General features: G+C 38.9%; 1 protein-coding gene and 1 long non-coding RNA gene across 11 annotated transcripts; one reads left to right on the top strand and one right to left on the bottom strand.

Moving 5' to 3' along the window:
• Window positions 1-132,453: 132,453 nt before the first annotated feature.
• On the bottom strand, window positions 132,454-162,997 carry LOC134810866 (uncharacterized). The gene is made up of 3 exons (XR_010159553.1): window positions 162,503-162,997; window positions 132,802-133,093; window positions 132,454-132,653 (listed from the first exon to the last, which is right to left on the bottom strand). It is a non-coding gene; the product is annotated as an uncharacterized LOC134810866 (long non-coding RNA).
• Window positions 162,998-163,022: 25 nt separating this feature from the next.
• On the top strand, window positions 163,023-255,107 carry RB1CC1 (RB1 inducible coiled-coil 1). Of its 10 annotated transcripts, none has more exons than XM_054656732.2 (25): window positions 163,041-163,422; window positions 190,477-190,591; window positions 191,286-191,505; window positions 191,921-192,042; window positions 193,423-193,549; window positions 193,717-193,887; window positions 200,879-201,081; window positions 203,113-203,542; window positions 209,200-209,370; window positions 215,722-215,906; window positions 216,160-216,346; window positions 216,434-216,515; window positions 216,783-216,844; window positions 218,462-218,565; window positions 219,304-219,430; window positions 219,520-221,420; window positions 231,583-231,748; window positions 234,641-234,749; window positions 234,861-235,101; window positions 241,377-241,431; window positions 242,478-242,525; window positions 246,922-246,980; window positions 249,282-249,409; window positions 252,633-252,703; window positions 253,565-255,107. In XM_054656732.2, the coding sequence occupies exons 4-25, from the start codon at window positions 191,972-191,974 to the stop codon at window positions 253,640-253,642; spliced, it is 4,776 nt and encodes a 1,591-aa protein (XP_054512707.1). In that variant the 5' UTR covers window positions 163,041-163,422; window positions 190,477-190,591; window positions 191,286-191,505; window positions 191,921-191,971; the 3' UTR covers window positions 253,643-255,107. The 10 variants fall into 10 exon arrangements, 8 of the variants coding, with proteins under 8 accessions (XP_009453659.1, XP_001149383.2, XP_063673169.1 ...); XM_009455383.5 differs by having other exon boundaries at window positions 249,282-249,418; XM_063817098.1 differs by lacking the exon at window positions 163,041-163,422 and adding an exon at window positions 189,645-189,849 and having other exon boundaries at window positions 249,282-249,418.
• The last annotated feature ends 33,251 nt before the right edge of the window (window positions 255,108-288,358 follow it).

Here is a 288,358-nt window from a genome sequence, read left to right as displayed (position 1 = left end):
ATTTAAGGTCCAAAAAGAGACATTTACCATCTCTTCCCTCTGAAGCCTTAATATGGTTGGGCTGTGTTTCCGTCCAAATCTTATCTTGAATTGTAGTTCCCATAATCCCCATATGCGGTGGGAGGGACCCAGTGGGAGGTTCCCAGTGGGAGGTAATCGAATCATGGGGGTGGTTTTCCACATGCTATTCTCCTGATAATAAGTTCTTACGAGATCTGATGGTTTTATAAGTGGCTTCTCCTTCACTTGGCTCTCATTCTTCTCTTTCCTGCTGTCATGTGAAAAAGGACGTGTTTGCTTCCCTTTCCACCGGGATTCTAAGTTTTCTCAGGCCTCCCCAGCATGTGGAACTGTGAGTCAATTAAACCCCTCTCCTTTATAAGTTATCCAGTCTCAGGTATGCCTTCATAGCAGCTTGAGAATGGACTAATACAAGCCTACTACTTAGAGGCTTCATCCAAATAACAAGAACCATGGCTTCCACAACTCCCCTTATCTTAACTTAAGCATTTCTTTTTAGTGACTTGAACTCTTTTGGCAAAGCTCAACTCTTTCAATCAATTGCCAACCAAAAAATCTTTAAATCCACCTGTTACCCGTAAGCACCCCCACACTTTGAGATGTCCCTTCATTCCAGGCCCAACCAATGTATGTATACCTTACATGTAACACGTATTGATTTACATCTTTGCCTATAACTGCTTTCTCCCTAAATTGTATAAAACCAAGTTGTAAACTGACCACTTCAGGCACATGTTCTTAGGACCTCTTATTGCTATACCCAGGGCCATAGTCACTCATATTTAGCTCAGAATAGACCTCTTTAAGCATTTTACAGCATTTGGCTTTTTTGTCAACAACAGTCATAAACTTAGATGGGAAAGAAAAACAGAAAACTTAATTTTCACTAAACTGTGGCTGAAACTTTGCATTTCATTTAGTTGTGAATGTAGGCAATACACCATAGTAGTAGTATCAGTACCTGTGGCTTTCTCATCAATAGAAATCACATACATTTTCATATCACTTAGTTGAAATTACAGTAGTTAATAGATCTTATTCACTGTTGTAATATGAAAGTATATGTATTTACCACACAGTTATTTTTTAATATTTAAAACTTTACTCCATTATATTTATTTCCTTTATAATTCTATGTATTTCCTTTTGTGTATTTTACTTCATTTTCATTTTATTTCATTTTTCTTAGAAGGGGTCTGTGAACTTTGTTAGACTGCCAAATGACATAACAACACACAAAAAGATTAAGAATTCCTGCTCTAGACCAATTTACACAGCTTTCCAGTTGTTAAAAAACCAAAACCCAAATTTCTTAACCTGAAATTCAAGACTTGAGATAATCTTGCCCTTCCTATTTCACACCACCCTTTCCATTCGAGCTGACCCATTGGCATCTGCCTGTGAGCGCCTGCACCGCCAGCTCACACACACCTGCAACCTTTCTCACATCGCCTACACTGGAATGCCCTCTGCACTCAGCAACTCTCCAAAGAATTATTGTTAGTGCACAGGAGCTTCGTGATAGCTGCAATGTGAGGACTCCTCAGTGAGGAAAGTTAGATGGTTTTCTAAGTATTCCACCCTGAAACCAACACAAATGAATCCGAGAAGACAGAGGCAAAGACACCCTAAAGAAACTGAAGTGTAACAAGAATTGGCCATCATGTGACTCAATTTACATATTCAATACACAATCTTGTCTTTCAGGAAACTTATTAGGCACTAATAAGAGTTAACATTTATTGAGTGTTTGGCACATGCCAAATACTTCCCTGAATGCTTTACAGGCATTAACTATTTTATTTTAAAGCAACCCTGTGTAGCAGGTGCTTTGGTTGTTGTTTATTTCACATATGAGGAAACCGAGATGCTAAATCACTTGCCTAAGGCCACCAAGTTAATAAGAGGCAAAGTCAGGACTCAAGGCTTGCCAGTCTGGCCCCAGTCCACACTCTTATTCACTACGCTATATTAGCTCTTGATGAGTGCAGAAGAAAGATGCAAAAGTTGATGATAATATCTCGATTGATGAGATGGTTGTGTCAGTCTGGTGCCATTAAAATTTACATGTTAATCTTATAATATGTGCCCCGATTGCAAACTCACCCAACAACCTCCTGAATGTAATTTGTCCTCCCACATAAGACAAACTATAGGAAGAGTCTATGCTATCAGTGATAATGCAAACTAGACTTCCTGGTTTCCATGACAATTACATTTTTGTCAGAAAATTTTAAAATTGGCCCTTAAGCTTAGAATATAAAATAGACATACTTTTCCCTATTCCTCCCACCAAGCACATCTAAAAGCCTTGGACATTATGTAAAATAAACCTAAGGAAAACCTAAAAGACAGTAGAAAACAGACTGAGAAGAGGTCTTAGGACATGAGGAACAACATGGTAGGGAGTTCCCTGCATTTTCTTCCTCTTCATCTCTCCCAGACCGAATACTAGAGGAGCTGGCAACCCAAAAATGCCCATGGGCACAGACAAGAAAAAAAGCCTCAAGAAAAACCTATTGTCTCTAATCAAACGACTGGGAAAGGAGTAGAAAACCTTTAGATGATAACTGCTCTAACACAGCCAAATGCCAAAGAAAAAATCCGTAGCTCCACCCACACCCCACCAGCAAAGGCCAAGAGGGGAGCCTGGACTTCCACCTTCACCAGGCTGCAACAGTGTGCCCCAGCCCACCCAGCCCTGCAAGGGTGGCCTCAGAGAAGGAGGAGTAGGGAGCCAGGACATTCATCCCTGAGGGGCCTGCTCCCTCCTCTTGGGGTGGTGGTAGAGGCCTAATGGAGACCAAGACTCTCACCACTGCCCAAGGGGAACGAGGCCGCCCCTTCACTGTGTGTCAGTAGAGTCTACATGGGAAAGAGTGAAAAGGCACCACTACCCTTCCCAGCCAAGGAGTTATCAGTGTTGGGGCCAGAACCCCCACCTCTTCCCAGCAGTTACAATGAACTTCAGATGGAACTAGAACCCCTCTTAGAGGCCTCCAGGCCACCCAAATATGGAAATAAGGGAAATTTTTGAGTTTCCTTCAAGGGAGATTCCAGGCACCTAGCTATCCCTGAGAAGTAAATGAGAAACCTGATAAGCAAGAAGGTAACAGTAACTTAAAACAATAGCCAAGGGCTGGGCACAGTGGCTCATACCTGTAATCCCAGAACTTTGGGAGGCCGAGGTGGGCAGATCACCTGAGGTGGGGAGTTCGAGACCAGCATGACCAACATAGTGAAACCCTGTCTCTACTAAAAACATAAAAATTAGCTGGGCAGGGTGGTGGGTGCCTGTAGTCCCAGCTATGCGGGAGACTGAGGCAGGAACATTGTTTGAAGAGCTGAGATCACACCAGTGCACTCCAACCTGGGTGACAGAGTGAGACGCCATCAAAAAAAAAAAAAAAACTATAGCCAAGAAAGAGTAAAAAGATGTATGATTTCCTATAGAAACTAAAGATAGCATCTTAACATATGTTCCTGGATTGCTTTTTAGAAACCCCGAGCCCCCACCAAATGGATCCACTGGCAGGTAGACCTCAGATAAGGGGGAGCTGAGGACAGAATTCTGACCTCTGTCTTTGTTCTAAATTTCTTCTTGAGATGCCTAGAAGAAGTCACGCCCGCAGGCCAGAGCTCAATATTCCTTTCTGCTGACCCCAAGTTTTTAGACAAAGCTTTAGTTTTTAAACTAATTTCAAATCGAAGAGTCTTTGAACCCATCTGTGACCTGTAAGCCTCCCTGCTTCAAGGTATCCTGCCTTTTAGGGAAAAGGAATGTATAACCTCCATGTATTAATTTATATGTTTGCCTATTATTTCTGCTTTCCTGAAATTTACTCCTGCCTTTAAAAACTCTTGCTTATAAGCCATTGGAGAAGTTGGGTCTTAAGTATGAGTGGTCTGATTCTCCTCACTTGGTGCCCTGCAAATAAATGTTCTCCTTTCTTCTGCTGCAAAGCCTCAGTATGGATGTTTGACTTGACTGCAACAGGTGAGCAGACTCCAGTTCCGTTCAGTAACAAACCCAAAAGAGCTGTCAACATGGAGGCTGAGTGGGAAACCTGGACTTCTATTCCCACCTGGCAGTAACAAGGTGGTGCCCCTTTAATGAGAAACATAGTGTCAAAGGAAGCCAGCTTACAGATAAGGTTTAAATAAGATCCAGAATCTCATAGCATAATAAGCAAAATGTCTAAGTTTCAGTTAAGAAATCACTCATCGCACCAAAAACCAAGAAAATTTTAACTGAATGAAAAGAGACAAGTAGTAATGCCAACACTAAGAAGACAGAAAGGTTAGAATTAACTGAAAATGTGTTAAAATAGCCAGGATAAAAATGCCTTAAGGAGCTGGAAATAAACAGGAAAAAAGAAAATCTCAGCAAAGAAATAAAGAAGAGCCATATAGAAATTTCAGAATTGAAAAACATAATAATTGAAATTTAAAAACTCAATGGATGTTTAAATAGAAATTTTAAAACATCAATGGACGGGCTTAGCAGCAGAATGGAAGAGAAAAGGAAAGAATCAGTGAATTGAAAGACAAACAATCAAAATTATCTTATCTAAATAACAGAAAATCTGCTGGGAGTTGGGGGCACCAGAGCGTCAAAGACCAGTAGCTCAATAACAAAAAAAAATCTAACATTCTTGGCATCATAGTCCCAAAAGGAGGGGACAGAGCTATAAGTGTACTCAAAAAATAGTGGTAAAAACTTCAAAAATTTGGCAATAGACGTATACTACAAAGTCAAAAAGCTGAGTGAACCTGAGAAAAGGATAGATTCAAAATATCAACACCAAGACACATCATACTAAAACTCTTAAAACAAAAGGCAAAGAACAAATCTTTAAAGCAGAAAGAGAGAAATTACTCCCTACCTATGGGAAAAACAATTCCAATGACAGCAAATTTCTCATCAGAAATGATGAACGTGCACAACATTTTTCAAGTACAAAAAGAAAAGAACCAATATTCTATATCCAGTGAAAGTTTTCTTTGGGAATTAAGAGAAAAAATAGGCATTCTCAGATGAAGAAAAACTGAGAGAATTTGTTGCCAACAGACTTACCCTAAAAGAAGACCAAAGAAAGTTTCCTAAATACAAGGCAACCAATAAAAGGACATCAGAAAGGAAGAACACGGTATGCAAAAATACAGATTAAAAAATAGACTTTCCTTCTCCTCCAATTAAAGCAAAAATCTCAACTTGAGAATCTAAACTCCCACCTCAAGAATCTAAAAGAAGATGAGCAAAATAAGCATAAGGAATGTCAAATGAAATAAACAATAAAAATGAAAACATAAACTGATGAAATTGGAAATACAAAGACAGCACAGAAAATGAATGGAAAAAAAAAGAGCTGCTTCTTAGAAAAGATCAATAAAATTCACAAATCTCTAGCAGGACTGGCAAAAATAGAAGACACAAATAACTAATCACAGGAATGAAACAGGAGATAGCACTGTAAGCTCTGAATACATCAAGAGGACAATAAGGGAATTCTATAAACACTTCTGCAGACAACTTAGATAAAACTTCCTCAAAAACACAAACTAACACAACTCACCCAGTGTGAAATAAATAATTTGAATAACCTGAAACTATTAAAGGAATTTAAATCTTATTTTTGAAAGTCTGAAAAAAATTGAAGCCCAGGTTGTTTCACTGGTGTATTCTACCAAAAATCTAAAGAAGAATTAACACTAATTCTACAAACTAGCTTTGTGAACTAAATAGAAAATAGAAGAAGAATTAACACATCTCAATTAAATTTTTAAAGTTAGTATTGCTCAGACAAAAAGCAAAGATAATAGAAAAGGTGAAAAATATAGATTAATACCTCTTTATAAATATAAATACAAAAATTATCAATAAGTTATTAGCAAAGAGGATTCAGTAATATGTAAGAATTATATCCACATGCAAAAAATAAAAATAAAATTGGGCCCTTATACCATATATAAAAATTACCTAAAAGTAGATTAAAGGCCTAAAACTATGAAATTCCTAAAAGAAATCAGAAAGAAATTTCATGACATTCGACTTGGCAATGATTTCTTGGATATGATACCAAATGCACAAAGAATAAAAGAAAAAAAGACAAATGATAGTACATCAAATGTTAAAAGTTTTTTGCATCAAAGGACACATTTAACAAGGTGAGAAGGCAACCTACCAAATGGAAGAAAATACTTGCAAATTATATATCTGATAAGGGGTTAATATTCAGTACATATGAAGAACTCCTACAACTCAACCACAACAATAAAAGCAATCCATTTAGAAAATGGGCAAATGAGTTGAATAGACAGTTCTCCAAAGATGATATACATGGCCTGGTGCAATGGCTCACACCTGTAATCCCAGCACTTGGGGAGGCCGAGGTGGGCAGATCACTTGAGGCCAGGAATTTGAGACCAGCCTGGCCAACATGGAGAAACCCCATCTCTACTAAAAATATTAGCTGGTTGTGGCAGCACATGCCTGTAATCCCAGCTACTCGGAAGGCTGAGGCAGGAGAATCTCTTGAACCCAGGCAGGGGAGGTTGCAGTGAGCTGAGACTGCAACATTGCACTCCAGCCTGGACGATAGAGTATGACTCTGTCTCAGAAAAAAAAAAAAAAAAAAGTTAAAAACAAAAAAAAAGAAAGTAAAAAGATGCTCAGCATCACCAATCATCAGAGAAATGCAAATCTGCAAAACAGAACCATAATGATATATCTCCTCACACCTATTAGCATGAATACTATCAAAAAGACAGAAAATACAAAGTGTTGGTGAAGATGTAGAGAAATTAGAATTGTTCACTGTTGCTGGGATTGTTAAATGGTTGATTAAAAAGTATGGAGGCTCCTCAAAAAAAAAAAAAAAATAGAACTGTCATATGACCCAGCAATCCCACTTCTGGGTATAAATCAGAAAGAATTAAAAGCAGGATCTCAGAAGAGATATTTGCGCATCCCTGTGCAAAACAGTACTAGTCACAATAGCCAAAAGGTGGAAGCAACCCAAATGTCCATTGGCAGATGAATGGATAAATAAAATGTGGCTGTGGCATATGACAGAGCAGGAGCATCACCATCACCATCTTGGACAACCACCACCATTCTGAAGTTCACCTTGATCAAAAACTGCCTAAACCCAAAGGGCATCAGCCTAATGGCTAAGGTCGGCGTGACCATAAACCACAAATAACATCTCCGACCAGAAACATTCCAAACCCCTCCCCAACCAGAGACATGCCAACCCCCAGATAACCTTTCCTCCAGCCAGAGAGATGTCAGCCCCAAGATAATGTCCCCTCCAACCAGAGACATTCCAACCCCACCGTAAACTTCTTCCCAACACAGAAACATTCCAAGCTCTCTCACCAATAAATACTTTAGTCTGTAAGAGAGAGTGTTCCTGACCAAAAAAAATATCAACCAGAAGCCCCTTTCAGGTTTATTCTCCAAAATAAATCTGTCTTTGTCTTTGACTGTTGAACCACTTTTCATGCGTCTTTCCTCTTTCTTTAACTCTTATAACATACACATACCATGGAATGTTATTCAGATTTTAAAAGGAAGAGAATCTTGGTCAAGGAGTACAAAGTTTTAGTTATGCAAGATGAATAAGTTCTGGAGATGTAATGTACAGCAGTATGACTATAGTTAGCGATATTGTATTGTATGCATGAAATTTGCTAAGAGTATAGATCTTCAGTGTGGCAAAAAGAAAGGAGGGGAAGAAAATGGTAAATATGTGAGGGAATCGATATGTTAATTGCTTAATTTTGATGATTATTGTACAATGTATATGTATGTCAAAACATCAAGTTGTTCACCTTAAATATATTAATTTTTATTTGTCAATTATATCTTAATAAAGCTGAGAAGAAAGGAAGGCAATCCTGTCATATGCTACGACGTAAATGAACTTTGAGGCCATTGTGCCAAGTGAAATAAATTGTAACATACTGTATGATTCCACTTATATGAGGTACATAACGTGGTCAAATTCATGAAACAAAAGTGTAATGATGATCATGAGAGGCAGCTGGGAGAGGGGAAAAGGGAGTTGTTGTTTAAGGGGTATAGAGTTTCAAATTTACAAAATGGAAATGTTCTAGAGATTTGTTTCACAATAATATGAATATACTTTTGAAAGGAAAATAAATCTCGGGCCCTCAAAATCACTAAGTTAAAGGGAAAAGTCAAACTGGGAACTGCTTAGGGCAAACCTGCCTCCCATTCTATTCAAAGTCACCTCTCTGCTCACTGAGATAAATGCATATCTGATTGCCTTATTTGGAGAGGTTAATGAGTAACTCAAAAGAATGCAGCCATTTGTCTCTTATCTACCTATGACCTGGAAGCCCATTCATGCTTTGAGGTGTCCTGCCTTCACCTCAAGTTGTCCTACCTTTCTGTACTGAACCAATGTACATCTTACACATATTGATTGATGTCTCATGTCTCCCTAAAATGTTTAAAACCAAGCTGTGCTCTGACCACCTTGGACACATGTCATCAGGACCTCCTGAAGCTGTGTCATGAGGGCACATCTTCAACCTTGGCAAAATAAACTTTTTAAATTAACTGAGATCTGTCTTAAATTTTCAGGGTTCACATACTTTACACTTCTGAACTGTATACTTAAAAATTGTTAAGATGGTAAATTATATGGTATGTGGTTTTTATCACAACTTTATATATACCATGACCAATTGGTCTTTATTCAAAGATGCCAGTCTTCTTCAGTATTTGAAAGTTAATGAATATAATTTATTAGATTAAGACTAAGGAAAAATGCTATAATCATATTGATGAATGCAGAAAAATTTGACAAAATTTAACACACCTTCATAATGAAAACTCTCAGAAAAATAAGAATAGAGAGAAACTTCCTCAACTTGATCAAAAGCACCTACAAAAAAACCTGCAGTTAGAATTACACTAAAATACTGAAGGCTTTTTTCCTGAGATAAGATCAAGGCAAGGATGTCTGCTCTCACCATCCTATTCTCCATAACGCTGGGAGTTCTAGTAAGTTCAACAAGGCAAGAATAGGAAATAGAAAGCATATAGATCAGAAGGAAGAAATAATACTTTCCCTATTTGCAGATGACATAAATGTCTGCATAAAAAATTCCAAGGAATATTAAAAAAACCTCCTAGAAGAAATAAGTGAGGTTTGCAGAGTCACAGGAGATAAGATACATACAAAGCAGCAATTGCACTTATATATCCTAGTAATAAACACAGGGACACCACAATTTAAAATACAATACCATTTATAATTGTCCCAAAACACAATACTTTCCTGTAAAGCTGACAAAGCATGAACAGGAATTGTGCATTTAAAACTACATAATACTGATGAAAGAAGATCTAAACAAATGGGGTGACAAACCATGTTCATGGATAATAAAGCTAAACAGAATAAAGAAGTCAACCCTCCCCAAAATGATATAAAGGTTTAATGCAATTTCTATCTAAATCCTGGTAAGAGGATTTGTAGATATAGACAAGATTATTATAAAATATATATGACAATACACAGGAACTAAAATAACTAAAACAATTTTGAGAAACAGAATAAAGTAGGAGGAAACACTCTACTCAATTTTAAGACATATTATTTAGCCACAGCAACCAAGACTGTGATGTTGACAGATCGATAGACACATAAATCAATGAAACAGTGAACTCAAAATGGAGCCACACAGATATATACAACATCTTGATAAAGTTTCAAAAACGGTTTAATGGAGTAAATGACATGGAGGAAAGACAGACTGTTTAATTCATGGTACAGGAACAACTGGACATCCATAGGCAAAAGAATATGAACCTTTACCTCAACAACACACCTAATACAAAAGTTAACTCAAAATGGATTACTGACTTTAAGATAACACATAAGATTATCAAATCTTTAAGAATAAAACATAGGAGCAAATCTTGGAATCTAGTGCTGAATAAAGAGTTCTCGTTTTATGTTTTTATTTTTTTTAAAGAAATGGGGTCTTGCTATGTTGCCCAGACTTGTCCCAAACTCCTGGGATCAAGCAATCATCCTACCTCAGCCTCACAGCATTCTGGATTACAGGCATGAGCTGCACTTCCTGGTTTTTGGACACCAAAAGCAAGATTTCTAAAAAGAAAATTAAGTTGGACTTCACCAAAATTTCAAAATTTTGTACTGTGAAAGATAATAAAAATGCAAGCTATTACAGATGGGGAAAATATTTACATACTATATATCCAAAAAAGGACTAGTATCTGGAATATATAAAGAACTCTCAAAATTCAACAGTAAAATAAACAAATAACCCAATTAGAAAGTAGCTAAAAGAAACAAAGAGACATTTCACTAAAAAGGATATGCAGATGGCAAATAATCACATGAAAATGTGTTCAAAATCTCTAGCCATTATGGAAATGAAAATTAGAACCACAATGAGATATCGCCACACACCATACTAATGGCTAAATAAATAATAATGACAACACCAAATGCTGATGAGGATGCAAAGAAATCAGAACGCTCACATATTGATGGCAGAAATGTGAAATGATGCAGCCACTCGAGAAAACAGTTTGGCAATTTCTTTAAAAACTAAACATGCCACAACCATACAGTCAAACAATTATACTCCTGGGTATTTAATCAAAGAAATGAAAACACGTTTGCTCAAAATCCAATACCCAACGTTTGTAGCAGCTTTATTTGCCATAGCCAAAGCCTGGATCAGCCAAATGTCCCTCAGTGGGTGAAAGAGTGGTACATCTGATCAACCTGTAAAACAAACAGAGAGGCTCTCTAAAAGAAAGTAATATTCATTTGGGAATGAAGCATTATAATGGGAATATGCATGCCATAGTAAACTGTGTGCCTATCCAGAGAGGTAAAGGAAGACAAATATTTTTAAAGAAAAAATGAGGAGGATTATGTAACTGTTTTGAAATGACTATCCTTGGTTATGAAGATCAATAATAAGGGTGATGCCAGTCCAAGTCTGGACAGGCAGTTGCTGAGAAAACGACCTTGCAGAAGTATTTTTTTGTGTGTAAGATTATGATGTTCTTTGTGCAGGGTTGCGGTTTTGCAGTCTTTTGTGATAGGTTGTTTTTTTTTTTTAGTTGGGTATACAAGCATGGGAACCCTCTTTTCATTACCTTCCCGAGTTCTATTTATCTGGGTTTTCTTTTAACATTGTGGCTTCATTTTGATTCTAACAATTTTCATGTTTCTCTCATTTGATCAAGCATCACTATTAATCATTCTGTAGTTAGGTTTTGATTTCCATCGATGCCAGGAGGGACCTGTCTCCATTACTGGTCTCATGCCATGTTGATGGAAGTGATTGGTGACTAGGACTCAGGGTCAAAACCCGTGTAGTCACAGTTGAACAACAAGGGAGGTTTGAAGGAGTGGCTCTCAGGCTGTCTGCTTGCAGTTCATTATTAATTTCAATTTTGTCTGCTTCATAGCTTTTTGTTATCATCTCAAAGTACTACGCCAGTATTATTCTTTGAGGAGTTGTACTTCTGTAAAAATGTAACAAATAGCAGATACAAAGTTTAAAAAGTGGATAAACAAAGTAAAATCAATAGTAACATGACAACCCCAGTTTGCATAATGGTTTTCAGCCATAAGCCTAGGCTTTAAGACAATTGAATAAATCAAACGACCATAAAGAATTAAGTGAGACCCTTGTTAACTTTGTGACCTGTTTTCTTATTTTGTGTATATAGGTCTCAACTTTCACAGAGGAATTTATTCAGGTATAGCATGTAGTGTTAGTAATAGCATAGACATTTTCTTATTTAACAACGGATGCTAAATAATTTCTTAGGTGAGGTTCTGTTCAGTTACCAGCAGGTGTTATTGATTATAAGATTTCAATTTTACCATTATACTGCCTAAAAGGTAGCATTAAAAGGATAAGAGCCTCATAATGACATGGAGTCTTGTTCCAGTGTCGTGAAAAAAAGTGGTCTATAATGTGAAAACGCAAACTACTACTCCTGGTTTGCATTTCAACTCTCTCTTCTATGGCATCAGGTAGTTTTATGAATGAACTTGCTGTGTGGCCCATACATCAAGCATGAGACTTGTTTTTTAAGATTTATCTAGTTTCAGCTTATAGGACTTTAAGAACATAACAACCTTTGATTTTAGTTGGAGAGCTGTAGCCAAGTGTTGGAGGAAATTAGGAGAATTCAGGATCAAGTCCAGTCTACAGGTAGACAACAAGAACTTGAAAACAATGCACAATGCAAAACAGAGCTACTATCTATTAACGGGGTACTATAGTTTTTCTTTGAAACATGACTTTTTTTCCTATGCCAATCACATAGGAATCTCAGATTTTAAAACTTCTTGGGGCTAGGAAACTGATTTTACTAACATTCTTAAGGTTTCTGGGTCTGGCAGAAAGTGACAATTCTTACTCATTCACTATAAGACTGGAATACTTGAAGCCAGGCATTTTATGTTCATTCTCAAATATGTTATTTTAGCTGAAGCTTTGGAAATATAATCAATGTTTCCAACTGTGTATTAATATAGAGACCAAATCTTTATTAAACTTATGTAAATAATCATATTGTCATAAAAATAAGAGTACTCATGAATAGTTTCTGAATTTTGGAAAAATCAAGAAGGGAAGAAAATCAAATGATTGAGAGTGGACAGTGGAAGGACACACAGGCTGCCCTGAAGGAAGAGGAAGCTGGGAACCCTGCACAGGGCTGCTGTGCACTGGAACTTGTTCCTGGCCTTCAGTGACTCTTGGGGAAGAGAAACAAAGCCAGTTGACTGAACCTACCTTGTACCACTTTATACCAATCAAACCCCAAGAGAATCAAAGAAGAAAAAAGTGAAAAGAAAAACTCATCCAAAGTACAGCAACTTGAAAGACTGCAGGAACATCAGCCCACACAGATTTAAAAAACCAGCTCAAGAACTCTGGCAACTCAAAGAGCTAGGGTGTCTGTTTGCCTCCAAACAAGTGCACTAGTTCTCTAGCAATGGTTCTTAACCAGGCTTAAATGGCTCAAATGACAGAAATAGAATTCAGAATATGGAAAAGAACAAAGATCATTGAGATTCAGGAGAAAGTTGAAACCCAATTCAAGGATTCTAAGGCATACAATAAAATAGTATAGGAGATGAAAGATAAAATGGCCATTTTAAGAAAGAACCAAAATGATCTGATATGGCTGAAAACTCACTTCAAGAATTTCAGAATACAGTTGCAAATATTAACAGCAGAATTGACGAAGCCAAGGAAAGAATGTCAGTGCTCTAAGATCAGTTATCTGCAGTAACAGTCAGACAAAAATAAAGAAAAAAAGATTAAAGAAGGATAAACAAAACCTCTGTAAAACAAGGAATTATGTAAAACTACCATTTATTAAAAAAAAAAAAAAAAGGAGAGAGAGAGAGAGACCAAATCTATGTCTCAGCAGTGTCTCTGAAAGAGAGAGAAAGAAAGCAAGCAACTTGGGAAACATTTTTCAGGATATCATCCATGAAAATTTCCCCAACCTTGCTAGAGAGGCCAACATTCAAATTCAGAAAATGCAGAGAACCCTGCAAGATACTATACAAGATGACCATTCCTTAGACACATAGTCATCAGATTCTCCAAGTTTGAAATGAAAGAAAAATATGTTAAAGGCAGCTAGAGAGAAGGGACAGGTCACCTACAAAGGGAACTCCATCAGACTAACAGCAGATCTAGAAACCCTACAAGCCAGAAAAGATTCAGGGCCTATATTCAACATTCTTAAAGAAATTCCAGCCAAGAATTTTATATCCAGCCAAACTAAACTTCATAAGCAAAGAAGAAATAAGATTATTTTCAGACAAGCAAATGCTAAGAGAATTCATTACCACCAGCCCTGCCTTACAAGAGGTCCTGAAGTGAGTGCTAAATATGGAAAGAAAAGACCATCACAAGCCCCCACAAAAACACACTTAAGTATACTTACCATTGATACTATAAAGCAACCACACAATCAAGTCTGCATAATAACCAGCTAACAACATGAAGACAGGATCAAATCCACACATATCAATATTAACCTTGAATGTAAACAGATTAAATGTCTCCAATTAAAAGGCACAGATTGGTAAGTTGGGTAAACAAGCAAGACCCAACTCTATGCTGTTTTCAAGGGACTCATCTCACATGCAATGACACATTTTGGCTCCAAGTAAATGGATGGAGAAAAATCTAGCAAGCAAATGGAAGAGAGAAAAAAGCAAAGGTTAGTATTCTAATTTCAGACAAAACAGACTTTAAACCAGCAATGATCTAAAAAGACAAAGAAGGGCATTACATCACAGTAAAGTTTCAATTCAAGATGAAGGCCTAACTATCCTGAATACATATGCACCCAACACAGGAGAACCCCGATTCATAAAGCAAGTTCTTAGAGAGCTACAAAGAGACTTAGATAATCACACAATAATAGTGGGAGACTTCAACACCACTGATAGTATTAGATCACTGAGGCAGAAAACTAACAAAGATATTTGGGACCTGAACTCTACATTTGACCAAATGGACCCTAAGAGACATCTACAGAACTCTTCACTCCAAAACAACAGCATATGCATTCTTCTCATCTGCACATGGCACATACTCTAAAATCAACCACAGAATTGGCTTGTTAAACAATCCTCAGTAAATTTAAAAAAAAAAAAAATGAAATCATACCTCCAATGCTCTGGGACCACAGAACAAGAAATAAGTGTGGAGATTCCTCAAATAACTTAAAACAGAACTACTGTTCAACCCAGCAATCCCATTACTGGATACATACTCAAAGAAATAGAAATTGTTTTACCATAAAGACACATGCATGTGTATGTTTATTACAGTACTATTGACAACAGTAAAGACATAGAACCAACCTAAATGTCCATCAACAGTAGACTAGGTGAAGAAAACGTGGTACGTATGCACCATGAAATACTACACAGCCATAAAAAAACCAAGGTCATGTCCTTTGCAGCAACATGAATGGAACTGGAGGTCATTATCCCAAGCTAATTAATGTAGGAACAGAAAACCAAATACTGCATGTTCCTACTTATAAGTGGGAGCTAAACATTGAGAACATATAAACACAAAGAAGGGAACAACAGACAACGGAACCTACTTGAGGACAGAGGGTGAGAGGAGGGTGGGGGTTGATAAACTACCTATGAGGCACTATGCTTGTTACCTGGGTGATGAAATAATCTGTACACCAAACTCCCATGACATGTGATTTACCTGTATAACAAACCTGCACATGTACCCCTAAACCTAAATATTAAAGAAATGTGAAAAAAATTGATTCCACCTTTGTTCACAAAACTATACTTTACCAAATTGTTGTAAACTATAAACAGCTTAAGAAGAAAAAAAATCCTTAAATCTGGGAAACAATACATTTAAATAAAGAACCAACCATGTTTTGAATAAAAATCATAAAAACATGATCTTGGTTAGGCACAGTGGCTCACGCCTATAATCCCAGCACTTTGGGAGACTGAGGAGAGCAGATCACCTGAGGTCAGGAGTTCGAGACCAGCCTGGACAACATGGTGAAACTCCGTCTCTACTAAAAATACAAAAATTAGCCAGGCATGGTGGTGGATGCCTGTGATCCCAGCTACTCAGGACGCTGAGGAAGGAGAATCACTTGAACCCAGGAGGCGGAGTTTGCAGTGAGCTGAGATTTTGCCACTGCACTCCAGCCTGGGTGACAGAGCAAAACTCCATCTCAAAAAAAAAAAAAAAAAAAAAAAAAAGATCTTAATCAGTTATTTGGTTTCATGTAATTAAATTTTATTTTGCTTAATCAGTTTCTATATTAGAGTTCTGAATATTTTTATTTCATCCATTGATCTTAACATTACCAGAAATCGGTGTTCGAGGGTACTTGTTAGACTTCTCCATGAAAAGCAATTTTGGACTATAGCTGATTACAAAGCCATTTAAAGAAGAATTCAAAACAGTAACTGTGGATAACAATAACTGAAGATAGCTATGATAAAAAAACTGATCAAAGTTCACAACTTACAATGAAATTTAGTTATTTTTATTACCTGTGGCATTAAGATAATCAGAGTTATGACTGACAATGTCACATTAGGACCATCAGACTTATACATTTTATGTAATCTTTAGGATATTCACATAAATAACATATCCATAAAAATATCATTTTGAAAAAAGATTTAACATTAACAACTAAAATTATGACTGATAACATTAGATTTTTATGAATTTATATAAAAATTTTTGAAACATTATATCAGTAATATATCCATAAATGTAACTGAAAGAAGATCTAGTGTCACTTATCATTTGACAATGCTTCCCATACAATTTACCAAATAAGTCTAATCATTTAATATCGCTGCAAAATGAGAGACACATTCTTTGAGGCTCTCCAGGGGCCCAAAGTTAATTTTAGGTTTAACAGGCTTCACTTAGAATTTTAATCCTGGAGAAGCTTTCCAAAGATGTCAAAGGGTTCAAAATACTTCATCCAAATATATTTAGATCTAAATGTAAGTATTAATAGATCTAAATATATTTAGTCTTTATATAAAATCTCAGGGACCAAAATCAAACTTATTTATGATCACCAATTTGTTTTAGTTTTTATCTTATTTCAAAACGACCTAGACATTTAATGAGTATTTATTATGTAATTTAACGCAACAGAGCTTTAAATTTTTAAATTACATAAAAAGTTTACTTATAAATGCTTGTACCATTTACATTTACCTGATTTATTTATTTTTAATAGTTTACCTAGATTACTTGTGGAAACTGAGATATTAAACAAAGCTAGTCATCATTTGGAGTTATTTCTGTTAACCATCTTTAGAGCCTGTGAATATCAGGTGTTGATCTAAGTAAAAACTTTAAAGTTAAATAGATGGACATTTTGCCAATAACTCAGAAGATACAGTTGTTTTCATTAAAACAACAATATTAAATTAGTCTTAAGTATCAAAAAAATTGCAAAAGGAAAGGTCATTCTGTTTAGGCTGAGTTTACAGTTTCATAATCTGTGTGTCAACATCCAACAGAAACTAATATAAAGCCACATGACCAGCAAAACTGTATGCAGACAATTCTGAAGATATTTCTATCTTGTTAATAATTTTAAAGCCAGCTTAAGTCACGTGAGCTAAAGAGCCATTTTGGGTTAATTACTATATATTTTATATGAGTATTTATTTACCTAAGCCAATCTAAATAAAATTCCTAGAGCATTTCTGGCTGTGCCAGATTTTACCATGTAGATACAACACATAACATAACACATGTATATGTGCATAAACACACCTAAACATTTATACATATGCACAAAGATCTTATACCTTTAATTTTAGAATTTTAGTCATGAAATCACAATACCAACTCTATAGTTAGAAGTTTTTTAGAGAATTTGAATAATGGCCATTTGAGCTCTGAATTTTTCTTGATGTAATTTTGCCCATCAGTTTTAAAATGGGAAGAACAGGCCATAATATGTAGCTGGCTGGAGTCCCAGGAAACCTGGCATGCCTTAATGTTTGAGAATCCCATTCCATTTCTTATTAATTTCACAAAAGCAAAGAAAATCCTATAAATCCTGTCAGAGGACCTCAGGAGTTTGGACCAGTGTTTTAGATGGAGTCAACCGCCTAGTGGCTTTTAATTAGCCATCCTGTGCCCACCATTTACTATGTTTATGATTACTCTCAGAAAATTTATGGAAACAAGCAAAGGAGAAGAGTCAAACCAAATCAAAAGAAACCAAGATAATAGTGTTCACAAAAATGTTAACCCAGGCTTGCAAATCAACCAGAATTTTAATCTAGGTACATAACCAAAAGTGAATTCACCAGAAATGCCATGCCTCACAGACAAAATGTAAATTATAGAAACAAGAGTGCTCAACCCAGAAGACACTTGTCTTTATATCAGAAAAGACTTACCAGAAAAGACAAAAAGTCTTTTATCATCCCAGGAGGAATGTATGATTCTTTAGTAAGGTGGCCTCCTGCAGACAAAGTCAAGAGCTTCTACCCAAAAGAGGACTCCTCGGCTGAGAGAAGACTCTCCAGGACAGGAAAGGTGAGCCATGGAAGCAGAGAGCCATGGAAGCAGACAGGCTCAAGTACTGCAAACTGGTTCCAAGAATCTCTGACTCATCCAAATGGGATCCTACTCTAGGTCCCACTTCTGAACACCATTTATGTCAACATAAATAACAAACAGAGAGAGGCTTTCTGAAAGAAAATGATGTTTATTTGGGACTAGAGCCTTGTGATGGGAATACAGTTACCATAGTTAACTATGTGTGTATTCAGGGAAGTAAAGAATGACAAAGATTTTTAAAGGAAAAATGAGGAGAATAACGTAATTGTTTTGAAATGATTATTCTTGCTATAAAGATCAATAACAATGGTAATGCCAGTCCAAGGTTGGACTTTTTTTAACATTAGTAACTCCATTTTGATTCTGACAATGTTCACAGTCTATACAATGGAAATACCAGTCAGCAACAAAAAGGAACAAACTGTTGATAGATTCTACAACCTGGATGAATCTACAAAATTTATGCTGAGTAAGGAGCCAGTCTCCAAAGGTTACATACTGTATGATTCCATATGTAACATACTTGAAATGACAAAACTATAGAACTGATTAGTGGTTGACAAACATTTTAAAAAGAGGGGGAGGCTGGGAGCAGATGGGAAGTAGGTGTGGCTATAAAAGGGGAACTTGGGGCCGGGAGCGGTGGCTCACGCCTGTAATCCCAACACTTTGGGAGACCGAGGCAGGCGGATCATGAGGTCTGGAGATCAAGACCATCCTGGCTAACACAGAGAAACACCATCTCTACTAAAAATACAAAAATGTAGCTGGGCATCGCGATGGATGACTGTAATCCTAGCTACTTGACAGAACGAGATTCCGTCTCAAAAAATAAAAGTGGTGGGGGAGCGGAATATGAGGATTGTGTATGATGGCACTGCTGTGTATCTTGACTGTGTAAATGTCAATATCCTGGTTGTGACATTGTTCTATAGCTTTACAACATGTTACCATTGAGTGAAACTGGATAAAGGGTATGTGGATTTTCCTGTAGTTATTTTTTACACTTACATGTCAATCTACAATTATCCTAAAATAAAAACTTGAAATTGAAGAATGGCCCTTTGATTTCATATGTCAATATTCTGAGGCTGGCTCCTAGATATTCACCTCCGTGAGAAGAACTCACCATGTCCCTACACTCAGGTTTCTCAGGGTCAGATTTCAAGCATGAAAAATCCAGCAAGGACAATTAGTAGCTGAAGCTTTTCAGGACCTCTGGAAATATCCAGCCTTGACACTTGCCATGCTATTTTCCATTTTCAAAGTGTTGTAAGTTCTAACATTAAGATGATTCAAGTCCCACTTTTCCAAGAAGCTCTGCTCAGCTACCCTGGATCTGACTGATTCCCTATCTCTGAGCTCCTCTAACACTGTCCATTTAAAGCCATGCCATCCAGCGTGGTAGCCACTAGCCCCACAAGACTGCAAAGCACTTGAAATGTGCCCATGGAAATTTAGAGGTGCTATAAGGAAAAAATGCAAACCAGATTCGAACTTAGTATTCAAAAAGAATGTAAAACACTTTATTAATTCTAATATTGAATTCATATTAAAATAATAACATTCTGGATATGCTGGGTTAAATAATTATACTGATAAAATTAATTTCACCTTTTTTTGTTTTTTCCTTTTTTGCATGGTTAGTAGAGAACGTAAAATCAGTTCTGGCTTATGTCATGTTTCTATTGGACAGTGATGATCTATACACATTCATTAAGCATCTATGTACATTACTGCAGTCCTTTCTTTTGCAACCATTTAATAGCTACCTACTATTTACAACTTGTATATACTACCTGATGGCAGAAACCATAGGTGGAATAGGCTCACCTTTTCTGCTCGCCCTCCTAGCCTATCTTTCTGTATTGCATAGACTATAAAGCTAAATTTCAGTTCCCCTGAGTCCTCTGTTGGTAGGTTCGAAACAAGCCCTAGCTTCTGTAATCCGGCTTCACTGTGAGCAACTTAGCAACAGAAGTGACAAAATGGAGGAAGCAGTCACTGTGAGAGAAGCTTCTGACGGGCACAGCGGCACAGGCACCTAGGTTTCTGGGGCAGTATGGCAGGGGTCAAGGGTCTGGTCCTGAGCACCATAGGTGCCAATCCATGGGCCATAGCTGCTGTGTTGCTCTTCCAGACCTCCACGCAGTGTGACTTCTTCTGGCTGGGTTGCTCCTCATTGCGTATTCTCTGGAGATGCAGCATCCCTGCCTGGTTCTCAGACCTTTTCAGAGATTCCATAGCTACAAGTCTGCTTCAATATATTCCCTTATGCTCAGATATACTAAAATAGACGATGGGACCTGTGACTAATCATGCTGACCAAAATCCGTTGTATGTCTTCTGAGGACAAGGACTATTCTATCTCTTTTGAATGTGCATCACTAACATAAAGTGCATCACACAGTAAATAGTTCCATAAATTAATGCTGTTAGTGATAATAATTGAGATCATGTCAGATTCTGCTGCAGCAGAATAGCCATGGGCTTTTCAGAATAAGCATACATAGCATGAAAGAGATTTTTTCAAAGGTCTCAAGTTTTGTGCTAAAGTGAGAGAATTTCATTTGGCTCATTATGATGTGCTCATAAAAAAAAATTCTGTTGAAGAAAAATATCAAGTTAAAACTTATATCTTCCTTTCCTCACACTCTGTATTTATATATATATATATATATATATATATATATATATATGTGCGTGTGTGTATATATATGTGTGTGTTATATATATACACACACATAACTAATAAGTATTAATCTTTCTGATCACCTAGTTTATTTTTGCACAAAGGATGTTCATCAATGTCCCAATAGTCCATACTCTAAATTCAGAAAGCTAATAATGATATCCTTGTTACTTTGAGTATTAATTCTTATCTGAAGTATGTTGGGAGAGGCAATTCACCACGGCTCTTCACATCCCTGCAGGTCCTTGTTGTGTCTATCAAGAATTCAAGGCCCTTTGCTTACAGAGGTATATATGGGGGGAAAAAGGATGCAGGGTGCTGAACCTCTTCACCTGAGCCATTTCTCTGGGTTGTGTTTTTAGCGAACAATCTTAAAGAATGTATAATGCCTCCATCTGGGCTCTTTTCAGAGTTCTTCAAGTCAGTTCCTTTAGCACAACACACTCCTTATGTAGTCATCCTTTTGGGCTGTTCATCCTTTTGGGACTTAAAGAGTAAGGGAACCAATGCATTCATGCCATTTGCAGTGTTGTGAATAATAAAATCCTTTACCTCTGTCCCAAGAGTCTTGTGTCTTCCGTCAGGATTCATAATACAGTAGCAAAGTAACTTACTTTCTCAGTAAGTGAGGTAAAATCAAATGTCAGACCAAATAACATCTAATGTTTAAGAGTGACTGTGTTTGATTTCTTAATACCAAATATACAATTTTCAGGCTGTGTGGTAATAACATCAATGTAATTCAAAGGACTGGGTCATTTCTGGGTCTTCAGAAATTAATGTTCTCTAATACGTGTAATAGAAATGCTTTAAGATCTATCACCAGAAAGCCTGTTTAATTTTCAGAATCTATTAAAATGTGATTGCATTTTATGCTAACAATTATTACCTTTTGTTCCATTTAATTACCCTGAAAGAGTATTTATAGCTTAATCTTCTTGTTCATTTTCAGCAGAAGAGCATTTGTAAATTGCGATTGCAATATTTTCCTATCTCGGTTACCACTCTTGCTTCAGAAGTGGTTGCTGCCTGGCACACCTCTATTTACGCATTCATTATATGAACATTTGTTGAGTGTCTGTGTTTCAAAAGACATTGTGCTGAGTGCAGTGGGGAGCCTAGAGATGTCTAAGGCAGGGTCTCTGCAGTGTGTATTATCCACACATCTGATGAGTGCGGAGGGGAGAAAACCTAGAGGCAGGGCATGGGACAGGATGATCCAGCATGAGCTGCCAACATGGAAACTAGTGGGGACAGAAAGCAAGATTCTACCTGAAGAATAATTGACTTAAGAGACTTGAGTGGGTACAAGGCTAGAGGCAAGAGAGAAGAAGTTGCAGATAATGACCTTGAGGTTTAAGATTGGGTGCCGTGAATGCTGATGATGCCAACCACTCAAATGGAGAATTCTGAAAGGAAATCATGTGTGCTGTTTCAGCCACGAGCATCTAGGAAGGGGAGAGAATGTCTCTGAATGCAGAGGAAGTTTGGGAAGATGTGAGCTAACCTCTGGGAGGGGTGGGTGGCAAGGCGTGCTCTGTGAATTGTGTGTTCAGGTGATTCCTGGCCTTGTGAGAAGGAGTGATTTCTGCACGGCAGGGTCAGAGAAAAGAGGAGAAAACCTTATGAACCTCACGTCTGGGAGGAGCATGAGGATGGGGACTCTAAATGGGAAATGGAAGTAATGATAGGAGAGCGGCAGAGAATCTGTATAATGCGATTCATGCAAAATCAAAGAAGCAGGTATCCAACAGTCAATATCCAAATGCTACAGAGAAGACAAAGAAGATTATTCCTAAAAAAATCCACTGATGTGTGACTTGCATCTGCAAAGCGAAAGCAGAGCTGCACAGGTGAAGGAGTGAGCTAAGGTGGGTGGCAGTCCAGAGGCATCTGGTGATGACTGCTAACTCCAAAGTAGCCCTCTAGTTTTTCCTTTTAATCCACAGCAATATGACCTAGATATCCGCAGGCCACACTAGATTCCTTAGCAACAGACATCACCAAAAGGATCAGGAGCTGGAGGTGGAAAGGAGGGAAATGGTGAGCAGCACATGTAGTTGATGGCTGTTGCTTTGGGGTTTCACCTAAATTAGGTGTGACCTGTGTAAAAATGCAGCAGTGTAAATGGATATGATACCAGCAGGCCTATTCAGCAAAAGGGATTTGTATTGCTACAATGTGCTTTCTCTCAGCAACTATGAGGTGTTTCAGGCCCAGGTGATCATGACTGGGCCACACTGCTCCCCATAAGAGAGATCTTGGTGTGTTCATCTGTCCTTGCTGAGATCCAAATGGATTCATTTATAAATGGAATTGATTTCCTTCAACTTCCCCCATTTGCCCACTACCCCCGGCAAACACAGACACACACAGGCAGGAGGCTACTTTCCTTTACTGCAAAGAACAAGCTCTGCCTTAGGTCACACCAGATCTAATCTACTTCAGCAGTCTTCATTTAAGATTTTGTCAAAATCTAGCATTTTGTTTTGCTGCATCAAATCCAGTTCAAATGACCCCATCCTCTGACAGGCCCTTCTCAAATACAGTTGAGCAACACTGCCTTTGTTTTAGCTTTGCCCGACATTCTGTAAATGTCAATGTGTTGTTTTTGTAATTGGCTTTGTAAACCAATTGGAAAAAAAGAACTAGGCCCTAAGAATTTTGGAGGACTATGCAACAGGGGCTTTTATTGGACCCTTTAAGAAGGGCTAAGAACTGGGATAACAGACCTCAGCCCAGCTGAGCCCCTGCTCAGTACCCAGCCTCCCTGACTCAGCCACCAGATTCTGCAGCCTCCTCAATGCCCAAGTCTTTGACCCAGTGAAAGCACATTTCCAAGCAAACTAGTTGCTCTGTTCTCCACTGTGACATATCATAAACTTGAGTCACGCATTATATCCTTGAATTTCTCCCTCAGCTGCATATTAGTAGGAGTTGTAGTAGTAATATTATTATTTCCACCAATAAAAACAACAGCCATCATTGACTGAGGTTAATCAAGCACTCTGCATGTTCTGAGGACTCTCGCCCCACATCAATAGTCGTAATAGTGACAATTATCTATGCAGTACCCACCTGATGCAGGTGTTTTACCAGTGGCATCTTTTCTAATCCTCAAAACAATTTTATGAGGTAGATATTGTTATCCCTATCTTACAGGTTAAGAAACACCAGCGGTTGCTGGCGAGATGGCCGAATAGGAACAGCTCCAGTCTGCAGCTCCCAGGGAGATCAATGCAGAAGGCGGGTGATTCCTGCATTTCCAACTGAGGTACCCAGTTCATCTCAATGGGACTGGTTGGAGAGTGGGTGCAGCCCAAGGAGGGCGAGCCAAAGCAGGGTGGGGCATCCTCTCACCTGGGAAGCTCAAGGGGCTGGGGAACTCCCTCTCCCAGCCAAGGGAAGCCATTAGGGACTGTACCATGCACTCCAACCCAGATACTGCACTTTTCCCACGGTCTTCACAACCTGCAGACCAGGAGATTCCTTCCGTGCCTACACCACCAGGGCCCTGGGTTTCCAGCACAAAACTGGGCAGCTGTTTGAGCAGACACCAAGCTAGCTGCAGGAGTTTTTTCATACCTCAGTGGCACCTGGAACCAGTGAGACAGAACCGTTCACTCCCCTGAAAGGGGGCTGAAGCCAGGGAGCCAAGTAGTCTGGCTTGGTGGGTCCCATCCCCACAGAGCCCAGCAAACTAAGACCCATTGGCTTGAAATTCTAATGCCAGCATAGCAGTCTGAAGTCAACCTGGGATGCTCGAGTTTGGTGGGGAGAGGGACGTCTGCCATTACTGAGGCTTGAGTAGGCGGTTTCACCCTCACAGTGTAAACAAAGCCAAGGGAAGTTCGAACTGGGTGGAGCCCAACTCCGCTCAGCAAGGCCCCTGTGCCCAGATTGTCTCCTCTCTGAGCAGGGTATCTCTGAAAAAAAGGCAGCAGCCCCAGTCAGGGACTTATAGATAAAACCCCCACCTCCCTGGGACAGAACACCTTGTGGAAGGGGCAGCTATGGGTGCAGCTTCAGCAGACTTAAACGTCCCTGCCTGGCAGCTCTGAAGAGAGCAGCAGATCTACCAGCACAGTGTTCGAGCTCTGATAAGGGACAGACTGCCTCCTGAAGTGGGTCTCTGGCCCCCATGTATCCTGACTAGGAGACACCTCCCAGTAGGGGCCGACAGATACTTCATACAGGAGAGCTCTGGCTGGCATCTGGTGGGTGCCCCTCTGGGAAGAAGCTTCCAGAGGAAGGAAAAGACAGTAATCTTTGCTGGTCTGCAGCCTCCGCCAGTGATACCCAGGCAAGCAGCATCCAGAGCGGACCTCCAGCAAACTCCAGCAGACCTGCAGCAGAGGGGCCTTACTGTTAGAAGGAAAATTGACAAACAGAAAAGAATATCAACATCAACAAAAAGGACATCCACTCAGAGACCCCATCTGAAGGTCACCGACTTCAAAGACCAAAGGTAGATAAATCCACAAAGATGGGGAGAAACCAGCGCAAAAAAGCTGAAAATTCCAAAAACCAGTACATCTTTTCTCCTCCAAAGGACCACAACTCCTCACCAGCAAGGGAACAGAATTGGATGGAGAATAAGTTTGACAAATTGTTAGAAGTAGGCTTCAGAAGGTGGGTAATAACAAACTCTCCAAGCTAAAGGAGCATGTTCTAACCCAATGCAAGGAAGTTAAAAACCTTGAAAAAAGGTTAGATGAGTTGATAACTAGAATAACCAGTTTACAGAAGAACATAAATTACCTGATGGACCTGACAAACACAGCATGAGAACTTCGTGAAGCATCCACAAGTATCAATAGCCGAATGGATCAAGCAGAAGAAAGGATATCAGAGATTGAAGATCAACTCAATGAAATAAAGTGAGAAAACAAGATTAGAGAAAAAAGAGTGAAAAGAAATAAACAAAGCCCCCAAGAAGTATGGGACTATGTGAAAAGACCAAATCTACGTTTGATTGGTGTACCTGAAAGTGATGGGAGAATGGAACTAAGTTGGAAAACACTCTTCAGGATATTATCCAGGAGAAATTCTCCAACCTAGCAAGACAGGCCAACATTCAAATTCAGGAAATACAGAGAACACTACAAAGATACTCCTTGAGAAGAGCAACCCCAAGACACATAATCGTCAGATGCACCAAGGTTGAAATGAAGGAAAAAATGTTAAGGGCAGCCAGAGAGAAAGGTCGGCTTACCCACAAAGGGAAGCCCATCAGGCTAACAGCAGATCTCTCAGCAGAAACCCTATAAGCCAGAAGAGAGTGGCCAATATTCAACATCCTTAAAGAAAAGAATTTTCAACCCAGAATTTCATATCCAGCCAAATTAAGCTTCATAAGCAAAGGAGAAATAAAATCCTTCACAGACAAGGAAATGCTGAGAGATTTTGTCACAATCAGGCCTGCCCTACAAGTGCTCTGAAGAAAAAACCAAACATGGAAAGGAATAACCAGTACCAGCCACTGCAAAAACATCAAATTGTAAAGATCATCGATGATATGAAGAAACTGCATCAACTAACGTGCAAAATAACCAGCTAGCATCAAAATGGCAGGATCAAATTCGCACATAACAATATCAGCCTTAAATGTAAATGGGCTAAATGCCCCAATTAAAAGACACAGACTGGCAAATTGGATAAAGAATCAAGACCCATTGGTGTGCTGTATTCAGGAGACCCATCTCATGTGCAAAGACACACATAGGCTCAAAATGAAGGGATGGAGGAAGATTTACCAAGCAAATGGAAAGCACGAAAAAGCAGGGGTTGCAATCCTAGTATCTGATAAAGCAGACCTTAAACCAACAAAGATCAAAATAGACAAAGAAGGGCATTACATAATGGTAAAGGGATCAATGCAACAAGAAGAGCTAACTATCCTAAATATATATGCACCCAATACAGGAGCACCCAGATTCATAAAGCAAGTTCTTAGAGATCTACAAAGAGACTTAGACTCCCACACAATAATACTGGGAGACTTTAACACCCCACTGTCAATATTAGACAGATGAATGAGATAGAAAATTAACAAGGATACCCAGGACTTGAACTCAGCTCTGGATCAAGTGGACCTAATAGAAATCTACAGAACTCTCCACCCTAAATCAACAGAATATACATTCTTCTCAGCACCACATCACACTTATTCCAAAATTGACCACATAGTTGGAAGTAAAACACTCCTCAGCAAATGCAAAAGAATGGAAATCATAACAGTCTCTCAGACAACAGTGCAATCAAATTAGAACCCAGGATTAAGAAACTCACTCAAAACTGCACAACTACATGGAAACTGAACAATCTGCTCCTGAATGACTCTTGGGTAGATAACAAAATTAAGGCAGAAATAAAGATGTTCTTGGAAACCAATGAGAACAAAGACAAAACATACCAGAATCTCTGGACGCATTTAAAGCAGTGTGTAGAGGGAGATTTATAGCACTAAATTCCCACGAGAGAAAGCAGGAGAGATCTAAAATTGACACCCTAATATCACAATTAAAAGAACTAGAGAAACAAGAGCAAACAAATTCAAAAGCAGCAGAAGACGAGAAATAACTAAGATCAGAGCAGAACTGAAGGAGATAGAGACATGAGAAACCCTTCAAAAAATCAGTGAATCCAGGAGCTGGTTTTTTGAAAAGAACAACAAAATAGATAGACCACTAGCCAGACTAATAAAGAAGAAAAGAGAGAAGAATCAAATAGATGCAATAAAAAATGATCAAGAGGATAGCACCACTGATCCCACAGAAATACAAACTACCATCATAGAATACTATAAACAACTCTACACAAATAAACTAGAAAATCTAGAAGAAATGGGTAAATTCCTGGACACATACACCCTCCCAAGACTAAACCAGGAAGAAATTGAATCCCTGAATAGACCAATAACAAGTTCTGAAATTGAGGCAGCAGTTAATAACCTACCAACCAACAAAAGTCCAGGACCAGAGAGATTCACAGCCGAATTCTACCAGAGGTACAAAGAGGAGATGGTACCATTCCTTCTGAAACTATTTCAATCAATAGAAAAAGAGGGAATCCTCCCTAACTCATTTTATGAGGCCAGCATCATCCTGATACCAAAACTTGGCAGAGACACAACAACAAAAGAAAATTTCAGACAAATATCCCTGATGAAAATCGATGCAAAAATCCTCAATAAAATACTGGCAACCCGAATCCAGCAGCACATCAAAAAGCTTATCCACCACGATCAAGTCGACTTCATTCCTGGGATGCAAGGCTGGTTAAACACATGCAAATCAATAAACGTAATCCATCATATAAATAGAACCAAAGACAAAAACCACATGATTATTTCAATAGATGCAGAAAAGGCCTTTGACAAAATTCAGCAGCCCTTCATGCTAAAAATTCAATAAACTAGGCATTGATGGAATGTATCTCAAAATAATAAGAGCTATTTATGACAAATCCACAGCCAATATCATACTGAAAGGGCAAAAACTGGAAGCATTCCCTTTGAAAACCGGCACAAAACAGGGATGCCCTCTCCCACAACTTCTATTCAACATAGTGTTGGAAGTTCTGGCCAGGGCAATCAGGCAAGAGAAAGAAATAAAGGGTGTTCAATTAGGAAAAGAGGAAGTCAATTGTCTCTGTTAGAAAACTCCATCGTCTCAGACCAAAATCTCCTTAAGCTGATAAGCAACTTCAGCAAAGTCTCAGGATACAAAATCAATGTGCAAAAATCACAAGCATTCCTATACACCAATAACAGACAGAGAGCCAAATCATGAGTGAACTCCCATTCACAATTGCTACAAAGAGAATAAAATACCTAGGAATACAACTTACAAGGGACGTGAAGGACCTCTTCAAGGAGAACTACAAACCACTGCTCAAGGAAATAAGACAGGACACAAACAAATGGAAAAACATTCCATGCTTATGGATAGGAAGAATCAATAAATGACCATACTGCCCAAAGTAATATATAGATTCAATGCTATTCTCATCAAGCTACCATTGACTTTCTTCACAGAATTAGAAAAAACTACTTTAAATTTCATATGGAACCAAAAAAGAGCCTGTGTAGCAAGACAATCCTAAGCAAAAAGAACAAAGCTGGAGGCATCACACTACCTGACTTCAAACTATACTACAAGGCTACAGTAATCAAAACAGCATGATACTGCTACCAAAACAGATATATAGACCAATGGAACAGAACAGAGGCCTCAGAAATAACACTACACATCTACAACCATCTGATCTTTGACAAACCTAACAAAACCAAGCAATGGGGAAAGGATTCTCTGTTTTATAAATGGCGCTGGGAAAACTGGCTAGCCATATGAAGAAAGTTGAAACTGGATCCCTTTCTTACACCTTATACAAAAATTAATTCAAGATGGATTAAAGACTTAAATGTAAGACCTAAAACCATAAAAATCCTCGAAGAAAACCTAGGCAATGCCATTCAGGGCACAGGCATGGGCAAAGACTTCATGACTAAAACACCAAAAGTGATGGCAACAAAAGCCAAAATAGACAAATGAGATCTGATTAAACTAAAGAGCTTCTCCACTGCAAAAAAAAAACTGTCATCAGAGTGAACAGGCAACCTACAGAATGGGATTTATGCAAATCTATCCATCTGACAAAGGGCTAATATCCAGAGTCTACAAAGAACTTAAACAGACTTACAAGAAAAAACACAAAAAACTCCATCAAAAAGTGGGCAAAGGATATGAGCAGACACTTCTCAAAAGAAGACATATATGCAGCCAACAAACATATGAAAAAAAATTTCATCATCACTGGTCATTAGAGTAATGCAAATCAAAACCACAATGAGATACCATCTCACGCCAGTTAGAATGGCGATCATTAAAAAGTCAGGAAACAACAGGTGCTGGAGAGGATGTGGAGAAACAGGAATGCTTTTATGCCGTTGGTGGGAGTGTAAATTAGTTCAACCATTGTGGAAGACAGTGTGGCGATTCCTTAAGGCTCTAGAACTAGAAATACCATTTCACCCAGCAATCCCATTACCAGGTATATACCCAAAGGATTATAAATCATTCTACTATAAAGAGGCATGCACACTTATGTTTACTGAGGCACTGTTCACAATAGCAAAGACTTGGAACCAACCCAAATGCCCATCAATAGTAGACTGGATAAAGAAACTGTGGCACATATACACCATGGAATACTATGCAACCGTAAAAAAGGATGAGTTCATGTCCTCTGCAGGGACATGGATGATGCTGGAAACCATCATTCTCAGCAAACTAACACAAGAACAGAAAACCAAACACCACATGTTCTCACTCATAAGTGGGAGTTGAACAATGAGAACACATGGACACAGGGAGGGGAACATCACACACCCAGGCCTGTCAGGGAGTGGGGGGCTAGGGGAGGGATAGTATTAAGAGAAATACTTAATGTAGATGATGGGTTGAAGGGTTCAGTAAACCACCATGGCACATGTATACCTATGTAACAAACCTGCATGTTCTGCACATGTATCCCAGAACTTAAAGTATAATAAAAAATAAATGAATAAATAAAAATTAAAATAAAATTTAAACTAAAAAACACCATCAATACCCACAACAGAAAACCTCTCAGCCACACACCACATCAGAGGCAGAGCCGAGAGTCAGGACTCAGGTCAGTGTGGCTCCAAAGGCCTCTCCTGGTCCTCTGGTTATTCTCCTAGTTGATGGCTTGGGCCCTGTTCTCATGTTCTTGGGGCTCCTCCTGCTCCTTCTTGCTCTGATCCTTGCCATCTCCATCTTCAAGGCTGAGAGCCCCTGCACACCAGTGACTCCAGGTGTCTAGAGCCACTCAGACTACAGCCAGTTCCCGCTCGATGGCCAGGCCTCCACTGGGGGCAGGGTCAGAGCCCAGCTCTGGGGCACCATCAAAGGACGCAGGCAGAAGTTCCTCAAACACTCTATATGGCCTTGGTTACAAAAGAGAAGGTGCCCAATCAGGATTTCTAAAAATAGAATTGTATTTTGTACCTGTTTCTCGGTGATGGAGTATATGTCAGGAAAAACAATTACAAGATGTTTAACCAACACAGAGTACCATTTCAAAATAAAAGGTATTGGATTATATGGAATACTGAACAAAAACCCACAGTTGGTATGTATTTGCCATCCCCCACTGCTTACATGTCACTGTCCCTCGGGCCCACCTTTGAGATGCCAGAGGATGTCTATGCCTGTGTTGATCCTGGCCCTGACCAGCGTAAGCAGCCATTACTGTGATGGGCCCCATGCTTAATGAAAATTCAGCAGGCCATACTTCTCCTTGTACAAGAGTTCAGGGGGCCAGGACAGGAGTGACCCACCAGGCTGGTCACTTGGGCTGAAATTCTCTCACCCAAAGCACTGAGCTGGCCCGGGTCTGAGGAGGTTGCACAGCGGTAAGGAAATTGGAGACTCTGGAGGTTCAGAGACAGGAAGAGTCAAGGGTCACACTAGGGCGGGTACTGCACACATGTCAGGAGATCTAATGCAGTCCTGGAATACAGGGACTTGGGAATCCCAGGCACACTCAGGGTCCCTCCCCAAGGTACACGGCACCACTGAGAGCCCTGGGCAGGGCGCAGCTACCACAGTGGGAAACCTGCTGCCTCAGGAGGCCTGGGCCCCCGGGGAAGTGCAGAAAGACGCAGAAAGGGCAATGGAGGCACCAGCAGCATGTTGTAAAATCTTGCCTGCAACAAATCCTATCTGGAAGGGAAAGCAGAATTCTCACCTTGAAACTTGAATCTTCCTCCACTTTGGTTCCTAGCCCCAAGAAGAACTCCTGTGTCATGTAGCAAATGTAATTTGAAACCAGCCTCGACTCCTTTATGATTTGTTTCTTTATGTGTGGAAATATGTACCAATTTCAAGCAATTGATGTAAAGTGTCAGGACATACTATTGCTAAGCCTAGAGCTGTTAATAAAACAAACAATATATACAAGGCTCTTCCTTCTGGGGGCCAGAGTCTGAAATGGATTTCACTGGGCTGAAAGCAAGGTGTCGGCGGGGCTGCCTCCCTCTGAGGCTCTAGGAGGGAATCTGTTTCCTTGTCCCCTAGAGCCTTAGAGCATGTACTTAGTGCAGGCCCTGCTTTGAGAAGCTTCTTTTTCGGGAGATAACACATGGAATTTTATGAACCACTCATAAAGTTCCCTTCTCTTACAAGGAGCCCAGCACAAAGCAAGGCCTAACTGGAAGGCCGTGGGGCCTGGCACTGTTCGTTTTATGTGTCAACTTGGCCCAGCCACAGCCCTCTGCTGTTCCAACCTACATCTAGGTTTCCTGTGAAGGTCTCCTGCACGTGCCATTAAAGTTCAAAATCAGTTGACTATAGATAAGGGAGATTATCCTAGAACATCCCGGCGGACCCAAGGCAACCCACTGAAAGGCCCGAGCAAGGCTTCCCTGAGGAAGAAGGAATTCCGCCTGTGGACAGCAGCTTCTCACAGAAAGAGGTCCAGCTGCCCTGCCTGAGGCCTGCCCTGTGTGTCTGCACCTGCACACTCAGTCCCACAAGCGTGTGAGCCAATTCCTCACCATCAATCTCTTTTTTTTTTTTTTTTTTTTTTGAGATGGAGTCTCACTCTGTTGCCCAGGCTGGAGTGCAGTGGCGCGATCTCAGCTCACTCAAAGCTCCTCCTGGGTTCACGCCATTCTCCTGCCTCAGCCTCCCAAGTAGCTAGGACAACAGGCACCCGCCACCACACCTGGCCAATTTTTTGTATTTTTTTCTTTTTTCTTTCTTTTTTTCTTTTTTTTAAGTAGAGATAGGATTTCACTGTGTTAGCCAGGATGGTCTCAATCTCCTGACCTCGTGATCCACCCGCCTCGGCCTCCCAAAGTGCTGGGATTACAGGCGTGAGCCACCGTGCCTGGCCTCCTCGCCATCAATCTCTTAATACATCCGTTTCCCGTTCCTCTTTTCTGGCGGGGCCCTGCCTGGTGCTACAAGGACTGCTGTGGGCAGAGGTCAGGGATGCCCCCTCCTGTGGTCACAGTGAGGACAACCGGGCACCGGAGGGGCATCAAGGTAAAGTCCAGGATAACAAGAGCAGGAAGTCCAAACCAAAGCAAAATTGCCAAGGAGTAGGCAGGGTTGAGAGAGCATCCTCCAAGAATCAAAACGAGGGAGGGCTCACGGACCCAGAAAGGCAGAGCTCAGAAGCTAGGTGATGGCTGGGATCTAGGATCATGCCAGACAGGGCAGGGCTCGGCTATGGTGAGTAAGGCTTTGGGCTCAGGCCAAGAAAACTCAGTCATCAAGATAAATATCTTAATACCATACTTTAAAAATAAAAATGAATGCAAAAAATCTAGGATGAACCAAATATAAAACTTTTAAAGAAAGACGGGATCAGAAAGATCCAAATGCTGTCGGTGGCTGAATTATGTATACCAGCCCAATGGTCTCTGAAATTTCGTTTTGTCTGGTGGGCCTGGCTGCTGGTCTCTTAGGACCTAGGGGAGGTTGCAGATGGTCTTCCTCAAGCTTGTGGTTCAAACACTGTTGGACAAATACCAGAAGGAAGTGGTGACCTAGTAAACCTGCCAAAGTTATGGTACAAAAGCACACAAACTGAGATGCTAGTCCACCAGCTGGATGAGCAGCAGGGCAAGATATGGAGCCAGGTTTGGAAACGGAGGGCAACGAACTTGGAGAGAAAAATGGCAGAGCAGAGAGAGACTGGGGCACCATGGCACAGAGACTTAAATAGCACACAAGGGAAGACCTCCATCGGTAACCACTGTGGGAAAGTGTTTCTTTAACTAATTAGAAACAGCATGATACCATTTGACTGTGGTTTGTCTGAAAATTAACTGAGTCCGGCCGGGCACCGTGGCTCACGCCTGTAATCCCAGCACTCTGAGAGGCCGAGGCAGGCGGATCACAAGGTCAGGAGATCGAGACCATCCTGGCTAACACAGGGAAACATCATCTCTACTAAAAAAAAAAAAAAATACAAAAAATTAGCCAGGCGTGGTGGTGGGTGCCTGTAGTCCCAGCTACTCGGGAGGCTGAGGCAGGAGAACGGTGTGAACTCAGGATGTGGAGGTTGCAGTGAGCCGAGATCGCACCACTGCACTCCAGCCTGGGCGAAAAAGCGAGACTCCATCTCAAAAAAAAAAAAAAAAGAAGAAGAAGAAGAAAATTAACTGAGTCCAAATCAATGCAAGTTAGAATGCAAAAACAAAAACAAAAACAAAAAGCACTTTACCTAGTTAAGGGGAGTTAATAGCATTTTGGTTTTTTTCTTCTTTACTCTCTTCACTTCATAAGAATGAAACACTAATATTTAATATTTTTGGGGTTTTTTTGAGTGCCTTAAGACAGCATGGATTTATTTTCTCATAGTTCTGGGGGCCAGAGTCTGAAATGGGTTTCACTGGGCTGAAATCAAGGGGTTGCCCGGTCTGGATCTCTCTGGAGGCTCTAGGGGAGAATCTCTTTCCTTACCTCTTCCAACTTCTGGGGGCTGCCTGCATGCCTAGGCTTGCAGTCCCTTCCTTGCATCCCTTCAACCTCTTTTTCTTAATTCTTAATTTTTAATTTTTGTGGGTATATAGTAGGTGTGTATATAATATTTAATATTTGTATAACAGCACTTTGCTATTGTGATGTATTAGGAACCAACCAAATATGAAATGAGGTATAGCTCAGGAGGAGCCAATCAGCGGGAGATGTTGGGTGCACACTCATGTACAAACACACACACACACTCATGCACATGCACACTTACATGCAAGTCCCTCCCCCCATTGTCCTCAGATACACTGCTTATTCAGAATTAGTCAGGACAAGAATATTCCCCTTTCTAATGCACAAAAACATATTTATTCTATAGGGTAAACATGGTAAGATTTCTTTTTACACATTATTTCTACTATTGCTATATTTACATTATTACCAAAAAATGAACAAACATAATACATAATTAAATAACACTGTTGTTTTATATTGATTTTACTTATATTGGATATTAAAAATCATAACTATCAAAAGTCCATGTCATCAATAGGTGAATGGCAAATTTTGCCCCAAATTTATTATTTCCAGGCCAGGCACAGCGTGGTGGCTCATGCCTGTAATCCCAGCACTTTGGGAGGCCAAGGCAGGTAGATTGCTTGAGGCCAGGAGTTTAAGACCAGCCTGGCAAACATGGCTAAAAGCTGTCTCTACTAAATTATACAAAAAATTAGGCCTGTGGTGGCACAGGCCTGTGATCCCAGCTTCTTGGAAGGCTGAAGCACGAGAACTGCTTGAACCCAGGAGATGGAGGTTGCAGTGAGCTGAGATCACACCCCTGCACTCCAGCCTGGATGACAGACCAAGACTCCGTCACCAAAAAAAAAAAAAAAAATTATTATTTCCTTTATAAAGTGCTTCACATACCCGAAATATGTGATTCTCATAGCAATTCATGCCCACACAGTATTAATTATTGGTAATACCAAATAGTAAGATTTCTATGTAAAAATAACTATATTCAGTAATACATGTGTCTAATTTAAAATAATAAATTCCATACAATTATTATTAGAATGTAGGCACAGCCGTTACAAATAATGGATCAGACAGTTACCCTAATGAATACATGAGCCACATTTCCAAGTCCTGCAAGGCCAGGGAGTGCGGGCACATTGGAAGTCCACACTGCAGATTTCTAAGGGCTGAACTGAGTCAAAGGCATTTCGGTTTGACTGCAGACACTGTCCTTTTCCAGCTTGTGATCTTGTTCACGTTAACTCCTCTGAACCCATTGCTCACATGCAAAATGGAGATTGTTAAAATAATTTTCCTTAGTTATTATGAGGATTATAAGAAAAATGTGTACAAAGTGCCACTGGCATAAGATCTGGCACTTTAAATAAATGTTTGTTTCTTTTCTTTGCTGGCTGAAGAAAGTGGTAGGGGGAAAGCCTTTTTTCATTTCTCATGAGGATTTAACAAGGACTCTAATATGTGGGCCCTGTATTTCTAAACTTGAAATGATGTGTTTCTGAGAACTTAGAGCACTCAGGGCAGCAGCTGTCTGATCTTGTGAAGTCCTCTAAGGAAAGTCTCACCCCAGGGGCATCCAAAAACCTCTGAAGCCCCAGCACAGCTGTGCGCTGGACTCTTTGGCTCTGGCTAAGGGACACATGAAAGCACAGAAGGACACCGAATGTCTTCATCAGGGTTGGCCAAGAGGCAGAGTGAGCAAAGCCGTAGGCATCTCATATCCTAGCGATTTCAAGGGCATAAAACACACCATTCATCCTTAATCATGTTTCATGTTTCTGCTTGAGCATCATTTAATAACCTTCAAATATTATGACTATTTGTATGGATGTCATATCCACTTGATTGAATCATGTAAATGAGTCAGACCTACTCCAAGTAAACTTTCTAAGGGGCCATCTCTGAGAAATCTGGACTGAAATCATGACAGTTATTTTTGTATACAATAAATATTTACCAATAAGTATCTATAAATATCAACATGTATTTTTTTTCTCTAGAAAATCAGATACGGTTTTAAATGTAAGTAGTTTACTTATAACTCTTTGAGTACAAGAACTTTGACTCAGGGTTTGTTTGTTTTTTCTTTAGCACTTTCCTATTATAATGTGAGTGTAATTTAAAATCTCTCTAAAGTACTAAAGCAACCAACAGGGTTGACAGGTGTTGACAAGTCTGTTTAATTGACTCTGATAAAGAACGACATATACAGTACTCAGAAAACAGTTGTTGAATGAATGAATTGCCAGGGTAAGGAGTTAGGTAAAAGGCAAAATTGTGTGGGGAAGAAAATTAATTTACGAAGAGGTTAGGGATCTTATTCTGTTTCGTGTGTCCGTTACAAGTCTCTTAAATTCTCTCAGTCTCAAATCTTTTATCTGCAAAATGAGGATTCTCTTACTAATGCTACAAATTATCATAAGGATTAAATTTTATGTCATGCCTAAATGGTGCAGTACAGCATTGTAATAAATGTCAGTCTCCTCAATTCTGCAGGGAGATACAGTAAAACACTACAAAGGTAAAAATTAGTGAGTCATCATTGCAAAACTATTTGTAAAGGTGAATGTCAAAGGGACCATGATGACACTGGATTTTCCCTCATCACAGTATGAGTCAACAATCATCTAGTTGCAAAAGACTAAAATCCAACTAGACTAGTTAGAAAAAGAAGGGTTTCCTGATTCAAAAACCTTGAGAAAGGCAGGTGTAGAGGGATTTACGTTAGCACCAGGGATTTCTGTCCAGGTTTTTTCTGCTTTTGTGTATGTTGACTTCATTCTCTCTTCCATATGACCAGAGTTAAAACAGGGAACTGAGAAAGAAAAGCATAAACCCTGGAGTGCTGGATTGGAAGGAACTACAGGTATCATATCAGTATGACTGGTTTTTTTGTGGTTTTGGGGTCTTGCTCTGTGGCCCAGGCTAGAGGGCAGCGACATGATTATAGCTCACTGTAGCCTCAAACTCCTGGGCCCAAGCGATCCTCCTAGCTCAGCCTCCCGAGTACTGGGACTACAGGCATGCACTACCACGTCCAGCTAATTTTATTTTTATTTTTGTAGAGATGGGGCCTTGCTTGTTTTTTATAGATATATAAATATAGGCATGTGTTGTGTGCATGTATCTCCTCACAAAGTATGTATTAGTTACAGAGAGGAAAATAGAAACTTGACAGTGAAGAAATCTACAGATACCACATCAACTCGACCATCAGGTACCTCAAAAAGAGGTACAAATCGTCTTCCAGTATTTGTCCAAAACTTGCATGCAGTGAATCTAAACTTGAAGAAACATCAGATAAATCCAAATTAAAAGAAATTCTACAGAATAAATGTCCTGTTCTCCTAAAAAATGTCAAGGCCATGCAAGACAAAGACTAAGAAACTTCCAGATTAAGGAGAATAGAGACATGAAAACTAAATGCAACAAGTAATTCTTGAACAGATCTGAGGAAAATGCTATAAAAGATATTGCAGGATCACTTGGAGAGGCCTAGGTGGGCTGATCACCTGAGGTCAGGAGTTCGAGACCAGCCTGGCCAACATGGTGAAACCCTGTCTCTACTAAAAATACAAAAATTAGCTGGGCGTGGTGGCAGGCACTTGTAATCCCAGCTACTCAGGAGGCTGAGGTGGAAGAATCACTTGAAACCAGGAGGCAGAGGTTGCAGCGAGCCAAGATCGCACCATCGCACTCCAGCCTGGGCAACAAGAGCAAAACTCTGTCTCAAAAAAAAAGATATTGCAACAATTACCAAAATTTGAATATGGACTATAAATTGAATAACAGCTTTGTATCCGTGTTAAGTTTTCTGGTTTGAATAGTTGTACTATGGTTGTATTTTTAGGAATATTCTTAGTATATTCTTAGGAAATACATACTGAAGTATTTAGGGGCAAAGAAGCACAATTCTGAAACTCATTCTCAGACGTTTCAGAAAGAGAAATATATATGGCAAGTAGGACAAATATAAACAATTTGTAAGTCTAAGTTAAAATAATAAAAATTTGTATAGACTTATTTACCTGTTTTTCTGTCTATAGGCAGATAAGTTTTACTGCAGCTTATCGAAAACAAATCTCTCAGGCCCTTTGAACACAATGCTGTGGCAGATGTTGCTGACCTGCTTCCCTCGGATTTGCTTTCTCTTTGCAGATACTAGTTTTGTCTGGGCCCTAGAAAAAGACTGTGTTTGATGTTGAAACAGAAACCACATCTTATGGGGCCCACTGTGCAGAAGAGCACAAGCTGAAACAATATGAAGACTTAAGAGAGGTTATTTTTCTAATGTAACACACACAGAGAGAGAGAAAGAGAGAGAGTAAAAATTCCAACAGTAGAAAAAGGAATGAATTGAAAAGTAAAAATGTTCTTCCCAAATTTATTCCACTCCCCAGAGGAAACCACTATTAATGATTTTTTATATATCTTGCCTCTAAATTTTAAGGAGAGCGATTATACACACATGTATGGATATAGGTATATTATGTATATATCATATCTCCTTTACATTTTCAATGTTTATATATACACATATTTTTAAGTTGGTGCTTATCATTCTCAGGACAGAGAGAATTTTCCTTGGAGGAGGTGCTAAGGTAGGGGAGGTTGTCCTTTGTCCTTTACAAGAACCCCAGGCCCAGAGAATGAAAGAATTTTCACCACGTCAATAGCTGCTAAATGGCAGAGAAGAAACTAGAGACTCTTCAAATGCTTTGCATTGTTTTATTTTGTTCTCAAGCTTGCTTTATGGTTCAAAGTCTTACATTTACAAAGGTGCTGCTCCATCATGTCCTCACTCTCAAGGCACACACATACATATCCCAAAATCTGAATGCATAAACAAAAATATAAGTGCAAACAACATAAAAGAGACCCAGATTTATACATATACATGTAAAGGCCTGTTCCATGTAGGAAACGTATTCATTCTTTCAACAATTTTAATATAATTGATATTTCTCCCCGTTTATGTGACAGGCTCTAAATGTTCCTGGTTCATCTTCTACACACAGCACTTTCCCGGCGGCACATGAGTCACATGAAGCTTCTCTGGAGCAGAAATTCTATAGAAATAACTCTCTCCTGCCCCTTGGGTTATGCCTGGAGACGGTCAGTATCAAAGAGAATGTAAGACAATGCAATTAAATTAACAAAACACGTCTCAAGATTGTATATAATATATTCATTAGCAGCAAATAGGAATTATTGTTGGCTGGATATAACATCCTAATCATACTCCATTAGAAATTATCTGTCTTTTGATTAAATAATTAGATGCTAACACTTACAATAGTTCCATCTTTACTAAAAAAAAAAAAAAGTCATTAAAATATACTCACTGACTACAGTTTCTCCACATTAAAAAAAACTCATGAAAACTTTCTTAGAATGAAGTTCTTTCCATTACACTGTTCCAAACAACAGGCAAATATTATTTTAATTATGACTATACTTTGTTGTTCTCTACCATGTCTCACTTTTTTTCCCCTAGTGGTTTAGCCTAGTTTAAACTTTAGATAATCTAATTTTCTTCCTTTTTTACTTTATTTTCCTTTTATTTTAACAGACTGTTTTTTCTTTCACTTAGTATCCTTTGGCATGACTTTTTTCTCCAGCCCCAGAAAGCTCCCAGGATCCCTGAGCTCCATATAATATTCCTTATAACTAAAACTGAGAGTGCTGATGTTTGGACCAAGAAGCTGCCTGGCACGTGTCCAATAAACAGTTACCTGAGTATGAGTATACAGGCATCCATCCCTTTGGAGAAGGACTATGGGAGTCATCATTACTATCTGTGTTTGCCATGTGTTACAAGATCCTTTCTCCTGGAAATCCAGCCTCCTCTTTAGTCCATGGTTTCCAAGTCTGAAAACTGCCTCAGGTCTGGAAACTGTGCAAGCAATTATGACTTTATAGACTGTTTTCAGCCTCTGGCCATCCATCCTCGATTTCTTCTGCAAGTATAAAATGAGTATTGCCCATCTGTTTGTCTTTAGAGGTGCTGATTCTATTAACCACCTCCATAACATTTGCAGATCCGTCCTTCTTGGCCACCACTCTGATCCTGCCTCTCCTTGTAATAGTTGCATACATCTGGTTTCAGAGACTGTCTCACCACTTGGCCTCTATTGCTCTAGGGTTCTATGGCCTTTTTTATTATCGGTGAGCCTGGATCTGTAAAATTGCCTCTTTACAATCAGCTATGGTTTACAGAACTACCAACAAATATATTTTCGTGATTCTTTTTGCTAGTGTGTTGCTTGAGGTCTTGGTAAATGGTGTATCCTCTTAGCTGTTTCATGGAACGTAATCAACTAATAGACCTTCCAGCCTTGCCTGGTATATTCATAGCACGCCAACTTCACTGAGCCTTTTAATTCCTTCTGCCATGGCAATTTTGGCATTTCAATTTCACTTCGCATGTTGGGAGACAATTCTGGTGTTTCTTCACATCTTTTGAGCAAAAGGCATTGACAGTAGTGTTCAATGATACCAGCAAAGCTGCTCTGAGGCAGAAAACAGATTTGCTCACATTTCAGGATAAGACAGCTAGAATCTGCCTCCCCACCCTAAGACATTCTGGGATAATGAAAGAGAATACATCTCCAGAGGGGAGAAGTGATAGGTATGTTAGCAGCCCCTACATAAGATCAGGGTGTCCTAAGCTTGGAATGTCTCAGCTGTGACAGAGGCTCTGTGTGAACAGTACTCACCTGGGCCCACTCTGCCTCACCTCCTTTAAATTGGTGGTCAGGATGGATGACCCAGTGTGAACTTGAAGCTCCTACTGCCTGCTATGCTAAGCTGTCTGGATCCAGCTGGACTCATTGCTTCCTTCTTGGCCATGTGGATGGAAGTGTGGTGGGCTGACCTAGCAGCTGCCTGCTGCTTAGAGACTGCTTGACCCCTTGGAAAAGCATGCTTGTTCCATGTTTGTTGCTTTTTCCATGTTGCTGCTTTCTCCATGCTTCTAGCAGCCATCCCAGGGTGAGTGATAGGGTGTTAAATCCAGTATCTCAAGAAAGTACTCCCAAAACAATAAACTCTTCTTTCTACCTGATGTTCTGTCCACTTTTACCATGCACCCTTAGAATCCCCAGAGTATTCCTCAATTGCATGCCAAATAGGCCTTGTTCTTCTTAGGTGTAGCCCATTCCCTCCCTTATGAGGCCCAGCAAGCCTTTAGATGTGTTATATTGCAACTTAACCCGAGTTTACAAACATAGCAGCCAGAAGGAAAGGAAGGAAAGGAGGGGCAGATCCTGATGTGGACATATGTTGTCTACCTGGAGCTCTGATATCATTGAGGGGTTGTATTAAACAACCATAGAATTGCCTAAGTGTCTCATTCTTGTTATGTGGCATTTAATAGTGAGCTTTATTTTATCTTATTCTTTTAGAGGCAGAGTCTCATTCTGTCCCACAGGCTGGAGTGCAATGGCATAATCATAACTCACTATAGCCTTGAGCTCCTGGACTCAAGGGATCTTCCCATCTCAGCCTCCTGAGTAGCTGGGACTACAGGCCTGTGCCACCACACTCAGCTAAGGTTTTTATTTTATTTTTTGTAGAGGTGGGGTATCTTGCTATGTTGCCCAGGTTGGGCTGGTCTTGAACTCCTGGTCTCATGTGATCTTCCTGACTCAGCCGCCCAAAGTGTTGAGATTACAGGTATGAGCCACCACCCCCAGCTATGACTCTTATTATTAAGCCATGTTTGGTCAGGTATTATGTCACCTGCTGCCAAAAGTAATTTTACTGATTGGCAGAACCAAACCTAGAAGGTGAATGACAGGTGACTTGTTTGTTACTAACCATATTCAGATTGTATTGGTTAAATTTATCAGTATCAATTTCTTTTTTTTTTTTTTTTTTGAGACAGAGTCTGGCTCTGTCACCCAGGCTGGAGTACAGTGGCACAGTCTTGGCTCACTGCAACCTCCGCCTCCTGGGTTCCAGTGATTCTTCTGCCTCAGCCTCCTGAGTAGCTGGGATTACAGGCAGCAGCCACAGCGCCCTGCTAATTTTTGTATTTTTTTAGTAGAGATGGGGTTTTGCCATGTTGGCCAGGCTGGTCTCAAACTCCTGACCTCAGGTGATCCACCCGCCTCAGCCTCCCAAAGTGCCGGGATTACAGGCGTGAGCCACCACACCCGGCCATCAGTATCAATTTCTAAGAGTATTACTGAACGTTAGATCAATATACACTGGGGTGTGGGGAGGGGGTATTTAAAATAACAATAATTAAAGAGCTATTGCCAGAAGATACATCAATAGTAGTAAAGCATATAGATAAAGATATAGATAATGGCAGATGCTGTTTCTCATCTACTCCAAAGCTAGCCCCTTTCTTAGTCCTTGCGGGGTTTTGTTTTGTTTTTTTAATTTTATTAAATTCTTTTTCTTTTAGAGATGGGAGTCTCACTATGTCACCCAGGCTGGTCTCAAACTCCTGAAAACCTTTTGAGTTAAGATATTTTGCTGTTAGGGAAGCTTTCCAGTCTGAGGTCTGGGATGGATCCATGACACAAATCTGGCCAACAAGGCTTAAGCCACTGTCCTGGGACCATCTGGGAAGGATTTTCCTCACTTAGAGGTAAGCATATGAGGTGAAATTCTGCCTTGCCTGCACCACACCCACTTCTCATCTTTGATAAATGCAGTGATGCGTGGAGCCACAAGGAAGACTGAAGGCTGCAGGGATGAGCCCCAGAGTCCTAGTACACTTGACCTTCTCACTTAATGCCAGTGACACCCCCGACCCCACCTCTAGATTTCTTGTGATGTGAAAAAATCAAATTCTTTTTTTTTTTTGAGTTACCAATAGGTGAGACATATCTTATTTGCAGCCAAGGCTTCCTTAGTGGGGTTCATAAATCAAAGGAATATAGAGTTTACCTGGAGACCACATTTGAATACTATTTAGACTCAGTGTTACATCGCTTTCATTGTTATTGTAATTGTCGCTATTGCTATTATTGGCAGGTGTGTAGGAAAGGGGGAAATTACCAAACACTTTGAACACAAGTAGGCTGGGATAACCCAGCCTCAGAGGCGAAATTGGAAATAATCACTCTGGGAAAATAAGAGTTAAGGAGGTGTGGTGATATGTGTCTTCAAATATTAAAATAGCAAACATGTATAAAAGAGATTTAAGCATTTCTCTGTGTTTCTGAAGGACAAAAGTTAGACCTATGTATGGACCTTGTACAGAGTGAGATTTGTCCAGGTAGAACTCACTACCGAGGATCGTTGAAACCTAGACTGAACTGCCCAGTGTCATAGCTCACTTCCTAGTATTGAAGGTTCCAGGTAAAGGTGAGGTGGCCATGTGCAAGGCTGTAACCTGCTAAAATAAGTCACTGTTCAAGGTGAGAGTCTGGAATAGCTATCCTTGGGGTCTTTCTCACTCGACAATTCTATGCTGCTGTCCCTTCCTGTCATAGAAATTAGTAATTTAATAACTATGAAATCATAAAATCTGAAACACCAAAGACAACTGGATGCAAGTTTAGATCCTTAGGGGTTTGGAAAATGTTTGCCAGTGATTTAAAAAAATCTCCTAAAATATGACTATAATTCCAAAATTTACTTTTATGTTGATAAGAGACCTGGCATTTAAAGAATTAATCACTGTAATAACATGTAAGGGTATTAGAAAACAGTAATCAGTGCCACAACCAACAAGTCAATGAAGCAGGTTAGATCAACAAAAAACAAACCTTAGTGTACATAGAAATTTAGCGTATGCTAAAAGGGCAAATGGGTGTATCAGTAAATTTATATTGTGGGAACAATTGGTTAACCCTTTGGGAAAAACAAAGTTGGAGTCTTATTTCCTAAAACACATAAAAATAAATTCTAGAGGTAAATTAATATTAATTTTTTAACATGATAAGTGTTTTTTTTACAAAATCATAAAAGAATAGTATAAATCAGTGCCTATTTGTTCTAGAAAGAGGGAAATATTTCTTTAGCATAAAATGAATTGAAGAAATTAAAAAGGACATCATTATTCACAGGTGACATGATTGCCTGGATAAGCAATCCAGAAGAATTTACAGAAAAACTCTTAGAATTAATAAGATAATTTAATAAAATATACCCCCTCTCTATATATAATTACAGTATACCAGCAAAAAACAAACCCCAGGAAATTAAAGTTTTAAAAAATACCATTAATAGCTTCAAAATTATCAAGTAATTAGATTAAACTGTGCAAGATATGTTCAAAATATCTATAAAGATAATTATAAATTTCCGTATAAAACATGTTTAAATTAACCCAAATAACGGGAGATACAACATGTTCAGATTGTAAGGCTCAGAACCGTAAAGACATGAATTCTAAGTTAGCTTATGCAATCCCAGTTAAAATCCTAAGAGTGTGTACGTGTGTATGTAACTGGATGAGCTAAATCTTAAATATATATAGAACTGAAAAGGGAATAGCCAACACACTCATGAAAAGAAATAAGTGGAAGGACTTGCTCTACCAGATACCAGAGCTCATTATGAAGCTATAGTAATAGAGACAGTGAGCTATTAGTGCACGGACAAAAACAAAGACTAATGGAACAGAATATGCTATCCAGACACAGGCACAAAATTTATAACAAAGCAAAACAGCAGAGAAAAGGCAGACTTTTCAACAAAACATGCTGGGGCAATTAGGTATTCATGCAGGAAAAATAGATTTGACTCCTGCCTCACATCTATACCAAAAGTCCATTTAAGAAGGATTAAAGAACTAAATGCGAAAGGCAAAACTAGAAAAAAAAATTTAAGATAATAGCTTAGCAATCTTCTGGTAGTAGAAGATTTCTTAAACAAGATAGAACTTTCATTCAAATAAACATGCCATAAGAATAAAAAAGGACATCCTGCAAAACGAAAGAAGATATTTGCAACATGTAACTAAAAAAAAGAACTTACATGCAGAATATTATTTTCAAAGTCTATAAATAAATTTTTAAAAATACAGCAGACCCAGTAGAAATTAGAATGACTCAAATAGATACTTGACAAAGAGGAAATCCCAGTGGCCAATAAATACATGAAAAGCTGCTCAATTGCATTAAAAAAGGAAATTAAAACCACAAAGTAGCATCATATACTAACCAGATTGGTAAGATATTTGAAGTCTCATAACAGTTGACAAGAAAGTGGAGTCAAAAAACTGTAATAACCTGCTTATGGGAGAATAAGTTAATATAACAGTACAAAAAATACTTTGGTGATGAAGATTTAAAGGCATCAATATCTCATGACCCAGCAAATTCTAGGTACACATTCCAGAGAAATGAATGCATATATGTACCGGTGTGCATGTACAAAAATGTTGACAGCACTATAGTTCAGAACAACCAAAATTACAAACAAACCAAATATCCATCAACAGTAAGTGAATAAATTGATGTATATTTGAATGGAAGGTCATAAAACAACAAAAATAAACTATAGCTACAGGTCACAAGATTGATAAATGCTGCAATCATTATGGTACAAAAGATAGTTATAAATAATGCATATGGGAGGATATACCTATTATTGATTTTTAATTGTTAGGGAGGCCTATGTATATAATAAAAAGAAAAATTATAACCATAAAGGTGAATCATGTATTGGTTTTCTATTGCTGCAAAACAATTTATTCCAAAATTTAGTGGCTTAAGACAAAAAACATTTATTATTCCATAGCTGCTGTGGGTCAGGAATCCCACTGTGGCTTAGCTGGGTGCCTCTGGCTCATGGTCTCCCACAGGCTCAATCAAGGTACTCCTGGGCTGCATTCATCTCAAGGTTGGACTGGGGCAGGAGCTGCTTCCAAGTTCATTCACATGGTTGTTGGAGGCCTTCAGTCCTTACTGTTGGCAGGAGACATTAGTTCCTTGCCCCATGAAGCTCATAGTGTGGCATCTGCATCCCCTAGAGCAAGAACCGAGAGAGGGAACTGGAGGAGAGAGGAGGAAGTGGCAGAAACAGAAACCACAATCAGATCTACTCAAAAATGGCACACCATTGTTTTTGCTGGATTCTATTGGCTTGAAGCAAGTCCATGAGTCCAGCCCACACTCAGTGGGACGAGATTACACAGGGCATGAATACCAATCGGGGCCATCATAAAGGATGCCTACCACAGGCAGTTACTGCTAAAGCAAAGAGGAACATTGTGATAAAGAAGAGGAATAAGAGATGAAGGAAGCTTCTGGAGTGTTGGCATCATTATATTTCTTCATACACATACACACATTTTCACACACTTCAGGATGTACATTATAGCTCACAATGAAAAACTATAAAATTATATATACATAACTATAAAGTTATGTATAGGAAAATCATAGTGAAACCCATATTATTAAGCATAAAAAAATTTTAAATATCTTTATACTTAGGTCAGGCTCAGTGGCTCATACCTGTAATCCCAGCACTTTGGGAGCCCAAGGTGGGCAGATCACCTAAGGTCAGGAGTTCGAGATCAACCTGGACAACATGGTGAAACCCTGTCTCTACTAATAATACAAAAATTAGCCAGACGTGGTGGCAGGTGCCTGTAATCCCAGCTACTCAGGAAGCCTCAGCCAGGCAGGAGAATGTCTTGAACCTGGGAGGTGGAGCTTGCAGTGAGCCAAGATAGTGCCACTGCACTCCAGCCTGGGCGGCAGAGCCAGACTCCATCTCAAAAAAAAAAAAAAACCATCAAAAAAACACAAAAATCTTTATACCTAATAACATAATTTAACAAATAAAAAGGGGAAAACCAGAGATAAGAATAATACAATAATCAACAAAAAATGAAAACAAACGAATGAAAGTCAGGCATTGTGGCTCATACCTGTAATCCCAGCATTTCAGGAGGCTGAGGTGCGAGGATCACTTGAAGCCCAGAGTTCAAGACCAGCCTGGGCAACATAGTGAGACCCTATCTCTCCCAAAAAAACAAAAATAGAAAAATAAGCCAGACATGGTGGCACATGCGTGTAGTCCCAGCTACTTGGGAGGCTGAGGTGATCGAGCCACTGTGCTGGTCCAACCTGGGTGACAGAGCAAGACCCTGTCTCAAAAACAAAAAATGAATAATACAATGATAAAAGACCATTTATGCCTTAATCTATACAGACCTGATAAAAATCAATTATGAAAAAAAATACTACTGTAATCCCAGCCCTTTGGGAGCCCAAGGTGGGTGAATCACTTGAGGCCAGGAGTTCAAGGCCAGCCTGGCCAACATGGCAAAACCCTGTCTCTACTAAAAATACAAAAATTAGACAGGTGTGATGGTGCGCACCTGTAGTCCCAGCTGCTTGGGAGACTTAGGCAGAAGAATGGCTTGAACCCAGGAGATGGAGGTTGCAGTGAGCCGAGATCATGCCACTGCACTTCAGCCTGGGTGACAGAGCAAGACCCCTTTCTCAAAAAAAAAAAAAAGAAAAGAAAAGAAAAGAAATATAAGCAAACTTGTAAGAAACTCTTAGAAGACAGTATACAAATGACCAACAAACATATAAAAATGTTCAACTTTACCATCAAAGGATAAGAGTGACAGCAGAAGCAAAACATGTTTGCTTCTTAAATTAACAAAGATGTTTTTTGAAAGACAGCTTTCACTGGTGAAGAGTGTGTAGTGAAATCAGCATTCTCATACACTATATTAGGATACATCTGACCATCCTAGAAAGCAACTCAACAATATATCAGGATTTTCCAAATTCAAATGGTATGACCCTACTCTAGAACATTATTTTAAACTTTAAGTAATATAACTGTATTAAATGAAATTTTAAAAATAATAAATAAAAATTAATATCTCTAACCCTACTGCTTTCATAATTTAATTATCATTATTCTGGTTAAATTCTTGGCCAGGCTTGGTGGCTCATGCCTGTAATCCCAGCAATTTGGGAGGCTCAGGTGGGCAGATCACCTGAGGTCAGGAGTTCAAGACTAGCCTGGCCAACATGGTGAGACCCCATCTCTACTAAAAATACAAAAATTAGACGGGTGTGGTGGCACATGCCTGTAATTCCAGCTACTTGGGAGGCTGAGGCAGGAGAATTGCTTGAACCCAGGAGACAGAGGTTACAGTGAGCCGAGAGCACGCCACTGCACTCCAGCCTGGATGACAGAGCCAGACTCTGTCTCAAAAAAAAAAAAAAAAAAAAAAATTCCTTGCAAGATTTTTTAAAATATGTCTCTGTAGATGGCTGTAATTACCATGTACATAGTTGCATTTTTAAATTTAACATTATATAACATAAATTTTTCCACATTGCCATATATTTGATTGCCACACAATGTTCCTTAGAGTAAAAATACCATGGTTTATTTATTTATTATTCCATTTTGGAGATGTGTTTCTATGATTTTTATCCCTTTTCACTAACTTTGCAATAAACATTCTCCTTTAGAGAAGTTCTTTCCCATATTAGATTGTCTCCTCAATAGAATTTTTTAAATAATTTAAATAAGGTTTTCTCAGCTCTTTAATTAGTTGCCAAATTAGTTTCCAAAAGTTTGTGTGAATTTATAAAGTTGCCAAGGAAGCATGAGTATCAGTTTAACTCCATCTCATCAGCAGTGAATATTATTTGATACGGTCTCTTCTAATTTAGTGATGCAAAAGAGCTTTTTAAAAATTTAGTCTTCTGACAAAGACACTTTAATAGAGGCAAGGCTGAGTTCCCCACGCTGCTCACAGTTCACAGTTCAGGGCCAGCTTCCAACTGTCTGACACAAGAACAATCAGAAACAAAGTATGGAGGTGGATAAGAATCACTATGTGATAACATCATGCAGTTAAAAAGATCTGATGTCATTTGTTAAATGTCATCATGTATAGGCTTTAAAGGAAAGGAGAAAACTGTTCCATAAAACTATCACATATTCTAACTGAAAATGAAAGAATGAATAGGAACTGTTTTGAAAGAAAGGCAGTTAAAAATAAACCGATAATGGACAAAACAAACCCACTAGAAACTACAGTCCAGAAATATGTCTCTAGAAGTGACATTAATTAGGACAGAGGAAGGGGAGTTATATCTGACCTGAGACCAATAATCTTTCATTGGATTAAAGACAACCAGGTAGAATATCCAAAGGATATTCTTTTATGAAATGAAAAGGAAGGAAAGGTCACTATGATTTTAATACAAAACTATATTTGGTCTTTGACCCTGGCTTCTGGCACAGAGCTCCTGAAACCCGTGGAATTTCCTGAGTGATAGGAGTGTCCTTTGTAATTCATAATGAGCAGCTTTCATCACAGCTGAGTTTATGCAAATGGCATGACTTAGAGCAGGATCCCTAGATAGCCTCAGGCTGCGGCTGGTCACCAGAAAGACCAAGTAAGTAGGGTCTTGGAACTTTCAGCCCCACCCACTGGGCTCTGGGAAGAGGAAGAGGAGGTAGAGATTAAGTGATATAAAAACTCTCGAACAGGCCAGGTGCAGTGGCTCATGCCTGTAATCCCAGCACTTTGGGAGGCCGAGGTGGGCGGATCACCTGAGGTCAGCAGTTCAAGACTAGCCTGTTCAATATGGTGAAACCTGGTCTCTCATTTAAGGGGAAGGATTTCTTTTTCTGTTGTTCATTACTGTATCCCCTGCACCTAAAAAAAAAAAAAAAATGCCTGCTAACCAATAAATAGTTGTTAAATAAGTGAATCCTAGAATAGATTGATACCTAGTTACATATTATAAACTTAAATAAATCAGAATTAACTTTCTAACCTCTCCCTCCCACTCTCTGCCTCCCCTCTAATCTCTCTTCCTAGCTTTTCTCTCTCTCTATCCCATTCTCTTCCATTACACATATGGCAAAATGAGTTCAGAGAGGCTTTCCACAGAAAGACAAGACAGCAAAGCAGAGCAGAGGGGCAGTAGCTGGCCTGGGAGGGTGGGGCCGAAGAGTTTATTTTAAATGGAATGAAAAAGCATGGTTGAAAGTTGATGAAAATGATTCAGTGGACACAAACTGGTGACCCAGAAGAAGCAGCAAAGGTTGGTTTGACCAGATCCAGAGCATAAGTGGAGGGCATGGTCTTGGGTGGGCACAGGAACAGTCAGAAGGCCAAGTAAACGTGTTCAGGCGCAGAGGAGGCTGGAGGTGATGGTAGCAGCTTGCAGAACTTTTTTTTAATTTTTTTTTCCAGAGAAATAGGAAAAAGCGTCACTGAGTGGGGACAGGAAGGAGGAGCTGTAAGTCTGGGAAGAATGACTAAGGTAGGAAATCATCATCTAGCACAAGGGCGAGTTATTGGACTAGGGAAAGGAGTGGAACTGCTGGACAGAGGCGGTTGAATTTAAAGTGAGACCAGTTGTTGGGTCAACATGATCTGGGATTTTTTTATTTGCTTGTTTGTTTGTTTTATGGCATATTCTGCTACACGGTTCAGAGTGAGCAGGAAGAGAGCAGCGTTTAACCAGGTTTGGAGTTTTCCAAGCAAGTGGTGAGAAGTAAGTGAGGGCAAGGGAACTGGAGGTGCAGCCAAGGGAGGAGTTCCTGGTGATGGGCGATGAAGCCCCCACTGTGGAAGGCAGGCAATGAGGCTGTGAGGGGGTTGGGAAACGTGAACTTGTGGAGGGAGGCATAGGTGGTAGGGGTTCAGTAAGGCCCAGGAACATTGGAGTCCAGGCACTACAGAGAGTGAGCTAAAGACAGGAGCTAGTGGTCTGAAAGTGAAATATTTGAAATTGGTATTTGGAAGGGGCACATTTCTTAACCATGACAAGGATATGGAATGGGAATAAAATAGAGAGGAAGATAAAAGCCTGGAGAAAAGTTCTAGGATTAAGAGGCCACGATATTGGAAGTATTTTATTCCTATGATTGCTGTATGTTTATGCAGTTAATTCGTGACTTCCACATGTGTTAGAGTTGTGATAATGGCCCAACCTAGGTGCACATTAGGGGCACGCTGGGGGAGCCTTTAGAAAATATAGGTGCTGGGGACCCACACTAGACCAAGTGAATTAGAACTGTTGAGGTTGAAGATTTTTGTTTCAGAGTTTAAAGGAGAAGTATAAAATGTATTCAAAATTTAAATACATTTTGTCCAAGATCAGAAAATAAAAGTAACAAAGCAATCTCCTTCTCCCACAGGCTCCCACATTGCCCAACACATTCCAAAATATCTGATATTTTAAAAATTAATGAAATAATGCAGATTTTATGTTCCCAGAGCTGTGCTTCTCGAAGTTGAATATGTGTATGAGTCACCTGGGAAACTTGTTAAAATGCAAAATCTGATGTAGTTGGTCTTGGGTTTTGCTGGAGTTCGTGCATTTAAACTGGGAGATGCCAGAATGCTGACTCATAGAGGATGTTCTTATTAGCAAAGTGATGAGGGATCCTTTTAGTGGCACTGGATAGGAACTGCTGAAGAAGTGGACGCCAGGCCACAGGGGCAGGTTAACTTTTGACTTATCAAAAATTAGTGAGAACTTGGCCGGGTGCAGTGGCTCATGCCTGTAATCCCAGCACTTTGGGAGGCTAAGACAGGCAGATCACTTGAGGCCAGGAATTCAAGAACAGCCTGGCCAACATAGCAAAACACCATCTCTACTAAAAATACAAAAATTAGTCAGGCGTGATGGTGAGCACCTATCATTTCAGCTACTCGGGAGGCTGAGGCAGGAGAATTGCTTGAACCTGGGATGTGGAGGTTGCAGTGAGCCGCCGATATCACGCCACTGCATGCTCCAGCTTGGGTGACAGAGCAAGACTCTGTCTCAAAAAAAAAAAAAAAAAAAAAAAAAAAAAAAAAAAAAAAAAAAAAAAAAAAAAAAATTAAAAAAGGAACAGGAGAGAAAAAAGTTATGAACTACTCACAAAACCCATGATCACTCCAGAGGGCATCTGAAGTCACGTGCAAAGCGGTGTGGACTGGCCAATCCCAGCCTAAAAAGTCCCTTCTGTGATGCATCACCTCAATCTCATCGTGACAAAGCATCAGCTGAACCCCAAATGAAGGTCAACACCTGGATTCTACTCTTTAAAAATATGAACATCACAAAAGACAAGGAAAATGTGAGGAACTACTCTAGACGGAAGGAAAACAAAATGAGATGAAAGCTAAGTGCAGCATGAGATCCTGGATTGAATCCTGTTCCCGAAGAGAAAAGGGGATTGCAAAGAACATGGTTGGGTCCTCTGGTGATATCTGAGTGAGGTCTGGGTGGTGGCACTGTATTGACGCTGACTTCCCGATGTGGACGGATGTACCTGTTATGCAAGAGCCTGTCCATGTTTTTAGGCAGCACACACAGCAGAGTTTTAGGGTAAAAGAGCATGTCAGCAATTGCTCTCAAATGATTCAGAAAAATATATAATAATAATAATGCTGTGGGTGGAGGGAGATGAGAGAGAGAGACTACAGTACGTCCTCACTGAATGTCATCAATGGGTTCTTGGAAACAGAGACAATGAATGAAATGACATATAATGAAACCAGTTTTCCCATAGGTTAATTGATATAAGTAAGAGTTAAGTTCCTACAGCACATTTCTGGCCATAAAAACATCATCAAACTTCTAAACAAAGACACAAAACAGTTTAATATTAATCCTTCTTGGTTTTATTAATCTGTATTAAATTTATGGAGAGCGCTTATTGAAATAAATGTATTCAATTCTCACTTAAATAAATGAGAACTCTTCATTAATTTAATAAAGGTAAATAAAAACAAGAAAAAGAATTATTTACCCAATTTTTGATGACTCAGTGAGTGATGACATCGAAGCGGTGGTGGGTTAAATCAAAGAATAAATGTTTGCAAAGCAAAAATTGTCAAGAGCATCTCCTTGCACCACATAATTCAAAAGCAATCACAAATGTGGCAGCTCACTGAGCATGTTCATATTTCGTCATCTATTTTTGTGCATTTCTATGATTATCGTAGACTTTAGGAATGTTTGCTTTATAATCATTTGTATTCACTCATTCATTTTCCAACCCATTTATTCCAGTTAGTGTCATGGGTGGCAGGAGCCATCCTGGCAGCTCAGGTCGGGAAGTGAAAACCAGCCTGGACAGTTGCCATCCTATCACAAAGCACACTCACACTCACACTGGGACCATGTAGACACACCAGTTCACCAACGTGCATGGCTTTGGGATGCAGGAGGAAGTCCAAGGACCCAGAGATGAAAACCCATGCAGACACGGGGAGAACATACAAACTCCACAAACAGTGGACCCTGGCAGGAATCAATTTTTTTCTCATCAATGTTATAACAGAATGATGTTATTCAAGGACCTGGTGAATACAGAAATTCTTTATACTACTTTTTCAACTTTTCTGAATGTTTGAAATTATTTCAAAGTAAAAAAGTTTTAAAAATCAAAATCAGCCTTGGCATAGTGGCTCACGCTTATATTCTCAATGCTTTGGTAGGCCAAGGCAGGAAAATCATTGGAGGCCAGGAGCTCATGACCAGCCTGAGCAACATAGCAAGACTCCATCTCTACGAAAATACAAAATTAGTCAGGTGCAGTTGTGCACACCTATAATCCCAGCTACTCGAGAGGATAAGGCAGGAGAACCACTTGAGCCCAGGAGGTTGAGGCTGCAGTGAGCTGTGATTGGGTCACTGCACTCCAGCCTGGGTGACAGAACAAGATCCCATATCAAAAATTAAAAAATAAATAAACTTGTTTTCTAATACCTTTTTTGGCAAAAATAATATGTGGCCTTTATTGACAATAAAATATATATTAACAAAAACAAAAATATTTTAAGAATATGAAAAGCACCAATAATGTCATTCATTACAACAAACTACTCAACTTTTTGAAATAATATGCACCAAATATATATTAACAAAAACAAAAATATTTTAAGAATGTGAAAAGCGCCAATAATGTCATTCATTACAACAAACTACTCAACTTTTTGAAATAATATGTACCAAATATATATTTTATGTTGTTACATATTTTGTATATATTAATATATATAATTATGTATTGTATAGTTATAATTATATATTAATAATATAATACTAGTTTTCCTAAACTTTCTAATGATTAAGAAGTCAACATTAGTCATAGTGAACACTGGATCACTCCATTAGTAAGAACAGTAGATCACTGAAAATTATCAAATAATAACACCCATTTAGCATCTTCAGGGGTGTAGGTGGCCCTGTTCCCCAGGCAAAAAGCAATTGCCTCACTGGTGCTGAGCATGACCCAGAGAAAAAGGCAAGCTGTGGGCCACGCCTGCCTGCCACCCAGACACATAGGGTCACCAACTCAGGTGGACAGCTAGATGAGAAAGGAGCCCTTTCTTAAAATTCTCAGGAAACACATGTTCCAGGCCACAGAAAAGACAAACAAGATTATAACTATATGACTGAATCCTTCCCATTCTGTCCCATTCGACCTCCTGGTTTCACAACTGTCTTAACTCTGAGCTTTGGGAGTCAGAAAATGATGTTCCACAGAAAATTCCAGTGCTATTGAGAATGAGAAACAGAAACAGAAAAATCTAAGCCAAATTAGAGTGGTTTGCATTTCATCTTTGTGGACTGATTCTTTTTTTCTTTTGAGTAAACATTCTGGTCATACTAGATACAGAGAACAAGGTGGTAAATGAGAGGTGATGGTAGCGTGAACCAGGGCTGGAGGAAGGTGGACATGAGTAGCAAGTGAGCATTCCAGATGTTTAGGAGGGAGCACTGACAGGACTTAGCAATTGAGTAGATGTGTGTGAAGAGGGGGGACAAGAGCAAACCACCGGCCAATTGAATAGGAGGAGAAAAAAAAACACAATAACCATATAGAGAGTTTCAAATATAGTAAAGACTCAAAACATCACAGTATTTATTTTCTTTGAAGCATTATATTTATTTATACTTAAGAAGGCAATCTTGACTTACAGGGCTTTTCAAGTTAATGGAGTTTAGTTAATCCTAGCAAGGTATCTGTTGTTGATACATTGTGGATTCTGGGCAAACTTACTTAACCTCATTATAATTTAAAGCTTGTTGCTAGGTAACAATATCCAAAGTTCTTTTGGATCCCTAGATTAAGATAGTCATGCCAAAGAGTAGGTAAGCGAAGTTGAAGGTTAGAAAGTTGACAGGTTCTCATTAGAACTTTAATCATCTTTCATTTATGAGATTATCTCTGCATGAACAAAGTCAGATATTTTAAAACAGAAACTGAGGGCTGGGCGTGGTGCCTCATGCCTGTAATCCTAGCACTTTGGGAGGCTGAGATGGGAGGATGACTTAAGGCCAGGAATTCGAGACCAGCCTGGGCAACATAGCAAGGCCCCCATCACTAAAAAAAAATAATAAAAATAAACAGAAGCTGAATATGTGAATATTCACTTGCATGCTTTACTTAGTGATCTTTTAAAAACTTGAGGAAAAAGTATTGGCGCCTCCCACTGAATGACCAACAACACTCTGTGTTGGTTTTTTTGAGACAAAGTTACAGAGGTGTGAAACAGCACAGTGTGAGAAATACATAGTTTCCTTTCCAGCACCTTCTTGTTGTGAAACTCTTTCAAAGAGAGAGAAGGTATGTTGGAGCAATTGGGTGCTGTGGGAGAGAGTGGCTCCAGGAGGGATGACCTGGTGAACTCAGGACCACTAGGTCTAGCATTGGGACTTTGGCCTCTAGGACACAGGAAGATAACGGATACTAAGGGCAGAAACAGGACACATGAAAGCCATGCTGGTTGCTCAGCATCCTTTGGATGCATGCAGGGACTATGCATACATTTTTAATGGCATAACTCAGCTATCTTGTATTGCTAAACACTTTCTGTATATTTATGTAACAAAAAAAATGCTGCAATAAGTGCCACAAAAATATGGTGTATCTATGAAAACTATTGGGAAGAGTGTTAAGTGCCAATGATGACATTGAACACATCAAACAAAAATGCTTTGGAAAAGGCACCAACATGACACCGTTCATTAAAACATAATTCAGGCCAAGCATCGTGGCTCATGCCTATAGTCCCAGCACTTTGGGAGGCTGAGGCAAGAGGATTGCTTGAGCCCAGGAGTTCAAGAGCAGCCTGGGCAACATAGCTAGATCTTGTTTCTACAAAAAAAAAAAAAAAAAAAAAAAATTTGTTTTAATTAGCCAGGCATGGTCGTTCACACCTGTAGTCCCAGCTATTCAGGAGGCTGACGCAAGAGGATTGCTTGAGCCCAGGAGTTCAAGGTTGCAGTGAGCTATGATTGCACCACTGCCCTCCAGCCTGGGTGACAGAATGAGACTCTGTCCAAAAATAAATAAATAAATAAGAAAATGTACTTTATAAATCTTATTTGAATAGAATATGCTTGACACATGGTGCATTTGGTGCAGTAAATAAAATCAAATCAGAACAAGAAATGTTTTCCTTAAAATCCTGATGTTGCATTCAGTTTCTCCCTTTCCTTTGATTTTATTTTTCTCATTAAAATCCAATCTATGACACATTTAAAGTTCTCTCCACCCAACATTAACATGCAGAAAGCAATAAACTGCACATAGCCCAGAGTATAACATGAAGTGAATCTCCCTGGTTTCCACATACCAAACAACAGCTCAATTGACAAGACTCAGGATAGTCACTGATTGCACAAACCTGATGCCCTGCCAGGTAGGAGTGGGTGAAATATGTTGATAATAAATACAGGAATGTTGAAATTGAGTCACACAGTTCTTCCCTATTTTATGGGGAAAATAAAACCAACAATTCGAAAATTAGGCTTGAGGGGAAATTATTTTTACCCTGGACATCTAAAAGCATGGGTGGCAGCTCAGCCCATTCTATTATAATTGTTCAGCTAAATCTGATTTTGCCGATGTTGATACATTTGGGCATTAAAGTAGCAACATTCTCACTTGAAAGCTGAAAACCTAATCATCTTTTTCATGCGATTGTTAATAGCTTTAGCTATTGCCAGAAGTGCTCCCTTCTTCCAATGGAAACCTGTAAACACAGAAACAAATAACCCTAAATGATCTAAGGTCTTCATTTCATCTTTAAGTATCATGGACAAATAACGCTTCAAATTTTTAAAATATGCTTACAAAAAACCCATCATCTACTTAATAAGCGAAGTTAATTTCCTTCTACTGAAATGTCTTGTTGAAAGTTAGTTAATCCTGTGCTCAATACTAGACTTTTGTTGGGATATCCCCTGCTTCTTCCCAAGCAAAGCCAACAAGATGTATAACAGGTTAAGGGAAATTTGCCTTTGGCATTATGTTGAAGGAAAGGATGAAAACCATGCATCACCATGTAATGTCAGTAGCATTTGTGCTGCCAACTGATAGGCATCTTCCTTAATGGTGCTGGTGCTGGTACAACACTGCCCTTTCTTTGAAAATACCCAAGTTGGAAGGGTCACCAAAGGCAGGAGCTCCTCAGCTCAAGCAGAGAAAACAGAGTGAACAGGAGTGACAATGTAACAAGTTCCTCAGCGTGTACAAAGAAAGGGAGTCTACTCATTGGGCTTTGAAAGGATCGTGGGGGCTTCCCAGAAGATACCACTTGTAAACTGCACCCTGAAAGGGAAGGATAAAGAGCCAAGTTGGGCTGGGGGTAAGGAAGGGGTAAGAGGAGACACAGAAGTCTGTTCTAGGCAATGGACACACATGTGGAAATGCTAAAGGTAAAACAGAGAATGAAACTTTAAGAAATAGCCCAGGTACCACCTGAGCAGCAGGCTTTCTCCAGGTGTGGTTTATAAACCATCTACATATGAATCACCCAGAGTGCTTGTCGAAACAAGTTTCCTGAGCTTAGAGCTCATCTACTAAACCATATTCTGGAGCTCAGGACTTTGTATTGAAAATAAGCATCCTAGAGGATTCTTAACCTCTAGCATGGCTAAGTACAGCGAGCAGCAAGAGATGATTCTGGAGAGGTAAACAGTGAGGAACTGTGAAGTCCTTGAACTCTAGGGTTTAGGACTTGGGATTTCCCAAGTAAAGTAGAGAAGCTGAGGCAAGACACATGAGCCCCAAAGTGGGTCTCAGCCCGTAAGGGTTTGTGGCTTCACCTAGGAATTCAAAGGCAAGCTGGTGGTAGGGTAGAAGAAAATAGCTTTATTGAAGCAGCAGTGTTACAGCTCCATGACTGCTCCTGCAGAGCAGGGCTGCCCCATAGGCAGACAGCAGCAGCTCAGGGCAGTTTTGCAGTCATATGTATACCTACTTTTAATTACATGTGGATGAAGGGGTGGTCTATGCAGAAATTTCTAGGAAAGGATGGTAGCTTTTGAGTCGTCAGGTCATTGCCATGGGAAGGGGGTGGTAACTCCTGGGTGTTGCCATGGTAATGGTAAACTGACATAGCACGCTGCTGGGCGTGTCTTATGGAAAGCTGCTCCCAGCCTATTCCTGTTTTAGCTAGTCCTCATTTGGGTCCAATGCCCTATCCCCACCTCTAGAGTCAAGTCCCACCTCCTACCTCAAAGCTCCATCCAGGATTTGCATAAGAACATAAAGGAAACAGGAATTTTTAGAAAAATCTTTCTAGCCACAGGGTGGGACAATGGACTGGAGCTGGGCAAGACCCGGGCAAGGAGTCATCTGGGTGTGAGAGCCTGGGGACAGAAGAGCTGAGGCGAAACAAGCAAGAAAGCTGAGCTGGCCAGAACGAGGGTGGGTTCCAGGAGGCACAGCAGTGGAAAGATGTGGGCAAGTAGTGTAGGGGTGGGGAAACATCAAGAATGATCCCTCCCCGGGTTTCCAGCTTGAGTGCTGGTGGATGGAGCTGATCACAGGGGTGGTGAGGAGTAGGAAACTGAGTTTTAGGAATGTTGAGTTGGGAGTGCCTATGGAACTCAAGCTCGGGAGTAACATGTGGGATGGAGTTACAGATGTAAAAAATCATCAATACACAGATGGGAATAGAAGCCACAAGAAAATAAAGGCTTATGGTATGGCTTTTCTTCATAAAGTGGGGAGTAAAGTTATTTTCCAATATTTAGTAAACAGCAGGTGTTATGAGGTCAACAGTTCAACACCAGCCTGGCCAACATGGTGAAACCCCATCTCTACTACAAATAAAAAATGAGACCAGGCGTGGTGGTTCACACCTGTAATCCTAGCACTTTTGGAGGCCAAGGCGGGCAGTTTGCCTGAGCTCAGGAGTTCAAAGCCAGCCTGGGCGACACGGTAATACCCCGTCTCTACTAAAAATACAAAAAATATTACCTGGGTGTGGCTGCATGTGCCTGTAGTCCTAGCTACTTGGGAGGCTGAGGCAGGATAATTACTTGAACCCGGGAGGCGGAGGTTGCAGTGAGCCGAGATCACGCCACTACACTCCACCTGGGCGTCAGAGCAAGACTTTGTCTCAAAAAAAAAAAAAAATTAGCTCTGTGTGATGGCGTGTGCCTGTAATCCCAGCTACTCGGGAGCCTGAGGCAGGAGGATCGCTGGAACCTGGGAGGTGGAGGTTGCAGTGAGCCGAGATCATGCCAGTTCATTCCAGCCTGGGCGACAGAGCGAGACTCCATCAAAAAAAAAAAAAAAAGCAGGTGTCAGAGTATGCAATAAATACAAAACAGCTACTTGTGAAAGCCATAAGGGAGAACCCTGAGTAGCGAAACAGAGAAAGCATTAACGCCTCTGAAAATACTGAGGCACTGCCACCATCTTGGCTCTAGTTTTGCTGGCTGATTTTCCCAGGCAGTACTTGCCTGTCTGGGGACAGGAACAGAGAAAGATGCAGCCGGATGTGCCAGAGACTTGGCCTTTCCTGATCCTGATGGTCTTCTGCTACCTGCTGTGCTCCCAAAACTCAGATCTGGGAACAAAAATCTGCTGGCTTTTCTTCAGTTTGGTTCTGCCCACATTGCATGCCTGTTAGCTCCTGACACACACACACACACCCCAGCCACCGTCCTGCAAATAACAAGTGCTGTTCCCTGTTGCACCACTTCCTAGTTAGGAAATGGTGTATGTTGAAATTTCTTCCTAATTTATGGTTACATTTGCCTGCTATTATCAGCCAAAGAGCTGGTGTGATGGTCAAGCCAAATAGTCATTTTAGGTGGTCCTCTGATTTCATGACTAATTATTACTAATTATGACTCCCTGAAATTCCACACATCGGTCTCTCTGTTCACATCCTTCTTCAGTATTTCCTTCTCCAGGTTTACCTTAACTTCCCACTTATTCCACAGAGCCATGCTGTCTAGAGCAAGCGGCACACAACCTCCCTTCCCTGCTCCTTGTGCTGAGCTGGAGCAGCGAGAGACGCCTGACCAGGCACACCCAGGCCCTTCCCCTGGTAGATCATGAGTCAATAGTTGAGGAAAGAAAAATTCTGTTTTTCTGAACTCAGGACTTCCACACATATCCAGGTCCCTAGTTTGACTGATGAATTTATTTCTTTTATTTTCTTTTGATTTTTAAAAATAATATCATTCTTTTTGTTTTCCTTGTTTGTTCTATCTGAAAATCTTTTTAAGTACATTAAACACCTTATAAATCACCTAATTTTCTTCTTCTCCTATTTTTTGTCTCTTTGGTTTTTTATTTTTTATTTTTATTTATTTATTTATTTGAGATGGAGTCTTGCTCTATCGCCCAGGCTAGAGTACAGTGGCATGATCTCGGCTCACTGCAACCTCTGCCTCCTGGGCTCAAGTGATTGTCCTGCCTCAGCCTCCTGAGTAGCTGGGATGACAGGCATGTGCCACTACACCAGGCTAATTTTTGTATTTTTGGTAGAGACAGGGTTTCACCATGTTGGCTAAGCTGGTCTTGAACTCCAGACCTCAAGTGATCCGCCCACCTCGGCCTCCCAAAGAGCTGGGATTACAAGTGTGAGCCACCGTGCCCATCCAGTTTTTTGGTTTTTTAAATATCCTGTAAGAATCTTTAACTATCTCTCCCAACACTTTTTTATTATTATTTATAACATTATATTTAATTATTCTGAACACTCCTTCTCCTTCCTTTTATAACCCCTGTTCTTGTTTCATATAGGTGATATCAAATCTCTCTGCAGACATTTTTATATATTTTCTTGAAGTTTCTTCTGCTCTCTGCATTTTTGTCATTGTCCTCTCTTGGTGTTTGTTTTGGGGGTTCTCTACTTTCATGTTGAAGATTTTCCTCAAATGTGTTGGGTGTCTTTGCTGATGGTCCTATTTAAGAACAAGACACTAAGAAAATGAGTGAATTCTGAGTGCTTGGGCACACACACTGACCTTTGAGCTTTATTTCGAGGGACTGGGTTGGGACTTTGTCATTCCATTGGAAAGTCCTTCTTGTCAGAATCTGAGAAGCTTTTTTAGGGGACCAATCATTTTCTCCAGAGAATAGTTGGGTGATTTCATGCTCAGAGAGCATGAACCTGGGCGATGGCATCCCAGGAGATGTGCGGGGCTGCTGTCCGGGGACACTCCTCCTGCAGCATGCAGGCTTCCCTTCCCTCTCCCCAGCACGGCATCTCCCTGAAGCCCCAGCTCTGTATGGCATCCTGAGGCTTGAGCTTTCTCATTCAGTATTTCCAGAGAATGACCCTACAGTATTCTTTGATAGAGGAGGGAGCGTCTGTTCATGTGAGCTTAGGAAGGCAGGGGGCGGGGGTTGCGGGGTGCGTGGAGGTTATTCTCATTTTAAAGATTTTCTGTCCTACCTGCTCTTCCATGGTGCTCTTATCACCTGAAATTTTCTGGGGTTCTGTGACAAAAATCCATGCTTTTTTCTCTGTATAGAGATATATACACAATTCCACTGTGGCTTTCAGCTGCTAAGTAATTGCCATTCTTTCATTTGCTCTTCCAAACATCTTCGATGTCTCTGGTCTGCTGCTGTCATTTCTCTTGTCTCTTTGTCCCCATGGATTATATTATTTTTGTTCCTTTACTGTCATTCCAGTGGGCTTTAGAGAAGGGCTAGAGACAAGCTCAGGGTTCAATCCGCCACATGCCATCCAATTTGTGAATGGTTTCTAAATGTGTTAGGTACTCCATGCATGAAATTCTAGAGAATACCAACATCATAGCCTACGTAAAATTCATTCTCAACAAACCAAGAAGTAGAGCCATGATTTAAAAAAAAAAAAAAGATTGATAGTATGGCAAAAAAGCCATTTTGTATAGAAAATACTGTTAGGGGAAAAGCTGCATTATTCTACACTGGTGTCTTGTTTTGTTTTGTTTTGTTTTGTGGCTGCGGACTTAGCCAATTATATTCATTATACTCTTGGGAAAACTATAGAAATTCAATTAAAAATGATTTTCACTGGCATTCAATTTACCATATTGCTTTTCAGTAAAGGGACTTGACACATGGCTTAATAGTGTTGTGACTGTGGCTCAACATGGAAAAACAAAAAATGTGAGGTCCAACCAGATCAAAAATTTCAACAAACACCTTTAAAACTCACAGCACCAGGCTATATGAGACTGCCAGCTCTGAAATTATTTATAATACAGATGCTAATATTCTTTCTAAGTAAGCATTCAGGTTTTCATTGAAAAAATCTAAATATCTAAATAGGAGAATGGCTTAATACACTAAGTTAAATTAAAACTATAAACGAATCAGTTAAAAGTACAACAGCTCTATATGAATTATATGGCTAGACCTCTGAGACATGTTGAGAGACAATGTTTGGAGCAGTAACCTCTGAGAAGGTGCTTCAGTCTGTCCAGGCTGATATAACAGAGTACCATAAATGAGGTGGCTTGTAAATAACAGAAGTTTACTTCTCACAGTTCTCAAGGCTGGAAGTCCCAGATCAGGGTGCCAGCATTGTTGGGTTCTGATGAGGACCCTCTTCTGGGTTGAAGACTTTTGACTTCTCTTTGTATCCTCCCATGACCGAGAAAAAAAAAAAAAAGGAAGAGAGCTCTCTGGATTCCTTTTCATAAGGGCATTATCTCCCTCATGACCTAATCACCTCCCAAAAGACGTACCTCCTAAAACCATCACATATTTAGGGTTAGGATTTCAACATATGAATTTGGGCAGTTGGGGGAGAGAGGAAACACAAACATTCACTCCATAACAGAAGGGGAAGGGAGATAGATGGGATGCTTTGGTCAGAGAAATTTTTTAGATTTATCCATCCTAATTAACTACAGCAAAGCAAACTATTGCTATATCAACTGTATAATTTAAAAATAATTTTCATTATTTTTAAATAAGTTTAATTTCTAATTTATAAATGTTTTATGGGAAACTCTGTGTGTGTGTGTGTGCGTGTGCGTGTGTGTGTGTGTGTGTGTGTGTGACAGAGTCTTGCTCTGTTGCCCAGGTTGGAGTGCAGTGGTATGATCTTGGCTCACTGCAACCTCCACCTCCCGGGTTCAAGTGACTCCTATCTCAGCCTCCCAAGTAGCTGAGATTACAGGCGTGTGCCACCATGCCTGGATAGTTTTTGTATTTTTAGTAGAGACAAGGTTTCACCACGTTGGCCAGGCTGGTCTTAAAAGTGCTAGGATTACAGATATGAGCCACTGCACCCAGCCATGGGAAACTTTCTTGATCATGCATTCTTTTAAGCAAGCCATGATGAAACAATCGTGTTTATCAAATAATGTAAAATAAATTGATGTTTATCAAACAAACAGTATAAAACATTGAAACAAGATGGTTCTAGTTCCAGGTAAGAGAGAATAAGCCCATTTCATTCTTTCTTCCCTAATGCAAACTAGTGACTAGTTTCTTATTTTCCCTCCAGTATACCCTCTCCTAGACTCAAGGTGGCCCCAAAATGAGAAAAGGACACTGGATGAGACACAGAGAACTTCATAAGAAGCCCTCTAGCCCTGGTTCAAGGAGTGGGAAAGAGAAATTCTAATACTTACACACATGGGGAAAAATATCTGTTTTTTACATCTTTTCTCCGTTCTCTCATGTCCCTGTCCACGGGAAATCCCATAGTGGTGGTGGTGGTGATAGTGGCAGCAACAGGGGCTTACAGATAACTAAAATTCTGAAAGATGGGAAACTTATCTCTAATCAAGATAATTAATTAGGAATGGAAAGCATATTCCATTTTTCTCTCTCTTCTATTACTTGACCCTGAATGAAGGCATCGTGGCTGGAAGTGGCTGGAAGTATGCAACACAGGGGATAAGTAGAGCCAAAGTCTTCTAGCAAGATGACCTAAAGGAGAACACCAAGGAACTGGAAGATTCTAAGGAGATTATGAAAAAAGAGGCACATGGGATAGAAATCCCATCAAGTTGTTTACGAACTTCTGGGCTCATGCCCAAAATATGCATGCATATATCTGACCCTAAACAGCACACCAAAGACTTTAAGAATTGACCTATTGGATGGACCATAATCACCTCCCAGACTGGCTACTGGGTCATGCACACACAGGAAAGATCTACATAGCACTGAAAAATCCTCAAAAGCAGAACTGGCATTAAAACCAAAACCCACACAAGGCTGGTGAAAACCATCTACATGCATCCAACCAAGTCAATTGCTGGCTAAAACAAAAATATTAATATTACATAGATTACAAAACCCAAAATCTCATAATGTTTAAAATGTCCTTAGCATATGAAAAACTAAAAAAATCTCAGCTTGCATGGAAAAAAGACATTAAACATGTACCAACACTGAGATATCACACATGTAGACATTATGTGACAAAGACTTCAAAGCAGCTATCGTGATGATGTACCAAAAAGTAAGGGCAAACACTCTTTCAACAAATAAAAAGATATACAGTCTCTCCCAAAGAAACAGAAGATATATAGAACTAAATTAAGAGTTTAAACCTGAAAAATACATTGACAAAAAAGAAATAGCAACACTGCCTCAATAAAATAGAAAGAGGAGTCAATGGATTTAAAGTTAGATCAATAGAAATTATCTAATCTTGGCCAGGTGCAGTGGCTCACGCCTGTAATCCCAGCAGTTTGGGAGGCCGAGGCGGGCGGATCATGAGGTCAGGAGATCGAGACCATCCTGGCTAACACAGTGAAACCCTGTCTCTACTAAAAAAATACAAAAAAATTAGCCAGGCATGGTGACAGGTGCCTGTAGTCCCAGCTACTCGGGAAGCTGAGGCAGGAGAATGGTGTGAACCCAGGAGGCGGAGCTTGCAGTGAACTGAGATCACACCACTGCACTTCAGCCTGGGCAACATAGTGAGACTCCATCTCAAAAAAAAAAAAAAGAAATTATCTAATCTTAAAAACAGAATAAAGAAAAATTTACAGTCTCATGGACCTGTGAAACAAGAATAAATTTATAATAATCACGTCACCAGTGCTTAAGAAGGAGAGAAAAAAGAGTGTGGTGCAGAAAAAAATTATTTGAAGATATAATAGAAGAAAACTTCTCAGGTCTGGTGAAAGGCAGAAACCTATAGATTCAAAAATTTCATCAAACCTCCAACAGAATAAATCCAAAGAAATTCCTACCGAGACATATAAAAAGCAACTCAAATAACTAAACACACAAAAAAATAAAAATCCTGAAAACAATCAGAGGAAAATGGCACATTAATTATAGGGAAATAATTTGAATTGGTCATGAATTTTCCCATCGGAAACCATAAAAGCCATAAGGAAGCAGAAATACATTTTTTAAATGCTGAAAGAAAAGAACTGTCACCTCAAGGCCAAGCACAGCAGTTCACACCTGTAATCCCAACACTTGGGGAGGCTGAGGTGGGCAGATGACCTGAGGCCAGGAATTCAAGGCCAGCCTGGCCAACATGGTGAAATCTTGTCTCTCCAAAAAATACAAAATTAGCCAGGTGTGGTGGTGGGCACCTGTAATCCCAGCTACTCGGGAGGCTGAGGAGGGAAAATTGCTTGAACCTGGGAGGTGGAGGCTGCAGTGAGCTTAGATCACACCACTGCACTCCAGCCTGGCCAACAGAGTAAGACCCTCTCTCAAAAAAATAAAAAGAAAAAGAAAAGAAAAGAAACGTCACGTCAGATAACTATAGCTAACGAAAATTTCCTTCAGGAATAAAAATGAAATAAAGACATTCTCAGATAAAGGAAAGCTGGTAAGTCACAGCCAGCAGAACTACTGTGAAAAAATTTGTAAAAGCAGTTCTTCAGACAGAAAAGATAAAGTACCAAAGGAAACTTGGATCATCAAGAATAAAGGAAAAGCAGCAGAAATAGAAAATATCTGGGCAAATGTAATATGCTACTCCTCTCTCTAGACTCTTTAAAAATATGTCTGACAGTCGAAAACAAAAATCATAACATTGTTCATGGAGTTTTCAGTGTATACAGATGTAGTACACAAGATAACCACAACATAAATGGGAGGGAGTAAAGAGACCTATATGGTGATAAAGTTTCTGTATTTCACTTAGAGTGGTAAAATATTGTTTCTAAGTAGATTGTGAAAAACTAAATAAGTACATTGTAATCCCTAAACCAACCATTAAAAATAAATTATGAAAATATGTAGTCAAAAACACAATACATAACTTAAAATGAATACTAACAAATATTCAAATAACTCCAAATAAGGCAGGAAATGCTAAATGGGGGGAAAATAGAAGGAACAGAAAGAAAAAGTAATAATAAAATGATAGACCTAAATCTAAACATATATGGTCTGAACACACTAATTTAAAAAACGAGAGGTTACAGGTAACAGAGGAATCTATCACAGTTGCAGAATACAAAATCAACACACACTAATCAGTTGCATTTCTATATAGCAGCAATGAATAATTTTAAAAAGAAATTAAGAAACCAATTTTATTTACCATAGCATCAAAAAGAATAAAATACTTAGGAATAAATTTTACCAAGGAGGCAAAATAGTTATACACTGAGAACTATAAAACAGTATTAAAAGAAATTTTAAAACACTTAAATAAGTAGAAAGACATCTTATGTTCATTGATTGGAAGACTTAATATTGCTAAGATGACAATACTACTTGAAGCAGTCTAGAAATCCAATGCCGTCTCTATCAAAATCTCAATTACTTTTACTAAGAAATAGGAAGAAAAATCCTAAAATTCATGTAGACCCAAAATAGGCAAAAGAGTCATTAAAAGAACAAAGTAAGAAGACATATATTTTCTGATTTCAAGATTTACTACAAAGCTACAGCACTCAAAATAGTGTGGTACTGGCATAATGACAGGCATAGAGATCAATAAAATAGAATGGGGATCACAGAAACAAACTCTCACATATATGGCCAATAAATTTTGTTTTTTTTTTTAGAAAAGGCCTCACTCTGTTGCTCAGGCCAGAGTGCAGTGACATGATCACAGCTCACTGCAGCCTCAACTTCCCAGGCTGAAGCAATCTGTCCACCTTAGTTTCCTGAGTAGCTGGGACCCAAGGCATGCATCACTATGCCTGTATAATTTCTTATTTTTGTATAGAGACAGGGTCTCACTATGTTGCCCAGGCTGGTCTCAAACTCCAGGGGTCAAGCAGTCCTCCTATCTCAGCCTCCCAAACTGCTGTCATCACAGGCATGAGCCACCATGCCTGGCTAGCCAGTGAATTTTTGACAAGGGTGCCAAGACCATTCAATGGGGAAAAGACAGTTTTTTCAACACATGGTGCTGGGAAAACCAGATAACCATATAAAAAAATGAAGTTGAACCCTCACCTAATACCATATAAGAAAATTAACTCAAAGTGGGTCAAAGAACTAAAAGTTAGAGCAAAAACAATAAAAGCCTTGGGAGAAAACATAAGGGAAAGCGTTCATAACATTAAATTTGGCAATAATTTCTTGTATTTGACACCAAAAGCAAAGAAAAAAGTAAAAATAGAAAAATTGTGCTATATCAAAATTTAAAACATCTGTGTTTCAAAGGACACAATCAACATAGTGAAAAAGCACCAATAAAGTGCAAGAAAATATGTGAAATCATATATCTGATAAGTAGTTAATGTTCAACATACATAAAAAGCTCATATAACTCAATAACAAAAATATGAAACGGCCTAATTAAAACAATGCTCAAAGAACTTGAGTAGCTATTTCTCCAAAGAAGATATACAAATGACCAATAAGATCATGAAAAGTTGCTCAAATTGCTAATCACTAGAGAAATGCAAATCAACACTAGAATAAGATATCACCTCACACCCATTAGGATGTCCAACATTATTAAATGTTGTAAACATTATTTACCATTAGGGAAATGCAAATTAAAACCACAATGAGTGTCACATCTATTAAAATGGCTAAAATAAAATACACTGGCCATACCAAGTGCTGACAAGCACATTGAGCTACTGGAACTCTCATATATTCCTGGTGGCAAAGCAAAATGGCACAGCCACTTTGGAAAATAGTGTGGCAGTTTCTTAATACATTTAACATACACTTTGCCATATGACCCAACAATTGTACTCCTAGGTATTTACCCTAATTATAAATTATGTTCACATAAATACTTTTGCATAAATGTTTATAGCTGCTCTATTCATAATTGCCAAAAGCTGGACGCAATCTAAATGTCCTTTAGTGGGTGAATGGCCAAACAGTGGTATGGAATAATACTACAGCAACAAAAAGGAATGAGGAATTGATATACACAATGTGGATGAATCTCAAAGGCATTATGCTGAGTGAAAGAACTGGTCACGAAAGTTATAAACTACATGATTCTATTTGTATGACATTCTCAAAAAGACATAATCATAGTGGCAAAGTATGATAAGTGACTGCAAATGCTTAGGAGGTCTGGAGAGGGTGATGAGAACAGGCAGCCTGGGGGAGCTTTTTAGTGAAGAAACAATTCTGTATCCTGATAATGGTGGTGGCTATGTGAATACATACCTGTGTCAAAACTATAGAATTGTACATCAGAAAAGTCTAAAAAGTTGATGGCAGTTCTTAATCAAGCTTATATGTAATCTATATTTTTTCAACTATTTTGGTCATTTAGTAATTAGAATCAACTATCAAATAAATGTGTGTCCCTACTGGGAATTTCTGTATCCTTGAAATGCTGTTAGTTTTCTGACCAGCCTTTATAATATTCCAAGGAACATAAAAAGGAATATGTTTTGAAGAATCAGGAGCTTAACACGAGGGTGTCTAAGATGCATCTATATTACCACCACCTATATCTATAACTGCTACTTTGGTTTTTTCCACAAGATTTAATATATGAAAAAGATACACTCTATAATTCCATAAATTTAGTGTAATTTTTTGTCAAATATTTCTTCTTAAGTTTTGAGCCTTGCGGGTTAGTTTTAGGAAACTGAAATGTTCTCACTGCTTTCAATATTTAATAGTCAATACTTGTTTACCAATTAAAATAAAGCAGTTTATGATATATATAGATAACATGTATTTTGTGAATTTCTATAGGCTAAAAATTTGTACTATCCATCAACAGAAATAATTCCTTTGCTGTAGGCCAGGCATGGTGGCTTACACCTTTAATCCTAGCACTTTGGGAGGCCAAGGCAGAACTTCTGCTTTAGCCCAGAAGTTCAAGACCAGTCTGGGCAACATAGTGACAGCCCATCTCTACAGAAATTTTTTTTAAAAATTAGCTGGACATGGTGGCACATGCCTGTAGTCCCAGCTACGTGAGTGGCTGAAGAATTGCTTGAGCCCAGGAGGTCAAGTCTGCAGTGAGCCAAGATCATGCCACTACACTCCAGCCTGGGTGACAGAGCAAGACCCTGTCTCAAATAAAAATAAAAATTTAAAAATAATAATTCCTTTGCTGTGGTTCTTGCAAGCATTGCTCATGTTCCCTCCTTTTCCCCTTTAAATGTGACCTTTAAGTTTAAAAAAAGTCTAATGTCTTTACCCTTTATAGAACACCAAATACCTTTTATAAAAAGCTTAACTTGAGCATAATTGTACTTTTTAGAAAATCATATTCTCTGTGAAAAAAAAATTCCAGCTAATCATTTTTCACTGGTTTAATTACTTTCTACCAAAACAAAAGAAACAACAAAGCCCCTTTAACATCAATAGAAACCCAACAATGACAAGTCTAACCATACCACAAATCAAAAGCAGATTGGCAGAAGACAACTTGCCCTGAGAAAGAAGCAGTCTATGCTGCTGAGCTCTTTCAGCTCTTCCATCACCCAGATTCAGTTTTCTATCAAATATACATTCTATTATTCCAACGCTTATCTAAATATGTTCTGACCCAAACTTATTTTTATTTCTCACTAAAACAGCTTTCCATCCACTTTGGCAATCATATTGACACAGAAATTAAAAGAGAGAAACAGAATAAAGCAAGGGTGAAGTGAGAAACACAAGTTTTCCTCTACTTAGCCAGTTCACTTCAAGGACAGTTATAAGATAACACTATCTGAAAAGCTGAGGCCAAAGGAATATTCTCCAGACAGCCCCTCTGGAGCAAAGTTGAAAAGAAAAACAAATTCCTTTACTGTCTCTCCTTCTCTGAACTAATAATTATGACCACGTTTTACAGATGTCTGTATTTAGCCAGTTCCTGTTTTTATTTTGATGCAACTGCAAGTCCACTAGCTATGCAAGGCCACAAGTTATGCTAAGTCAACAGTTATGCTATAGATTACATGACCTGTCACTGTATGATTGATTGCTTTTGTTCTGCTTCTGTAAATTTGCTTATAAAAACCCCACTCAGTCTTTGTTCAATGCTCAGCTTTTCAGATATGAATCCACTGATCTGGTGTACATCCAAATAAATCCTCCTGTTCCCCATATCAGTCTCTCTAGTCCTCTGTCTCCTACAACAGTACTACTCTTAATCTAGTCTACTAAAATAAAAATATTTTAAGTATTTTATTCTTCCTTCATATTCAGTTTTTTCATCTGATTTTTTCTTTTTTGGAAATGCATCATTTATTTACCATTATACTTGTTTCAGGCCCTTTTCTCTGTCAGATTGTATGATTCGAATAACTTCCTAGCAAGTTCACCCTGGTTCCAACTGCATTCGATGTGCCAGAAATAATTCTACAGTTCTACTGTCTGGATGGCACTTCTCTGACCCCAGGATGAATTCCCTTACTTATCGAATTAATTCCAAACTACTCCACTTGACTTTGAAGAGTCTTCACAACTGCCACCCTACCCTTCTATCCATTATTCTCACTAGATTTTAGCTTCCCTCTCTGATCTGCCAGGAAACACTAATCACCCTTTTAAGCATATACCATACTAAATCTCATCTTCATGCCATTGTTCACTGTAATCCATTGCTTAGGGAGCTGCCTTTTCCTAAAGGACCAGGTTGAGTTGCTCCTCCATTAAGCTCCTCATGGTCATTATAAGTGTATTTGAACCTTTTAGAACCCTGAAGGTAATTTACACAATAGGTCACAGAATTGCACCCTAATTATTCCTATATTCTAATTTGAATATTAACTTTATATTTTTTCATAAATTTTTAAGTTCTTAGAGACAAGACTGGTTTTTAATGATGCAAGATAAATATGCAAAGAAAATAACTTTTCGATATAGCAGCAATAACAAATTATAAAATTTAATAAGAATGGCCAAGAGAGGTGACTCATGCCTGTAATCCCAGCACTTTGGGAGGCCAAGGCAGGTGGATTGCTTGAGGCCAGGAGCTTGAGACCAGCCTGGCCAACATGATGAAACCTTGTCTCTACTAAAAATACAAAAATTAGCTGGGCATGGTGGCACACTCCTGTAATCCCAGCTATTTGGGAGGCTGAGGTAGGAGAACTGCTTGAACCCGGGAGGTGGAGGCTGCAGTGAACTGAGACTGTGCCACTCCAGCCTGGCAACAGAGTGAGACTCTGTACCATCCCCTCAAAAAAATGTAAAAAGGAAAAGATCCCATTTATAATATCAAAATGATAGTATAGATACGAAGGTAAATGGAAAGAAAAATATGCATCAGAGAAAAACAGAAAAAAAAGGAGAGACATGACATAGTTATTGTGGGAGACTTAATACTCTAAAAGGTCAATATCCCCCAAATTAATCTATTAGTATAAAATAACCTTTAAATATTCCATATTTTGACAAGCTATCTCTACCCCATTTAGGAAATAAATAATAAAAATTACCTAAATACTTTTAGAAAAAAATATAATATAGATTAACTTGCTCAAGCAGATAAAGCATTTTATCATTTTTCGGTAATTAAAACAGTGTGGTCTTGACATAACAATAGGAAAAATAAGAACAATGAGTCAAGAAGCAGAATTAATTAGGCATAATATTTTTTTAATATAAGAAAATATCAGTTTAAATTTGATAAAAATGGGCTGCTCAATGTATGGCTGAGAGCCTTATCTCCTAACTCTCATACTGAATACAAAAAGAACTATCAAGCAGATGAAAATCAGACTAAACCTTAGAAAATAAAACTAATAATTCCACTTTCTGAAATTTTGGTAATAGCAAAACAATTTAAAAATGACTGCATATTGATCATGGTAGAAGTACTTAAATAAATTATAGGATAAACACTATGCAATACCATTTAGCCACTAAAAGGAGTAAGGCAGACTTATCTGTACTGACATTTTACATTTCCAAGAAAGTAAAAAGAATAAGGTAGACTTATTTGTACTGACATTTAAAGTTTCAAAGACATCCTGTTGCATGGAAAAAGCAAGCAAAATAAGCAAACCTGTATCTGAATATCATTTATGGCTTTATAATGAGATCTACAAACGTGTGTAAATGCATAGAGAAAGAGCTAGAATGCTGAGTGCTAAGCAGTGAATGTGGTTGCCCAGGCAGGCAAGGTAGGAGTGTGTGTGCAGTGAGGGGTTGGACAAGGAAAGTAGACCTTCATGTTTCACTGCAAGTTCTTCGGTATAGTCTAAACCTATGACATGGTAAAAAAGAGAAATACGTTTAATTAATTCATACCAAAGAACTCACAGGAAAATGGTACCATTGTCTGTTAGTAGACATGACATTCCCAAACACACAAATCTTTAAAAGGAAAATACTGACAGATTAGATCATATAAAAATGTAAAATCTCTCTAGGTCGAAAAAACCCAAAAACAAGGTTAAGCTATAAGTCGCATCTAAGATAAATATTTTAAAATGTAAAACAGATAAAGTACAAATAGTCAGAATATATAAAGAATTATTATGAATAACCAAAAGACCAACAGCCCAATAAAAAATGGGTATCTAATATAAACAGACAATTTAGACACACAGCAACTAAATTACACATGGCACATATAAAAAAGATATTCAGACTCTCTGCTTACAAGAAAAATGTATATTAAAACAGTGAGTTTTGCCCATCAGATACACAAATTGTTTTAATATACTGATACTATTGCTCTCTTCCTCCCGCTCCCGCCGTGTGACATGTAAGCTCCTGCTTGGCCTTCTGAGCAGGAAGCTTCCAGAGACCTCCCCAGAAACAGATGCCAGTGCTATACTTCCTGTATAGCCTTCAGAACCATGAGTCATTTAAACTTCTTTTCTTTTCTTTTCTTTTTTTTTTTGAGATGGAGCCTCATTCTGTCACCCAGGCTGGAGTGCAGTGGCATAATCTCAGCTCACTGCAACCTCCACCTCCCAGGTTCCAGTAATTCTCATGCCTCTGCCTCCCCAAGTAGCTGGGATTACAGGCATGTGCCACCACGTCCAGCTAATTTTTTTTTTGTATGTTTAGTAGAGACGGGGTTTCAGAATATTGGCCAGGCTGGTGTCATACTCCTGACCTCAAGTGATCCATCTGCTCGGCCTCCCAAAGTGCTGAGATTACAGGTGTGAGCCAACGCACCCAGCCAAAATCTCTTTTCTTTATAAATTTTTTAAAAATTGATAATATTGAAATTTGGTAATAGCTAACAGTAATGAAGTTTTTGGGCAGGTACAAATTAATTTAACCTTTTGAGAATACAATTTCACAGTATTATTACAACATATAAATGACCTACACATTAACCTAGAAATTCTATTTCTATCCATCTATCCTTAAAGAAATAATCACATAAGTTAAATAGATATGATTCCAAGGATATTTAATGCGATAGTGTATATGACAGCAAGTAATTGGAAGCAACCTAAATGTTCATCAATACTGTCATAAATACAGATTATCCATATTAGGGAATACTGCAATCACATCTTTATGTTACATCGTTAAGCAGAAAACAAATCACAGGAAGAAAAAAAGTGTACTGAACTCCTGCCTGTGTTGGCAAAAGATACTGCATCTATGCAATGTGGGCGGAATGTGCCTCCCCAAAGTTCATGTGTTGAGGCCCTAACCCCAGGACCTCAAGAGGTGACTGATTTGCAGGTAATTAAGTTTAAATGAAGCTGTTAGGGTGGGCCCTAATCCCATCTTACCAGTGTGCTCATTACAAAGAGGAAATGTAGACACACAGAGGCCACAGAGGCACTGGAGATGAGTGCTTACAGAGAAAAGAACACCTGCAAGCCAAGCAGAGAGGCCTCAAGATAAATTGAATCTGTGACACCCTCACATTGAACTTTCAGGATGGTGAGAAAGTTTGGCTGTTTACGCCAGCCAGCCTGGGATATTTTGTTATTGCAGCCCTAGCAAACTAAGACACATAAGGATTTTAGGAAGATGCACACCCACTGAAAATAGAGGTCACCTCTGAAGAGTCACCTCTAGCGTTCTGGAATGAGAGGGAAGAAAGGAAAAAGATCAAAAAGTAAATTTGACTGTATATGCTTTCATATTGCTACAAATGCTCAGATATTTATTTTCTTCATAATTAAAAGAGAAAGAAAAGGAATATCACTCAGAGAAGTAGTGAGAATATTTGTAGGTGGAACGTAACACAATGGTGTACTCATGACCTAATTTTCTAAGCAGAGTAGAATGTAGACAGTATGTTTTGAATTTATTTATACAGAAATCTCTTAGAGGTTATATATAGGGTACACCATTTTGGAAAGACTTAAATTATCACTTCTTATTTTCAGAAGGTACGTTTTCAAAAAAAGAAAACTCACTAACAAATCTAAGTCAGACGACCCTCTCAGATTCTCTGCTCTGTTTCCATTGCACATTGTGTAAAATCTGGGTTATTCAGTATAAAATACAGCCTGCACATATGAAATCAGAAATATCTCTACTCCACAAAGGGCAGCAGAGTGCACAACAAAGCTCTCCTCACTCAATCACACACTATTTATATTACCTGACAGAATGCAGATTCTGATGAGTGATCTTGACCGGACAGTTAGTTCCAAGAATTTGCTTTATGCTTAGATGACTAAAGGACTAATTCAAAAAACAGAGGCAGAGGGATGAGCAAGTCACCACCTCCCACACTAAAACAGTTGAAACTTCACATTGTCAGCTAGAAGCACAATTACATGGAAACTCATCAAATTTTCCAAATAATTCAGGGCCAGTTTTCATACAGTGTACTTCTCTATAGTAACTGTCACCTCCACCCCATCCCATCTCACCCTGTGATTAGAGTTTTGAATACTGTAAATGCTACACATTTGCTAAACTAAATCTGATGTCTTTTTGCCAATATAAAACCTTGATCTCTTTAGGCTGATCATTTCATATTACAATAATATTCAAAATCATAAAATAAAACACCAAAAAGCAAAGGAAAGAAAGTGAACCATCTAAAATAAAATCTTTTTAAGTATAAGATAAATTTACATGTTTTTAACAAAGTCTTGGGAAGTGATTATTTTCTTCTCTATCATCTCTTCACATGAAAAGAATTAAGGTTATATTTTACTTTTAATGCACTGGAAATATCTTTGAGAGCTTACCATGTACCAGACACTGTGAAAGGAAATAAGAGAGGAAAAGCCCTCCAGGATGTCACTGAGTAAAGCAGCAAGCCTGTTACAGGATCACTGGGCTTGTAGGTGCACTGCACAGTAAGAGATCAACACACTGAGACAGCAGGGTTGGCAGCAGAGAAAGAGTTTAATGATTGCAGGGCAGCTGAGAGAGGAAATATCAGGAACCCTCAAGTCATCTCCCCAGGAGTTCTGGGCTGGGGTTTTTACAGGGATCATGGAGGTTGAGGGTCATTGATTGGTCAGAGTAAGGGGGATGAAATCATCAGGATGTGGAAACCACATTTTTTGATGAGTCAGCTCCTCGTGGGGTTTTTCAGACCACCTGGTACCAGTAGTTTCATGGATATGCTGGACCTGAAGGAATATCTCAAATCACAGTGCTTAAGTTGTTATCTATAAAGCAGTTAACAGGAACTATAACCTTGTGACAGGGACTGCATGATTCTGCGGCAATGGGCAGCAAACAGCTATCAGGAAAAGGTATTAGAGCAGTCAACCTCATGATGCATGCTGATGTATTGCAAACTGGGTTTATTTTCATTTCTCCTCTCCCTTCTTCCCGGGTTAATTTTATAAAATTTACAGGGACAGTTTCAAGACTGTCAGTAGAGTCAGTAGAATGCAAGGTGAAGAATCATAGAACAGGCCTATGGCAAAGATGTGACCTCATTCACAGGAGAATGGGTGATTAATCTATTTGAAAAATAAAGGATTGAGGGAGAGGTGCAGAAAGGCCTTCACAGAAAGTATTAGCCTTGAACCTTGGTCAGTAGGAAGTAACTCTGCAAGCCTGAGTAAAGGACTTCCACGCAGAGGAAACAGCTCACAAAAAGGTGGAGGTCTGTGCAGGTTGGGTTTGGTATTTATAAGTAGTGCTGGAGTCCAGGCATAGTGGCTCAGGCCTGTAATCCTAGCACTTTGGGAGGCCAAGGTAGGTGGATCATGAGGTCAGGAGTTCAAGACCAGCTTGGCCAACATGGTGAAACCCTGTCTCTACTAAAATTACAAAACTTAGCTGGCCGTGGTGATGTGTGCCTGTAATCCCAGCTACTTGGGAGGCTGAAGCAGGAGAATCGCTTGAACCTGGGACATGAAGATTACAGTGAGCTGAGATCCCACCACTGCACTCCAGACTGGGCAACACAGCGAGACTCTGTCATAAAAAAAAATAAAAATAAAAATAAGTAGTGCTGGAAAGCCGGTACCCAGGCTGCAGGGAGGACAGTTACCTCATTTGTCTAGACAGAAAGAGGAACACGATCTCTGTGCAGCCCTTTCTTTCATTATAAATTTAACATTTCCTCCAAGAAAGGAAATTGCTAAGGGACCTGCATGTCATTAGGAGTCCCCCCTTCCTGCCTCCTGATTTATATACCATCTTTGCTTTTTCATTCATCCTGTCTGGTTTGTACAGCCCCACCCTCCACCTGACGCACCTTTTCCAGGTCACTTGTCCTTTGTGAATAATTGCTTTCTTACTGACTGCATGGTGCCCCCTAGGGATGGCCCAGGGAGATTTCTCTGCACTGGACAAGGCCCTTTCCCTTGGCTCCACATCCAGCAGGATTGGACATCAGATGGTACACGCTATGCTAAGGAGGTAGCCTGGAGGAGGCCAGCAACAGAGAAACCTGACTAGTCTGAAACACATAGATCACTGGCTGGATGGTGGGTAGACTACAAGGAGTCAAAGCTAGAGGCTCATCATCTTTTTTTTTTTTTTTTTTTTGAGTCAGAGTCTCACTCTGTCACCCAGGCTGGAGTGCAGTGGTGCGATCTTGGCTCACTGCAACCTCTGCCTCCTGGGTTCAAGTGATTCTCCTGTCTCTGCCTCCTGAGTAGCTGGGATTACAGGTGCACACCACCACGCCCAGCTAATTTTTTTGTAATTTTAGTAGAGACAGGGTTTCACCATGTTGGCCAGGATGGTTTCGAACTCCTGACCTCAGGAGATCCGCCCACCTAAGCTTCCCAAAGTGCTAGGATTACAGGCGTGAGCCACCATGCCCAGCCTAGAGACTCATCTTCAAACTAGTTTTTATGGGAAATGACAACTTGTATTAATCTAAGGTAATAGGAATAAATGTGACAGATATTTGGAGGATAAATATCAATCTTCTTGAGGATGATTGCCCCCAGGAGATCACCCTGGAAAGCAGTTGTGATGATGCTCTTGGTGGAGATCAGGAAAACGAGAGGTTCAGGGGAAATCTGCCTTCAGCTTGAGACACGGTGTTTGCAGTATAAGCCAAAATCATACAAAAATATGAACAAGGCAAATTGTTTGAAAAGTTGAGCAATATATTTTGGACCTATGCGCTATTACAACACTATGCCCCAAAACACCTGTATTATTATTCACAGTCATTCTTTAAAAATTTGAGCTAAAATGAATATGAGTAGTGGCATTAATGTCAATATTTTACTAACTGCCAATTAAAATATTAAATTACATGTATACCATTTAGCAAATTATTAGTAATTTATTTTTAAAATTTATTAGTATTTATTTTAAATTAGTAGTTTATTTTAATTTAAAATTTAAAATTTAAATTTATTTAAAGCTATGATGAAATCTTGGCAGCCCAGGGAAAAATACCTAGAATTAATGATGTTTACTTTTTTCCACGTAATGTTAAACATCAAAAAGCAATTAATTCTCTAAAAATTACCTTTATAATGGCTATAAAAGGATATAGAAAATGTACCTAGCCCAAAGCAACCATGGCATTTCTAGATACCGGCATTTCTAGAGACCAAATAGTACACTTCTTAACTATGAATAATTACACCAAAAAGTGTGCTAACAATTTCTAGAAAAACAAAACTTATAAATGTATTAAAATGTTTTTGAATAGAACTTTTAGGAAAAATAACTTGAGGTATTTCAACTACAATTATAACTACTGAGATCTTAATATTATATTATACTAATATGTTACAATACTAAGATCAATTATAAATACTAAGATAATATAATTATAAGATCTTGGTCGTTTAATTGTAGTCAATTCTCTTAACAGCCAGGGAATAAAAAATGTATTAATATTTTTCTGCATAAATATAAGAAATGCTCTTGAAAGAAGATTCAAGAGGAGGATTGCTTGAGCCCAGGAAGTGAAAGCTGCTGTGAGCTATGATCACACCACAGCACTCCAGCCTGGGGGACAGAGCAAGACCCCAACTCCAAAATAAATAAATAAATAAATTTTTAAAACACAACTATAGCCAGGCGTGGTGGCTCATGCCTGTAGTCCCAACACTTTGGGAGGCCGAAGCGGGCAGATCACTTGAGGTCAGGTGTTTGAGACCAGCCTGGCCAACATGGTGAAACCCTGTCTCTATTAAAAATACAAAAAAATCAGCTGAGCATGGTGGTGGGCACCTGTAATCCCAGCTACGTGGGAGGCTGAGGCAGGAGAATTGCTTGAACTCGGGAGGTGGAGGTTTTAGTGAGCGGAGATCATGCCATTGCACTCCAGCCTGGGCAACAAGAGTGAAACTCCGTCTCAAAAAAATAAAAAAATAAACAAAAATACAACTATAATGTGTGAAGAACTTAATACTACGCATTTTATATACAGCAATATAATCTGTCCCTCAAAACAACATACGAGACTGTGAGGACTCTTATTGTTTCTATTTTACAAATTAACAAACTTGGTCCCAAGGGTGCAATTACCTTCCTTGAGTTACATAAGCAGGATTCTCATCAAGTTTATAAGGCCCAACATCCATTCCCACATCCATTAACAAACAATCCTGTGTCTGCTGGGTGGCAGGAACTGCTCTAGAGATGGAGCCTGAAACAGAGAACAAAAAAGGCAAGAATCCCTGCCCCAGTGGGGCTTACTTTCTAGCAGAAGAACAGGTAATAAATATGAAGATGGATGACATAAAATGGATAAAATAAACAGTGTGCTATGAGATAAAGCTAAATGCTTGGAGGGGGAAATGAACTAAGGAAGAACCAGTGCCACGGGCCATATGAGCTGCAACTTCTGCCGGGATGGTCTGAGAAGGGTTTAGATGCCAAAGTGCCCTCTGAATGAACACTGGGAAGCCCTGAGTGAGAGCGTCATGAGGACACACCAGGGAAAAGCAATGCTGGCTGCAGAGCAGGAGCTGTGCCATGGCACCCAGGGAAAATATGGCCAGAGGTCAGGGAGCACGAAGGCGGCCAGGAGAGGGAAACTAGGAACAGGAGGTGGCATGTTGCTGGGTTTGAGAAGAGAAGCGACATGACTAGAAGTCAGTTGTCAAAAGTCGCTGAGGTTGCTGTGTAGACTGTGGAGGCAGGGGTGGGGCAACAGAGCCAACAGTCAGAGAGGTTGAAATAACCTAAGACATGATGGTGGCTTAGAACACAGTACTTCGCTCCTTAGAACATAGGAGTGCAGGGGTGAGAAGTTGTCAAATTATGGATATGTTGAAGGTAGAGGCAAGACAACATCCTGATTATTAAATTCGGGGTGTGAGAGTAAAAGAAAAGAATCAAGGATAACGTGGAATTTGGGACTCAGCCAACTCGCAGATCAGGTTGCCAATAGCTAGATGGGGGAGAATTTGGAGAATTTCAAGAGTGTGGTTTGGATCTATTTTGGAGATTTTACGTAGAAACCTGGATATGTGATTTAGAGGTTAAAGGAGAGGTCTGAGCTGAAAATCAAGATCTGGGAGTGACCACCACGTATTTGGTGTCTTATTCCATGAGCCTGGGTGTAGATAGAGACAAGGTCGAAGGTTGGGGCGATGAAGAACAGCAGGAGAGGTGAGAAGAGGGAGGGCACCACGTCCTGGAAAGCCAGGTGAAGAAAGGGCCTCAAGGAGGAGTGGTGGCCATCTGCGTGGGATGGGGACGGCCACTGGGGTGGGGGGTGAGGGAGACTACCAAACCAGACAGCAAAGTACTTTATTATTATTAATTTTTCTTTATTTCATAGGATGAAGCGCATTAAAAGAGTATTTTCTAGAATAAGATTTCTATATTAATATGTTCATATGTCAGCCAGGCACACTCGCTCACGCCTGTAATCCCAGCACTTTGGGAGGCTGAAGCGGGCAGATCACGAGGCCTGGAGATCGAGACCATCCTGGCCAACATGGTGAAACCCCTTCTCTACTAAAAATACAAAAATTAGGCCGGGCTCAGTGGCTCACGCCTGTAATCCCAGCACTTTGGGAGGCCGAGGAGGGCGGATCACGAGGTCAGGAGATCGAGATCATCCTGGTTAACACGGTGAAACCCCGTCTCTACTAAAAGTACAAAAAATTAGCCGGGCGTGGTGGTGGGCGCCTGTAGTCCCAGCTACTCGGGAGGCTGAGGCAGGAGAATGGCATGAACCCAGGAGGTGGAGCTTGCAGTGAGCCGAGATCGCACCACTGCACTCCAGCCTGGGCAACAGTGCAAGACTCCATCTCAAAAAAAAAAAAAAATACAAAGATTAGCTGGGCATGGTGGCACGTGCCTGTAATCCTAGCTACTTGGGAGGCTGAGGCAGGAGAATTACTTGAACCAGGGAGTCAGAGGTTGCAGTGAGCCGAGATCACGCCACTGCACTCCAGCCTGGTGACAGAGCAAGACTTCATCACACACACACACACAAAAAGTACATATGTTGATATAATAAAGAAGAGATACAAGCTCTGGGATCTGCCACCCAGCTTTCTCTTGCGAAGGGATGCTTTTCAGCCATTGTTGATTATTCAGCTTGGGGGTTATTCAAATGCATTAAAAATGTTTTATTTTTATTTATTTTAATTTTTTGTTTGTTTGTAAAATACAAATGAGGTCTCACTATGTGGCCCAGGCTTGTTTCAAACTCTTGAGCTCAAGTGATTCTCCTACCTCGGCCTCCCAAAGATGTGAGCCACTGTGCCCCATTGAATTAAAATGTTCTTAATCACCTTAAGAGGAAACCATGGAGTCACAGACTAAAACAACAGAATCCTGTAAAAAGCTTTTTATCTTTAATTTGTTTGTTTGTTTGTTTGTTTGTTTGTTTTGAGATGGAGTCTCACTTTGTCACCCAGGCTAGAGTGCAGTGGCGCAATCTCAGCTCACGGCAACATCCACCTCCCGGGTTCAAGAAATTGTCATGCCTCAGCCTCCCAAGTAGCTGGAATGACAGGTGCCTGCCACCACACCTGGCTAACATTTTGTATGTTTAGTCGAGATGGGGTTTCATCATGTTGGCCAGGCTGGTCTCGAACTCCTAACCTCAGGTGATCTACCTGCTTCTGCCTCCCAAAGTGCAGGGATTACAGGTGTGAGCCACCGCGCCCAGCCAAAAAAAAAAAGGTTTTATGTTTAAAAAAAAAAAGTCTTTCACACTGAATCTTTACCAAATCCCCTCTAAAACACAAAATTGGCTAGCTGAGGATTCACCTCCTCTCAGGTACAGCCCTACCAGGTACAGTTAGTAGATTTGCTAAAATAGAGGCAGAAGCAAGACTAAGGCAGAAAAGCGGTAACCCTGAATAACCCCCAAGCTGAATAATCAACAATGGCTGAAAAGCATCCCTTCTCAAGAGAAAGCTGGGTGGCAGACCCCAGAGCTTGTTATCTCTGCACGATCTCAGTCTCTCGCTGGCTGCCTGAATTTCACAGGCTCTTGGCCCTTCTGGCCTCCATTTCTTCATGTATAAAATGAGGTTAAAAAAAAATAGAACTTCCAGTTCTAAAACTTCATAATTCTCTACCAGCATAACAACATGATTGTCATTCAGAGCACTCTTCAAAGTTATATATCAATGAACTCCAGTCTTATATATGTTTTTTAAGCTCAGAATATCATTCTTATATTCCAATTTGACACTCCTGATAGCTTTATTTCCTAGGACACTTATTCTCTACGCAAATGGACTGTCTCATAAAGGTATTAGACAGATGTGACACTGTGGGATTGCTACATGCAGGGAATACTCAAATATTTACACCTTTTGCTTCCTCCCCAGAACCAGCAAATTCATGAAATTTACTAATAACAAGAGACAACTGCACCCAACTGTCAAAGCATGGAAATAGTGACATGGTATACAGCCTCCTGGGGCTGAAGCGCTAAATGAAATGTTTAGTTTTCTCTTCCAGCAAAGGGATCCTAAATGTAGTATTTCAAGCTTTGTCTATTGATATAGCAGAACTGAAAGAAAATCAAATCAAAATGAAACACAAAACTCATTACAGGTGAAAGCCAAGAGTTAGATAAAGATATTTTCGCCTTCCAGAAATAAATAACAAAATGCAGATGCATGATTTATACACATTTACTTTCTGCACAAAATGAAATCAAGAAAACAATATATAACAAAAATGGATATCAGCACTTTAGTAAGTAAAAGTCGGAAATAAGAGCAACATTGGCTTTTGAGTTCTCATAAACTATCAGAAAATATTTATTAGCAAAAGTAATAAGCTACCACTTTGCCTAGCATTTTTTAAACATAGCTTAATAGGATGAAAAGGCAGTTCATCACGTCTACCACTTCCCAGGCGCTCACTTATAAGGGGTTCAGACTCCATCATGAACAAAACAGGAAGTGGTTCATGGGCACCAAACAGGGGACACCAGCAACACATGCAGATCGTGTGAGTTTTTATATGAGCAGTTAAAACTCCTAACATTTGCATGCCAATATTAATGTATTACCTTTTTTACCTTGTTTAAACATTACCTTGTTTAATCACTCAGCCAGTGCACCCACTGCCTGTTGAATGCTTACTAAGTTCTGGCTCTTGACAAGACACTGGGGAGACAGGGAGAAATGAGGTTGACACGGCCATCCTCCTTCAGAGTTGACACGTGACAGATTCTCAAACCACCTCTCGCAGATTGACAGGGTGAGTATTACAGAAAAAACGTGGGTCAAGCAATTGGCAAATGGCAGAGTCAAGACTTAAATTCAAGCCTTCTGATTCCAAGGCCAGAAGAACTTACCCTAGAGTCTACTTAATTTAAAAGACAGACCAGGTACTGAAGTAAAACGACCAGTGAGAGCCAAGGAACAGATATAAAACGGCAGAGTTTGCAGTGTGATTTTGAGGAGTATGCCTCATGCATAGTAAGGGCTGAGTCTAAGTGCTCAGTAGATACTGATGAATAAAGAATGTGTCGTATAAGATGTTAACTTTAGGGAAAGCTGTTGACAGATCTAAGGAAGGTCTCTGTACTATCTTTGCAACTTTTCTGTAAATATGAAAACATTTGGCCAGGCACGGTGGCTCATGTCTGTGATCCCAACACTTTGGGAGCCCAAAGCGGGATGATCACTTGGCTACAAGATTTCAAGACCAGTCTGGGCAACATAAGGAGACACTGTCTGTATAAAAAAAATTAAAAATTAACCAGGTGTGGTGATGTGTACCTGTAGTCCCAGCTACTTGGGACACTGAAGTGGGGGGTTTGCCTGAGCCCAGAAGGTCGAGGTTGCACTGAGCTCTGATTGTGCTACTGCACTCCAGCCTGGGTAACAGAGCAAGACCCTGTTTCAAAAACAAACAAATCACAATAACAACAACGAAAAAATTGAAACTAAAAAGATGAGTTTAAAAACGTAACGACTAGGGCCAGGTGCGGTGGCTCGCACCTATAATCCCAGCACTATGGGAGGTTGAGATGGGCAGATCACTTGAGCCCAGGAGTTCAAGACCAACCTTGCAACATAGCAAGACTTTATCTCTACAAAAAATACAAAAATTAGCCAGGCATGGTGGTGCATGCTTGTAGTCCCAGCTACTCGGGAAGCTGAGGTGGGAGGATCACTTGAGCCTGCGAGGTCAAGGTTGCAGTTAGCTCTGACTGCACCACTGCACTCCAGCCAGATAACAGAGTGAGACCCTGTCTCAAAAAAAAAAAAAAAAACAAAAAAAAAAACAAACAAAAAAAACAGATGACTAACACCACTACAACAATCAGACAACATCCAACTGTACTGTGATGACAGAAAATAGAGGAAAGAGCTTTTGACAAAAAAGTCATCTTTGTCATAACCTATGTAGCATCAGTTTTGGTGTTCAGCCTATTGTGGCCACAGAATTGTCGAAAGATGTCATTTAACTATTGCCAGAGGGCTTCATGCCATATCTACAAAACCTCTGGAAAATATTGGGCAATGCGGCCGGGTGCAGTGGCTCACACCTCTAATCCCAGCACTTTGGGAGGCCGAGGCAGGGGGATCATGAGGTCAGGAATTCGAGACCAACCTGGCCAACATGGTGAAACCCCATCTTTACTAGAAATACAAAAATTAGCCAGGCGTGGTGGCGTGTGCCTGTAATCCCAGCTACTTGGGAGGCTGAGGCAGGAGAATCGCCTGAACCCAGGAGGTGGAGGTTGCAGTGAGCCAAGGTCACACCACTGCAATCCAGCCTGGCGACAGAGTGACACTCCATCTCAAAAAAAAAATTATATATATATATGGCAATGCTTTCCACTTTTCTTGTTGGTTTTTAGGGAGTAAGATGACTCAGATTTAAAAGTAGCACGTTTCAAAGGGCATGTTATCCTTATAAAAATAGTCTTCCACAATTTTTTGTGAAAACATAAATATTTGTATTTGTTACTTCAAAAGAAGAGCATGAGTCTCTGGTAAATTATTTAACTTTTCTAAGCCTTGGTTTCTTCATCTTTAAAGGGGGATATCAGTAGTTTGTACTGAAGCCATCCCTATGAACTTTATAAAATTAATCAGCAAAGAAAGGAAAAATGAAAATAAGCCAAGCTTGCAGCACGTCAGCATTCAGCATGAGGTCAGCTGCTCTCTGAACCCTTCCTCATAGCTGTTTGGTGCCCATTGCCCTAGAATCACACAGACCCTGTCACAAGATCATAGCTGCCTTTAACTGCTCTATAGGTAACAACTTGAACATTATGAAATGTTAAGTTTTCCCTTTGAGATTTTCCTTCAGGTACTGCATACCAAGGCAACTCCTGACTCAGATGGTCAGAAGCACCCAAGAAGCTGACTCGCCCAGGAATGCAGTTTCCACATCCTGATGATTTCATTCCCCTCCCCCAGCCAATCAACAACTCCAATTCTCCAGTCCCTCTCCCTCCATGATTTCCTTAAAAACCCCAGCCCAGAACTTCTGATGGATTTCAGGGTCTCTTCTCATCTCCTCTCTCAGTACCCTGCGGTCATTAAACTTGTTCTCTGCTGCAAAGCCTGCTGTCTCGATGTATTGATCTGCTCATGTGCAGCAGGCATATGAACCTGTCAGTCCTATAACAGTACTGCATAAAACTGTTGTAAGGTTAAATGAAATAATACAAAGCATTAGGCACAGTGCCTGCAACATGATGCTCTGGGACGCAAATCACTCATGTCCGAGTTGGAAGCAGGTCAGCACCCTGAACATCCTGATAAACCTGCACTCAGGGTAGGGTTACAGAAAGGAAAAGGGTTTTGCCCACACACATGAGAGCCCACCTGTCTTCAACCTCTACATCTCTACGTCTCTCTACTTCGCAGCTGAAAAAATAGAGGAAAGTTCATGAAAGCTTGGCCTGGAGTCCACTCTGGGAGAATGTCAGCAGTCCCGCTGAACCACAATGAATGATGTTCCTGAGAGAGGTATAGGGACCATAGTTCCACAGGGGGGTTTCACTTATGGCAGAGAGGTGAGGAGTGATGTGATCGGTCACTGACCAGGATAAGCACGTTATTCATTTAATGATCTGTGAACTGATTCCTGGCAGTGATGTCAGTACTTTATAAAATTACTCACAATTAGGCCAGGCGTGGTGGCTCACACCTGTAATCCCAGCACTTTGGGAGGCCGAGGTGGGCGGATCACAAGGTCAGGAGATCGAGACCATGCTGGCTAGCACAGTGAAACCCCATCTCTACTAAAAAACAGAAAAAATTAGCCAGGCGTGGTGGCGGGCGCCTGTGGTCCCAGCTACTCGGGAGGCTGAGGCAGGAGAATGGTGTGAACCCAGGAGGCGGAGCTTGCAGTGAGCCGAGATCGCGCCACTGCACTCCAGCCTGGGTGACAGAGCGAGACTCCATTTCAAAAAAAAAAAAATTACTCACAATTAATGTATCATGGTAACAATTGAAATTTTAACTGTGTTGTTAGAAGCCTGGCTTATTAAGCTTAACTATGGTAACTGATATTCACGCCTACTGAAACCAAGCACAACAAGGACTGCCTGTATTTGTTTTTGACTTATGTGTGCCAATAATGTCGGAAAATCTTAGGGAGAGTGTAGGACCTAATCCCTACCTCCTTCCTCCCATTTCCATGCAAAACCTTTCCTTTACCTGCTTGCCATGGTAGCTAGAATTCTGCTATGATGGTCAGCCAACCCTTAGTGCTCATAAATTGCCTTCATTTGAACAACATTTACTGAGTACACAATGTTCTACGCACAAGGAGTATAGTGAAAAACAGGTAGAGATGGCCCCTTGCAAATGGAGCAGATATTTCAGTGGAGTCAGAAAACAAAATGAACAAATCCATCTAAAGCATGATTTCTAACTGTGAAACTTTCTTTGAAAAAATAGAAAAGGTGATGATAAAAGAGAGGCCTCTGTGGGTGGGGAGGAAGCTATTCAAGGTTGAAGGGTTAACAGAGACCCCTCTGAGATTCCAAATGAGCAAGCACCCTGCATGATGGGAAAGAAGTAGGTTACAGCAAATGAGAATGAAAATGCATTTGGAGTGTCTTAGAAAAGCAAGAATGGTGTCTGGGTCCCACGAGCAAGGAGTAGAGTAATGGGACATGAAATAGGAGAGCTGGGCCAGATCACGGGTTTCACAGGCCATGGCAAGGAGTTTGGGTTCATTCTAACTACAACAGGAAAACACTGAACATTTTTATGCAAGGGACTGGCAGGATAAGAGCTTTGTTTAGATGGAAATATATCTCTGATGGGTGACAAGCTGTTGCTAGTTGGAAATAGAAATGATAATTCTGTAGCTGAGCAGAGAGAAATAATTTGGGATGATGGGTGCCAGCCACACTGAGTAAGCCGAATTGGGACACTGCAGTACAGGGATGGGGGATGTTCCAGGGTGCCAAAGACCAGCATGAAGACAATGGGCACCTTCTGGGCAGGAGGCAGAAACACACTGCCAATTTACCCTCCTGGCTGTGTGATCCTGGCCAGCAGCAATCATTGCACAGGAGACATAGAAGCTGCCTACCAAAATGGCATTCTTGCTACCCTGAAAATTGCTATTGTTTGGCATCCTTTTTTCATTTTTCATCCTTTGTCACTAACCCAGATCACCTATACCCAATGGAGTTAGGAGGCAGCTAAGAAAGAAGATGTAGGAGTGAGAGGCAGGAGAAATGATCCCTTAACTCTGTTTCCAAAATCTCTGAAGGAAGTTGAATCTTTCCCCAGTGCTTTGACTCCTGAAAGTAAATCTGGAGTTCTGTAAACGTGGAAGAAATCAGACAGAGAATCTTTTCTATAATACTATAAAATTGTCACCCATTGTAGTGCCTAGGTGGCTTAGCTGGGCCCCCTCTCTGCTTTTGTTGCCCAATGTAATGCCTACATGACATAGCTAAATTCCTACTCGGCTGTAACTCTGCTTATTTTTAGGAAGCAGGATGCCTGTGGTCATTAGTTCCTTCTTAGAACTAAACTGGCTGAAACTGGTGAAACCCAGTATGGCCGCCTACTTGACCTCTGAAGAACCTCTAGCTTCATTATAATCCAATTTCTATGCTAAGTGACACTCCCACCAGCACCATGACAGCTGACAATCACTATGACAATAACCAGAAAAGACCAAGAAAGGACAAAAAAGGCAGCTCCCTGTTCTAGGAAAATCTTCATTGCTTCCCAAAAAAACCATGAATGTTCCTCCCCTTGCTCTTAATGCCCAACCCCTTCAATGAAGATATCCTGAATTTGTAATTTCCTGGTTCTCAGAAACTGAGAAATTGATTTGCAAGCTACGGTCCCACTTCTCCAATTCCTTGGCCTTAGAATAAAGCCTGCACTGCTTGACACTTTCTGCTTTTTGTATTATCTTCACAACACTGAACAGGAAAGAGCCCTTTTTGGGGTATCCAGGACCCCCGGTAACAAAACGAGGTCCTTTTGTTAGCAGAACTCCTTTAGGTAGGGTGAGGGAATGGAGACTGCTTGGATTTTTGAAGTCAACCAACTCAGATTTAAATTCAAATTCATTTATTTGAACATCAGTTTCTACTTTGCATGGAAAATGGGTTTTAGGATGACAATGTTCCTCTGGAGAGCGAATGAGACAAATGCTATATATAGTATATGAAAATCTCTGCACATAATGAGTGTTAAATAAATATTTAGTATATAAAATACAGAATATATGAAAATCCCAGGCCAGGTGCGGTGGTCCACGCCTGTAATCCCAGCACTTTGGGAGGCTGTGACGGGCAAATCACTTGAGGTCAGGAGTTCGAGACCAGCCTGGCCAACATGGTGAAATGTCCTCTCTACTAAAAATACAAAAATTAGCCAGGCATGATTTGTGGTAGATGCCTGTAATCCCAGCTACTCAGGAGGCTGAGGCAGGAGAATCACTTGAACCCAGGAGGTGGAGGTTGTAGTGAGCCGAGATTGCACCACTGAACTCCAGCCTGGGCGTCAGAGCCAGACTGTGTCACAAAAAAAAAAAAAAGGAAAGAAAAGAAAAGAAAATCCCTGGCATCTAGTAAGTGTCCAATTAGATTGTCCTTCTTCCACTTGCCACCCATTTACTTCCCCTCCTTCCCTTGAACAGAATGCATGACAGGTCCAGACTATACTAAATTTTCCTTAGTATTAAAGTATTATTCTAAAGTTAGCCCTTTAGAATAAAGTTGGTGGGGAAGGAACAATTAGAAAGTCAACGGAAACATTCAACTTTGAGCAGTGCTGGGGGAGGCAGATAGAGGATCCAATCAATACTCCCCTTGTAGTGCTGTTTTGTGTAGCAGTTTGTTAAAATGATGGCTATCGCATTCAACCCTGTCCCAGCCCCGAAGCAGTAGTAGTCAATTCCATATGCACAAAGCACTTTGGCGCAGATGTTTTGTGAACTGCACTAGGGGGAAGAGGGCCCTCCAGGCAGGCAGGCTCATGAAAACATTCTAAACTTTTTAAAAGATCAAATGACTGTGAAATTGAGTTAAATGTTAAAATCAGAATGCCAAGCTAGTCAAGAATCTGGAATGGTCATCCAGCTAATGTCTTTCTGCCCAAACAGGTTAAGACCCCAAAGATTACTGACATTCAGTTGAACAGATATTTAATAGTGCCCATACTATATTCTAGATAATAAGCTATGCAGTGAGACTGCACACAAGGGAAGGGAAGAAGACTCTAAATATCTGGTAATAAATTACTTTTCCATTTAATAATCCTTATTAAAATTGTCTCTGACTCCTTATTATTATTATTTTTAAGACAAAAAATACAAAAATTAGCCAGGCACAGTGGCGTGTGCCTGTAATCCCAGCTATTCGGGAGGCTGAGGCAGGAGGATCTTGAACCCAGAAGGTGGAGGCTACAGTGAGCTGAGATCACGCCACTGCACTCCAGCCTGGGCAACAAGTAAGACTCCATCTCAAAAAATAAAATAAATAAAGAACTGAAACACTATCGATTATAAGGGGAAGTGTACTGATGTCTGCAACTTACTTTGAAATGAATAAAAAACCAAGATGAGTTGATGGATGAGAAAGGGATGGACAGACTGACTGATAGCCATGCAATAAAGTAACTATAGTAAAATATTAATTGTAAAATCTAGGTTGTGCATATATAGGTATATACTGTAAAATTCTTTCAACTTCTCTGCTTGAAGCTTTCTATGATAAAAATATGAAGAAAATGAATAATTATACTTCCTATACATTTAGAATTAATATAGCACTATATGAATAACATTATAAGCATTCACCTGGGATTGTCTACATCTTTCACATCTTTGGCCATATTTGGCATTGCCAATCATGTTTCCAACCAGTCACCCCTCTTTATATTTGCATAGTTTATTTTTTCACCCATGTGCTCTCTATTCAAACTCATTAAGAGGCATCATGAGAATTATAGATCATGCTTCCATCTTTATGGTCATTTTGAAACCATATACTTGTCAACCCCCCACACTCACCCCCTCACCAGGACTGTGGTTTTTCCAGGACTATTTATCCTGTCTGATCTTTGCACAGGCAGTGGGAAAATGGCAGTCTGCTGGGTTGGTCAATGGCCAGCTTATTTGCCTGGGTGCCTAATTTCAACAGAGTCATCATGTTGAGATTATTTTTAGCCCCATAACTTTTTCAACCAGCAGATACCTCACACACTAAATGGCTCCCTGCTCTTGCCTTTCTCAACAGGGTCTTCTAATGAAACTATTATATGTCTTACTTATGGTGTCACAATCAGTCAAAGGTAAAATGAAGAGAGAAATCCAAGCTTTCTGATTTCACAGAGGTCCTTCCCATTAGTCCCCACTCATCTAAATTACCTTGAACTCATTTTAAAAAGAAAAAGAGAGTGCAGATAAGGAAACGGTTTGCCCTCATGTGACTAATTTAGACAAAATAAATATTTTTTCCATGGTTACCTGTGCAAATAATGTTCTACAGGAATACATTCACTCCGTCATCTTATGAAGTGCAGCAGGACTTCTGTGTAGTTAGAAGGCTGGTGTCTGTCAGTAAAATTGTCATAGAAGGGACCAAATCCAGCAGCCTGGAGGCCAACAGCCAGGGGACATCAGGATTTTTAGATGAATAGACATGGATGGGGAGTGAGTGTCAGCTAGGAAAGGAGGGAGTAGAGTAATACAAATGATGGTGAGACCAGTATTGTAATCTCTTCAGTTCAGTTTTGCAATGTTATTTTCTTTCTTTCTTTCTTTCTTTCTTTCTTTCTTTCTTTCTTTCTTTCTTTCTTTTATTTTATTTTATTTTTTTTTTGAGATGGAGTTTCGCTCTTTCCCTCAGGCTGGAATGAAATGGCACAATCTCGGCTCACTGCAACCTCCGCCTCCCAAGTTCAAACGATTCTTCTGCCTCAGCCTTCCAAGTAGTTGGGATTATAGGTGCCTGCCACTACATTCAGCTAATTTTTGTATTTTTACTAGAGACAGGGTTTCGCCATGTTGGCCAGGCTGGCCTCAAACTCCTGACCTCAGGTGATCCGCCTGACTTGGCCTCTCAAAGTGCTGGGATTACAGGCGTGAGCCATCACGCCCGGCCTGTAATGCTATTTTCTGTAATCCTATAATATTGAAATGTCTTATTAATGACCATGAGCACATCTCAAAAGATTCCAAGCCTGAGAAGGAAACAGTGGGCAGTATAGGGTCGGTGAACGTGTGCAAACATACAGTTAGAGAGAAGGAATAAGTAAGTTTCCATAGCAGAGCAGGGTGACTAGAGTTAACAACAAGATATTGTATATTTCAAAATAGTTAGAAGACAGGATTTGAAATGTTCCCAACATGTAGAAAAGATAAATGTTTGAGATGATGGATATTCTAAATGTCCTGATTTGGTCATTACACATTGTATGCATGTATCAAAATATCACATGTACTCCATATATGTGTACAGTTATTATGTACCAATAAAAAAAGATATTTTTGGACATACTTTGGTTCCTACCAAATCCACTTTCTTTTTTTTTTTCTTTTTTTTTTGAGACAGAGTTTCACTCTTGCTGCCCAGGCTGGAGTGCAATGGCTCCATCTCGGCTCACTGCAACCTCCGCCTCCCGGGTTCAAGCAACTCTCCAGCCTCAGCCTTCGCAGTAGCTGGGATTACAGGCATGCGCCACCATGCCCGGCTAATTTTGTATTTTTAGTAGAGACAGGGTTTCTCCATGTTGGCCAGGCTGGTCACAAACTCCCGACCTCAGGTTATCCGCCCACCTCGGTCTCCCAAAGCGCTGAGATTATAGGCGTGAGCCACCGCGCCCTGCCCTAAATCCACTTTCTACAATGAATAAACTTATCTCTATCTTTGGTCTTTTGCCCTTTTGACTTATCACCTTGGTTAACACATGGTTTTCAATAGTCCTGGACCACCTTTGATTTAGGTTAATCCATTGCACTGTACCTTCTTCCCTTGTACTCATAATGCCCATGTTTCATCTTGGGCATTGTTTCCCTATCACATTCTCATAATTTACCTATTGATATTCATACATCAATATATACTTCCCTCTCTCCATCCTCATGGTAATCTACCAACCTTGTGGACAGTAACACATCTTGAATATAGGGATTCAGGATATAGGGATGAGAACACAGAGCATGAAGTCGGAAGGCTAGTTCATCTCTCGGCTCATCTTCTTTCTACGTGGGTGGCTTTGAAAAAGGTACAACCTGTTTCCTTTTTAAAAGGGGAAATAGACCGAGTGCTGTGGCTCACGCCTGTAATCCTATCACTTTGGTAGGCTGAGGCAGGCAGATCACTTGAGGTCAGGAGTTCAAGACGAGCCTGGCTAACATGGTAAGACCCCATCTCTACTAAAAATACAAAAATCAGCTGGGTGTGGTGGCGCACGCCTATAGTCCCAGCTACTTGGGAGGCTGAGGCACGAATCACTTGAACCTGGGAGGTGGAGGTTGCAGTGAGCCGAGATGGCATCTCTGCACTCCAGCCTGGGCAACAGAGTGAGACGCCATCTCAAAAATAATAATAATAATAATAATAAAATAAAATAAAATAAAATAAAATAAAAGGGGAAATAATATTATTCTGCCATCCTTTAGAGTTGTCTTGATGGCCAAATGACATGATGTTTGTGAATTAGTTTGGGTTCCCCACATGCAGATTGAGACAAGAATTCAAACCCAAGTGAGGTAGGTTAGATAGGTTGCTCATAGCCTCGCCTAAGTGGGAACAAACTTACCAAATTGATGGAGAGAACAAACTGCCTAACAGTGCACAAACCACATCCTGGGCTCATGGTTAGAACATCCTGCAGTAAGGAGGTAGAAGGGCAGATGGGAAAATTCACAAATTCGCATGAACACAGAAACCCAACATTAGTGTCCTTGAGCTGACCTGTGTTCATTATAATAGTAAAAAACACACCCTTGGGTGGAGAATTAAAATGCTAATAAGACATTCAATATATGTAGTAGCCTGTATGGCCACTGCACATGCAGACTTGGGAAACCATCTGCAACACGCTCAGCAGCAACACCACTTCTCACCCCTTTGAATAATCATGTGCATCTCCCATAACGGGTAGTACTTCAGTGCCACATGGCGCTGTCTCCTTCTCATGCACCCAGCTATCAGAGTTACTTTCACTTTGCAATAAACTTCTTTACCTACTTTCACATTGAAGTCACTCTCAATTTTTTTTATTTATTTATTTTTTATTTTATTCATTTATTTTTACAGAGATGGGATCTCACTCAGGCTGGTCTTGAACTCCTAGGCTCAAGCAATCTTCCTGCCTTGGCCCCACAAAGTGCTGGAATTACAGGCATGAGCCACTGCGCCAACCACACTCTCAAATTATGTTGTGCCACGAAGTCAAGAACCCGAACTGGCCCACCAACAACACAAGTAGCTTCTGTGGAAGGGGCTGGAAACACCCCCTGGGGAAGGGAAGAAGTGGTCCTGGAATGGAAAGCAGGACTTAAAGGGCAGCACATACATTCTATGTGGGCACCTGGGGTTTTCTCCTTCAAGAAAACTCTTTTTTAAAAAAAGCGAAAAACACACATCTCACAGCTGCCCTACCTGAGATGCAAGGAAGCCAGGCTGCTGCTGGGGAATGTTTTGGGGGAGTTAGCTCCCCAGCAGTTTCAGCCTGCCCTGCATCTGGGCAGGCTCTTTCTGGGCTTCTAGGGTGCACTGCAGTGGTGAGGGCTGAGGGGTGTGGCATAAATTGTGTCATGATTATTATTCCTTAAAATCCCTATCATTTGAGTCCCAGGCACCTCCTCAGCCTGTGCTTGCTACTCTCCTTGCTGCTAATTCTTCAAGACCTTCCTTGCACGCTGTCACAGCTGCCAAGAATCTTCATCTCCGCTCCACTTCATCCACCCAGAAATAGATGAAGCCATCTACTGCTTAGACCTTCTCCACCTCCACCATCTTTAACTCTGACATTTTCTTCTTTGTTTATAGTCAATTATCTCTTGGCCTTTCCTGCTTTCTCACTCCTTCTGAACCTCATTTTCATCTTTCCTAATCCCTGCTTGTTCCTTATTTTCATAGGCCCAGGAGGACACTCTTGGTTTCATCTGCCTCCTAACCTACCAGATGGTCAGTGGGTTAGTCTACATTCCAGAGGGCAACCTAGAATTCCACAGTCTATTGATCTAACAATTCATATTACCAATTCCCAAACTTCGCTGCTTCTTGTGTGTTCTCAGTGTCTTAGAGCATTATGCTCAGTATCTTGGCACCAAAATTACCGCTTAAAGTTTCTCTCATATCAGCATTAAGAGATGTGACGAATTAAAAAAATAATAACGACTACACTATATCAGACAGATTTATACAAACTGTTAATAGGTATCTTGCTAAAGTAACATTTCAAGACCAAATAATTTGGGCAAATTATTGACTAAATAAGATGTAAAGGCACATTATCATCTAATTTCCCAGAGCTATGAAATAGGCTCACATGTCTTAAGAATATTTTCAACCTAAATAACAGAGAGAGGCTCTCTAAAAGAAGATGTTTATTAGGGAATAGAACATTGCAATCGGAATATACATGCCATAGCAAACTATTAATATATGTGTCAGGGAGGTAAAAGAAGGCAAAGATTTCTAAAGAAAAAAATGAGGACTACATAATTGTTTTTGAAATACTTATCTTTGGTTACAAAGATCAATGACAAGGGTGACACCAGTACGAGTTTGGACAGGCAGTTGCTGGGCAGATATTCTTTTATATATTTTTTGCACAGTTGCAATGGGTTGTGTGCCAGGTTGTGGTTTTTGTATAGTCTTTTTCATTATCGAGCACACAAGTGTCGGAACCCCTTCTTTATGGTTTTTGTTGGCTCCATTTGTCAGGGTTTTCTTAACATTCATGACTCCATTTTGATTCTGACAACTTTCACAATAATTAAGAAAACACAGTTGGCAAAGTCCCCAAAGTTATTTGACTCAAGGTTCCACAGAGTAAGTTTTGGGAAACACTAATTTATTATGATCATAAATCACTACATATCTCAACATTGTGGGACCAGGTGCATGATGTCTGGCTATTTTGTGTAGCTGGGCAACAGGGGCTTGTGAACACTGCCATCCCAAAGAGAGAGATATTTTGACGGGGTTTGTTTTTTTTTCAGCTGTATTCATAGACAATAGAAATCATTCCCCTAAACTTGAAGCATTTCCCTAAACTTGAAGGACAGAGCATTCTGGTAATTTTCAAGCTGCGACAGTTTAGTGGAATTGGTCACTCAATCTCCAGAAACTTTTACCTTTGTTCCTTAAAGATGTCCTACATTGTGATTATTGCTCTAGGCATTGTCCTTTCTTGCTAACCAAAATGTCCAATGGGATCTAATCAAACTTAAGAGGTTCTGTACGGCAAAAGAATTATCAACAGAATAAACAGACAACATAAAGAATAGGAGAAAATATTTGCAACTATGCATCTGACAAAGGTCTAATATCCAGCATCTTTAAAAAGAAAAAAACGACTACATTAAAAAGTGAGTAAAGAACATGAACAGACACTTTTCTAAAGAAGACATACACATGGCCAACAAGCATATGAAAAAAGCTGGCCGGGTGTGCTGGCACATGCCTGTAATCCCAGCACTTTGGGAGGCCGAGGCCAGTGGATTGCTTAAGGTCAGGAGTTCAAGACCAGCCTGACCAACATAGTGAAACCCCATCTCTACTAAAAATACAAAAATTAGCTGGGCATGGTGGCAGACTCTTGTAATCCCAGCTATTCGGGAGGCTGAGACAGGAGAATTGCTTGAACCTGGGAGGTGGAGTTTGCAGTGAGCTGAGATGGCACCACTGCACTCCAGCCTGGGCATCAGAGTGAGACTCCCTCTCAAAAAGAAAAAAGAAAAAAAGCTCAGAGTTCAGTCTGTGCATGGTGGCTCACAACTCTAATCCCAGCACTTTGGGAGGCCCAGGTGGGTGGATCACTTGAGGTCAGGAGTTCGAGACTAACCTGGCCAACATGGTGAAACCCCATCTCTACAAAAATACAAAAATTAGCTGGGCATGGTGATATGCACCTGTAATCCCAACTACTCAGGAAGCTGAGGCAGGAGAATCGCTTGAACCCAGGAGGCAGAGGTTGCAGTAAGCTGAGATCGTGTCATTGCAACTCCAGGGTGACAGAGCAAGACTCCATCTCAAAAACATAGGTTGATCTATTGTCTTTTTTCTTCTATTGTTTCAGATGAGAAATGAACTGTTAATATTGTTGCTTTGAGTTAAATATTTCTTAAAATCTAGGCAATACTATTCAGGACGTAAGCACAGGCAAAGATTTCATGACGAAAACACCAAAAGCAATTGCAACAAAAGCAAAAATTGACAAATAGAATCTAATTAAACTAAAGAGCTTCTGCGCAGCAAAACAAACTATCATCAGAGTGAACAGACAATCTACAGAATGGGAGAAAAATTTTGCAAGCTATCCATCTGACAAAGGTCTAATATCCAGAGTCGACAAGGAACTTAAATTTACAAGAAAAAAACAACCCCATTAAAAAGTGGGTAAAGGACATGAACAAAACACTTCTCAAAAGAAGACATTCATGCAGCCAACAAACATATGAAAGAAAGCTCAACATCACTGATCATTAGAGAAATGCATATCAAAACCACAATGAGATACCATTTCACATGAGTCAGAATGACTACTATTAAAAAGTCAAAAAACAACAGATGCTGGCAAGGTTGCAGAGAAAAGGGAACATTTATACACTGTTGGTGGGAGTGTAAATTAGTTCAACCATTGCATTGTGGAAAGCAGTGTGGCAATTCCTCAAAAAGCTAAAAGAGAAGTGCCATTCAACACAGCAATCCCATTACTGGGCATATACCTAGAGGAATATAAATCATTCTACCATAAAGACACATGCACATGAATGTTCATGGCAGTACTCTTCACAATAGGAAAGACATGGAATCAACCTAAATGCCCATCAATGAAACATTGAATAAAGAAAATAGGGTGCATATACACCATGTAGTACTATGCAGCCATAAAAAAGAACAAGATCTTGTCTTTTGCTAGAAGACGGATGGAGCTGGAGGCCATTATCCTCAGCAAACTAACACAGGAACAGAAAATTAATACCCCATGTTCTCATTTATAAGTCTGAGCTAAATAATGAGAACACATGGACACAAAGAGGGAAACAACAGACACTGGGGCCTTCTTGAGGTGGGAGGGTGGGAAGAGGGAGAGGAGCAGAAAAAATAACTATTGGGCACTAGGCTTAGTACCTGGGTGATGAAATAATCTGTACAACAAAACCCCGTGACACAAGTTTTCCTATATAACAAACCTGCGCATGCACCCCTGAGTCTAAAAGTTAAAGAAAAATATGTCCTAGCCTTAACAGTCTGTGATTAAAACTAAAGTCAATGTCCAAAGTGCAGTAGTTCCTCTGTTTCCCATCTGTTTCACTAGCAAGAGACAATCTCCTAATAGTTTTAATAATCCCCCTAGCTTTCAACCCTTAGTACCACAAATGTTACCAACATTTGTTCAAGAGTTGGTCCTCTGTGTGGCTTGCCTGTTGCCCATAGGGAGAGCAGAACTCGACACTCCTCTGTAGGTAGACTCTTCAACCAGTCTGCCAGTACCCCAGTGAAGGGCCTGCTTCCACAGCGCCACCATCAGGCTGCCAGCTATGTCTGCACGAAAGCCATGGGGGGACAGCGGAGATCAGATCAGATCAACGGCTCCTCTTGACCCATGGTGGTTCACGCACCATTGTTGTCTTGAACTCCTATGCTATCTGTGGCTGCTTTCTGAATACCCAGCAGGTCATAGAGCTAAAGTCCCATCCGAGCCAGAAGCTTCATGGCCTATTCACTGGCACTGGAGCAGCAGATGCAGTTTTATGCAAACTCATCCATTTTGAGTTCTTCTGAAAAGTACAAAAGAAGATACCAGGTTGGGCTTAGTGGCTCACCCCTGTAATCCTAGCACTTTGGGAGGCCAAGGCTAGTGGATCACTTGAGGCCAGGAGTTCGAGACCAGCCTGGGTAACATGGTGAAAGCCCATCTCTGTAAAAAATACAAAAATTAGCCAGGTGTGATGTTGTGCACCTGCAGTCCCAGCTACTCTGGAGGCTGAGGTGGGAGGATCTCTTGAGCCCAGGAGGCGGAGGCTGCGGTGATCCATGATTGCACCACTGCACTCCAGCCTGGGCGACAGAGTGAGACACTATTTCAAAAAAAAAAAAAAAAAAAAAAAGGAAAATACCTTCCTTTGATGTCACCACGCTTGATCAGTGACATGGCCCAGAAAAACTGCCTGGAACTCAAGACTAAGGTGATCAAAGCCCTTTTATTCCCACTTGTAGCCATTTTCGTGGTAGCCACATACTAGCCCAGAAGTTTCCTCCGGAGATCTAAGCCCCTCCATTTACAGGAGGGATGCCCAGTGCCATGCATTCACTACACCCTGGAGAGGAGTTTGGGGCCTAAAAAGGGTCAGGTAGATGTTTTCCACTATGGAGAAGACCCCTGACCTCCAAAGCAGATTTCATAAGCTGCCTCATTTGAGGCCTAATTCCCAAACTGAAATGATGAAGAAACAGTAGTCCTACATTTAAAACTACCATTCAGAAGAAAAGAAAAATCATTCAGTAATACAGGAGAGTGCAGGAATTAACTGGCTTGAGTGAAGCATAGCACAGTGTTGGCACATAACAAGTCTTGTTCACTAGTCCTTGTAATAATGGTGAATATCAATGCATCATTGAGAGTAAAAGTCATCTTCCCAAAGGAGAGCAAGAGATTTCCGTGACAACTGCTCAGGAGGAATCGCTGGACCCATTCTCTTCTCTGCCTTGTAGAACACTGAGGTTGGTACAAAAAGATGTGTGGATTAAAGCTGTGGTTTCTGCCATAAACTCTCTTCCCCAGGTTAAAAGAGGGGAAAATATCACCACATTGACCAGCACATCATGCACTGATTTCATGCACTTGCCTGGTAAAGGGAGACACACCACTGACTAGTTCCCTAGGGGAAGAAGTCCGTGGGTGTGTATGGGGAGTTATGTACTAGAGAGTGGGTAGGTAAGTAACTGTATCTACACAAATTATGGAGTGAAGTTGCTCCCTGGATAGAATGAGTCTGAATAGCACTGGGGCAGGCTCACAATGAATTCCATTTCTTGCTTCGATATTGAAAACAGAGTAACAATAAGTTGTGTCTGTGCAAAGGAAATATGGGAAAAGAAAGTGATCAACTTTCACTTTATAAGGAAAATTAACACATAAAGTTCTTAAATAATTTTCAGTCAAATAAATTCTTATGTGTCTTTGGGGCTTCAGAGATGCTGGTAAAAAGTCAAGACCGTGAAGACCAAAGCTTTCCATGCTGGGCAGTTGCCCCGGGCAGTTTGCCTTAGGTGGAGGGAACCCGGAATGGAGGAGCAGGAGAACAGGTTAAGGGGCAGACAGGCAGACCCTGAGGGGAAGGGGGGCTTATTCTGTGCCCACCAGAGACCCCCAGAAGGAATGTGTCATGAGCTGGTGGGCTTCTGAAAAGGTTCTTCTGAGGTTGAACTGGGGATGCACTGGACAACCTTGAGGCTGAAGACTGGGTCTATTCTGAATCATGAAATCAGCTAATTTCAACATACATGAGGTGTTTGGTACACAAAGAACTATGACAGATGTCAGCTGGATGGATTCACCTTAGTCCACTTCTGAGTAGAAAGGCCTGTTCATGCCTCCTTTGTATGCAGAGAGTAGCCCTGGAAGTTTGTAGATCCACAGATGTCTTCGAGGCATTTTCCAGGTAACAAAATGTGATTGTAGCTGAAAGGCACTAAAATCAACCTATAAGAAAAATCAAGAAAACAGACTTGGTGATAGTAATAATTTTTAGTGACCACTGGTAATTTATAAAACTATGTAATTTGTCATTAGCTACAAGAACTAATTAGATTAAGCACTGGTTTAGAGGAGTTACTATGGGTCCTTCAGAGTAAACTCTTTGTAACAACATACTTTCCATACATGCTTATCTAATTATGTGCTTAAAAGATTCTAAAAATTCCCTGTACTAAAATTATGCATTCACCTATCTAAACATTACTTATCATGTGATGCTTAGATAGGTGAATGTGTGATTTAACTGTTCAAACTGATACACTTTTGCAAGTGAAAGTTACAGTTACATACAGAGAGAGTTACATAGTTATTCATTTGAGTTTCTTTGAAGATAAGCCTTTATAAAATAACACATGCACACACACACACACATACACACACACCAACTTTTCTTTCTCTATACTTTCTATTCCAGGTTTGACCTTTACTAATAACATTTAGTTTCTTTTGGCTTTTTTTTTTTTTTTGAAATGGAGTCTTGCTCTGTCACCCAGGCTGGAGTGCAGTGGCCCAATCTTAGCTCACTGCAACTTCTGCCTCCTGGGTTCAAGCAGTTCTCCTGCCTCAGCCTCCCGAGTAGCTAGGATCACAGGTGTGTGCCACCACACCCGGCTAATTTTTGTATTTTCAGTAGAGATGCGGTTTCACCATATTGGCCCGGCTGGTCTCGAACTCCTGATGTCAAGTGATCCACCCACCTGGGATTATAGGCATGAGCCACCATGCCTGGCCTCTTTTGACTTTTAAACAGTGGCTTGGAAAGCATTAAAGGTCTGTGCAAACATGTTTTAATAATCTTTCCTTTTCTTTACTGGGTTATTCAAAAATACTAATTTTACAGGTTAAATTTATTTACATTGTTTTGCACATTTTCTTTCTTTGAAAATATAGCTAAATTCTCACAAATTTTAAAATATGGGTAAGCTCAGCTTCACAGTACTACACACACTCTCTCTCTCTCTCCCTCTCTGTCTCTTTCCCTCTCCCAATAGCTCTGGTCTACAGGGGTCATCTCTAGTCATCTGGTAGGTGGCCCTGGGAGGATTTAGGGCAGGGGGGATATTGGAGTGGTGTGTAAGAGTTAAATAAAGGGTTGTGGCTGGGAGTAGACTTGGGATTGGGTAGTTTGCACATAAAACACATGCTCCTGGCTAAGTTCTTTGTTGTCTCCAGAATTGGCCAGCCCTGGGAGGGGCAGTCTCTCCGGAGGCCAGCAAGATGTTTAAGATGGCCAACCATCCTAAGATGCAGAAAATTTTAGAACACATGATTAATGTAATTTCATGTTAAATTTAATATGTGTGTAGGTTTACTGAAACAAGAAAAAAATAGTAATTAATATTAAAAAATTCGCCAAATATTGAAAAGGGCTATGAGAAAGGCAATGACTATAAAGACATTCTTTCTATTATCTTCCCACTGTTTCTGAGATGTGAGTTCACATGACTACTGAATTGACAGTGTGGGATTAATTTCAATTCAGTCATCTTCTCAGTCTTTGTGCAAACTTTTGTGCAATTAATATAGCAACTGTCAGTTGTAGGAGCTGGGAAATTTTAAAAAACAAACAAATGCAGTCACTGTACTTTCAATGTCATTCTGTTATGAATAGGAACTGAATACTACTGCTGAGGAATGGTCTTGCAGCTAGCTCTTCCTCATCATCATGTACCCAAAGGCGCAAGACTCTGCAGGACAGAAAAAGAAATTCACAACTTTAAACTGTGTAGGTTACTAGAAACAGATTTCTAGGGAAAGTCCTACACTGCAAACCAAAAATCAAAAGTAATGGTCAAAGGCCTTTGAAGGTTGCTCTGGGCTCTTATCACACACATTTACATCCCTTTTGTAACTAAAACAAAAAAAAGGAAAAGAAAAATAATATGGCCAGTCACAGTGGCTCACACCTATAATTTTAGGGTTTGGGAGGCCGAAGGTGGGAGGATCACTTAAGTCCAGGAGTTCTAGACAAGCCTGGGCAACATAGTGAGCCCCTGTCTCTACAAAAAATTAAAAATTAGCCAGGCCTGGTGGCTAATCCCTATAGTTCCAGGTACTTGAAAGGATGAGGTGGGAGGATTGCTTGAGCCCAGGAGTTTGAGGCAGCAGTAAGCTATGATCACACCACTGTACTCCAGCCTGGGCAACAGAGTGAGACTCTGTCTCAAAAAAAATTAAAATTAAATTAAAATTAACATTGGCAAGTTTATGTTGGTAATCTTTCTTTTCTTTTTTTTTTCTTTTTTTTTTTCTTTATTTTGAGACAGAGTTTCACTCTTGTTGCCCAGGCTAGAGTGCAATGGCACCATCTCGGCTCACCACAACCTCCGCCTCCCGGGTTCAAGCGATTCTCCCGCCTCAGCCTCCCGAGTAGCTGGGATTACAGGCATGTGCCACCACATCCAGCTAATTTTGTATTTTTAGTAGAGATGGGATTTCTTCATGTTGGTCAGGCTGGTCTTGAACTCCCAACCTCAGGTGATCCACCCATCTCGGCCTCCCAAAGTGCTGGGATTACAGGTGTGAGCTACCGCGCCCGGACTTGGTAATCTTTCACTGGATTTTATACTTTTTTTTTTTTAAGAGATGAGGTCTCATTTTGTCACCCAGGCTGGAGTGCAGTGGTATAATAGCAGCTCATTGCAGCCTCAAACTCCTGGACTCAAACGATTCTCCCACCTCAGCCCCCAAGTAGCTGAGATTACAGCACTTGGCTAGATTTTATACAGATTTTTACGAATTTGTATTCACTTCTTTTTCTGTAGCCTTCCAGGAATATGAAAACACAGAGCTTCTCTCTCTCTCTCCTTGTTTTTCTTCTGTGTGTTTCCAGACTTTCAGAGTCAAAAGGATGTTCTTTTTCAATGGGAGCCTCTTCCATTCAGCCATCTATTTATTCAGTCATTGACTTATTCAACATTCATTTATGTGGTAGCTAGTAAGCTACAGGCACTATATTGTAATTTAGGGCACCATCAGTTTTCAAAATGTGAAAGTTTGTAGCTCACTTTGAAAAAAGAAAAAAAAATGAGGTTGAAAGCATCCAGTCAAGGGTGTGCACATAGAATCAAGCCTCCGCCACCTATTTGCTATGTGACCATGGGCCAATGAGCTTTCCTCTCTGGGTCTCAGTTTCATCACCTGTAAAATGGAAAGAAAAATGTTGTATACATAAGATATGGGAGGCCAGGTGCGGTGGCTCACGCCTCTAATCCCAGTACTTTGGGAGGCTGAAGCAGGCGGATCACGAGGTCAGGAGTTCAAGACCAGCCTGGCCAAAATGGTGAAACCCCATCTCTACTAAAAATACAAAAATTATCTGGGTGTGTTGGTGACTGCCTGTAATCCCAGCTACTAGGGAGGCTGTGGTAGAGAACTGCTTGAAACCGGGAGGCGGAGTTTGCAGCGGGCTGAGATCTTGCCACCACACTCCAGCCTGGGAGACAGAGCGAGACTCAGTCTCAAAAAAAAAAAAAAAAAAAAAAAAAAAAAGATATGGGATTATTGTGAAGAAATACAAGATTGTAGAATATGTGAAGCTCCCAGAACTTCCCTGCCAATCAGCAAATCTGAACACCTTTTGTTCTGGGTTCATAACTTTCACTACCCATATCCAGCTATAGAGTTTCTCTTCCCCAAAGGTGCTAGCAACACACCTTAGAGGATAATATTCATGTGCTCCACAAAGCTGTATAACAGCACCCGCTTAGTGCTGTTATAAAGTCTGATGGTAACTCCTGGAAAGCTACCTATGACCCTCTGCTTCTGTCTGAGCCCATCTTGCAGGCTGGGCTTCTAACTGCACAGAGTACTGGACTCCATTCCTTCCATTCCGGTTCATGCAGCAGACGAATCATTTTCTCCGAACACGCTGTGCACTTTCCTTGCTATGCTTGGGCTGCTGGCTTTTTTAGCACACCGTTCTCTGTCTTCTCAGTTTGTCGAAATTCTACTGACTCTTTCAGGGCCTAGTGCTAAGATGATGTCCTCCCAAAAAGCAGCTCTGACTGCCCCACTTCTACCAAGCAAGGGCAGAACTCACCAGTCTTCATAAGGCTCCACATAACTTTGACCATACAGAGATTTGGAATCTTTTACCTCACAAGTGTCAAGAAGATGCTAAATGGGGTTGTAACACTTGACAGGAATATCTTTAGGATGAAGATAGTTGCACCTTTGTGAGATTGCTTCTCTTAAAAAAAAAGGAGGCGTAAAATATTGCAGACCCTTTAGCAACAGGCCACCTCTTAGCTCCTTCTCCTCCAGCCTTGTGAAGTCTTTTGCACTTTTTTTTTGAAAGAAAAATAGAGTATTCTGAATAAACTTTCAGCTCTTCAGAGTAAATTAACCAGTATATAGCCTTTGGATCAAATATCATACCCTCATTTGGAAGCACATCTGACATTTTCAATATTTTCCACTTCCCAACCAATCTATCTATTTAATATCACTTGAGCTCCCATTCCCTAAAAAGGGAAACTTTGTTGCACCTGTGACTTCTAACTACAGTTTCTTTGCCTATGTAATGTGTGTGTAATGTTTAACATACCTACATAATGCTGTATTTTGGAAAATATTCGTTTATGCTATGGAAAAGACAAAAGCTGAAATGGGTGAGATTCATGAAATGAGTTAAGCCTAGAGAGCTAATAAGTTAGCACCCGTCAGGTCTGCTGAAGAGTTAAGTAGAACATTTGTGTGGAACACAGACAGAAAGGGATGGAAAGACTCAGTATTCAGCGGGGCTTGATAGGCAGTTCCTACTGTGATCCCAGCTACTCAGGAGCTGAGGTAGGAGAATGGGTTGAGGCCAGGAGTTCAGGACCAGCCTGGGCAACACAGCAAGACTCCTCTCTGGCTTCTTCAAATTCCTGTCTCCCTAAAATGTATAAAAGCAAGCTGTACCCTGACCACTTGGGGCATATGTTATCAGGACGTCCTGAGGCTGTGTCACTGGTGCATCCTTAACTTTGGCAAAATAAACTTTCTAAATTGATTGAGACGTGTCTCAGATACTTTTGGACTCACACTGTTCACCAATAAAAGGAACCAGAGCTTCTTGAAGAAATGGCTGATTCTAGGGCTGAGGCAGGAAATACTCAACATAGGTGTATTAGGTTGTTCTTGCATTGCTATAAAGACATACCTGAGGCTGCATAGTATACAAAGAGGTTGAATTGGCTCACTGTTCTTCGGCTTTATAGGAAGCATGGTGCTGACAGCTGCATCAAGTGAGGCTTACAATCATGGCAGAAGTTGACAGGGAGCCAGCGTGTCACATGGTAAGAGTAATGCAGGGAGGTGCCAGGCTCTTTTAAACAACCAGATCTAATGTAAGCTCACTCATCACCAAGAAGGTGGCACTAAGCCATTCATGAGGGATCCACCCCCATGTTCCAGTCACCTCCCACCACGTCCCATCTTCAACACTGGCAATCACATTTCAGCATGAGATTTGGAGGCAACAAACATCCAAATTGTATCAATAGGACAGAACTTTTTTAAAAACAGATAAAACAGGATTATCCAAAAAAAAAAAAAAAAAAAAAAGGGCAGGATTACCTTGTAATGCCAGAAAGTGCTTCACACACACACACACACACACACACACAAAAACAGTGGGAGTTTGTCAAAATGACACAAGATCCAACTGTGCTCCTCAATGGCCAAAGCTGGAACAATTTAAAAAACCCAAACAAGGTGGCATTGGATGGTAACCCAAAATAAAAAATAAATATGCATGAATCATATAAATAAATGACTGAATGAATTTAAAAGCAGAGGAGACTAGAAAACCTCCTGTGCAGAAGAGTCTGTATAATTTATGTAGATACTCTGCCCTCAGTAAGGTGAACTAGAGCTCTCCACTCTTTATTTTTATTTTTTAATTTTTGTTGAGAGAGGGTCTCACTCTGTTACCCAGGCTGGAATACAATGGCACAATCTTGGCTCACTGCAACCTCAACCTCCATGGGCTCAAGCGATCCATCTGCTTTGGCCTCCCAAAATGCTAAGACTACAGGCATGAGCCACCTTGCCCAGCCAACTCCCCACCCTTTAAAGGTTGGCTGTACATAGTGACTTCCAAAGAATACAACAATGAAAAGGGGAATAAAGACAGCAACTTTATTGTGGAAAAGCCTGACCCATACTACATCAGCCAATGGATCAAGGTCAGCATTGACACTAACAAGTCATGTTGATATGCACCCTTGGTATGATTTGATAAAAGTGTCACTTCCCCTCTGTGATCTTCCTCCCCAAAACACATAACCCCAGTCTAACCAAAAGAAAACATTTGCCAAATCCCAAACAAGGGACATTCTACAAAATACCTGACCGGTGCTCTTCAAAACTGCCACGATCATTAGAAACAAGGGAAATCTGAGAAACTGTCACAGCCAGGAGGAGCCTAAGGAGGCAGTGACTACATGGAATGTGGGATGCTGGACGGGATCCTGGAAGAGAAAAGCATCATTAGCCAAAAACTACAGAAATCTGAATGATGAACACATGCACTTCAGCTAGGAAGAATGTCTCAATATTGGTTAATTAAGTGTAACAAATGCACCATACTCATGTAAGATGTTAATAACAGGGGAAACTGGATGTGGAGTATATGAGAGCTTTCTGTACTGTCTTCACTTTTCTTTTCTGGAGATTTTCTGTAAATCTACTTTAAAATGAAAGGTTCATTTTTTTTAAGAAGCCTGAGATTTTAAGATACTAGACTTTCCAATAAGCAAAAGTTACTTTCAAACAATTTGGTTTTACATATGTTAAGAAAAGTGTTTTTTAGAAATGAATCACTTATACACAAAGTTTCATTTTCCATCTGGGTTAACTCACACACATATCTGGCAGAGATAGACAATGAATTAAGAGGTTAGGATAGAGGAAAGTACTTTCTCATTGGACAAATTATTTTTGACAACTAAAACTTTGTAACCTGTCCCTATGCAGTGGAGGAATAGCAACTCTGATTCCAACAACCTTAACTCCACGTCTGTCCAAGGCTCCACCACAAAAGAAGAGCAGAGACTTGAGGCTATCAGAGCTTTTCCAAGCTTTCAGCAGCAGAATGATGCACTAGTCCTTTGAAAGACAAAATTTCAGCTCTGCAAATAAAAGAGGAAATGATAATTTTAGAATGTGCATACGGCATAAACAACGTTAAAAGGTCAGGAAAATGATCATACTTATCTGTAGGAGTATTTGTGTTTATTTGAACCTTGGTTTCTATATCATCACTTAGCACTGACAGGGAAGAATCCAGCTACTATTAATCATAATAACTTTTCACTTTTCCATCAATGTAAGAGTATAGAATGAAAATAAAATGTTGATATACAAGGGCTCATTTATGCACCACCTTGCCCTAGACAGGAGTTGATGTAACAACCTGGTTCACATACATTCATTGCTTTCTAACTGAAAGTGTGGACTGATGCTCTGGGCCGTCTAAGCACGTTCCTTCTATTGTGTCACCTGGAGGCTCTAGCAACCCAGATATGAAACAAGCCATCACTATAAACTAACTCGTTTAATAAGAATGTGTGTTGCCATCGCTCTGGAATTGCTGTTAAGGTCTCACATTCTGAGTTCAGATCGTTGCCTAGGCCAGCCCTGTCTCACTTTTCTCACTGAAATGGTAAGAGAATGGGTCCCATCACCAACCACCCCCTCCCAGAATCCCCTCCTGCTATCCTCATCCACAGAAAAAGAGACCAGACCCAGGGACCAGAGGTGGCTGAAGAAGCTGTTCTTACTCTTCCCTGAAAGGGACCTTCCCTCCCTTTGGCCAGGGAGGAGGACCTCAGGGAGTCCCTTGTGAAGACTGGAGGCCTACGCTAGAAGAGGAGACCAGCATTTTGACTCTGGGTGGATGTCTGCTTACCATAGACTTGGAGAAGTTTTCCTGGGTACTGTAGCAGTGGAAAAGAAATGTAAAGAGAGACAATGTGGTAAAGAAATGCCAGCCAGCCCCCTTAGGAGATATGGAAGATCCCCCAGTTTCTGATGGCTTAAGGTTTTGGCCTCTAAAAAGTAGACACTGCAGCTACAGACTTCCCTGGACCACCTTATACACCAGAGAACTCGGCATGATGACCCCAGAAGAGAAGAACAAAGCTGTTCAAGGGCTGCAAAGCCCAAGAGAATTACAGAGAATAATTCCTTACCATGGGACATCAGAACATCATACAACCTTACTGTACCCACAGATAACGAATTCCAACAGCGGTTGGCACCACCCAAATTGAGGAGTGCAATGTGTCCCCAGCAGGCAACAATTTAAACATTCTCTTCTCCACTTTTCACTGTCCCAAGAAAATGGAAGGAGGCAAATCACCCACTGTTCTGGTCTGCCCTGGAGGAGGAAAGAAAAATTGCTTTGAAGTTTAAAAATAAAAAATCAAAACCAAAAAACAGGGTGTGAACTTTACATACTGGAATGCGTGTTCTGATATCTGACCCTGGAGGCTAAGGTATGGAGTACGGCCAGGGTGGCATTCAGGATGCTTCTCCACAGTGAGAAATGTGATCTAATTTCTCTTATTTGAGAGACAGGTTTGGAGAAAACACTTTTTATGTTTTTACTTCACACATTGAGGGTACTCAGCATACCAGTAATATCAACAAGAATTTAATGCCCAAGGGGATTTATACCATGCAGACAATTTTTATTATTTTTTATTACTTTTCTACCAACTTTAAATACTTCTTTGTACAAAAAAAAAGTAACAATAAATGGTGGCAACACAGATTTTTCTCTGCTTACCTCACAATAAGAAAATGCCAATATCGGCCAGGCACGGGGGCTCGCACTTCTAACCCCAGCACTTTGGGAAGCCAAGGCGGGTGGATCATTTGAGCTGAGAAGTTCTAGACCAGCCTGGGCAACATGGAGAGACCCCTGTCTTTTTTTTTTTTCGTCTTTTTTTTTTTTTTTTTTTTTTTTGAGACAGAGTTTTACTCTTGTCGCCCAGGCTGGAGTGCAATGGCACGATCTCGGCTCACTGAAACCTCCACCTCCTGGGTGCAAGCAATTCTCCTGCCTCAGCCACCTGAGTAGCTGGGATTATAGGCATGTGCCACCGTGCCTGGCTAATTTTTGTATTTTTAGTAGAGATGGGGTTTCACCATGTTGGCCAAGCTGGTCTTGAACTCCTGATCTCAGGTGAGCCACCTGTGTCGACCTCCCAGAGTGCTGGGATTACAGGTGTGAGCCACCGTGCCCGGCCAAGACCCCATCTTTAAAAAAGAAAAGAAAAGAAAAAGAAAATGCCAATATCTTTAAAATTGGCTAAACTAATTTTATCCAAGGCCCTAGTATTTACCTCCAGTTTTGTCTTGAGATTTCTCTGAAGAGAGTGGCAACCCTCGCCCTGCCACAACAGGACCAGGGGAAGCAGGCCTGGTTGTGGACAATGTGCCTTTCTCAGGATGCTGCCTCATCCAGAAGGATGCCCCCTGCCTATGTGTCCAAACTGTGACCAGGGTCCCCCTCACAGGAAACATGTTTATTCCAGTAGACACCCTGTTGGCTCTTAGATGACCTCTGTCCAGTTTATTCCTACCAAGATAGCCACTCTCCAGGAGAGCCCTGACCAGGAGGAGAGTTGGGTCAAGTGTGCCGATCAGGGGAGACAGAGGAGACAGCATAAGAAAACACGTGAAATAACAGAGGTAGGGTTTTTCACACTCTTATTATTTTATTATCTTTTGCAAGAACACACAGGTAACAGAAGTAGTTTTTATTACTTCTCCCAGAGAAGAAGGCAGCACACCTCACAGGGCCAACAGGAAGAAGAAAGCTGTCTGGGACTTGTACACTCAGATTGTGGGTGGAGAACAAGAGAAAGAGAGACAAAGAGAGAGTGCATGTGAGGGACCTGTGGGCTGAAGCCTTTACTGGGATCCAGGGCATTACCCAGGCAGATTTCCCACAGGGAGTTCTACTTTGTGAGTTTAAAGTAAGCAGACGCAGTTCCAGGGAGTCATGCTGTGGCTGTGACTTGGTCACTATGGCATAACTGCATAGTCCAGGGGGTCAGTGGTGCCAGTCAAGTAGGCTGGATCCAGCTGTCTCATAGTGAGGTGGTCACCAGGAGGCAATGTTATAAGAAAAACCTGGGATTGTAATGTCCCTTCCCTAAACTGGGAAGGAGTCAAGATAATCAGAGAATGACTCTCACAAGTCCAGCTTGATAAGTAGATGAGTTTATTAGTACTGACATACAGGACACTCCTGGGCAGTGGCAGGAGAGCTCTAGAGATCTGCACCACCACCCAGTTCTAAGCTGCTTTTCAGCTAATTTTCTGGCTCTTTGCCTTCCGTGTGTGTGATGAGACTGTTTTCCCTGGTATGTTCGCAGCTATGCCCTGGGATATTTGGGTTCTCAGAGACACCTGCTCCTCAGCCGCACACCATGACCTTGACTCACTGCCCGGCCTTCAGGTTCAGGCAGCAGACATACACCCTTAAGTAACCTGATGGGGTACCCATCACACTACAATCCAACCTGTCCCTCAACTCTCACATTTTTTTTCTGCCAATCTTGGACCAGAGTCTCTGAGTGGGGTATGAGGGAAAGAATTATATGGGCCTATACCCTATAGCATTGGCTTGTGTGTACAAGTCACATCCACAGTACACCCAATAGCATCAAAAGCAAAAGCTAACTACAGTGATCATGCCTATTAGCAAGACATAACTCCAATGAGTAGGTAAGGTGTATAACCAATTGAGAATGAGGTAAAGAAATCTAATTGGGTTTTATCATGGATCTGAATTGACAAATGATTTAAAATCATCTGTGGGCCGGGCGTGGTGGCTCACGCCTGTAATCCCAGCACTTTGGGAGACTGAGGCGGGTGGATTGCCTGAGCTCAGGAGTTTGAGACCAGCCTGGGTAACATGGTGAAACCCCGTCTCTGCTAAAAATACAAAAAATTAGCCGGGTGCGGTGGCACATGCCTGTAATCTCAGCTACTTGAGAGGCTGAGGCAGGAGAATTGCTTGAACCCAGGAGGCGGAGGTTGCAGTGAGCCGAGATCGAGCCATTGCACTCTAGCCAGGGTGACAGAGTGCAACTCTGTCTCAAAAAAAAAAAAAAAGCATTTGTAACATTATTCTCTTTATCAAGGATATAGGCTCAACAGGTAGTGCCCATAAAGGCGTATGTTGTTGGGTCTCCATCACTTTGGCAATTGGGCCTCCAGGTGGATGCAGTCCCTAGTGAGCCCAAGGTGCGTTACTCATTCTGTTGAATCAGTCACTCCAGTTCCATTGGGAGAAATGCAGAGTATTTCAAGGCATATTATTATTATTTGACAGCAGGGAGGTATGCATATATGCAACAATCAGACTGGTTGCTGGCTGCTGCTATAATCAGCCCAGTCCAGGAAGGCATTACCAACTGTCATGGTTAGTAGGAGCAACAGCCTATGGAAGTGAACACAGGTATTTAATAGGGACCCTTATGGGTGTATCCACTTCTTGTAACATTATTACAACTATATTTTTTTCATGGGCCTTATTAGAGAGGCCACAATGGGCTTCAGGCCTGGCTTACTGTACCACACATGGCTTCCCTTTTAGGAGCAAGCATACTAGCCAATTGGTAAGTTTCCAGCCTTGCCTATACTGCCTGCCCTGTGAGCGCTCCAGCAGGTATTGGTGCTGCTGCATGTTGGTATCATAAGGCTCTCAGACATCCATCAAGGAGCACAGCTGCGACCACCTCCCCTCCAGCAGTCTTCATGGCACCCTCCAGTGCCATAAAACTGATCCAGTTTGGAGGCACTGTCCAGCTCAACTTCAGTTCTACATAGCCATTTATGCTTAGCAGATCCATTGGTGCTCTCAGGAGCATGGTCTGACCACCTGCTTCAGGAGCATGACTCAGTGACTCAGAGGTAACCCTGAGAGTTTATGGGGTCTGTTTCACAGTCCGTGCCAACCAGTCACAGGATATGATGCCATGTGTGGTAGTGGGTGACTCATCTAACCTTTGTGTGACTTCAGGGAGATTCTTAGTCCAGGGATTTAAGTATGTACTTGGGTTAAAAACAATGCATGGAATTGGGACAGTGCACGTAATTGGGTTTTCAGCAAGCCATTCTTTTTTGTAGTGATGCCTGTGCCTGTTGGGTTATATGGTAAGTGGACCTCTGGTCTACGTTTTGTTCTGATGCCCATTTTATCCATATGGTGTCAGTCTCCATTTGCATCACAACTGTTGACCATTGGTGTTGGTGCCTTTGCTAGACCCATCAGTGTACCGGGCCCTAGAGGGTCTCAGCAGGTCCCTTTGGACACAGTGGTTGGCCTGGTAGGTGGTTCCATTGCTATGCCAGTCCCCTCTACTTGTTTAAAGTAGATGGGTCCAAGCACCTCCTGCAGTGCCTGACTTAAAGGACTTACAGGCCTGACACGGCACTCCTTTATTATGGATAGGTGCAACTGTGTCACCCTGGAGGTAGGCTTAGCTAGAATGCCTTTCACCCACTCTTGAATGAGGTAGGCAGTTTTTACTGTGATGGTCTGCTTTCTGGTGATGACCTTTGCTTGTTGCAATGGTCTATGTATGGCCAATAGTTGTTGCTCTAAAACTGTATAGCAAGATTCTGCTCCTTTCCATAATTGAGATCCAAGCCCTACAGCTACCATTTCCATTGGTTGCTTTTGCCACAAACCCCAATTCATCCCTGTGGCATCTCCAGTGACTTCTAATACAAGAGGGTACTGTGGCAGTGGGGAACCTAGTGCTTGGGTTTGCTTTCCCAATAGTTTTACTTTGGCAAAAGCCTCTTGCTCTATGTGTGTCCAGTCCCACTTTTCAGCTTTTTATAATAGGGTGTATAATGAGTGGAGGGTTTGTGCCAAATGAGAAATGAATATTGTTCAGTATCCCAGCAAACCTAGAAAAACCTGAAGTTATTTTACCGTCTAGGAAATAGGCTCCTGTGCTATCTTATCAGTGATAGCTCTGGATGTGTTTTACATCTTACTCAACCAGGTAACTCTCAGGACTTTGATGGCCTTGCCAGATCCCTAAAACTTTTTGGAGTTGACTTTCCATCCCCTGTCTTCTAGGCTGGCCAAAGACAGTCTGCAGGGAAGCCTCCAGATCAGCAAGAGATTCTGAGGTTAGGATGATAACATTGATATAGTAAAAAGGGAGATCAAGGCAGGCAAAGAGAGTCTAGACAAGTCCTATGCAATCATACCATGACAGATGGTGGGCCTGTGCAGGTACCCTTATGGTAACACGTGGAAAGCCCATCGTTGGCCCCCCAAGTGAAGGCAGACTGGTCCTGTGAATCTTTTGCTAAAGGAATACTGAAAAAGGCATTAGTCAATTCAATCACAGCATGGGCATTTCCCAGCCTAAGGACCACCTGCTGTAGCAGCTGAGCAGCATTGGGCATAGTTGCATGTATAGAGGGCACCAATTTTTTAGCTCACAGTAGTATACTGTCATTCTCCAGGTGCCACCTGGCTTTTTCACAGGCCACATGGGGCTGGTGTAAGAGCACTGGGCCAGCCTGACTGCTTGTATCTTATGTAATTTCTGGATTGTTTGGATGACTTCAGTGTTTCCCTGGCAGTATTGTTTCATGTTCATTGCCCGCCCGGGCCAGGACAAGTATACAGGCACCCATTTGGCCCATCCCGTTTTTATTTTTTGAATGTTTTCTAGACTCAGCCCTTACTTTTATTCAGCTCAGTGAAGTCTGCTAACACTTTTCCCCATGATAGATTTCATGAACAAGCTCAAAAGTGTAACCAATGCCCCATATTATAACCCTTTTTAATTGGAAATGACCCAAACATTCAATGAGTACCTAAAATAATTTTGATTTTAAATTACACAAAAAGCTTGCCTACAAGCATTTCTCTTATTTACATTTACCCAATTCTTTTATTTTTAGCAGTTCACCTAGATTCCCATGAGAACTGAGACATTATAGAAGCTAATCATGATTCTAAGTTATTTTCCTGTTAACCAATTTTATAGCCTGTGACTATCAGGTGTTTACCGAAGAAAGAATATTAAAGTTGGATACATGGGCATTTTTGCCAATAACTCAGAAAATTTAGCTGTTCATATTAAATTAATCATATTTGTAAAAAAAAAAAACCTACATAAACAAAAATAATTATGTTTTTGGCTAGGTTTATAGTCTTAAAACCTTCTTATCAAACCCTGACACCTTAAAATATCTAGCGGAAGCAGCCAAACATGGCGGCTCATGCCAGTAATCCCAGCACCGTGGGAGGCTGAGGCAGGAGTATTGCTTGAGATCAGGAGTTTGAGACCAGCCTGGGCAGCATAGCAAGACCTCATCTTTAATAAAAATTTTAAAAAATTAGCCAGGCATGATGACGTGCACCTCTAGTCCCAGATACTTGGGAGGCTGAGGTGGGAGGATTACTTGAGCCCAGGAGGTCAAGACTGAGGTGAGCTATATTGTGCCACTGCATTGCAGGCTGGGTGACAGAGTGAGAACCTGTCTCAAAAAAAAAAAAAAAAAAATCCAACAGAGCAAATATAAGAGTTATCTAATCAGTAAGCTCAGACAAAAATGTATGCTGGCAATTCTGAAGACAATTTTTAGTTTTAGTTTACCAGTAATTTCAAAGCCAGCTTATTTATTAAAGGTTACTAAATTCATGTGAACTTGAAAAGCATTTGAACTTAATGTATGACTAATCACTTACTTATAAGACAATTTAGTAGCATGATAGACACAATGCATAACATAATACAGGTACATATACATAAATACATTTAAATACGTATACATGCACAAAAGATCTAATAGTTTCAAAACTCTAGTCATGAGACAGCAGCATAAATTCATCAGCTTAAAAGATAGCTCGATCTGGCCAGGCACGGTGGCTCACATCTGTAATCCCAGCACTTTGGGAGGCCGAGGCAGGTGGATCCGAGGCCAGGAGTTCAAGACCAGCCTGGCCAAGATAGTGAAACCCTGTCTCTACTAAAAATACAAAAAATTAGCCAGATAGGGTGGCAGGTGCCTGTAATCCCAGCTACTCAGGAGGCTGAGACAGAAGAATCGCTTGAACCCAGGGGGTGGAGGTTGCAGTGAGTGGAGATGACGCCACTGCACTCCAGCCTGGGCGACAGAGTGTGACTCCACCTCTAAAAAAAAAGATAGCAGGATCCAAATTATTTTTGACTAAATTACAACCTGTCACATGGCTAAACTTTGTTTCCCCCCGTAAATAATCCAAGGAAAGCAAAAAAATTTGGAGTAAAGCAGTTTCCATAGCAGTCTGATTTTTTAAAAGCTCTTTTACCTTTTCTTCTGCAGTTTCATAGGAGTTTCCAATGTTTACATTTTAGCTGGAACTGGCTGAATTTAATAAGAAAAATAAAATGTCCATGTAGCCTTGAATTAGCAAAACCATAAACAATGAGTTTTATCTCAACACAAGTAGCTTAATAACGGTAGATTCAAAGCAGGCAAAAAAGAAAAGAGAGAAATAGAGAGATTTAGAAGACTCTACTTAACCGTATAGTTGCAGGTTAATCATTTGAGCTTTGAATTTTTTTCTTGCTGTAATTTGCCCATCAGTTAAAAACTGTGTACAAGGATGGGCCTGCATCCAGCTGGAGTCCTAGAAAATCTGTTGTGCCTTTGAACTTTTTCATCTTTTTAAATATGTAAGCCACAGGAAATTCTACCCTTCTTTCCTTTCCTGCTCTAACAATTTCTCGGTAGCCGACCTTACCACATGGCATATTTGCTGTCCATATCATACTTTAACATCTTAGTTTTTTGTAATAGGTACTCAGTCCCCAGTGGTGTTGTCTGAGCATCCCTGTCCCCACACAGTGGCCCACAAAGGTTTAGCAGTGGGGTAACTCCACTCCACATTTATGCCTCTGACTACCCTGTGATTCCCCCAACAGATGCTCCTTCCTGATTCATCATTTGGTCTCTTAGATCCTAGGTTAGTGACACCAATTGTTATGAGAAAAATCTGTAATGTCCCTTCCCAAACTGGGAAGGAGCCAAGAGACTAAAGAATGATTTGAATAAGTCCAGCTTGGCGAGTAGATGAATTGATTAGGACTTACATACAGTGCACTCCTGAGTGGCAGCAGGACATCTCTAGAAATCCATGTCACCATCCATCTCCAAGCTACTTTCAAGCTAATGATCTGGCTCTTTGGCTACTGCCTATGTGTGATGAGACTGTTTTCCTTGGAATGTTCCTACCTATGCCCGGGGATGTTTGGGTTCTCAGGGACACCTGAACCTCAACTGGACACCCTGGCCTTGGTTCACTGCTTGGCCTTCAGCGAGTAAGCAGCGGACATCCACCCTTAAGTAATCAAGGTGGGGGAACTGTCACATTACAGGCAGTTGTATAGGGCAGATATCTACATCAACAACCTTGAGGAAATGGGAGGATATGGAGAGCTGGAAACTATTATTATGTTAAGGGCAACTAAGCCTTGCTTTTTGTATGAGGAAGTCCAACTTATATTCAAAATGCTTGCTAAGGCAGCACAAAATTACAATAATTCACTACAGCTTTATAGAACTAGAATCACTCCATTTACTAATGTGACCATAACTCTTATGGGAAACAATACATCTATCCATACAGATTTTATTTACAAACTATGGCGAATAATATGCTTTATACTTTTTGTATTTAAAAATATATAGTTCCCATGATAGGATGAAACTATAATTTGAATCATGTTAGCTATTATACTATCCCCTTGAAATGTCTAGAAATCTTATCATACATCAAAATCAACATCACTTGCAAGAGCTACTATAGTCCAAGAACAAGGAGAGTGACTGACATGTCTTAGCTGCTGTTGTAATATGAGAAAAACATGGAATATAGAATTCTGAAAGAAGACATGTATTTAGGAGACTGCCAGATTTAGACTACATGATGTCAAATATCCAGGAAAAAGCAGAAAATTTCCCTTAGATTGCTGTTTGCTTACAGATACCTGGAGATTTCACATGATGTAGACATAGCATTGTAAACAACTGCCTACATTCAACACCATTTATCCAAAAACTATATACTACTTGGAAACAGCCAAAACCCTGCACTATGAAGATACAAAGTGAGCTAAATACCTCCTTTGAGGCTTGTGCCAAACACAAATCTGACATCTGGCCTCTTCAACCATCACTCAACATTCAGTCATGTTTAACACAAAATAGTTTCTTTTAGATTGGTCCGAATTGCCTAGAGCTTAGGACTAGTTCTAGGGATATGGAAAGAAAATAAAGTTTTAAACTTCCAAATGTAAAAATAAGATATTTCTTTTGTATTGCTGTTCAAATATTTAAATTATTTTTATTGATACATAGTATTTATACATATTTATAGGGTCCATGTGACATTTTGTTACGTGCATAGAATGTGTAATGATCAAGTCAGAGTGTTTAGGATATCTTTCACCTCGACCATTGATCATTTCTATGTGCTGGGAGCATTTTAAACCTCTCTTCTAGATATTGTGAAATATACAACACGTTGTTAACTATAGTAACCCTACTCTTCTATTGAACACTGTAACTTACTTATTTCTTCTATCTAACTGTATTTTTTGCACCCATTAACCAACCTCTCCTCATACCCCTGCACCTCCCAATGCACACCCATCCATCCCAGTCTATGGCAACTATCATTCTATTCTCTACCCCCATGAGTTCAACTTTTTTTTAGCCCCCCACTGTGAGTGAGAGCATGCCATATTTGTCTTCCTGTGCCTGGCTTATTTCACTTAACTTAATGACCTCTAGTTCCATCCATGTTTCTGCAAATGACAAGGTTTCATTCTTTTTTATGGCCAAATAGTACTCCATCATGTGTATATATACCACATTTTCTTTATCCATATGCCAATTGATGAATACTTGGGTTGATTCCATATCTTGGCTATTGTGAACAGCGCTACAATAGACATGTGAGTACAAGTATCCCTTTAATATACAGATTTCTTTTATTTTGGATAAATACTCAGTAGTGAGACTGCAGGATTATATGGTAGTTCTAAAAAAGTTCTTGAGTAATCTTCATACTGTTTTGCTTAGTGGCTGTACTGATTTACATTCCCACCAACAGTATATAAGAGGTTATTTTCTCTGCATCTTTGTTAGCATCTCTTTTTTTTTTTGTCTTTTTAATAGTAGCCATTCTAACTGCGGTAAGATGATATCTTGTGGTTTTCATTGCATTTCTCTGATGATTAGTGATGTTGAGCATTTTTTTCATATACCGGTTGGCCATTTGTATGTCTTCTTTTGAGAAATGTCTACACTTGTCATTTGCCCACTTTTCACTGGGATTATTTGTTTTTATACTGTTGAGTTGTTTGGGTTCCTTGTATATTCTGGATATTAGTGCTTTGTTGGATGAATAGTTCGCAAATATTTTATCTCACTCAACAGGTTTTCTCTTCACTCTGTTAATTGTTTGCTGTGCAGAGCTTTTTAGTTTAATAGTTTAGAGTTAAGAGTTTATAGTCCCATCTGTCTATTTTTTGTTGTTGTTGCCTATGCTTTTGAGGTCTTAGTTATAAAATCTTTGCCTAGACCAATGTGTTGAAGTGTTTCCCCTGTTTTCTTCCAGTAGTTTTATAGCTTGGGGTATTCCATGTAAGTCTTTTATCCATCTTGAGTTTATTTTTGTATATGGCAAGATACGGGGTCCAGTTACATTCTTTTGCTTATGGATATCCAATTTTCCCAGCTCCATTTATTGAAAAGCGTGTCTTTTCCTCAGTAGATGTGCTTGACACCTTTGTTAAAAATCAGTTCACTGTTATTGCTTAGATTTATTTCTGCATTCTCTATTTTGTTCCATATGTCTATGTGGAGACACAGACATTTGTTTTTAGATCAATACCATGCTGTTTTGATTAATACATCTTTGTAAAATATTTTGAAGTCAGATAGAGTGATGCCTTCAGCTTTATTATTTTTGTTCAGAATTGCTTTGGCTACTTAGACTCTTTTTCAGTACCATATGAATTTTAGAATGTTTTTTCTATTTCTGTGAAAAATGACATTATTTTGATAAGAATTGTCTTGAGTTTGTAGATTGCTTTGGATAATATGATCATTTTAACAATATAAGTTCTTCCAGTCCTTGAGCATGGGATGTCTTTCCTTTTGTTGTATCCTCTTCAATTTCTTTCTTCAGTGGTTTGTAATTTCCTTTCTAGAGGTCTTTCACCTCCTGTTTTTCCTGAAGATGTTGGTTGGGTAGGACACTTTGGCTTTGATTCTGGTCACATGCAGTAGTAAAGTTTCCATATAGTTTCTTTGGCTATAAACAGCTTAAATAGTTTCTATAGTTAACTCAGCTGTTTAGGGTGCAGTTGCTAGTGGTGGCTCCAGTGACATTTTGCTGGGGATGGGTACACCAGGTTGGCCAGTAATCTGGCCCCAGTGTTGGCAGTGGTGGGCACAGCACATGCCTATCTTTGGACCTCAGGGTGGCATATGTTAGCACCTGTGTTATGTTGTCCAGGCAGGCCAATTTCTTGAGCCTCAGAAAGCTTGTTTGAGTTCTGGCAACAGTAGTGGCAGGCCATGTTGGTGGGTGGGTCCTTGGACCTGGGCAGCAGGCATGGCATGAGAGATGACAGCAGCAGTGGTGGAACAACTCTCTGGCTCCCTAGTGGTTTGTATTGGTGTTGGCAGTGGCTGTGACAGGCTGGGCAGGCCAGTTCCCAGGCCCACAGGTAGCAAATGTGGGTAAGTGCCAGCTGAGAGTGGCAGTGGCAAGTTGGTGGACCACTCCTCAGGCCCTGGGAGGAGTGCTTAGGTGTCAACAATGGTGGATTATACACAGTGATCCCCAGGCCCCTTGGACGGCATGCTTGGACACTGCGAGAGGTAGAGCTGGGTCCCATGGGCCTGTACTCAGGCCCTTTGGTGGTGCATGTGGGCATAAAGGTGGTGGGAAGGGGCAGGTTATGCCCAAGGGGCAAAGTTATCCCCAGCCCCCACCCTGCCTTTCACGCCACCCTCCTCCACAAAGAAGAACCAAAATAACAAGCAGATAATCACATCTCAAATAGATCATCTAAGAGAGAACACTGAAATTCAACAGGAAAGTGATAGGAAACCCCTAAACAAGGAAGGAGAAGTAAGTGAGGCAGCCTCTCCTTGTTTCATATGAATTAAACGGAGTCGTAGGATGGGGTAAAAAGAAATGCCATTTTTCACATACCATAATGACCTTTTTTATTATGTATTCATTTGTGTGTTTTATATCACCCGACTAGAAAGTAATCTCCATGAGGAAAGGTCATGAGAAAGATGACCATGTGTTGGTCATCTCATGGGATACACCTCTTTCAGGCATTTTTCTAATCTGTAAAAATAGGAAGAATAATGCCTATATTTCAGGGTTGTTAAGAGTTTGAGTTGACATTAATCACTAGATAAGTAAGAAAATGTCCATTATTGTTAGTGATGCATGTTGAGGTATGTAGGGGTATCATGCTGTAACACTAGGATTCACTTTAAAATACTTCAGCAAAAAAAAAAAGGCTAGAGGCAAATGGGTGCAAAATCTTGATAATTGTGGAACTAGGGTCAGGGTCAGGGATATATGGCTATACATTGTAGTTTTCGCTTTATTTTTGTATATGTTTTTTGGTGTTTGTTTGTTTGTTTGTTTTTTGAGACGGAGTCTTACTGTATCACCCAGGCTGGAGTGCAGTGGAGCGATCTTGGCTCACTGCAACCTCCGCCTCCCAGGTTGAAGCAAATCTCCTGCCTCACCCTCCTGAGTAGCTGAGATTGCAGGTGGGTGCCACCATGCCTGGCTAATTTTTCTATTTTTAGTAGACAGGGTTTCATCATGTTGGCCAGGCTGGTCTTGAACTCCTGGGCTCGAGTGATCCGCCTGCCTCAGCCTCCCAAAGTGCTGGGATTACAGGCATGAGCCACCGCACCTGGCCTATATTCTTTTAGGTTTCATTAAAACAGTTTTAAACAACAGCATTAGAAAAGTTTTTCAGGCCACAGTCATGCTGTCTCTTTGCAATTGCTTTTGTCAACCTACATGTCAAACAGAGCTCTCTTTTTCAAAAAAAAAGGTATTTATTTAGGAATATGGCATTGTGATAGTAATACATGTGCCATAGTAAACCATGATAAACTGTGTGCATATTCCCACTGCAATGCCCTATTCAGGAATAAATAGTATTTTTTTTTTTGTTTCTGAGACAGAGTTTCGCTCTTGTTGCCCAGGCTGGAGTTCAATGGTGCGATCTCGGCTCACTGCAAACTCTGCCTCCTGGGTTCAAGTGATTCTCCTGCCTCGGCCTCCCGAGTAGCTGGGATTACAGGCATGCACCACCATGCCCAGCTAATTTTGTATTTTTAGTGGAGACGGGGTTTCTCCATGTTGGTCAGGCTGGTCTGGAACTGACCTCAGGTGATCAGCCTGCCTCGGCCTCCCAAAGTGCTGGGATTACAGGAGTGAGCCACCATGCCCAACCAATAGTATTTATTTTAGAGATCCTTCTCTGTTTATTTGGGTAGTCAGAAATGGTGCCCAGAAGCAGACCTGGGACAAGATCACTTTCTGAAGGAATCAACAACTCTTAGAACCAGTGTGCAGTACTCACTTGAGCCATTTGAGCTCTCTGCTTCCACAGCTTACTTTCTCTTCTTTGGTGAGTCTTTTGTCAGGCAAAGTCTCCCCCATTTTGAGTTTTTTTTTTTTTTTTACTTTATTCAGGATTTATTTTGGTTATAAGGCCATCTTCAATAAAGGACATTACATCCCTTCTGGTATAATAAAATACTTTTTGTCTCTTCTGCCAAGTCTTTTTTGGTATAAAGACAAGTGTCCTGGTTTGAGTACTCTGGTTTCTACAAAATTTATGTTCTGTCACTGAGGCATGTCTTTTCTGGTGAATTTGCCTTCGAGGTTAGTTTGTTTGTTTGTTTTACTTTTTATTATTTCTGCATGACTCATTTAACATTTTATTTGATCTGCACAACCTGGGTTAAAATTTTTGTGAGCACTTTGATTTTGGTTTGGTTGTATGTGTCTGTAAGTAATTTGGCTCTTCTTCCTTGCTTGTATCCAAAAATCTTCCAAGAGCAAAAGTAAACATAAATAGTGTGAGCAGGGTGGCTAAACTACCACTAGGGTGGCTGCCACTGTCTAAACACTGAACTAAACTCCTGGCATTCTCTGACAGAATTTATAGGATTGTCTTAGCTCTTGAGAGATTAATAAGAAACAGAATGGGATTCCCAAACATTAAAGCATGCCAAGTTTTCTGGACTCCAGCTGGTTACATATTATGGCCCATTCTTGTGTACATTTTAAAATCAATGGGCAAATTACATCAAGAAAAATTCAGAGATTTAATGGTCCTGATTGGAACTCTAAAAAACCTGCGATGATAAGAGTTACCATATAGAGCTAAGTTCTCTATCACTCTTTTTTCTCTGCCTACTTTGAATCTGCTGATTTTTTTCGCTGATGTTGAGATAAAACTCACTGTTTATGGCATTCCATCAAAGATTTAATTTTTCTAAAAAAGCTGTAAAAATTGTTAATGCTTCCCTGCCTGCAGTGACTAGTCAAGCCAATGAAACCAGCAAACAAAAGATAGATTTGTTACTAAAAATTCAAGGCTATTGGAGATTTTGTTTTTCTTATACAGTTAAGCCAGCCAGTCCTAGCAAAACTTATTTGAAACTAAAAAAATAAAAAGGGGGTGGTGGTAAAGGAAATGTTTGCTTTATTTTATATATTTTATTTTATGTTTATTTTTATTTTTTTGAGTTGGAGCCTCACTCTGTTGCCCAGGCTGGAGTGTAATGGCGTGATCTTGGCTCACTGCAACCTCCGTCTCCCAGGTTCAAGGGATTCTCCTGCCTCAGCTTCCCGAGTAGCTGGGATTACAAGCACCCGCCATCAAGCCCAGCTAATTGTTGTATTTTTAGTAGAAACAGGGTTTCACCATGCTGGCCAGGCTGGTCTCGAACTCCTGCCTTGGCCTCCCAAAGTGCTGGGATTACAAGTGTGAGCCACTGCGCCAGGCTATTTTATATATTTTAGAGACAAGGTCCCACTCTGTCACCCTGGCTGCAGTGCAATGGCACCTTCTTAGCTCACTGCACCGTTGAACTCCTGAGCTCAAGGGATCCTTCTGCCTCAGCTAGGACTATAGGCATGTTGCATCATGCCCAGTTAATTAAAAAAAAAAAATTATAGAGATGGGAGTCTCACTATGTTGCCTAGACTGGTCTTGAATTGCTGGCCTCAAGCAATCCTCCTGTCTTGGCCTCCCAAAGTGCTGAGATTATAGGGATAACCACACCACACCTGACCAAAACGTTTTTAAAACGAAACTTCTTTACCAGAAATTTTGGTTCACAGCTTTTATTAGATTATCTATTGAGGCAAATAAAGTTTTAGCTATGTGAACATGTCCTATTCTGTCAGAAATATAATTTGGAAACAACTGTCTTTTGTAAACCAGTGAGTTCACATGTTTTACTGTCTCAAAATTCTAAAATGAAACCTATAAAATCTTTGTTTGTATGTTTTATATGTCTAGGTTTATTTATGAATATGTACATGTCTTATGTTATAAGTTGTGTCTACATGGTAAAATCTGGCAAAGTCAGCCTGAAATCCCTTAAGAATTTGGGTTAATTACTATATATTTTGTTGCTAAATAATATATTTAGTTAATTACTGTATATTTTATTACACTTATCTAGGCCAATGGCTTAGATAAGTGAGTGCTCATATAAAATATATAGTAATTAATCCAAATGGCTTTTAGTTCATGTGACTTAAGTACATCTTTGATTTTAAAAAACTTTTAAAATAGTAAAATAAAAATAGAAATGTCCTTAAAATTCTCAGCATACATTTTTGCCTTTGTTTACTAGTCAGAGTTTTATGTTTTCTCTGCTAATGTTTTAAGGTGTCAGGGTTTGACATAAAGGTTATAAAACTATAAATCCATCCTAAATTACATTCTGGAATTACTAAAAATGGGAACTGCTCTGTTCCTAAAGCCTTATAAGCTGATATTAGATTAATTTTAAGGAACAAGTCTCATACCTGATGTATGAGTAGTTCACCAACTACCCAATGCCATAACCAGAGCCATTCAAACTGCAAACCAGGAGGAGAAGTTGATGTTTTCATGCTACAGACAACTTCTCCCAAGATATAGGAGCAACATTCTGTATCATAATGAGACTCATATCCCTACCTTTTTCACTCTAATGCCTACCTTTTTCAATTGATAGGACAATGGTCATTTGATTTATTCAATTGGTTGCTTTTAAGCCTAGGTTCATGGCTCAAAACCATTATGAAAACTGGGATTGTCATATTACTATTAATTTTATTTTTTATTTTCCCTTTTTAAGCTCTGTATCTGTAACTTGTTAAGTTTTTACAAAAATGCACAGTAATCACAAACTTACTATCTGCCATTCCATACGTCAGAGCAGACCTGGTCCAGTGAGTCTGAAGTGGCTATTCAGTAGACAAACCCACCCTCACATGATTCTTCACTTTCCACTTTATCCTATCTTTTATTATCACAGCCCTAACAGCCCTACACCTACTATTCCTGCACGAAACAGGATCAAATAACCCCTCAGCAATCCAACTCCTATCAGAATAATGCTGGCCCACAGGTTTTGAGTTGATAGCTAAAGACTATAGAACAAACAAAATTGAACTTAAAAATGGACTCTAGGTAGACTTAGTCCAAGAGCAAGTCCCTTCAAACCTCCCCTGTTGCTCAAATGTGGCTAAAGTATTTTGACACTGACTCCTAGCCACCAATCACTTCCTCCCATGTGGGATGAGACCAGAAACCCAGAACAGGGTAATCCTAGGTATCAAGGGACAATCAGAGCTTAACTACAGGATGATTAATCAGTGATGCTTTTAAAGAAAGATCTTGATCAAAAGGGGGAAACATGAAAGTTGTCAGTATCAAAATGGAGCCACTCATGTTTAAAAAATATATATATATTGACAAATTGATCCAGGAATGCCATTAAAGGAGGGTTCTCATGCACAAATTACTGATAACAAAAACTAGCACAAAGGACTCTGCAAAGCCACAACCTTGCACAAAGGCCATCACAATCTCACACAAGAAGCACTAGCTATGAGGACATCTGCCCAGCTTCTGCTTATCCAGCCTCAGATTGGTGCCATGTTCATTATTGATCATTGGAGCCAAGGATAATTATCTCAAAACAATTATATAGTCTTCCTCATTTTTCCTTTAAAAACCTTCTTTTTTTTTTTTTTTTTTTTTCTGAGACGGGGTCTCTCTGTCTCCCAGGTTGGAGTGGAGTAGCATGATCTTGGCTGACTGCAACCTCCACCTCCTAGGCTCAAGCGATCCTCCCATCTCAGCCTCCCAAGTAGCTGTGACTACAGGCACATACCACCATGCCGAGCTAATTTTTTTGCTGTTGTTGTATTTTTGGTAGATAGCTTAAGCGATCCACCTGCCTCAGCTCCCAAAGTGCTGGGATTACAGGCATGAGCCACCATGCTCTGCCCCTAAAATCCCTCTTTACTCCTGGAATACGCACATAGTTCATATTGCAATGCTCTATTTCTGAATAAATATCATTTCCTTTTAGAGAGCCTCTCTCTGTTGTTTAAGTCGACACTTTCAGTGGTTCTGTTATGATTCCTATTATGTGAATGTTATTAGCTTAACTCTTAGGGGATAATTTTGGGAAGGAATTCATCATTTGCTTTTTTGTGCCATCTTTATCATTATAAACATGTTCCTATTTCTATGTTTTAATTGTGAATGTATTTTTCCAGCAGGACAATAGGGAAATGAAAAATAGGAAAAATTTTCTTCTGCCAAGCTCCCATTTTTCCCTGTTCCTAGCAGAGCTGGCACAGAGCAAAGGTTCTTGATGGATGATTTTCACCTACTTAGAATTATAATATAATTATATATTACATTATATATAATATATATACAACTCAAAGTAGGAAATTTACAGGTTTGCATAATCAAAACCTGAGAAGGACAGAGGAGACGTGGCTATGGGGCTGAGTAGGATGTGGAGACTGGTGGGGGTGAGAATTTGTTTGCCCCTCATCTCACATCTGCTGCCAAGTCAGTTCTCTCCAAACTTCTCCTCAAGGCAGTGAGTTGCCCCATGCATAGCTCTGACCTCACCTCCTCATGGCCTCAGTGTCAGTGAAGAAAAAGACCCTATCATCTGACATCCAGTTAAAAGGACCCCAGGGAAGGACTTCGATAGGCCTGGTTGAGGACATCTTGCCCTTGTGGCCAGAAAGTGAGGAAATGAAATGGACTCAGGTTCAGGTAAGAGGTCTACCCAATCATAAATGGTAATGTGTGGTAGAGGGCACTTCCATTGTGACCATACGGTTTAAGTTTGGAGTGGGATTTTAATTTATCCAAAGAAGAAGCTGACTATTCTAAGAGACAGGAGACATTCTGGGTAGACAACCAAATAAACATCCTTCATGACTGACAAATTTGATTGATGGTATTAACTGTACCGAATCATTCTTTATTTTACAGAGGAAAAATGTACTACTTAAGAATAACTGAGTCACTCAATGACCTGTTTCAACCATGGTCCATCATGACTTATAATCTCTCCCTTGCAAGCAATTTTAACCCCTGTGTCCACTCACCCTTCATCATAATTGCATAGTAAAACTTCCACTTATCTGCCTACTCAGAATCTTCACTTGAGCAGCTAAAGATCAATGTCAATCAACCCATAGTTGTACTGATGGATGTCATACTACATGTATGACTATAAATCGTAAATGGGCATTCAACAATTACTTTTCTCTAGTAATATTCACTTAAACACTTAGAAAAAGAATGAACAATATCTTACCTAATCCTTCATCTTCAACCTCCTCTACCTCCTCCATTACTCGCAACAAATGACCTTGCCTGTCTTCAATTGAAAGAAAGAAAGGAAATGATAAATGGGCATCATTTATAAAACCCTTTCTGGTCATCAAACACATGTTTGCCAGATACTTCCAGGTCTTTCCACCCTCTGTGTATATGGAGGTTCATGCTTTCGGTGTCTTCAAGTAATTTGCTCTGGCCAGTGAGTTAAGGGCAAAATGATGTGTGTCACTCCAGAACTGTCTTTTGCCCTGGTATGATAACCAGCAGTGTTGAAGATGGTAGCTGTACAGTCAAGCTGGATCCCTGATGAACTACAATGCACAGAGCCTGACATCCTTGCCAAATAGGCAATACTTGTACGGCATGAGTGAGAAATCAATTTCTATTGTTTTAAGTCTCTGAGATTTGGGGTTGTGAAAGTGTGATATAATATGAAATATATTATTGGTCTCTGACCTCTGATTCCTGGCACAGAACCTCTATTTATTTTTATTTTTGAAGAGATGGGGTCTTGCATGTTGCCCAGGCTGGTCTCAAACTGCTGGCCTTGAAAGTGATCCTCCCGCCTCTGCTTCCCAAAGTGCTGGGATTACAGGCATGAGCCACTTGCACCTGACCCATTCTGGCACAGAGCTGCTAAAGCTCTTGGAATTAGGGGCACTAGGAGAATCTTTTGTTCTAATATTTGGTCTTTGACAAATATTGGAGGTCTGTTCCTTACACAGAGCTTCTAAGACTTTGTAATTTCCTGAGTGATACGAGCATCTGACACTGAGCTCCTAAATCTTTTGGTATTTCCTGGATGACAGGAGCATCTATTGCTTTAATGAAGTGATTTTTGGTGGGCTCCTGAATGGCCTCAGGATAGGGGAAACCAACCATGTGATTAGAGAGTTGCAACTTCAGCCCCACTTCACCTTCAACCTCCCGCAAGGGGAGAGATCTGAAGATTGAGTTCATCATCAGTAGCCAGTGATGTAGTCAGTCGTGCCTCCATGAAAACCCAAAAGGACAGGATCGGATGAGCTTCCAGATAGCTAAACACGTGGAGTTTCCTGGAGGGCAGCACACCTGGAGAGGACATGGAAGCTCCATGCCTCTTCTCCCATACCTTGCCCTATGCGTCGCTTCCATCAGGCTATTCGTCTGTATTCTGTGTAAAATTCTTTATAAGAAATGGGTAAATATTCCCACTCTAGCCACTGTAGCAAATTAATAAAACCTGAAGAGTGGGTCATGGGAACTCCAATTTATAACTGGTCTGTCAGAAGTACAGGTTACAGTCTGGAACTTGGAATTGCCATCTAAAGTAGGGGGCAGTATTATGGAACTGAGCTCCCAATTTGTGTGATCTGACACTATCTCTAGGTAGACAATGTCAGAATTGAACTGGATAAATTCAATTAATTAATTGGTGCCTGCTGAGGATTGTTTGGTGTGTGGGGGGAACCCCCACATACCTGGTATCAGAAGTGAAGGGTCGGCCGGCTGCAGTGGCTCATGTCTGTAATCCCAGCACTTTGCGAAGCTCAGGTGGGCGGATCACTTGAGGTCAGGAGTTTAAGACCAGACTGGCCAACATGGCAAAACCCTGTCTCTACTAAAAATACAAAAATTAGCCGGGTGTGGTAGTGCATGCCTGTAATCCCAGCTACTAGGGAGGCTGAGGCAGGAGAATTGCTTGAACCTGTGGGCGCAGAGGTTTCAGGGAGTGAAGATCATGCTGCTGCACTCCAGCCTGGGTGACAGAGTGAGACTCCGCCTCAAAAAAAAAAATAAAAAGAAGTGAGGGGTCAAGTGGGTCAAGTGACTTGTATCTGAGAACAGGAAATGCATCATGTTTTTTTCCTGTCACTCAGGGGTTCAGATCTTGTGCTGCTTCTCTTCACTTATCTATAATTTCTCTTACTTTTTTTCATCTGGTCATATGGTTGTAATTATTATCTATGCAGTAATCAGTGTCCTAGCCTCTGCCCAAATCTAAGCTCTGAGTATGAGCGGGGTGGGGTGGGGTGTAAACTTCTTACAGTGCTAACCCGATTATGTTATCAGCCAGTTTAAAAACCTTTAGACATGGGTGGGGGGGCTCTGATTAAAAAAAACAAAACAAAACCTTCAATGGCTCCCCAGCCATTCGGCTTGTCATAAGTAACTTCACAATCTTGCCTTCTTCTCCCTTATGTCATACCTACAACCCTCTAGGGTGAAAACTTAACTCTCAGTGATGCCTTGTTCTCTTTTCCTTTACAGCTTTTAATTTTCACAAACACTGGCCCTTGTGGGAGGGGGCAAGGTAGAGGGAAATAGGCTTTTCTTCTTCTTTTTTTTGAGATGGAGTTTTGCTCTTGTCTGTCTCCTGCGTTCAAGCGATTCTCCTGCCTCAGCCACTGCAACCTCTGCCTACTGCGATCAAGTGATTCTCCTGCTTCAGCCTCCCAAGTAGCTGGGATTACAGGTGCCTGCTACCATGCCCGGATCTTTTTTTTTTTCTTTTTTTGTATTGTTAGTAGAGACGGGGTTTCGTCATGTTGGCGAGGCTGGTCTCGAACTCCTAACCTCAGTGATCTGCCCACCTCCGCCTCCCAAAGTGCTAAGTACAGGCATCAGCCACTGTGCCTGGCCGCTTTTCTTCTACATATATATATATATATGTACATATACATATTTTTTTTTAAGACAGAGTCTTGCTCTGTCACCCAGGCTGGAGTTCAGTGGCGTGATCTTGGCTGAGTGCAGCCTCTGCCTCCCGGGTTCAAGCAATTCTCCTGCCTTAGCCTCCTGAGTAGATGGGATTACAGGTGTGTTGCCACCACGCCAAGCTAATTTTTGTATTTTTAGCGGAGACGGGATTTCACCATGTTGGCCAGGCTGGCCTCAAACTCCTGACATCAGGTAATCCACCAGCCCCGGCCTCCCAAAGTACGGGGATTACAGGCGTGAGCCGCCTCGCCTGGCCTGAAAAAGGCTTTTCTTCTATCTAGGCCAGTTTCTCTGGCTTTTCAGTTTGCTTAGAGGGAGACTCCTGCTAACCTCTCCCTTTCCAAACCCCTTCCCCACCTGCCACCTCCCTACGCTTTGTTTTGCCTCAAAGAGTAGATGGCTGTCCCTCCCGAGACCACACCGCTCCCAATGCTGCTGAGCATCACAGCACTCACAATGAATTGTACTGACTGCTTCCTGTCACTTCCCTCTTCACAACCGTAAATTCTTTTGAGGATAAGACTTGGTTGAATTTACTTATTTATTTTTCATATTTCTAGCGTTTAGTACTGCCTGGAACCGAGAAGGGCCCCAATAACTATTTGCTGAGTCCATGAATCAATCTTGATCTATTCTACTACATAACGTGATGAGACTCTTTCGGTTTCTCCCGCGATAATAAATCTATATCCTATCTCCTGGGAAACGGAATTAACTCCTACCTGAAGACCAAAAAGCTCTTTTGTCTTCTTTTACATTTATTTTATTTATTTATTTATTTATTTATTTATTTATTTGAGACTGGGTCTTGCTCTGTCGCCCAGGCTGGCTCAAAGCAGCCTCGACCTCGTGGGCATAAGCGATCCTCCCATCTCAGTCTCCTGTGTAGGTGGGACCACAGGCTCGCGTCACCACGCCCAGCTATTTTTTGTTTTTGGTAGAGAGGGAGCTTCGCCATGTTTCTCAGGCTGATCTCGAATTTCTGACCTCAAGTAATCCGCCCGCCTCGGCCTCAGAAGTGCTGAGATTAGGGGCTTGAGCCACCGCACCCGACCTTCTTTTAAATTTAAATTAGATGGCCAGAGGTGGGGCAAATGCATAAATACCCTAAAAAGGATTTAAGGAAGAGAGTTCTGAGGTGTTTATTCTGAACTTAGAACTAACGTTTCTACAGCATTTGCTTTCGTCGGCCTCTACCTCCACCACGGAAGGATAAGAACTAGACTTTTACAAGGTAATTGTGATATTCTTAGCAGTTGTTGTGTATTTCAAATGCTAAACAAAAAGTACTGAATTGATTTTTTGACAGCATAGAAAAGTGAAAATGGTTTGGTCATTTTGTTTTGTTTTGTTTATATGACACAATATCATCAAGCAATTGTTTGGTCATTTTTTTGAGCATTAGTTTGCTTTGATATTCAATGTTTTTTTAAAATAGAAATGTTTGAGAAACATTTTTTCTTGTAGATTATTTTATTTAATTGTGAATTCGATAATTCTCAAATAATGCTAGAGAGACAAAGTCACACACAAAAAGATTTCATATAAAACTATTCTTTAAAGTGAAAGCTCATTGACTAAGCCGTCAATTAAAGCATACTCAAACTAAAAAAGTTTTCAAAATAGAATTAACTGTGAATGGTCTTTTTACAAACCTGGAAGTAGAGCCAAGTTAAATTCTTCTAGCGAGGAGCCATGGAAATGTGCCAAGGCATTTTTGAACTTGAGAAATTAAGAATTTTGACAAATGAAATACATTTTCTGTGATTGGAATTCATACTTTTAAGAATATTTGAAATTTCTTCAAGTGCTTCGGTTGTCCTGTGCTGTGAGATTTCTTAGTCTTTCAGTATGTCTGCATGGGTAGACATAAACATAATTAGGCAAATCTGATTTGGAAACATCTTTGCAAAATCGACACTTAGGAGAGTTCTATAGAAAGGAGTTAATCCAGAAAAACAAGCTGTTGTGAGTTAGGTTTCCAATTTGTCAAAAGCAGTTACCTTTAGAATTGTTCTTAGTCGGCCAGGCGCGGTGGCTCACGCTTGTAATCCCAGCACTTTGGGAGGCTGTGGTGCGCGGATCACGTGAGGTCAGGAGTTGACCAGCCTGGCCAGCGTGGCAAAACCCCGTCTCTACTAAAAATACGAAAGCTAGCTGGGCGTGATGGCGGGCGCCTGTAATCCCAGCTATTCGGTAGGCTGAGGTAGGAGAATCGCTGGAACCCGGGAGTCGGACGTTGCAGTGAGCCGAGATCGCGCCATTGCACTCCACCCTGGGCGACAGACCGAGATTCTGTCTCAAAAAAAAAAAAAAAAAAAAAAAAAAAAAAATCAGAATTGTTCTTAGCAATTATTTAGACACTTGATCTTAGACAAAAGGTCGAGAAGCGATAGCAGTTATTTACTGGTCCCAAAAGAAATCCTGTCTGGTTTTACCTAAGAAATGAGATGCTAAATTAATCCTTATATCATTGATTGACTAGTGTCTTAAGAGAGGCGATATATTTACTTGAACACTATTATTTTTGAAGTTTAATCCAAATGTTTTAGTTCAAATGGTTGTGAATACTTCTAGAAAAGCACATTTGAAAGAAATGCGCCATAAGCCAGCAGTCCAAGTATTTACTGCTGTCATAGCACTTCAACTATCTGTATTTGCATTTTCTTCTTCCTAAACATTTGTTTTATTGTCATGATCTACTTGCAGTTCTCTTAACAACTCTTGTCCCACGGCTTACTGCATCACCTGAGAAGGTTAACAAACCCTGCTTCACCCTTGCAAGCCTACCAGTTGTTTTCACAGTTTCAGCTTAAACATCTCACTAGTGCTCCTTGCCACTGGCAGTCCTGATCATAGATCTCAGCTTCCTACGTTGGCCTTCTCTATTTTAGCCTTGAACTTCTGGGCTCAAGTAATCCTTGTGCCTCAGCCTCCTGAGTAACTGGGATTAAAAGCCACCATTCCCAGCTCTTTCCTCAAATTTCATGTAAGTGGAATCATGTAAGTATGTAACCTTGAGTAGGGTAAGGGGAGTGCTTTTATCTTTCACTTAGCATAATGCTTTGGTGATTCTTCTGCTCTGTTGCTGGAGTCTGCAGTCTGGTCTTTGATAAAACCAAATCCTTTGAATGGCTACACTGCTATGTATGTATTCACCCATCTGTTGATAGACATTGGATTGTTTCCAGTTTTTGGTCATTGTGAGCAAAGCTGCTTTGAAGATCTGTCTGTACTAGTCTTTGTGTGAACATAGGAATTTATTTATCTTGACAAAATACAGGAGTGGGACAGCTGAGTCATATGGTATTTACAAGACGGTCAAACTGTTTTTCCAAAGTAGATGTATCATTTTGCATTCCCACCAGGAATGAGAGTCACAGTTGCTTTGTATCTTTGCCAGCATTTGGTGTTGGAAGTCTTTTTAATTTTAGCATTTAGTAGGTATGGAGTGATTTCTCTATGATTTTAATTTGCATTTCTCTGTTGGTTAATAATCATGATCATCTTTATATACGTGGTAATTTGCCATCTACTTCTTGTTTGTTTGTTTCTTTGAGACAGGGTCTCCCTCTGTCACCTATGCTAGAGTGCAGTGGCACCATCCAGGCTCACTGCAGCCTCAAACTCCCAGACTCAAGAGATCCTCCCACCTCAGCATCCCAAGCAATTGGGACCATGGATGTGCACCACCACTCCTAGCTAAATTTTTATTTTTTTGTAGAGATGAGATCTCCTTGTGTTACCCAGGCTGGTTTCAAACTCCTGGGCTCAAGCAGTCCTCCCACCTCAGCCTCCCAAAGTGCTGGGATTACAGGCGTGAGCTACTGTGCCTGGCCGCCATTTGCTTCTTAGTGAGATGTGCTTAGTTGTGTTTTTCTATGTTTCTTTGATTTTGGTTTCTTGAGTTTTTTTTTTTTTTTCAATCTATTTGGTTTATAGTTTTCCTCATACTTGATAAATATTCAGCCATTATTTTTTCAAAAAAATTTTTGTCTGAACTGCCACCCCCTCCTTCCTGAGACTATATGTGTGATGCATTTTAGGCCACACTATGTTGCTCTTTTCATTTTTCAGATATTTTTCTTCTGTTCATTTTGGTTAGTTTCAGTTGTTTTGTCTTCAGTTTTACAAGTCTTTTTTTTCTGCAGTATCTTATCTGCTGTTTATCCCATCTGGTGTATTTTTCATCTCAGATATTATTTTTTTTTCTTTTTCTTTTCTTTTTCTTTTTTTTTTTTTTTTTTTGAGACAGGGTCTCACTCTGTTGCCCAGGCTGGAGTGCAGTGGTGCCATGTTTGCTCACTGCAACCTCCGCCTCCTGGGTTCAAGTGATTCTCCTGCCTCAGCCTCATGAGTAGTTGGGATTATAGGTGTCCGCCACCATGCCCGGCTAATTTTTTTGTATTTTTAGTAGAGAGGGGGTTTCACCATGTTGGCCAGGCTAGTCTCAAACTCCTGACCTCAGGTGATTCGCCTGCCTTGGTATCCCAAAGTGCTAGTATTACAAGCTTGAGTCACTGTGCCCAGTCTCTATATTTTTAATCTCTAGAAGTTTAATTTGGATCTTTTTACATACTTCTTTTCTCATAACGCTCATGCTTTTCTCTAACCTTCTTGAGCATATGAAGTATATTTTTAATAACTGCTTTACTGTCTTTGCTGATTCTATTAGCTGTGTCTTTTTTTTTTTTCTGTTTGGCATTGGGACAGATTTTATTGCTTTCTGTGCCTGGTAATTTATAAATAGATGCCACTGTTGTCAATTTTATGTAATTAACTGTTGGACTTTTTGGTATTCCAAGAAATATTTCATTAAATTACTTGAAATCTGTTTGATCCTTTTTAGGCTTACTTTTGAGCCTCTTTGTTAAAATAGACCTGAGGGCAAATTGAATCCCTCTTATTCCATCAATGGCTGGAATTGGAAGTACATCCAGGGTGGGGTTTCTGGTTGTTTATTTGTTTTAGAGGCAGGGTCTTGCTCTGTTGCCCAGGCGTGATCATAGCTTGCTGCAGCCCTGAACACCTGGGCTCAAAGTGATCCTCCCACCTCAGCCTCTCAAGTAGCTGGGACTATGGGAGTGCACCACCACTCCTGACTAATTTAATTTTTTGTAGAGTGGAATCTGTCTATTTTGTGCTGGCTGATCTGAAACTCCTGGACTCAATCAGTCCTGCCTTGACCTCCCAGAGTGCTGGGATGACAGGTGTGAGTTGCTGTGCCCGGCCCCATCCACAGTGTTTTTAACAGCAGTTCTCTCAGCCCTTCCCCGGTAAATGACACATAGGAACTTCATGATTTCTTAAAAAGCCAAATAATTTTGCAACAAAATCGAATATAAAAGAGACAATATTGAGTGGCAGCTAAGCGTCTCTCGAATGATTCATACCTGATATAAATCTTATTTTTGTTGCCATGCAACCTGGGCTAGTTACTTAACATTTTCAGGCCTAGGTTTCTTCATCTGTGAAATAAAGATAATGGTAATACCTTCCATTGGTTGGGTGAGTTAAAGGAAATAAGGAATACAACACTTTCACTGGCATTTATTATACATTAAAACACCAGATTCCTTACACATGTCTGGTGTTGTGTTTTATTGTAGGAAAACGTAAAAACAAACGTGTAACCATTACCAAGAATGCTAACTAAATATTGGGTACACAAAAGAAGAAATCGAGTTTACAGTTAGATGGTTAAGTGATGACTGTGAAGTGGACTCTGCACTGCAAACCTGCTCACAAATAATCAGATGCAATCTGGGTTTTTTGCTCCCCCTAATGTATCTCCAGGCTGGTGGATTAGAAACATGAATGACAAGATATTGTGACAAGAAAGAATCCTAGAAAGTATTTGTAAACCACATACGCAACAAAGGACTACTATCTAGAATATATAAAGGACTCTCAAAACAATAGTGCATTTAAAAATCCAATTAGAAAATGAGCAAAGGACATGAGAGCAGATACAGATGACAAACAAGCACCTGAAGAGATGCTCAACTTCATTAGCCATTAGGAAAATGCTAAGTAAACTAAAATAGAATATCAGTGCACACTTATCAGAATGGTTAAAATCTTAAAAAGTGACAATACCAAGCGCAGACAAGAGTGGAGAACTGGCTCAGAGCCAAACTCTGGACTGACATCCTACCTTTGTCACTTTCTCTTTTTTTGTTTGTTTGAGACAGAGTTTTGCTCTTGTTGCCCAGGCTGGAGTGCAGTGGCACCATCTTGGCTCACTGCAACCTCCGCCTCCTGGATTCAAGTGATTCTCCTGCCTCAGCCTCCTGAGTAGCCAGGATTACAGGCATGCGCCACCACGCCCAGCTAATTTTGAATTTTTAGTAGAGACGGGGTTTCTCTATGTTAGTCAGGCTGGTCCCAAACTCCCGACCTCAGTTGATCCACTCACCTCGGCCTCCCAAAGTGCTGGGATTACAGGCATGAACCACCATGCCTGGCCCCACCTTTGTCACTTCCTAACTGGGTAATTAATCTCTGGCCAATGACTCACCCACCCTCTTCCTGTTTTCTTTGGAAAATGAAGGTTCTCATAGTGTTATGATTAGGATTTTTGATAAGTTATTGTAGAGACTAGCCCATAATACATCTTGTATCAATGTTTGTTTTCATTTTTCTTTGCGTAGTATCCCAATTATTTAAGATTTAACAACTGTTTAAATTCAATTATAAGAAATCCTTTAGTGTGCTCAGAACTCTAATTATCTTTAATTGTGTATCAATCAAGATTGGCATCGAATTTTTTGATACTCTTTACCATTACTCTTCGTAAATTGAAAAGTCAGTACAAGGTACAAACAGTATTCTCCCCATCAAAGCCACAATATGAGTCTTTGAAGGCATGAAGACTAAAATAGATTTAGAAAGAGATGCTTGACCATTTTTCAACCCTTGCTTTATTTGTGAGCACAGCTATTAAACCTTCTATATTGCCTTGAGTATAAATGTGGCTCCCAAACTAATTTGCCTAGAGGCTACATCCGGAAAATGTCCGCCTTCCAAGAGCAACTAATTTTATTTCAGCATAAGTATATGTTTAACACTAAAAATATAGTATGTGTTTGTGCTTGCATTCATAAGTACCACAGAGGGCAAATATATCATAAAATGAAAGTTTTAAATAACTTTTCTTTTTTAGAGACAGCGTCTCACTACATTGTCTAAGCTGGACTTGAACTCCTGTGCTCAATAGATCTTCCTGCCTCAGCCTCCCAAGTGGCTGGGATTACAGGCATGTGCTACCACATCTGGCTTTAAATATCTTTTCTTTTTGAGATGGAGTCTCACTCTGTCCCTCAGGCTGGAGTGCAGTGACATGATCTTGGCTCACTGAAACCTCTGCCTCCCAGGTTCAAGTGATTCTCATGACTCAGCCTCCCAAGTAACTGGGATTACAGACATGCGCAACCAGGCCCAGCTAATTTTTGTATTTTTAGTAGAGACGACGTTTCACCATGTTGGCCAGGCTGGTCTCGAACTCCTGACCTCAGGTGATCTGACCGTCTTGGCCTCCCAAAGTGCTGGGATTACAGGCGTGAGCCACCGTGCCCAGCTTTTTCTATTTAAACAATTTTGTTTCTTTAATTAATACTATTGTCATCTCTAGTACATTCTACACTTTAATTCTTATGAGTAAACCTCTGGTTCCCCAATGGCCCCAAACCAATGGAAATCTAACAAGTCTGTTTCATATTCTGATGAGCTCTCACCTGAAAGAAGGGTGGAACATGCAAAGGCAGTAACAAACATATGGCTTAGATAGCAACTCAGATTGAGTTATTGATCCATTACAAGTTGAGTTGCGGTGGCTCACGCCTGTAATCCCAGTGCTTTGGGAGGCTGCCCTGACCAACATGGAGAAACCCCGCCTCTACTAAAAATACAAAATTAGCTGGGCGTGGTGGCGCATGCCTGTAATCCCAGCTACTCAGGAGGCTGAGGCAGGAGAATCGCTTGAACCCAGGAGGCGGAGGTTGTGATGAGCCGAGATGGCGCCATTGCACTCCAGCCTGGGCAACAAGAGCGAAACTCAGTCAAGAAAGAAAGAAAAGAAAGAAAAGGAATGAAGGAAGGAAGGGAGGGAGGTAGGAAGGAAGGAAGGAAGGAAGTTAGTTCTCTGCTAGGCTGTGAGGGTCTGGATGGGGTATGTGATTTGGTCGCTTTTTATGAGAGTTTGAAAATTTACTGGTGATACAGATATACTTGCATATAATAACTCGATTATCGTTATGTTCAAGAAAACGAATGTGGCAGAGGGAAGGTGAGTGCCACAGATAACAGGTTAGTGATGAAGAAAGTTCTGTGAGCTTTCGCAGAACACAGGAATGCTTTGGGAATCGGGTGCTGAGGGAGAAGCAAAGGCTGGGGTGAGCGGTGGCACTTTAGCAATCAAGTGGAATGAAAGTGATTTGATTTATGGAAGGTGAGGGCCCTGGGATGTGGGACTGGCATAAGCAAATATTTAAGATTGGAAGAGTTTGAGGAAAAAGCTCAAAGAAACCTAAGGAAGTCCTTGAAAGCCCCTGATAGAAATGTTTCATTGGTTTCAGTTGATTGGCTTGGGTGTATCTGAGGGCGTGTTGGAGCCTGGAGGGTAACCTCCTCTTGGGAGGGGAGGAGTTATCCCTGTAGAATTGAGACTGCCTGTGAAACATGTGATGGGTAATGGCCAGAGGCAAGCACTGGGCCAGGCTGCTGGAGATTTAGCTTCTTTCAAGATAAGAATTTAGGTTCATCCCTTGTGGTCAATAAGCCCAGGTCTGTCTCTTTAGGGGATTTAAACCTCCAATAGCCCTAGACCTGGTTCAGCTTTCCGCTAAGGCCCATCCCTAAACAAAGTGGCCCTTCAGGAACTTAAGGAAAAGGCTCCATGGCCTTCTGTATAATATTAGAATACTTAAAAGCAGTAGATGGTTCAAGTTTGTTTAATTGAATGATTAAACTAAGAGCTGAGTAGGATCAAAACAAAATGAAGAGTTGAATAGGATCTTAGAAATAATCTAGTCTCATCCTAACCTGAAAATTTAGGCAGAAAGATTATACTACATGCAGCATATTTAAGAATTCATCTTTCCTGATTTCCAGCGTGGCTTTATCTATTGAACTCTATCGTATCTAATTTCAGCTGGAAACAGGAATTCTCAAGGTTCCTGAAAGTATTATACTTTGTCATTGTTCATCTGATTGTGGAAGTGCGGCTTCTAAAAATCGTAAATGAGGAATTTTTACTTCCTTTTTAGTTGAATTAAAATGGGACAGTTTGAAGATGATTAAAGACAATATAGGTTATTATAAAACCAGAGGTTTAAAAAAAAATCTCACTAATAAGCCAGTATTCAAATAAAGATGTTGTGACTAACATTAATTCAACATTTCTAAACATGGTTGAAGGTTTCTAGCTTACAGTGACCCCTGGTGTTACATTGAAACACATGCAGTCTGTTGTTCCAATCTGTGGAAATAGCTCCTGACAGGAGCTGGCCAACTCTATGTAAAGCAGCCCATTCCCAGTGGCTGTGGAGTAAAGCAAATTTCTGTAAAGGAAATTAGAATCTGTGCATTCAACATACAAAAGACCAGCATTTTATTAGGTAATACCTGTACATGTCATTAAAATAGGTACTAAGGAGACAGTGAACAAATGAAATTCATTTTTCTCAAATCTCAATTATTAAAGTGACTTATTTTAAAAATAAAAGCAACAATAGGAATTTAAACTTATTTGTTTCCTAATGTAGTAGATGGCAATATCCAAAAAGAGAGATATAAAATCTTTTTTTTTTTTGAGACAGAGTCTCACTCTGCCGCTCAGGCTGGAGTGTAATTGGACGATGTTGGCTCACTGCAACCTCTGCCTCCCGGGTTCAAGCAATTCTCCTGTCTCAGCTTCCCAAGTAGATGGGATTACAGGCATCCACCACCCCACCACCACGCCGGGCTAATTTTTTTGTATTTTTAGTAGAAACGAGGTTTCACCACGTTGGCCAGGCTAGTTTTCAACTCCTGACCTCAAGTGATCCGCCCGCCTCAGCCTCCCAAAGTGCTAGAATTACAGGCGTGAGCCACCGCACCCGGCCACAAAATCTAGTTTTTAAGTGTCTTGAAATCCATAATTATGCAGAATTATATGTTCCCTCATGAATGGCAAATTTAAGAAATCTGTGTAGTCTGTGTGAATATGTGAGACAAGTCTAAATAACTCAGACTGTACACCAGAACATTTAAGTCTGGATATGCTATTGTAATGAGAACACAGTTTTCACCTCAAATCCTTCATGCAACGTGGAGGGATGAAAAGGAACGAGAGGAAGGAGAAAGAAAAAATAGGAAGAAAGGAAGGAGGGGGGAAGAAAGGAAATGGAAAAGAAGATATTCGTTCTGGTTCATGTCCATAAGAAGAAAAAAGGAAGGAAGGAAGATGGGAGAAAACATAGATGTTGGATAGATGTTTTGCAATTTGAGTCTTGATCACTGCCAAATCTGCTGGGCCTGGTATAATGCCTGACATGTAGTAGGTTCACAGGTGAACTGCCCTTCAGACAACAGCAGTTTCATAAGGTTAAACTATATGAAGCTGACCAATTAAAACTATGCCGAATATATAATTTAACATTTGTATTTCCTGCCTAGTGTGTTCAGAATTAGGTGGATGGGGGTAGCACTCCCAGCTGGAATTTCTTTTTTTTTTTTTTTTTTTTTTTTGAGATTTTGTCTCACTCTGTCGGAGTGCAGTGGTGAGATCTTGGCTTACTGCAACCTTCGCCTCCCAGGTTCAAGCGATTCTCCTGTCTCAATCTCCCAAGTAGCTGGGATTACAGGTGCGTGCCACTATGCCTAGCTAATTTCTTGTATTTTTGGTAGAGACGGGGTTTCACCATGTTGTCCCGGCTGGTCTCGAACTCCTTACCTTAGGTGATCTGCCTCCCAAAGTGGTGGGATTATAGGTATGAGCGACTGTGCCCAGCCGAATTTCTTCTTTCTGTTCAAGCTTCACACCACTGACTAGGCCTGTATGAGACCATGCATGCAGAAACTGTAAAACTGTGTAACTGCAAAGTATTGCCACCATGAAAGTGGCATGGGGCCCTTGAACAAACCCAGCAGCAGTCATGGGTAAAGCTTGTGGCCCAGCAATAATGGAAAACATAAAAGTAACTCCATGGCTGTTAAATTAGGATTACAAAAATGCTCCCTAGCCCAAAATAATTCTCTAAATTGCTCAGATGATCCTGAAAAACCTTTTCACAGAACACAGGGTTTTTATTAAAATAAAAGGTGGTTACAATGCAAATATTCTTACTGAAGTCTATAATTGCACTTATTTCCTTTCTTAAGAACCTAACATTGAAAGACGGGAGAGAAGGGAAAGAAGAGGAGGGAAATATAGAAACCAAAGCTGGGTACAATAAAAAAATCATACTTACCAGTTATGCTAAAAGTGAGGCCGATTTTTAAAAACTCTATCGGAAGGACCAGAAGAGAGAGAATGTAGGGTACTGAGTTAGGGGGGTCAGAAAGGCAAATAAACGGAGACCAAATGTGGTCAGACACCAATGTGCCCTCAGTAGAAAGAAACTGGAAAGCATCTGTGGGCTCTAAATTGTGTTCCAAGACATCAGTCTCTCAGAGGTAGAAATCACAGGAATGATTTTCACTGCCTAAAACTTTTGACTATACAGAACAACCCTATGATTGTGCAGGAGAGTTTACTCATGACTTAAAGTGTAGTGATAAAAAGGAAAGAAAAGGCAGATTTTATCATGACAGTTGTAAAATTGAAAACTGTAGAAGCAGACTTGAAAAAATCGTACATATCAAAAATGGGCCAGTTAAATAAATGGTGTTATATCTATCTGGATAGACTCATATTTCATGTGATAGAATGCTACAAAAGCATTAAAAGAAATATGATAAGGCCAGGCGCAGTGGCTCACACCTGTAATCCCAGCACTTTGGGAGGCTGAGGTAGGTGGATCACCTGAGGTCAGGAGTTTGAGACCAGCCTGGCCAACATGGCGAAGTCCCGTCTCTACCAAAAATACAAAAAAAAAATTAACTGGGCATGGTGGGAGGCAGCTGTAATCCCAGCTACTTGGGAGGCCCAGGCAGAATTGCTTGAACCCAAGAGGTAGAGGGAAACTCCGTCTCAAAAAAAAAAAAAAAAGAAAGAAATGTGATAAAGTCTAAGTCTACTGACATCACACATACACATATTTATGTACTTGTAAAAACACGTGGAAGAATATATATATACAAATTGTGTGTGTGTGTGTATTAGTGACTGCCTCTTAGGAATAATTTGGGATAGGTAAGAAAATAATTGAATTCTTTTAAATACTTTTTATTTTTTAACGAGATCATTTATGTCTCTTATAAGAATTTTAAGGATATTAAGTTTGTCATCTAGTAAAGATGATTGTTTTTAGAAACTGTTTCCTTACTACTATGGACAATTAGCTGTGAAAGACATCTCCAAGAATAAAGATTCCTCAGGCACTGACAGTCTAAAACTGGGAAACAGGACAGGTACCCAGATAACTTCAGAAAGGCAGCTTAGAAGGACCATAGGAAAAGTTCATAGCTCTGTGATGGTTCAGAGGACAAATAACATCCAGTTGGGTGGACCAGGATAAAAGGTTAAAAATTGGTAGTCTTTTGACAGGAAGATGACAGGACAAGTTTTCAGAAGTGCCAGCCTGAGTAAAGGCATACAGCGGGAAAGGAGGAGTACTTCTAGAACTAACAACAGACAGTAGTAATTGAGCACTTACTGTATGCCAGGTGTTGTTTTTGGCTCTTTACAAGTATTACTTCACAATACTCTTACAAAGCAGGCATTACGATTTTCATTTTAGAGATGAAGAAACTGAGGCAATGAGAGGGTAAGGCACTCTCTCAAGATCGCCCTGCTGGCGAGAGGTACTGGCAGGAGCCACAGCTGGCTGGAGCTCTTTTGTCTTCTCACAATCCAGCCTCGTGGAGGCTGGGGTCTTAGTCTGCAGGGCCTGAGTGGCCACCTAGAGCAGGCAGTGTGACACTGTGTGGTCCAGGTGGGAGGTCACAAGAAGAAGCAGGGGTTCCTCACCCACTGTCGAGCTCCACCTCCAACTCTGTAAGAGTCTTGTTCCTCTTCTCCTCCATGTGGAAGGGGAGCTGCCTCTCAGAGGAGGCAAGGTGCTCTGCCTTCCCACCAGCTGGATCATCTTTTTAAAAAATTCCCAACATCTTTTATTTTTTAGAACCTGGACCGGGGTAGGAAGGGTGTCTCACCATGTTGCACAGGCTGGTCTTGAACTCCAGGCCTCAGCCATCCTCCCACCTTAAGCTCCCAAAACACTGGGATTATAGGTCCAAACCACCAGGCCGGCTTTCAATTGCCTTTTCTTTTTGTGAAGAGATAATTCATATGGTCACATGGTTCAAAACTCAAATTATTTGAGGGTAAGCAGTGAAAAGTTTCTTTTCTATACATGTGCCCAAGATAAGCCAATGTCACTTCCTGGAAGCAACCAATGCTTCCCATTTCATCTGTATTCTTCTAGAAGTATTTAGAGATAATTACGTAGAGTGTATAAAGATATTCCTTGTTGTTTTGTTGAAGATGCATTGAATATGCAGAACATAATTTATCTGACCTGTCCTGTTAATAGACATCTTTTACTACTGTAAACAATATTGCAGTAACTATTCTTGTTCATTTTTCATACATGTAGACATATCTAGAGAATAAATTGGAATGTACCCTTTACTCATTATAATTATTAATTGTAATCACTTGCCAAATTGCCCTCCCTTGAGGTTATAGTAAATTTATATTCTGAGACATAAATAAGTGCCCATTTTCTCACTCCTTTGTAATATTGCGTATTATCAAATGTTTCCATTTTTTACTTAAATTCTATGTTTTTGAGATATCCATATTGATACATGTGGTTCTACTTCATGCATTTTTAATTACTGGGTACATTTGTATTTTTAAATTCTAGATTCAGGGGTTACATGTGCAGGTTTGTTGCATGGGTATATTGCATGATGCTGAGATTTGTGCTTCTATCGATCCCATCACCCAATAATGAACATAGTATCCAATAATAGTTTTCCAACTCTTGCCCCTCTTCCTCCATCCTTTCTTTTGGAGTCTCCAGTGTCTATTTCCATGTTTATGTCCATGTGTACTCATTGTTTAGCTCCCACTTATAAGTGAGAACATGGAGTTTTTGGTTTTCTGTTTCTATGTTAATTTGCTTAGGATAATGGCCTCCAGCGCCATCCATGTTGCTGCAAAGGACATAATCTTGTTCTTTTTTTTATGGCTGTGTAGTATTCCATGGAGTATATGACCACATTTTCTTTATCAAATCAATTGTTGTTGGTCCCTTAGGTTGATTCCATGTCTTTTTTTGTTTGTTTGTTTGTTTTGAGACAGAGTCTCACTCTGTTGCCCAGGCTGGAGTGCAATGGCGTGATCTCGGCTCACTGCAACCTCTGCCTCCCAGGTTCAAACGATTTTCGTGCCTCAGCCTCCTGAGTAGCTGGGAATACAGGTGTGCACCACCACACCTGGCTAATCTTTGTATTTTTTAGTAGAGACAGGGTTCCACCATGTTGGCCAGGCTGGTCTTGAACTCCTGGCCTCACGTGATCCACCCGCCTTGGCCTCTCAAAGTGCTGGGATTACAGGTGTGAGCCACCACACTCAGCTAGTATGTCTTCTTTTGAGAAATGTCTATTCATGTCTTTTGCCCACTTTTTAAATGGGGTTGTTATTTTGTTGATTTAAGTTCCTTATAGATTCTGGGTATTAGTCCTTTGTTGGATGAATAGTTGGCAAATATTTTCTACTGAGTACTATTAAATTGCACAAATATACTATTTACTTATCCACACACCTACTAATGGACAACTAGGTTTATCTTTGACACTGTTTGGGGGTGTCCTCCTGCCTGTTTATTTTACTGAACATTAAATGCAATCCATTATTAAAAGCTGTATGTCAGGCTCTGGTATACAGAGATGAACAAGACATGCTCTCTGTTCTAGAGTTATGCCATGTTTAGGATAAGCAGAAAGGGTTGGTGGAAAAAATTAAAAATAATAATAAAAAAGAAAGGGTTAGTGGACCTTGGGGAGAAAGAGATATACTGTGTGCATACAAATATAATTAGTTATGAGCAAAATGGGGGAGAATAGAAAAAGCATGTTATCAGAGTGCCTGGTCAATGACAGATATTTGTTGAGTGAATGAACTAATGAGTCAATTAGTAAGAAACTGATCGCAAGGCACATTGAATATTTAGGTATGAACTTTGAGGGACTGTAATTAATGTTCCTTACTACTAATTGCCTTGTCTAAGGGAAGACAGACGAAGTTGCTAAATACCCATGGAAATCCAACCCTACGCGGAAATCCAATCCTAGTCCGTCATTTCAAGACCTTACAGGTAAATGGGACAGATTGGGAAAAATGGTCTTTTATTGCTTTTAAACTCTAGTTACTTTTTCAGTTTTCATAACTCGAATAAATAGCCTCAATCATCAGTTAGTCAAAAAACTGTATATCAAGGCTAATTTTTCTACTTAGAAACAGTATCTCATTAATCATCTTTTGAATTGCAGAGATAACTCCCAGCTGGCTAAAGGCCACTACACCCTGTCTGTATTTACACTGAATTAAGGATAAATCTGGCTAGGTTGCTTTGTTATTAAAATGACATACCAAAGATTTAAAGCTCAAGTTCAAGTTCATATACTGTATTTGAATTCTCCAGTTGGCTGTCGTATCATGACAAAGGCAGTTTCCATGTAAGAATTGTATAACACCGCCTATCCACCAGTGGCAAGTTTTGGCACAAGACATTAATATTTGGGTAATAATGTATTTTGTGGCTGGGTTAATGTGGTTAATCTTTCTGAAGCTATGCTTAGAAATTCCAAGGCAAAATGGTGCACACACTTCCTCTAGTATTTAGGTTTCTACCATAGAAACAGAATTCAATCCAAAACTTTCATAACTATAGATATAGAAGAACGCTGTATAAATACTTTAAAAGATGTCAGTCTTATTTCTCTCTCGTGTTTCAGATTAGGACTTTATTTGAGTGATTCTGTCTCCTTTTATTATATTTTAGAGACAGGGTCTTGCTCTGTCACTCAGGCTGGAGTGCAGTGGCACAATCATGGCCCACTGCTGCCTTGAAGTCCTGGGGTTAAGGAATCCTTCTGTCTCAACCTCCCAAGTAGCTAGGACTACAGGCATGCAGCACTATGTTCAGCTAATTTGGTTTTTAAACATTTTCTGCAGAGACGGGGTCTTGCTCTGTTGCCCTGGCTGGTCTCAAACTCTTGGCCTCAGGCAGTCCTCCCACCTCGCCCTCCCAAAGTGCTGGGATTGCAGGCACGAGCCACCACTCCCAGCCTCTCCTTTTATTATTTACCTTTCAAATTAAAATTTTGTAGAGACTTCACTGACAGAGCCATTTCTCAACAATTTTTCTTGGAACCAACTTCATTATCTAGGTAAGCTACAAACTTGATACATTATGCATTCAACAAGGGTTAATTACATGCTATAGAATGCATAGCACAAAAAGTAGGCATCTACCAGCGATTCAAGTACTTATGTCTAAAGTTTCCTTTAAAAAAACACATATGTATTGATTGTTCCATAATTAAGAACTACCAGAGTGCGTAACTTTAAAAGGTGACTTATCATATTGTGTAAGTAGTATGCCATTATATTGTTTGGTTTTTGAGAGAGTAAAAATCAGCCTAGGACTGAGATAGTAAAAAAATTAAAAAAAAAAAAATCTGCCAGTAAGTGTTATTCATCCTATTGAGAATTTTAAGTAGAATTTGAAGGGGAAAACCCCATTAAGCTGAGCTTCAGTTTCCTCAAGTAAAATGGCAGTTTGTTGTGAGAGATGGAATAAGGTATGTAAAGCATCTAGCCTAATATCTCACACATATCCATTCAATTTTGTTAGCTCCCTATTCTGGGCATTCTTTCCTCCTTCGTAGCACCTAGAGAATAATTTTTGGGCCTCTGCAACGACATGGATCAGGGCAAGGCACAGCTGAAGCTACAGAGCAGTTGAAGAATTAAAAATAGTAATTAATTGGCAACTAATCTTTCAAATGTGTGGGAAGAACAGATGATAATGTATAGACCTTAGCCCACTGCCCAAACAAAGGATAAGGAAATAAAAACAGAACAAGTGCAATTAAATAATCTACTCATTTCAGAAGTCGCCAGTTTTGCCTCCTGGTCTCTCTCAATTTTCTGCTTTCTCACCTTCGATTCCTTGGCCCCTCCCTCATCTATTTATGTTCTTTTTCATCTTAATGCACTTTTTCTTCTTTTCTGCTTTCATCGTGGTGTACTTTATCTCTTTCCCTAAATCAGTGGTGTGCCTAGCACATTTGACACCTAGTACAGATCATTTTAAATGACTTCCTCCTCTAAAGGAGAAAATTATTTTTAAGTCATGAAATGAAATACAGACCAGAAAGAAGACACTGAAAAATATTTTATTGATTTTTACTTTGTAACTATCATTAAACTTTTTCAAATAAAAATGTAAATAAAATAATACAGTACAAAAAAAGGAAACAAATTAATACTTTTCCATTACATGAATGTGTTTTTTTGAAAAAAATTAAAGGTTCAGGGAGACATGTGAAAATAAGAGAAAGGGAACTCTGCCTATATGTCTCAGAAAATGGTGTGTATATATTATACAATAACAGAATTGAAGTTATTCAATTTGTTTTGACACCTTTACAATCACGGCGCTATCGTGTATTATGAATCTGCTAATTAAAGCTAGGATTTCTATAGTGCCAAAGGTTGGAGATAAGAGCTGTGCACAAAACAAGCTGAAACAATTTAGAACTGTTAAGAATGTACTTTCAATACCAACACACATATAAAGCCGAGTCCTCGTATGTTGGGGACCAGTTGTATAATCAAGAGTTCTTTGAATTAACTTCCCCAGAGTATAATTAAAAGATAAGCAATAACAATGTGCTAATTTGAGGCTTACACGTTACTAAAATTCAATAGACAATCACAGCATTTATTTAGAACTTAAATCAATGGTTCTCAACCTTGGCTGTTTTGCCTTTCGGGACATTTGGCAATGTCTGGAGACACTTTTGGCTGTTACCATTGTGGGGAGTGCAACTGAAATCAAGTGGGTGGAGGCCAGGGATGCAGCTAAACATCCAAAGATGCACAGGACAGCCTCCCACAACAATTATTTGGCCGAAAATGACAACAGAATGAGAAACCCTGGCTTGGACCAACCAGGTTTTTGAGGTGAGGGTTTATTTTTTCAATGACATTGTTTAGGATTTGATGGCAGAAAGGTGATAATAAAAGCAGACTGATTCTAGTTATTTTTATTGTTGCTAAATGGCAATCGTATAGACAGTGTACTCCTTTATCGTCTGTACCCGGGGGTAACCGCTCGGACACCCCACCCCATCTTGGCTATCATTCATTGCTCCATTAGATTTCTTCTTCTGGAGTACCACCTCAGTGAGGCGTAAATGAACCAGAGCTAGCCACAGGTTCTTATGTGGCTATTCTCTTGGTTGATTTCATGCTTATCTTATTTTTAAACACATAATTAAATATTCTAAAATAACAGCTTTATTGAAATATAATTTACAAACCAAAAAGTCATCATTTTAAAGTGTACAATTCAGTGGTTTTTAGTATATTCATCAAGTTATGAAACTAGCACCACTAATTTCAGAACATTTTCATCATTTTCAAAAGAAATCTTATGTCCAGTAGCAGTCATATCCCATTCATCTCTTTCTTCCTCCAACCCCTGGCAAATGCTAATCTATTTTCTGTCTATGAATATGCCTATTCTGGACATTTCATATAAAGGTAAAGATAAAATATGTGGCCTTTTGTGACTTCTTTCACTTAGCATGTTTTCAAGTATCAGTACTTGGCTCCTTGTTACTGCCAGGTTATATTCCATTGTATGGATAAACAACATTTGGTCTGTGCATTTATCAGTTGATATCTGGGTTGCTTCCATTTTGGCTACTTAAGTGTGCTTCTCTGAACATTTGTGTGGACATAGGTTTTTAATTATCTTGAGTATATACCTAGGAGTGGAAGTGCCGGATCACGTAGTCATTCTATGCTTATTATTTGAGGAACAGAAACTCTTCTATCACATATAATATTCTATTGTTGGATACACCACATTTTGGTTATCCATTCAACATTAGAAAACACTTGGATTGCTTCCACTTTTTAGCTGTTATGAGTAATGCTGTATGAACATTTGTGTTGTTTTTTTGTGATGTATGTTTTCATTTCTCTAGAAGTGGAATTGCTAGGCAATGTAGTTAACTCTCTAACCTTTCGAGGAACTGCCAAACTGTTTTCCGAAGTGGCTACACCATTTTGTAATCCCACTAACAAGGGTTCCAATTTCTCCATATCCTTACTATCACTTGCTATTGCCTTTTTAATTTTAACTACCCTGGTGGATATGAAGTGGTATCTTGTTGTGATTTCATTGCATTTCCCTAGTGAGTAATGAGGTTGAACATCTTTTCATGTGCTTATTGGCTATCTGCATATCTTTGTAGAAATGTCTACTCAAATCTTTAGCCCATTTTTAAAGTTGGGTTGTCTTTTTATTGTTGAGTTGGAAGAATTGTTTATATATTGTTCCTTATTTGTTATGTGATTTGCAAATATTTTCTCACATTCTATGTTTTGTCTTTTCACTTTTTTTTTTTTTTTTTGCGACAGGGTCTTAGATTCTGTCACCCAGGCTGGAGTTCACTGGCTTGATCTTGGTTCACTGCAGCCCTGCCGCCTCCTGGCTTCAAGTGATTCTCCAGCCTCAGCCTCCTGAGTAGCTGAGACCACAGGCGTGAGCCACCACATAGGGTAATTTTTGTAGAGATGGGGTCTCGCCATGATGCTCAGGCTGGTCTTGAAATCCTGAGCTCAAACTGATGCCTCCCCAAATGCTGGGATTACAGGCATGAGCTACCATGCCCGGCCTCTTTTCACTTTCTTGATGATATCTTTTGAAGCACAAAAGTTTTTAATTTTGATAAGGTCCAATTTATCTAATTGTGTGTGTGTGTTAACTGTGCTTTTAGTGTAATATCTAAGACACCATTGCCTAATACAAAGCTGAAGAGATGTACTCCTGTTTTCTTCTAAGAATTTTATAGTTTTAGCTATTTAAGTCTTTGGTCCAGTTTGAGATCATTTTGTCTATGGTATGAGTGCCACTGTATTGTTTTGCATGTGGATATTCAGTTTTCCCAGCACTATTGAGAAGGCTATTCCTTCCTCCTTTGAAATATCCCTTTTTGTTTTTTGAGTGTCTTGCTCTGTCGACCAGGCTGGTGTGCAGTGGCATGATCATGGCTCACTGTAGCCTCCACCTTCTGAGCTCAAGCAATCCTCCCACCACAGACTCCCAAGTGGCTGGGCTGCAGGCTCACACCACCATGCTTGGCTAATTTTTAATTTTTTTTTTTTTTTTAGTAGAGACAGTATCACTATGTTGCCCAGGCTGGTGTTGAACTCCTGGCCTCAAGCGATCTTCCTGCCTCAGCCTCCCAGAGTGCTAGGATTACAGGCCTGTGCTACAGAGCCTGGCCTATTTTATTATTATTATTTTTTGCTAGTCTTTGATTCAGGAGAAAAATCAATTGACTTTAAACTTAGTTCATTTCTGGACTTTCAATTCTATTCGATCTGTCTGATCTTATGCCAGTACTACACTATCTTGAGTACTGTGACTCTGTAGAAAAGTTTTGAAATTGGGAAGAGAATGTTTCACAGATTTTTTTTTTTTTTTGAGATGGAGTCTCACTGTGTTGCCCAGGCTGGAGTGCAATGGTGCAATCTCGGCTCACTGCAACCTCCGCGTCCCGGGTTCAAGTGATTCTTATGCCTCAGCCTCCCGAGTAGCTGAGATTACAGATGCCTGCCACCACACCCAGCTAATTTTTGTATTTTTGGTAGAGACAGGGTTTCACCATGTTGGCCAGGCTGGTCTTGAACTCCTGACCTCAAGTGATCTGCTTGCCTTGGCCTCCCAAAGTGTTGGGATTACAGGCATGAACCACTGCGCCTGGCCTCTCAATTGCATTTTAATTGTTTATTGCTATGGTACAGAAATACAACAAAATATTTTCAAGTAAAAACAATACTTCTGAAGCAGTTATATGAAATAGGAAAAAGATAATTTTTTAAAGTCACTTAATGTGGACTTTAACATTTTTACTTATTTTGAATCTGTACTACCCACTGTGTTGAGGACATATCATAACTTTTTTTTTTTTTTGAGACGGAGTCTCGCTCTGTCACCCAGGCTGGAGCACAGTGGCACAATCTTGGCTCACTGCAACATCTGATTCCCTGGTTCAAGCAATTCTGCCTCAGCCTTCCAAGTAGCTGAGATTTCAGGCATGCACCACTACGCCCAACTAATTTTTGTATTTTTAGTAGAGATGGGGTTTCACCATGTTGGCCAGGAGGGTCTTGATCTCCTGACTTTATGATCCACCCGTCTTGGCCTCCCAGAGTACTTGGATTACAGGCGTGAGCCACCACACCTGGCCTCCTAACTTCTTAATAAAGCCTAGCTGAACCTTCTTCCAGAAAACCTGTCATTTTCAGTTCATTTCTTGGTGATATTGAATTTTTTTTTTAAAAAAATCTTAAAACAGGAGCATAAAATTGCTCTTGAGAGCCTTAAATATGGTAGGGAAAATACAAGCATTTCACACAAGTATCTCTTTGGTCAGCTTCCAGAACTCTGGGAGTAGAAAAAAATGAAAGGAGAAGAGACAAAAAGCCTATAACATGAATGTAAATGGTAAGAAAGATGTAAACTTTAAAAATATTTTATGGCAATTCTTTTCACAAAATGTTTTAAATGTAACTAGATGTTTGTACTAAAATACAAGCACTTCATACATTTTAAAAACCACTGGAGTTAGATTTTTCAAAAAGTGTTGATTGGCTAATGTAAAATTTCTGTAGGGACCGTACAAATGTCAGAGCTACAGTATATTTTACATGCAATTTTTCATTCTAACCTATGGAACAATGTGAGGTAGCTAAAGTAGATATTGCCAATACAGTTTCAAAATGAGGAACTTGAATTTATAGACGTTAACTGATTTTCCAAATCCAAATGAAGTCCCAGATTTTCCAACTCCTAAATGCAGCCAACTTATGATGTATGTGTATAAACTATATACACATATTTTAAAAATTAAGGCACATCTGAGAATTATATGAGTTCAAATTAATCCATAATAAGCATACAAACACATGGAAAGCTTTGTGTGTAGATTAGGATTTTTCTGAAGAGCTTATTTCAAGGGAGGGGTGACATCTATTGACAGAAAGAAGATTGAGCAGGACTGTGAGGACTTTTAAAAATTTAGTCTTGTTTCTCAAAGCCATTCCTTGTATTAGAATTCCCCCTAGAACTTATTAAAAAATGAAGAGCCCTGAGCCCTGCCAGTGGTGAAGTGTATTTGACACTCAGAGTAGATAATTTTTTAACATCCCATTCCTCTATAGTTTCAGTAACAATAGAACAACAATAATAATAATGGTTAGAAAAGAAATTGACAGCAAAATTTTTTAACTGAAACTTTAATCAAGGCAGTCAAAAATTTAAAAGTTTAAAAAAAAAAGGCCACACAAATATTACAAAACCAAAAAGAAAAAATCTATACTACTTGATAGTTTTGAGATCTGCCTAGGAGTTTTAACTTTGACCCTTTGTTAAAAAGTCATTTTATGTAAACAATTGTCCAGCAACTAATAAGTGAATTTCAATAAGATAACATCTACAAGATATAATTTGTTTCTACTAAGTCATATTGATGATAGAGTGTTTTACTTCTTGATTTTTAATTTTAAATGAATAAACAATGAAACTGGATAAATTTCAATTTTAAAGATATTTAAGTTTTGTAAGGTATGTCACACATGAACTAAATTTTGTACTTAGTAAGTGGTTCCACAGAATGACAGAATGAGATGGTAAAATGAGATGGAGTCAAAAACCCACGACTACCTTAAATAGAAGGGACAGAATAGTGACTGTTGGAGAGAATTTGTGGATGCAAATAGGTTTGCAGATTTCAGGGCAGAAGAGGAAGTTCTTTTCTCATGGATTCTATTTCCTCAGTGTTGTAGGAGGTGAGATTATTTACCAAAGAGAGAATTGGGAAGGGGTGGGAATTAGGGATTCAAGAATAGTGCAGACAATCTGATGGAGAGTAGGAAGAGTGAACTACTAGGGAAACAACACAGAAGGCTGAGGTAGAATTGGAACCCACGTTTCCATTCAGTTCAGTGGTCCTTTTAATACATCATACTGAAAAGGAATGACTATTGGGAAAAGTATTTTGCATGAATGGATAGCAGGTAGGGTTGATTAAAACAAAGGGATCATTTGAGGAAGAAGGCAAAAAAACAAATGGTGTTATTAAAATAAATGGACTTCAGAGAATTGGGAAAAAAGCATTCATTTTATATGATAAACAACAGAACTCGTTTTAAGTTACAAAAGACTAATGGTACATTTTTCAAAAATATGTAGTCTGGAAAATGAAGAAAAATATACACATAGGAAAAATCACTTAGAATTTAATTTTGTACTTACTTAGAAAGCTTTCTTAGACTTCATTAGACACATTTTTATTATATTGCCCATACATAAAAATGAAAATACAAGCAAATTACATTGGTAAAGGTATTTCTAAAATTTCATCACTTTTGAACTATTACTTCCGACTCAGAGATTGTTGGGTTTTTCCACAGAATTTATCCTTTGCAGCACTGAAAGCACTGGCAACAAGCATTTCCTTACAGAATCCATAAAAGAACTAAAGCTGTGGTGCTAGGTACCTAGCTGTCTTTGGGAATGTTGTACAACACATCTTATTCATCACTTCTCTCACCATTATAGTTAGGATTTTTTTCCAATCTGGTGTTTTTGATGTCTTATAGTAAGCACAGGAAATGGATGGCATTGGTTGACAAGCTTGGAGGACCACTATCCATCCACTGTTAAATGGACCCAGATTTCAGAGATGTTAAAATACGAAACATAGTAAAATAGAGTAGCTTGCTACTTTGTTTTCCTTTGTCTAAATATTTTTTGGTTGGGCAGAGTGGTTCACGCCTGTAATCCCAACACTTTGGGAGGCTAAGGTGAAAGGACAGCCTGAACCCAGGAGTTTGAGACCAGCCTGGGCAACATGGTGAAACCCTGTCTCTACAAAAAATACAAAAATTAGCCAGGCATGGTGGTGGGCATCTGTAGTTACACCTATTAGGGACAGTGAGGTGGAAGGATTGCTTGAGCCTGGGAGGTTGAGGCTGCAACAAGCCGTGGGTGTGCCAATGCATTACAGCCTGGGTGAGAGAGTGAGACCCTATCTCAAAACAAACAAATAAATTAATATACATATTTTTACAATTTTTTTAGAATAGAGTCTCACTTTGTTGCCCAGGATGGAGTACAGTGGTGTGGTCATGGTTCACTGTAGCTTTAAACTCCTTGGCTCGAGCAATCCTCCCACCTCAGCCTCCCAAGTAGCTGAGACTAGAGGAGTGCACCACCACACCGAGCTATATTTTTATTTTATTTTTATTTTTATTTTTTTTATTCTCACTCTGTCGCCCAGGCTGGAGTGCAGTGGTGCGATCTCGGCTCACTGCAAGCTCCGCCTCCTAGGTTCACGCCATCCTCCTGCCTCAGCCTCCCGAGCATGCCCGGCTAACTTATTTTTGTACTTTTAGTAGAGACAGGGTTTCACCATGTTAGCCAGGATGGTCTCAATCTCCTGACCTCGTGATCCACCCGCCTCGGCCTCCCAAAGTGCTGGGATTACAGGCGTGAGCCACCGCGCCTGGCCTGTATTTTTACTTTTATTTTTGTAGAGACAGGGTTTCGCTATGTTGTCCAGGCTGGTCTCAAACTCCTGGCCTCAAGTGATTCTCCTACCTCAGCCTACCGGAGTGCTGAGATTACAGGTGTGAGCCACCATGCCAGGCCTGTTTTAAATATTCTTCTAAAATATAATATTAATGGCTGCATAATATTTCATTATATAGATGTACCACACGTTTTCCTTGGATTCTGAGAAAGGGGTTGATTTTGTCCCTCTGGGAACATTACAAAATGTCCAGAGGCATTTTTGATTGTCATAACTGGGGTGCAACTGGCATCTAGTGGGCAGAAGCCAAGGAGGTTCAACATCCTAAAATGTACAGGACAGCCCCTTATAACAAAGAATTAACTGGTAGGTATGAGATTGAGAAACTCTGTAGCCTATTGCTAGACATTTTTTCTTTTTTTTGTTTTTGAGACAGGGTCTCACCCTGTTGCCCAGGCTGGAATGCAGCAGTGCAATCTTAGCTCACTGCAACCTCTGCCTCCCAGGCTCAAGCAATCTTCCCACCTCAGCTTCCCAAGTGGCTGGAACTACAGGCGTATGCCACCACATGCCTGGCTAATTTTTTTTTTTTTTTTTTTTTTTGTATTCTTGGTAGAGATGGGGTTTTGCCACATTGTCCAGGCAGGTCTAGAACTTCTGAACTCAGGGCTATCCGCCTGCCTTGGCCTCCCCAAGTGCTGGGATTACTGGTGTAAGCTGGGAGCCACCTTGCTGAGCCAATTTTTTTTTTAACCCCTGCAGGACCGGCACCAAATTAAGGGGGAGCATAGGCTATGCATAGGATATATAGGATATGGCCTGTACAATTGGATTACCTGGCCTTGACAGTTACTAATTTAAGAACACTAACTAGAAGGAAGTACATTGAATTAGCAACTTAACCACTCCATGCCTTATTTCCCCATCTGTAAAATCAAAGAAAATTTACAGAAACTGCATAGGGCTGCTAAGACAACTAAACAGGTTGATAAATTTAAAACCCATGTCTGGCATCTAAGACACACCCATAAGTGTTTCATGAGCTCCGTTAGGTCATGCTTTTTAAAAAATACATTTATTGACCAGGCGCGGTGGCTCACGCCTGTAATCCCAGCACTTTGGGAGGCCAAGGAGGGCAGATCCCTTGAGGTCAGGAGTTCGAGACCAGCCTGACCAACATGGAGAAACCCCCGTCTCTACTAAAAATACAAAATTAGCCAGGTGTGGTGGTGCATGCCTGTAATCCCAGCTACTCAGGAGGCTGAGGCAGGAAAATCACTTGAACCCGGGAGGCAGAGGTTGCAGTGAGCTGAGATTGCGCCATTGCACTCCAGCCTCCGCAACGAGAGTGAAACTCCCATCTCAAAAAAAAAAAAAAAAAAAAAGAAGCATTTATTTATAAACACTACTGAGGCACTGACAGAAATAGGAAGGCACTGACAGAAAAATCAGGAACAAAGAATCTCAAGGTTTGGGGGCTAAGTCATTGAATCTAATGTCTCTGAAACCATTGGATGATAGTAAAATCAATGTAATGTGTAAGACTAGCAAGAGGAAAAAAAAACCAATAGAAGGTATCAGAGTATATCACAAGCAGCAAGTACTTTTTCCTGTGTATGTATACCAGGTCACAATGTGAAACTGTATTTCTTAATGTGGATCACAGTAAAAGTTAGAAAGTCACCACCTGAAGTCCAACTACCACTTGACATTTGAATCAGTTCTGTATCTGTGTCTACACGACTGATTAATTTCTGCCTTAAGGCATTTTATAAACAGTGCCAGCTCTATTTTTGGACACTTTGCTAGGCAGCTCTTCAAAATAATGAAAGACAAGAACCTAATAAAACATGATGCAAAAAGATATCTCTTTCAATCTGAAAAATGACTACAAATGTTTTGTCTTAATCTATTGGTTTAAATCTTTCAGGAAATTAAGCATTCTAGAAGTGTTTTCTTGACTATGTTGCTGCAGCATTGGAAACAGTGTTGCTTATGAGCTCATCAAGTTATCACTAGCTTTGAAGATGGTCATTCCTAAGTTAGCCATCATCATTATTACCAGTAGTATGTGTGAGTACCCACAAACCAGCTGAGAAGGGCAGCTTTCAGGTCTATAAGCAGTACTGAAAACATTAACTTAATTATCATAGTGCCAGCAGCCTCTAAATAGTACATAATCATATACACCAAATTAGTTATGGTTTTAAAAACAAAGTCCAAAACGTACATCTTTTTAACCCTTTTAAAAATGAACAATAATTGTGCCTCATACTTTGAATAAAGCCAAATTATGTGAATTGTGGTTGCTGGTTGTTTGAACATTGCCTAAAAGAAAATTAGGGTAATGACACTAAGTTGTTTGAGAAATATTTAATACATGTGCTGAATGCCTCAGGCAGAGTTGACAAAATTAAGATGTTTACCATGATCTTCCCAATAAACTGAACGTACTTTGGTAAAGAATTAATATCATATAAATTTGTTACTGCAATTATATTTATTTATTTTTTCTTTTTTTGAGACGGAGTTTCGCTCTTGTTGCCCAGGCTGGAATGCAATGGTGCGATCTTGGCTCACTGCGACCTCCGCCTCCTGGGTTCAAGTGATTCTCCTGTCTCAGCCTACTGAGTATCTGGGATTACAGGCATGCGCCACTGGCTAATGTTGTATTTTTAGTAGAGACGGGGTTTCTCCATGTTGGTCAGGCTGGTCTCGAACTCCTGACCTCAGGTGATCCACCCGCCTCAGCCTCCCAAAGTGTTGGGATTACAGGCATGAGGCGTGAGCCACTGCACCCAGCCTGCAATTATTATTATTCTTCTTTTTTGAGATGGAGTCTCATTCTGTCTCCCAGGCTGGAGTGCAGTGGCATGATCTTGGCTCATGGCAACCTCCGTCCCCAGGTTCAATCGATTCTCCCACATTAGTCTCCTGAGTATCTGGGACTACAGTTGGGCGCCACCATGCCTGGCTAATTTTTGTATTTTTACTAGAGACAGGGTTTCACCATGTTGTCCAGGCTGGTCTCAAATTCCTGAGCTCAAGCAATCTGCCCACCTCAGCTGGTATTACAGGCGTGAGCCACTGCACCCTGCCTTTGTTACTGCAATTGTTTTGAATGGTCCCCTTTACAAGCCTATGAGATATTTGATGGCAGGAATTTTCCACAGTAACTTTCTAGTGAACCATCAATATAAATATAAAAATTTGCAGAATGTATTACATACAGCAAATCTTGTATTAATTGCTGACTGCCAAGCTCTCCATAAAGTTCCAGGAATTTAAAAATTAATAATGCATAGTTCTTAATCTTAAGAGTTTCACAGACTAAGAGGGGAGAGAAAAATTTATAGTTGTGAGATACAGAGCAAAGCTTAATAGAAGAGTGGAAACTCTAGAAGTTAGAAGCTGCTAACATCCAAGCTGTGTTTTAAGGGATGACTTTAAAGGTGAACAAGTGGGGAAGAACATTCCTGGATGAGGAAACTCATATAGAGCACATATAAAGGGGAGAAAAGTGCTGGGAGATACACTGGAGAGATGGGTTGATACCTTATCATGGAGAGACTTTCATGCTAGGTTAAGAAGTTTACCCATGCCCAGGGCCGGGCACAGTGGCTCATGTCTGTAATCCCAGCACTTTCGGAGGCCAAGACGGGCGGATCACGAGGTCAGGAGATCGAGACCATCCTGCCTAACATGGTGAAACCCCGTCTCTACAAAAAATACAAAAAATTAGCCGGGCGTGGTGGTAGGCGCCTGTAGTCCCAGCTACTTGGGAGGCTGAGGCAGGTGAATGGTGTGAACCCGGGCGGTGGAGCTTGCAGTGAGCCAAGATCGCGCCACTGAACTCCAGCCTGGGTGACAGAGACTCCATCTCAAAAAAAAAAAGTTTAAATTGTATCTAGTATACAAAACAAAACCAATGAAAGTTGTTAGGCAGGGAAGAGATTTGATTAGACTGGTCTTAGATGGAGTAAATAATGGAGATGGATAGGAGGTCAATTCAGGTATAAATTGAGGGCCTGAACAAGTTGTGGGGTACTGTCAAATGTTTGTTGAGTGCATACCATTATATACCAGGTACAGTACATCTTTTAAAAAGGAGCTTATAGTCAGCATGTTAGATGACACTGAAAGATACAATGTGAGAATCTAAAGAAATTACAAGCATGTGGCCAGGTGCTGTGGCTCACTCCTGTAATCCCAGCACTTTGGGGGAGGCTGAAGCGGGTGGATCACTTGAGATCAGGAGTTCGAGACCAGCCTGGCCAACATGGTGAAACCCCATCTAATAAAAGTACGAAAAGTAGCCGGGAGTGGTGGCGAGTGCCTGTAATCCCAGTTACTAGGGAGGCTGAGACAAGAGAATCGTTTGAACCTGGGAGGTAGAGGCTGCAGTGAGCAGAGATGGTGTCACTGCACTCCAGCTTGGGCAACAGAGTGAGACTCTGTCTCAAAACAAACAAACAAACAAACAAGCATGGTAGGGAATGACTCCCAGAGTAGGTGATATTGAAGTTGAGAACTGAAGGAAAAATAGGATTTTAAAGATCTGAACTGATTTGAAGTACTTAGGGTATTTATTGTACATCCTATATAATCCCTCCATACTCCTAAAGAAAACTGTTTTCTTTTGCCCTCACTGTAAATCTACTGAAGCATCTAAAATAGTTATTAAATTTAAAAAAACAATAATGTGATGAGGCCAGAATTAGGTTTCTCTCTTCTGTTCTCTCCCACGGCACATTACCTTTGCATCATTCGCACACTATTATAATTACCTGAAAATTTGGAAGAGGTCCAAAGAATGGACAGATATTTAGGAGCGCCAGGAAGGAGACAGCACAAAAGGGAAGGAGGAGTATAAAAGTTAAATAATTTAAAATGGCAAATGCTTTAGAAAGTTCAAGTAAAATCTTAGTACTGTAATTTACTGTAATTTGGAGGTCCTTGTTAATGATCTGTTTGCAAGTTAAGTAAGAAATGCACAGTAGGCCAAAAATGAGATTGGACTGAGGACTTCCTATCAGAAAGCTTGGTTGAGAAGTGATGCTACAGAATTTTGTTTGTTCTTTTTTTTGTTTTATTAAGGAAGGGAGAATAGAGGGTGTCCAATAGGCAACAAAAGTAACTTCTCAAGACTAATACATGGATACATGTATTAGTAACTTATAAACAGTATTTCCTCTAGATATTTGCATATATATAATAGAATTAATGTTAGTACATTTTCACTTATCCCTAGGAAAGAATTACTGATGTTTGTTAAGAGTCTGTTAAGAATATACAAACTCTTAACATTTACACTGGAGGTGTATAAGGTATGAACCAGTCGTTTCTGGTAATTTATTGCAACCTGTGATTAAGAGAGAAGGTTAGGACTGAATTAATTCATTTTCCAAAGAAAAAAGTCAGACAACATTTATAATTTACCAGATTATCACTGGCATAGTTCAGAAATTTTTTTTTATTTTTGAGACAGGGCAACACTCTGTTGTCCAGGCTAGGAGTGCAGTGGTGCCATGATGGTTCACTGCAGCCTCGACCTCCTGGGCTCAACTGATTCTCCCACCTCAGCCTTCTGAGTAACTGGGACCACAGGTGTGCATCACCACGCCCAGCTAATTTTTGTATTTTTTGTAGAGAAGGGGTTTCACTACGTTGCCCAGGCTGGTCTCCAACTCCTGGGCTCAAGCAATCCTCCTGCCTCGGCCTCCCATAAGTGCTGGGATTCCAGGTGTGAGCCACTGCACCGAGCTCCAGCAAGATTTTTACATTTTAAATTGGGTTATATTTGTAATAATGAATGTCACTAATAAGAGGAAGTGCAAGTACCAATACGTTCTTTACAGGCCTCATACTGCTGTTTTTCTTTTCTTTCTTTTTCTTTTCATTCTTGGTCATACTGCCATTTTTCTTAGCCAATTTTCTGGCCAAACTCCTCCTCACCACTTATTTTCTGTGTGCTGATGACTATGCTTTACTACTAAATTTGGCTCTTTTGTCTTGCCAGTTCACACCTTCCCTTAAGGCATAATAACCATTTACTACTTATTTTTCGCTTTTCTCCTCTATCTTGCTGGGGTGGTGTAATAAAATTCCAGCTTAACCAATAAGTAAAATGGCTTGCCAGTGATGATAAAGACCAGATTTGTTTGGGATATGTAGCAGCACAAATTTAAAAGTAAATGAATAAAACAAGCCCATCTCAATCCTAACTTACAGATACTGGTCAGTGTGACTGAAAACTGAAATTGTTCATGCTAACCAACGTTTTTCAGTTTCCACCTAACATTTTGTTCAGTTTGGTGCCCTCTTGTGCCTCCTATTTTTACAAACACAACTCAGAATTCCTGATGACTTTAGAGAAGGCACCTCCAAGTTTTCACTCATACCAGATATTCCTGGATATAACAGGAATTTGAGAACTATTATGCAATTATTCTACGTGTAACATCTGCTCATCAGATTTTAATATTCAAGCCTCGTGGCTTCAAGTCATTGCCTGTGACTGATCATCTTCACAAATGCAAGAGTCCCCTGAAACTGTCTCCCAACCATTAGGGTGCTCATGCTAACCCCTAACCCACTAGACCCACTACAAGATTCAGTATTTGTAAAGCTGAAAACGTGGTTGTGGCGTTTACATTTTCATTCCGATCGGCCTAGGCTTCCCTCTCTTCTCTCTTGGATGTTTTCTTGCCTTACCTGGTCTGAGAAATGGTGCCGCCCCACCCTTGCAGAGTTAACAGGGGGACGCTTGCCAGCTGCGTGCAGTCCCGGCGGTCCGGATATGCGGGGAGGTGGCGGCAGGAACGCCTGGGCCAGGCGCTGGTACGTTATCCTGTTACAGACCTTGGCCTAGTCCGCAGGTTGCCCCTGGAGAGGCGACGGGGACACCAGACCCTCGATTGGCTCCGCTCCTCCGCGACAGGCTGAGGGGGACAAGCTCTCTTTCGCCTGGGGACGATCCAATGTTTGGTGGGTCGACCTTAGTCAGGGCCTAGCTGTCGCAAAGAAGGTCAAATTCACCTTGGGAAAGTACGCACCGGGACGGCAGCTAGCACCATAACAGGCGGCCCCAGCGGAGTCTCCCAGGGTCAGGCCAGGACAGCCAACCTGCCCGGCAGGCCGAGAGCCGGAGGCGGGGCCGCCCCCTTCCCGGCAGGCTGCCGACTTCCGGACCTGCGTAGACGCCTCTCTGCGCCTCCAGGCGCGCCCCTCCCCCGGCAGACCGTTTCCCGGCATGCGCCGCGGAGGAAGAGACGGAGTCGACAATAACAAACCAAGCCGCGGCGGTGTCCGCGGCCCTGCCGAGCCCTCGGCGTTGCCTCAGGATCCCCCAGTCGCCTGGGCCCCTCGGCTCTGACAGGCCGCGGCCTTCTGTCTCCCGGCCCCAGACCCAGAGCCGAGGGGCCTGCTCGCGTCCTTCTCCGCCCGGACCCCTCCCTGCCTCCTAGAGTTCGGGGCCGCGGCGGGCGGGCGCCCGGGACGCCGGCGGTTGTGTCGGCTTAGCGGTGCCGAATGGGCGGTTGGTAACCGCCGCCGAGGACTAGGCGGCGGCGGAAGATGGTGCCGGGGGTCGCTGGCTCTGCTGCTGCCGCCGGCGAAGGAGGAGGCGCTGCCGGGTAAGTGTCGCCGCCGCCCGCGTCCCCTTCCCCCATCTGGCACAGCGGTCGCGCGGCGGGCCCTGGCACGGTGGGCCGGGGTCGCGTGGTCCAGGGTTCCGGTCGGCCTGAGCCCGGCCCACGCGCAGGTGTGTGCACGGAAGGGCCCCGGCGCCTCCCGCCCCGGCAGGTGTTGCCCACTGGCCGCTTTCCCGGCGCGACAGCCCCTGTGGAGACAAAAGCGGTTCGAGTCGATGCTCCACCAGGCTGCCGGAGGTGTGGGTTGGACTCTTGCTGCGGGGCTGCCTGCGGCTTCCTCGGCCGGAGCCTTGGGATCCCTCCCTCTGCGCTGCCGCTTAGCACCCGGCCTAGTTGCCGGAGTGGCCGAGGGCGAGGGACGTCCGAACCTCCCGAGACGCATCTTGACTTGTGCTCATCGCTGCCAGGGATCAGCCCTTAATTCTGTGTTGGACTCGAGAAACGGGAGAGTGGAGTTTGGCCGAGGCCGAACGAAGCTCACCGAAAGGGAGGAACGGAGAGATGATGTCTTTGTCCCGACCCCAGAGTGCGAGGATCGGTATAAAGTTACTCCTAGGAATGACTCAGCCTGCGCCCGCCCCACGGATAGATTTGGGATGGGTGTGCACGCGGATTTCACAGCTTGCTTGGTAGAAACAAAAATACATTAACCAACAGTAGAAATAGCAGCTTCTGAATGGAATCTCTCTATAGTTTCTTCCACCGCCTGGTGGATGTGCTGTGTTTACTGTTTATGGTTTCGTAATCTAGTCGTTTCCATCATGACTCTTTAAAGTGTGGTCATACCTTGAAGTAGTGTAGACTTGGCTGCCAAGGAAGAGTCATGTGCTCACTGTTGATAAAGAGTCACGTTACTACGAGACATTCAGCCAGATGGGAATGTTCTCAAGTCTGCTGCAAACATTTAAAGTGTACCTATTTGCTAACTATTTTATTGTGTAGTTTCTTAAGTTTTTGTGTTTTGGTGAAGCTTGTATGATTTATACATAAGTTTGGACAGTTAGCAATTTAGGAAGAGACTTAAGTAGACTTAATTGTGTGTTTAATCAAGAATGTTATTACATTGTGATAGACGATAAAAAGAGGGTCCTTCCACTTCTGATCAGATAAAACTGTGAGAAACCAAGGAACTACTGAGGGAGGTGGCTGATTTTAGTTTTTGGATTATTGGATTTATAAGCAGACCATTGCTAGGAATGTGAAAATATGTTCGCTTTTTATATTTGTTGTAACAGAATATGGCCCTAATGAAGATATTTTCTCAATAACATTCCTGTCATGTCTTTTAATGTTTGTGATTGTGTTCAAAACCTGGATAAAGTTTTATGTCAGGGATGCTTTAGGCACATAATGCTTATGTTGAGAAACCTCTGTTGATGGAAAGTGGATATTGACGTAGTTCATATTTTTAAAGTAATTTTATTTAGTCTATTTTGAACTTTTTATGGTAATCAAGATATGATTATTTATGTACCTAATCCTTTATATGTTTGTTATTGGACGACAGGGAAGACAATGAAGCGGTACTTTTGTCCCTGAGGTTTTTTTTTTTTTTTTTTTTTTTGGCTCTTGCTGCCAAACACAAGATGAGGATGCATGGCAGATTTACTTTAGCAAATCAAGTTCATAAAGGCAGAGGACACAAGACTTTTGTTTTCGAAATTTTGAACCTAAATTTTGATTATGTTAGCCTGAGAAAAGTTTTTAGACTATAATATTAACTTAAAATTTTATATCATACATTCAGCAAATATTTGAGCACCTACATGCTTTACTTTGCAGATGTGTATGTCTTATGAATATCTTTTTAAAAGAATGGCTGATAAAATTTTCTCATTCAGGTAATGATATTTTCTGACTCCAGTTACACTTTTCCTTTGTAGTAATACTGGCCTAAGACACTTTGAAAATCTAGCAGTCCCTTTCAACACACTTTCACGATTCTTTTATTATCTTTTTACCACTGTGAGGTTTTTGAACTAGTTACATGAGGAACATAAAAATGTTTAAGTAATTGTTCTTGAGTAGAGACGGGGTTTTACCATGTTGGCCAGGGTGGTCTTGAACTCCTGACCTGAGGTGATCTGCCTGCCTCGGACTCCCAAAGCCCGGCCACTGATTGCCTTTTGAATAAAGGCCCAAGAGAAGTAAGGGGTGTAAGTGTGTGACTCTCGAAAGGAATTTTTGGCGGAAGAAACAGTAAATGGAAAGGCTCTGATATACATGGCATATACGAAGAAAAATGAAGTTACTGAAGCTGGACTGGTATGAGAGAGGCGATAGTAATGGTAGATTGTGGGGCTCTACATATCCAGGTTTGGAAGTCATAGTAAGGAAACTAATGTGCTCTAACTCACAAAGGTCTACAGATGAATTCAAGTAAACCCAGCAAGGCTGGAAAGCAGTTGAAGCCAAATTCACTTCATTTATTCCTGAAATGCTAATTGAACCCCTGCAGCATACTCTTTTAGCTTCAGCAATGCAACAGTGAACAAGAAAGACATATCTGTCTATGTATATATATTTATTTATAGGAAATGGGTAACCACTGGAAATTTTCATGGAGGTAAATGACAAACGCAGATTACTTTGAGGATGTAGAGTAGATAAAAGGCTAGTTGTATAGTGGTAGGTTGATGAGTTTTTGCTTAACTCACATAGATAAAAGGATGTAAAGATTACTTGTCTCTGATTATTTATTATGGACCAAATCAACTTAATTTGACTGTAAACTGTACCCCCATTGTTTAGGGTCCTGAGAGGATGGCATTTCTTTCTATCCCTTTGTAAAGTTCCGGTTCTGTTGGATTACTTTTTGTAAGTGCAGTACTTGAATGCCTCCAAGTACCCTCTTTCCTTGGCTAATTTGTTTCTGCTTTCATAGCTGTTTAGTGAGTGCTTTGAGGATTGTGGAATGACAATCCTCGCCCATTTTTTTTCATCCATGATTTTTTTCCACCCGTTAGTTTGCTCTTTTGAACTCTCATATTTTATTGGCTTGTAATTGTGCTAGGAGATAAAAATAATTGTGATCCATTTCCTTTTTTTGTCACTGATTTGAGACTGTCCACTCATTTTTCCTTCACATTCCACACATTATACTTGTTCAGTAACTGTCCAGCATACCTGTTGAAATATTAATTCAATACCATATTATATTACAGTAATATAACGGCTTTTAGTAATTGTTTTACTGCAAATACCAGATTTGGGCAGGCTGGTTTAATAATTTGGTTATATGTTTATAGATAATCTTGGTTTAATAGAATGCAGCTAATTCTACATTTTCTTTTTTTCCCCCATTTTCCCTGTCTTATATAATTCTATATTTGCTATATAGATAATTTTGGTTTTACTGTTAGTTTCCGTTATAAAATAAAACACAACTAGAAAATTTTCACTAAAATCATGCATTTTATGTAGTTTTTATAAACGATAGGGACACCAAAATGTGTAATGCATTTATATGTACTGATACAGAAAGATTTCTGTTATTTTATGCAGTTCAAGCAAAGTCCATAGTAGTATGTAGGGTGTCACCTCATTTTTATAAAACCATATTGCCTGAATATACACATATTTCCTGTACACCTAGGGAAAAAACCTGAAGGGTGTACTCCAAAGTATTTTTCATTTTTGTTTTAAAAGTATTCCTGTTCTGCTATTTTTACCTCGTTTGCTGTCTTTGGGCACTACCTTTCTAAATGCTCGCTTCATTCTTTTGGCGAAGTTGCTTGTCTAGTTTGTAGACAAGGCGTATATTTAGGAAGTCTGAACTTTTATGAAAAAGGTTTTCTTTCAGGGAAATGTGAGAAAAATGCCTGACCTACTCATCTTTCATTCTTTTTCTTGGCAGAGAAGGGGTAGGATCAGATTAGAATACATCTGATTTGGGGAGACTGATGCCCAGTTTTCAGTCCCTGGGCAACCTAGACATCCATTTGTGGTGGACATTATCTCCATTGATGCAGTAGCCCGTGACCCCTCAATGAGGGAGAATTGCTAATAATTGCAGTTTACAGAATTAGAGATCAGGCAAAATTATTTCCAATCATCTTTTCTCTGAAGCTTTTAGTCCACTTTAGGGTTATCTGAGTCTCATGTGTTCTATTCAGCTGGAAAGCATCTTGAAGATATTTGTATTCCAGGCACCTAGCAGTGTCTGGCTTATGTTTAGATGCCCCCAAAATAGTGGATGAATAATGAATGTGTCCAGTTTTGAAGGTCAGAGATTGTCATTGGGGTGTCCCCCTTTCACCTTATCATATAAGGAAGCGAATTCTGTTTTGTTTGTTTGTTTTTGTTTTTTAAGGCAGAGTCTTACTTTGTCGCCCAGGCAGGCGACAGGCAATGGTGTGATCTAGGCTCACTACAACCACTGCCTCCTGGGCTCAGATGATCCTCCCACTTCAGCCTCCCAGTAGGTGGGATTACAGGCATGCACTACCACTGCCAACTAATTCTTGTGTTCTTAGTAGAGACGGGGTTTCACCATGTTTCCCAGGCTGGTCTTGAACTCCTGGCCTGAAGTGAGCCACCCACATCGGCCTCCCAAAGTGCTGGGATTACAGGCAGGAGCCACTGTGTCTGGCCTAATTCTAAGTTTTGACTGTATTAGAATAGTTGACAGTAAGGCTCGGATAATTGACTTTATCATCATGATAATCTCTCAAGAGAAAATTGTAAATCTCCACTTGATAAGTTGGATAGATTTTAATGAGTATGTGAGATACTTTCTGGTTCTTTTCCTCAAATATGGATATATATGGGTTCAGTTGTTATTCCTGTACATCTGGAAACAAATGCAGTGGGATCAACATATTTTTATTTTTATTTATTTTTTTGAGATGGGGTTTCACTCTTGTTGCCCCGGCTGGAGTGCAATGGCATGATCTCAGCTGACCGCAACCTCTGACTCCCGGGTTCAAGTGAGTCTCCTGCCTCAGCCTCCTGAGTAGCTGGGATTACAGGCATGTGCTACCACACTCAGATAATTTTGTGTTTTTAGTAGAAATGGGGTTTATCCATGTTGGTCAGGCTGGTCTCAAACTCCTGACCTCAGGTGATCTGTCCGCCTCTGCCTCCCAAAGTGTTGGGTGGCATATAAAGTGGACTAAAAGCTTCAGAGAGAAAAGATGATTAGAAATAATTTTGCCTGATCCCTAGTTCTGTAAACTGCAGTTATTAGCAATTCTCCCTCATTGAGGGGTCACGGGCTACTACCACATCAATGGAGATAATGTCCACCACCCTGTCGGATCAATATTTTTAAAAATACAGCTCTCTTCTCCCCTTCATTTATAGCTGACTGTATCCCAGGAGGATTTAGGAGGACCAGATGTCCTCATAATGAGAGATAGGTTTTTCCCCCCAGATAAGAGAATTCCTTCTACCTTATATTAGCTACTTAAGAGTTCTGTAAATTCAGAGAAAGGAGAAAGAATACTATAGGCCACCTGTGATAAGGGAAGACTTCCCAGAAGTGGTAATAGGACAGTACTTGGACTTTTATTTGTTTGTTTGTTTGTTTGTTTTTGAGACGAGTCTCGCTCTGTTGCCCAGGCTGGAGTGCAGTGGTGTGATCTCAACTTACTGCAAGCTCCGCCTCCTGGGTTCACGCCATTCTCCCACCTCAGCCTCCCAAGCAGCTGGGACTACAGGCACCCGCCACCATGCCCGGCTAATTTTTTTGTATTTTTAGTAGAGACGGGGTTTCACTGTGTTAGCCAGGATGGTCTCGATCTCCTTACCTCGTGATCCACCCGCCTCAGCCTCCCGAAGTGCTGGGATTACAGGCGTGAGCCAGCGTGCCCAGCAATACTTTGACTTTTAAAGATGAGTAAAATTCAGATCAGCAAAGATGGGGGTATTTTACCTGGCAGGAGTATGTAAAGTGAGGGTATAGGTTTGTCATGTAAGGGAGTAGTTGATGATACTGCTACAAAAATAAACTGGGGTTAATTATGAAGTTCTTGAGTGCTGGAGTTTAATTAAAGTCATAATTGCCACCATTTTTAAAGCTTTTAGTATATTCCTAGCACCGTAAAGGACTCTGAAGTACATTATTGCTATCCTTCTCATCTCTGTGAAAGGTATCGTTGCAATTTATAGATTGTCAACTGATATGTGGAGGTTACCTGAGCTTCAGTGAGATAGATGGTATTCAAATACAAGTAAATTTTGTTCCTAAGTCTGCCATTTTTATGTTAATCTAGCCTATATCAAGTTGGCAAATTCACATGCTAAGAGGGGTGGGCAGATAGTACAATTAAGTGAAACTGTCTGAGTACTGAACCGGAGGTGACAGAGTGTAGCTGTAAAGAAACTACAGATTTGTGCCCTGCTGTAGGCAACAGTAAGGTGCTAGGGAAGATACTTGAGGGAAGCAGCCTGACTACCTTGCTTGTAACTGGTAGGGAGTATTTAGGAAGGATTGAAGCTGGATAGAGATTTAAAGACAGAAGAGGTTGCAGTTTCCTAAGTAAGGGTTATGTCATTGGAAAATGAGGGGTTGGATTAGAAAGGAAAAAAATGGGTAGGACTTGGACAGAAATAACTGAAGCCTGGTCCATTGTCACTTTGGAAAGTTTGTAAAAAAAAAAAAAAAAGAAAGAAAAAGAAAAGAAAAATAACTGAAGTTTGGGGCAATAGTAGAATGATAGTTCATTGACAGTGAATAAATTAGGGAATAGATTTAAAGGAAAAGCACCGAATTTAAATTTGGACATGTTGAGTTTGAGGTAACAGTAGGATTTCCAGCTGGAAATATGAAGCATCAGTTACTGCTAGCTCTAAACTCAGAACAGAGATTTGGATTAGTTAATAACAGTAATTGATGTTTGTATTTCACTTTATGGTTTGCATAACTTCCATAGATGCATAGATTATTCATTGGATCCTGAACACAACCCTGTGAGACAGGTACTTTTACTTTTTGTAATCAAATGAAAAAACTTGTTAGGTGAAGTCAGTTCAGGTCACATTGGGCCAGGACTTGAATATACTTCTTTTGATTCCAAATCTCATGTTCTTTTCACAGTTCTGTTCTCCCTTTTATGTTTACATAAAGATAACAATTGGGGCGTGGTGACTCATGCCTGTATTCCCAGAACTTTGGGAGGCTGAGGCAGACAGATCACTTGGGGTCAGGAGTTTGAGACTAGCCTGGCCAGCATGGCGAAACCCTGTCTCTACTAAAAATACAAAAAAAATTAGCTGGGTGTGGTGGTGGGTGCCTATAATCCCAGCTACTCTGGAGGCTGAGGAGAGAGAATCTCTCTCTCTCTCTTTTTTTTTTTTTTGAAACGGAGGGAGTCTCATTCTGTAGCCCAGGCTAGAGTGCAGTGGCGAGATCTCGGCTTACTGCAAGCTCCGCCTCCTGGGTTCACGCCATTCTCCTGCCTCAGCCTCCCGAGTAGCTGGGACTACAGGTGCCTGCCACCACGCCCGGCTAATTTTTTGTATTTTTAGTAGAGACGGGGTTTCACTGTGTTAGCCAGGATGGTCTCGATCTCCTGACCTCATGATCCGCCCGCCTTGGCCTCCCAAAGGAGAATCTCTTGAACCTGGGAGGCGGAGGCTACAACGAGCTGAAGGCTGCAGTGAGCGGAGATCGCACCACTGCACCCAGCCCCTAGGTGACTGAGTGAAAGTCCATCTCAAAAAAAAAAAAAAAAAAAGATAACAGTTGGAAGACTAAACATGAATGACCATTTAGGGAAGGCTATATTTAGAATGGGAGTGGGGCAGAACTCCCCTAGGACCTCAGATTAGGACTGAAATAGGGAAGGCTGGTGGGAATCTTTGTCTTGCTCTCTTGGCGGGACTAACTCTTTTGGTGCAACAAATTCAGGTTCTTTATTTCTTTGTAATGTATAGGGTGTCATCTTTTTTTTTTTAATGGATATAAGTGTTTTTCCCCCTCTAATTATAAATGTGATTTTTAAAAGAACTGGGAGAAAGTAAAAGTCTGGCATCCAGAGATAGCCAGTGTTAAAAAGATTGCTATTAAATTGATCCAGACTTTTTAAGTGCTTGCATATACATATGTCCTCCTGCATTAGTTGTAAAAATAAAATCCACAAACAGAATCACATAATATATACTGTAAATTGCTTTTTGTACTGATCAATACGTATAGATCAAAACATTTTTAAATGTCTAAAATTTGATACCTTATAGGGTTGTGTAATAATTTATTATTTTTTTAGAGAGAGGATCTTGCTGGGTCACCCAGCCTGGAGTGCAGTGATGCCATCATAGCTCGCTGTAGCCTCTAGCTCCCAGGCTCAAGCAAGCCATATCCTCCGCCTCAACCTTCTGAGTAGCTAGGACTATAGGCATAATTTATTTAACCAACCTCCATTGATAGTTTTTAAATTCATCATTTTAAAAAGTGATGGTATAATGAAAATCATTGCATATATATACCTTTGTACACTTGTTTCATTCTTTGCTCCCAGAAGTAGAATTGCTGGTTTGTACATTTTAAATTTTGATACATAGTGCCAGATTAAATTCCCTTAAAAGTTATACCAGTTTATATTTTTGTCAGAAATGTGCCAGTGGACCCACTGTTAATCTTGTCAACACTTAGCACTCATTTTAATCATCAGTAGTAATCTGAAGGGTAAAAAGTAGTACCTTGTTGATGTTTTAGTTCTCATTAGTGAATATGTACCTCCAGATAGTTTATTTTTCTTCATGCTATAGATAGCCATTTGTCATAATACCATTGCGTGAAAAGTTGATCCTTTCTCCCCAATTTGAAATCCCACTATTATTGTATAGATACACAAGTGCAGGTATGCATGTATAAAGATCAATTTGGATCTGTTCAGTTTCATGCATTATGTTTATTAATGCACCATGATTCCTACTAACTTGTTAACTACCGTGTGAGTTATGAGTATGTTTGACACGTTTTGACAATTGTTCTGTCCTACGAAGTCTCAGTGTATATGGTAGGCAGTTTATAGTAATTCTTAGTGGGTAGAAACTAAAGACTGTTTAAGCAGAGGGTCAAATAATTTAAGAAAATCTTGTGTCAGTTGTTGAGTTACTAACCTGTTACTTTTAATTTAGAATTGGCTTGTGTTAACTTGTATAGTATTAAATATGGTTTCATTTTATAAAAGTTAAGAAGGACTTTATATAAAATGAGCATCAAGTCAGATTTTAGGAAATCGTGACTATTTGGTGAAAAGTAATACTTATGTACTAGGCTTATTTATATAAGGCTTATAAAGTTACTTTATAATTCCTTGAATAGCAGTTGATTTCTATGCTTGTACCTTACTTAACAATTACATGCAATAACTTTAGTTCTAGATCATAGAGATTCAACCCACTTACAGGATTTAATGGACTTTACGTAAATTAGGGGGACATGTACATAATAAGCATTCCCAAAGTTGCAAGTTAATAAAAGAATTAGCTCCTTTTAATGATGGTTTTCTTAAAAGAAATCATTGGTTTATTAAGTTTATCCTCTTAAGTTTTAGTAATGTGATCAGTGAGGGTAAACTGTCAGTTTCTAGTTGGAACTTGATTTTACATATACTTTTGTGTTGGTTTTTTTTTTTTTAATGTCACCTTTGTGTGAATTCTTGTCCATTCTTTCTCAGTCTAACTTTTGCATACCTCTCTTCATATTAGTATTATTGAACTTTTTGGAAGGCAGGTAATGTGCTTTTTATTACTCTTTGGCACTAGCACACAATAAGTTTCTTAAAATTAGTATTTGTTCAGTGTGTTAGACTCATGTTTAATGTATGATTTGACTATTTATAGAAGATCAGAAGAATAATCTAGTGTACCCCTTTATGTTTTAAGATGAGGAAACTGAGATTCAGAGAAATTGGATAACTCCTCAAATCACAGGAGTAAAGATGTGAAGCTAGGACTAAAAACCAGATCTCTTATTTCTTTCCAAGTATTTTTTATTTCAGGGTGACCAAATATGTACTTGGTTACTGATGTCCCTTTTTGCTGAATGTTTTTTTAACAATTGTGGCATACAAAGGAGAGAATTCAGTTTCATGGGATCATGTTATTTTGATAGCATATAGGAGTATGTAACATAAAGTATACAGTCTTGTGAATAAATAGCGACAGTGTTCTTGTGGATTCTCTTTGAGCAACTTTCTGATTTCACAGTTTTGGTTGCCGTAGTCCTTATCCATGGTTTTGACTGCAAACATTTATTGACTGTTTACTGTCTCTAGGTAGTATGTTAGGTATTGAGGTATGATATGTCATGACCAAAATTTTTTTTAGCCATTTGCAATACAGCTTGGGTGATGTAAGTTATTTGGCAAGTGGCAAAAAAGTGTAGCAGGGCATTTATTTATGTTCTGAATACCAACACTTACTTGAATAGTTGGAATTTGAAGTATGGGCTGTCAGTACTTCAAGAACAAGACCACTGACAGCCAGTACATTGAGGAAGACTTTACGACAGAATATTTGTGAATTCTTGGTTACATAATGGAAGCTGTGGAATGACATGAGTAGAGGCATGAAAATCCATTTATCCATGCACCTCATTTCAGGAGATCAGCCTAAATGGTATGGAGCTTCATATAGGGACCCAAATAAAGGAAATAGTGGAGTGTCAGTCTAAGGAATTTATACTTGAGTAGAAGTTATGAAGCATTTTTAGTTTGGGGAGAAGTAAACATTAAAAGAATCTAAGATTATGTAGTTGGTGGTGTCATCTGAGATGGAATCCGCAGATAGTAGGTGCTCAGATAGGTAATTGTTAGAGCCCGATATGCAGTAGAAAGATCTGAATTAGATAGCTTAATGGGAATAAAGTGGAAGAGAGGATACACATACTTAGTAACTGTTTATGTGGAACCAAGGAGTACTTATCCATATATGATGTTAAAATATATTAAACCAAGTTGATTACTTTTCTTTTTTTTTTTAATATAAGATACTGGGAACACATTGGCTGATAAAGAAACTGCTGAAAATTAGCTACTGCATGTAATCTCTCTCTGTTACTAAGTTACTATTTGGATTCTGCTTTGTCATTTGCTTAGAGTACTGCTACTAGAACCCCAAGAGTACATTTGCTTATGAAACCCTGTTTATTCAACAGATGCTTTTGAGTGCTTTGTGTTATGTCACAGAGTTACTTCCTGTCCCTAGAGAACATTTTGGGAATATTTACTGTGATTTCTTTTTTTTTTTCTGCAACAGCCATATGAGGTAGGTATGATAAATATCCCCATTTACAGATTAGAGAATGGAAATTTAGACAGACGTGTATTGATGAAGAAAGTTTTATTGTTTTATCTACATTTTTTTCTTCTTCTTTTCTTTTTTTTTGAGATGGAGTCTCACTCTGTCAACCAGCTGGAATGCAGTGGCATGCTCTCGGCTCACTGCAACCTCCACCTGCCGGGTGCGAGTGATCCTCCTGCCTCAGCCTCCTGAGTAGCTGGGATTACAGGCGAGAGCCAGCATGCCCAGCTAACTTTTGTATTTTCAGTAGAGATGGGGTTTCACCATGTTGGCCAGGCAGTCTCGAACTCCTGACCTCAAGTGATCCACCTGCCTCGGCCTCCCAAAGTGCTGGAATTACAGGCATGAACCACTGTGCCTGGCCTGTTTTATCTACATTTCTTTCCCTGATAATAAAGCCATGCAGCTCATGGATCTTCTGGAGAAGATTCATTCAGTAGAATTTTATAACTTTGACTTAGATTACACAAAATTGGTCTATGTAGGTCATATGATATTTCTTTTAATAAGAGAACTTAAAACATTAGCATGAATAGGTATATTTTATTCATCCTGGTACCCATACAGAGTATTTAACTAATTTTATAAACCATACATTTCAATTAAAATCCGACCAGCTTTATTACATGACCACATAAAGATTAATAATCCAGGGTTGAAATAACAGCTCAAGATAGAAATAGATAGTTTTGGCTGTGCAAGGTGGCTCACGCCTGTAATCCTAGCACTTTGGGAGGCCGAGGTGGGTGGATCACCTAAGGTCAAGAGTTCGAGACCAGCCTGGCCAACATTGTGAAACTCCATCTCTACTGAAAATACAAAAATGAGCTGGGCGTGGTGGCAGGTGCCTGTAATCCCAGCTACTTGGGAGGCTGAGGCAGGGAGAATTGCTTGAACCTGGGAGGCGGAGGTTGCAGTGAGCTGAGATTGTGCCACTGCACTCCAGCCTGGGTGACAGAGTGAGACTCCATCTCAAAAGAAAAAAAAAAGTGATTTTTTTTTTTTTTTCAAAGAAGACTTTAGTGGTATAGGAGCTAAGGTAAAGAAGAGAAAATTTGAGATCAAGCAGCTTTATCAAGAGATTTAAGTGACAGAAAAGTGATGATCTGGCCGAGCATGGTGAGTCACACCTGTAATCCCAGCATTTGGAGATGCCAAGGTGGGAGGATCACTTGAGGGCTGGAATTCATGACCAGCCTGAGCAACATAGAGAGACCCCATCTCTTAAAGAAAAAGAAAAGAAGAAAAGGAAGTAATGATCCTTGTGAGCAAAAATAGGTCAGTATCCTCTTGTTTTGACTGGATCAGAGTGTTCAGGCAAAGCAGTAATCAAACTCCTTTTTCCATTTACTGTTGTTGTATAGATCTGGTCCCTTGGCCAGTCACAGTGGCTCAAGCCTGTAATCTCAACACTTGGGGAGGCCGAGACAGGTGAATTACCTGAGGTCAGGAGTTTGAGACCAGCCTGGCCAACGTGCTGAAACCCTGTCTCTACTAAAAAATACAAAAAATTGGCTGGGCGTGGTGGTGGGTGCGTGTAATCAAAGCTGCTCGGGAGGCTGAAGCAGGAGAATTCCTTGAACCCAGGAGGCAGAGGTTGCAGTGAGCTGAGATCACGCCATTGCACTCTAGCCTGGGCAACAAGAGCAAAATTCCATCTCAAAAAAAAAAAAAGATCTGGTCCTTCACACATTGTTATATACATAAGGTTGTACAGCCATTTGAGAAAGAGACCAGTTATGTCTGTTTCCCTAAACAACTGGCTTGAGAGTCCAATTTATACAACTTACTTGTAGAATCTTTAGTAATTAGGCACTTTGGGTGTCACCTAGGTCAACCTCCCTCTTAATGCAGTGACAGGTCCAGGGAAATTCAATTCAAGTAAAGATTTCACGTTTCATGCCTGCAGTGGTTGTTGTTAAACATTGAGATTGAGAGTGTAGTCTGAGAATAAGAAAACCTTGAATATCCTTTATATTGGTTAGATGTTGGTGCAATTTGTTTTTGTGTATACATGTTTACTTATAGGAAACAGTAATTTTCATTATTGGCAATTGTTTCTGTGTTCCCTTTATTTAGTAAAGCATATTTAATGTTTATGCCTTGCCATGGATACAGGGTGGTCATATCAGACATTGTTTGTATGTTCTGCTCATGTTAATGGATTGGCTGCAAATAAGATATGCCAGTGACCAATAAGATATGCTTAGTCCACACTTAATTAAGAACATGTTGCTGATTTTTTTTTTCTTTTCTTTTTGTTTTTTCTAAAGATAGTCTTGCTCTGTTGCCTAGGCTGGAGTGCTGTGGCACAGTCTCTGCTTGCTGCGGCCTCAACCTCCCAGGTTCAAGCCATCCTCCTGCCTCAGCGCCCCCACCCCACCCCCCCATAACTGGGACTACAGGTGTGCGTCACCACACCTGGATAATTTTCGTATATTTGTAGATATGGAGTCTCACCATGTTGCCCAGGTTGGTCTGGAACTCTTGATCTCAAGCAATCCACCTGCCTTGGCCTCCCAAGGGTGCTGCCAGTGCACCCAGCATGTTGCTGATTTTCTTTGAGACATAGTGGCAAAGAAAATTTTCTCAGCTCTGTCTTACCACAGTGAAAGACTGCCTTCAGAGTGTTTCAGTTACCTCTTCCCATCAATATGAGAAAAGATGAGTGTGAGGAATAGGTAGAGGGAAAAATTAAAGTTTTTTGTGTAGCATGAATTATGGGAGGGGATTATATAGGTAATTCTAGCATGCACATAGCTCTTGTATAGGCATTGTGCCAGTAGGTAGGTATTAGAGTAGACATGGTTCTTTATAGTAGCCTTTTATAAAATTGACTTGCTTTGGTGAAACAGCTCCTGGCAGCATTCAGACATTTTTATCCTGTTGTGTGGGTGCGGAAACACTGGGATTGTTCTATAAGCTTTCTTTTGTTTTTGTATTTTTATATATATATATATTTTTTTTTTTTTTTTTTGAGACGGAGATTCACTGCGGTGCAGTGGCAGAATCTCGGCTCACTGCAACCTCTGCCTCCCGGGTTCAAGTGATTCTCTTGCCTCAGCCTCCCAGGTAGCTGGGATTACAGGCATGTGCCACCATGCCCAGCTAATTTTGTATTTTTTTTTTTTTTTTTCCACTAGAGACGGTTTCACCATGTTGGCCAGGCTGGCCTTGAACTCCTGACCTCAAGTGATCCACCTGCCTTTCCCTTCCAAAGTGCTGGGATTACAGGCGTGAGCCACCATGCCCGGCTGTATTTTTATAATTCTTAATGGAAATCAAAAACATAGAAAGATAGGCAATAGAAGAATGAGCTATGATGTACCCATCATTTTGATTCAGTTATCATCACCTCATGGCCAATCTTGTTTTAGCTATACTTCCATCTGCTTCTCATTCTCTTGTTACTTTAGACCTGTAAATTTTGAAGAACAGATATCCCCTACAGTAGCCCTGTGAGGAAGATGTTATCTCTACTTTTGGGATGAGAAAATTGAATGTTAGGATAAATTTCTTTTCTAAAATCACCCAGCTTGTAAGTGGCAGAATAAGAATTTTAACCAGGTCTGTTAAGTTCTTCCTCTGCAGTCAGTTGTTTTTCCTTCTGTTTAGGTCAGATTATAACCAAGGAGGGTGGTGTATTCTGACAGCAGCTAAATGTTTTACTGGAGTATTACCAATTCAGTACCTACAGACACTTGTTAATTGTTTTGGGTTAGGGTTAGCTTAGAGTTAGATTTTTTTCCTTTCCTCTGCATTATTTTTGACCATTTAAAAAATCATATTGAAGGCCGGGTGCGCTGGTTCATGTCTGTAATCCCAGCACTTTGGGAGGCTGAGGCAGACAGATCACCTGAGGTGAGGAGTTCCAGACCAGCCTAGCCAACATGGCGAAACCCTGCCTTACTAAAAATACAAAACAATTAGCTGGGCGTGGTGGCAGGCGCCTGTAGTCCCAGCTACTCCCGAGGCTGAGGCAGGAGAATCACTTGAATTCGGGAAGGGGAGGTTGCAGTTCACTCCAGCCTGGGCGACAGACCGAGACTCTGTCTCCAAAAAAAAAAAAAAAAAAAAAAACCACCATTACATATTACATATACAGTTTTTGTTAATACTGTAAGCCTTATTAAAAGTTATTCTCTGGCCAGGCGCAGTGGCTCACACCTGTAATCCCAGCACTTTGGGAGGCTGAGGCGGGCGGATCACGAGGTCGGAGATCAAGACCATTCTGGCTAACACAGTGAAACCCCGTCTCTACTAAAAAATACAAAAAATTAGCTGGGCGTGGTGGCGGGCGCCTGTAGTCCCAGCTACCCGGGAGGCTGAGGCGAGAGAATGGCGTGAACCCGGGAGGCGGAGCTTCCGGTGAGCCAAGATGGCGCCACTGTACTCCAGCCTGGGCGACAGAGCGAGACTCCGTGTAAAAAAAAAAAAAAGTTATTCTCTCATATTTTAAAATTTCTATTCAAGACAACCCTGGGCAACATGGAGAAACGCCGTCTCTACAAAAAAATACAAAAAATTAGCTGGGCATGGTAGTGCATGCCTATAGTCCCAGTTACTTGAGAGGCTTAAGTGGGAGGATTGCTTGAGCCGGGGAGGTTGTGAGGTTGCTGTGAGCTGTGATCCCGCCACTATACTCTAGCCTGGGTGACAGGACGAGATCCTGTCTTAAAAAATGTATAAATAAATCAGATTTTTAATTTTTATCCATAACATTTTAAATCCTGTCTTAAAATATGAATAATAAAAGTATGGGTAGACAAATATTTGTTACTAATAAATGTAGGAAAGTGTCTTGTGTATGCTTTAACTATATTTCAAATTTTTTCCCTAAAATTGATTTCATGGTACAGTTATTGGCTTAAGGAAATGTGATTTTATAAAACCTTTGCTTACCTACCTCTACAAACACCAGTTGCTTTCCAGAAACATCATAATTATTTAAAATACATTCTGACCTGTAGTATGAATGTTGAATGTGATTAAAATAATACATTTTCTAGTGTTTTATTATGGAAATTTGCAAACATATACAAAAGTAGAGAGAATGTTACAGTGAACCTAATATAGCCATCTCACTTGCTTTAATAAGTACCAACATTTTGCCAATCTCACCTTTCTACTGCCCAGCTAATTCTGTTCTTTCCTTCCAGCCTTCCTTCCTTCGCTTATTTTTGCTAGACTAGTTTAAAGCAAGACTCAGGCATCATTTTACACACTAATTTTTCAGAGTTCATTTTCTGTTACTACAATGCCATTATCATCCAAACAAAAGTAATTCTAATTCTTTAGTGTAATCCGATACCCTGTCCATATTTAGTTTTGCCCATTTATCCCAAAAATGTTATTATACAGTTGTTTTAAGTCAGGATCCAGGATCCGAACAAGTTCACACATGGCATTTGTTTATTTTGTCTCGTCCATCTTTTTTAGTTTATAAAAAGTCTTCTTTTTTTTTTTTTTTTTAGAAACCATTTGTTGAAGAAACAGAGTCATTGTTCTGTGGAATGCTTATTCTGAATTTAGCTGATTCATCATAATGTTTGTCTTTTTCTTTATACTCCATATTTCCTAGAAACTGGAAACCGTAGGTACATATAGATGCTTGATTAAATTCAGGTTTACTTTTTCAAAAGTGGCCTGGGGTGGCAAGAAAACTTTATACTTGGGCTGTGTCCAGTTGAATCGCTGTTAGCTGGAGGTTTTCCATATAAATGGACGAAATACGTATCTTTTTTGTTTTGTTTTGTTTTTTGTTTTGAGACGGTCTCTCTCCCTTGCCCAGGCTGGAGTACAGTGGTGTGATCTTGGCTCACTGCATCCTCCATCCCCCAGGCTGAAACAATCCTCCCACCTCAGCCCTGCAAGTAGCTGGGAGTACAGGTGTGCACCATCATGCCTGGCTAATTTTTGTATATTTTGTAGAGACAGGGTTTTGCCATGTTACCCAGGCTGGTCTTGAACTCCTGAGCTCAAGCGATCAGCCTGCCTAGGCCTCCCAAAGTGCTGGAATTACAGGCATGAGCCACTGTGCCCAGCTATCCAAAATACATTTCATATAGGAAAGACAGTGCTTAATTTCTTTGCTTTTTAAGTTTTTATCATGGGTTCTATCTTAGCTCACTGAGGTTTTTTTTTTTTTTTTTTTTGAGTATCATTATGCAACATGGATTTTTATGGGTTTTTGCCATTCAGTTACTTGTACTCATTCTTTTGATGCTCAGACTGTCCCATCATAGCCAGTAGAAGCCTTTTAAAGTTGTTTTCGTTGCCTTTTTGACCTAATCTCTTTAGTCTTGCTTTATGGCATATTAAGATGTTCCAGGCTTATGTGATTGGTACATTTTCTACTTTAGACATTTAGCATTAGCCACTTCTCCAAAGGTTCTTTCTAGAAACCATAGTAGGCCGAGCATGGTGGCTCACACCTGTAATCCCAGCACTTTGGGAGGCCGAGGCGGGTGGATCATGAGGTCAGGAGTTCGAGACCATCCTGGCCATCATGGAGAAACTCTGTCTCTCTAAAAATACAAAAATTAGCCGGGCGTGGTGGTGGGTGCCTGTAATCCCAGCTACTTGGGAGGCTGAGGCAGGAGAATCGCTTGAACCCAGGAGGCAGAGGTTGCAGTGAGCCGAGGTTGTGCCATTGCGCTCCAGTCTGGGCGACAAGAGCAAGACTCCGTCTGAAAAACAAAACAAAAAAACCATAGTATGAGTGTGTAATGAGGTTAGCCAACTCTACAGTTAGAAGGAACAGTCCCACAAAACTGCCCTCATTTCAGATACTAGTGGCAAGTTTGGCGGTGCCCAGAAGCCACCCTCACTTCAAACCAGCTGACTACAAACTCACAGGTTCCCCATATCCACCCTCTCTTTGGAGAATTCACTGGAACAGGTCAGGGAATGAAGGAAAGCACTATACTCACAATTACACTTTTATTATAAGAGAAGGATACAAAAATTAAAATCAGGCAAAAGAAAATAGGCAGAGAGCAGAATCTGGAAGGGGTCCAAACTCAGAGCTTCTGGCCATCATTGCTGGTGGAGTCATAGACAGTGTTACCTTCTCTTGGCCACAACGCGTGACAGTATACACAGAGTATTGCTCACTAGGGAAGCTCACCTGAGTCTTTGGTGTCCAGAGTTTTTATTAGGGCTTGATCCTGTACTGTCCACATGACTGACCTTTAGTCTCTAGCCCTTTCTGGAGGTCAGACCAATGTCTTTAGTCAGTAGTTCCTCTGGAGGTCAGAACTTAACTGATACATGAGTCACGTTGCTACACTGACGTGACTGAAGCCCTAAGGCAAACAAACACAGTTCTATCTGTCAGGATATTACAGGGGCCTAGAGATCACCTCCCAGTAGCGAAGGGCAAAGTCCAGACCTTTCTTTGGTTAATGTTAATTTTTCACTGCCTGTTGTGCTGTGGGTACTTCTGGCTCTAGGTCTGTCAATGCCTTTTTTTCAGTGGAGCTATGGAATAAATGTTTTATGGAAAGAGAAAAATTCTTGTTTATACTAGTATTTCTAAAGTACTTTTTACTTCTTTATACATTTTATTTCTTTTGGGTTGAAAACCTTGGAATCTTAGGTCGAAAATCTTGCTTGCTTGGTAGGTGAAAAATACTGTCTTCTTTTTTGATTTGTATTTCTTTGATTACTGAAGAGGCCTCAAATATTTTCCACATTTGTTAACCACTTGATAACCTACTCATGCCCTTTGCCTATTTATCTATTGTGAGTCTTTGTGATTTTCTTATTAATTTATAGGAACTCCTACTAAAAAGCTAATAGTAATCCTTAGTCACTTGTTATTGTCATTTTCACCAGTAATCACATCTTTGGATGTTTGAATTAAATGATGGGTGGCAGGTATGGAAAATATCTTCTTCTTTTTGGTTTTCTACCCTTTCCTCTCCCACTAAGCTAGAATACCAGTCATTCTGTGATCAGTCCTGGGTCTGTCATCTGTTAGAAAGAAAACTGGGAAATTGGGCTTGTCTCTGGGCAGGACTTCTTTGTATTGTTGCTGTCACTTCCATATGATGGAAGTGCCGCTTACCAGGAGGTTCAGTCCTTCACTAGTAGATGCCTGGTATTAACTAAAGTATGTGCAGCTCTCACCGAAGTGGCTGTAGTTGCTTAAGCTTTGGAGGAAGAGGCACACACTTTCTCTCTAAAGGACCAGATAGTTAAGTATTTTAGGCTTTACTCTCCAAGAGGCAAAATTGAGGCTATGATGTATAGATGTTTAATGTAATAAGAGAGAAAACTCCTGCTGCGTCCCGTTTGTCCGGGATGAGCCATCCAGGATGGTGGGCATGTTTTGTGCCCAGTTGGCATCAGTTCGAGACTGTCTCCGGATCCACAGGGGACTACCCGGGGGGGATGAGCCTGGGAGTAGAGGCCAACACCATGTTATTTTCTGCTTTGAGAGCAGATCCTGAATCACCCTCCTCTTCTTCCTGAAAGCCTGGTGGGAGACCACGTGACCTGTTGGGTCTTCCACTCTAGAGCCAAGATTATACTCCTCACTGCCCTGCAGTTGCCAGCAGTAGGGTGGAGTTCCCTATTTGAAGGTGGCCCCAGTGTGTGCCCTGGCAGTGAAGTGTGTAAGGATGCAAAGGGGTAGCTGTCTGTGTTAAACACTCAGCTCTGTTCTTGGCTACGATAGGTAGGTTCTCCTCTATATGTTTCTTTAGCTGTGAAGTGTTCAGTATGCACATTTCTAGAGAATTCCACACTGCCAGGATGACCAGGTATGGAAAAATTTCTCTCTGCTACATGCCAAGATCACCTTTTCTTTTCTTAAAGTTAAAGGGTACATGTGCGGGATATATGGGTTTGTTACATAGGTAAACATGTGCCATGGTGGTTTGCTGCACAGATTATCCCATCACCTAAGTATTAAGCCCAGCATCCATTAGCTATTCTTCCTGATGCTGTCCCTCCTCCCACCCTTCACCCTCTGACAGGCCCCAGTGAGTGTTGTTTCCCCATCCTACCCCCGTGTGTCTATATGTTCTCATCAGTAACAGGATTGCTGGGTTAAATGGTATTTCTGCCTCAAGGTCTTTGAGGAATCGCCACACTGTCTTCCACAATGGTTGAACTAATTTACACTCCCACCAACAGTGTAAAAGCATTCCTTTTTCTCCACAACCTTGCCAGCATCTGTCTTTTTCTTTGACTTTTTAATAATATCCATTCTGACTGGTGTAAGATGATATATCATTATGGTTTTGCTTTACATTTCTCTAATGATCTTTGATGTTGAGCTTTTTTTTCATGTTTGTTGGCTACATGTATGTTTTCTTTTTCTTGTAAATTTGTTTAACTTCCTTGAAGATGCTGGATATTAGACCTTTGTCAGATGGATAGATTGCAAAAATTTTCTTCCATCCCGTAGGTTGTCTGTTCACTCTGATGATAGTTTGTTTTGCTGTGCAGAAGCTCTTTAGTTTAACTAGATTCCATTTGTCAATTTTTGCTTTTGTTGCAATTGCTTTTGGCTTTTTTGTCATGAAATCTTTGCTGTGCCTATGTCCTGAATGGTATTGCCTAGGTATTCTTCTAGGGTTTCATAGTTTTGGGTTTTACATTTAAGTCTTTAATCCATCTTGAGTTGATTTTTGTATGTGGTGTAAGGAAGGGATTCCGTTTCAGTTTTCTGCATATGGCTAGCCAAGACTCCAAGCACCGTTTATTAAATAGGGAATCCTTTCCCCATTGCTTGTTTCTGTCAGGTTTGTGGAAGATCAGGTGGTTGTAGGTGAAGATCGCCTTTTCATTTATGGACACAAGGAAATCTTGTTCTCTCAGGATCTGGGTCCATGCCATTTCTTGGATGATGACTTTGCTTTCCGTTGAAAACCTTACCTTGTCACATTTAAAGTGTTCTGTTATTCCACTCTTCTTACTTCATGTTGAAAGAGGTTTTTTTTGTATTGTATTTAGTAAAGGAAATTTTTTAAATGGTCACATAAAGGAGAAAATCTGCAAGGGGAAAAAAGTGTTGGTATTTCTAAAGGAATAGTAAAGTCCCAAGTCATAGAATATGCTTACTACATGTAGTCTTATTTAAGGGATTTTAATGTAGTATGTTCATGTTCTTTTTTCCCCCGTGATCCAGCTATGGATTTTAAGTTTTTACAACTTTCTTTCTATGTGACTTTAGGAAATAACTTCTTTGAGCCATAGTTTTGTCATATGAATGATGCGGATAATTCTTAACCTCTCTCACTATAGGATTTGTGAGAATATCATATACTTCATACAGTTCTTACTCATGTTTCCAGTCAATGGAAGCTATTGCTATGCCAACAGTATCATTATCTCTAAAGAATAAAAGCAAAGTGGAAGTATGTATTTTGGAACTTCATGTTTGTTTTTACTTTAAAAAAAAGATTTTTTGTAGCTTTTTTCCCCCTGAAAGTAGGTATCATGGAGTTTTATATAAATATAAAATTTTCATGTTGCCCACTATGATATTAAAATTCATGGGAGCAGACAGTTTTATTATTTTGTATTTTATTCCCTAAGTTAAGAAATGCCTGGTACCTAACTAGATTCTCAGGTGATATTTTTATTGAATGAATGAATTTATTGACCTGTGTTCACACCCCTGGCTAAGTTTACTTTTGTTTTGGTTTACTAAGTTTATTCCTTTAGACAAGTTTAATCTGAATTGTAATTTCTCATCTGCAAATGGAAACCCTAATGATATGAATGTATTACATGTAATGATAAATGAAGTCATGCATGTAAAGCTACTTAGCATAATGAGTGGTATACAATGAATAACTCAATAAGTATTAGCAATGATTATGATTACGATTTGATGTGCCATTTACTTAGGACATGTGGAGGAAAGAAGAGCATTTGTGGCCGTGAAAGCAATGAGCGTCACATTTCCTCACAGGTTACCGGTACTGGTAGACCCATGGGAAATGATGCCTTGTGTTAGTAGTTGGATTTTTCTCTGTTGTTCTTGGGTAGACTTTTGGTAGCTGGCAGTTAGTGAGGATGTAGAGAGTGAAAATATTTAGAAGAGGCTTCTGATTAAAGATGCCAGTCTTAGGACTATACACAATGGATGAAAACATGGGAAAATGATATTATCATTAACATCACTTAGGAGCTGTTAGAAATTTGTATACTGGAGTCAAATTTTAGGTTCTAGAGTCACAGTTATCAAAACTATCCTTGAAGTGGTTTAAATTAATTTTAACCTAGGTTCTGGAGCCAGTGTAATCAAAACTATCCTTAAAATAGTTTAAATTGTTCATCAAGTATGTAGACGAACTCATTCTCAAGTAGGTTTATTTCTTTCAGCTTTTTTTGGTCAGCATTGTTTATGATTATGGTTTCTTAGGGTGAGGTGTGTGCATGTCAAATGAAGAGATTAGTGTTTGTTTAAAGGCACACAGCTGCTACAGCTTATTGGAGTTTCCCTCAATTTGCTTTAAGTATCATGGAAGAGGAGAATGGAACTGAGGTCGTCTATACTCTTTAATGATTTCTAAAGCTTCTGATTGAAAGCAATATATTGGCTGTAGATCATGCAGAGGAAAAGCTGAACTGTCCCAGATTGGAAGAGATTAAATAGATATTATAGCTAAAAGCAATATGATGATCCTGAAATAAATCCTGGATCTGAGGGGCGGAAACTACAAAGGATATTATTGAGGCAGTAGTTTGAATATGGACTGTAGATTAGATAATAATAGTGCATCAGTGTTAAATTTTATGATTTGATAAATGTACTTTGGTTATGTAGGAGAAAATTCTTGCTGTTAGGTAAGACATTCTGAAGTATTTATGGATAAAGGGAAATTCTGTCTGCAAATTACAGTAGTTCAGGAAAAAATATATCCCTGTGTGTATACGTATGTGGAGAGAGAGCATGTATGGAGTGTGCACTGACACAAGTGATAAATAGAACACAAGTGTTCACAGTTGGTGATCTGAGTAAGGGGGACGGGAGTTCTTTGTACTATTCTTGTAATTTTTCTCTAACTGGAATTATATCAAAACAAAAGATAATATTCAAAGGAAAACGAGAAAACAAAAAACAATACAGTGATTATTATTGAAGATTTTGTGTTTAGTCTCACAAAAATGGTGTGTCTCCTTGTACTGCTTTACATCTTCTCAGTTTAGGCCTCTTCTTATCCCAACAATACCGTTTAAATGTAACCCCACGTGGAGGCCTCCTTTGATCACGTAAATCTAAAGTAAGTCGTTCTTCCTACCCACTCTTTTCTTTTGTGCGTTTATTACAGCTTATATCATGTTTGCTTTGTTCTTGTTTAATGCTGCTTTCTCCTTCAAGACTGAACTCCATGAGGACAAAGATTATGTCTGTTTTTTTCCCCACAGAATACCCAGTCCTGGCACATAATATCAATACACGTGTTTTGGATTTGGATGAATGAATGAATGAATGAATATCCCTTCCACTTTAGTCAGCATCCCTTAGCTGCCTAATCTCTGAGAAAACAAAATGCCTCCTTTTAAGCTGTAAGATAAAGCCTATGCTTTTGGATTTGGTATTCATTCACTCATTCATTCAGCAAATCTTTATTTAATACAGTCATCTGATTCCTGTTTATCTCTAGCTTCCTTTTGTTAACATCTCTCAGATCTGCATGACTTTTCTAGGTCTGCACCTTCTGGCCAGTCTTCTGTCAATCTGTTAAGTGCCTTTCATAGTTCCCTGTCACTCTCCACATATTTCTTAGAAAGTATCACATTTATGATAATTATGCCTACTTTCCCTGGCTGTAGATACTGCCTTTTTTTTTTTCTTTTGAGAAAGAGTCTGGCTCTTTCGCCTAGGCTGGAGTGCAGTGGTATGATCCCAGCTCACTGCAACCTCCGCCTCCCAGTTCAAGCAATTCTCCTGAGTCTGGAAGAAGATGTGTATGAGGCTAGGGCAGGTGGAAGGGGTGATCATAGCAGGCAGGGCAAATAGAATCCTAAGCGTGGAAAACTGCCCCATGAAGACTCAGAGACTTTAGCAGCTCGATTTGTTTAGGGAGTTCAAGCAGTGTGATATTTGGGACTGATAAGTTGGGGGAGGGGTAGAGGATGAGGGTGAAAAGTTGTGGTGGAAAGGAAGAGCATATTATATTTGCTGTCTTAGGTGTTATTGTCATTTAATAAAGCATTTAGAATAGTTTCCTGGAATATAATGAATACACAGTGGTAGCTGCTGCCCTAAAAGTCATAATCGTCTTGAGTTTTAAAGCAGCAGAAAAACTTGGATCAACCTACCTAGCATGTAGGAAGATTTCTTTGAAGGCAGCATGGAGGTTGACTGACTAGTGATTGAGGAAATCAGTGCAGGTTGAAAACAGGGTCTGATTTAAGGCAGTAGGGATAGAAATAGGGATATCGTGTCATTAAGTATTTAAATGTTAGAATTTACAGGACAGATTTGCTGATGTTCATATGTCTCTTAGGAGGAAGACAGATCTAGGATAATATGTGAGAGATTGGGTGAATCTAGACTTCATCAACAAAGAGAAATGAAAAATTAAAGCAAGGAGATTTAAGGGGCAGAGCTCAGTTTTAGAAACAATAATGTTGAAGAAATGCATATAGGAGATTGATTTGGATTTGTTGAGTTTGAGAGGGATTGGATAGATAGTTTAGGAGAGATTTGGGAGTCAGCAATCAACAGTGGTGGTAGCAGCAGCTATGGGAGTAAGTGAGCTCTACTACAAAGGTAAGGTGGCTGAGATCCCTCCCAAACTTTGCAGAGTTGACTTATCTGCCAAATACCACATTTTTTCTTTGACATCCTATTGGGGGAACCCACCCCCAATATTTCACTGTAGGCTGTATTTTCCATTAGTGTTGGCCGGCTGAGAAATAAAGAGAGACAGTATAAATAGAGGAATTTTACAGCTGGGCCGCCGGGGGCGACATCACATATCGGTAGGACAGTGATGCCCGCATAAGCCTCAAAACCAGCAAGTTTTTATTAAGGGTTTCAAAAGGGGAGAGGGTGTAAGAACAGGGAGTAGGTACAAGATCACATGCTTCAAAGGACAAAAAGCAGAACTAATAAGAGTCTAACAAAGATCACATGCTTCTGAGGGAACAGGACAAAAGACAAAAGCAGAACTACTGATAAGGGTCTATGTTCAGCCATGCATGTATTACCTTGATAAACATCTTAAACAACAGAAAACAGGGTTTGAGAGCAGAGAACCAGTCTGACCACAGATTTACCAGGGCGGAGTTTTTCCCCACTGTAGTAAGCCTGAGGGTACTGCAGGAGACCAGGGTGTATCTGAGTCCTTATCTCAACCGCATAAGACAGGCGTTCCCAGAGCAGCCATTTATAGACCTCCCCCCAGGAATGCATTCCTTTCCCAAGGTATTAATATTCCTTGCTAGGAAAAGAGTTTAGCAACATCTCTCCTACTTGCACATATGTTTATAGGCTCTCTACAAGAAGAAAAATATGGCTCTTTTTGCCTGACCCTGCAGGCAGTCAGACCTTATGGTTGTCTTCCCTTGTTGCCTAAAAATCGCTGTTAATTCTGCTCTTTTTCAAGGTGCACTGATTGCATATTGTTCAAACACACATGTTTTACAATCAATTTGTACAGTTAACACAATTATCACAGTGGTCCTAAGATGATGTACATCCTCAGTTTACGAAGATAACAGGATTAAGAGATTAAAGACAGGCATAAGAAATTATAAAAGTATTATTTGGCAACTGATAAATGTCCGTGAAATGTTCACAATTTATGTTCCTCTGCTGTGGCTCCAGCTGGTCGCTCTGTTTGGGGTCCCTGACTTCCCACAACAACATCCTCCTAATATCCCTGTGATATGGTTGTGTTATATTAATCATCTATTGTTGAGTGAGAAATTACAGTAAACTTGATTGTTTGAAGCAACATAAATCTATTATTTTATAGATTCTGGGCATGGCTTCACTGGGCCCTTTTGGGTCTCTGCAAGACTTCAGTCAAAGTGTTGGCCAGGGCTGAGGTCTTCTCTGAGGCTCAACTAGGAAAGGATCTGCTTATGGGCTTGTGGTGGTTGTCAAGATTCAGTTCCTTGAGAATTGTCAGACTGAGACTGTAGCTTCTTGCTAGCTGGCCATCTTCAATTCCTTATCAGGTGGGCCTCTCTATATGGCAGCTTGCTTCATCAAAGCTGGCAAGAGAGAGTCAGCTGGCAAGATGGGAGTTATAATCTTAAGTAACGATTACCTACATGATATCCCATCACTTTTGCAATATTTTTTTGGTTAGAAACAGATCACAGGCCCTGCCTACACTTGAGGGTGGGGATTTCACTGGAGTATGAATACAGTAGGTGGATGTGGTACAGATAATTGCTGCTGTCTTAGAGGCTGTCTGCTGCAGGTGCCATTTTTATTCCTATTTACAAAAGAGGAAGCCGAAACAGTTGTCCAAGATCATATAATTGCAAGTAATGGGCCCCAAACCAAACCCAAGCTTTCTAACTCCACTGCCTGGATACTTCTTTACCATAATATTTTAAGGAATGAGGAATTGTTGTGGAAATGGCCGTTTTGAGGAATTTATTAGTGACTTTTGTTTGATGCCATGGATTGATGTGGGTTGAAGTCATGTGGTTGGTATTATAGTGAATGTGCAAGTAGAAGGGCCTGAGTAGAGATTATTCTTAGACGGTAGTTTTAAAAGGAAGAAAGGAACAATAGCCATATGTTGTTTCGTACTGAATTGTTTCTCTTTATAACCGGAAATTTTTCTTTTCCAGTTTTCTGAGTTTAACCAGTAATGCCATTCAGTTGCCAATCTCAAGCAAAGCAAACATAAGCCAGTTTTAATCTACTTTTTAAGAAAAGTGGTAGTCCTTTTCACAGTGCCTGACGGTAAGTCACAGTTTCTACCTGTATAGCAGAGTTTAATCTATTGCCTTTAAAATAATGATTCTGGAAATCTTAATTTTAAAACCTTATTTGCTTTTTCCTTCTCTAATAATTCTCTAAGGCTTATGTGGAAAGAGCATAAGTAAAGGTACCTACTACTTTCTGGGAATTTATTTATAGTTATCTTTCACCAGTTTCATTAATCTTATGGATCTTTTCCTCCATTTGTTGAAAGTAAAATGCTAGACCATGAGATCTGTCCCCTTTTTATGTCATTATTTTAAGTTTTTTTCCTTTCTCCTTTTCTTTTGAGACAGGGCCTTTCTCTGTTGCCCAGGCTGGAGTGCAGTGGCACAATCGTAGCTCACTGCAGTCTTGAACTCCTTGGCTCAAGCCATCCTCCTGCCTCAGCCTCCCAAGTTGCTAGGACCACAGGCATGCGCCACCAAGTGTGGCTAATTTTTTTAAACATTTTGTGCAGACAGGGTGTTGCTGTTGCCCAGGCTAGTCTTGAACTCCTGGCCTCAAGTGATCCTCCTGCCTTGGCCTCCCAAAGTTCTGGGATTGCAGGCATGAGCCACTGTGGCTTGTTGTGTATGTTATCCTCATTTTATAGATGAAGAAGCTTTATTTTCTAGATGAGGTTTTTCCTTGGGCATGTTAATCACAGAGTTGTTTTAAATATTCTGATCTCCAGACCTGTACACTTGCTACTGTTACACAAAGTGATGGAACTATTAAGGAGGATTTCTTGCTCAGTGTAGAGGTGAAACGCAGTTCAACAGGCAGCTGATGGAAGTGATGGAACTATTATGGAGGATTTCTAGCTCAGTGTAGAGGTGAAACACAGATGATGGAAGGAATTGGGATTCATTTCCCCTAATTTGCAAGTAACGGCTACTCTTAATTTGCGATTAGTAAGTTTAACCTTAATACTAATCTATTTTTTATTATGTTGAGGAAGAAGTGGGGGGAAAACTCTCAGGGATAAGATGATTGACCAACTGTTTTATTCTTAATGTAAAACACTGAGTGAAATATGCACATAGCAACCTTTACTCTAGCTACTGGCCTTTTACTTCTTGAAGAATCAAACTTTTTTTCCTGTGGCAGAACAGTTATGCTTTTCTTTTCACTAAACTCATTACTATTTATTTTTATTTTTTTTAAGCACTGAGTTTACTGAACTATCCAGTTAGCCATCCTAGACATCAAAGCCCATTTTGATATTTTTGTTATTTATATAGTAATACTGTACTGTGTCATAATGATGATAGTATTTGTGATTGTAGTTGCATTTGTAAAATTGATCACTTTTCTTGTTTCTTCTAGTAACTGTATCAGAGGGTGAGGTATAAGCTCACAGAATTCAGATAAATCATCATGAAGTTATATGTATTTCTGGTTAACACTGGAACTACTCTAACATTTGACACTGAACTTACAGTGCAAACGTGAGTTGTATTTCATTTATTTTTTTTTTCGCATTCTGTCTGCATGCAGAAAGTTAAAGAAATATTATTTTACTGTTTAAAAAGTAGGATAATGGCGGCCGGGTGCGGTACCTCACGCCTGTAATCCCAGCACTTTGGGAGGCCGAGGCGGGCGGATCACGAGGTCAAGAAAGATTGAGACCATCCTGGCCAACATGGTGAAACCCCGTTCCTACTAAAAATACAAAAATTAGCTGGGTGTGGTGGCGCATGCCTGTAGTCCCAGTTAATCGGGAGGCTGAGGCAGGAGAATCACTTGAACCCCGGGGGGCAGAGGTTGCAGTGAGTCAAGATCGCACCACTGCACTCCAGCCCGGCGACTGAGCAGGACTCTTGTCTCAAAAAAAAAAAAAAAAAAGTCACATAATGGCAAGTCTTAAATCTTTTATCCCAACATATTTCATATATAATTGTTATCTTTCTCTAAAAGACTAGTTACATTCTTTAAATTGTGCTTTGTCCTGTTGGCATGAATATAATATTCATGTAAACAGTAAACAGATCAGTAAACAGATCTACTCACACAAAACAAACTGATTTCCATTGTTGTAAGTACCTATAGTCAATTGCTATTCTATGTTTCACAGGCCATTGTTAAGGGAATTATCGGAAGCTTCATAAAACAATGTATATCACTTCAATGGTTTTTGGTCATTTGTTTTTATTCAGTTTATGAATAAATGTCAATAGGTTTATTTTGTTTGTTAAGGAGAGAAAAAATAAATTTAATATTTTCATCCAAATTTAGTGGGACTCAGGTATCTAATAATTCTCTGGCTTGACAGGACAGGAAGGAAATAGAAGTAGTAAATATCATTTCCAACGCTGTTTATATTTTTATAGTGGCCATAATAGCAAAGACTTTATGGCAATGCAGAATAAAACTGACACTGGAATTATTATAAATAGTGTGTGAAATAATAATCTTTGTTGTAAAAATTGAATTATGGATTTTTTTTTCCAGTTTTCATTAAACTTGATTTTACACTTACATGAATGATTTTTTGGAAGATAGGGATAGGAAGGAATCTTCACATGTGTTAGACTTAATGTAGTTTCTAAAACGTGTGGAGATTTTAACAAAAATTATGTAGCCTGAGGATTTTAATAGACCTGATAACCAGTTTGAGCATATTCTTTTGCTATTATTTACCTAAGATCAGCCAGTTGTTATGGAATCCAGTTCATTAAATAGGAAGCTTATATTTCTATTACTGTTTTTGGGGAAGGTTTTAGAGTGAAATTCATTAACCTCTAAGGTGTTTTTACATAGTACTACTTGGAAAATAAAGTCATTGGGCAAATATAAACAACTGATTTATTTTATTTCATTTTTTGAAGTGTGGCAGACCTTAAGCATGCCATTCAAAGCAAATACAAGATTGCTATTCAACACCAGGTGCTGGTGGTCAATGGAGGAGAATGCATGGCTGCAGATCGAAGAGTGTGTACCTACAGTGCTGGGACGGTAGGTATTCAAGAGTCCTTTCACACAAGAATGCAACATCTTTACATCACATTGGGAACTCAGTGTTCAAAAGTAAGGTTTATTTGCTTCATATATTGAAGGCAATGTGCACGCTCAGTATTTATAACATTTTATTTTGGTTATTTCTCCTTTTTTAAAAAATATAGGATACAAATCCAATTTTTCTTTTTAACAAAGAAATGATCTTATGTGATCGTCCACCTGCTATTCCTAAAACTACCTTTTCGACAGAAAATGACATGGAAATAAAAGTTGAAGAATCTCTTATGATGCCTGCAGTTTTTCATACTGTTGCTTCAAGGACACAGCTTGCATTGGTAAGATATAAACAATTATTTTAACTGATTGTTTCTAAAAGCATTCGGATCTAAATAGCACAGTAGTCTAAATTGCATAGGAAGTATGCAAAAAGTTTGACAAATAAACTTTAAAAATATTTTCCGGTTAATATATCTAGTTTTAAAATTTCTGGGTCATACATTGCTAGTTATTCTACTTTGATAATGACAGTATTTTAGAGTGGAAAAGCTGTCTTAACATGATTTGGTCACCTTCTTTCCTAGATAATATGTAAATAGTTACTTTTGAACATTAATTAATAAAGGACCTACGTTAGAGTAGATGTTAACAAAGAGAACTTAAATAGCTCTAAAAATGTATTTATTTTTTCCATATTTGTGGTTAGTTCCTGGAGGAGAATTAGGTTTCTTTCTAATATATTGCTCTTAACACTGCTACTTGCAGTTCCCACGGATTGTTTCCCAGTCATTTGATTTTCCTTTTTAATTTACTATTTACCTTCTAGTAATATCATTGACATTAAGCTATCAGTAGTAAGCTACATTTTTCTTTTGATCGTGGAAAAAATGTGTTAGAACCAATGAAATAATAGTATTTACCTTTTGTAAAAATAAATAACATTACTGAACATTAGCTTTAATTAGGAAAACTCTTAGAGATTTGTTTTAAGCAGTATATACATTTGTACAAATACCCCCATTTTTCACATAGGATACAACATTAAAAGGAAATAACCTCATCTGTGTGAAACATATTTAATAAACATTTGAGAGTCCAAAAGTGCTTTGAGAGGACAAAATTTTAAAAAATATACTTACGTAAACTGAATTTACATAATAGAATCTTTTAGAGTTGTTTTTTTGATTTGGTTGAAAAGTGTACATACTACGTTTTGATAGAGAAAGTATTAAATACGAAAATAAAGGATAACTAGGATATATAATTTTCAAGTGATTAGAAAGAGCAATTAAAACTATATTCAACGAAAGAATGAAAACAAGAAAGTAAAAAGAAAAGATAAAATGTCAGAAATACGTATATCAGGAATTAAATATAAGCTGGCATTATTTCTCTTTTAATGCATCATATTTAAAATATTTTTTAAATACATAAATAGTAATCTGAGATTCAAATACCAAGCATTCTATATCAGTCTATTTTCATGCTGCTGATAAAGACATAACCCGAGCCTGGGACGAAAAAGAGGTTTAATTGGACTTAACAGTTCCTCATGGCTGAAGAGGCCTCGGAATTATGGCAGGAGGCGAAAGGTGAAATTGGCCAAAACAAAGGGGTTACAGGTCCCATGCAAGTTCGAAATCCAGCATGGCAGCCAAGTTTTGAAGCTCCAAAATCATCTCCTTTGACTCCAGGTCTCACATCCAGGTCTCACTAATACAAGAGGTGGGTTCCCATGGACTTGGGGCAGCTCTGTCCCTGTGGCTTTGCAGGGTGCAGCCTCCCTCCCGGCTGCTTTCACAGGCTGGCGTTGTGTCTGTGGCTTTTCCAGGTGCACAGTGCAAGCTGTTGGTGGGTCTTCCATTCTGGGGTCTGGAGGACCGTGACCCTCTTCTCAGAGCTCCACTAGGGAGTGCCCCCAGTAGGGACTCTGTGTGGGGGCTCCGGCCCCACATTTTCCTTCTACACTGCCCTAACAGGTTCTCCATGAGGGCCCTGCCCCTGCAGCAAACTTACCTGGGCATCTAGGCATTTCCGTACATCTTCTGAAATCTAGGCAGTGGTTCCCCAACGTCAACTTGTCATTTACATTAGGTATTTTATTGACTTATTATATAGAGACAGGATCTCACTGCGTTGCCGAGGTTGGTCTCAAACTCCTGGGCTCAAACGATCCTCCTGTCTTGGCCTCCCTAAGTGCTGGGATTATAGGCGTGAGTCAGCATACCTGGCCTCTTTTGAGATTTATAAAATACATTGAGCCACCATGCCTGCCCTCTTTTCAGATTTATAAAACAAATTCTAAAGCTGCTATAACCAAAACAGTAACATAGGTCTAATCAATTCATTATGTGAGGAATTAGAGGTGATATTTCTTCATGGTCCGGGATGTGGTCTCTAAAGTCAGATTTTCTGAGTTTATGTCTGATTACTTCATTTACCTGTGGTGTGACCTTCTACTCATTTACCTTATTGGTAAATTTAAGAATAGAATTTTGTTTATTGAGATATACTGAAAAATGCACAAACCATAATTGTACATCCATTCTTAGTGAATTTTCACAATGAACACATTGATAAAAATAGTTTCAGGTGTGGTGGCTTATGCCTGTAATCCCAGCACTTTGGGAGGCCAAGACAGGCGGATCATGAGGTCAGGAGTTTGAGACTAGCCTGACCAATATGGTGAAACCCTGTCTCTACTTAAAAAAAAAATGCAAAAATTAGCCGGGCGTGCTGGCATGTGCCTGTAGTCCCAGCTGATCGGGAGGCTGAGGTAGGAGAATTGCTTGAACCCAGGAGGCAGAGGTTGCAGTGAGCCAAGATCGCGCCACTGCACTCCACCCTGTGTGACAGAGTGAGACTTCATCTCAAAAACACACACACACACACACACACACACACACCCCCACACACACAAAACCCCACAAAAACAAATAGTTTCAACCCAGAAGCCCTACTTAGGACTTTCTCCCCATCAGTTTTCATCCTCCCTGTTCATTAATGCTAACCAGTATCTTGACTTCTAAACCAACATTACTTGGTCTCTTTTTGAATGTAAATAAATGGAATAATATAGTTTCTGTTCTTTTGTGTCTAGCCTCTTTTACGCAACACGATGTTCCTGAGAATGATTCATGCTGTTGCATGTATCCGTGGTTTGTATTCTTTGCTGCATTGTATTCTATTGTACGAATATGCCACAGTTTTTTTTTAAATCTGTTCTGCTACTGGTGGATATTGAGATTGTTTCCAGTGTTCAACTATTGTGACTAAACCTGCTGTGAATGTCCTAGTACATTCTTTTGACTACTGTAGTGTAGAGAAATCAGAATACTTTGACAGTGTTAAATCTGTCTTCTCTTCTCCTTCTGCAATCTCTTCTGTACCGAAATGTCCATAGTTCTTTCAGATTTCATCTTGAAATGGACTCAGTGCACACTGTCTTTTTTCTTCCATATATTAGCTATCATTTACATGGTAATTCTATTAATTTCACTTGTCTTGGTTGTTAAAGCTTGATTTAGACTTCTCTGTTTTCAGCCGTGTCTTCTTCCAGTGTAGCCTTCAATCAGTGATATGTTTCTTTTTAACTTATTTCCTGAGCTAAATCTCTGTGTTGAGTTCTTTTTTATAAAGCGAAATTAGACCAAGTTCTTAGGAAAAGAATTTGGTTATAATTTCCATTTGCTCTTGGAGAAAGTTTTTCTGCATTTAGTTTTTTTTACTTTTAAGTCTTTTTTTTCCTTAGGGTAATTTAGTGTAGATTTCATGTTAAAATTTTTGCTTGTGTTTGAATGAATAGAATTATTCCTCTATAAGACAGTGTAGGAAAGGGTATAAGATAGCACTTCCTGGTGAGCAGGAAGCTGCCCTGGATCACAGGGGATCCCCAGTTAGAAACAGAATCTATATGTGTAAGAGAGGGATGGAGATGACTTATTTTGTCCTTCTTCTTGGACAAAATTTAGCAGTTCTAGGGCTTTTTCTCATGTTTTTTCCTTTGGCTTTTTGCAAGTATGTAACATAAATAGGTATTATTTCTTCTGCTACTCTCTAATTTCAGATAGGGCCCCAAGAGGTTCTTGCTGTCCACCCAAGCTTCCCACAAGGAGGATTCAGTTCTCCCAAGTTTTGCTAAATGTCTGCAATAGTGGTGGGAACCTAAATTATCGTGAGACAGGTCACAATCAATTTAGAAAATTTATTTTGTCAAGGTTAAGGACACACCCAAGACATAGCTTCAGGGGGTCCTGATAACATGTGCCCAAGGTGGTCAGGGTACAGTTTGCTTTTATACATTTTAGGGAGACATGAGACATGATTATGTGTAAGAAGTACATTGGTTTGGTTCAGAAGGGCAGGATAACTCTAAGCGGGGTCTTTCGAGTCCTTGATCAGCCTTTCACTCAATACATAATTTAGTCTGGCTCAGTGCATCTGCATTTTTACATAAACAATAAACAGTAAGACAGAGGAAGCAGATAGGCCTTTGTTTCAGGTCAGCAGAGGTGTGACTTTCTGTCCCGCACATATGAAGATATGCTGTCAGTTTACATTGCGAAGGTGAAATTCAGCAGAACTGTTTTAGGTTAAAGATCTTGAAGCCTACAAGAAATTTCCCTGTGGCAAAATTGTGAGGGAGGTATGTAGCTTTCTTATCTTTGTAGCTATCTTATTTAGGAATAAAATTGGAGGCAGGTTTGCCTGACATAGTTCCCAGCTTGATTTTTCCATTGGCTTAGTGATTTTGGGTTCCCGAGATTTGTTATTCTTTCACAGTGGGTGCCCTTTTTATTTGACCCAAGTTGATCAGTTTTCATATTCTTCACAGGTTTGCTGCATATATTGTATGTGTGGGGGTGGTAGTTGTTTCCTGGTTTCATCAAGATGGTGTCTTATTTCCCCTTTGTATTTGGTTGGTTTCATGAAGGAGAAGCAGGCAAAGACATCTTTACTTCATTATCTTACAACTGAAACTATTAGCCCTTTCTTATACACATATGGAATTAAGAACAGGTGAAGATAAGTAATTTCTTCAAGGCCAGATAGCCAGGGAGAAGAAGAACCTCTTTTCTCCAAGGCCAGTGCTCTTTACATTCATATCATTGTACTTCCAGAAAGTAAACTTTCATATTTTACCTGTAAAGATATTTCTTTTCACCTAAATTTGTTCATTAACAATATTATCTTCTAAAACAGAATGGTCATAATTTTGGCGTCCTTATCAGCAAAATATATAGAGAAAATACTTCCTTTTTCGTTGCATCCCCCACTCCATCTTAATGATGGTGGAACATTTGTTTTGCATTTTCCTAGACTTTGATATACACACAAAATGCATTTCTATCTCATACCTCTGTTGTTTCACATTTCTAACTGACCTTAGCCTCCCCAAATAAATGAAAGCATACTATACTTTTTTGTTTTTGTTTTTGAGTTGGAGTTTTCGCTCTTGCCACCCAGGCTGGAATTCAGTTGTGCGATCTTGGCTCACTGTAACCTCTGCCTCCTGGGTTCAAGTGATTCTCCTCCCTCAGCTTCCCCAGTAGCTGGGATTACAGGTACGTGCCACCACACCCAGCTAATTTTTGTATTTTTGGTAGAGATGGGTTTCACCATCTTGGCCAGGCTGACCTCAAAAAACTCCTGACCGCAGGTGATCGCCCGCCTCAGCCTCCCAAAGTACTAGGATTACAGGTGAGAGCCACTGCACCCGGCCCATACTATATATATTATTCCTTTTTCATTGTTGCAAGGTACTCCTATTTTTGAAATATCATAAGTTTATTTTCCTAAAAACAGTGCTACAGTTCAACTTATTTTACATTTATAAATTTTAACAATTCATAAAATTGAAGCATTTGAATATTTTATATCCTCCATCTTTTGTGTGTTTAAGAATCTTCCTCCTACATTTTCTACATGCGCTGCAAGAACTTCTTGCTTTAATGTACCCAACAGCTCTTTTACTCGTCATTTCAAGGGTGTCACCTCTCTTTCATCTGTTTAAAAAAATCTGAAAACATTTTATTTGTTACTTCATAATTCCAGAGTTTTTTCCCCCACTCTATTTTAGTGGCAGCATGATTGATTAATTGACATTAATTGACATGGCACATAATCATTTTACTGACATTCCTACCCCATAAAGACCATCTTACTTCTTATTTACTTTGGTAACTAGATAACTTACAGTAGCTTTTTTACAGTTTGCCTGGACAACTTAAAAATAATCATTTTACATCCATTCTTTCAGGTGCCTTCCCGTTCCACCTTATAACATTTTCCGTATTATCAGTCTTCTTAAAGCTTCTATTTGATTACATTCTTCATGTTAAAGAGTTCTTGAGGAGGTCTTTTCTGAGTAAAGTCCAGTTCCTCCTTCCTTACCTTAGTATCTTCTGGGTCTTTGATCATCTGGCCCTCTTTCTCTCGCTTTTTCCTCCAGACCATTTGTTCTTAACCAATAGCGCTTCATATTTCCTGTCTTTGCCACTTCATCGTGTTCCACTCTTTTGAAGTACTTCTTTCCCTATCTTTGTTCATATTCTTTTCATACCTTAATACTTAAGTTAAATGCCTTCAGTTAACTTTGACTTCTCATTTCCTGTCTCTTTTGTGACTTTTATATCTGTCTCATACCAGTTAACAAAGGTAGAATGACCTGTCTTATTTCCTTGCCAACTAAAATATTTTATAACAGTGGACTTCTTTATATATCTCCATATATAAAGCAATCTACATTGCTGCCTTGTAATTTATCCTTAATAAAGATTTTTGTACTTCATTGTTTGGAACTGAATGTCAGATGTCTATTTTCTGAAGGTATTTTCACTGCTTAAATATTTTCTAGAATCTCATTTAGGGTTACTAAATGTGTTATAGTTATACTAATCTAGAAGTAGATGACATATTTTAGCTTTGCCTTCACCAAAAATTGTTTTTAACATGAATGTCTTGAGATAATACCAGAGGACAGTGACATTTGAGATGGCAGATGTTGATCATTAGTCAAATAATTGAAAGCCCTACTCCTTTGTTTTTCAGAGGTAGCATCTTATGGATTCTTCTTTTGACTGTCTCTTAGGATACCTGCTCGGAAACACCTCACTTATGTTATAACACCTTTCTTATGTTAAACACCTCACTTATGTTTAGGCTGTCTTTTACAGAAGAGAACAGAGATAAACTAAAACAGTCCTTTGAAATACTTTGTTAAATGTGCTCTACAACGCATTCACACGTACATGTTTGTAAACATATGCAAACTTCTGCAAACAAACCATTGCCTTCTTTTACTTTCTTTTGTATTCTTTTTCAATATAGGAAATGTATGAAGTTGCCAAGAAACTTTGTTCTTTTTGTGAAGGTCTTGTACATGATGAACATCTTCAACACCAAGGCTGGGCTGCAATCATGGCCAACCTGGAGGACTGTTCAAATTCATACCAAAAGCTACTTTTCAAGTTTGAAAGTATTTATTCAAATTATCTGCAGTCCATAGAAGACATCAAGTTAAAACTTACTCAGTATGTTTGCCATTAAAATGGATAATATTTGTTTAAAATGCCTTTGAAATTTATCAGTAGGTTTAATTACTGCAAATTTGTTTCTTATAGGCCATATATTTATTGTAACTGAGGTTTATTCTTTGAGCCTTTTCTGATAGTGATTTGTAGGTTATAGTTTTTAATTTAAAAAATGATAATTCTCTTTACATGTATGAGTCTCCCACATTCTTTCTCTTGGGTTGTTTTACTTGTAATAAGGCTCCAAATACTTTTGAAATCATTTATAAAACCAAGAATCTTTGCTTATGTCTTGTCCACTAAACAAAAGGCAAGATGTGAAAAATAACATCTAACAGAAATAGGCACATTATCAAACACTGGACAATGGAGGAAAATTTTAAGTTCTTTGTAAATATTGCCATCCTGATACAGGTTTGATGAGGTGGAAAAAAAGCCCTTGTGTTGTCTGTTTTCTTTTCTTTTTTTTTTTTTTTCTGAGACGGAGGCTCGCTCTGTTGCCCAGGCTGGAGTACAGTGGTGTGATCTCAGCTCACTGCAACCTCCGCCTCCTAGGTTCACTCCATTCTCCTGCCTTAGCCTCCCAAGTAGCTGGGACTACAGGTGCCCACCACCACGCTCGGCTAATTTTTTTTTTTTTTTTGTATTTTTAGTAGAGATGGGGTTTCACCGTGTTAGGCAGGATGGTCTCGATCTCCTGACCTCATGATCCACCCACCTTGGCCTTCCAAAGTGCCGGGATTACAGGCGTGAGCCACTACACCTGGCCAGCCCATGTGTTTTCAATGCTCATTAAGATGGCAAGTTTTAAAAGGGCTGTAGTTAACCTGAAAATACAATGGTAATTCAGCATGAAACTAACCCTTATTGTGTGTGTGCATATGCTTTTAGCATTTTGTGTTCAGGTTTTTTGTTTTGGATCTGTAGATTTTTTTTTTCTTTTAATTATCTTGACCTTGAATTAGAGGCAAGTAGCATGTTCTGGTTTTAATCTTCGTCTTTTTGTTTCATTTTTTAAAATTTGGGTAACCTTTTAAATTCAGATTTCTCTGTTTTGTGGTATGAATATTAGTTTTTGGCCTTAAAAATGGAAAAATCTTGAGAGGAAAGAGAAGGATTCATTAAGACTAGAAAGATCTTTTTAAAGTTTAAATGAGAACCTTTTCCAGTAACTTTCTAAGGGTTCTGTTAGCTATATCAGTTTAAAGTAGGGACCTACATCATATTGCACATGATTTTATAGAAGTTAAATCACCAGGATTTCATATTTTCCCTATGCTTTTGACAACATAAACCTGTTTTCAGGGTGTTATGAGTACAAGAGTTATCTTCATTAGGATTGTTATTTTTATCCTGTGCTTTGAATATATCAAATATATTTGATTTACTTAAGGCCATAAGGTTATATTCTAAGATACTGCTATGGTGAATCTTTTTGTAAATTTAAATTTGTTACATCTTTAAGGTTTTATAAAAGCCTAGTGTTCACTTGTTTAGTATAGCTACTTTACTTTAGAGTGTTTTTTTTTTTTTTTGAGACGGAGCCTTACTCTGTCGCCCAGGCGGCTGGAGTGCAGTGGCACCATCTCAGCTCACTGCAGCCTCCGCCTCCCAGGTTCAAGCGATTCTTGTGCCTCAGCCTCCTGAGTAGCTGGGATTGCGGGTGCCTGCCACCACACTCGGCTAATTTTTGTACGTTTAGTAGAAATGGGTTTTGCCGTGTTGGCCAGGCTGGTCTCAAACTCCTGACCTCAAATGATTTGCTGCCCTCCACCTCCCAAAGTGCTGGCATTACAGGTGTGAGCCACCACGCCCAGCCCTAGAGTGATATTTTAATGGGTTAACGATAGCTTCTCTCTGCTAAACTAGACTTTTAGTGAATAGCTAGCTCATAGACTAGTTTATGTATGTATAATGTTATGGAGAGGTGGTGAGATTTGTGTGTATAATAATATGTGATTTCATTCAAACATGCTAATTCCTAATTAGAGCAGTCTCATAGTTTTACTGACAGATCTTTTGTATTTTAAGTTTAGGAACTGCAGTTTCAGTAATGGCCAAGATTCCACTGTTGGAGTGCCTAACCAGACATAGTTACAGAGAATGTTTGGGAAGACTGGATTCTTTACCTGAACATGAAGGCTCAGAAAAAGCTGAGATGAAAAGATCCACTGAACTGGTGCTCTCTCCTGATATGCCTAGAACAACTAACGAATCTTTGTTAACCTCATTTCCCAAGTCAGTGGAACATGTGTCCCCAGATACCGCAGATGCTGAAAGTGGCAAAGAAATTAGGGAATCTTGTCAAAGTACTGTTCATCAGCAAGATGAAACTACGATTGACACTAAAGATGGTGATCTGCCCTTTTTTAATGTCTCTTTGTTAGACTGGATAAATGTTCAAGATAGACCTAATGATGTGGAATCTTTGGTCAGGAAGTGCTTTGATTCTATGAGCAGGGTAAGTAACGTTAATTTGATGTTTGTTTTGTCATTTTACTACTTTATATTATTTATCCTAAATATTTTATGTACTGAGAGAATGGGTATTACCTTTTAGTAGAAATAAATGAGTCTTGGAGTGAAACTTTTAACATAGGTTGAATCAATTTAATTCATAATTTTATTTTTGAATTGATTGTAAATTTGTGAGGGTTATTTGAGATTAATAGGAAAAATTTCTAGTGCAATAAGAATAATTTACACACAGTAAACTACACAGGTCTTGAGTGGTTCATGCAAGAAATAACCACCACACAAATTAAGATAATGAAAACTTCATTGCCCAGAAAGTCCCTGTGTGACTCTTTCCAGTCACTATTTCCTTAGAGGCAACTTCTTTCTGACTTTTAAAGAAGAAATTTTAAATGCTGCATCTGCCTGAGATCTTTAAAATTCGAAACGTAGACACTGTATTTTTTAGTTGTGTTTTATATTTATAGTGAGCTTGTGTTTTGGATTAAGGTCTTCTCCAGCACACCTGAAAACCTTTTAAACCTGAGGAATAAATACCCCTTCATATCTGATCCGTAAACTGATGCAAAATCTTTGACACCAGGAAGGAAGTTGATGGGGCATGTTTCATTGTTACAGAAATGTTAAATAATGTTGTGAAGGCTGCTGTTGTCAAAAGATAATTGTTAAAAATAGTTAAACTTTTCAAGGAGCATGCAGTCAAAGAAGAGTTCATCTTTGATTCACTATTTAGAGCAGGATAGCACATTGTCTGGGATGCCTAAAAAAGAATACATACATTGCTCTTAAAGTTATAGGATATAGTAAAATGGAAAACAAAAAATCTAGGTTTTGTCATTCTTTCAGTATCCAGTTTCTTGATGACATTCTGTAGGCTAAGCATTTCTTTCAATTAAGACATGTTTGCCAGAGAAGTATGTAATATGTTATGCAAGGATTGATCACTGCCAAAAATGAATTAAAGTTAGTGTTCCTGCTTAAACTATTGACATTGTAGTGGCCTGAAAATTCCATTTATGATTGTAGATAATTGCTTACATGATTGTGATCAGAATAATTAAGGTATTTTGCTTTGTTTTGTTTTTTGAGATAGGATCTCACTCTGTCGCCCAGGCCGGAGTACAGTGGCATGATTATAGCTCATTGGTTCACCTCCCAGGCTCAGGCAACCCTCCCACCTCATCCTCCCGAGTAGCTGGGACCACAGGCACACACCACCATGTCCAGCTAATTTTTTCATTGTTTGCACAGATGGGGTCTTCTTCCTATGTTGCTTAGCCTGGTCTCAGACTCCTGGGCTCAAGCAGTTCTCTTGCCTCAGCCTTCCAAAGTGCTGGGATTACAGGCATGAGCCACTGCACCTGGCCTATCATTTTTTCTGTGATTAAGCTGTGCCAGATGTCAAAACAGAGTTATATATATGAAGAGAACCTGAAATTGGCTTTGTAGTTCCATGTTCAGTGTGAAATTTCACGGAGTCTTAGGTTTTTTTCAATTTGTATGACTAAAGGAAAGGAACAATGATTCTCTGACTTAATGAAAAGTCAGCCAGGCACAGTGGCCTGTACCAGTAATCCCAGTGACTTGGGAGGCTGAGGCGAGAGGATCACGTGAGGTAAGAAGTTCAAGACCAGCTTGGGCAACATAGTGAGACTCTATCTCTAAATAATGAATGAAAGAATAAATGTCAGAAATATTTATACCTTCAGAAAATAGAAGGTAGCTATCGTGTTATTACTAAGCAATCACTTTTTTCTTTTTAGAAGTTAATGCTACCTTGAATAGGGCATAGCAACAACATCTGAAGTCTTTGTGAAATTTTACATGACCATTATATTAAAAAAGCAAAATACAAACTTTTATTTGGTTATTGTTGTTTGTTATCAAATTAGCTAACGTGACTTTAAAATAGTGCCTATAATATAGTACTCATTAGTTGCATATGCCCATTAGATTTTTTTTTTACTTACTCTATCAGGAGTAGCTATTGGATGCTGGGCTTAATTACCTAGGTGCTGGGATGATCTGTGCAGCAAACCACCATGGCATACATTTACACATTTATGTAACAAACCAGCACATGCTGCACGTGTATGCCAGAATTTAAAATAAATGTTTGAAATTAAAAAATATATATTATTCTAAAGCAGTTAAAATCCAATTTGGAAAAATTTATTTATATTTTACAAAGTATATGATCTGTAAATGTGATGTATTGCGTAATGAATGGCACTTTACCATGATGTTTTTATTAGATCAGTATTTTTCTCCTCTCAGGAGTACTATACTTTTTCTTGATAAGACTAGGGGCATTTCTGAAGATGAACCGAGTATGAGATTTCTCTCTGATTGGAGATGGTTTTTTACTCTCATTTTATTAAACGGTTGTCCAAAACAACTAACCTACCTGATATCTGATCGCAGTAGCACTGTTTTCCAATGAAGTAATAAAAATATATGCCAAGATTTTTTTTTCCGTAAAAGGAAATTCAGTTTAAATCTATCGTTTTTGCAGATTAATTCCAATTGTAACAGTAATTTGTAACATGTACTTTCAACTGGCAAATTAAAATGTCTTTCTCAGGAAATTAGTCGAGACATAGGTATTTTGGAAATTAGGATTTGGAATTGGAATAGCAGGGGCTCAAATCTGGGCATTGAGATTCATTTACTATCTCTGTCATCCATAAGTCACTTAACATGGGATTCCTAGTTATATATTTTTGTGGATTAAGATATGCTAGTTTTGTAAATTATTGTTTTTCCCCCCATTTTATCTGTCAGAAAAAAATTTAGAATTGTTGCTGCATTTTCGTAGACTCACATTTTTAGATTTTAGTGTATTCTTGCTAGAAAGACTCTTTTTTTTTTTTTTTTTTGAGTTGGAGTCTCGCTCTGTCACCCAGGCTGGCGTGCAGTGGCACGATCTCGGCTCACTGCAGCCTTCACCTCCTGGGTAGCTGGGACTACAGGCACCCGCCACCACACCTGGCAAATTTTTGTATTTTTTAATAGAGATAGAGTTTGGCCATGTTGGCCAGGCTGGCTTTGAACTCCTTACCTCAGGTGATTCGCCTGGCTCTGCCTCCCGAAGTGCTGGGATTACAGGTGTGAGCCACTACACCCGGCCTTAAGATGACTCTTGAGTGTTCTGTTTCAGTTTATACTACAAAAGGCACACTGATTTGTGTTTCTAACGATTAATAATTGGAAGCGTCTGCATTTAGCGCATTTCTAAACTGTCCAGGTTAATGCAGCATAATTTATTGAGCTTTAGCATTTCTTTCAGACAACTTGTGATCTTAAGGAATCTATGCAGGGGAGTGGGTTTAAAGGTCAGAGGCTTAAGAATAGAGAGTGTAAGAAACTTTGTTTTATAGTTTCTTTCTCAGTTAAAAATAATGTTAGCCTTTGTAGATGCCAAAGAGCCCAAGAGTAAAAATTAATGTATCACTGACTGTTAATTATTGAAAATTGGCTAAATAATTACTAATGAGATTATGTGGTTTACATATATGTAATTTAAAACATTTCTTCAAAGATTTTTATTATCTGTGAACAAATGGAATAAAATATTAAGTGCAGTGAGATTTTAGGAAGTCAGCTGGGCACGGTGACTCATGCCTATAATCCTAGCACTTTGGGAGGCCAAGGTGGGAGTCCATTGCCTGAGCCCAGGAGTTTGAGACCAGCCTAGGTAACAGGGCGATACCCATGTCTACAAAAAATTAGCTGATTGTGGTGGTACATGCCTGTAGTCCCAGCAGTTAGGGATACTGAGGCCGTAGGATCGCTTGAGCCTGTAGTGAGCTGTGATCATGCCACTGCACTCCATCTTGGGCAACAGAGCCAGAACGTGGCTCAAAAATAAATTTTTTTTAGGAAGTTGTGTAAACTATTTAGTGAATCATAAAATACTCTCCTATGTTTGTCAGTGCAGTTATACTTTCAATGAATTATTAAATTCAGATATGTCGTATTCAGGAGCCCTTGTTTTTGGTTTAAATTGTTGCTATGTTAAGTTTATGTATAATTGTAATTTTGCCTAGGTTGAACATTTGAACCAGTTTTCATCTTTATCATGCTAATAATTTGTAACCAGGCTTTGATGTGCATAGTACTCTGGTGTAGAAATACATACACATTGGACTCAGTTACCACAAAATTTAGAAAAGTGAGAAAATGTTCACAAATGTACAAGTAGCAGTTGAGACAACATTGTGCAAAACTAGTGGTGCCTATTCTGAAATAATGGTTTTGTTAATTTTTTCGGTGGTGTTAGACATGCACCCTCTTATTTAACTGCACTGGATTCTTGATAATAACAATAATTTAGTTTTAATTGCTTTTGTATGTTCTCTGTGTACAAGACTCTATGCATTAATCAGTTTTTTTCGACTGTAGAGAAGGCAGCATGAAGGAGGTAGTATTTGACTAGGATCTTTAGAGGGAGAGGTTGACTTAAACAGTTAATAGAAGAATTGTGAACAAAGATCAGAGATAGAAAAACACGGTTTATCTTGAAATGATAGACATTTCATCTTGAAAAGATGAGAGGCTTGAAAGATTTTTTTCTGATATCAGATCAATGAAGCCTTTATTCTACATTTATTGGATATTATCTGTGGGCAGAAGAAAGTCATTTGAGGGTTTTATTAGGAACAAGCATAGTAAGTCAATAATAGAAGGTTTCATGGTTGCTACCCAAATGTAGATGTTAGTAAACAGTCAGAAACACAGTTTGAGAATCTGTGAGACTGATCAGTGATTGAAGTAGACTTGGGAGTTATCTCCAGAAAAGTTATACTTAATGCTGAAATCATATTGAGAACAGTAAAAATGGGCTAAGGACAAAATCCTTCTGAATCATCTGTTTTAGAAAGATTAGACAGAGCAAAAGGAGCCAGAAAAGGATGCCGTGAAGGAACCAGTAGAAGTAACTGCCCAGAGCCTTTAAGGTTGGGAAAAGGTTATCTGCCATGCTAACTGTTGAACAGCCTCAAGTGAAGCAAGGTCTTTGGTAGTTTTTGGCTGAGCAGTTTTTATGGAAAACGCAGACAGAAAGGCTGCCAGGTAAAATATTTTTTTAAGGGACCAGGAGCATTATCGGAAAATTTTATAGGTTCCATGAATTTCAGCAAATGTGTAGAATTAGAGCCAGGGAACAGGAGAGATGGAAGAGTGAGAAAGTATAATTGAGCAAGCCGATTCGTTGAGGAGATAGAGATAGAGAATAAGGAAGTTTTATCTTCTGTCTCCAGGAGGGAGATAAGTTTGCCGAAGAAGTTTATATGTTTTAAAGAGAAGTTGCATTGATAAGAGAATTAATGATATTATGCTGACATTGAAAATACCTTTTTCTGAGAGATATTGACAAGTGATTAAATTGTAGCACTGATTGAAATGTGTGATTCTTGAAAATGTATTCCTAATTATGTATTCTAGTGTAAATTCAGTGTTGTCAAGGATATTTATCCTGTACTTGACCTTCTTATGAAAGTATAACTTAGAGTTCCCATGCTTTTGCTTTTTTATATCTTTTATCACTTATTTTCTCTCTTAAGCTGTATGTCAGAATAGCATGAAATACATTTTGAACTATTTGCTGAAAATTGTATTCGTATGTGTTTCCTTGTCATTTAGCTTGATCCAAGGATTATTCGACCATTTATAGCAGAATGCCGTCAAACTATTGCCAAACTTGATAATCAGAATATGAAAGCCATTAAAGGACTTGAAGATCGGCTCTACGCCCTGGACCAGATGATTGCTAGCTGTGGCCGACTGGTGAATGAACAGAAAGAGCTTGCTCAGGTACCTATTTTAGACTTTTCTCAGGAAAAGGAATTTATAGTTTTTTTGTACACATGTTTTATATGCAGTATCAATTTGGTGTGCACCATATTTTCACTTTTTCCTTGAATATTTTTAATGTATTAATATTGTTTCCTTGTAATAAAACAGAAAGGCATGTTCTTAATGATTGAGTTTCCTATAGATAAACCATGAAACTGCTACTTGAAGCTGGGGGCAGAAATCAACATTTTTTGATATGTTGAAAGCAGATGATCATATCAGTTATTGTGCTAAAAATTTCAATGCTTCCTACTACCCCCCATAGGACAAAGGATAAGAAATGAAATTTTTTAAGAATAGGAGAATACGAAATCTTGAAGAATTTACTAATACTTCTAATAGTAATACCTATGTTTTAGATCTGATTTAATGCCATAATCCTAGAACTGTTGAAAAAGTGGATTTTAAACCAAAGGAAGGTGATGGAATGGCTAAGTAAGAGTGGTAAATGTGGACGTTTCTAAGCAAACCAGTGCCTCTCTTAAATTCATGATTGCCTGTCCTTCACCCACCATGGCTAGCATTGTGGCAAAACCACCCATAGCTGAATAGTTGAATGTCATAATAGATTCCGACAGCTGTTTTTCTAGTTTAATTTTCCTTGCCAATATTTTTCCTCTAATTGTGTTCTTTCATTGGAACATATAAATAATTACATCCCCCATATTAACTTTTCCTTTTTTTTTTTTAAGGCAAAACATACTTCGTTGATGTTATAGTTAAGGCTGATATAAATTAGAATGTCCTTTAGTATTTCCTTTTAGTGATAAGTTCAATTTTGTTGTTTGAAAATCTCTTAAATCACCTTGATTTCTGGAGGATATTTTTACCTGGTTCATTTAAAATTCTGGGTTGTTAGCATTTTACTTTTGGTCTTTTCTTTGCCTTCTGTTTGGTTTTTAGCAATTTTAGTATGAGGTGCCAAGATGTGGCATTCTTTGTATTTATCCTACTTTGGGCTTGTAGTGCATCTTGAATCTGTGGTTTAATGACTTACACCATTTGGGAAAAATCTGAGTCAGTTTCTCTTCAGATCTTGCTTTTCTCTCACTTGCTTTTCCTTCTCTTTCAGTGATTCCAGTTAGACGTGTTAGACCTTTCACCATATCCGTTTCATTTACACTTGTTTCCTGTATTTTCTTTCTTTTTATCTATCTGTGCTTCATTCTAGATATTTACCTTTAACCTACATTTTAACTTTTTCTCTTTTTTAGTGGCTAACTGTAGCTAACCACTTGCTCATTTCTTATTTTTGTTCATTTTTCAGCTCTACAGTTTCAGTTTGGTTCTTTTGTGTATAGTTTCATATTCTCTACCCAAATATTTAGTCTTAGCCATTCATCATCTCTTTGATCACATTAAGCACATAGCAGTTTAAAAGTCTGTATCTGTTCACTGTATTGCCTGTTCCTGTGTGTCTGTTTATATTTGGTGGTGTTTCTTTCTTTCTTTCTTTCTTTCTTTCTTTCTTTCTTTCTTTCTTTCTTTCTTTCTTTCTTTCTTTTTTTTTGAGAGGAAGTTTCGCTCTTGTAGCCCAGACTGGAGTGCAGTGGCGCTATCTCGTCTCACTGCAACGTCTGCCTCCTGGGTGCAAGCGATTCTCTTGCCTCAGTCTCCGAAATAGCTGGGATTACAGGCATGCACCACCACGCCTGGTTAATTTTGTATTTTTAGTGGAGACAGGGTTTTTCCATGTTGGTCAGGCTGGTCTCAAATTCCTAACCTCAGGCCTGCCTCGGCCTCCAAAAGTGCTGGGATTACAGGTGTGAGCCACGGCGCCCAGCCATATATTTGGTGGTGTTTCTTATAATTCTCACTCTTATGGTCTTGCCTTTTCATGTACCTGATTTTTTTTTTAATAAGAAAAATCAAAGAAATATTATGAGGCCTAGGATAACGTTTTCTTCTGCAGATAATTTATGTTTGCTTTTGGTATGTCCTTTGGGCAGTTACCATCGTAAATTACTTTAGTTCAGTTTCAGAGATTTGGATGATTGGACATTGGTATTCTAGTTCTTGGGATGGCCATTCTACTTTTAGTTTACCCTTAATCATAGGATATAGGTTTTAAGGATCTGAACGCAAACAAACTGTTCCATTGTACCTTCCCTTGGCTGGCTCTGGTCTTCAACTTTTAATTTTCTAGCTCTTCAGGGAAGTCAGGACTGCTGACTACTTATTTTTAATTTTGGACTCCTCTTCAAGAATCAGCAGAATTCTTCAGAGCAAAGCATTCCTAGTCACCTAATTTCACTCTCTTGGTTTCATTCTTCTCCTGGATCCTAGCCCTTTCACTGTGCCTGGCTTCTTCACTGCTTTCCTAGAGCCACAGGGAGCTTGTTGACATTACAGGCTACCATTACTAGAGACAGAACTCTGCATTCCTGATCTTTTGCTTCTTCTGCAGTGTAGTTGTTTTTTAACTTCCATAGAATGAATCAAACAAAATTTATTTAACCATACTTCTTTTGGTGATTATTTAGTTTGTTTCAGTTTTTCCATATTAGAAATATTCATTGAGTATCTCAATACACCCATTTTTACATGCATGTTCTAGTATTTCTTTAGGCACAATCTTCAATAATGGGATTGTTGGATTAAGGTCTTTGTTCATTTTAAATATTAATTAATAATGTTCTAATGCCTGCCATAGAAGCAAAATCAGTCAACACTTCCAGTAAGTAAGAAGAGTAATTTCTCTGTTATCAGTGTTTGCCATGTATTTACTCTGAATTGTCATTCACCACATTTTCTTTTTCATGTTTTTGTTAGAATTTATCATATATTGTCTAGATAGTTCTTTGTCTATTATAGATCATACAGATATTGTCTCTGTTGATAATTTATCTGGATCGAAAAACAGAAGCTTTAAATTTTGATGCAGTCAAATTCATTCGTATATTTATTCATATTAAATTTTATGAACCCATCATTCTATAAAATCGTCTAGATTTCTTTATAACTGTTTCTCAGATTGAATAAATGAGGGCTTTCAATTCTCTTACCTTAGACACTCGATTTTTCTCTCTCTACTTTTTCTTTGCTCCCCTTAATCTCTTCAGTATTTTAAAATATTGCTATTAGTCCTCCTGCTTTATATCACTTGAACAGTCAATCAGGCAGGTACATTGGATGGTTTTATATTTGTTAGTAATATAAAAAGATATTTATTGCTGATATTGCCCTCAAGTCTACTTGGTTTCAGCAAATGGAGTTTTGTCATACAAGGAAAAGTCTTTTTCTGGGAGTATGGTTGGGGTGATAATACTATTTTCTCAAAATGGAAGAATGCTTTATTTGCGATTTGAGCTTTTCTTGTTTGCTTTCCAAATCTGACCATTTAACCTCCCTGAATCCAAACTGAAGTAAAATTCAGTGAAAATTTCTTATGCTGTTCCTATGGATATTACAAAATTAGTTTTTGTTGTCTTGTGCTCATAGAGCATCCTCTTTCAACATCTTCATTCCCCCTAATTTATTTGTAGTATTTTGCTATTGTTTTAAACTATGGTAGCTCATGGAATATAAAGAACACCAAATGAATACTATAGGTAATATTGTTACTTTTAGAAAATATCTTTTCTTTCTTTGATACCTGAGTGGTATAGTCCTTTTAAACATTTCGAGACAATTAAATATTTAATTATTTAAGTTCTCCAATGGATATTTTTTGGTACTCCTAAGTATTCATAAGAAGTCATCTACATTGTCTGGTTGTATATTGGGAGCAAAATTTAAGACAGAAATGTAGACCCCAAGGTAGACAGTTTTCAATTGAATGTGCCTGAGTGAATCTGAACGTGATAGGATTCAGTTTAATAAGATTATTTTCAGTGAGCTCATTAGAGAAAAGGGATACCCAGTTGAAGCTAGGAGGTATATGGTGAGTGAGACAACTTTTCACACCTATATTGTCATGTATTTGGATGCCGCCAAGGGATGTACAGAGTCAAGGTTTTAGCAGAAGCATCACTTCCTCAGCCAAACTTTTCTGATCTTGAAGTCTTGGTCACATCATCAGGTTCATTTTCTCTTAGTATGCTGTACTTATCCTGTACCACAGTTGTAATTATTAATTACATGCTGTTTAATACAGTCTCTTCCCAGAATATAAGCTCCAAGGAGGCAGGACACCATCTTCCATTGCTTTATCTACAAGGCCTTACCACACATTCCTGATACATACATAGTAGGAACACATCAATACTTAATAAAATGAGAATTTGGATTTGTGTTTTTTTGAATTTGAGAAATGTCACAATTCTATCTAGTCTTTGGCTGGTCTGGAATTTTTATTTACAGATGTCTCATCAGTTACTTTCGTTGCTGCTAATGGTATTTCCCTGTTGCAGATAGTTTGTCAGTACTTCCTTTAGAATGTGTTTGGTGAAAAGTAGATAAATTCAGATTATCCAATTTTAGGAGTTGATTTTACATCTTGCTAAACACATTTACAACGTAGTATAATACATTCTAGCTACATAGCAATTAAAACTTAAAACCACTCCCAATTAAAAGGGAAAAGAAATTGTGGAAAGGGATTTATTATTTATTGCCTGAACATCTCATAAGATAGAGACCATTTCAAATGCCTTTGAAGGGGTAATTTCTTAAAACCACAACATTTATGAGGATTGTTGTAGACCCTTCTACATGGTTTTGGCAAAAAAAAAAACCTCACTCACCAAACCTATGAAGCTGTGTAACACTGGAGCCCTGAATATTCATTCTCTAGCCATTCGTATCCTTGAGGGTTATCAGCAAAATTAGGAAATATCAGGGAGTTTTCTTCCTGAACCAAATTTGGCTGAATGCATCTGGAACAGGATTGTGAGTACTATAGTGCTATCATGTAGCTCATGTAGCTGTCAAACCTTATTTGCATGTAAAAATATTAGTAATAAATTAGTACTAGATGATTTATGAGGATTTTTTCTATTTAGTCTGAATTATATTGAGTATGGTTGAGCAAATATGAAATTCAATTTATTGAAAAACTATTTTTTCCTTCTTTTAGCAATACAGTACTTACATGCTTTTGGTGTCAGGAAATCCTTTACTAATGGTCTAGAATTTAAATTTGGGATTGATTCTATATTTTTCATGGATTCAATAAAAAGTAATTGAAAACCAGACTTTGCGAAAGGAGTTAAAAGTAGCAAATTGTTTTTTAATAGATTACATTATAGAAAAATTACAGTTGCAGTTAACCAAAGAGTATATTGAAAGGGAAAAAAAAAGGCATACAGTTACTATGAAAATTGTCTTCCTTTCAGATATTGAACCAGTTTGACTTCAGTATATATCATTCAAATCTAAATGTCATGATATTTAGGAAAACATGAAACAGAGAACTACCAGAAAATTGGAAGACACACTTGTCCTTTAGCTGGTCATAAAGTTAAGTTCCTAGAAGGATAATGATTTATTTACAGTATCAATACAGCAATCAGATGGATGTACAAAACCTACAACATTATTACATATAAGCCACTTGGTATATAGCATAGGAAAAAACTTTGTGGTAGCAATAAAGTATGTAGTAATAACCTTATTAAGTTATCTTTGGACCACATATAAAGAAAACTAAATATACTTGAGAGATAAATGAAGGAAGATTATGGCAGATCTATCTAAATTAATTAGTAACTTAATCCCTACTTGACAGATACACCGTTCACCTACAAAAACAAATGAGTAAGGACAGTTAAGAAAAACAGAAAAAATGTTTTTCTACCAAATAATAAAGTATAAACTCTGTGTAAAATCACACAATTCAGTCATTGTCCTAGCAATGGGAGCACAGATCAGTGGAACAAAATATAGTCCAGAGATAACTGGAGAGGGCAGTGACTTTTCGATAAATATTTTAAGGGCATTTTATTATTTTTATATTTGGGAAAGTGTCTAATATACTACTGTATAATGTTTGCTAGATTAAATCCCTTATTGTTTTTCAGTGACCTTGTTTTGTTTGTGCTGTGACTGACCGATAGTGTTATAGGATTCTAGACACATAGCTTCTAGTTCTCATTGACTATTAAGTATGTCCTTGGCTAAGGGGCTTTATCTTTCTAGCCTTTGTTTTCTTCTAGTTTGAAAAATTAAAGATGAGCATAGGATTCTTAAAAATTCTAGGTCTTGTGCCATTTATGCATCTACTACATTCGAGAAAAATAGAGGATTTAAAAATATTGTTAGAAGGCACAAAACGGGTTGTGTTTAACATAAAGATTTTCCACTTAACTGAATGTCCATACCTTTCATGAAACAAAATTAATGTCCTTTGAAACATTTTTTTTCTCAAAGGGATTTTTAGCTAATCAGAAGAGAGCTGAAAACTTAAAGGATGCATCTGTATTACCTGATTTATGCCTGAGTCATGCAAATCAGTTGATGATTATGTTGCAAAATCATAGAAAACTGTTAGATATTAAGCAGAAGTGTACCACTGCCAAACAAGAACTAGCAAATAACCTACATGTCAGACTGAAGTAAGTGATTCATTTATATCTGTTTTAAGATGTTTAGAATTGGTATTTATATTTATTTCTCCCAAATGATGGAGTGATTTTTCCCTACCATTTTATCGAAATACCTTATTGATGAACTTTGGAATTAGACTATTTTTGTAGAGCTTATATATCTTGATTTCTTTGGCTTAACTAAGTTAGTAAACTTACTAAGTAAGTAACTAAGTTAGTACTAGTTTTGTGAATGTTGAAAATAATGGATTTTATTCTCTAGGTGGTGTTGCTTTGTAATGCTTCATGCCGATCAAGATGGAGAGAAGTTACAAGCTTTGCTCCGCCTCGTAATAGAGCTGTTAGAAAGAGTCAAAATTGTTGAAGCTCTTAGTACAGTTCCTCAGATGTACTGCTTAGCTGTTGTTGAGGTTGTAAGAAGAAAAATGTTCATAAAACACTACAGGGAGGTATGCAAGTTGAATTCTATTTTAACTGTATATGAACTTTAACGAATTGGTGTATGTTTATGTTTAACATAAGCTTTCCTCTTCTAGTGGGCTGGTGCTTTAGTCAAAGATGGAAAGAGATTATATGAAGCAGAAAAATCAAAAAGGGAATCCTTTGGGAAATTATTTAGTAAGTGTTCATTAATAATTTTAATTACTTTTGTAAAGGATGAAAGTTTTTATAAGCTTGGATTTTCTGTAGCATACTTCATGTATATGCTGTTAATTGCCATTGATATCTAGGAAATATTCCTTTTAAAGTGTATAGAATTGAATCCATTGTTAAATTTTAAACTTGAAGTACTGTCAACTTTTAATTTACCTTTTCAAAACCAGAGATAATTTTTTGCCTTAAATAAAGCTCTAAAATAACCATATTGTTAATTTCTTTATACAGGGAAGTCTTTTTTAAGAAATCGTCTGTTTAGGGGACTGGACTCCTGGCCCCCTTCCTTTTGTGTATGTATTTATTTTCTAACCATGACTAAATTCCATATGTTTTAAAACCTTTTTTCCAGAAGTAGAGACATTTATCAGAAACTTGCAGAAATTGTTGTGGTTTAAAAAAAATCAAAATAAAAGTGTTTTTGGCTTTAAAAGCCAGTTAGCATAAAGCTTTAAGATTGATATTTGTATTCATAATTTTTTATAAAGAATCTTCATAACACAGGAAGATACCTTATACTGCACTGTTAGGATTGGTAGAAATAGATTCACTTGTTTTTTTTGTTTTCTTGTCTCTTCCTTTTTTTCTTTCCACCCTTCCCTCTTCTTTCTTCCACCGCTCTTCTCCCTCCCTCCTCCTTTACAGCCTCCACCTCCTCCTTGCCCTTCTATATTTCTTTTCACACCACCCCCCTTTATATTTTGACAAATCAGAATTATAAAGCCTCAGTTAGACTTCACTGGAATTAAACGTTAGTTTGATATGTTTCTAAACCATTGTTATCTGGGTTCATTAATTTTATTACATGAGAAGAAACGTTTCCATGATCAAAGCAATATGGGGTTTTTTACCCCCATCAGATGTACTCTTAGCTGTGTTGTTGTTGTTTTGGAGACAAGAGTCGCTCTGTTGTCCAGGCTGGAGTGCAGTGGCACAATCTCATCTCACTGCAACCTCAGCCTCCCGGGTTCAAGCTGTTCTTGTGCCTCAGCCTCCCAAGTAGTGGGACTAGAGGTGCCTGCCACCACATCCAGCTAAGTTTTTGTATTTTAGTAGAGATGGGGTTTCACCGTGTTGGCCAGCTGGTCTCAAACTCCTGGCCCCAAGTGTTCTGCCCACCTTGGCCTCCCAAATTGTTCAGGTTACAGGCGTGAGCCACCACGCCCAGCCGTGCTTAGCTGTTAAACATGTTTCTATACTGCAGGATTTCTTAGTGTTTTAAATGTATGCATTTTTTAATACATAAGAATTGGTGACATAGCGATTCCCATACTTATTTATCTGAGAACTCTTTTTTATGAAGAGCATCTTGGCATCTCCACATCTGCTTGAGTAATGATTTAAAACAATTGAAGTTTTTTTTTAATGCAACTCTTGGCAATTTTATAAATAATGAATTGGTAGGATTTACCGGTTAATATTTTTTACAGAAGCTAAAATTGACCAAAACTTTGTCTTCTGGAAAATGTAATGGAAAAGTCAAGGCAGCAGCAAATAAGAAAGTGTTACATGGAAAAAAAATACATGTGTGCATTTTAGTATATTAGTGGCTTTAACATGGTAAATATTATATATATACACACACACTTACATATGTGTTTACCATATGTATATGTACATTCATACACATACAGGATAGGAATATTGTAATTCCCATAAAATGATGCTAAAAGCAGAGAAGGGGAAGAACAAGTGCATCCCTTGATCACTAGCAGTTCACGTCGCAGTTTACTAAAGGCTCAGAAAAATAATATGCCATATCTTTATTGAATGGTCTTTTTTTGTTTCTTAATCATTTAAAGCACTTTAGTTTGGTATAGTAAATTTAATTATAGTAAGAAATCATATAAATTTGCTGTCTGTTTTTGGTTGAAAAAAAATGTTTTAAGTAATTTATTTTTTTGGTACAGACTCAGAAGCCTCGAAAGTTTGACTGTGAACTTCCAGATATTTCATTAAAAGATTTACAGTTTCTGCAATCATTTTGTCCTTCGGAAGTTCAGCCATTCCTCAGGTAAATGTCATTAGTATTTTCAATTAATTTATAACCTTAAAATGTTTTTATTATTCTGGAGTTGTGCCAGGTAGTACCAGTAATCTTAAGAGGTGCCAAGATAAGAAATATTTAAGATAGACTGGCTTTCCTGTGACTGCTTGGAGAAATTTCTGGGGAATAAAAAATGATGGAAAATGAAGGTAAAGGAAGACATGCCTTACATGTAATTATTTTTTTCTAGTAGTTACTTTTTGCATGCTGTTGGGAAATTTCTGACTTTTTACTTTTTTTTTTTTTTTTTCTTGAGACGGAGTCTCGCTCTCTCGCCCAGGCTGGAGTGCAGTGGTGTGATACTGGCTCACTGCAACCTTCACCTCCCATGTTCCAGCAGTTCTCCTGCCTCAGCCTCCTGAGTAGCTGGGATTACAGGAGCCCACCACCACGCCCTGCTAATTTTTGTATTTTTAGTAGAGATGTGGTTTCACCATGTTGGCCAGGCTGGTCTCGAACTCCTGACCTCATGATCCACCCACCTAGGCCTCCCAAAGTGCTTGGATTATAGGTGTGATCCACCACGCCCGGCCCTAAGTTTTTACTTTACTGATTATGACACAAACTTCTTAAAATACTTCTGGTATTAATTTAAAAAGGAACGATAAGGCTCTTGTTATTTTTGACATATTAAAATGTTTGGTAGCAGTTATCTACTAGTTCATTAAAAAATCAGAAGTCTAATTGCATTGCATTCTGTTTCAGGGTTCCCTTACTTTGTGACTTTGAACCTCTACACCAGCATGTACTTGCTCTACATAATTTGGTAAAAGCAGCACAAAGTTTGGATGAAATGTCACAGACCATTACAGATCTACTGAGTGAACAAAAGGCAAATTCAATTCTTTCAAACAGTTTTCTTCATTAGTGTAAAATGTTTGTGTTCCTGCAGCTCTTTAAGCCTTTCTTTCTGTTTTCCAGGCATCTGTGAGTCAGACATCCCCACAGTCTGCTTCTTCACCAAGGATTGAAAGTACAGCAGGAATTACAACTACTACCTCACCGAGAACTCCTCCACCACTGACTGTTCAGGATCCGTTATGTCCTGCAGTTTGTCCCTTAGAAGAATTATCTCCAGATAGCATTGATGCACATACGTTTGATTTTGAAACTATTCCCCATCCAAACATAGAACAGACTATTCACCAAGTTTCTTTAGACTTGGATTCATTAGCAGAAAGTCCTGAATCAGATTTTATGTCTGCTGTGAATGAGTTTGTAATAGAAGAAAATTTGTCGTCTCCTAATCCTATAAGTGATCCACAAAGCCCAGAAATGATGGTGGAATCACTTTATTCATCAGTTATCAATGCGATAGACAGTAGACGAATGCAGGATACAAATGTATGTGGTAAGGAGGATTTTGGAGATCATACTTCTCTGAATGTCCAGTTGGAAAGATGTAGAGTTGTTGCCCAAGACTCTCACTTCAGTATACAAACCATTAAGGAAGACCTTTGCCACTTTAGAACATTTGTACAAAAAGAACAGTGTGACTTCTCAAATTCATTAAAATGTACAGCAGTAGAAATAAGAAACATTATTGAAAAAGTAAAATGTTCTCTGGAAATAACACTAAAAGAAAAACATCAAAAAGAACTACTGTCTTTAAAAAATGAATATGAAGGTAAACTTGACGGACTAATAAAGGAAACTGAAGAGAATGAAAACAAAATTAAAAAATTGAAGGGAGAGTTAGTATGCCTTGAGGAGGTTTTACAAAATAAAGATAATGAATTTGCTTTGGTTAAACATGAAAAAGAAGCTGTAATCTGCCTGCAGAATGAAAAGGATCAGAAGTTGTTAGAGATGGAAAATATAATGCACTCTCAAAATTGTGAAATTAAAGAACTGAAGCAGTCACGAGAAATAGTGTTAGAAGACTTAAAAAAGCTCCATGTTGAAAATGATGAGAAGTTACAGTTATTGAGGGCAGAACTTCAGTCCTTGGAGCAAAGTCATCTAAAGGAATTAGAGGACACACTTCAGGTTAGGCACATACAAGAGTTTGAGAAGGTTATGACAGACCACAGAGTTTCTTTGGAGGAATTAAAAAAGGAAAACCAACAAATAATTAATCAAATACAAGAATCTCATGCTGCAATTATCCAGGAAAAAGAAAAACAGTTACAGGAATTAAAACTCAAGGTTTCTGATTTGTCAGACATGAGATGCAAGTTAGAGGTTGAACTTGCATTGAAGGAAGCAGAAACTGATGAAATAAAAATTTTGCTGGAAGAAAGCAGAGCCCAGCAGAAGGAGACCTTGAAATCTCTTCTTGAACAAGAGACAGAAAATTTGAGAACAGAAATTAGTAAACTCAACCAAAAGATTCAGGATAATAATGAAAATTATCAGGTGGGCTTAGCAGAGCTAAGAACTTTAATGACAATTGAAAAAGATCAGTGTATTTCCGAGTTAATTAGTAGACATGAAGAAGAATCTAATATACTTAAAGCTGAATTAAACAAAGTAAAATCTTTGCATAACCAAGCATTTGAAATAGAAAAAAACCTAAAAGAACAAATAATTGAACTGCAGAGTAAATTGGATTCGGAATTGAGTGCTCTTGAAAGACAAAAAGATGAAAAAATTACCCAACAAGAAGAGAAATATGAAGCTATTATCCAGAACCTTGAGAAAGACAAACAAAAATTGGTCAGCAGCCAGGAGCAAGACAGAGAACAGTTAATTCAGAAGCTTAATTGTGAAAAAGATGAAGCTGTTCAGACTGCCCTAAAAGAATTTAAATTGGAGAGAGAAGTTGTTGAGAAAGAGTTATTAGAAAAAGTTAAACATCTTGAGAATCAAATAGCAAAAAGGTAAGAATTAAGTTTAGTCTGTAATTATAAAATTAAAATATCAGTGATTCGTGTGTGTGTAATCACAGTGCCTTGATTTACTCATTTACCTTGGGTAAATGTAGCAACTAGGGTATTTTCGTGAAGTAAAAACTTACTTTTTAGTCAGTGTTTCTTGCAAACAGAAATAACAGACTAAATCCATGAGTGGCTTTTAAAAAATGAATCAGCAGTTTGGATTTTCAGAGAAATTTTTTGTTGAAAGTTTGAAATGTTTTAAAGAGCTCTTTGTTTTTCCTTTTTTAATTCATAAGTTTCTCTCTTGATTTATTTGCAGTTTTTTTCTAAACTCTTCAGTAGAAAATTACTTATATTCTCTTTAAATTTAGTATATATATTAAAGACTAAAATTTTGTTCTGTATATTGTTTACTAAAGGCTAAATCATAGATAGGAACATGTAGAGTGTTCCTTACTGTTATTTTCTTAATACAGTTTCAGTTATTTCCTCTGTGCTTGAAAGATGTTTTTAAACTGCAGGTTTGATACTGTGGTTGTGGATTGGTGGTGTTTTTACATTTTTATTATTGTTACTGTCTGATATTACTGCCTTTTGATCACAGAAGATGGTTTTTAGTATTTTTACTTTTAATCTGGGTTTAATTGGGTTTTGTGACCCAGTAAACAGTTTCTAGAACATAATTAATATGTCAATTCATTCTATCATGAATTCTCCAAGTGAATACATATATATTTCAACCTGTGTCTTGCCTTATCACTTTTATACAATCTCTTGTGATTGTCTGCTATATAATACTCATATATTGGTATACTGTTAAACCTCCCATTTTGGCTTAAAATTAGAAGCTCTTTAGGTATTCTGGGGGAGAGGGGTTAGAGGGTTTAATAGAGGAATTAGGGTTTGCATGTATGTTTAAAAGCTGGATGAGAGAAGGTTAACAGAGTCACTGCCAAAGGCCAGGAGAGCTTGTCAAAGAGAATCAGAGATGGACAGTACTTAAAGCAGTAAAAACAGATTATATTCAGACACTATTGCAGTATGGAAAATAGACCTCATTATAGAACTAGGCTCAATTCTGAATACAGCATGAACAAGTTGAGATTTATAGCTAAGGAGGGTAGGGGTCAGTGGATGGAAAATTACTAAGAGGAAACATAAGGAATAAGGGGAATTTTGGTTAAATTGATCTAACAGGATTCTTACTGAAGGCAGGCCAGGGCAATAAAATACCAAGGGTGGGGACGATAATTTGTTCAGATATTGATGGAGAGATACTCTCTAAACTGAGTTAGCAAGACTCTTGATACAGCTGGACAGCGTAGGCCCAAGAAGAATAGATGTCAAGGTCGAAGCCTAGAGGAGCCTGATTGAAGTTTAGTTCAGGAGAGCCCTTTTCAAGCTCCAAGTGAAATAAGAGGAAAACAGAGGCTGAAGCACCCATGAAAGCTGATGGTTCTCCATGGCTCACTGGGAAGCTGCTACAAGATTCAAGAATCTCTTCAAAGCACCAGTCTGACTCAATCTGCATCACAAAATGGATAGTTCTCAGTTACTTGCCAGGAAGCTACTGTGAAACTGCATCTGGCTACAGCCATCTCTGGAGAATAAGCCTGTGCTGCTTTTCTGCCTTCCAAAACCTTGCACATCTTCTTTTCATTGGCAAACTGGAAGCTATACCTGGGATTTTGGGAAATGTTGGATCTCTGTATTGCAGTGCATATGAGATCATAAAAGAGGGGCAAGGGCAAAGCCTATGGAATACTAGACAGTCCAGCACTTTATACCCCATTTGAAACTCAGCAGTTGGACAGATAAATGTCTTTTGCCCATATTGAGCTTCCAAATAAAGACACTTAAAATAGGAAACAGCAGTTGGATTGAAGACACCACCTGAAGAAATTCATTAAAATCCATTGTTTGTCTCCATGTCTTCTGGACAGGACACATACTTAATGTTGAATAAGAACGTGGTAGAAACCTCCCTCCCCTGTGTCGTGAAGTGAGAGTTTTAGGAATTTTACTTGGCCTTTTCTACCATAATAGTCCTTGTTCCACGAGTAAGGGAAGCAACATGGGGATTCTGCCAGTTTCTTCTGTCTATTCCAGTAACGATTCTGGATCTAAGGATGTACAGGGTGAGTATCCCAAATCCAACATGCTCCAAAATCTGAAACTTTTTGAGCCCTGACATGATGCTTAAAGGAAATGCTCATTGGATCATTTTGGATTTTGGATTTTCACATTTGAGATATTCAGCTGGTAAATATAATGCAAATATTCCAGAATCTGAAATTCAGACCACTTCTGCTGCCAAGCATTTCTGATAAGGGTTATTCAGCTTGTTCCTGTCTCGATGAGGGAACCATTGGGCCCAAACTCTGTCACATGAGCACCAATAATCTCCTCCTCCTAGTGGACCACAGTCACTTCAGTCTTCTCAGAGCCAGTGTTTGGGTGAAGGTTAGAATTCTCTTGGTAAGTTAAGCCTCTGAATACTAGATTTAGAGTTTTCTGTTTTGTCTTGTTTTTACAGTTTTAGTAGGTCTTTAACCGGTTCATTCTATTAGGGCCTACGGACAACCACTACCACAGATTTCTCTGGGTCAAAACCTTCTAATTACTGCTCTGGCTCTGTTGCTTGTGATAGAGCCACATTATGTTTCTGGTGGTGAAGTGCCACTAACTGGCCTCTGCCACTCCAGAAGCCTGTCATTCCCATTAAATTCATTGAATTTCAGTGTTCTCATCTCGCTCTGCTGTTTCCTGCAGAGCACCACTACAGAGCCTTTTAAGCTTGTATTTTGCAAAGCCTTGGTAAAGAACATATTCTCTGGGCCCTCTGAGGGTATAAGTAATAAATCCCTTCCAGTATACCTGCCTTTGGATGCCTTCCTTGTAGATCAGGAGTCAGCAAACTTGTTTTTTTGTTTTTTTTGTTTGTTTGTTTTTTGAGACGGAGTTTCGCTCTTGTTACCCAGGCTGGAGTGCAGTGGCGTGATCTCTCTTCACCACAACCTCTGCCTCCCAAGTTCAAGCAATTCTCCTGCCTCAGCCTCCTGAGTAGCTGGGATTATAGGCATGTACCACCACGCCTGGCTAATTTTGTATTTTTAGTAGAGACAGGGTTTCTCCATGTTGGTCAGGCTGGTCTCGAACTCCTGACCTCAGGTGATCCACCTGCCTCAGCCTCCCAAAGTGCTGGGATTATAGGCATGAGCCACCACGCCTTTAAAAAACACCACAAACTTGTTTTTTAAAGGTCCAGATAGTAAAAATTTTAGCATTTGCAGGTCACACACAGACTTATTCATATAATCTGTGTGCATGCGTGTTTACCATCTTTTAAATATGTGAAAAACAAGAACAGTGGCTCTCTAACTTCTGTCACAGTATCTTTTTACGCTCTCAAAAATTGACTCCAGACTGATTTTGTTTATAGGGATTATGTCAGTATTTCTGTACTAAAAATTAATGCCAAGAAATTGAAACTTAGTCATTTTCAAATAACCTCATTACATGGTGGCATACATAAGACTTTTTTTTTTTTTTTGAGACAGAGTCTTGCTCTGATGCCCAGGCTGGAGTGCAGTGGCGCAATCACGGCTCACTGCAACCTCCCGAGTTCAAGTGATTCTCCTGCCTCAGCCTCCCGAGTAGCTGGGACTACAGGTGCGTGACACCACGCCCAGCTAATTTGTTGTATTTTTAGTAGAGATGGGGTTTCGCCATGTTAGCCAGGATGGTCTCGATCTCCTGACCTTGTGATCTGCCCACCTCGGCCTCCCAAAGTGCTGGGATTACAGGCGTGAGCCACCATGCTTGGCCATACATAAGATTTTTTAATAAAAACTTTCTGAAATGAAAACTAGTTAGAAGAGTACCATTGTTCTATGTATTTGCAAATCTCTTAAGTTTTGATTGAAGTATATGAAAAAAATCCAACCTTATGCTGAATGCAATTGGAAAAGGAAAGGAATATTTAAATAGCCTTTTCAGATGATTGTCGATATTCTTGTTACTAAATCAAAATTCAGCAAGTGGTAATTTCTGAACATTAGTTTTTATCGTGGAATATGCAGCTATCAGTGGATTTTCTCATAATCTTAACATTTATTGGTACATCTCTTGTACTTTTTTACTCATGCATGATTTTATAGCGTCATGAGTTGGTCATTTGGAAAACACGAGTTCACGGAGTTAATGCAGATCTTCCAAATGTTAACATATTTTAGAGCTAGTAGTTTTTACTATTCAAGAATATTCTAAGAAAAAACAGCCTCCCCTTTTTCCTCCCCACTTTGAGTGCTTTGTGGTGAAAGATAAAACGACTACAAGTAAAGTTTGGTGCTAATGGCTTTAATTTGTGTTCAGGTACCAGCAGTTTGATCATCAGTGCCAATATCAACAAGGTGAAAAAAGCAACACTTGGTGTTACTATGAAAACAGTTCTGACTTCACTTGTTCTCTGAATGTGTTTGGTTAACCCCAGGCTTCTATGGATCACTCTTTGGGAATCATTAGCCTAAAGAAATGGTTGGCAAACTTTTATAAAGGCCCAGATAGTAAATAGTTTAAGTTTTGTGGGCCAAATGGCCTCTATCCAAACTACCCAACGGTACCATTTTAGCAAGACAGCAGTGAGACTATATAAATGAATGGTTTTGGCTGTGTTCCGCAAAAAAGCGGATTGGATTTACCTGCCCTTGGTCTAGAGTATCTCATTTTGCCATCTCATTTTCATTTAATGTTGGTTATTCTTAAGTCTACTTTCCAGGCAGTCAACTTGGCAAAGTGTTAATAGCCAATATTGAGTCTGGAATCTGTGGTCATTGCACCCGTATAAATAATTTTGGCCTCACTCCACATTGTCCCTCCTCTTGTAACTGTCATTAGATCTATTCCCATACGTATTTTCCATTTTTCTGCCAAAATATATTAAAGATTCTGTAATTGCTTTGCAATTCCTTCTTTGTTAGATTTTTAACTCTCCAGAGATCTGGCAATTTGAGTGTAGCAATGAGTATGGAAGTAATTAAATGGTGGGAGAGGTTGTTGAAAAGGATCATCTCATTGAGAAGAGGACTACCTCAAGTGAAGGGACACTGATTTCCTCAGACAAGGTAGAAAAAGGCTGTTGCTTCCAGGAAGGAAGGTTTGGTGGGATTTGGAGGCACAGCTGGGACATGTCTCAAAGCCTTGCCTTCCTTAGTCACTGGTTTTTCAAACAACTACAAGTGTGTACTGTTATGCCATGTACTGCCCTGGTTTTCCAGTGTTCTATTTTGCACTGGCACTGAGGTCATTACTGCTTTCAGATCAGAGAATTGATCTCAGATTTCCATGTTTTATGGGATTTTTTTTTTTCCTCTAGAGTCATTTTTTGTATCGGGATTGAGCTTATAAAACAACCACTTTTAAATATCTCAGGATTAAAGGGATTAATACTAGATTTAGAGTTTACATGAATGTTGGTAGAACTAGGAGACTGGATAGTAATCTGGTGAAGGCCAAGAGATCTATAATAGAAAGTCATCTGAAGCACCAAAGTTGGTGGCTTAGGAAACTGATACAGTTCTTTGAAGACTTTCGTCAGTTGTCTACCAAGACCCCCAAACAGGTGGTTTACTTGGAAATCTCTTATGAATCTCACATTGCCCACATGTTTGGCTACAACCACCTCCAGAGTCTCTCTCTTCAGCATCCCAGGTCAGGTGTGGGTATCTTGCATTGGCAATCTCAAACATAGAACCTACTGAGGAGGGAATTCTGGATAATATCCCTGGCTTCTCTGTCATGCAGAGGAAACCTTTGAAGAAGAAAGATGCTTATGTGAGGACACACAGTCCGGCATATTTCCCTTTCACCACTTGGTTCTACATATGCCAGAAGCAACACTGAGGGGCCAGCTGCCAAGGAGAAACATTTCTAAGATATGTATATTAGCTATGTCTGTAGCTCCCACAGTAAGTCAATAAGAAAAAGGCACACAGTCTGTTAGAAAAATGGACAGAGGATATGAAGAGATCAAAGAAGAAATACAAATGGCCAACATGTAGATACTGTTCGGTCCACTTGTGATTAAGGAAATGCAAGATCAGAATATCTTCTATTTAATTTGGAATTATTAAAGTTTATATTAGTTTTGAAATGTTTAGTTTTGAAAATATAGGAGAAAGCTTTCTCCTGTACCTTTGTACAAAGAAATAAGAGTGGAACATGTGTATGTGGTTTGCGTGGGTTGGGAAATCTACCTACTACATGATTGATGGCCTTGCTCCCAGGAAGTAGTGATGTGGATCTGAGTGAGTATGGGTGGGAGCATTTTAATTTTGTAATTCTAATTTCAAAAGAGATTTTTATTTTATTTATTATTTTTTTGAGACGGAGTCTCACTCTGTTGCCCAGGCTGGAGTGCAGTGGCATGATCTCGGCTTACTGCCACCTCTGCCTCCAGGGTTCAAGTGATAGAAGAGATTTTTTTTGAAAAAACAGTGAACTAATTGTTTACTAGGCCCCATTTTAATTCAGTCAGTGTTAAGAGTTCAAGCATCAAGACAATCTAGTTTATGTTCAATGTAAATTTTCTAGTTGCTAGAAATATTTGGATATAATACAGTCCTTTGCTAGAACTGACATTTTAATGGTGGGAAAAACTGTCAGCCTTTAGAGATGCTTTTTTTCAAGTTTCCGTGATACTAAAGTTCCCAGCTGGTAACAAATGTATATGCTTCCTTGAGTTTCAATGTCCAGGCCTCTTTAAAGTATTCAGGTATGCAAAGACAGGATTATGCAAGTTTCTTTTAGGTGGACAACCTTTATTGATGAATTTCTTAGGTTTCTGTGGTAGTGTTGTTAGATTAAATACAGTCATTCCCTCTTGTCTAGTTTCGTTTTATGTGATTTCGCTCTTATGGTTTCACTTACCCCATGGTTCGAAAGTATTAAATGAAATAAACAATTCCTGAGTTTTAAATTGGACACTGTTTTGAGTAGCATGATTTGTCCAGTGTATCCACACTGTGGGCACTCTCCACACATTAGTCACTTGTTAGCCATCTGGGTTATCAGTATTGCAGTCCTTGTGTTCAAGTAACCTTTATTTAATGGCTCCAAAGCACAAGAGTAATGATGTCGACAATTTGGATATGCCAAAAAGAAGCCTTGAAGTGCTTCGTTTAAGTGAAAAGATGAAAGTTCTTGATTTAGTAAGAAAAAAAATCAAATGCTGAGATTGCAAAGATCTACAGTAAGACCCAACCTATCTGTGAAACTGTGCAGGAGGAGACCATTCATTCTCTTTTTGCCATCACACCTCAAACTGCAAAAGTTAGGACCACAGTGCATATATTGGAAAAAATACAGGGTTTGTTACTATCTACAGTTTCAGGCATCCACTGGGGGTCTTGGAACATATTCCCTGTGGGTAAAGGGGGACTGCTGTATTTTTCTAACTGAACTGTGATACGCTGTAACCTTTTCTTCATGACCTCCCTGCCCTCTACACAGCTTCTTGCTCCCCATAGAAAGCTAGGCAGTGATGCTAGTTAAAACACAAAACCTATTTTAGCTGTTAGCCTTTCATTGCTAGGGTTAATTCCCCTGATAGCAGGGCCATTTCAGATCCTAGGGTAATGTAAAATTAAAGTTGTGTGGCGGATAGTCACTTGGAACATTTTCTAATGGGAGCTTCAAACAATATGGCATAGTATGTACTTTTGGCCGGATTAATACAGCCACAAGAAACCTGTCTTCAGTACAGGATAATGATTATTTTTCATGTCATAACCTGTGCAATCTTTGCTTTTACTTTATGAGTCAGTAAATGAAATACCCTATGCTAATCATCTAGTGTTCTTATTCTGGTTTTGGGGATGATATGGTGTTTACAGAGAGTGTCAGGGGTGTCTATATCTGTTTGTGTACCTGGAACTGTGTCCTCTTGTCCCTGTATTATCTCAGCACAGCACTGACCCTGAAATGGAGTACCCCAAGCAATCCAAAGATGCAGGACACCTAGAAATTATAAGTACTGCCTGTGCATGGCCTCCCCTTCCTCTCTTGCATAATTTGAACCACACTTTTTCTAATACAATTCTAGGATCCTTTATCATGTTGAAAGCTCTCCTTCAGGCTTCTTTACTGTGCCACATTTCTTACTAATATCCTTTCTCACAATAGTCTTTTCAAAGCCTAGATTCACACCATATCATTCTCTAGACCAAACCTTTCAATGACTTTATATGGTACTTGCAATAAAATTCATAACCTTTACTGTTCACTCTCTGTCCTTCACATCTCCAACCTCAGTGCTCTCTTGATTTCCTCCTTAAAACCTGGCCTTATTTTTTATTCCTAAAAGTTTCAGCTTACCTTAGAACTGTGGAGATTTCTTCAAGGAAGAAATCGGCCAAGCAGGATTCTTTGTAAACCCTGCCTATACCTATTTTTATCCCAAGCACTTCATTGTTCGTAGTCTGAGTCTCTTTTTGTAAGTCTCTTTGTGTTCCTTAGTAAGCCTTTGATTTATGTAGTATGTCAGTTTTCCAGCTATGGAGTAGTTTAAACTTGCACATCCCCCTCTTCTTCAGCCCCAAAGGAGAAACTTTAAAAGTAAATCCTTCGCCTTAATTAATTATATTATGGAATATATATTCCGTCCTTTAATTAACTATATTATGAAATAGGGGATTCCTATTCCAGCCTTTCTGGGAACTAAGTAAGGAGTCTCAGACTTTGATAGAGATATTATGTTTCAAACTGCATATTCTGCATTTGGCTGTATAAAGCTATCCCTTTGGAGGAAACGTTATCTGAGCAGCAAGTTTAAGTTATTAGATTTTTATCAGGAAATTTGGAAGCATGAATAAAAGGATTCCAATAATTTTTTTGTATGATTATTGATATAAATAGTGTATTCCTGTCATATAATTAGATGAGGAAATTACATAAGAAACATGTAGAGTGAACATTTTAAATACATGCCCATATTAATTGCAGAACACACCCTGATTTCAAAAACATTAAAATATCATTTAAAAACAAATAGAGGGACATTTAAGCCTAAAAATTGACCTGGTAAAGTGGTTTTTAGTAACAGCAACTTTTTGAGGCTTAGCATGTTTTAATACTAATGGGATTTTTCATCTGCTTCTTGGAGAAACCTTTTTTTAATGCTAAGGATTAAGTTGAAAATAGATAAGATTAATACTTAGAAGTTATAATTAGAAGTTAATGAGTTATTAATTAGAAGTTAAAATAATCATTAACCAGTGTTTGTTCATTTCTTCTTACATTGTCCTATTCTCATCTCTAGCACTTTGTCAGCAACCCCTAAGAGGTTAGCAAGTCTTGAGGAAAATGAGTATGAGTTCAGGAATATGTAGATTTGTTCGTGTAAACGCTTTTCAGTTTTAGCTTTGTGTTACCTACTTGCTAGCAGAAATGAACCAAAGTCTATTTTATGGAAATTAAAGCATTTCAACATATGCAATCTTTAGGTGTTTCTTTTTTCCTAAGTCATTGTGTAAATTTCATGTATAGGAATAGCAAAACTGACATTTGAAGTTGAGTTTACCTATCTCTTATGTGTATAGTCCCTTACCAGAAAATACTTTTTCCTTATGTTGCCCAGGCAGGATTTGAACTTCTGGGCTCAAGCAGTTCTCCTACCTCAGCATGCACCACTGTGCTTGGCTGTTGTTTTTTTTTGTTGTTTGTTTGTTTGTTTGTTTAAGAGACGGGGTCTCACTTTGTTGCCCAGGCTGATCTCAAACTCTTGGACTCAAGTGATCCTCCCACCTGGGCCTCCCAAAGTGCTAGGATTACAGGTGTGAGCCACAGAGCTCAACCAAAGAATAAAAGAATGGCTACTCCAGGGGCAGAGCAGCCTCATGATTTTTATGTATGTTGATATAAGCAAATTATCTGGAATTTATCTGCTATACTGATAAAAATCAGTAAACCTTGTTAGTGTCAGCATCTAATCTGTATTAAACTTTTACTTATTTCCCTTTACTTTTTAGATTCAAAGAGAGGGTTCACGCAGATATCTTTCATGCTACATTATTGAGCTTAAGGAAGATAAATTTCCTAAATATGATATTTGGTATATTTGTGTGTCTGTAATTTTTTTTTTAATTTAATGCTGTATTTAATTTGTAAGTCCTGCCATTGACTCTACCAGAGGAGATTCTTCAAGCTTAGTTGCTGAACTTCAAGAAAAGCTTCAGGAAGAAAAAGCTAAGTTTCTAGAACAACTTGAAGAGCAAGAAAAAAGAAAGAATGAAGAAATGCAAAATGTTCGAACATCTTTGATTGCGGAACAACAGGTCTGTATCTCTTTTCCCATTTCATTTATTTGAGAACTAAAGAAGGTAGACATAAATTAACAAATATAATTTCTTTATGTAGCTGAGGGTTTCTTATATCTTAGATGTGATGTTCCTTACATTGATCCTGTTAATAAATTTCCTCATGACAAAAGCGTGTATTTTTAAGAATTTTTTTTAGTTTTTTTACTCATCTGGAGAATAATATTTTTCATGTTAACATGTCACATGACAATACCAGGTGCTTCAAAATGAGATAGTCTTAGATTAGAAGCGAGGGAATGTGAATTCTGTTCCTGGTTTCTTCACTACCTATGTGATCTTGGGTAGATCATTTAACCTCTTGAGAACTAAGATTAGTTTTCTATGAAATGATTTTTTTAATTTAAAAAATGATTTTATTTTTTCTCTAAGCTTCAAATTCTCTAAACTTTGTTATCCTAAATTACATTCAGATCAACATAAATATCTTACCCTTTCTGTAATTCTTATCCTTCTGATAGGCTGGTGGTAGATTAAGATGGAATATTATTGAATTTTGTTAATGTACTTACTGTTGTTGGTCAATAATAAGAGGTAGTGCTTGTGAAGTGTATTGGGGTTAGATAAAAAACCAGATGCCTTGTTAGAGAGCTTGTACTTTACCTAAAGTACCGGACAGCAACTAATTACAATGGCATAATTAGATTTATGCTTAATGAAGATCACCCACTGGAACATGGAGAAAGATTGGAGAACTGCAAAGCAGTCAGCTGGAAGAGCAATTTGGTAGCTACTGCTAGAATCCAGGCCAGGGATAATATTGCAGTTTGGGGCATACATTTTGAGGGATACATTTCTGAAACTGCATATTTATGGTGGTTGTACACATGTAATATTATGTGGTATTTTTCCTTTTCCTAAAATGTTATGATTAATTAGTGTCTTTGTAGAATTTGAAAAAATGTAAATCAGAGAACAGAAAGAAAATAAAGTATAGTTGAAACCTCTAACAATTTTAGATTTTTAAGGCCTAGGGAAAGAAAGAAGAGCCTGGGAAAAGGGAATGAGAAAAGCACAACCAGAAAAAAAAGTGTGTGGCTTAAGGGAAGCCAAGGAAAGTTAAGTGTTCAGGGAGGAGGAATAGCCAAGTTTTAAGTAAGAATTAACAATGAGGAGGTCAGTAGTAACCTCTCTCTAAGAATCTGGATTTATAGATTCTTCTCTATGATTCATTCTGCATATTGATCTCTTTATCTCCTTGTGTTGCATTGTCTCTTTGTGTGTGCTCTTATAAGCACATGTACAATTTCTAAAATTAAGTAAAGAATGAATTAACTGAAACCAAAAGTATAGTATTGACAGCTGTCTAATTTACTTCTTCATGTTTTGATGTCTGTTTTAATATTTATAAAATAAGAGTGGGAGAAATGACTTCTAAGGTACCTTCCAATTTTCCATGATGTGTATGTTAAGTTGTATTTATTTAAGGTGATTTGTACCTAGCTCTGTATAGGTGATTTCTGAGTTGGAACTAATTGGTTCTTAACTAGCCACCCTTTTTTCATATGCCAATTACAAATTGTGATCTTCCTAAAAATTCATTTCAAATTACAGAAATGGCAAAAATCATGAAAATAAACATAATGGTTTATATGTTTTTGTGTTTATTTTCTATATATAAATAAAATACATAGAGATGGCTTAATACAAAGCCATATCATAAATGTTTCTTTTTGAGAGATCTTCCTGTATGCTTTGTGGCCAGAAATTGTATTTAATTAAATATTTAATGAATTTATTAAAATTTTATTAAAAATGCTGTATTACTTTTCCTAAATCTCCCTATTGCCAGCATTGTTAGCATTATTCATTGATCCAAGGACCATAGAGCTCTTAAAATTTTGGAATTAGAAATGCTGGGCAGATGAGAAGAGTCAATTTAGATCATTTCATCATTCATCTATTGCTTTTACATTTCAAGAAGCTCAGAAATCTTGTAAGTAAATTTTTTTTTTTTTTTTTTTTTTGCCTCTTAGAGACAGGGTCTTACTCTGTCATTCAGGCTGGAATTCAGTGGTGCAATCATGGCACGCTATAACCTGGAACTCCTGGGCTCAAGCAGTCCTCCCTCCTTAGCCTCCCGAATGGCTGGGACTACAGGCATGTGCCACCACACCCAGATAATTTTTGTAGAGACTCGATCTTGTGTTGCTCAGGCTGGTCTCAAACTCCTGGGCTCAAGCAGTCCTCCCACCTCGGTCTCCCAAAGTGCTGAGATTACAGGCATGAGCCACCAAGTCCGGCCTAAGCAAAATTTTTATACAGATTCAGTCATCTTTATTAAAGAAACTGTGCAGTTAAAATTGCCAGATTGTCTCATGAGATCCATGCAGGCAGTTGGATATGTGAGCTTCATAGTAGAGTTTATAAAAGTGGGGGAGTAATAAGTCTAGCCAATATAAATCAGCATTCCAGTGACCATTGCAGATATCCAAATAAGAGAAATAAGGAAGATAGAGTCATATCTAAAATGTTAGGGTGGTGATCAAATGTTAAGACAAAAGGAAGGTTTCAGAGGCAGGATGATTACTCCAGGAAAAAAGTAAGTGTCTAACAGCACTCTAAGTTATTGATGCTTCTAATTCTTCAAAATTTCAAAATCTCTGACAGTAAATATATGGACAATAATAAGAAAATAGGATTTGCTTTCAAGAGACTTAAATTGGAACCAAGAAAGTAGAACCTTTGCCACAGTATGTTACATTTTCATTTTTAAAACATTTCACGAATCATACCCCATCATCTCCATGTACAAATGTGCCACAGAAAAGAATATTTGCAAGTGTATTTTCTAAGTCCTAGCTGCTAAGTACATGTAGATAAATTTAAATAATTATTCTCTTGTTCCAGACCAATTTTAACACTGTTTTAACAAGAGAGAAAATGAGAAAAGAAAACATAATAAATGATCTTAGTGATAAGTTGAAAAGTACAATGCAGCAACAAGAACGGGATAAAGGTTTGTACTGTTTTGTACTATTTTTTTAATTTTTTAAAGTGAAAAAGATACATTCATGCAAAGTGGTTTTTTTAATTACATGATACTTTTTTAAATTTGGGTGTCCTTCAGATTTGATAGAGTCACTTTCTGAAGATCGAGCTCGTTTGCTTGAGGAAAAGAAAAAGCTTGAAGAAGAAGTCAGTAAGTTGCGTAGTAGCAGTTTTGTTCCTTCACCATATGTAGCTACAGCCCCAGAACTTTATGGAGCTTGTGCACCTGAACTCCCAGGTGAATCAGATAGATCCGCTGTGGAAACAGCAGATGAAGGAAGAGTGGATTCAGCAATGGAGACAAGCATGATGTCTGTACAGTAAGTATGGCTGTTTTCAACTGTTACTTAAGGCTGTTGCAATTCCATGAGTTATAAAGCTCTGAAGAGAGGAAACATTTTTAGCATTACTGGTTGTCCACAGCCCATGTATCTGAAAGTTGTGCTATTTTAATTCTTTAAACTGTAAATGTGAGAAAACATTACTGAATGAATTATTTTGGGGTACTCTCATACTATACAAAGTATGTGCACCAGAATTATCCCATACTGCCAAGATAAGGATCATGGCAGTAGTATTGAGCCATTCTTATTTACAAGGAATGTTGACATTTTGGGGTCCATTACCTATAAAGGGGTTATTGTAGTAATGAATATATTCATTTTGGTGAGGAAAGGCAGGGAAGGGTTTTTTATTATTATTATTTGTTTATTAATATATAGCAAATGTTTACTGCATTACATTGAAATCGTGGCAGAGCTTACTGGAATTTAGAACTTTCTTACCAGTTCTCCATTGAATATAGTGAAAGACCACTAAAATTGTGCTTACAATTATATCTATGGGACAGAATTGGGAGGAGAAAGTGCTCCTCTCCAAAGGATGTTGCAAGTAGAGTTTGCATTTCTAGTTGCACCTCTGGGATTTCAGATATGGGAACTGAGATTCCAAGGGCAGAAAGTCCAGATCATTATGCCACACAAAGAATTATGCCCAGTGGGTCAGTGAACACTACACCCCCATGTGAGATGAAGTAATTCGAACAAGTGATTACCAAAAGATATCATAGAATCAGCGTGGTCCCCTCGTTCAAACAGATCCAGGTTCAAGTCCTGAGTCTGGCACCTGCTTGGGAACTTGAGCAAGTCATCATCCCTTATTTTTCCATCAAGGTAACAGTTACGATAACAAGACAACAGTTATGATACACCAGCAGGGTTGCTTTGGGCATTAATATTTTATTTTATTTAATTTTAATTTTTTTTTTTTTTTTTTTTTTGAGATGAAGTCTCGCTCTTGTCCCCCAGGGTGGAGTGTGATGGCACAATCTCGGCTCACTGCAACCTCCGCCTCCTGGGTTCAAGCGATTCTTCTGCCTTAGCCTCCTGAATAGCCGGGATTACAGGCGCCTGCCACCACGCCTGGCTAATTTTTGTATTTTTAGTAGAGACGGGGTTTCACCGTGTTGGACAGGCTGGTCTCGAACTCCTGACCTCAGGTGATCCACTGGCCTCAGCCTCCCAAAGTGCTGGGATTACAGGCGTGAGTCATCGCGCCTGGCCAGGCATTAAATTTAATGAGCACCCGTGAGAAGGTGTGGTACACAGTAAGAAACCAGTAAGTGCAGGGTCCTTCGTACCCCACCCCTGCCCACTCAGAGGAACGCAGTTAGTTGCATCTTCATATAAGCCCATTATCTGCCTGACCTTTGAGAAACTTTGGCAGGGGAGTTTTTTTGTTTGTTTTTGAAAAATAAAATCACTTAGGTTTCTGTCTGGTTGAAAGGAAAATAATAGAAACTGGTTACTTTTAGACTTTGAAAGGTATAAGGCTTAAGAATGTATATTAAAAATAAAATAGAACAAAAAAGTAATTCAAAAAAGCAAATCAAGAAAACATGGTTAAGCAAATCAAAAAAACAAATCAAGAAAACATGGTTACTTAGCAAACATGAATGACATAAATATGTCCGGACATGTGTGAAAAAAGTGAACCACCGTATGAAAACCTCTCAAAAAAAATATATCCAACTTCATTCTACATATAGGAGAGGTACCTAGAGCCAAATGATACAGAAAGTTTACTATAATGTGATTCAGAAAGATATAGAAGGGAAGAATATAAAAGCAATTCAAAGCAAAAGGCTTTAAAAAGCTTTAGGAATTTAAGGCTTTTTTGATTGACACATAAATTATACATATTTATGGTTTACAGTGTGATGTAGTTACATGTGTACATTCAAATCAGAGTAATCCATCACCTCAAACGTTTATCATTTCTTTATGGTGAGAACATTCAAAATGCTCTTTTCTAGCTATTTTGAGATACCGCAGTACATTATTGAACACCAAAACTTATTCCTCCTATCTGGCTGTAGCTTTGTACCCGTTGACCAACCTCTCCTCATCTCCTCTCCTCTGTACTCTCCCCAGCCTCTGGTAACCACTATTCTGCTCTCTGCCTCCATGAGATAAACTTAAGATTCTGCATATTAGTTAGATCATATGTAGGTTTTTTTATAAATATGAAAATTGAGTTATTCAGAACTAAAGTATCAAAAACAGATATGACGAAAGTGGTACTCTGAGAGAACTGTGTAGTTCCTTTATTTTTAAATGAATTAATAAAAACAAATGAGCCACAATAAAATAAAAGTTGTTTAGTAGATATTGAGATAAATAGAAGGTAGAAATAAATATATGTAATGAAAAGAGGGACATAACCTTAGTTATAGTTTTAAAAATTACAGAGAACATGATACAAGTTAATCTCACCTGTGAATTATAAATACAAGGAATCCTGAAGACAATTTTAGCTTATCAAATGCCTTGTGGTTTTATGATGATATAGTCATCATGACCCAGTGGAGTATTTTAGGAATGCCAGAGTAATAACTAAACAGTAGAATACCTAACCATACTCACTGATTACTTGAGAAGGTTTATAGAGTCATGTCAGTAGAAGCTGAAATGACAATTGATGTAATGCAGTGCCCATTTATTTAATAATTTAACAAAAAAAATCCGTAGCAAACTAGGAGTAGATGGGAACTTCTTTTTATTTGTAAGTATATGGGAGAGACATAGCAAGCATCGTATTTCATATTGAAACATTTAGAAGTATTTTTCATAAATTCAGGAAGAACACAATGCCAGCTGTCACCATTGCTGTTCAGCAAGACAATAAATAAAATTTGGAAACAACTTTTTCTGTCCTCATTTTCAGACAGTATCCTTTACAAACCACAAAGACCTAAAGACATATTAGAATTAACAGAGTACATCAGAGTGTAGATCATAGATATATCCAAAGAGGAGTAGTTTGCATATTTACCAGCAAAAGCTGACTTTAATATGTATAAAAGATCCCAATAAAAATTTAAAGGAATAACTTACTTGTAATTAATTTAACAAAAATGCGCAAGACTTCGTGAAGAAAACTAATTTTATGAAGAGGCCTGAAAGCTATACGTGGAAAGATAGATGGAAATGGAGTATTATTAAGATATCATTTTTCTCCTCAGATGTATTCAGTGATTTAATCTATTACTCAATTAAAATTCTAACAATATGTTAGGTTAAAAAGTGATGTTTGATGCTAGAATTCATACTGAAAAATGTGTAAAAATAATTGATAGCATTTCTAAATAAAGATCAGAGAGTAGAGATTTGTCCTGCTAGGTGTTAAGATATAGTCTTAAACTACATAGATAGTATTTAATTCAGTACATTATTGGTATAGCCACAGGCAAATAGATTAATAGAGTTAGTAATCTTGAAACAAACCAGTGGATATATATGGAAATCTACATGTAGCATTTTAAATCAGTTTGGTAAAGGATGGACTCCTCAGAATGGGACATTAGAGGCCTTGTTGATCTATTGGTGAGAGGTGAGCCATATTTTACATTGTATATATAAACGAAATGATAGATGTAGTAAAGACTAAATTTTTTTTTGAACTTACAGAGTTTCTTAAAGAAAATAAAAGACTACTCTGAAATCAGAGTAGGAGAGCACTTGGAAAACAATAATCAATATTACACTGAAATTTAAAGCTTGAGTACAACAGAAAACAAACAGCAGAAGTCTGGTGGTTAATATTTTTAATAAGTAAAAGATAAAAACCAAACTTTTAAATAATGCCAGTTTTTTATAATCTCTTTTAAAAAATAGGAGAGAACTCTTCCCAACTTATCCTCTGAGGCCAGTATTATATACTAATATCAAATCAGACAAATATATCAAAAGAAGAAAATACATCTTCTATAACTGTTGACACAAATATTATCGGCAAAATACTAATAGATCCAGTCTGGCAGAATACAAAAGGAATTCCAATTGGCTTTATTTCAGAAATGCAAGGTTGGTTTAACATCTAAAAGTCAATTTATGTCATACACTATATCAGTAGAATGAAAGGACAGAAAAACACATGATTATCTCAATAGATGAAGAAAAAGCATTTGACAAAACCCAACAGCCTTTCATCATAAAAACACTCAACAAACTAGGAATTGACTTCCTCAACCTATTGAAAGGCATCTGTGAGAACCCACAATTAACATCATACTCAATGGTGTAAGACTGAATGCTTTTCCCCTAAAATCAAGATGAAGATGGCCTGCTCTTGCCACTGCTGCTCAACATTGTACTTGGAAGTTCTATCACGGGCACTTAGGCAAGAAAAAGAAATTAAAGGCATTGGCCAGGCGCAGTGGCTCATGCCTGTAATCCCAGCACTTTGGGAGGCCAAAGTAGGCAGATCACCTGAGGTCAGGAGTTCAAGATCAGCCTGGCCAACATGGTGAAACCCAGTCTCTACTAAAAATAGAAAAATTAGCTGGGCATGGTGGTGGGCACCTGTAATTCCAGCTACATGGGAGGCTGAGACAGGAGAATTGATTGAACCTGGGAGGCAGAGGTTGCAGATTGCGACCCTGCCCTCCATCCTGGGTGACAGAACAAGACTCTGTCTCAAAAAATAAATAAATAAATAAATAAATGCATCTAGATTGGTAAGGAAGAAAAAACACTATTTGCATACATAGCCTGATCTTTTACTGAGAAAATCCTAAGGTCTCCTCTAAAAAAATACTGTAATTAACAAACTAGTTCAGTAATGTTGGAGGATACAGGTTCAGTGTGCAAAAATCAATTGGAGCTGGCTGTGGTGGTGCACAGCTGTAGTCCCAGCTACTCAGGAGGCTGAGGCAGCAGGATCCCTTGAGCCTAGGGGTTTGTGAACAGGGATGACATAACAAGACCCTGTCTCTTAAAAAATTGTCTTTCTTTCTACTAGCAATGAATCATCCAAAAATGAGATTTAAAAGACAGTTTCTTTTCTGATGGCATCAAAAAGGTAAAAATACTTAGGAATAGATTTAACAAAAGAAGTTCAATACTTGTACAAATTACAAAACATGGAAGAAAGTTAAGACAGAAGGGCATCCTGTGTTTAACTGACTGGAAGACTTAATCGCCTTAAGATGGTAGGCCTCCCCAAATTGGTCTGCCAGTTCAACGCAATTCTTATCATAATCTGAACTGTGTTATGTTGCAGAAAAGGGCAGGCTGATCCTAAAATTCATATGGAATTGCAAGAGTCCCAAAATAGCCAAAGCAATCTTGAAAAATAACAAAGTCTCACACTGTTTGACTAATCTTAAAATTTGTAAGCGAGGGTAATAAGACACTGTAGTGCTAGCCTGACTGTATCAATGGAATAGAATTGAGAGTCCAAAATTAGCCCTTGTATTCATGGTCGGTTGAACCCTTGCATTTTGGTTAAAGGTGCTGAGACGGTTCCATGAAGGAAATAGCTTTTTCAGCAAATGGTGCAGGGATAGCATAGCTGGATATTCTGATGCAAAAGGATGAAGTTGGACCCTTTCCTCACCATATGCGCAGGTTGACTTACATAGATCATAGACTTAAGTGTAAAAGCTAAAATTATAAAACTCTTACAGAAGTCAATCTTTATGACCTTATATTAGGCAAAGCGTCTTCCTAAAGAAGTAGCATGTTGAAGAAGACAGAATACCTGCCTTGCATCAAGTTACTTGAAATATAATTTGGGGATTATACCTGTAGATGAATTTTAAAACCTAAATAATAATTGTTTTTCTCTTTTCTAATTTTATAGCATTTTTAAAATTTTTCTAATTTGTTTTTGGATGTTTTAGTGTATTGGGCAAATTCACACCTGGCATAGTAACTAGTGAGTACATAGCATCCACTTAGTAAATCTACTGAAGTCTTTAGCCACTCAAGAACTATGACTTTATCATGGATTCACTCACAAGTATTAAGAAGAGTGGTTCTTAATGCCTGGGAAAAGTAAGAAATTTAAAGACATCTCTAGATAAATGCATACGCAAAGTTTTACTTATTATTTCAAAAGGTTTATAGATCTAGGTCTGCTACAGAGAATATACAACATTGAAATTACATGCTAACTGAAATAAGCTACTTTTGAAAATTTATGAAAACCCTTAAATTGTTAAAGTGATCTGTATTAATATTTTAATTTCTAAAATCTTGAAGAATGTAAAGTTTAGAATTTCAAACTGAAACTCAATTATTCTCACTTTTAGAGAAAATATTCATATGTTGTCTGAAGAAAAACAGCGGATAATGCTGTTAGAACGAGTAAGTAAATTATCTTCTTGAAGTACCATGTTTAATATGTTCACTTTCGGATACAGTTAAACTTCATTCTGGAAACATACAATAGACTATTTGTGTTTATAAATTAAGCCTTTTTATGATTAACTTATTTTTGTGGTCACTGTTTTGGGAAGTCTTGTCATTTTATGATCTTACTAGCTAAACAGTTGACAGTATTTCAACCCTCCCATTTGTTGTAATTTCCCAATGAATGAAGTCTGTATGAGAGGAAAAAGTTGGTAGTTTTTATTAAATCAGTGTGTAAAGTAATAGTTTTACCTAATAGTTGAGAATTCAGCAAAATAACATGAATGGCAATTTTAAACATCTATTTCAAAAACAAAGTATTAAATACTTTTTAGAAATTGGCAAAAACAAAAATAAGTAATGAAGGGAGTTATGTTTTAAATAAAGAATTGAAATGGACAAGAAAAAACTGATAATAAAGGGTTTCCTTTATTAAGGGTACTATAAGATCAAATTGGTACACATTTGGCAGATCATTGTTCATAGATTACTTTTCATTCTTTAGGCCTATAAGATTTTCAACAATGCCTTTTTTTCTTTACAAGTGTAATTGTCTGATAAAAATCCAAATTCAGAATTGTACAACTTCATTTGAATATAGCATGTTTTCTATTATGAAAGGGTTATGTGATTTCCTACCTCAGCATAACCTGAGATGTATGTTACAGATGCCAGATGTATTCTCTTAGGCACGACTTAGTTAACAAAGTCTCTGGGGATAGATCTCAGATTTTTACTACATATTTATATATTCCACAGGTGTTTCTAACGCGTATTAATGTTTGACAGTCCTTGGTAAATGTATCTAAAATTGCTCTGGTTCTCATTTAAGCTAGTAGATAATGAAAACATTTGGAAAGGATTCATAGAAAATAATATCCCCATCAACTTTTCATACCCGAACCAAACATTTTTGTCTGATGAAAACTTTGACAATCACTGTTTAGATTTATTTGAGTAGGTACAAGGATAAACCACAGGTCTCTTTTTTCCACCTGCAGACATTGCAATTGAAAGAAGAAGAAAATAAACGGTTAAATCAAAGACTGGTAAGATTTTTCTTCTTGGTAAATTGGTCTTAACATTTTTAAATGATTTGCATTATATTTCATTATGAAGATATTCCATCAGAGGATGTATGCTTTGATTGACTTATCTATAGTAGGTTTGTTGGTCCGTGTTGGTCATTGAATCCTATTGATTTTCAGAATGCTGAAGTAAGGCCAGAGTTATCTCCTGACTGTAGAGTCAGACTTTTTCCTTAGCGTGAAATTAAATAATGTCTTGGCGAATTTACGGCTGTAGGTCTGACCAGTTGAAGCACCTAAGATTCTTAAAATCATCAAAATCAGTTTTGAGTTATGTTTCATAAGTCTTTTGAAGATTAATATATTTACTCACAAGTGTGCGTAATTTTAATACATTATATCTTTTCATGGTTTTTTTTTTTTTTAAAGACAGTCTTGCTCTGTAGCTTAGGCTGGAGTGGTGTGATCTCGACTCACTGCAACCTCTACCTCCCGGGTTCAAGTGATTCTTGTGCATTAGCCTCCCGAGTAGCTGGGATTACAAGTGTGCTGCGCCATCACACCCGGCTAATTTTTGCATAATTAATAGAGACAGGATTTCTCCATTTTGGACAGGCTGGTCTCAAACCCCTGGCCTCAGGTGATCTGCGCACCTTGGACTCCCAAAGTGCTGGGAGTTACAGGTGTGAAACATTGCACCCAGCCCTTTTCATGAATCTTATTTTTAAGTGAAAGTGCCTGAAAGGCAAGAGATCCCATGTGGTACTGTAAATTGCCCTGGTTTTTATTGATTTGTTTTGTTTCGTTTTTAATAAAAAAAAAAAATCGAGACAAGGTCTCTCTCTGTCGCCCAGGCTGAAGTGTGGTGTTGCGATCTTGGCTCACTGCAGCCTCAACCTCTTTGGCTCAAGCAATCCTCCTGTCTCAGCTCAGCAAGTAGCTGGGAGTACAAGCGAGTGCCGCTGCACCCAGCTAATTTTTGTTTTGTTTTGGTTTTAGGTTTTGTTTTTTTGTTTTCGTAGAGATGGGGTTTCACCATCTTGTCCAGGCTGGTCTCGAACTGCTGAGCTTAAGCGATCCGCCTGCCACAGCCTCCCCAAGTGCTGGGATTCCAGGCAAATTGGAATTGCCTGGAATTTTGCTGCACCCAACCAAGCTGCCTTGGCTTTAACCTGTGAATTTAACCAATTATTTGAACAGCCCATTTTACAGCCAATTATATGTTTTAATAAAGCAATAACTTTATTTTTTCAAGTTCTATTAATTACAGTTTACAAGGTAGTAGGAACAGTTTAAGGCTTCTGTTCAGTGGTTTTGAAAAGTTTTGAAATACTTTTTAGAATTTAGTTTGTTTAAAAAATAAAAATATCTTGTAGTGAGACATCTCCTTTCTTCTTTATACCTTAACTTGAACAGCAAAAATCACATATTTTGTAGTGATTATACTGTGAATCATTAATTTTATCACAAAGACTTAGAAGAATGGTCTATCTCAGACATGACTCAATATGTGTTTTATGTAGTATGCTTTATTTATCCTCAATAGAATATAAGCTCTGTTTGGCAACGATTTTAATCAGTTTTGGTCACCGCTACATTCTTAGCATCTAGAATGGTAACTGGTATACTATAGATGCTTGGCATATGTTTGTAAATTAATTGTGAACCCAAAAGTATCTGAGACAGGTCTCAATCAATTTAGAAAGTTTATTTTGCCAAGGTTAAGGACGAGCTCATGACACAGCCTCGGGAGGTCCTGACATGTGTCCAAGGTGGTCAGGACACAGCTTGGTTTTATACATTTTAGGGAAACATGAGATATCAACCAGTATGTGTAAGATGTTCTGTCTGGAAAGGTGGGACAACTCAAAGCTGGGAAGAGGGCTTCCAGGTCATAGGTAGATAAGAGACAAATGGTTGCATTATTTTGAAACTGTGATTAGCCTTTCACTGAATACACAATTTACATGTCAGAGGATGGTAGAGGAATTGTCACTTATGCTTCAGTCTGACTTAGTGAAGCAGTGGGGCCGAGAAAGCAATCATATACGCATTTGTCTCACGTGAGCAGCGGAACAGAGGGATGACTTTAAGTTCTGTCTGTTTTTTGTCCACAAGGAATTTTCTTGTGGGCAAATTGTGAGGTCTTTGTAGCTATCTTATTTTAGGAATAAAATGGGAGGCAGGTTTGCTTGATGTAGTTCCCAGCTTGACCTCCCTTTTCCTTAGTGATTTTTGGTTCCCAAGATTTATTTTCTTTTCACAGAATAAATTGTCTTTCAGACCCAGAGAGCATCACAGTCACATTCAGAAAGGTGTCCAAATGTAAATCACACTTTCACATAGACTTACAGCTATATTAACAAATTTTTTCTTCCATTGTCTTCATTTGTAATATATAAAAAACTTAAGCTTTTAAAAAACTAAAGTTGAATTATGGTCTTAAAAATGATGGTCAATCTTATCTTCACTGGCAGGATATAGACCATTTGTCTGGATAATTTTAGTAAGTTGCTATACAGTTTTAGGCCTTCCTAGTTTTATTTGTTGTGTTATTTCTCTTTTTAAAACCCTGCATTGTACCAGATAGTGTTCAGAGGGAAGTGGAGGAAATTCAGAGCATCAAAATTTGACTTAATAAACAAAATATCCTTATCTGTCCTTGGTTTGTGCAACCATGCATTGGGCTCACTTTGCTTGGGAAAAATAGGTGTTTTTATCACCCTTTCAAGCTTCAAAGACCTTGGTTTCCATGCTTCAGGTCTTATGAGATGGTGTGGATAAATGGATTGAAGCTTGTTTGAAGAGGAGAACAGTCCCGGCTAAGCTATGGCTATAGCTTATCAGCTAGCAAGTACCATTTGATTGTGCCCATCATCAGTAGAGGAAGTGGGTGGTTATCACAAAATTCATTGTTTCGTGATTGTTCACAAATTTTTTTAAACTGAGACATCTCAGAAGTTTCATTGAAGATGAGAAAAGAGGTTTGTTCTCAGCCTTCAGAACTTTATGCTGCCACCCCAGTTTAACCAGAGTAGTAGTGTTTGCTAGGCAAGGTGTCAGAGCGCTGGCATTGCAAAGTGGTTGACTCTGGTTTGGTAAGAAGAATGTACTGACAACAGTATAGGTTTGAAAAAGGAAAGTTTTATTAGAGCGAATGATGCTGAAGAGTGTAGCGGGGTGCCTCAGCAAGAGAGGACTGAGCACGCTGTGGTGAATTTTCCCAACGAGCATATATGGACCTTAAGGCAGGATCTTAAAGGTAGTTTGGACCAATGTTGGCCGTGTAGGTCATGATAAATGATTACATTTGTAGACATTTTTGTGTCTTGATGTCAGCAAGGGTTGCTCAGTGAGTTTTGGCATGCATACATTCCGGAGATGTATAGAAATTCTAGTTACTTAGAACATTTTTGAAAGAGACCTGTAACCACATGCTAGGAAAGTTTAATTACTTCTAAATTCCTCAGCGTTCTGCCTCCAGATGGCCTGTTTGATGGTCACCAGGTGTCTTTGCTTGCTGCATTATACTTCTAACCTCTGCCTTCCAGGCTCAAGTGATCTTCCCACCTCAGACTTCCGAGTAGCTGGGACCATAGGCGCTTGCCATTATGCCCAGCTAATTTTTTGTATTTTTGGTAGAGATGGGGTTTCACCATTTTGCCCAGGCTGGAGATTTTAAATCTTTTTGGGTTTTTTTTTGTTGTTGTTCGTTGGGACAACTAAGTTCCTCTTCAAAGACTCAACTTCCTGGTCATAAGTTGTAAGATTGTAAATCAACCCCATCCCCTTCTCCCCTCTGCCTTCTCCTTTTCTCACAAATTGCACATTTACCCTATTTGGAAAAAGTTTAGGTCTAAGCCAACCGGGATCAGCTTAGATTGTGTGGTCCAACCCCAGCCAATAGGGGAAGGACACAGAAACAGAAACTGCATTAGAGATAAAACCCCTTCCTTCCTTTGTTTGGTGTTCTCTTGCAATTGTGACGGCTGTGAGCAGCAGCCTTCTGCAGAAGTAAAGTTGCCTTGCCAAGAAATTTTCTAAGTGTGGGTTTCTTTTGGCTACACTGAGCACTTGTTTCCAACATTGTTGTTTTTCCAAAATGAAAGATGTTGAATCTAATGCATTAGAATTTTCAAAGTCTTCTTGAAAAATTTGTCCTTTTCTCTGTGTTTTATTTTTAAGATTAAATATGTAATATAAATAAAATGTGATTCAAAAATCAGTTTTTAATCTAACCAAATTTACTAATGGTTGAAATAAAGGAATTATTAATGAACATAAGAACTATATTAGTTTGGGCTCTTTAAAGCTGGACACAGGCTTGAATGTGTATAACAGTGGGTGAAATTTTTGCAGTAAGAATGCATGTGGTACTCAAATTGTGTAAGTTCATAAACTTTTTTTTTTTTTTTAGATGTCTCAGAGCATGTCTTCAGTATCTTCAAGGCATTCTGAAAAGATAGCTATTAGAGAGTAAGTATTTTAGTTTTGTGAGTATTTTTCTGTGAAAAACATTCACTGAATTGTTAATGAAAATGTATTTCAGTGACAGTAATTCAGGTCCAGGTTCATTGAGCTGAGTGTTTTGCACTCAGTAGTAGTAAAAGTTTTTTATTGGAAAGCAGGATTTTTCCAAATTGTTATTCTGGAAACATTTAGATTGCCAAAACTTTCCTGTTATAGCATTATGATTAACATAAATATCCTTGAAGCCTTTTCCTCCAGTTAACTTTTCAGCATGTGCTACCTCTTTTAAATCCCATTTATCTCCTTAGTCTTGTTAATCTATATTGGAGAGTTTTGATTTGTTTTTAAGTTGCAGTGTTTCCTCATTTTTAGTTTTTAGATTTCATTTTATTAATATTCTACAAATTCATAATAAACAAATTGTCAATGAAAAAGTCAAACTCTGTAAAATATTTGAAGAGATTTATTCTGAGCCAAATATGAGTGACCATGGCCTGTGACACAGCCCTCAGGAGCCCCTGAGAACATGTGCCCAAGGTGGTTGGATGACGGTGAGGGGGAAACTTGGTTTCATACATTTTAGGGAGACATGAGACATTGAAGATACAAGTTGGTTTGGTCCAGAAAGGTGGGACAAATGAAAGCTGGGAGGGTAGCTTCCAAAGTATAGGTAGATTTTTAAAGTTTTCTGATTGGCAGTTGGTTGAAAGAGTTGTCAGTAGAAAGGAATGTCTAGGTTAAGATAAGAGGTTGTGGAGACCAAAGTTTTGTCATGCAGATGAAGCCTCCAGGTAGCAGGCTTGACAGATAATAGTTTGTAAATGTTTCTTATCAGGCTTAACCTCTGTGTTAGTGTTAAATTCTTGTTGACTTTTCCTGAATTCTAAGAGGGAAGAGGACATGATGAGGCAAGTCCAACCCCTGCCTTTTGTCATGGCCTGAACCGGTCTTTCAGGTTAAATTTATAGGGCACTGGCCTAGAGGAGGAAGTTCATTCAGATGGTTGGTTGGGGGGGCTTCAAATTTTATTTTTGGTTTACAGAATTTATCAATTGAATGGTTTAATAATTTTCCTGCACTGTATTACCCCATAGTTAAAATTTTTCTTTAGCTTTGGTTATTTAAATGGAGCTCTGGAATAATAAAAGCATTGTTAGCAACTTATGAATAGTGTTCAGCCTTTTATCCTGACAGGAAGGTTGTGAAAGTTAAGACCCTTTATTTAACTTCTTGTATTGTATTTCTAAATTTCTAAATTTGTTGACCACATTTTTGGTTGTCAGATATCTGTGATTCTGACTTTTCATGTCTCATTAAAATTTCATCTTCTCTCAGTGATTTGAAAGGGCTTAGTGGTATCTGTCTTTACCAGCTGTATGTCATGTCAATGGGCCGTTCATTAATGTTCTTTCAGAGACTAGAGAGAGAGGAGCTCCAAAAATACTGCCTCATAGAGGCCCCATTTCCCATCTCCCCATTTTAAGTTATTAGCTTTTGGCATTTAGCCAAAACAGTCCCTGCCACATGGTTGTTAGGTAATCACTAAGTATTTGTAGGGTAACTTAATAAATAAAAGACATTAAAAGTTTCCCCAGCTGATTTTGATGAATTATTAGGTATAGGATCTACCAATTTAAATGATCTTGACAACTGAAAAATATGAGATTGATTTTCAAGGCCTTTTGATGTTTTGAACAACAGTTCTGAAAAAGGCTGTAAAGAGACAAACACCACTTAAGCATGTAATTGGTTGTACCCACTTCTCTCTTTCCCTGTCTTCTTTCGGGCTTATACCCCAAAATAGTAATATCTGTTGACTTGTTTAGACCTAATTAAGCACCTGACTTCTGGACCTAGCTCAGTTGCTTTTTCTTGTAAATTGAAGAGCACTACGCTTGGAGACAAGATCTAATTTTTCTTTGACACTGTGACTGTATATGAGATGTCTCTCTGAATTTTTGGTGTGAAATGAAAGATTAGGAGAAAAAAATCTTGCTATGACTGGATAAACTGTAATGGGTGCTTTTTCTGCTTTTCATCCAGTTCCTTAACGTTAGATAATGGAAACTTTATTAAAGAAATTTTTGGTTTTTGACAGACCCTGACATTATCCTTTGAATATCTGTGCATGACCAGCAGTCCCATTAGGACCTGGGCAGAATGCAAAAAGAGTATCATGTAAATGTGAAATTTAATATTGCATTAATATCTTAATATGTAGTTGAGCATTAAGTATATATGCTAAGTTTTCAGACTAGGGGGATTGAAAGTAACTCTAAGTCAATAAAATTGCATTTCTTTATTCAGTTTTCAGGTGGGAGATTTGGTACTCATCATCCTAGACGAACGCCATGACAATTATGTGTTATTTACTGTTAGTCCTACTTTATATTTTCTACATTCAGAGTCTCTACCTGCCCTGGATCTCAAACCAGGTGAGGGTGGTAAGTGTCATTCCATGACTAAAATATAAACCTGGAATGGAGGAAATTATATAAGTAAAGATTTTTTTTCCCTGTTTAATTACATAAGAATTAAGTCACTAAGAGGGAACCCTGTGTAATCTGCTTTTTTATAAAATCTGTATTATCTAGATTATTTTCATGGATTCCATTTACAATTCAGAATTAAGGAGTGTAGCTTATACAAGGGACCAGTTGATCAGAATGTGCAGTGATTCGGACATCTCATAACCCTAGCAGTTGGATAATTATATTGTCAAAATTCTCATGTACAGACTATTCAAAATTAATGTATGCTTATTTGTTTATATAAAAGCATTATTTTTTGGCAAAAAAAACTTTCTTAAATTATAAAATGTCTAGTCTATCCTGTATCATCCTATGTTCCTACCTTGTTTATCATTATACTGTTCTATACACTTATTTTTTTAAAAAAGGAAATAAGCTTTGTTAAAATATACTAAGTAACAATGTCTATTATCTATTTGATTTTTAAAATACTAAAAAAGAACAGAATAGATATCCTGGTGTACTTAGCCTAAGTAGAATTATTTTTAACACTAAAACGAAGTAAGTCCATTTAGATTGATGTTCCTAATCTAATTGGACTGACTCGCAACAAAGTCAAGTATATTTTTTTTCGAAACGGAGTCTTGCTCTGTCGCCTAGGCTGGAGTGCGGTGGCACGATCTCAGCTCACTGCAACCTCTGCCTTCCAGGTTCAAGCAATCCTCCTGCCTCAGCTTCCCGAGTAGCTGGAATTACAGGCGTGTGCCACCACGCCCAGCTAATTTTTGTATTTTTAGTAGAGGCGGGTTTTTACCTGTTGGCTAGGCTGGTCTCAAAACTCCTGACCTTGTGATCTGCCTGCCTCAGGCTCCCAAAGTGCTGGGATTACAGGCTTGAGCCACCGTACCCGGCCTTTTTTTTCTTTAAGACAAGTTTCTGCTCTGTTACCCAGGCTGGAGTGCGGTGGCATGATCATTGGTCACTGTAGCCTTGAACTCCTGGGCCCAAGCAATCCTCCTGCCTCAGCCTCCTGAGTAGCTGGGACTAGGTACTATAGATTTGCACCACCACTATGCCCATTTTTTGTTTTGTTTTGTAGAGGCAGGGTCTCGCTTTGTTGACCAGGCTGGCAGATTCCTAGTCTTGAACTAGGCCACTTTCCCATGACAACTCCATCATGGCTATTTGTGGTTGGCTGTTTAGAGTATCCATGAAACAGTAATCATGTAACCATGAAAAATGAGAAGATAGCTTATAACTTACTATTTTTACTTAGTACTTTTTACCTTGAAAATAATGAACCTGATATTTCTTTTGTCTTTTATGGGGTTTTTTGTTTTTCAGTTCTTTAAACCTTTTATTTGAATATGATTTTTAAACTTAGAAAACGTCGCAAAGATTAATATAGTACAAAGAAAACCTATATTTCTTTACCCAGATTCATCTGTTAACCTTTTACCCCACTTGCAATATCTTTTTATGTGTATGTATCTAAGATATAAATATACACAAATGTGTGCACACTTTTTTCCCCCAGAACCGTATGACGATAAGTTACATCTTAGCCCATTACCTTTCAACATTTCCATGTTCATTTTGAAGACTTCAGTGTTTAAATCTGGGAAACATTAAAAAACTTTTTTAAAAATGCACACTGCCATTTTAAAGGCTTTCACAAGTACTGCAGAAAAGAATTTATTTATTTAGCAGTCTTACTTAACCATTAATGAACCCCCCTTCCTTTTTTCCTTTGAGGAATGCCAGTTGGGATCATGCTACCCCTGTGTTGTTGCCTTGGGAGAGTGCAGATTACCAGAGTGTTTTTATGCCTTTTGTTAGTGGGGCTCATTACTCTTCTGGCATCATACAAGCATTTATTTTTAGATGATTCTTTTTGGATGTTAGTAATTGGCTGTGAAGTGCTAGTTTGCTCTTCAGAGAATTCACCACATCCTATTGTCCAGGGGCTTTTCTGTTTCTGTCGTGTGATCGTATTCTTCAGGTTCATTTCTGATTATTTATTTGGGATATCTTTCGTGTATATCTTCCCAAATTATTTGTATGGAATAAAAATCCGTATGCCTTCTTTCAAAGGCTTTAGCCTAAACACAATACAGACAGTTCCCAACTTATGGTAGTTCTACTTAAAACTTTTTGACTTTACCATGGTGTGAAAGTGATACACATTCATAGAAACCCTACTTTCGGTATCCACACAACCATTCTGTTTTTCACTTGTAGTATTCAATAAATTACATGAGACATTCAACACTTTAAAATATGCTTTTTGTTAGATGATTTTGCCCAACTGAAGGCTAATGTAAATGTTCTGAGACTAGGCTAAGCTATGGTGTATGGTAGATTAGAAGTATTAAATGCATTTTCAACTTAGATATTTTCAATATAGGATGGGTTTAGTCTGGACATAACCTTATCATAAGTTGAAAGGCATCTGTAGTTTATTGCCTGAATACTTTTGAAGTCAACTTTAATAAGACAGCTTCTTTTCTGATGAATTTAAAAAGAGAATGGGTACCACTTGGCTTGTCACATTTTGGCTTTATGAGAACTAGGATTATCCTGTCTTCTCTCACATTTTTCAGCTTTCCTTCATTCACACAAGTACTGCCCTTCTAGAATTTTTTGGTTCTTAGCCCTTATTAATTTATTGAGTACCAACTGTATACACACTGCTGTGCCAAGCACTGTGGCATACAGATGTGAGAACTGTTCACTTGCTGCCTTTGAGAACTTGTATTAAAAATACTGCCCATCAAAAATGAATGTTTTGCTTTGAACCTATACATTTTGTTTGCTTAAAGAAATGGGAAAGGTCATCTTTATTAGTTCTTTCAATAGACGGCACTACTGAGTTAGCCTAGAATTCCTACATATTTGTTCATGATTTGTATTTAGATTATTAGTGTTTCCTGAACTGTTATTTCTGTGATTTGACATATCATGTATATTTAATGAGTAACAAGAGCTACGCACACATTACTGGTTGAAAAGTAACATGAATTTAGTTTTGTAAATTGTTAAGCATTTCAGTGATTTCGGTAGTTTTTAAAGTCTTACATATTCTTCCACTCATGAGAGCTTTTTTAGTCTGTTTTAATTCTGGCAGTTATGTTTCCATGAATAATTATAATCATACTTTCGAAAAGAGATTAACTAATTTCATTAGCTTCAGGTGCATCTAGAAGACCCTGGGTACTTGGAAAAGTAATGGAAAAAGAATACTGTCAAGCCAAAAAGGTAAAAACGACATCATGTGATACTAAGCCTGGGAACTGTAAAGAAGATTTTAATACTGCTTTATATAGAAATCATTACCACTGCTGTTCTTGGCCTTTATGCTCATTTCAGTTAGAGCTTGAATTTAATGAGAGTGAGTTTGAACTGGCAATTTATAAGTATTCATGCTGCCCTTAGATAGTAGAGATAGGTTAACTACAAGCTATCAACATATAATGGAAAACTACTACGAAGTCTGTGTTCTATGACTGTTAGGTTACTAGTGTAACTAATTTGCAAGAAAAAAAATCCCTGCATAACTAGAGACAAAAAGGGAATTTTATTTATAAATACAGTTGATCTTTTATTATTTTCATACTCTGCCCCCATTGAAGAAAGGTAGTGTAAAGTATTTGGTGGCTTAACAGATGGACTGATTGTATAACAATATCAGTGCTCTAGAGTCAGTGAAGTCTTCTGAGCATTCTTCCTGACTCACTATAATTTGGGGCCTCAATGTACAAAATACGAATAGAACTTGAACCATATAGTATTGAGGTTTCTTTGATACTTAAAACAATGATGTATGGCCCACTTTGTATTATATTCTTTAGCAGTGGCTACCAACTTTGTCTTTCCTATTCACTCAATATATTCCCTGTTCGTGAGGGGTAGATCTTACATAGTTTGATAAAGACCCCCACATCCCTCCAACCCCTCAATACTCAGCAATGAGTAATATGATAGGAGGGTATTTGTGTGATGTGGTTTATTTATTTATTTTTTTGTTTCTTTTTGTTTTTTTGGGGTGTGTGTGTGTGTGTGTGTGTGTGAGATGTGGTTTAATCACTCTAGTGATTCCATTTTTTCTTTCCCTCTTAGGCACAAAACAGATTTAAAGTTCCTTTGGGGACAAAGTTTTACAGAGTGAAAGCCGTATCATGGAATAAGAAAGTGTAACTTATGGACAAAATTAATACATTCTATGACATTTTTTTCTGATTTGTCCTGCAGTGCTCATTCATCACTCCAAAAACAGCAGGCCATCTTTTTATGCAAAAGTCAGCGTGACAATATACTTCATTGGTGTACATCGTTTACTTTTTAACTGGCTTCATTTTAGGAATAATAAATTCATCAGAATCCTTGGCTGAATTAAAATGGTTTTTGTTTTTTGGTTTTTTTTTTTTTACCCAGACAACTCTACAAATGCGGACCAAACTACTTCATTTTCTCAAAGGGCATACCTTGTGCATTGTGGCTTATGATGAGCCATATTAATTGCCTGTTAAATATACACTAGCTTGAACTTAGATGTTAAATGTTATTATTACCAGCATTTGTCCTTTTGTGAAATCAGTATCAGAATACTTGCACTCTTTAACACATTCTTTATAAAATGTATAAATTATTCAAAACTATTTAAAATAAAGAGGAGTGTTATTGCATGCTGATAATCATTTTGAGTTTGCCTCAGTAGATACTAAAGCAAATTGTTTCAGTTTTTTTAAATGCCCTTTGATGTTTCAAAAAAAAAAAGGAACTGTAATTTGATTGACTGATTTTAAGATCAGCCATAAGTAATCAGCCATCTTCAAAAGCACTTTCAGTGGATTGGTCATCTGGGTTCTAAAGGGAAGAGTCTGTGCTACTAACCATTTCAAATGCAGACTCAAACCTTCCCAACATCTTTATGACTCTAGAATAATCATATTGATGAAATCGTAATTCATGGTTGAGTTTCAGAACAAAAGATATTCATTGCACATTAACCATTTAGAGGTCATTTAAATAACAAAATATTGTATTGTAAAAGAACTGTACAATTTTAAAACAATAAAGATTTGAACCTGTAAATGTGTGTGCCTTTTAAAGAAGGATACATTTTTAATATATTTGAGTGATTGCTGAGAAGTGTGAAAATATTGTTATGTATCATATCAAAGAGAAACATGTTTATTACAAAAATGTTCTTTAACTATATACTATGTAACAGGGTAAACAGTGTTATGTAGAATAGAATTGTGTAAACTAGATCTTTAGAGAAGTTGCCATTGAGCAAAGTTATTTAAATGAGTTAGTTGAGTTGGATGAGAATTGTTTGAGGTTTGTTGCTAGAGAACAATAATAAAATAATTCTTTTTCAGAAAATATTTAATTTCTTCATAAAAATAAGTTAAATATTTTTTTAAATATGTATATCTAATAGTACAAAATGGAATAAACATCATAGTGTATAGAAAACTGAATTTGACAAGTTAATGAATAAATGAACAAATGATTTCACATGTTTCTATTTAATCTTTCCATGACATCTTTATGCAAAGACTGTTAAAGCAATAACTTTATATAGAGGGTGATTTTGTTAAGCAGATCTGGTTAGGTGTAAATAAATCTGCCAGGTAGGTAGGCCATTTTGACTTAATTGGTACCCTTCAAATTTCATGTGTGGTCATTGTGCTGTGGAATTTTTGTGACACATGATATCAAATCAAATCATTATCTTATTAATATTGCTGAATATTATTGAAGATTGTTGCCTATAGTTTCCTTATATGCTGTTTTGTGTCTGTCTTGTCATTGTTCACATATATGTTTATAAAGCACAAAAAATGAAATACTTTTCTTAGTTAAAAAGTTGAAGAGAAATGAAACTTGGGAATCTAAACTCATCAACTGAGTTATTAGCTTTGGGTAAAGGTGGTGTACCCTGATCTTTGGCATTAGGATACCTCACTTCCAGTTCTAGATATAACTTTAATTTTAGGTGAGTTCCATAAACTCTGAACCTCAGTTTTCTCATGTCTAAAATGGGGTAATAATAGGACCTGCCTCAGAGGGTTATTTTGCAGATTAAATGAGAAATAAGTGTAAAGTGCTTTGAACAATTTCAGGCATATGCTAAGCACTCAACATGTGTTAGCTATTATAAAGATTTGTTTATGTAATACAATCAAACCTGTAAGGTACTATTCAGACTTGCATAGAAATGTAGATCCCTTTATTATGTAAGTGAAGATTTAAATCACATTTTACTGCAAGTAAACTTTAAGCACACATGAATTACATAGATTGATTTATTTTGGCAAAGGTGAGTGGATATACTAAGAACAAAATGAACAAAAATCATATGAACGGTCATTTTTATTGATTTTTTTAAATTGTCAAGGTACAAACACATGCACATCCTTTCCAAAAAATAATACACCCAAGATCCCTGTCCTATTTCCCAAATTTTGCCACCTAGAGGCGATTACTTTTAATTGTAAAGACATTTGTATATGGAGTGCCAAATTATATGGCTATACTGACATTTTGATAAACCCATGTACATTTTTAATTGACTTTCTCATATAAGATGTAGTTCTTTCTCTCTTTCCTATATACTTTATTACGTTCTAGTTTGTTCATTAAGATTTGCATTATGAAGACTTAACTGTTCCCTGCTGAGCTAGGTCCTGAACGATGATTACATTTTCTTGTACAGCCCACAAATTTTTATTTGAAGTTTTTTTTTTCTTATTGTGCTGTTATCTTGTAGTTATCATAGCTTCAGTATTTTCAGATGCAGATGCTGCTTCATATTTTAGTCTATCAAGCCACTTTTCTCAGGCCTCCATTTTGGAACTGTTCTGTTTCAAACATCTGGTTGCTCTTTAAGCTGACTATTTCATATTCTAAAACTTTCCTTAACATTTTTGTTAGGAAGCTGCATTTCATGGACTCTCTCATCTTTCTTACTAGAGGTTTTGATCAAGTGACTTCCTAGGAATTAGTGTAATAAATTTTCTGAACCTCTGTAAATAGGCTCATGATTGATAGTTTAACAGTGTCATTTTTTTGCAGACATTGTCTTCTGTCATTTAGGGTGTTGAGAAATCTAATGCCATTCCATCTGTGCTCTTTTATAGATTATGTCTGATGATAATGTCTTGCAGTTCCTAACCCCAACCATTCTTGGTACTAGGCAGTCAGAGAACCCTTTCAACCTAGAGATGTATGTCCTGTAGCACTAAGGAAATTTTTTTAGAAAATGTCTTTTTATATTATCTCCTACATTCTATTTAACTAATATTTTAGTGTCATCTGGGAGTTTGCTTAATGTGTCTTTTAAGCCATGTCATTGAATTTTGTGTTGACAACTATGGCTTTAACTTCCAAGATTGCTGATCACCTTTTCATGAATCCTATGCATCTGTTTTTTGTTATTTTTTTTGTTACTTTTTTTGTTTTTTTTTTTAACTCTGAAGATACAAATTGGTGTTTTAAAATTTTTCTTATATTCTCTCTATTGTCTTCCGTGGTTCTTTTTTTCTCATTTAGTCTTTATTTCATGTTGGAGGTCTTCCTCAAATATCTTATGATCCTGGCTTGTCTCCTCATATTCAAGAGTAGGGCATTAAACTGCTGAACTTTATTTTTAACGCCTTCCACCCTGTATCCAGAAAATTAGGAAGAATTATAGACTTATGATTTTAAACCTTTGTGAAATCTTAGAAATCATCTAACCTAGTCCTTTTTGTTTCATTTTTTATATTGAGATGAAATTCACATAAAGTTAGTCATTTGAAAATGAACAATATCAATACTTCATTTTTTATGGCTAAAATTCCATTTCATATATATATATCATATGTTATGTATATATTTATAAAATATATCCCATAATCTGTTTATTCATTCACCTCTTCATGAACATTTAGGTTGTTTTTACCTTTTGGCTGTAGTTACTAGTGCTGCTATGAAAACACGTATGTACACGGGTACCTGTTTTCAATTCTTTTGGGTATATCCTAAGAGGAGAATTGTTAGAAAGTATGGTAATACTATGTTTACCTTTCTGAAGAACAGCCAAATTGTTTCCAACAGTGGCTGAACCATTTTACACTCCCACCAGCAATGTATGAGGGCTCCAACTTTTTCATATGCTTGCTATCACTTCTTGTTTTCTTTAAAAAAAAAAAAAATCATGCCCATTTTAGTGAGTGTTACTTGCTTGTGGGTCATTTGTGTGTCTTCATTGGAGAAATATCTATTCAAGCTCTTGGCCTGTTTTTTAGTTTGTCTTGTTTTACTATTGATTTGTAAGAGTTCTTTATATTTTCTGGATGCTAAACTCGTGATTTAGAAGTATTTTATCTTTTGTAGGTTGTCTTATTAAATCTTTGATGCACAGAAGTTTTTAATTTTGATAAAGTTCAAGTTACCTGTTTTTTCCTTTTTTGCTTGTGCTTTTAGTGTCACAACTTAAGAATCCATTGCCAAATCCAAGGTCATAAAGATTTACTTATGTGTTTTCTTCTAAGAGTTTTATAGTATTCTCTTTCATATTTAGGTTGTTGATCCATTTTGAGTTAATTTTTGTGTATGATGTGAGGTAGAGATCCAACTTCATTCTCTTGCTTGTGTCTATCCAGTAATCTCAGCACCACTTGAAGAGACTATTATAAAGAATGATAGTGTTTTTATTACTGTAGCTTTGTAATAAATTTTGAAATCTGAAATTATGAATTCAACTTTTTTTTCCCCAAGATTGTTTTGGCTATTAGGGGTTCCATCACATTCAATATGAATTTTAGGGTTGGTATTTTTCCATTTTGGAAAAAAAATCATTGGTGTTTTGATAGGGATTGCATTCAGTCTGTGGCTCACATTGGGGGGATGTTGACATCTTAACAATATTAAGTCTACCATCCATGAACACAAAGTATTTTTCCACTTGTGTCTAATTCTTTTCACCAAAATTTATAGTTTTAAATGTAGAGGCCTTTTACCACTGTGGTTAAATTTATTCCTAGGTATTTTGTTCTTTCTGGTGCTATTATGAATGAAATTGTTTTCTTAATTTCCTTATATTATTCATTGGGTAAAGAAACATAACTGATTTTTGTGTGTTGATCTTGTACTCTGAAACTTTGCTGAATTTATTAGCTCTACCATTTGTGTGTATATGTGTTGTGTATTCTTTGGGATTTTCAGATTATCTACAAATTCAAATAGTTGTACATCTTCCTTTTCGGTTTGGATGCCTTTTATTTCTTTTTCTTGCCTTATTTCTCTGGCTAAAATTTCACTGGTGTGTCAAACAGAGATGGTGAAAATGTACATCCTTATCTTGTTCCTGATCTTACAGAAAAAGCTTTTAGTCTTTCACCATAACAGTACGATGATAGCTTGGGTTTTTCACGTATGATCTTTTAGTTGAAGATGTTTTCTTCTATTTTAAGTTTGTTGAGTGGTGTTGTCGTCGTTTTCTATCATGAAAAAAAGTGTTGAATTTTGTCAAATGCTTTTCCTGCCTAAATTGAGATGAATATGTGGGACTTTTTTCTATTAGTGTAATATGTCAATTGATTTTTGTATGTTGACTCATCCTTGCATTCTGCGAATAGATCACACTTGGTCATTATATTATCCTTTTGATATGCTGCTGAACTCAATTTGCTAGTATTTTGTACAGGACTTTTGCATCAGGTACTTTAAGTGGAGGGACCAATTATCTGAGGGTCCTAATCTGCTATTTTCTGTGACATTACTACTGGCCTAATCATTTTAAAGATAAAACAGGCTCAGAGACTTTAGTGACTTGGCCACTGTTGCAGAATTATAATCTCATCTGGGAGTCAAATTGATCACTTCTGACTTCTAACGGTGATTTTCCAATTAGGGGGAAAAATTTCAGTGTGTACCTTAATTTCTTCTAGTGGTTAAAATAGTTGAATCACTGAATGTCATTACTTTAATGCATGGGCCCAAAAGAACAAAAAGGGACTAAAGGGATACATTTGCTGAAAATGAATACTGCGGTATTTGCTTCAGATGCTCTGAGGTTGACTGATACAATAGATTGGTTATTTCGTGTTTGTTCAAAGTTGGGTGCCTTGAGGCCCTTTTCATTTTGAAATATCTTTATATGTGTTCAGCAAAGTATAGTTTCCTTAAAAACTTTGGGTTTCCTATAAAACTGACAGAAGTTCTCTAAAAGTTAAGTCGTAATTCACACAGACTTCTCTCTGGAAGGCTAGTGTACTATGGGAAAACACTCAAGACTCCTAGGAGCACCCCTTGTCTACATAAGAAGGTCTATTAGGTTTATGACTTAAACCTGAAGTCATAGCAAAGGGCCTAACAGCCACAGGCTTGATTCCTTACCCTGAAACTGTCTGTCTTTGAGAATTTTCAGCTTGCTGCAGAGACTGGATCCAACCCAGCAGAACAGTTTCTTCTCTGTTTCATCTCTCTCTTCCCATGCCTTACTATACAGAACCAAAATAAGCCAATTGATGCTTTGAACATTTCCTGGAAACTACCTTAGCCAGAGTCACAACTTCATAGTTTTGCCATTTGTTTTGCCACCACAAGACACAAGTTCCTATCTTTCCAGCTTTCAGTAGCAGTTTCTTTACTTTTCCAGCCTCTGCTAGTACAATTTTCTTCACTATTCTTATAGCCTTTGTCAGGCAGTGCCATGCGTTCTAAGTTTTTGTTAGGGCAGCAGTCTCACTGTTGGTGCTAATTTCTGTATCAGGTGTATATTGTGTAACTGTTAATGCCTACATTTGCTGGCTTAAAATAACCATTTGCGCATGTGACTGCAATCATGTCTGGAGATTAGTTAGGGATGCCTTAGTTCCTTTTGAGCCTCTATCAAAATGCCTGGGGTTTCTTAAACAGTGGCAGCAGCATTCCGAAAAGAGTGACAGCAAAAGAAGCTTGGAAGTCATGTCACTTGGTCAAAGTAAGTCACAGAGCCAGCCCAGAGTCCAAGTATAAGAGTAGCTGCAAGGAAATTGTGATCTTTTAAAAATCACATTTTTTTTTAAAGTTAGGTCTAAAATAGCTATTGCCCTTTAAGATTTAGATAAAAATTTATCGGTATACTTGGAGTTTTTTTTCTTAAGCATATGATTTAATGATGCCTAAAGGCACCAAATTTGGTAATGTTTACTTTAAAATCTCATTTTCATAGATTTATCCATTTTACTTAGAAGTAAAAACTGGGAAGCTGTGAAAACTCTTCATTAATGTCCACTAATTGATAGCTCTTAACGTTAGTCATACTCTTAGGACATAAGCTGTCTTTGGCCATTTTTTAAAAAATGCTTTGTATAGTTTATAATCTTTATGGGTAAGATAGAAGTTATTTCAAACAATTCTTAACATAGTGGTAATGAGACTGAACAGTCAGCTGTAAGCTATTTGGGTTTACATATTTCTTAGGTGTCTCAGACTTGGAAACCAGTTAGAGCTCCACCTGCTTGTTTCATTCCCACCTTAAAATGAAGCTTAATAGCAATACCAATTCTAATGTTAGTAGAAACAAGTAGCAAGCCTCGAGATAACAAAATGCAAGATTAGTCCTCCATGTACTCTTCTAATCAAAGCAGTAATATAATGTACATGTCCTGTAAGAATACACATAGGACTGCCTCTTTACCCAGTATCTATGCCCCATTGAAATACCGTGCTAGTGAACCATTTTAACGATGTCACCCTTTGGCCTTCTAGAGACAAGAATCCCTCTAACTGTACTAAACCATCACTAAAGTTTTAAATGTTGACAATTTAAGAATTTGCAACACTAGGCTCTCAAGAGCTATTTTTACAAATGTTATGTTTTGCTTTGGAATGAACTCTTCCAGTTTTGTGGGACCTAATAGCAAAGATGCTTTTGACAATCTAGTTCCAAATCAGTGGTGTAATACCCTTTTCTTAGACTGCTCTGGAAGTACCATCAATTAATTCCTCTAATAGTCATAGTATTAGTGAGGAGTTAATTAGGTGTCAACTGTAATCTCTTTGGAATTCTACCAGTGGGCTCCTTAACCAGCCCAGGCTTCTAACATGAATTGCCTAGTTTCTTAAATAATGAGTTCTTAAACTTCTCCAAAAGTACGAAGCTTATCTTCACAAGCATACACTATAACTGCATTCTTTCAGCAATTTCTGGCCTAGTCATTTCTTTAAAGTTTATCTCTACATTCTACCTGATTGAGAAGCACGACTCCTGGAGTTGTCAACATGTCACCTTTAAAATAGGCTATCCATTGTCCAGTAAAAATCTGTGCCTTTTCCTTTCTGTTTTCATGCCACCATATGCTTAATTAGATCCTTTCTAAAAGTAATGCATTTTTTATTAATATTCCCCCAGTTCAGCCTATAGCATCAAAGAATACAGGGAAGCATGAGTGGGCTACTTACTCTTTAAATGCTGACAATGGCCATTTCACACTCTGGAAATCTTACTAGAGGGCTCTTCCTATTAACAATTAGAACTAAAGGCAATTGTGCATATTTAAAATATTTTGAAGTGCCTTACAAATAATAGTATTTTATTAAATAACTTCATAAGTAAGAGCATTTAAAAATGCTACTCCATAAGACAATTCTCTCACCCCTCTGGTCTTGATACTCCCATGTGAAGCGGGAGTATGACAGAGGTCACTGCCTAACTCTGAAACCTGTTATTTCCCAAATGACCTCCACGTTAACTAGCGATGACCATGAGCAATTGTGCACTCCTAAGACATCAGAGAGGCTTTTCAAACAATTGAATGTTAATTTTATTAAACAGCCATTTACTGTTATTAATAAAGAGTATGCTCAGTTGAGGTAGTTGAAATCTCACATCATGAACTAGCAACAGTCCCTAGTTCAGAGGATTGGAAGGTGAGTAGAGGCTTGTGCCTATAACTGGAATGTCAAGATGTTTCTCCACATTTAGAGCACATGTGTGTGCATGTATAGTCATCTTTTTGCTTGAAAGATAAATCTCTTTCCTTTTATAAGTATGCCAGTACTGCGTGTTTTCTAAATATCTTCAAACTTTTGTGAAATTGAAAAATTTTATAATTTACTACTAGTTTTTCCATGTTGTATACGTGCAGGGCATGTCATGTGGGGCATGATACTGGTATAATCGGTCACATGTAGTTGCCAAGAAAAATATACTAATAAATGGATTCTTTTTGTTGGAAAGCAGAATTATCAAAACGTTGACTGGAAAGCTGGAAATGGGAACAAGAATTAGTAGTCAGGGGACCTAATGGCCCAGCTGTGGTAGCCTAATGTGGGCGGACGCGCCCTCTCAGTGTAGCTCACACATGTCTTCCTTCCCCCAGCACCCTTCTCTAGGTCACTTTCTCATCCCTGTTGGGTCCATGCTGTGTTTTTCAATTTTTCAGGTGTTAGCTTTTTTGAGACTACAATAATTATATTCTAGTTATATCTCTGAGACTACAGCTGAGTCCACATTGTCTTGGTTGGACTGCTCATTGTTTTAAAATCCTAGCCACACATCCACAACCTCTTAGACTGTTTCTTTAGATAATTGTTGATATTTTTTAAAAAAACTTGTCTAATGTTATTCAGGCTGTAGGGGTTGCCTGATTCTGTTTGTGTGTTCTCTTTAGCATTTGTCTATTAAACCATCCTGGAATTGGAAATAGCCCAAATTGTTAACATAAATGTGGAAAATTCCAACTTTTGACATACTGAAATACCTGTTCAATGCCTCACTGCAATATTATTTCTAATTATTTTAATTCAGGGCACATCACTAGAAGTTTATGATTAGAATGAGGTTCGGAAAAATCTTCATTAAATAATGCCTGACATCAAAATGTTCTTTGTATTCACATAACAGTGAAATTATTTTGATTAGAAGGGCCAAAGCAAAATGCCTACGATTGCAAAATGGAAGCTGACTAGAATATCACTTCACTGAAGTTGTTTTGTGTGATATTTTCTCACAAGCTTTTTAAAAATATTTCTTTCTTTTTTGGCATGGGGTCTCACTGTGTCACCCAGGCTGGAGTGTACTGGGCACAGTCACTGCAGCTTCGACCTCCCCGGCCCAAGCAATTCTCCCACCTTAGCCGCCCGAGTAGCTGTAACTACAGGTGCTTGCCACTACGGCCAACTAATTTACTTTTTGTACTACAGACAGGGTCTTGCTATGTTACCCAGGTTGGACTTGAACTCCTGGGCTAAAGCAATTCTTCTACCTCTGCCTCCCAGGCTTGCAGTCTACTTTCTGCTCATTAAAACTTCAGTACTGCACCTCGCCCAAGCTTATCAGTAGGTCCACATCATCGGTGTCAGTAGTTGAACCTCAAAAATGCTTGAGTCGAATATAGCCGTCATTATTTATTTGGTAAATATTTTAAGCTTAGACATCTCCAGAACCACTTTCCTCCAGAAAATTCCAGTGTTTTATGCAGCTCTTGCTGCCTAGAATTGTAGGTATGATACAATGTCACATTCTGACAAGGTGCAGAACACTTTTGGTTTATAGACCTGGGTTGAAACCCCGATTCTAAAGGAAATTACTGGTTAGCCTATGCAACTTAGTTTTTTAGCTTTAATTTCCCTAACTATAAGAAATAATCTTCACAACTTACTGTGATGTTCACAATGAGAGGAAGTTAAGTAAAAGTATTTTTGCATATTGAAAAGTGCTGTAGAAATATTTACATATTCCTAGAAAGATTTCAAAAAGCTTCCACATACTTTCAAAACACTGATGAGAAGTTGCAGGGTGTCTTCCTAGGCTTCCATGTCAATACTGCTGTTATCTTTCTTTACAAAAAAAAAGGCGTGTAAGCTCTCCACCCTATCTCACCCCATCCCCAAATCCCATAAAAAGTTGCTCAGACACGGCAGAAGACACCTGTGTATTTAAGAAAGCACTAAAATGCATTTCTACTCTCTTCCCTCTGTTTTTCTTTGGGATAAAGGTTGTATTTATCTTTTAAAAATGAAAAGTGGGCCAGATGTGGTGGCTTGCGCTTGCAGTCCCAGCACTTTGGGAGGCTGAGGGAGGAGGATTGCTTGAGCCCAGGAGTGTGAGACCAGCCTGGGCAAAATAAACACCATGTCTACCAAAAACAAAAAATTAGACAGGCATGGTGGCATGCGCCTGTGATCCCAAGCTACTCAGTAGGCTGAGGTGGGAGGATCACTTGAGGTGGGAAAATTGCTCAAGCCAAGGAGGTGGAGGCCGCAGTGAGCCGTGAGCGATCACACCACTGCACTCTATCCTTGGCTACAGAATGAGATTGTGTCTCAAAACAAAACAAAAACAACAAAAAAAAGCTTTTACAAATAAAATATTTAACTTTTCATCCTAAAATTAATGGTGGTTTAGGCTGGGCGTGGTGGCTAATGCCCATAATCCCAGGACTTTGGAAGGCCGAGGTGGGCAGATCACCTGAGGTCAGGAGTTCAAGACCAGCCTGACCAACATGGTGAAACCCCATCTCTACTAAAAATATAAAAATTAGCTCGATATGGTGCTGCATGCCTGTAATCCCAGCTACTTGGGAGGCTGAGGCAGGAGAATTGCTCGAACTCGGGAGGTGGAGGCTGCAGTGAGCTGAGATCATGCCACTGCACTCCAGCCTGGGTGACAGAGCAAGACTCCATCTCAAAAAAGTAAAATTAAATTAATGGTGGTTAGCAACATCTAAAGATTATTTAGTATCCACATTTTGTGTTTGAAAATAATTTTAACAAATATATTTTCAAATACTTTAATCTTTGTTTTAATTTAAATCATTCATTCCAGGCGCAGTGGCTCACGTCTATAATCCCAGCACTTTGGGAGGTGGAGGCAGGCAGATCACTTGAAGTCAGGAGTTCAAGACCAGCCTGGCCAACATGGTGAAACCCCATCTCTACTAAAAATACAAAAATTATCTGGGCATGGTCGTGGGCACCTGTAATCCCAGCTACTTGGGAGGCTAAGGCAGGAAAATTGCTTGTACCCAGGAGGCAGAGGCTGCAGTGAGCTGAGATTGCGCCACTGCACTCCAGCCTGGGTGACAGAGGGAGACTCCATCTCAAAAATAAATAAATTAATTTTAAAAATAATAATTTAAATCATTCACTAGGAACAATCTTTTTTATTTTCACAGTTCAATTTTGCTTTTTTCTAAAACTAGTTGTTAAGGAAAACACGACATATATGAAATATAGAGGTTTTTCTCCCCCATAGGAATTAAAGATTTTACAGAACTAACCTTAAAGCACACACTTATCTTTTTCTTTCCAAATGAGAGAAGTTCTTTAAACTGTGAGGATTACTTCTTAAAATTTAAATGAGCCCTTTTTGGATTGTTACAGAAGTGCCTCATAAACCTCATAAACATTTCTTTTCTTTTTTCTTTTTTTTTTTGTTGAGATGGAGTTTTGCTCTTGTTGCCCAGACTAGAGTGCAGTGGTGCGATCTCAGCTCACCACAACCTCTGCCTCCCAGGTTAAAGCGATTCTCCTGCCTCAGCCTCCCCAGTAGCTGGGATTACAGGCGTGCACCATCATGCCCGGCTAATTTTGTATTTTTAGTAGAGATAGGGTTTCTCCATGTTGGTCAGGCTGGTCTCCGACTCCCAACCTCAGGTGATCTGCCTGCCTAGGCCTCCCAAAGTGCTGGGATTACAGGCGTGAGCCACCATGCCCAGCAACATTTCTTGAGGTAGTTTACATGCTTCAAAAATAACTGAACTGAGAAAGTGATTAGCTTTGTCACTTCTTCCACATCTATCTCCTTTAGCTGTATTTGGCTTATCTTAAAAACTAAGATCTTCACAGAAAGATCTCAGGCAAAACTGAGGTTCCTTTTTGGTCTTTACTTTGCGTATGTCGTGAATGCAACAAACCGTAGACTTTCCACAGTGATAATTAGCCCAAATTGGCTTCTAATGAACAATGCCCAGTTACTTTCAGTTTATCCTAGCAGAACCTTCTTTGCCTAAACTATTGACATAGATGTCATTTACTCAGCTGTTCTCTATCAGTGTTTGTTAGGTGGAACCTTATAAGGGCTCATCTAACATTTCAAGGAAGCAAGAGTGAATCTAGGGAAAAGAGAAATCCATAATTTTACAATTAAAGCTGCACTTGTTGCTTAATGTATTTGTCCTTATGGGAGCCAGGTGTATTCTGAGATGGACATTAGAACTTTTCAGAAGACATTAAGAGTTCAGTGACCAAGTACTTGTAGAGAATTGAATTAGGTATATTAGTTACACCAGATACATCAGGGAAACTGATTAATAATTAAATCAGGAGAGCTCTTTTTTTTTTTTTCTTTTTTCTTGAAACAGAGTCTTGCTCTGTCTCCCGGGCTGGAATGCAGTGGCACAATCTTGGCTCACTGCAACCTCCACCTCCTGGGTTCAAGTGATTCTCCTGCCTCAGTCTCCCGAGTAGCTGGGACTGCAGGCGCACACCACCACACCTGGCTAATTTTTTGTATTTTTAGTAGAGATGGGGTTTCACCATGTTAGCCAGGATGGTCTCGATCTCCTGACCTCGTTATCTGCCCACCTCGGCCTCCCAAAGTGCTGGGATTACAGGCGTGAGCCACCACGCCTGGCCAGGAGAGTTCTTTTTATTTGTCAGTTTATAAAGAATATATGGAATCAGTTCATAAAAAATCACAGCCAAAGTGTATATAAATATTTCTTCTTGTAGCTCATGTTTTCATTCACAAGCAGGAGCCAAAAATGTACTCTCCTAATTAAAAGATTTTAAATATTGTCATTGCAATAGAGATTGCATAACTATAATTGAATGCTAACATTAAAGTGATGTAATTTTTTCTTTATGCATTAAAAAATAGGAAAAGTTAAAGTTCTAGATTATAGCACTATCTGATATTTCTCTCAGATCTCAAAACATTTGTAGGATATTTCTAGATGTTCGTATATACTGTCATGAATATAGAAAATGAATTTGAACTGTGAAAATGCAAAATAAAGTCTTCTTAGTACTTGTATAATTTCGCTTCCCTTTCTGTGTATTGGATTAAGCAACATATTAAATTTTGTATTATTAAACTGTATAAGAAAAATACAACAGAATTGATGGAAAAAAATTCTAGGGTTGCCACTGTCAGTGCATGTTCTGGAGCTCACTGCTATCTTTTTCCTTATAAAGAGATGGAAAGTAAGTCAGGGAAAAGAATCAAAAGAACTCTATCAAGACAAAACAATTCATGTCACAATCTAAAAATAGCATTTTGGGAAACTACTATCCAGTACTTTAAATCCATCCTCATTTGTGCTCACAAAGTAAAGTGGAAAACAGAGTACAGAAATAGACCCACATATATATGGTCTCCTGATTTATTACCAAGGCACTAGTGCAATTCAGTAGGAAAAGAAAAGTGTTCTTGATAAAAGGTGCTAGGTGAAAAATAAATGAACCTTCTCCTTGACTGCATGCTATCCTCAAAGTTTATTTAAGACACAAAAATTTATTTGGAATGGATCACAGAACTAAATGGGAAAGATACAACAATAAAACTTTTGGAAGAAAACATAGACAAATACCTTCTTTTCCCTGGGAAGAAAAAAATTCTTAAACAGGAAAATTTTAAAAATATAAAAGAAAATATTGATACATTGGACTAGATGAAAACTAAGAACTTCTGTTCATCAAAAGACCCCATTAAGAGAGTGAAAAGGCAAGTCCTAGACTCAAGACATATGCAATATATGGATCCAACAAAAGATTAATATCCAGAACATATAAATAACTCCCATGAATCAATAAGAAAAAGACAAATAGGTGAATTTTAGAAATGGGCAAAACTGGGTGTTGAATGGATTCTTCATAAAAGAGGATACCAAATGACCAGTTTTAATGACTATTTTTAATAAGTGCTCAACATCATTAGTCATCAGGACAATGCAAATAAAAACCGCAATGTGGTACCACTGCACACCCACTAGAATGCTTCAAATTCAAAAGACCAACAATAACAACTGTTGGCAAAGATTCTTGGGAGGCAGTTGGAATTCTCATATACTACAGGTGGGAAGTAATTTGAAAAATGTGACAGTATGTTTCACAACTAAATGTAATCCTGCACTCCGACATGGCAATCTCACTGTTGAATATTTACCCAAGAGTAATGAGTACATATGTTCACCAAAAGCCGTGTAAAATAATGTTTGTAGATAAAACCTGGAAACAACCCAAATGCTTTTCAATAAAAGAATGCATAAATCTATTGTGGTATACTCACACAGCAGAGTATTATGTAGCAGTTTAAAAGAATGAATTATTGCTGGGTGTGGTGGTGCATGCCTGTAGTCCCAGCTACTCAGGAGACTGAGTTGGGAAGATCCCTTAGGACCAGGAGTATGAGGCCAGTCTGGGCAACATAGCAACCCTGTCTTTAAGTGAATGAATGAACTGTTGGTACACATGACATGAAGTAATTTCACAGACATAATAATGAGTTAAAGATAACAGATACAAATGATTACATATTGAATTACTTCATTTATATGAAGTTCAAGTACAGACAAATGAACTATGATGACATAAGTCCATTTTTTAGGAAGGGGCATGAGAGGGATTTTTTAGATGCCAGATATAATGTACATTTTCATCAGAGTAGGGTTAACTGTGCGTATTCACAGACTTCATATGTGTGTTCCACCTCATTCCTTTTTTAAAAAGAACTGAAATGGTTGATTTATATATTCTCACATATATATATGGGTCTCAATACATACATATATATGCATATATGTATGCTTTATATTTTCTTACATATACATATATGGGTCTCAATACATACATATATATGCATATATATATATATATGTATATGCTTTATTTTCCCATAAGTGTCTATGGCTTCATTTATTTCTATCCATTCCATGCTTTCCCTTAAATGAAGTCTTAGCAAGCTCCTAAGTCCCTTCTGTTTCTGTTGACACTGTTCAGATTAGCATTGTTCAGAATTTTAGCTCCAAATTATCTTAACCACCTATTTCTTTCCTAGAATTTCAAAAATTGAGTTGAGTCAGTGACAGAGCAAGAGCACCATCACCTTGGACAAACACCATCACTTTAAGTTCCAGCTCCCTTTCTAGCATCATGTATTTTAAGGAAATCACTTCTCTTCTAACTACAAGCAGCCAGAAAGAGCAGGCAGTAAAACACAGATAAGACAGCTTGGGCACAGAGGGAGGTGAGGGTAAAGTCTTTTGGGTAACTGCCAAACTTCACCCTCATACAATGGACCCCAGTAAAACAGTGGGCCTTAATAAGCATATTCCTTTCCCTTCAGGTGCACTGAAATAGGGAAGCTAAAAGCAGACTCAGGGGATATGCCTGCAGCTGCGGAAAGATGAATGGGAACAGACACACAACTCTCCCTCCCAGATAAGCACCACAAAGAGATACAGAAACAGTCCAAGTGTCTGATAAACTCTCTACCCTGAATCCTTAAAAACTCTCTGACCTAACTCTGCCAGACACCCCTCTCAGATTTGTTTTCTCTAAAATAAGCCCATCTTGACTGGCAAGCCATCCTTTGTGTTTGTTTCCTCTTTCTTTAATTCTTATAGTCAGGACCTAGATTAACCATGTTTTTCAACCTGGAAATTAAATCAATCTCTCTCTCTCTCTCTCTCTCTCTCTCTCTCTGTGTGTGTGTGTGTGTGTGTGCGTGTGTGTGTGTGTGTGTTTTATTTATAAGGACACTGAAGTGTAGAGAGGTTAATGAACTAGCCCAGGGTCAGGACCATAAACTTTATTCATTTTTCAGGAATTCAACTATTACAGACAAATGGAAATTACCTTGTCTCAAACTCCTACTCCTCACTTCCCATTTTTGACAACAGGCGGTATTATTCTCCCTTTAACCCAGATGTAAAATCTATTTTATTCACAACAGATTTACTTTTAAGTATCTACTATGAAAGGAAAGGGGTATAGAGTTGAGAGGCTGTAGTCCCAATCCTCTACCCCAGTTGATTTTGACTCTTCTCATTCCAAAGTGGCCACTACCTTCCCTTTAGTTTCCCAAAATCAAACGTGTTAAGCATCAGATTGGACCACTACTTTAAGGTATTTGCTAAACCTGAAGCTGCCTTAGAATTTTTTTTTTTTTTTTACTTACTGTCTGACTTTGCATGTGTTTGTCTAGAATTCAGCATCCTGTCTTTATGCCTGTCGCATTAAGCTATGAGTCCAGGAAGGCAAGAGCAGCAGCTGGCAAAAGTGCCCAAAACAAGTGTATTTTATTTTGGAAACATTCTTTGTGTCTAGCCTAAATCTATCCTGATGCAGTTTAAGACAACAGAACCCTTTGTCTTTGTCTACTCACAGGATAAATATGGTAGAAAAGGGGAATTCAAAGAAAGGAAATGGGGAAAATATGACACTTTGCAAAGGTGACATTTTAAAAATATGTACATTGCTGCAATCATTAACAGCACCCTGAGAAAAGATTCAGTGCTCAGAACAAATGATCCACCCTTTTAAAAAATTAAATGATGTAGCTTATAGCCTAGGAGGTATTTGCATGAAAAAGAGAAAGGCAGTTTTATCTTTGTGGATGGTGAAAGGATGATAACAGGATGATTTATTTTGAGTTTTTAAAGCCAGCCCCTGCCAATCTGCCTGGTAGAACCCCTGAAGCATTATTCAGTGCACACCACCATCAGGGCATTCACTTCTTCCCGTGACAACAGGTCCGCAGCTGTCTCTGCCTAGGGGCTGAAACCATCATTTTAGACTGCAAGACCATTAAAAGAGGGAGGAAGCTGAGTCCACTGAATCCTTTTCATAAAGCATCAGACGAATGAGACCAACTTAGCCAAATCAGCACACCTTATAAAATTAGTCAAGGGAGACAACTGCATTGCTTCTAAAAAAAAAAAAAATCAATTTAGCTCCTCATCACATCAATACCCCAAAATAATATCCAGATGAACTGAAGCTACAAATTGCAGACAACATTAAAAAACAAGAATCCTAGGATTAAATACTGTAAATTAAAAACAGGTGGATATTTTCACACACAAATGAAAAATTCTCTTTAGTACATATCATAATGAAAATGAAATGCCCAACATTGCACAAAGAAATATTATTTCTACAAATATGAGAAAGGCTTCCTATTTTATACAATTAAAAATAAACACAAATGAACAAGAAAATCACTACAATCAATAGATAAATAGGTCAAATTATCTCAAAAGATGCCACGAAATTTTGAGTTGGAACCTGTTTTCTTTAACTTTAGAAGAGAATGTATCAAAAGAGAAAGCAGAAACCAAAAATTGTGTTGCTCATTGGTCAAAATCACAGACTACTCTCAAAGTCACCTTAATAGTTTAATCCCACCTACTTCTGAGTGGCTTTTGTCTTCTGGGAAAAATTCAATTTTTTTTTTTTTTTTGAGACAGGGTCTTGCTTGGTTGCCCAGGCTGGAGTGCAGTGGTATGATATCGGCTCACTGCAACCTCTCCCTCCAGGGTTGAAGCGATTATCATGCCTCAACCTCCCAAATAGCTGGGATTACAGGCACCCACCACCACACTTGGCCAATTTTTGTATTTTTAGTAGAGACAAGGTTTTGTCATGTTGGCCAGGCTGGTCTCCAACTCCTGACCTCAAGTGATCCACCAGGCTCGGCCTTCCAAAGTGCTGGGATTGATGCAGGATTTTTTGCTCCTTTTCAGCTAAAATCTGAGTTCTCATCCCATGACCAGGAAAAATCAGGCATGCAGACACATTGAAAGGTGAGGAGGGTGGAATTCATTAAGCAAAAGGAAACCTCTCAACAAAAAGAGGGGTCCTGCATGCAGATTTTCCACCTTACAAATTGAATACCAGGGCACCACACAGAAGCTGAAGAGGCCAGGCTCCTCCCCAGTATAAGGCATGAATGTGGCTCCAACCCATTCTTCCAGTGCACAGGTGAGCCCTTAGTCTCAGCCACTCCACATCAATGTATTTCCCTTACTGTGCATCTGTTAAGGGGTGGAATTTTTCACCATGGGCATGTTTAGGCAAGCCCCCTGTGCACAATGACCTAGGTGGCATTTGGCTGTCTCCTGCCTCTATTATTCCCCCTCTAAAGAAGCACGTTTAACTGCGGTTAGAATAAGGACAAAGATGATGACTGATCTTAACTGCTTCCTGCAGACAGGGGGTCACTGTTTTGGGAAATGGGCAGTCAGATCTTCCTCAGAGGCCTATCTAAGGGTCCCTGGTAAAAGGGGGATCATCAATTGAGGCTCTGGTTGCATGACCGTTTGGAGTTTGATGGCCTCAAGGCAAGATGAGACAAACAGGTTTATTAGAAGACACGAATTAAAATGAAACAAAACGGGGGTTAAGGACAGCTCAAAAATCCCGAGGCTGCCAGTGTGCCCAGATAACTGGTGACTATAGTTATGCCTGCTAAGATTTGGGTGCATGGAGCTTGGCTTTGGTTAACTCCTTTGGTCTTATTTTCCCAACAAATAAACCTCTGGGTGATGGGTGCTCTATTTACTCTCATCACCTGGCAAGATTTGCAGGATAATTGCACAGAACTAGAATACTGATCCAGATTTTTACATTACCTATCCCTTTTTACTTCTTCTGAGCTGCAGTCAGAGATTGCTGGTTGGTTCACAGGAATAAGCAGGGTTAGTCTAAAATGTAGGAAAAATAGCTTAAAAACAACTAATGTGTCTAGAATTTAATGACAATGTATGATAAGTTTTGACACATAATTTCTCTCCACTCCTCATTTTCGTTAAAAAAAAAAACTATGATAGGACTGAGTTGTTTGCAAAATAAACATTAGTCTTATATTTGGCCTGATTATTTGCATAAAGTGCAGCAAGAATAATTCTTTTTACATAGGATTTTTGAATTGGCTTTGATGGAACTCTGTTCCATAAGGAATCTCAGATAGGACTTTTTAAAGCCAAGCCCAACCATGGGTTTGTATCCTCAAGTACCTGTAAGTTGGGTGAATTCCTCTCTTCTTGAGGTCCCAAGAATATGGGATTCCTGGGCCTGTTAGAAAGTGACATTATTTACTCACCACAGGTTACAAACCCTGTACAGGGACTGTGTAGAGAAGGTATGGGGCCAGTTTTCCCAAGGGGCTTTTATTGGCTCTGCAAGTCGAGCTTGACTTCTTAAAGATAAGCATACCCTTCTAGTCAAAGCCTTAGTAAAACAACCAGTTTCTCCAATTGCATCCTGTGGCAAAAGAAAATGGGTTCTTATATGGTAATTGCACTGATGCAAATAACCATATTGCCATAAGCTAAGAATATTCACAACTAGTTTTCAAATTCTGGAGAAACCAGGCAGAGAGAAACAAATATGCTCCAAACTTTTTTCACAGGATTATACCTTACTCAATTATTAAGGGTCATAAATAGCTCAAAATAAGTTTCCTTGACTCTGAAAAACAAAACAAGGATCAGCAATGTTTTAAACAAAAGTTTAAAAAGAATTACTTCATTTTCTATTAGTTGAGTCCATTCAGTTAGTTCTTGTTCTTCTTGATATTCATAAAAATTTCAGTTCTTCATGGTTCCTGTATGTTTTTTCTTTATTCTAATGTCACAATCTCCAATGTTATCAGAAACCTACATTTAAGAACAACTGTCAAAGTTCTATAGCTGATTATAAACCATCTTTTGAAGAAGATCAAAACAAGACAACAATTGTCTGTAAATAACAAAATGTCCAGGGTAGTTACAGTCAAAAACACGATTGACAAAGAAATTTGGTTATCTCTGTAGTTTATAATAACTTAACAACCTTCATTGTGACTGATAGTGTATACTCAGACATTTGAATCTTTAGAGATCTCATATAGTTTTGGAGCATATATTAATATTATTCACTAAAATATAACCTGAAGAAGATTAAACATCATTTTGGCAATCCTATCTACCTAAACATATGAGGTAATCCTGTTTACCTCTCTTCTGGATACTCCAGAGGCCCCTCTGTAGCATCCAAAGGCTAGGGGTCAGGAAAGACAACCTTGAAGCTGAAATTTCATTTTGGAAAGCCTGTTAAATATGTTAGAGGATTAAAACACTTGATGTTATGAACTAGAATTCCACATTACCATAAGTTATTTATTTTGCCAAAATGATGACTCAAACATTTTAAGACAAGGCAAACACCTTTACTCATTAAGAGGGAAGACTTAGCTTTCCAAACAATTTGTCTCCTGTTTTCTTTTTCTTTTTTTTGGCAGCCTATAGGCAAGGCAAATGGAAATCTTTCATTATCCTTTACTATTATATGAAAATCTTGTATGAGGGAGAGAAAGCCAAATTTTATGCTTACATTAGTTTACTATGAATGTCAACCCAATTTTTAAAATGAAACCTTATAGACCATTGCATCCAATCTTGACGAGTTTGACCATAAGGTAAGATTCTTATAAACCTTTTATAACCCTTTACAAATTTTGCTAAAGAGTAGATTAGTGCCTTAAGAAAAAAAAACCTTATTGTGCTTTTATTTCAATACTCAATTTACAGAAAAGCCATAATACCATTTTGAATTTAGTACGTTCACCACAGAATTTCTTTTGCAAGATTAATTTTTACAATCCTTCCATAACTTGTTTAAAGTTTTAGCTTTATCTTGTCTAATTCAAAACAATCCTTTAGCCCTAGCCAAAAATTTACTTTTCCATGCCTTCTTATAATCTTGTACTACAAACACATTTTACTATTCTTACACACCTTGCATGTAAATCCATTTTCAGTGGTCTCAATTACATGTTATAATGGTAACTCTTAGCAATTTTTAACTTTAATGTAAAATCTGGTAAATTATTTTAATTATGTACTAGGCAATGGTAAAGTGTGACTCCTTCCAGCGTAGTTAAGGGTTTGGTTAATTCCACATATGCCCAGGCCTAACCAATTGTGAAGCAGGCAAATTGAACCGTTCTCAAAAGCCAGAGAAGCAGTTTATAACCTTAAAATATTTAGCAAACCTAGTATCTGACCTGCATAATTTAGACCACCTATTTATATTTTAATGACATTTGCATTTTACCAATAATCTTCAAGACTTTTTATTTCTCAAAGATTAAAGTCATGTGAACTAAAAGGCATTACAAGTTTTATCTTTCCTTCAAAATATATTTGATCCAAGTGCTTATCCTTCTTTAAGCCAATTAATTAGAGCTTTTTTAATAGACGTCACACACAACACATATGTAACTACACAGACAGACAGAAGAAGGTCCAGTAGCTATAAGAGTTTTCAGTTGCCAATCTCATAATTGGATTATTGGCCTCTGGGTGGAGCCCTTTGAGAGTAAGGTGAGGAAAGCCTGCAACTTCCAGGGCCCAATAAACAGTTGTGGCTGAAAGACAGAAACAGATTTTGAGAGAGATCTATCCACCTTTAATTCCTGGGTTTCCATGAGAAAAACAGAGGTTTCTCCCCCAAACAGGGTCAGTGGCACTGTCTGTTTTTCTAAGAAGTCCCATGCTCTTAGAAGTTATCTTAGGGCCTCACATGCATGCACCAAGAGTGGCAAGACAAAATGGAGAAAAATAATTCAGTCAACTGAGGAAAAAACCTTTTTCAGGAAAACAAGATCCATGAAGAGAAAAACATACAGGCCTTTTAAATATACTTATAGCTTGGATATCCACTTCTAATTAAGCTGAGCACTCTTTAAGAAAGTCCTTTTAAATCTTTTATTACCTGACTTTAGCCAGGCCAAGTGGCCAATATTTCTGGCTTTTGAATTTTAGCACAAGTAACCTCACAAGTGAAACCAACAAGTCTCAACTAAGACAGGCAAAGCACACCAGATTTGTCACAGCTTAAGACCAACCTAATAAATACTTTTTCATTGATCAAAAGTTTACAGAGAATATAAACACTGATCCTTCTCATTTCTTTTACTGGTTGGCACGGGGAGAGGGAAGCCAAAATTCTGACTGGCAAAAAAACTTTTACCTTTTTGCCAGCATGTCAGACTTATGGGTTCCCTTTCTCCGAGCTCAGTTCTAAGACAATCAGTTTAAAGTTTGGGAAATTAACTTTTCTCAGTTTGGAGGATGTATCCGAGTGGAGTGTTCTGTAGTATGGGGACACAATTACCCCTCTGTGAAGAGAGAACAGAGGAAGAAAAAGGAAAAAAGAAGGCATTCTGGTTTTTTTTTTAAGGAGTCCCAGGGGTTCATGAGTCATCGAAAGGGGTACAGACTGAAAATGAATTGGTTACTCATCCAGAAAGAGGAGAGCAAAGAGTCCCAAGTTCCTGTCTCTTCCCAGAAAATACCTGGGGTATGTGAGGGAGAGGTAGACAAGGCATCCCTCTTTCTTTCTTCTGTGCTTATATCCTGATAGAGGCAGGATATAACCTTATGTGCTTATATCCCCGAGTCCCAGTGACCTTGACAGGGTGCCACCCCATGGATGCCAATGCGACTTTCATTCATGTTAACAAGGGAGGCTAGGGAGTTGGATTATTTGCTGTTACCCACATATGCCCTGTCCCCACTGCTGTCAGGAGCCTTTGAGTTCTGAAGCTTGGAATTGAGTTTGGGACAAAAATGTGTCTCGGGGATTGCACAGACTCCTTATCATAAGCCAAATGCTAAGGTGAAGCTGTGGAATTGAGTCCTCCTCCAACAAGGGAGAGATAAAGGGTTTCCTGTGAACTGGGGTCCTGGTCTAATAAGATGCCTTCCAAAAGGTAAAAAAAAAAAAAAAAAAAACCTCTGGCATAGAGAAGCCCCCTCTCCTTGCAGGGCTGTGTGATGAGGTTGTTGCAAATGCAATCATGGTCCCAGCTATTCTAAGTAATGGCAAAAACCGCAACTACTTTTGCACCAACCCACTAACTCCTGATCTGGTGGAGAAAACAACAACAACAACAGCTTAAGTACAGAGCTGTGTTAACTGCTGACGGGGTAGAGACAAGAAAAGAAAAAACAGCTTAAGTACAGCGCTGTGTTAACTGCTGACGGGGTGGATAAAAGAAAAAGATGCCTGGGGAAGAAACATCTTATTCTTATGCAAATGAGTTTCTCCAACAGGGAGAGAAACTTTTAATTGCTGTTGAACTAAGCTGGACCCCTCAGCCAGGGAAGGTGAAGACTCTGTGGATGTGTGGCGGGGACACTGGCCAGCCGGCCACATGGGCCCGGGCCCCTGAGGCCACCTTGGGGCCTGGGCAGTGGCTGAGGCTCATTCCTGCCCTGCATGGCCATTGGACACAGCACAGACATGCAGTAGACATGGCCATGTGCCCCAGCTGGGAGGAAAGGGGGGCAGCCGTGGGAGTGGGGGACCCACAATTTGTAAAAGAAAAAATAGGTGCTATTACCATCCTGAAAAAGAAGGAAAATGCCATATAAAAGACTGGGTTGGACCAAGGCTAACATTCCTGACCCCTGAGAGTGACGTGAGGTGGGGGTGGGGGGCAGATTCCCCTCCCCTCAGAAAAAAATCTGAGGATGTCCACATTTTACTCACCCTTCCTCATGTCCTTGTATGGGCTGCCAAAATGAATCAGGATTTTTTGCTCCTTAGTTCAGCTAAAATCCAGTTTCTTGTCCCATGACCAGGAAAAATTAGGCACACAGACACATTGAAAGGTGAGGAGGGCAGAATTTATTAAGCAAAAGGAAAGCTCTCAACAAAAAGAGGGGCCCTGCACACAGCTTTTCCACCTCAGAAATGGAATACCAGACCATCACACACCATCTGAAGAGGCCAGGCTCCTCCCTAGTATAAGGTGTGAATTCCTGGTGGCTCTAACCCATTCTTTCAGTGCACAGGTGGTCCCTTAGTCTGAGCCACTCCACATCGATTTATTTCTCTTACTTGTGCATGTGTTAAGGGACGGAATTTTTTACCATGGGCATGTTTAGGCAAACCCCCTGTGCACAATGACCTGGCCGGCATTTGGCTGCTCCTGCCTCTTTCAGGATTAGAGGTGTGAGCTACCACGTCTGGCCACAAAATTCAACTTTTACATAGCATCTAAGGCATTATTTCAAAATGTTTAGTCTTCTTTCCTTTTTTGATTTTAAAACTTTTGATCAATCTGTACTACGTACAGATTCTGTTACCGAACTGAACTTGGGTCCACTTGCTTGGTGCAGCAAAGTCAAACACTGACATCAGGATTTACAGCAAGAGAAAGTGAGACATTTATTAAAGTGCACCACATGAGGAGAATCAGGCAGCAAATGCTTAAGCTTCAAACTCCCAGATGGCCTACACATAAGAGGCTTTTTTTTTTTCTTTTGAGACAGTGCCTAGGCTGGAGTGCAGTGGTACCATTTTGGCTCACTGCAAACTCCACCTCCTGGGTTCAAGCAATTCTCATGTCTCAGCCACTCGAGTAGCTGGGATTATGGTGTGTGCACCACGCCTGGCTAATTTTTGTATTTTTAGTAGAGATGATGTTTCTGCATGTTGGCCAGGCTGGTCTTGAACTCCTGGCCTCAAGTGATCTACTTGCCTCGGCCTCCCAAAATGCTAGGATTACAGTCATGAGCCACTGTGCCTAAGCACATTTAAGAGTTTTCAAAGTAGGAGGCAGATGTTACAGGCTGTCATAAATCAATACATGGAGGCTATATATTCTTTTGGTGTAAAAAGGTGGGACATCTTAAGGAGAGGGCCCACAAGTCATAGGTGGATTCAAATATTTTCCAATTTGAAGTTTGTCAAGCTTTGTCTAAAATCCTGGGGTCAGTAGAAAGGAATGTTGAGCTCCGGCCTGTGGGCATGACTTCGTCTAGGTCCCTCACAAAGAAATTTAGAACGAAGAACAGTGGTCAGAATTCAGTCCTCAATTTCCCTGCATCTGAGGTCTACCTGCCAGCAGACAGGATTTTCCATCTGATTTCTGAAAAACAACTCAGGGACATATGTTAAGATGTTATCTTTAGTTTCCATAGGGAACCAAACAGCTCGTGACTCTAACCTTCTTGGCTGTTGTTTTAAGCTACTGTTACCTTCTTGCTTATCAGGCTGCTCGTTTTCTTCTCAAGGCCAACTAGGTGCCTGGAAATTTCCTTGAAAGAAACTTGGGATTTTCTTTTATTTTCATGCTTAGAGGGCCTGCTAGGCCACTAAGAGGGGTCTCTGCTCCATCTCAATTTAAGCTTGACTTTCATCAACCATTTATTTTATTTTATTTTATTTATTTATTTTTTGAGATGGAGTTTAGCTCTTGTTGCCCAGGCTGGAGTGCAATGGCACAATCCCAACTCACTGCAACCTCCGCCTCCCCGCTTCAAGCTATTCTCCTGCCTCAGCATCCTGAGTAGCTGAGATTACGTGCGTGCCACCATGCCCGGATGATTTTTGTAGTTTTAGTAGAGACAGGGTTTCACCATGCTGGTCAGGCTGGTCTCAAACTCCTGACCTCATGTGATCCACCCACCTCGGCCTCCCAAAATGCTGGAATTACAGGCGTGAGCCACCGTGCCTGGCCAACCGTTATTTTTTTGTGCCCCCTAATGTGTGCATCTCAGCTCTGTACTTAACGGTGTTTTTGAGCTACCTGAGAGACAAACACTACAGTTACGTCATACGCTACTGCTGGCGGGAAATCTCAGAGCACTGGACCTTAATTTGGATAGAAAAAATATAATCAGGTATCACAGTAAATTCAATAATAGTTGACAATCTCATCAAACTTGGACTAATCTGTGCTGTATACATTGTTAGATCATAGGTATCAAAGAGTTTTTGGGAACTGCTTTTTAGTGAGCACCAAGTTCATCAAAACTTAAAGTACCCATGCTTTCAGGCCTTTCTACCTGACTTAAGTGGTTTATGCTCTTCTCAGCCAGACATTGAGCAGCATCTCTGGTGAGACTGTCCCTGGCTGCCTCATTTGCTCTCTATCTTTAGAAATTCCATCTTAGGGCCTCCTCTCAGGCTCAGCTTTCTCATAGATTTTACCTTCTAAACTCACTGCCACCTCCCAAAAGAGGTCTGGAAAACAAAGGTGGTCTATTGTCCATTACTACTGATTCCAGCTTGCAATGGCCATTGGTAGCAACCCAGAAAAGTGTCCTAGAAAGTCCAAGTTAGCCCTCATATCAGATGTCAGTGAAGCTGGTGCGTGCTCCTTCTGCATTGCTGAAGAGGGCTGCATGTGGAAATACTAATGTTGAAAACAGTGAAGGAATGTTTGTTTTATGTATGTCCTACATTGCATATGAACCATGATAAAATTAACATACACTTAAGACAAAAATGTTTAAGTTGCCTTAAATTAATAAATTATTCCATAAATAAATGTGACCTTATAAACATCTCATGGTGGGACTAAATCTGAGGAAAGCTACTCACTAAACACTGTATTGTCCAATGTGACTGGATTGCCCACAGCCTGGCGAGCATGATGACTCAGAGTAGAAGGGGCTTGAGTGTCCCCTGACGACACAGAGGACTAGTCAGAATGACCACTGAGAACGTGCATGTAGAATCGTGCTATTGCAGGGGAGTATGGCTTCTTAGATGATCACTGTTCATTTGAAATTCTGTCCCTTTTGTGGCTATTGCATTCTAACAGATAACTCTGCTGTTGAAAAGTAGGAGTTGTTTATTATCTTAGCAGTTATGTGAAAATGCTTGCAGCCAAGCCAAGGAACTAATTGCAAATTTTGCAGAGATGCAAATGTTCTTTCTGTAGACAAGGAAAGCCAAATTAATAAAAATATCTCAAGTACCATCCTAAAACAGGTCAGAAAAAAAAAAAAAAAACACCCGATGTGCGAAACTGGTGAAATTTGATTTGGTTTTGATGACTATGTTCAGTGAATAAATGAATGTAGAGTGAGGAAACTAACAAGTTACTAGGTGAGAGTTAAGAACACGATATCTAGAGCAGACTATCCAGTTCAAATTCCGACTCTGCCACTTAATCAGCTCTGACCTTGGACCAGTGGCCTGCTGCATGATTCATTTCTTCATCTATACAATGAAAATGGTGATAGTGTTAGTATTAACAACTTGAAGGACAGCTGGGAGGATTAAAGTTGTTAGCATATGTAAAGTGCTTAGAATGGTGTTGGCAAAGATGGTGAAGCTATTGCCACGGCATAGCCCTGCATATTTCTCTGTTATGTAAGCACAGGCCACACATTTACTGTGTCTTTATCTTTTTTTATAATTAGCACATTGCCTCCAAAGTCATTTAACAATGCTAACAATAGAAGGGTTCCATTACTAATTATTTCAGTAAAATTATGCTGCATTCATATATCATGCCAGTGACAATCCTCAGAGTCATTTATTAATACTTTTTTTCCTGGTGAGTATTGATTATTTTAAGGGGATGATCTATTAGAAATTGTGACACAGAGCCGGGCACAGTGGCTCATTCCTGTAATCCCAGCACTTTGGGAGGCCAAGGCAGGCGCATCACTTGAGGTCAGGAGTTCAAGACCAGCCTGGCCAACACGGAGAAACCCCGTCTCTACTAAAAATACAAAAATTAGCTGGGCATGGTGGTGGGCACCTGTAATCCCAGCTACTTGGGAGGCTGAGGCAGGAGAATCGCTTGAACCTGGGAGGTGGAGGTTGCAGCGAGCCAAGATTGCGCCACTCCAGCCTGAGTGACAGAAAGAGATTCTATCTCAAAAAAAAAAAAAAAAAAAAAAGGAAAGAAATTGTGACTCTGAACCAGTAGAAAATAGCCTTAGATACTCCTGTTTTTGTACATCAAACTTAATATTGACAATGGTTTGTGCTAAAAATGATCTGTATAATAAATACTTATTAAATTTATACTCTTTATTTATTAAAATTAAGTAATTTATGATACTGAAGACATTATAAAACATAAGCCATACATTGATGATTCTCAAGAAAATGTTCATGGACATATTCTAATTGGTTCTATTATGATTTTCTTTAATTTAGAGATGATATTTAAAATTATTTTACCAGGAGTAAAAACAAAACATCTTGTTTACAGGAATAAGTCACAATTCAAAGATATTTTCATGTAATAAGACAACATTTAGTCCTACTCACACATTTTTATTTTCATTCTAATTTCTTATCAAAGTCTGGAGGAGCAATTTACAACAAGGTCTTAACTACACATCCCAAAGTATGTTAGCAGAAATGTATAACAAAGGCCTTAATGCCAATTCTTGACTGTCAGAAAAAATAGTTGAGATTTTTAGCATCTGAAACAATATTCTGTGAATGAGAGATGCTTCAATGAAGGAAATCTCTATAGATATCAATATCTAAGTCATCTGAACTCCTCTAATAGCACAGTAAGAAAATCAATAAGGGAAAGGACATTTAGATTTCGAGTAGCACACTTAGGAAACATGTATTATTACTGCCCATCTGCTCCTCTCAAATATGCCTGGATATGTTTCCTAGTGGCAGAAGGTGAGACTAGGCAAAATCTCACAATTGTCAGAGTATGGTCCCACTGAAAACAACAAAAATTATCTTCCTAAAGTAAGTGTGGTGTTTCAATTATTGGTAATCAAGTTTATGATACTCTATTTTCTGTCTTCAATTTGACATCTAGGAATGCTGGTTATAAAAGTGACAATTGCTTTAATAATTAGGGCACCAAAGAGCATATGAAATTAACCTTGTCTTCTTGAAATTGGCTGATATTCATATGTGAAGTACAGCAAGCCTCTTTATCTTACATCTACTCAAATCTCTCTTTGAACTGAGGAATAGTGGATGAAAAATCTAATATGATCATGTAATTTTTTCAATTATTCAGATTTTATACATACAATAAATATTTGATGGATTCTTTTGGCAGTTGATGAGTTAAAATCTATTCTCTTAATTAAAAGACAACTTTCAAAGTGTTTTAATTTTTTTAGAGAGTGAGTAGACAACTTACCAGGGGAATCAAAATTTAATAGATGATTTATTTGAGTGGCATGTGATCTTTTTAGTTGTGGTTTAGATACAAAGCATGAATTCAAACATTCACCTTAACCCCTGTATTCTAAAATTCAAACCTAGTATAAATCATCAATAGAGTTGTATAAAATCTAACTGATGTCTGAATTTCTCCAGAGATAGAAAAAGTTACGACCAACAGGGGCAATTCATTTCATCTTTGCATAATCTCTGATTCTTGAAATGTTCTCCCTTTAACTCCAACTCATTAATTTTCTTGAAGGCACACAGAAAAATTCTGATTCATAGAGAAAACCTTCAAATATGGTCAATAACTATCCTAAGCTTCATGGTTCCACCATTAATTTGGATAAATAAATTAAGTTCTGTGAGATTTAATTCTTAGATTGAAGAAAATTGAGAAAATACATATTACGTATTCTGAAAAACCTTAAAGTACAACTCAGAAATGAGTTACGTGAGTGTTTTGGAAGCAGGTAATTTAAAAACTAATTATTTGAGCACTCTTTATTAGATGTAAGAAAACCCTGGATAAATATGAGGTCATAGGACAGCTGGGTTCTGAATCCTATAAATTACATCAGAAGATGATGAAACAATCTTTGCACAGTTGGTGATAGGTAGAATCAAATTTGGAGAGCCTTCCAGAAACTTGAAGCAAAAGAGTTTTGTCTTATTTTGCCTTGTTTGCTAATGAATTATAAAATCTTTAATCCAAAAGAGGGACTTATGGTGACACCATTGTAAGTCCTCTTGATGAGTGACCCTATTAAAAAATAATTGAGACAGGATGATTAAACTTGCATCACACAGACTTCTGGGTTGGAACAAGATGCAGTAGACACACTTATTTTCTACCATAAAGTACAGCTAAAATCCCTGAATGTTATATATACGACAAACATAAGAAGTCTCTGAAAGACTGGGAGAAGGCAGACCCAGCTAGGAGCTCCAGGACACAGGGTGAGTTTCCTGAGTTTTCTTTTTGCCGCATATAGCTCTGACTGGATGCAGGAGAAGGTGGAAACAAAGAAATGCCAAGAGGGTACAGAAAAGCAAAACAAAACAAAAAACCAAACAAACAACAACAACAACAAAACTCTGCCTTGTAAAGCTTGTTCTATGTAGTGAGAGAATCAGGAAAGGGGAAGCCTAGCAAGTGAGAGAACTTTAGGTAACAACCATCACACTCAAGCCAAACACGATGGAAGAAGCGGCATCCCGATTAGCAAAATTAGCATATATTTTCATTCTTGACTAAGTGTCATAAGGCAATTCTTCTCCTGTGCTGAGGTGTCAGAGAAGACTGAGTGAGTATCCTGCTTTCACTCCTACTCAGGAATAGTGAGATGTATACCCACTTAAGATGTTAATAGAGGCTTAGGGGGAAATCTGGATTTCCACCCCAACTAACAGTAACAAGGTAGTGCCCACCTTACCTCACAAGTGTAGTGTCAGAGGAGGCCTGCTTAAAGAGAAGATTTTTAATTTTTATTTTTTTTTTAGAGACAGGGTCTCACTCTGTTGCCCAGGCTGGAGTGCAGTGGCACAATCATAGCTCCTGTAGCCTTGAACTCTTGGGATCAAGTGATCATCCCGCCTTGGCTGCTTGAGTAGCTGGGACTACAGGCATGTGTCACCATGCCTGACTCATTTTTAAAGTTTTTGTAGAGATGGAATCTCACTATGTTATCCAGGCTGGCCTCAAACTCCTCGCCTCAAGCAATCCTCACACCTCAGCTTCTCAAAGTGCTGGAATTACAGGCATGAGCTACGACACCTGGCACTTAAACAGAAGGTTTAAAAAATATCTAGAGTATCATAACATAATACTCCAAATGCCTATTTGAAATTCACTCTTCATTAAAAGAACAAGAAAAATTTCAACCTTAACAGGAAAAACAACCAACAGACACCAAGATGATGCAGCTGTTGAAATTTTTGGTAAAAGACTGTAAATATTTATCATAAAATGTGACAAGTAATTACAGTCATGTTTGAAACAAATGAGAAAATGGAAAGTCTCAGCAAGGAAATAGAAGATATGAAGAGCTAAATAAAAATTTTACTCTTACTATTTTCTTTTTTTCTTTGAGACGGAGTTTTGCTTTTGTTGCCCAGGCTGGAGTGCAATGGCACAATCTCGGCTCACTGCAACCTCCACCTCCCAGGTTCAAGTGATTCTCCTGCCTCAGCCTCACAAGTAGCTGGGATTACAGGCATGTGCTACCATGCCCAGCTCATTTTGTATTTTTAGTAGAGACCGGGTTTCACCATGTTGGCCAGGCTGGTCTCGAACTCCTGACTTCAGGTGATCTGCCTGCCTCCCAAAGTGCTGGGATTACAGGTGTGAGCCACCGAGCCTGGTCAGAAATCTTACTCTTAATATAATTATTGACATGACTAGCTTGGGCCTACCATTTTATTGTGTGTGTGTGTGCGTGTGTGTGTGTTTGTGTGTGTTTTCCAGAGACAAGTTGTCACCGTGTTGCCCAGACTGGAGTACAGTGCTATTCAAATAATATCGGAAATCATGGGAGCTAGAAGGAAGTCGCACATGTTTTTCAAGTGCTAAGAGGAAATGACTGTCAATCATAATTTTATATACAGTAAAAATATTCTTTAGATATTAAGGGGAAATCAAGACAAACACAGATGATGGAAAACAATAAGAATTTGACTTCAGAAGATCTATCCTAAAACGCAGCAAAAGGAATTTATAAAACAAAAAGGGTTATGATAAATGGAGAAATATGAGAACAACAAAAAAGAGGAAAGAACAAAAGAATTATTAAAAATATGTGTAAACACAATAGACTATTCTTCTCTTGCACTAAAAAATTATGTTTGATGATTATTAAGTAAAAATACTAACATTATCTGATGTGTTTTTCAAAGTATGTAGAACAAATATTTAGGACAATTATAAACAGGTGAGGGTAAAGAAATTTAAGGAAGGCAAGTTTTGTACACTTCTCATCAACTGGTAAAATGTTAACACTAGCAGACTGTGGTATGTTTGTATAATATAATGCCTTTAACAACCACTTAAAAAAAGGCTAAAGAAAGAGATACACTCAAAAGCATTATCAATAAAACCAAATGGAATTCTTCAAAAAGGTGCAAGTTACAAACAACAAGGTAAAAAAAGAACGCATAGAAGCAAAAACAGAAAGAATAAAGATAAAATTTAAAATGAAATGGTAAACTTAAAGCCTTCACATAGCTATAACTATATTACATGTACATAGTTAAAAAAATTAAAGACAGAGATTTGCATAGTAGAAAAAAACTCCAACTATGTGCTGTTTTTTTTTTAAAAAAAACTTCAAATGTGATTACGTATGTAGATTGAAAGTAAAAGGATAGAAAATATATATAATGCAAATATTAATCAAAAGAAAGTAGGAGTGGCTATATTAATATCAAATCAAGTTAACTTTATAGCAGAGGAAATTACCATGGAGAAGGAGGTACATACGTAATGATAAAAGGGTCAATCCACCAAGAAGACATTGCTGTAGTATGTCACTGAACAACAGTCATAAAATATATGAAGCAAATACAGATAGAATTGAAAGGAGAAATTGACATATCCGAATTAGAGTTGGAGACTTTAACACCCGTCCTCCACATCTGATAGAATAATTGAATAGAAAATCAACAATTATGTAGAAGAATTTAACAACCTCACAAATCAACAGGGTCTAATTGACATTTATAGAAAATTCAGCTATCTGAAGACTGAAAAGTACACCATAGGAGGCAGATTGATGAGGGAAGTCAAAACTTACAGTATGACAGGAATACTGGTGAGTTTTCTGGATTTTTTTTTTCTTTTACCTGAGGGTGATCTGATTCACATAACTATAGCGAGAACAGACAACAATAACTCAGGGAAAACCCTCATTCTGGCTTGAAGACTAGGAAAAAAAAAAAAAAAAACACCACTGTGAGTTGAGTGGGGAGTGTATGAAAGAAATCCTCTTAATTTATCTCTTTTCTCCTGCTGCTTCACACTGAAGGTGGCCACCGTTGCATGACAATGTGCAGCAGCATGGAGGCTAATACTGTAAATGAAACCCACTTTACCCCCCAAAGCAATTGGGAAAAGGGACTGGAGTGGATGGGGGGTAACCCCAGAGAGAAGAGAGATGGAAAAGGGCATCCTTAACTCTGTGTATGAACCATGCAATTTCTGAGCTCACAACCAAACTGTTCATATGCGCATCAGACCCAAAGAAGCACAGCAAAAGCTATGAGAACTAAACCGTGATATAAACACCACACATCTCCCAGACTAACACTTGAGGGGTGCCTATGTAGGGCAGAAACAAACAGAAGACTTTACCCGTGTGATGTAAAATACCATAGAATAACACACACACTTGTACCAATGTCAGTTTTCTGGTTTTGATGTTATTCTATTCAAAGACATTGGAAACACACTGCCCACGGAAAGCAAGTCAGAACTTGCAGTCTTAACTTAATCGAGTTTATTGCCTGACTAATCAAAAAATATTTATATAAATAAATATTCTCCTGAAACTCAGAGTCTCACATATAATATTTGAAATGTCCACATTTTTATATAATCCAAAATTACCTGACATTCAAATAACCTTGAAAATGTGACCAATTACCAAGGAAAAAGATAACAGATGTCAACCCTAAAATAAATCAGATGTTGAAATTATCAAAGATATTAATGCAGTTTTCATAACCATGTTCCATGAAATAAAATTTGCACACTTTTGAAATGAATAGAACAATAAAGGCTCTTAGCAGAAATATAGAAGAAATATTTTAAAAATAGAAATTTTACAACTAAAAATTATAATAAATCAGAACTTACCTGGATGGTTTCAACAGGAGAATACAGATGACTAATAAAAAAATCTGTGAACTTGAAGATAGAGCCATAGAAATTATCTAGTCTGAAGAACACAGAAAAATATTGAAAAAATGAACAGGGACTCAGGGCCTTGT

This window comes from Pan troglodytes, chromosome 7, assembly GCF_028858775.2.
Source record: "Pan troglodytes isolate AG18354 chromosome 7, NHGRI_mPanTro3-v2.0_pri, whole genome shotgun sequence".
Taxonomy (NCBI): Eukaryota; Metazoa; Chordata; class Mammalia; order Primates; family Hominidae; genus Pan; species Pan troglodytes.
This window is presented reverse-complemented; position numbering and strand designations above follow the sequence as displayed.

What these genes read in the sequence shown, in the direction of transcription:
- RB1CC1 (XM_001149383.7), top strand. Translation starts at nt 191,972, where the DNA reads ATGAAGTTATATGTATTTCTGGTTAACACTGGAACTACTCTAACATTT. An exon ending in CCTGGCCCCCTTCCTTTTGT is followed by an intron (nt 216,845 to 218,461) that starts GTATGTATTTAT and finishes TTTTTGGTACAG; the next exon opens with ACTCAGAAGCCTCGAAAGTT. An exon ending in AACGGTTAAATCAAAGACTG is followed by an intron (nt 242,526 to 246,921) that starts GTAAGATTTTTC and finishes TTTTTTTTTTAG; the next exon opens with ATGTCTCAGAGCATGTCTTC.